Source organism: Pseudoliparis swirei, chromosome 15, assembly GCF_029220125.1.
Source record: "Pseudoliparis swirei isolate HS2019 ecotype Mariana Trench chromosome 15, NWPU_hadal_v1, whole genome shotgun sequence".
Lineage (NCBI taxonomy): Eukaryota > Metazoa > Chordata > Actinopteri > Perciformes > Liparidae > Pseudoliparis > Pseudoliparis swirei.
The window spans coordinates 3736018-4024375 of NC_079402.1; the positions used below are offsets into that span (position 1 = coordinate 3736018).

The 288358-nt window shown below is 43.6% G+C and overlaps 11 protein-coding genes across 16 annotated transcripts in view; 3 read left to right on the plus strand and 8 right to left on the minus strand.

Moving 5' to 3' along the window:
* whrna (whirlin a) overlaps positions 1–11946 on the plus strand; it is a 145628-nt gene extending 133682 nt beyond the window's left edge. For both annotated transcript variants that reach the window (XM_056433340.1, XM_056433342.1), the window contains exons 10-13: positions 1–407; positions 2478–2647; positions 4966–5088; positions 10416–11946. The exon at positions 1–407 is cut by the window's left edge and continues 131 nt beyond it. In XM_056433340.1, the coding sequence (XP_056289315.1) occupies positions 1–407; positions 2478–2647; positions 4966–5088; positions 10416–10598 (883 nt within the window). In that variant the 3' untranslated portion in view covers positions 10599–11946. The remainder of the gene's footprint in view (positions 408–2477; positions 2648–4965; positions 5089–10415) is intronic.
* Positions 11947–20127: 8181 nt separating this feature from the next.
* On the plus strand, positions 20128–44986 carry akna (AT-hook transcription factor). Its single transcript, XM_056432149.1, has 24 exons — positions 20128–20204; positions 20528–20655; positions 29221–30150; positions 30766–31153; positions 33090–33164; positions 34543–34699; positions 35329–35420; positions 35974–36033; positions 36111–36229; positions 36482–36701; positions 36964–37136; positions 37341–37490; positions 37668–37884; positions 38335–38441; positions 38621–38862; positions 38975–39080; positions 39453–39590; positions 39672–39781; positions 40554–40667; positions 41571–41675; positions 41808–41900; positions 41995–42100; positions 42637–42969; positions 43829–44986. The coding sequence occupies exons 3-24, from the start codon at positions 29450–29452 to the stop codon at positions 43875–43877; spliced, it is 3855 nt and encodes a 1284-aa protein (XP_056288124.1). The 5' UTR covers positions 20128–20204; positions 20528–20655; positions 29221–29449; the 3' UTR covers positions 43878–44986.
* Positions 43954–81473, minus strand: stxbp1a (syntaxin binding protein 1a). 2 transcript variants are annotated; one of them, XM_056432150.1, is made up of 20 exons: positions 81415–81473; positions 71122–71171; positions 69066–69147; positions 68879–68955; positions 68395–68473; positions 67800–67903; positions 64588–64736; positions 64290–64374; positions 62673–62803; positions 61959–62066; positions 61776–61836; positions 61343–61408; positions 59998–60078; positions 59763–59901; positions 57065–57174; positions 56092–56193; positions 54997–55082; positions 53301–53455; positions 50817–50991; positions 46261–46348 (listed from the first exon to the last, which is right to left on the minus strand). In XM_056432150.1, exons 1-19 carry the CDS (start codon positions 81449–81451, stop codon positions 50882–50884), a joined length of 1812 nt encoding a protein of 603 aa, XP_056288125.1. In that variant the 5' UTR covers positions 81452–81473; the 3' UTR covers positions 46261–46348; positions 50817–50881. The 2 variants fall into 2 exon arrangements, with proteins under 2 accessions (XP_056288126.1, XP_056288125.1); XM_056432151.1 differs by lacking the exon at positions 50817–50991 and having other exon boundaries at positions 43954–46348.
* A 1310-nt stretch (positions 81474–82783) lies between these two features.
* niban2a (niban apoptosis regulator 2a) lies at positions 82784–117493 on the plus strand. Its single transcript, XM_056432864.1, has 14 exons — positions 82784–83088; positions 90484–90614; positions 92552–92680; positions 92781–92886; positions 93436–93603; positions 104609–104724; positions 109969–110073; positions 110161–110323; positions 112210–112397; positions 112939–113094; positions 113493–113606; positions 114346–114453; positions 115092–115203; positions 115585–117493. Exons 1-14 carry the CDS (start codon positions 83034–83036, stop codon positions 116451–116453), a joined length of 2520 nt encoding a protein of 839 aa, XP_056288839.1. The 5' UTR covers positions 82784–83033; the 3' UTR covers positions 116454–117493.
* Positions 117494–122469: 4976 nt separating this feature from the next.
* slc31a2 (solute carrier family 31 member 2) lies at positions 122470–130007 on the minus strand. The gene is made up of 4 exons (XM_056432099.1): positions 129750–130007; positions 127219–127285; positions 124747–124978; positions 122470–123242 (listed from the first exon to the last, which is right to left on the minus strand). The coding sequence occupies exons 1-4, from the start codon at positions 129756–129758 to the stop codon at positions 123077–123079; spliced, it is 474 nt and encodes a 157-aa protein (XP_056288074.1). The 5' UTR covers positions 129759–130007; the 3' UTR covers positions 122470–123076.
* Positions 130008–130883: 876 nt separating this feature from the next.
* On the minus strand, positions 130884–168587 carry arrdc1b (arrestin domain containing 1b). The gene is made up of 8 exons (XM_056432097.1): positions 168341–168587; positions 145961–146071; positions 141413–141463; positions 137510–137664; positions 136646–136828; positions 135478–135654; positions 134759–135191; positions 130884–132917 (listed from the first exon to the last, which is right to left on the minus strand). The coding sequence occupies exons 1-8, from the start codon at positions 168456–168458 to the stop codon at positions 132853–132855; spliced, it is 1293 nt and encodes a 430-aa protein (XP_056288072.1). The 5' UTR covers positions 168459–168587; the 3' UTR covers positions 130884–132852.
* Positions 168588–171317: 2730 nt separating this feature from the next.
* On the minus strand, positions 171318–177729 carry LOC130205007 (glutamine synthetase-like). Its single transcript, XM_056432098.1, has 7 exons — positions 177671–177729; positions 176704–176881; positions 175363–175524; positions 175129–175275; positions 174141–174268; positions 173838–174037; positions 171318–171962 (listed from the first exon to the last, which is right to left on the minus strand). Exons 2-7 carry the CDS (start codon positions 176870–176872, stop codon positions 171653–171655), a joined length of 1116 nt encoding a protein of 371 aa, XP_056288073.1. The 5' UTR covers positions 176873–176881; positions 177671–177729; the 3' UTR covers positions 171318–171652.
* A 5579-nt stretch (positions 177730–183308) lies between these two features.
* mamdc4 (MAM domain containing 4) lies at positions 183309–206442 on the minus strand. Its single transcript, XM_056433155.1, is given in 31 exon segments — positions 183309–184629; positions 185756–185821; positions 186668–186870; positions 187709–187814; positions 189170–189291; positions 189886–190011; positions 191399–191548; positions 191644–191734; positions 192796–192923; positions 193473–193610; positions 194207–194423; positions 194753–194880; positions 195792–195926; positions 196351–196455; positions 196896–197004; positions 198183–198325; positions 198417–198554; positions 198642–198734; positions 199767–199880; positions 199967–200057; positions 200505–200660; positions 200769–200872; positions 201274–201429; positions 202110–202235; positions 202335–202568; positions 203739–203867; positions 204887–205054; positions 205182–205274; positions 205953–206014; positions 206016–206112; positions 206418–206442. Coding segments are annotated over 31 exon segments (3789 nt in total). The 3' UTR covers positions 183309–184593.
* Positions 206443–208681: 2239 nt separating this feature from the next.
* Positions 208682–210674, minus strand: phpt1 (phosphohistidine phosphatase 1). Its single transcript, XM_056432584.1, has 3 exons — positions 210314–210674; positions 209132–209259; positions 208682–209021 (listed from the first exon to the last, which is right to left on the minus strand). The coding sequence occupies exons 1-3, from the start codon at positions 210477–210479 to the stop codon at positions 208929–208931; spliced, it is 387 nt and encodes a 128-aa protein (XP_056288559.1). The 5' UTR covers positions 210480–210674; the 3' UTR covers positions 208682–208928.
* Positions 210675–214840: 4166 nt separating this feature from the next.
* Positions 214841–230226, minus strand: entpd2b (ectonucleoside triphosphate diphosphohydrolase 2b). 2 transcript variants are annotated; one of them, XM_056432491.1, is made up of 9 exons: positions 229734–230226; positions 223856–223973; positions 222534–222684; positions 221128–221287; positions 220775–221002; positions 219484–219753; positions 217098–217217; positions 216527–216661; positions 214841–216423 (listed from the first exon to the last, which is right to left on the minus strand). In XM_056432491.1, the coding sequence occupies exons 1-9, from the start codon at positions 229848–229850 to the stop codon at positions 216208–216210; spliced, it is 1515 nt and encodes a 504-aa protein (XP_056288466.1). In that variant the 5' UTR covers positions 229851–230226; the 3' UTR covers positions 214841–216207. The 2 variants fall into 2 exon arrangements, with proteins under 2 accessions (XP_056288466.1, XP_056288467.1); XM_056432492.1 differs by lacking the exon at positions 217098–217217.
* Positions 230227–233299: 3073 nt separating this feature from the next.
* grin1a (glutamate receptor, ionotropic, N-methyl D-aspartate 1a) lies at positions 233300–281649 on the minus strand. Of its 3 annotated transcripts, XM_056432490.1 has the most exons (23): positions 281310–281649; positions 275717–275851; positions 273797–273973; positions 268309–268371; positions 267319–267416; positions 266282–266403; positions 264352–264526; positions 263136–263280; positions 261037–261123; positions 260541–260676; positions 260053–260180; positions 254445–254609; positions 253224–253342; positions 252685–252797; positions 251733–251881; positions 245667–245824; positions 245003–245164; positions 243640–243749; positions 243199–243344; positions 242781–242831; positions 240128–240154; positions 239246–239356; positions 233300–235022 (listed from the first exon to the last, which is right to left on the minus strand). In XM_056432490.1, exons 1-23 carry the CDS (start codon positions 281556–281558, stop codon positions 234954–234956), a joined length of 2895 nt encoding a protein of 964 aa, XP_056288465.1. In that variant the 5' UTR covers positions 281559–281649; the 3' UTR covers positions 233300–234953. The 3 variants fall into 3 exon arrangements, with proteins under 3 accessions (XP_056288465.1, XP_056288463.1, XP_056288464.1); XM_056432488.1 differs by lacking the exons at positions 239246–239356; positions 240128–240154; positions 242781–242831; XM_056432489.1 differs by lacking the exons at positions 239246–239356; positions 240128–240154; positions 242781–242831; positions 268309–268371.
* Positions 281650–288358: the final 6709 nt, after the last annotated feature.

A 288358-nucleotide genomic window follows, 5' to 3' on the forward strand; every position in this document is an offset into this window, starting at 1 on the left:
GGCCCCGGCCTCTCGGGGCCGCGGCAAGGCGCCGGGACACGCCCCCAGGGAGCCGTCTCGGGAGCAAGCGGTCGCCAGAAAGCGAGACCCCCCCCAGAGAGACCCCCCGGTGCCTCCGAAGAGAGACCAGACAACGGCCGCTCAGTTGTCGTCGGTCTCGCAGCATCACATCGGCCCTTTCCCCAGGGTGCGGTCCCCGAAAGCCGTCGCCGCCCCGTCCCCTTCGCCTCCGCCTCCGCTCCCTGCTCCTCCCCCTCCGCCCCCTTCCCTCCCTCTTAACACAGTCTCCATCTCCAAAGCCCCCCTCGCCTCTCCTGGCTCTAAACAGCAGTTTGTCACGGTGGAGGTTCACAGGCCCAACGCGGAGCCCGACTTCAACGAGGTGCGGCCGCTGCCCCAAACCCGAGGTGAGGGGGGGGGGGGGGGAGTCAAATGTGCCAGGGGAGAAGATTTGTTTTGATTTGGGTCCTCAAATTAACAACATGCACATGTATGACTGCAGCTCATTCAAATGAATGACATATAGACAGTGGCAGCTGACCCATAGAAAGCCACAGGGCCTGACCCCACTCACACTTTAACCCTACCAAGGTTCATAGGGGCATCTTAATAAATAAATATGTTCTGTGAGAAGTTATATTTATATATACAGGACTGTCTCAGAAAATTAGAATATTGTGATAAAGTTCTTTATTTTCTGTAATGCAATTTAAAAAACAAAAATGTCATGCATTCTGGATTCATTACAAATCAACTGAAATATTGCAAGCCTTTTATTCTTTTAATATTGCTGATCATGGCTTACAGCTTAAGAAAACTCAAATATCCTATCTCTAAATATTAGAATATCATGAAAAAGTATACTAGTAGGGTATTAAACAAATAACTTGAATTGTCTAATTAACTCGAAACACCTGCAAGGGTTTCCTGAGCCTTGACAAACACTCAGCTGTTATAAATCTTTTTTTTTACTTGGTCTGAGGAAATATTCAAATTTTATGAGATAGGATTTTAGAGTTTTCTTAAGCTGTAAGCCATAATCAGCAATATTAAAAGAATAAAAGGCTTGCAATATTTCAGTTGATTTGTAATGAATCCAGAATGCATGACATTTTTGTTTTTTTAATTGCATTACAGAAAATAAAGAACTTTATCACAATATTCTAATTTTCTGAGACAGTCCTGTATATATATATGTGTGTGTATATATAATTAAAGAGAGAAAAGCAGTGGGTGGGCCAAATAAATAAATATATATATATGTATATATATGTGATTCATATTATACAATATTAATATTGTATATTTTGTGGTATTTATATATCATATTATACTGAATGTTATTATAAAATATATATATATTTGTATGGGTATATATATATATATTAAAATACTGAATTGTATGAATAGGATGTCCTTATGTCAGTGTTGGAATAAATGTTAAATATTTAACTACAACTTTTTTGGCATTAAATAATACTGGGATGTTTGCTGAAATTGATTGGATGGTCCTCTCAAAAGAAATTCCACCAGCCGCCAGTGAATATAGATGTATTAAATATATTTAATTCATTATTAACGTTCACTGTCTGTAATAAAATGTGGAAATGTGCGTGATATGTTGTGTAAGTACATCTAATTTTCCCCAATATTTATTTGCTTGGGCTTATTTAGCTGAAATAACCCAGAACACTGTATGATTTCCACTGTTTATAAGCCATCACTAATCTTAATAAGCTTTTAATCTTGTATCAATCTTAAAATCTGATAATTTTTCAGGACGGATCTAAAAATATGTTGGTTTTTGTGTCTTCCAGTTTAAATAGAAATCAGGTCAAACATATACAGGACTGTCTCAGAAAATTAGAATATTGTGATGAAGTTCTTTATTTTCTGTAATGCAATTAAAAAAACAAAAATGTCATGCATTCTGGATTCATTACAAATCAACTGAAATATTGCAAGCCTTTTATTCTGATTTATTGCTGATTATGGTTTACAGCTTAAGAAAACTCAAATATCCTATCTCTAAATATTAGAATATCATGAAAAAGTATACTAGTAGGGTATTAAACAAATCACTTGAATTGTCTAATTAACTCGAAACACCTGCAAGGGTTTCCTGAGCCTTGACAAACACTCAGCTGTTATAAATCTTTTTTTTTACTTGGTCTGAGGAAATATTAAAATTTTATGAGATAGGATTTTAGAGTTTTCTTAAGCTGTAAGCCATAATCAGCAATATTAAAAGAATAAAAGGCTTGCAATATTTCAGTTGATTTGTAATGAATCCAGAATGCATGACATTTTTGTTTTTTTAATTGCATTACAGAAAATAAAGAACTTTATCACAATATTCTAATTTTCTGTGACAGTCCTGTATATATATATATTTTTATGTTAATGTTGGTTTGCTTCCATATGAAAAAGATTTAAAGGCACACGTCACCATGTCACATCTGCCCGTTTACACGCAGGTGGCGCCCTGTCTCAGCTGTCAGACAGCGGCCAGACCCTCAGTGAGGACTGCGGGGTGGACATAGCCGAGTCAGGATACATCAGCAAAGACAGCAGCAGCCCCCATTCCTCACGCACACGCCTCCCCCGAGACCCCCTGGGGGGCGGCGGGGGAAACCCCTCCAAACCGGTGAGGGGGGTCACTCCAAACGGCTGACAGACAAACATGGACGATGGATGAGTGGAGTCATTGTAATAACTTAGGGGGGTGTGTGTGTCCTTGAACCTCTATGCCGGTGGGGACTTCGACCTGACTGCACACAGTATCCCGAGTCCCCACTCGACACCTCCTAGTCAAGTCCTCACGGGGCTGCGAGTTCAGGTGTGTGTGTGTGTGTGTGTACTTCTGTATTTGTGAGAACCAATTTAAGTGCGATTTGAGGGTTAGGACGTTTCTGGAAAGCAGATTTTGAAAAGTTATTATTTTAAGGATTTTTGAATATTAAAGATATTTTGGAGAGTAGACATTTTTAGGGTTATTGAGTTACTCTGTTTTAAAAATATAGTGATAATTTGCTTTTTAAATAAGGGTAGAGGGTCCATCACTATGTCTGTTTGGGTCCTCACAATTATATTGAAGTACAGCTGTGTGCGTCATTTGAAGAAACACCCTCCGATAAATGGTTGTGCTTTATTCTAACCTAACCTCGATCTCTTCTCTCCTCCCTCTGTTTCTGCTCACACAGACTGTCTCTTTGTTCCACTCATGTCTTTATTCCATTCATTCATGCCCCTTCATTCCCTCACATGCTGCATCTTTTATTTTTCGACGCTCGATCGCTTGTCGCGTTATGAAAAAGCTCTCAAAGCGTTTCCCCTGGTTCTTATTGATTGATGGAAAAGGAATAACAAGTAAGGACGGGAGTGAACTGATTGTTAGGCTGTTCGATTGGGTCTCCGTTATTAGGAGTGATTAGGCGGGAATGTGACGGCGGAATCGACTTCTGCCTCATTTCACTGCGACGGAGCGAAGTGTTTACATTCAGACGGCTGAAGAGAACAACGACGTGCTCACGATAATGTCTCCCAAATACTCCTCAAGAATACGTTTCTGTTCAAGCCATGTTCTAGTCTATACACACAGAACAATAATGGTCCTTAAATGGTTCTTTCAAAGGCTTTGTGGTTCTACGAAGAACCAGCACCTACTGAACAACCATTTATTTTCTTTTGAGGCACCTTTATAGGTTCTTTGAAGAACTCTTTTAGGAAATGGTTCTTTAAAGAACCCTGGTTTGAAAGGTTCTTTGTGGATCCAGAAATGGTGCCTTAAAGAACCATGTTTTGAAGGTTCTTTGAGACACCGTTATAGGTTCTTTGAAGAACTCTTTAAGGAAATGGTTCTTTAGAGAACCCTGGTTTGAAAGGTTCCTTTTGGAAATAGAAATGGTTCCTCAAAGAACCATGTTTAAAGGTTCTTTGAGACACCTTTATAGGTTCTTTGAAGAACTATCTAAGGAAATGGTTCTTTAAAGAACCCTGGTTTGAAATGTTCTTTGTGGATCCAGAAATGGTGCCTTAAAGAACCATTTGTTGAAGGTTCTTTGAGAGACCTTTATAGGTTCTTTGAAGAACTCTTTAAGGAAATGGTTCTTTAAAGAACCCTGGTTTTAAAGGTTCTTTGTGGAACCAGAAATGATGCCTTAAATAACCACTTGTTGAAGGTTCTTTGAGAGACCTTTAGAGGTTCTTTGAAGAACAATATAAGGAAATGGTTCTTTAAAGAACCCTGGTTTGAAAGGTTCCTTTTGGAAACAGAAATGGTTCCTTAAAGAACCATGTTTTGAAGGTTCTTTGAGACACCATTATAGGTTATTTGAACAACTCTTTAAGGAAATGGTTCTTTAAAGAACCCTGGTTTGAAAGGTTCTTTGTGGAACCAGAAATGGTTCTTCCATGGCATCACTCTGAAGAACCATGTTTGGTGCCAGATGGCTCCTTCATGTTTCTGTGTGTAGTTATCAGTCAAATCACGCAACTGGGCAGTAATGACCTTCAGGTTCCGATGGAACGCTGCAGTGAAGCTCAACCTCTTAACCCGCTTGACCTCCATTGATACGTCTTATGAACATACGCCTCAGATTAACATTCAGATGAAAAGAACCCCTCAAGGAGAAAGGGGTCCCCCAATTATAAAAGCCAAGCTTCATGACTAATTTACAATTTAAATTGAGTGCAAATAGATTTATTTTGTCCTCTGAAGTTTGAAGCCGTCGGAGGACATGATTATATAAATTGTGATCGAATATGCATGAATATTAATAAAGTCTATGTGCTCAGTGAACACAACGCTCGGCCCACAAGCAGAAGAAATAATTGCACAAAAAAAGGGAAGAAGACCTCGGGAGGTTCCGTATTGTTATTATGAATATAATTAGTTTTGTGAGTAGGCATAACTAATGTTCTTCTGATTTGATAACTCGTGCTCCTCTCTCTCTCTCCCTTCAGCCGGGGCTGTTGGAGCCCACCTCCACACTCGTGAGGGTGGCAAAAAGTGCCAGCACTCTGGGTATCGCCATTGAAGGCGGAGCCAACACCCGCCAGCCGCTGCCACGGATCGTCACGATACAGGTGAGTCGGGATGATGATGAAGAAAGATGATGTTTGAGAAATGATAGCCCGACTGGGATCTCACCTCTACTTATTAGAGAAGCGCTTCGTAAGATCCTCCAACATGCTCCAAACAGTAGGGGGCAGTGTTTTCACCTCTAACTAATGCTAAAGCCACACAATCTCGATGCACAATTTTTTTAATTAGCTAATAATGAACAGCAGGGCAATAATATGCAAAATTAGACCAATCTGATCTTAAACATTGCACCTTTAACCCCGACCCGTATAAGCATGCAGCTTTCAGGGATCGTACGGTCAGGGAAAACCTGGAGAAGTCATGGAAATTTAAAATGGTTTATTTCCACGCCTGGGAAAGTTCTGATTAAAAAAAAAGTTTTAAATAATTAATATGCTTTTTTAATTAATGACGCTCAAAATATAAGCCGGCATACGCTCTTTCATACTCGCAGCGTAAATTGTCCGCGTTGCAAGTGAACGCACCTTAACTTGAAAAGACATAAATGTTTATTCTTTTAATCGAAACTATTGTCTCTTATTCATTTGAGTTATTTAAGGTTATATCCTGTATGCTTTGGAATTCTCATTGTTCGATTAAATACAAAATATTCACTTTTTAAACTGAGATTTCAAAAAAGTTTTGGTCATGGAAATTTGGTTTAACGTCGTGAAAATTAATCGGTCAACATGTGTATAAACCCTGATTAATATGCTCCTTGTATTGTTGGATGTTTTTATTATATCCTGGGTTCCTTCTTTAATTTGTTCCCTTCCAGGTGGGATTTTACAACCGCACCTATTCCTATGGCTGCACACACTGCCGCTGAACTCCCAATGAGATGTCTGCTATATTTAGTCCTTGCCGTTACATTAATGGCCGCCATGAAAAGGCTCGACGGCCCCCCCGAGACTCCGGCAATTAGTGTGTGAGGCGGTCGGTGAAACGTTGATGTTTAACGTTCACGTTGAGTGAGCGATGAGGTCGACTCGAGCTGCGCTTTTTAAAAATGTGTATATACGTGTATATACGTTGAAAAAATAGTGGAAGCTCAGATGTTGTGGTTCTGAGTGTGATCCGAACACCCTGATCCTCATGGGCTGTTATTACCGAGGCTGTCAGCCGCGGCAATTTGCAAGTCAACAAAAGCGTTGCGTTAGCATAGCATCTGTAGCGCTAATCATCTCCTGGCCACAGAGGAAAGCGGGGAGTTACAATTTTAAAGATCGCCGCGGGCCCCGCGACCCGGTTCGGAGCTCATCTGTCACCCCCCCCCCCCCCCCCCCCCCGTCGGTGGCTGAAATCAATAGAAGAAAGAAGAAAAAGAAGAAGGAGAAGAAAGCCGAGCCGCTGATTGCGAAGCGGAGAGGGATAACAAGGATGAAAATCAGCACATTCAAAATCAAAGAGTTGCTGTGGGAAGGGAAAAAAGGGGGGGGGGGGCGAGTGCGAGTGAAGGGTGCAAGAAGAAGTTAATAAGGAGAGGAGGAACGACAGATGGGGAAGCGGAGGTCTGGTGCTGAAGGGACTGAAGTAAAGATGTGTTTTCTTTCCCCAGAAAGATCACAGTCGTACCGATCAGTTGTCAAGATAGAAATCCTCAAACACAGCCGGGGGGCCGGGGTCCGGGTTCTCCTCATTGTTCTACGTTCCTCCGCTCCGAGGGAACAGAACGCAGAATCACAAACTCACGGCTACAAACTGATACCTGTGGTGTTATAGCTGCGTTATTACAGCCATTGTGGGATTTATGTATTCCTCCTTGAGCTCTTCAGGAGAGGAAAGCCTTGAAGCCCCCCCCCCCCCCCCCCCGTCCATCACCGAGAATAACAAAACAGAGAAACTACTGAAATATGAAAGAGCAAATTCAGCCGAGGATCGTCGGAGATGAAGCCACCGAGACGGATCCGCCCAGAACCGATGGCTCTAAACCTCACAGGCAGCCCCGAGTGCAGCGGGGAATAGCAAAAAAGGGAATCGGCGCCGTCTCCCCCTGAGGAGTTCCAGGGAGGCTGCCGGGAAAGAAGGTTACGATTATTTCGACGAGCTCATTTTTTAGTGCAAGTTAAAGTTCATTTTGTAGACCCTTCGGAGAATTAGATCGACGTTTAAGTCGAGTTTAAGTTCCTGATTACAGCTTCGCACCTTTTGGGATCCCATAGATGTCATCCAGAAGTGAGAAACGTGAAAACGTTGCTCCGTCACCCGGGGAAAGAAAGCTAACTCGAGGTTATTAGACCCTCGAGCAAGGCACACACACAACCGACCATCTGGGGGTTGGGAGCGGCTCGCATCCCATCAAAGCCCCGGACGGTATCGCCTCTGCACATCGCTGCTTCCTGTCAGAGTCTCTCGCCGCTTCCAGTCTCTCGCCTCGAGTCGCCTCCCTCGTTGCCGCTGAGGGCGAAGTGCAGACGACCCGCCGCCGCCGGCCCGAAGCTAACGGCTCGTTATCGCCGCCGCCTCCGCCTCCCCGGGGTCACGGCGACCCCAGAGCGCTTCGCCGGCGGCTCGGTAATTGTCGGCGGCTCAGTAAGAGAGGGAGGTCGCAGGTAGTGATGTCAGCTGTCAGAGGAGGAGGAGGAGGAGGAGGAGGAGGACACAAGTGCTATAAGTCAATTGTCATGTTTGAATTTAGTTTAGAGCATCGTTCCAGTTGCCAGGATACAATGTCGGCATTGTAGAGATTTCTGCAGCTTACCAGAGACATGCAGGGTTCATGGAAAACCTGGAGAAGTCATGGAACTTTAAAATGGATATTTACAGTCCTGGAAAATCCTTATTTTAATTTAATACCAAAATGTTTTGGAAAAATCATGGAAATGTGTTAATTTACGCAGTTTGACTAAAAGAATGAAGAAGAAGAAGGAGGAGGAGAATGCGAGGGGCAGAGAGAGATAGAAAGAGGAGAGGGTGATGAAAGCAAGAAGAGACAGAAAGAACGCAGGGAGGGGATAGAAGAGAGAGAGAAGAAGAAGAAGAAGAACACTATTGTCTCTCATTCATTTCAGGTTATATACTCGAGTTTCACAAAATGTTTAGTCATGGAAATTTGGTTTAAAGTTCTGTAAATCCATTTGTCGAGTATGAGAGGGAGGGATGGAGGATGGGCCAAACAAACAAACAAACAAACAAACAAACGTAAACACTGGCGTGCTAGCTACGTAGCGTAGGTCTGCTAACGGCGCTTTTAATTTATTCGCGGTCGTTACTGCGCGTGACGTTATTGTGTTAATGTGGAGTCACCTGACATGACGCACACTGTGTCTGGCAGCGGCAACGGAGGCGACTCATCCACGGCGGGACGGGTATAATGAACCGGCCCCTCTCTTTGGTCCTGAAGCCCTCCCGACCCCCTCCCCCCACCCCCCTCCTATCAGATTGAAGGGAGGGAGAGAACGCCGGTCACGGGCTCCATCACGCCTCTCTGTCCTGTGGGCATGTCATGAGGACGAGCACGGTGATGGGGGGGGGGCAGGAGGAGGAGGGGGGCTTCAGGACCAAAGAGAGGGGATGGGGAGGGGGGGGCGAGGGGGGGGGGGCTTCAGGACCAAAGAGAGGGGATGGGGAGGGGGGGGGGGGCGTTCGATCTCACCGCCAAGGAGGAGTGAGACCTCAGTCAACATCATTTGTCCTGTTAGTGTCACAGGGTGTCAATAACAGACAAGTGGGGAGTGTGACAACCAATTACTGCAGAGCCGTGTGTGTGTGTGTGTGTGTGTGTGTGTGTGTGTGTGTGTGTGTGTGTGTGTGTGTGTGTGTGTGTCACATTTATGGCGAAAGAAAGGATCTCAGACTCCGGTAAACATGTTTTGCTCTGAGCTACAGAGACAAGTGGTTTATTTTGTACAATCACAAATTACAAACTCCCCTCAGAGGGCTTTACAACCCGGACACATCCGACCTCCCTGACCTTTGACCTCACATCGGATCAGGAACGACTCCAAAGAAATAGAAGAAAAAAAACTTTAACATGGAAAACAAGTGAATAACCCTTGAGGAGAGCAACAGAGGAGGATCCCTCTCCAGGGTGGACAGGAGAATAGACGTCATGTGACCAGAGTTACATCAACACATTCTAGGAATATGACAGAAATAATCAGATTCGTTGTAACGGTAGACTTTCTTAATCTCCTAATCCGTGAGCGTTGCTTGTCATATATATACGCCTCTACGCGAGACCGCCGCTTTTTTACTTTTTTAGAAAGGCCAAAGGGGTTCGGCCTCTCAGTCAAAGCAACCAATCACAGGACTGTGTGGATTTCATCATGAATTCATACGCTAACTATTAGAATCAATGCGCTGATCGTGAATCCAGATGATTTGTGTATTCTTTGGCAGTTCCCTGTGTGTGTCTCACTATTCTGATGACTTCCTGACTCACCATCAGTTACATCGATGTTTTTCTCCAAAGCAACGTACAATCATTTGACATTCATCGACACAGGGAGGAACTCAGGGTTAAGCGTCTTGCTCAGTGGTCCCAAAACTAAGGCCCGCGGGCCGGATACGGCCCTCCTCCACATTTGGCCCCCTGAACAATACCAGAGACGCATTATGATTTTCTTTTTCATTCTGGCCACGCAAATCCTCGACTTTTTTCTGTGAAGGACCCAGAGAGAGGTATTTGGTTATTATTTGTTGCATAAATAGTGTAATTTATTATTATTATTTTGTGAAGATCCCGGAAAGGATTATTAATATTTGGTTATGTGGCTTTCTGGAAAACAATACATGTTTACATGTAGGCACCCCTGCGATCTTTTTCTGTTACAAACTGACCCCGCCCCCCATCGGAGAAGGAAACCGTTATGTGGCCCTCACAGGAAAAAGCTTGGGGTCGGTCTTGCTCAAGGGCACATAGACTAGGGCAGGGGGATTGAACCACCAACCTCCTGATAGAAAGACAGACCTGCTAACCACTGACCCACAGACGCCCATTTCAAACCACCACAAGAGGCACAGGAGTGCAGCATCACCTGTCACCTGTCAGTCATCACTCTGGGTTCGTTTGTTTGTTTAATAAGTCAAACCAGAGACGAGGCTCCATGAACTCCAAATGTATTCAAATGTATTCAAATCAGGGCTTTCTGATTCTTTTTCACGCTTTATCTTGACATTGATTTTACAAAAACAGATAATTTTAAGGTCCGAGCGAAGTGTTCCACTCACAAGTTGATGAGCTCGGCACGTTCTCTCGTCGCCGTGGCGATGACCGCGACGCGAGCGGTCGGCCCGTTGCGTTTGCATCAACGCTCACTAAAAGTGTTTGGAGGTTCGGTCCTCCCGCAACTCTCACCGCCTCTCCATCTCTCTCCCCGTCTCTCAGAGGGGGGGCTCGGCTCACAACTGCGGGCAGCTGAAGGTCGGCCAGGTGATCCTGGAGGTCAACGGGGTTTCCATGAGGAGCCGTGAGCACAGGGACGCCGCGCGCCTCATCGCCGAGGCCTTCAAGACCACAGAGAGGGACCACGTGGACTTCCTGGTGACCGACTTCAACGTGGCGCTATAGCCGGGTCGGGTGGAGGAGAGAGGCGTTCGAGGACCACGAGGGAAGAGGAAACGGGAGACGTCTGTTGTTATAAACGGCACAACTCTTTTCAACGGACGCAAAGACGAACCACCGACTGCTCACAGAAACATGACGGTTCTTCAGAGGGACGCCGTAGAAGAACCGATGTTGGTTCTACAAAGAACCTTTCAGACCAGGGTTCTTTAAAGAACCATTACTTGAAAGGGTTCTTCAAATAACCTATTAAGGTGTCTCCAAGATCCTTCAAAAAATGGTTCTTTAAAGAACCGTTTCCTTAAATAGGTCTTCAAAGAACCGTCAAGAAATGGTTCTTTATGTCACAATTTCTGGTTCTACAAGGAACCTTTCAAACCAGGGTTCATTAAAGAACCATTTCCTTAAAGAGTTATTTAAAGAACCTTTAAAATGGTTCTTAAAGGCACCATTTATGGTTCCACAAAGAACCTTTAAAACCAGGGTTCTTTAAAGAAACCATTTCCTTAAATAGTTCTTAAAAGAACATATAAAGAACCTTCAAAAAATGGTTCTTTAAGTCACAATTTCCGGTTCCACAATAGTTCTTCAAAGAACCCATAAAGGTGTCTCAAAGAACCTTCAAAACATGGTTATTAAGGCACCATTTATGGTTCAACAAAGAACCTTTAAAACCAGGGTTCTTTAAAGAAACCATTTCCTTAAATAGTTCATAAAAGAACATATAAAGAACCTTCAAAAAATTGTTCTTTAAGTCACAATTTCTGGTTCCACAATAGTTCTTCAAAGAACCCATAAATGTGTCTCAAAGAACCTTCAAAACATGGTTATTAAGGCACTATTTATGGTTCCACCAAGAACCTTTAAAACCAGGGTTCTTTAAAGAACAATTTCCTTAAACAGTTCTTCAAAGAACTTATCAATGTTCCTCAAACTGAAGAATGGATCTTCAGCAGGTGATGGTTCTTCGTAGAACCACAACGCCTCTTAAAGAACCATTTAAGAACCCTTATTGTTCTGTGTGTGATCTCCGAGCCCTTCTAGAACGCCACCCCCTGATTCTGGATCCCCCCCCCCCCCCCCCTGTGACACCGTATGCACTAGAGACGTGCGCCTGGTCCTCTGATCCCTCCGGACAGGAAGTCCTCGTGTCACGAAGGCGTCCCATTGGTCCGTCACGTCTTATTTATCTTTTTTTTGTTGCTTCGAGAGACTTTATCCGCGCTCGACTTTACGAGCTTTTGGATTTGAAAACAATTGTACAAATGAACAAATGTAGATACAGATGCATATATACTGTTCACATAAAGATAGTCCTATATGATCTATATAAAAAATAAAAAATAAAATCTTGCATTATGAATATATTGATGATATATTTCAAAAGACGATGATAATTTCCGGACCCCCCTGGTGGTGTCGGGAAGTACAACATCACTTCATCATATTTGTTTCATGAGACATTAAAAAAAAGGGACTTTTATTCTGGAAATCCACACAAATCACTTCCTGTTTCCTTTCCCACTTCTCCACCTGCATCTGTGTTATTTGAGACTAACATCCACACTTTAAAACCAGCTGAATTTAGAGATGCACTGTAGTCATGGTTCCCCCGGTAAGATTTTCATGTTCATAATCCATAATTTTGGAATAAAGCGTGAATATGAACGCTTTATTGTGGAGGTTCTCTCAAATCCCTCCGGTCTTCTCCCCCTCGGACCGCTCAGCTTTTTGCTTCGGCTCGTCTGAATAAGAATTGATGTTTTTTTAAAATTTCATTAATTGTATTCACCCTGGGTGGGGGGGGGGGGGGGGGAGGGGGAGGGGCTTGTTTAATCCATGCTCCAGTGCAGCGATTACGCTGGAGAGGGGCGGAGCGAGACATTTAGAGGACGACCCTGCCAAAAGATTTGAGAGAAACTCTCACACACACACATTGTATCCTCTTATGGGGGGGAGGAAGTAATTAGGAGATAAGCAATCAGGTGGAGGGAGAGAGGGATGGAGCGAGAGGCAGGAGGAGGATGGAGGATAAGGGGGGGCGAGAGAGAGAGAGAGACACAACATCAAAAGATGCAGATGAGACGTGATTGGCGGCGAGATGATTCCCGTGAAGAGGATGCACGGCGAGGAGCTTCCTCCTCGCGTCACGCCACCAGAGTTACGAGGCACGTGGGGAAATGAAGTCATTGGACTAATTAATCCAGGTGTTCTCTGTGTGGATGTGAGCTGTGTTTGTGTGTGTGTGTGTGTGTGTGTGTGTGTGTGTGTGTGTGTGGATGTGAGCTGTGTTTGTGTGTGTGTGATTTCGTTTTTCAGCACATCTGTGCCCCAGCTGTATGTCTTCAAAATGTCATCCGAGTAAAAAACTGCTAATACCCACATCCTGTGTACCTGTATAACGCCAAATTATGATATTGTAGCGACCCTGGGTCAGGAACGCTACGAGACGTAGATGGCTTATAGGGTGTTTATTCAAGGAACATAGAACAAGCTACTGTTGGCCGTAGCCTACGCCAAAACCACAGCAAAACGCCGTGAAAGTCTCCCAACCAGCTTCACGTCTGCTCCGGGTCATAGCTCTGCTCCGAACGGCGTAACACAACAACACACACACAACAACATCACTCGCTGTCCAATCACAGACACGCCTCACAGCTACCAGCTCGTGAGACGTTCACTTACATCCTGAACATAACATTTCCCTCAGTCCGTTACACTACCCTCCCCCCACAAAGTCCCTCGCCCCCGAGGGGGCAAACAAAGTCTCTTAGGTGGCCAGGGGCCCTGCGGTTCCTCTGAGGCTGCCGTCGGCGCTGGGGAGAGGGAAAAGGGGTTGAGGGGACGCTGGGACCAAGGGCAGGGGATGGGAAGGGAGGGGCGGGGCCAGGGACACTAAGAGCCTGTGAAGGATCGGGCGAAAGGCTGGGCCCATTGGGAAGGGTTTGGGGGGTAGTCTGGGCTGAGTCCAGGGTTCCCCGTGCCCCAGGCTCTTGTCCTGATGGGGTGGATGTGCCCCGGTAGGGGGCCAGCCTGTCTCGATGCAGAGCGACTTTCCTTCCTCGTGGTGGCAGTTGGACCCTGTACACCACCTCTCCAAGTCTCTCCAGGACTCGGCAGGGCCCCACCCACTCACTATCGAGCTTTGGGCACCTGCCCTTCTTCCTCTGAGGGCTATACACCCAGACCAGCTCTCCGACTTCAAAACGTCGTCCTCTGACGTGCACATCGTAGTTCCTCTTTTGCCTTACGCCCGCACTGCGCATCTGGTTCCTGGCAAACTCGTGGGCCGACTCCAAGCGGTCCTGGAGTTTCCGAGCATAGTCGAGCCCCGGGGGACCCAGGGCGTCAGGAGGTTTCCCATCATCATCTCCCTTGGCGTCCGGATTTCTCTGCCGAGCATGAGAAGGGCAGGAGAGCAGGAAGTGGAGTCCTGCACCGCAGACCTGTAAGCCATCAGCACCAGAGGCACGTGGTCGTCCCAGTCGCGTTGATGTTTAGCTGCCACAATGGCCAGCTGTTGTGCCAGCGTGCGGTTGAATCTCTCGACCAGCCCATCGCTCTGTGGATGGACGGGTGTAGTGCGGGTCTTGTGGGATCCCAGTTTGTCACACATGGCGGCGAAGACACGGGACTCAAAGTTTCTGCCCTGATCTGTGTGGATGACTTCAGGGGCCCCAAATCTGCTGAACATTCCCCCCACCAGAGCATCCACAATCGTCTCCGCCTCCTGGTTCGGCATGCAGTACGCTTCGGGCCACTTAGTAAAATAGTCCATGGCAGTGAGGATGTAACGGTTGCCCCTCTCTGAGTGAGGAAACGGTCCAAGAACATCAATCCCCACCCTCTCCATGGGACATCCAGCCGGAAACTGCTGGAGCTGGGCGTGAGATCTGTCTGCAGGGCCTTTCTTCGCTGTGCAGCTGTCGCAGCGGCGGCAGTAGTCCTCCACATCCCGCCTATGTTGGCCCCAGTAGAACCCCTGGCGGAGGCGACGGAGGGTCTTCGTAACGCCGAAGTGACCAGATCCCGGAGCTCCATGCATTGCCCGCAGCACTGTCTCTCTCAGAGCCCTGGGCACCACCACTTGCCACCGTGTCTCTCCAGTCGCCGGCTCTTTCCACCCCCTCTGCAGGACACCATCACGCAGTCGCAGGGCTTGAAAAGTTGACCAGAGTCCCTTTGTGGCTCGAGAACACATGGTAACCTCTCCCCAAGGTGGTCGCTGTTGGGATCCCACCCAAGCGAGCACTGGCCTTATGTCGACATCCTCTTCCTGTTTGCACCCCCACTCTGCTGCGTCCACAGCTGTCAGTCCATGGCCCGCTGGCGTGCCCACCGGTCCCACGGCAGCACATTTCACACCAGGTTGCAGCCGCTCTTCTTCCTGCGCCTCTTTTCTCACAGTAGTTGCAGCCATCAGCGCTGCAAGGCCGGCGTGAAAGCGCGTCAGCATTTCCGTGGCGTGCCCCCGGTCTGTGGACCACAGTGAAATCATACGCCTGGAGCTCCTCAATCCAGCGTGCCAGCTGGCCTTCTGGCTCCTTAAAAGACATGAGCCACTGTAAGGCAGAGTGGTCGGTCCGGACTGTGAAGTGGAGGCCCCCAAGGTAATATCTGAAATGTCGGATGGCACAGACTATAGCAAGCAGCTCCCGTCTCGTGACACAGTAGCGGCGTTCAGCCTTGTTGAACTGTCTGCTGTGATACGCCACCACTCTCTCTCCTTCAGGAGTCACTTGGGCCAGCACAGCACCTGCGCCTGCATTACTGGCGTCCGTGTCGAGGATAAAAGGCAGGGTGAGGTCAGGCGGTGAGAGGACTGGGGCCTCCACAAGGGCTCTCTGCAGTGAAGTGAAAGCTGCATGGCACTCCTCTGTCCAATCAAACACCACCCCTTTTTGCAGCAGGCGGAACAGTGGTACAGCTATGCAGGAAAAACCCCTCACAAACTTCATCACTCGCTGTCCAATCACAGACACGCCTCACAGCTACCAGCTCGTGAGACGTTCACTTACATCCTGAACATAACATTTCCCTCAGTCCGTTACAATATATATATATTTTTTTGAAGAATCTTTAACTTGTTACATTGTCAGGCGTAACCTCTTCAGTCTGTTGATCAGAAAGTATACCCACCTTGCATTCATTGATTATTGCCACTAGAAGAGTGAGACATGAAACATGAACGTATACTTCTGAAATGTTTATGTCAGATTACGTTGTTTATTTATTCATTTTTAGTTGAGTTTTGGATGACCGGATGACTGTTATATATATATAAATATATATATATATACATTATATATAATAATAAAATAAATTATATATATTGAATAAAAGAGAGAAAAGTTGGTGGGCCAAATATATATTTATATTTGGCTCAACTGATTTTCTTTTTTATTATATATATATAATATATATATATATTAGATACAGTACATATATGTATACATATTTATTTTTGGCCCACCTGTTTTTCTCTTATTATATATATGTATTTATATGTGTATATATATATATATATGTGTATATCTATGTATATATATACGTATATATATATATATACGTATATATATACATACATATATATATACATACGTATATATATACGTCTATACATATATACGTATATATATATGTATGGACATATATATATATACGTATATATATATATATACATATGTATATATATATAATAAAAGTGAAAAGCAGGTGGGCCATATTTATATAAATATATAAATTAAATTAATACATATATATGTATATGTATATATACATATATATGTATATGTATACGGAGCAGTAGATCACACTAATGGTTCAGCAGCTAAAGCTTTAACAGTAACTAAAGTCCTGCAGCAGGATTTATGGATCATTTTGGTATCATTAATAAATCAAGCGCCCGTATTAAACCCTCATGGCGCCTCGTAGGCGGCCCAGCTCCCGTCTGGGAGAGGAAGAGGAGCGAGGTGTCTGAGGCCTCCTCTTCATCAGGAGGAAGATTAGCATGATGCATATTCAGGACTTCATAGGAACAATATCTGGAGAGGAATCACACTCAGCACAACCACCGGGGACACAATGCAGCGTGAGGGTGAGGGGGTGAGGAGATGTTTGGGTGTGTGTGTGTAGATGTGTGGGTGGGTGTGTGTGTGTGGATGTGTGTCTGTTCGTGTGTGTGGATGTGTCTGTGTGTGTGTGGATGTGTGTGTGTTTGGATGTGTGTGTGGTGTAGATGTGTGGGTGGGTGTGTGTGTGTGTGTGTGTAGATGTGTGTCTGTTCGTGTGTGTGGATGTGTCTGTGTGGATGTGTGTTTGGATGTGTGTGTGGTGTAGATGTGTGGGTGGGTGCGTGTGTGTGGATGTGTGTGTGTGCGCGTGTGTGGATGTGTGTTTTTGGATATGTGTGTGTGTGTGTGGATGTGTGTATCCAAAGACATTTTTTTTATAGCCTTTTTTTCCCACCTAAAGGACGAGGCCAGTGTTTTATTGACAGAAACAGTTTGGGACGTATACACACAAACTATAATTGGACTTTGTGAATCCTCCTCAGGACGACGTATGTTCTCACGTTATTGATTCTCTCTCGCGGAGATCAGTTCAAACACGTCTGTTTCAGAGGAAGTCAAACATGGAACATGTGTGACGGGGAAAGAAAGCAGCCGCGGTTTTATTTACCATATTTATTCACTCAAACATTTACACTAATCATCCATAATGACCCCCCCCCCCCGGCCTTCTCTTTGATCCGATATATTAAAGGGCCATCCGGGATGATGGAGGGATGATGGAGTTTCTGACGGAGACAGTCTCCTTAATCAGAGGCGGCGGCTCACGCTGACCTCCGAGGTCCTTCAAGGTCACGCGGTCTTAAAAAAGAAAAAAAAACTCCCCCTCGAGGAGTCTCTCCGGCGGCGTTTATCCGTGGCCTCCTCGCTATTTATACAGAAAGGGTGTTTCATTTTTCAATAAAGAAAACTGCACAAAAACAATGTGGAGGCCGTCTGTTGTTATTTGGAAGTCTGTTGTTACACGGCTCACCGGACAGAATAATGTGGACGCTGTCGTCCGATTGGTTTTCACCTCAGGGAGGTTTTTGGGGGGGTCTTGATTCCAAATGAAAAGGAGATATTAATGCAACATCATAAGCTTTTAAACTTCATTTTTTTTAGGCCTCTACTTGAAATAACATACCCATATCCCCTCTACCACAAGGGCGACTTGAATAAGTGTTGGTGTTTTCATAAAAGTAAACACTTGTGAGAGTACTCCAGATGTGTAAATATCATATTGTTTATGTTACTGGTTGATATTAAAATGAAGATGGCACACGGCACAAATAAAATAAGTTACTCCTCCTTGTACAAAGCACTTAAAATGGCTTCATGAATAATTATTGTATTCCAAGTTCTGTTGTTTAATTTGATGTTTAACATCAATGTATTAGCTCATGTTTATTGTAATGTTTTACACAGTTTATATAAATACATATACTGTATATATATATATAAATACATATATATGTATATATATAAATACATATATATATAAATACATATAAATACATATACAAATATATATATATATATTTTAAGCATTTACGTTTTTCAACGCTTTTCGTCTTCAACAATATGCACGAAATTAATTATTCAATTACATTTTCAATTTAGTTTATTTTGTGTAGCCCAACATCACAAATTACAAACTCCCCTCAGAGGGCTTTACAATCCACATACGTCATCCCTGACCTTTGACCTCGGCAGGGCCACGACAGGAGGACGCAGAGCTAGTAACACGTGATGCATTATTCATCTGAAAAGAGTTTTCATAATAATAACTGAAATGCACCTCAGTCCAGTGTGGGTCACATGGGAGCTGCAGGAGCCTATCGGCATGCGCCATGGGAGAGGAGGCCGGGAGCATCCTGGACAGGTCACCAATCACACAAATAATATGTTGTGTTCTTTTTACGAGTTTGTTTTCAGGAATGAGAAAAGAGTAAAAACTCGGCTCGCTGTAAAGACTTTTTTTATTGTTATTTCGTGATTCTTGGCTGAAGAGATAAAGCAGTTGACAAACGTCCCCGATAGATCCAGCCTCTTAAAATACGGAGGTGGATTTCAGGCTTCTCTCTGCTCGGTGTCCCGGTCGGTCTCGTCCAGCCAGGAGGATGATTCAGCCTCGCGGCAGCCATCTTTCAGACGGGCCGAGCAGGTTGACGATCGGTGCCGAGCGACCGTCAAATACTTTCTCTGATCACGCCAAAAAGCAATCTGCTTTATATCGAGATGATGTAGAGATTTTTTCCTTTTGTGGAGGAGAGACACCGATTCTTACAGGGATGAAGATGAGAGAAGGCTGATTGTTGTCGGCTTCATCGTCATCTCTCTGTCTCTATCAATAGAGCATTATTGTAAGATTAGCAAAAACCAGGATTGATAAGCCTTTCTTTTCAGTGCAACTTCTTTTATGTCTTTTTATTCACACATCACTGTTCAGTTCTGCCTTTGTATAAATTCTCTGCACACGATTTGATTTGACATTCAACCGCTGATGATGATGTTGTGTGTGGGCGAAGCTGTAATTATAACATCTCTAGTGGTGTCTTCTGAAAGTGGGTCAGTGTGTTACCACGACATGGCTGAACGTATTTGGACACCAGAGACACCAAACGTTAACGTCATATGCTATTTAAAATGTCTTTCCAGAATAATGTGGTGTTAATCTGCTGATAATAAAGCCAATACTCTCCTCCTGGGAAGGTCAGTGCACTCAAGTTCTTCCACACGGAACTTGGTAACCATTTATTTTTATGGACCAGGCTTTGTGTGTCAATGCATTGTCATGTTCAAACAGGAGAGGGCTTATTATTATGTTTTTTGCTGTTTCATAATATGAAGGGAAAATTTAAGTCAGCTAAATTTAAGAACATTATTTAAACTATTGATGAAGCCCAGTATCAAAAAGATTTATAGAAAAAACTAAATCCTTTTGGTTTTCGTGTATTATTTATTTCTGTTTTAGTTATGTGTGAATATCAATGAAAACCTGTTTTCGACATCCATAAAGATGCACATTTTATTTATATAAATCCCCTTGATACAGTTAGGAAAAGATGAAAGTTATCTTCTTTAAATTAGGAAATGGCGCCCTCTTGTGGCCCTGTTTCTAAACTGCAATTCGGTCGTATTATTCCCAGACCTACGCTAAGCCACACCCCTGAACAGCCTCTTAACCAATCACCACTCAGTACATTGAGGTTTAATTTGTCAGACAGTACTTCCCGGAACTCCGTCTGTCAGGTAACACAACCCGCAACAAACTCCACAAAATAAAAATAAAAGTTGCGTTTTGACTTAGAAACAGTTAACTTTAGGGGTCAAGGATGTTGTTTTAATGAAGACATGTACGCGGTTTGTTCAGAGATTATTTATAAAATGCCTGAAATACATAACTCAGGGCAACAAATAACATCACTTTGTTGTCTTGAGTAACGAACTACAACTGCAATCAGAGCCCACTCCACGAAACTCACAATTAGCCTCCTAAATATCAGAAAACACGTCTTTCTCGGGAGGGATTAACTCGCGTGACTCCTCCAACGTCAAGGTACCATAAATACGAAACTAGTTTAGCTGAACGACAACTTAATGCCGGCTGTGGTGTCTTTAAAGTTTGCGTTGGGAGTAACGCTCAGTGGCGGTAACGGCGGCCAACTTTTGAAACTGGCCCTGACCGTTAGCTAGCTTCGGTACCGTTGTGCTCCTGACCCGTTACCGGGGAACAGGTCCGAGCAGGACGTCGCTGTGTTTTACGGGTTGACGAGTGTTTTGAGGAAACCTCAGGTGACCCGTAAGCTGTGGGTGTTTGTTGTGGCGGTGTGTGCCCATGGTGACGCGGGCTGGGTCTCTCTCTCTCTCTCTCTTTTAAAGTTTTGCGGTTGTCAAGGTAACCAACCCCGACCCCCTCCCAGCCTGTTGGCCGTCTTCCAGTGAAGCAGCACCGGGTCTGTTGACAGTGGAGCCCGTTGAGTCGACGGATCTGTACGGAACAGTATGAGGTAACTGTGCGATGCGATACTGTTTATCAAAGTGACGTTAATTGTGTGTGTGTGTGTTTTGATGTGTGTGGGTAAATGTGTGTGTGCGTGTCTGTGTGGGTGTGTGTGTGTGGATGTGTGTGTGTCTTTTTGGATGTTTGTGGGTGAGTGTGTGTGTGTCTGTGTGGGTGTGTGTGGATGTGTCTGTGTGTGTTTTTTTTGGATGTTTGTGGGTGAGTATGTGTGTGTGTGTGTTTTGATGTGTGTGTGCGTGTGTCTGTGTGTGTGTTTTGATGTGTGTGTGCGTGTGTCTGTGTGTGTGTTTTTGGATGTTTGTGGGTGAGTGTGTGTGTGTGTGTGTGTGTGTGTGTGTGTGGATGTGTGTCTGTGCGTGTGTTTTGATGTGTGTGGGTAAATGTGTGTGTGTGTGTGTTTGTGTTTTCTCTAATGGCCTGAGTGTGTGTGTGTGTTTTCTCTCATGGCCGGAGAGTGTGTGTGTGTTTTATGATGTGATATTCCTTTATTTGTGGGGACATTTCAAAAAATCACAGCAGCGGTGCACATCAGAGCATCAATGAAAATAAATATAAAACACAATAACAATAACAATACTACAAAACTAAATACTAATACTAAATGCTAAATATACAGGGGGAAATAAATTAAAGTGCTTCTCTCATGGCCTCAGTGTGTGTGTGTGTGTGTTTTCTCTCATGGCCTGAGTTATTATTATTAGATAATGCCTCGTTTGCATATTCAACCAGACAATATCAGAACACAGTGTAAGTATCTGTAAACTGGGGAATTCTCATCGTGTCATCAGTTAGTTTTAGTTTTTTACTCAGTTCACCTGTCATGTAGTGAATATAATTTTACAATACTTATATTGAAAGAGTTTATTTCCAACTTTCACTCCTTAATTGTGTTTGACATTTCGCTCTGCAACGGAAAAAAAGTACTACGATTTTCTACAAACTCTCTCAATGCCCCTTTAGAATAATGAGGAACAAATACGACCTCTTGAAATCAATAATCCGCGTGAACATTTTTGCGTGAGAAATTATTTAAATGATTTAGATTTTTCTTTCTAACGAGTAATTGATAAATCAACAAATAATTTCAGCACGAACGTCGATTCTGAATAATTGTCCCGTTCTCTGCAGCCCATCTTCTCACCAGCGCCCTCGGCTCTGTTCTCTGAGCCCTCAGCTCTCCCTGCGCCTCCTAAGAAGATTAGCTGTCACTAGGCCGTCCGAAACAGGACACACACACACACACACACACACACTCAGACAGCCCGCTCTACCTCTGCCATCTTGTGGGGCAGGTACAGTGACTCTCTCACTGAGCTGTGGTCATCCGCGGGGTCTCCCTGTTGGCCACCAGGCTGAATGACTTCCCCACGGCTGTGGAATGACCACAGACCGGCCAGGGCCTCCTCCTGTGCTGGAGGTGAACGATGACACTGATGATCATTGTCTGGAAAGCCCCTTGTGAGGGCTTTAGAGCAGCGTAATCCCCCCCCCCCCCCCACACACACACTCACACCCCCCATCTGGTGGCCGAGATAAACCCTCAGGCAGCCGAGCGACAGGTGAGTCGTTCCTTTGTTTTTACCCCGAGCAGAAATCAGAAAAAGCCCACCGTTTTACGGCCGGCCGAGGATGCGCCCGATGCCACTCGAGGTTCCTCGCCGCCCGCTTCTCTTCTGCGCTCGCTCCTCGGCGAGAGGCAGTCGGCCACACAGGCTGGAAACGAGCAACGCGTCTCTGCGTGTGTGTGTGAGACAGAAATGATGTCACACCTGAACCTGGAATGGCTTCGTAAGAGTTGGCAGAGCTGCTCACGAGCAGGGATGGAGGACGTGTGTCTTACCTTTCTATTTTATGATGGTTATTATTAGTTACAAACTGACTTATGTCTACCTGAGAGTGTGTGTGTTTTCTCTTATAGCTTGAGTGTGTGTGTTTTCTCTCATGGTGAGTGTGTGTGTGTGTTTTCTCTTATGGCTTGAGAGAGTGTGTGTGTTTTCTCTCATAGTGTGTGTGTTTTCTCTTATAGCTTGAGAGTGTGTGTGTTTTCTCTTATAGCTTGAGAGTGTGTGTGTGTTTTCTCTCATGGCTTGTGTGTGTGTGTGTGTTTTCTCTTATGGCTTGAGAGTGTGTGTGTTTTCTCTCATAGTGTGTGTGTTTTCTCTTATAGCTTGAGAGTGTGTGTGTTTTCTCTTATGGCTTGAGAGTGTGTGTGTTTTCTCTCATAGTGTGTGTGTTTTCTCTTATAGCTTGAGAGTGTGTGTGTTTTCTCTTATGGCTTGAGAGTGTGTGTGTTTTCTCTCATAGTGTGTGTGTTTTCTCTTATGGCCTGAGAGTGTGTGTGTTTTCTCTTATGGCCTGAGAGTGTGTGTGTTTTCTCTTATGGCCTGAGAGTGTGTGTGTTTTCTCTTATAGCTTGAGAGTGTGTGTGTTTTCTCTTATAGCTTGAGAGTGTGTGTGTTTTCTCTTATAGCCTGAGAGTGTGTGTGTTTTCTCTTATGGCCTGAGAGTGTGTGTGTTTTCTCTTATAGCTTGAGAGTGTGTGTGTTTTCTCTTATAGCTTGAGAGTGTGTGTGTTTTCTCTTATGGCCTGAGAGTGTGTGTGTTTTCTCTTATAGCTTGAGAGTGTGTGTGTTTTCTCTTATGGCCTGAGAGTGTGTGTGTTTTCTCTTATAGCTTGAGAGTGTGTGTTTTCTCTTATAGCTTGAGAGTGTGTGTGTTTTCTCTTATGGCCTGAGAGTGTGTGTGTTTTCTCTTATAGCTTGAGAGTGTGTGTTTTCTCTTATAGCTTGAGAGTGTGTGTGTTTTCTCTTATGGCCTGAGAGTGTGTGTGTTTTCTCTTATAGCTTGAGAGAGTGTGTGTGTTTTCTCTTATAGCTTGAGAGTGTGTGTGTTTTCTCTTATAGCCTGAGAGTGTGTGTGTTTTCTCTTATAGCTTGAGAGTGTGTGTTTTCTCTCATGGCTTATGTGTGTGTGTGTTTTCTCTTATGGCCTGAGAGTGTGTGTTTTCTCTTATGGCCTGAGAGTGTGTGTGTTTTCTCTTATAGCTTGAGAGTGTGTGTGTTTTCTCTCATGGCTTATGTGTGTGTGTGTTTTCTCTTATAGCCTGAGAGTGTGTGTTTTCTCTTATAGCCTGAGAGTGTGTGTGTTTTCTCTTATAGCTTGAGTGTGTGTGTGTTTTCTCTTATAGCTTGAGAGTGTGTGTGTTTTCTCTCATGGCTTGTGTGTGTGTTGTCGAGAGAGCATGATTCAATTCAATTCAATTCAGTTTATTTGTATAGCCCAATTTCACAAATTACAAATTTGTCTCGGAGTGCTTTACAATCTGTACGAGTGCTTTACAATCTGTACATAGACATCCCTGCCCCAAAACCTCACATCGGACCAGGAAAACTCCCAAATAACCCTTCAGGGGAAAAAAGGAAGAAACCTGGAGGAGAGCAACAGAGGAGGATCCCTCTCCTAGGATGGACAGATGCAATAGATGTAATGTGTACAGAAGGACAGATTTAGAGTTAAAATACATTCAATGAATATGACAGAGTGTATGAATAGTTCATAGTAGGCATATTCCACGATGGAGACCTCCACGATCCATCAGGCAGATGGCGGTGGGGAGGAGGCGGAGTCTCAACAGGACAGTGGCGTAGTCATGAGCAGGAATTCCACGACACCAGATCCATCATCAGGCAGAGATCTATGCCGTCTCATCATAGGGTCCGATGACCCATGAGACGAAAGTCAAAAGACTCTCGGGAGAAAGCAGAGTTAGTAACGTGTGATTGAGAGATGAAAATTCATCATAAGGAGAGAAAAAGAGATAGGTACTCCCATCCTAAAAAACCCCCCCCGGCAGCTATAAGCCTGTAGCAGCACATAAGGCTGGACCAGGGGCTTAAGAGAGAAAAAGAGGAGATAGGTACCAGTGCATCCTAAAACGCCCCCAGCAGCTATAACCATATACGAGCATATCAAGGGGCTGGACCAGGGCAAACCTGATTCAGCCCTAACTATAAGCTCTGTCAAAGAGGAAGGTCTTAAGTCTACTCTTAAGCGAGGTGACTGTGTCTGCCTCCCGGACTGAAATTGGAAGCTGGTTCCATAAAAGAGGAGCTTGATAACTAAAGGCTCTGGCTCCCATTCTACTTTTTAAGACTCTAGGAACTACAAGTAGTCCCGCATTTAGTGAGCGCTAGCTCTAGTGGCAATATAGTACGACACAAGCTCCTTAAGATATGATGGAGCATCACCAATCAAGGCTTTGTAGGTTAAGAGAAGAATTTTAAAAGTGATTCTTGATTTTACTGGGAGCCAGTGCAGAGCAGCTAGTGCAGGAGTGATGTGATCTCTTTTCTTAGTTTTAGTGAGAACACGAGCTGCAGCATTCTGGATCAACTGAGGGACCTAAGAGATTTATTAGAGCAGCCTGCTAATAAGGAGTTGCAGTAATCCAGTCTCAAGTAACGAAACGAGAAACCAATTTTCTGCATCTTTTTGAGACAAGATGTGCCTGATTTTGAAATATTACGTAGATGAAAGAATGCAGTCCTTGAGATTTGCTTTACGTGGGAGTTAAAGGACAAGTCCCGATCAAAGATAACGCCAAGATTCTTTACAGTGGTGTTGGATGCCAGGGCAATGCCGTCTACAGAATCCACATCACCAGATAATTGATCTCTGAGGTGCTCAGGGCGATTAAAAATTACTCGGTTTTGTCTGAGTTTAACATCAAGAAGTTGCAGGTCATCCATGTTTTTATGTCTTTAAGACATGCTTGAATTTTACAGAGTTGGTTGCTCTCTGGTTTTATCGATAAATATAGTTGAGTGTCATCTGCATAACAATGAAAGTTTATGGAGTGTTTCCTGATAATATTGCCCAAAGGAAGCATGTATAAGGTAAATAAAATTGGTCCAAGCACAGAACCTTGTGGAACTCCGTGATTAACGTTGGTGGTTATCGAGGCGTCATCGCTAAATACAAACTGAGATCGATCTGATAAATAGGATTTAAACCAAATTAGTGCCGTGCCTGAAAAGGCCATCGACTGCTCCAGTCTCTGTAACAGGATGTCATGGTCAATGGTGTCGAATGCAGCACTAAGGTCTAACAAGACCAGGACAGAGAGGAGTCCTTTATCTGCTGCCATTAAGAGGTCATTTGTAATTTTCACCAGTGCCGTCTCGGTGCTGTGGTGTTTTCTAAATCCTGATTGAAATTTCTCAAATAAACTATTATGATGTAGAAAGTCGCACAACTGATTTAAGCACTACTTTCTCAAGGATCTTGGAGAGGAAGGAGGTTAGAGATCGGTCTGTAGTTAGCCAATACCTCTGGATCCAGAGTGGGCTTCTTCAGGAGAGGTTTAATAACAGCCACCTTGAAGGAGTGTGGTACGTGGCCTGTTAGCAGAGACACATTGATAATATCTAATAGAGAGCCGCCAATTAAAGGCAAAACGTCTTTAAGCAGCCCCTCGGGGATGGGGGGAGAGAGACAGGTAGACGTGTTCGAAAAAAGAAACCGTTAAAATAATTGGTCACGGTTGATAGGAGAAAATCCTCCAAATATACACCAGGGCATACAGCGGTTTCCAAGGCCATTCCACTTGAGAACAGATTGGCACTGGTTATGGGCAAGAGATTATTAATCTTGTCCCTAATAGTTAAAATCTTTTCATTAAAGAAGTTCATAAAGTCATTACCACTAAGGTTTATAGGAATGCTCGGCTCACAGAGCTGTGACTCTCTGTCAGCCTGGCTACAGTGCTGAAGAGAAACCTGGGGTTGTTTTTATTTTTCTATTATTGATGAGTAATAGGCTGCTCTGGCATTACGGAGGGCCTTCTTATATGTTTTAAGACTATCTCGCCAAACTAAGCGGGATTCTTCGAGATTAGTGAGCATGCATATGCGCTCAAGCTTTCGATGCTTTGCTTTCAGTTTGGGTCTGAGGGTTATACCAGGAGCAAACCTCCTCTTCCTCACTGTCTTCTTCTTCAGAGGGCCTATCGAGTCCAGTGTCATTCTCAGAGAGCCTATGGCACTGTCAACAAGATGATCAATCTGGGACGGACGAAAGTTAGACCAGGAGTCCTCTGTTATATTGAGACGGAATCAAATACAGAAGGAATCGCTTTAAATTTAGCTACAGCACTATCAGTTAGACATCTAGTGTAGAAACTTTGACTAACGGAGTACACTCGTAGTATAAATTCAAAAGTTATGAGGTTGTGGTCTGACAGAAGAGGATTCTGTGGGAAGACGTTCAAATGCTCAATGTCAACGCCATAAAGTAAGAACAAGATCAAGCGTGTGGCCAAAGCTGTGAGTGGGTTTCTGTACTCTCTGACAGAAGAGTGTCCAACAAGGAGATGAATGCAGCACTAAGGCAATCATTATCAACATCCACATGGATATTAAAATCTCCAACAATAATAACTTTATCGGTTTTAAGAACCAAACTTGATATAAATTCTGAGAATTCAGATATAAACTCTGAATATGGACCTGGTGGCGGTACAGAATCACAAATCGAATTGGCTGTAGTGTTTTCCAGGTTGGATGTGAAAGACTAAGAACAAGGCTTTCAAATGAGGTGTAGTGTAATTTTGGTTGAGGATTAATTAATAGGCTCGATTCAAGATGGCTGCTACTCCACCTCCCTGAACGGTGCCTCGAGGAATGTGAGTATTAATATGACTTGGAGGAGTCGATTCATTCAGGCAGACATATTCTTCATGGCTCAGCCAGGTTTCAGTTAGGCAACATAAATCAATGTGATTATCTGATATTAAATCATTCAGTAACACAGCTTTAGATGACAGAGATCGAATATTTAGGAGACCACATTTAATAGACCTATTTTGTTGCACTGCTGAAATAATTGTGTTAACTTGTATAAGGTTATTGTGTCGACTCTCTCTTCTGCTTACTTTTGATTTATTTAATTGAAGTGAAGTGGCCGGGACAGACACAGTCTCTACTCTAAAGTCAAGGGTGGGTAACTGCTCGAATGGAAGAGCAGAGAAGGGTGTTAAACTACAACTCTGCTCCCGGTTCCTGATCTGAACCCTGGGTTGTCATAGATTAAGTCCGGTGATCAACTTGGTCATATTCGCAGAAATGAGACGCGCTCCGTCCAACGTGGGATGAATGCCGTCTCTCCTCATCAGATCAGGTTTTCCCCAGAAAGTCTTCCAGTGTAAGTCTGTCTGTCGTGCACACACCAAGCTTTATGTATTTTTTGTTCATAACGCAATAAAAACTACGGTAATCCATTGATGCACATAAGTGTCTGGATTATTTAGATTAAAAAACTTGCCTCCTGATAAAGTCAATTAAAAAAAAAGTGCATCTGTGCACATTTTAAGTAAATTTACTGCGATATCAAAATACAAGAGGATAACTCCAGTATGTGACTCTGGTGCTAAAGCACTAAATAGATGAATAAAGATGACGTTTGGGTCTGAATACACTCTGGGCGGCTCTGTTGCCGACCGTTTCTTTCGGGCGAGGCGCTGGCCTTTATGTCTAGACTCTTCTTAAAGATTGATCGCGGATGCTGAAAATCGCAGCCTGTGTTCGTGTTGTGTGTCGTCGCCATGGTGACACTGCTGCGGCTCTGGGAATACACTGGGGGGGGGGGGGGGGCTCGATGCAACATTGTGCACCAGCAGTCTGAGCCTCTGGTACATTTACGATACGTCTGTAATAAGACCGTGGCACAGGATTTTAGTGTGTGTGTGTAGGGGGGGGAGGGGGGGGGGCAATAATCTGTTGTGTAGAGACTAACGGAGAAATCGAGTCCTTAAAGGCTGCATCTTAATCCAATACATTTGTTGGCAATTATAGTCCATTATATTTTCTGAGGTATTTTACCTGAGATAATTCTCTGGCTGTAACGGCTGCTGCTTATATTCACGATGGCTTGATTTATTTTTTATTTTTTGTTTTATTCATCGCAAGTCAATAAAATGACAGACGATGTCATGAAGTCGATGTTGAGAACGACTGCACATTACTCCCGAGAAAGAAACACAAATGAACAGCTTTTAATGAATCCATGACCCGATGCATGGAAATATACTCATAATACAAATTGGCTGGTAGCTTTGCTGAAGCATTCTGGATAATACATCATTTAACTGGTGTGTGAGTAAAATACAGCGTTAAGTTTGAATATCTGAAAGTAAAATCTTAAAATTGTTTTAAAATTCAAACTTTTTAATCACTATTTTTTATAATTTTTGGTGTTTATAACCAGGACAAAGTGTATATTTGGTGCTTTAATTGCAATGCATGTTGTTAGTTTTTTGTGTGAATTTATCCTGAAAATACTGAACATTTTCATTTCAATATCAGATTTCAGTCTGTTGTAGTTTTGAACCCTTTTGTTGCTTGAGTTAAAACAAATGTCATTGTTATCTCTCTATCTTAATATGATCGTGTCCTTTTATATACATTATTTTTTCCTTCAATTACTTTCCTCTTCTTGAGTGTATTGCTCACAGATTATAGCGCCTATGGGGCTCATACTATCTTGTCTTTTTCAGGAACTGCACCCAGAAAGATCTCCTCTTCCTCAAGACTGAAGAGTGACCGACCGGTCTTCCTCATCTCTGCCTTCTGGACCTTTTTTATTCCCGCTTTATCGCCATGACCTGCAACCCGTAGCCTTGTGGAGCCATGGCTTTGAACGCGGACCTCACTGCGGAGCCAGACCAATAAGGAAAGGGGCGAGGCATTCCTGTGCCCGGCTGAGGTCAAAGGTCAGAGAGGCGAATGGAGACGAGAAAGAAAACCACGGCGGGGACTCTTTTGTGGACCCTCGCCCCGGTGCGTACCTCGCCCGCCAGCTCGGCGATCTACGAGGACGCGTGGGACGACGAGGACGAGGATGAAGAAGAGGCGGAGAGAGACGACGACTTCGCCGGCCACATGGACGAGAACGGCGTCATCGGACTGGCGGACGCGCTGGAGGATTTGGAGATGCCGGCATCTCGCGGTTCGGATTCGGAAAGTAGTCCGAACATGCGCCCCGGACCCATCGGCGCCTCTCACGCTCTCACAGCCCTCACCTTCCCCCACCTCGTCCACTTCACGGCGGAGGAAATAGCCGCCGGCGGTCCTGGTATTGACGCTGAAAGCCTTCCGGAGATGAGCTTCACCGAAAGTCCTCCAGAGTCGCACCGGAGCCACGCGAGGTCCAGTTCTCGTCAGCCAGCAGCCGCGTTTTCTGAAGACGGCGCGTCGGAGCATTACAGCGGAGTAAATAAGGCTTCTCTTCAGCCAGGTAAGCCTCACAAGCGGCCCACTCCCTCACCGAGGAAGACGAGGCCGCACTCGCCCGAAGCTACTAAGAATCTTTCCCTCAACGCGGCCAAAGTAAACTCCTTAAAATATAAACCGCGGACCGCAAGTCCTGATAAAGTGCAGAAAACGCCAAGAGCCGGAAGTAATGCTGCTGAAATGGATGAATCCAGGTGAGTCACATTCCCACAGCGACGAGGTTTAAATCACGTCTTACACGGCCGTTTAAAAGTTTGGGGTCACTTAGAAATGACCTTATTTTTCAACGCACTGTTTTTTTCAATGAAGATCACATTAAATTAATCATGAATACTCTCTCTACATAGTTAATGTGTAAATGACTATTCTCTGGTGTGTAATGAAGTCTCTACAGAGGTGTGTAGAGGCCCATCTCCAGTGTTCTAATGGTACATTGTGTTATCGCCTTAGAAGACTAACGGAGGGGTAGAAAACCCTTGAAAACCCTTTTTATGTGAGCGCAGCTGAAAACAGTTATGCTGGTGAGAGAAGCTTTAAAACTGGCCTTCCTTTGAGCCACAAGAAGAACTACATTAATATTTACAATAAATATCATTATTTCTAACCTTGTCAATGTCTTGACTAGATTTTATATTCATTTTGTAATTCATTTGATGAATAAAAAGTGAGTTTTCATGAAAAACACAAAGTTTTCTGGCTGACCCCAAACTTTTAAACGGTAGTCTATGTCGTATCCTTTCTTTCTCTTGATCATGATCGTTAGTTCTTTTCATATAAAGCGCTAACCACGTATTTAATTGTGTGTCCAGAAAATGTCCTTTGAGTTACCGCACGCCAGACTTCTCCAAAGTGGAACCCAAGGTCCACTTCCCCAAAGATGGTTACAGCCCCCCCAAGAGCAAACACCCCTCCAGGAGGGGGTCCTCGTCACCCGGGCTCCCCTTTGGGTTCAAGTCCGCCGTCGACATCGTGAAAGAAGTCCTGCTGGAGACCATCGACGGCTCTCTTATCTCGTCGGACTCTTATAAACCAACCAGTGGCCCCGACGCCACGGTGCCTCAGGAGTTCAGATGCCACCAGCAGACCACCGCGCTGCTCGACCAACTACAGATAGAGACCGGAACTGCATCGTCTCATCACTCTAATTATGGCTGTCGGAAACAAAACGTGCTGTTCTGTCACGAGAACAACTTAATTGTGAGTTTGGTTGCACTGTGACCGATTACAGAGGGTCAGAAGTTCAGTAGCTGAGAGTCTGGGTCCTCTGTTGAGGCGAGCTGGGATGTTTGAGGAGGGGAAGAAGGGATTATGCCTATTGTTTTTAGAAAATATGAATCGATTGTTTTACAAATCAACCTGGAGTCAGCGTAGTGTGGATGTAGTTTACAAAACCATCAGAAGCGGTCAAATGAAATGATGGTGAGGATGCAGCGTGTGATTCGCTGTGAGATTTGGCACACTCTGGCTTTTTCTAATAATAATAATACATTACATTTCTATCGCGCTTTTCAAAATACTCAAAGACGCTTAATGTATTAAAAAAACCAAAAAAACACTCAAAACACACAAAACACAAAAAAACATTGTACATGACAAAAAGAAAAAATTAAATGAAATAGAAAAGAAGAATACAAACAAATCTAAAAAATGAAGATAAAGAAAAGACAGACCACCAGTCGAAAATATATATTAAATTAATAGGGGGTCATCATTCGCTCTTTATGATTTTGGATCTATTCTTTCCAGGTCAGCTGAGAACATTACTCATCTTTTCCTTGTATCCAGTTCATCTCCCCAGTGTGGCTCGTGGGACCGATTCTTCTTCACATCAAAGTCCTGTTCTCTTCTTGACTCTGGCCCAGTGCCGGCCTTCCTCTGAACACGGGCTAGCACAGCATTACCTGATGATGCAATGATTACGCATGTTTTGTGTGATTTAATCGTTAAAAAGCAGAAATGCATTCATGGCTCTAAAATGTTCCGTCACACCGGGGACCAGCTCGAGATGAAACGGTAGCTAAGATAAAGTCAACTACCAGTGACGCTTCTCAATCAAACAGGATCCCCGGGAAATAGTCGAGTTGTCCCCAATTTTTCTTAAACGTCCGAAGGGAAATCTAAAGTAGATTGCAAACACTTCCCCGCCATCTTTACATCCTCTTATCCTGAAGCGACGACACGGGATGGCGTCCATTAGGGAAATGAAACTTCAAAGTTGGGGATGTATACTTTACGAGGCTATATCGCACCAAAAAAAGTGATGAAGATGAAACCTTCTTCGTTCATTTTTTATAGACATTTTAGGAGGGAACATCAATCATAAATAGTAATTACCTTCACATTGAAAATGCGGAAGGTTATGTTTTGATCGCCGTGTATTTATTTATTTGTATGCGTGTTACTCGCATAACTCAAAAAGTATTAAACCGGATCGCATGAAATTTGGTGGGATGATTGGTTATTATCCGGGGACCATTTGATTAGATGTTGGGATCGATTGGGTCAAAGGTCAAGGTCATGGAAAGGTCAAAATCTTCTTTTTACCAATTTCTATCCAATTGGCATGCAACTAATGCCAAAATGTTCATAATTCAATGCCCAATCTTGTGATATGCGAAGGTATGCACTCTACCGAGTGCCCATTCTAGTTTCCTTTCTGTTTTAGTCTGGGATGGCACAGGGAAGTTATCGATATCACTTTTCCCGTGTGTATCACAGTATTACATTGTTAATGCAGTCCGTCTACAGCACCGGGGAAAGAGCTTCAGCTTGTGATTTATCTTTATACTTCCGAGGTATTGATTAAAATTGGGAAATGGAACGACGCTTTCACGTCATTGACCTTGAGAAAACCTAACTTACATTTTTTCTCAATTATGCTGTAATACAGAAATAAAGAATTATCCTTCCAACACAAATTTATTTTATGAATGTACTTCTAAAATTACAGTATTTATACCAGAGAATCGGTGCATTTATTTAGTCGATGTGTTTATAATCAAGCTGCTATGTTCAGCCCAAGGGAAACTTTGCACTCTTCTTTGATTATTATTTACTCATGGCTTGTTTCCATCGTCACACGCTTCATTTTCTCTCTATTTCCTCCTCTTCCTCGCTCATTTCCTCTCTGCAGGAGGACTACAACAGACTGCTGACTAAGTACGCCGAGGCGGAGAACACCATCGATCGCCTGCGCCTCCAAGCCAAGGTAGTGAATGTAGAAGTGTGGCTTTAATCTATCACTTTTAATGGTTTGCGGCGGTGCAGAGTTTTAAAAGGCATTAAGCCTACAGACTGGGGGCACAATGTTTAGTTTGGCTCTCAATTGTAATTCACTACAGCACTTCTTCCCCAAGGAAACGTACAAATGGAATAATGCACGTAGGCCTGGTAGAACTGATCTGTAGAAACATATATTGTTTACACGTATAACTCAAAGACCCGATTCACTTCATTAACGACGGCGCACGGAGAACCGTTAACCATCATGTCAGTTTCAGCTTCCAATCATTTTACTCTGATATTTATGTGGTTTGTTGCCTGGTTGGTTTTGTTGACTTGTTGGTTGGTTGGTTGGTTGGTTTTGTTGACTTGTTGGTTGGTTTTGTTAACTTGTTGGTTGGTTTTGTTGACTTGTTGTTTGGTTGGTTGGTTTTGTTAACTTGTTGGTTGGTTTGTTGGTTTTGTTGACTTGTTGGTTGGTTGGTTTAGTTAACTTGTTGGTTGGTTGGTTTTGTTGCCTGGTTGGTTGGTTGGTTGGTTGGTTTTGTTGCCTGGTTGGTTGGTTGGTTGGTTGGTTGGTTGGTTGGTTGGTTGGTTTTGTTGCCTTGTTGTTGGTTGGTTGGTTTTGCTGACTTGTTGGTTGGTTGGTTTTGTTAACTTGTTGGTTGGTTGGTTTTGTTGCCTGGTTGGTTGGTTACCTGGTTGGTTTTGTTGACTTGTTGGTTTTGTTGACTTGTTGGTCGGTCGGTTTTGTTTCCTTTGCCAAGTACAGGAATAGAAAGTCAGAGATATGATTGCCTTATTTCAGGGATTCTTGTATGTAGATATTAATAATGATCATAATATAATTGTATGAACAAAATCAAGCTGCACTGTAGAAGCCAACATTTGATAAGAAATTTAAGAAATTAAATATTTAAAAGGGAGGCTGATGAAAATAAACGTGAAACCTCTACATAGGTGTCAGACGTCTATTCAACTGTTTATTAGTTTGCTGTGTGTCTTTTAGGGGGGAGGGGAGGGGGACAAATGTCTTGCCCGATTACTATTATTTGTAATTGGAGAGGTTTTTTCTTTCATGTCCTGTGTGAACCCTGAATGATGAGTTCCAACAACTGGAAATGCATCTTCTTAGACTTTAGTGCTTCATACAAAACTCATTTACTTTTGACTTAATAATGTAAACACTCCGGCCTGATTAACGATCTTCGTTTATATCATTCCATCTTTCCGACTGATTACTTTCCGCCACTCCTAACTGTTTAATACATGTGATGGAAGCTGAATTTAATGTTAGGGGAAACAAAAAAATGAAACCCAGGTGTATATGCCACTTCATTAGTGTTTTTTTATACCTCCCTCAGGTGAACCTGTACTCTGACCCTCCGAAGCCCGGCCACCTGGTGCAGTCGGGACTGAACCGGGACTCCTCCCCGGTCCTGACGCTGGACTTCACTCGGCCTCAGAGAGCCGAGTTCAGCTCGGCGTCTCTTCACCCGAACGGACCCGGCAACAATCAGAGTAAATGCGTCCTCTTCCACACCGTCAAATTCATCACTTTATTACATCATATGTATGTGAGTCGCCCTGCTCTACGGATGTATTACTGTACAATGACACAGTGTCACCGCAGGGTTCGTAAACTCTTGGAAAACCTGGAAAAGTCCTGGTTATTTACAGGCCTGGAAAAGACCTGGAAGAAGTAGAAAAAATCCCCCAGTCATGGAAATTTGTGATATTCACATGTTCATTTACGCTGAATTTTAAATAATGAATATGCTTTTAAAAGAATGAGGCTGAAAATATTTGTTTGCGCTGCAATTGAACACACCGTAACTGAAAAGATATAAATGTTTATTCTTTTAATCAAACTATTGTCTCTCATTCGTTTCTGTCATTTATGGTTATTTACTGTATCCTTTGGAATTCTCCTTGTTAGTTCAAATACGAAATTTGTTCTCACTTTTTTAATGTATGCACAAAGATTTTTTAAAAAGTCCTGGAAATCCATTGTTCAACATGTGTATGAACCCTGCACTGACATTTTCATCAAGGTGTCACCTCTCATTCAGCCGCTGCTGACGTTGCATCATTCTGTACAAGTTGCGTCATATCATTGTTTCCTCTGCACCCGTCTGTCAAATGAACAGGAAGTTCATCTGCCACAAGAAGCCCGGACCCTCCGGTGGGAGAGCAGCTGGCCAAGATTATCTACAGCCAGGCCGACCGGTTCCTCCAGCAGGTAAACGACCTGTTGCATTAGCGATGGACTATAACCATACACACAACGTCGTATAGTCACGCATTATTGGGTGATTTGTAAAAGCACACAAAATACCAGTTTAGTGTTACAATCTTTTTAATTAAAATTATTTACGAGCCTTAGCCTGAGGCAAAGACTCAGGCAGCATTTTAATTCTTTGTTTAACTTGAATTAGTTATTCTTAAAGCTTTTAAGTCAATTGTCAATTGAGTAAAACATATATTTGTGTGGAAGTTTAGCCTCAAAGAATGTTACCTTTTTTGTTTTTTTATGTTTACATTATTGCATTTGGTTTATATAACTTTTTTCCAGATATAAAAAGTTCAGAGTTCAGAGTACCCTGGAGTCAGGACTCCTCTGTCCTAAAGCGAGGAACTTATTTTTAATCGGAAAATGTTTTGAATTAATTTGTGATCCAAAGAATCCAAATCAAATCGTGAGATGGCAAGAGATTCACACCGGAAGAGAAATCTATGCAGATTTAAGAGATGATGCGATAAAGAGTTAAAGGTGTTTCTTGTTCTTCCTTCAGATGCAGAGTTTTAAAGATCTCCTGAAGAGCAACAGACTCCTGCCTTCTGACCAGATGAAGGTAAGAACAACAACTCGGTTTAAATTGATCAGACGGATGTCTTCTTGGATCCACCTGTAATCCAAACTCTTCCTCAGGCTCTCTCTCAGCTGGCTGAGGGCCTCAACTGTTTAGAAAGAGGCTACCTGTTAGCGAAGGATGAACACAAAGTCCTGCTGCAGCGTGGGGCCCAAATCAGCCCCTTTGACTCTGAACGGTGAGATAAATAAGTCATATATTCCATTTGTTATTATTTTCATGTGCACTCTGCTGTTTTTTACATTTTTATATTGATATTTATATTTATTTGTATATTTATATATATATTTTATATATATATATATATATATATATATATATATTTTATGTGTGTTTATTTATATTTATTTATATATTCATATATATGTATATATTTATATTTATATATATATATTTATCTATAAAGAAATAATTTGTGTGTGTGTATCAGGGAGCTAGAGGGTCTGATCTTCCAATGTGGGCTGTGTATGGAGGAGCTGAAGGAGCAGGTGGGACAGATGCAACAAGAGCAGCCCACCTGTGTGGCTCCTCCCTCTCCACCTCCTCGCCCCACGCCCTCACCTGTGTCCTCTGAGGGAGGAGAAACGCCGACTCACTCCACGCCGTCACCTGCCCCCTCTGAGGGAGGAGAAACGCCGACTCGCCCGCAGGTACCATCTCACAGATGGATATTTCTCATAAATGTTTTGTATTTTAAAGAACAAACGATTAAATGATACATCCCAAAAATATTTGGCAAATAAATTAATAATAAGATAATTGTTACTTGTTTCTGCTGCATAGCGATTCCAACATTCCTGGGTATTAGAAAGAATTAATAAACCAAACAAAGAGTATCTGACAGACATTTCACCAAATGTTACATTACATTTGTTTATGTGTATTCATGTGTATTCATGTACATGTTCCCAGAGCCCTCCTGTGCCGTTGCTGGTTGACCCGGGCGAGGCAGCGGCGATGGAGGTGAGCTCCGCCAGTGAAGAGAGTCCTGAAGAAGACGAGGAAACTCTTAACTCTCTCTACCTCAAACCTCTGAATGGCAAATACGGACTCGTCGAGCAAGACTTCACCACACTGACGGATCAGTGAGTGGGAATGTTTGTTTTCTTTGATAACAGTGGGAATCGTCACCATCTGTACCCTTTTATTGCAGTGAAATACTTTTTAAAACGTACTGATAATTTTTGTCAGAAGGAGATAAGGAAAGTAAGGAGCGCTGCCTGCAGGCTGGACTCCTTACTTTCACATTATTGCACCCTAAAAAAAGAAATATTCCTTCCTCTGTTTAGCGACCAAAGCTTCAAGGAGCTTCCCAAAGTCCAAGACGGCAGCCAGAGGGGAGGAGCTTCCCTGTCTGCTGCCTTAAGAAGCGACATGCCGCCCGCGGGCAGAGAGAGAGAAAGACCGAGTCACAGAACGGAGGACAGTCCTCCACAGAGGTTAGTCTTCAGAGACGAGAGGAGCTGCAGCTTCACCAGCAGCACAGGGAACCTCTGAACCTCTGAGGGTTTTCTAATCAGAGTACTTTCCTGTCTAAATGTAAAATAGTACCTGCAATCTTTTGCACATTTTTTAATAAAGACATGGCTGAATTCGCCGCCCTTCTTTGTTGCCAGGGAAGACAAATCGGAGCATCTGGACTCTCCTCCCGTCAAGCAGCAAGCCAGCAGGTCCAGTTCTCCTTCGCGCAGGGCCTCCGGCACACTGCGTCCTCTCGGGAGCAGAAGGAGGTCAAAGGTGGGCGAGTCCCACAGCTGCAGCCTGGGAGAGATCACAGCGTTGGAGGAGAGGAACTCCAAACTCCAAACTGGGAGCAGCGGAGTGCTTTCTCAGGTCGGTTTACTTTTGTAAAAACTGCCTGGGGGGGAATAACCGTCTGTCAGGGCCGTGGCAGGAGGCATCAGACTCAGCCAGGTCCAGTTGACCCGATGAGACGTGAAGTCACAAAGACTCCGGGGAGTTAATAATGTGTGATGGAGAGATGTAAAGTCATCCATAAGGAGAGAGAGAAGAGGAGAGAGGTGCTCAGTGTATCCTAAACGTCCCCAGCAGCCTCTCAGCCTCTAGCAGCATCTCTAGGTCTGGACCAGGTGAACCTGGTTCAGACCTATAACTATAAGACTATAAGAGGAGAGTCTTCAGTCTCTTTATATACTGTGGGAACACACTGCGTGGGTTTTGAGCTCAGAGACTCTGAATGTAATGTGAGGAACATTTAAATCAATAAAAATGAACATTGAACCTCAATGTTCACGATCTTTGTCCGGCGTTGCGTTGAACCAGGATGGGATCATCTCTCCGGGGACGGACAGCGGGTGTGTCTGTTCAGAGAGCAGCCGGCTGACTCCAGCAGCCGCTCCCAGTCCTCTCCACCAGAGGGCGCCAGAGAGGTGAGACAGGCTATCACTGCCTCTTGAATAGATTTGACCACCTGGGCCATCCCCCACCCATGTTATACACACACACAGCACACAACTCTATAGCCCCTGATTCTCCCAGGTGTCTTCCTGGTTATTTTTGTAGTCTTTTTAGTGTTTTCTGCATGTTTGAATATCGAATATTCTTCCAGTGTTTCAGTGCCTCAGGAGGGGAACCTGGGTAATCCTCAGAGAGTCCCAGTCCCCTCTCCCGCTTCGTCGTCGTCACGCAGTCGAGTGGCGACGGAGCCCTCAAGTGACGACCAGCAGCGGAGAACCCGGAGCGGGCCGAGGAGACGCACGTCCTCCTGCTCGCCGCAGCGCCGCCGCCGCCAGACGGATCGACCCGCGGCCGACGATGAGACCAGTGAGTCCGGGTTGGAAAGAGACGGATGTGAGTCCTCCCAAGTTCTGTCCCGTCATGTGAGATTGTTGCTAATTTTAATGTACTTATTCATTATCCTGCATTGTGTATTTTAACTCGCCGTGCTGTCCTTCCTTCGCAGCTCACACTGAAGACAGACACAATCACCTGTACACAGAATCTATGGATTCCCTCCGAAGCTCCTCCCCCGCTGGACGGCATCCCCGTGGTCAGGTGGCCAATCGCAAGTAAGTGTATGTGTGTGTGTGTGTAGCAGCAGCTGTGCAAATATGGCCAGGTGTTTGTCTCCCTGCAGATACAATTATTCCTGATGAAGTTTACCCGGCAACAGCAATTTTTTTTAATCCTCATCTTCTTCCATGGATTTGATTACAGACTCGGCCGCTTTTGAATGTGGTTACATATGACCAGGTATACTGTGTCCTGACTCCTGCATGGCGTGGTGTCGCATGACTCTTTTTTTTATTTTTTAAGCGTGGCGTTGTACACCCGGACGATTCGTGTTCTTGTCACAATGCAGCACGTCGGTGTTCACGTTGAAAACAACTCATCGGATGTACGAGACGCAAACGTGACCTCACTGCACATCTTCTCTTCAGCGGTGCGATCCAGAAGCTGCAGGCCGAGGTGGCCAGACTCAGGGACAGAATCGAAATCTGTGTGAGAACGCCGCCGCCTCCGAGCCCCGTGAGAGCAGCGGCGTCGGGCCGCGACGACGCCTCCACGCCTCGCACCAGGTTCTGTTTTGTGCGACCGTACCGAACACGCAGAAAAATGTTCCCGCGCGTCCTCAACGCCGTCTTCTCTCCTCCGCTCAGGTCTGGGCAGCGATGGCGTGACGTCCGGGGAAGAAGAGACGGGCGGGCGGGGGATGAGGTCGAGGCGACCGCGGCGAGGACGAGGACGAGGACGAGGACGCCGGACGTCTGTAAGTTGATCCCCAAACCGGGACCACATGGCGTGGAGGTCCACATGCTCACAAACACTGTGTGTGTGTGTCTATGTCTGTGTGTGCGTGTGTCTGTGTGTCTATGTGTGTGTGTGTCTGTGTGTGTGTTTGTCCATCTGTGTGTGTGTTTGTCTATGTGTGTGTGTCCGTCTGTGTGTGTGTCTATGTGTGTGTGTCCGTCTGTGTTTGTCTGTGCGTGTCCGTCTGTGTGTGTCTGTGTGTCTATGTGTGTGTGTCTATGTGTGTGTGTCCGTCGGTGTGTGTGTGCGTGTCCGTCTGTGTGTGCGTGTGTCTGTGTGTGTCTGTGTGTGTGTGTGTATGTGTGTGTGTGTCTATGTGTGTGTGTGTGTGTGTGTGTGTGTGTCTATGTGTGTGTGTGTGTGTGTGTGTGTGTGTGTGTGTGTGTGTGTGTGTGTGTGTGTGTCTATGTGTGTGTGTGTGTGTGTGTGTGTGTGTGTCTGTGTGTGTGTCTGTGTGTGTGTGTGCGTGTCCGTCTGTGTGTCTATGTGTGTGTCTATGTGTGTGTCTATGTGTGTGTGTGTCTATGTGTGTGTCTATGTGTGTGTGTGTGTGTGTGTGTGTGTGTGTGTGTGTCTGTGTGTCTATGTGTGTGTGTCTGTCTGTGTGTGTGTGTCTATGTGTGTGTGTGTGTGTGTGTGTGTGTGTGTCTGTGTGTGTCTATGTGTGTGTGTGTGTGTGTGTGTGTGTGTGTGTGTACATTCTGATTTGCTGCCTCGTTGTTTGTCTTCAGTGACGGCTTCAGAGCTCTGTTCCCCCGACCCTCGGCCTCTGGTGTCCCGTTGTACTCAAACATCCGACGCAGCGCCGGGCGACCCAGATGCTGAGCGCAGCAGAACACACCCCAGTAAGAACGCGCGTCCCGTACCGCAGACATTTTCACGGCGACCTCAGACCTTCTCTTAGCCGATCTTTCCAAATCCAGATGAACCTCCGGCGACTTAGAGTGCCGAGTCAGGCGTGTGGACATTGCTTGTAATCGAGCACAAAACTAATTGAGATCGCAGTTACCTGACAAAACGCTGAAGCATTTGTTGTATTTCATCATGATGCAATGGTTCCTTTTGTAAATGCTTGTCAGACCACATGTTTATATTGTTTCCAGATGGTGGAGCGCTGGTATCCTAACCCATTCATGTACACAGCTGTTATCAGTGCTCATAAAAGCCTTACTTCAGTCTCCTGCATTCACCAGCTTCCAAATACATCCCAAAATGTGTGAGAGCCTAATATTTACATAGACACACATATGACTAAGTGTTGATATTCTTATTATTTTTTAAATATATATATATATTGCTAAATTGATGATAATGCACAATTTGATATCCAGGAATCAAAGAAAATGTATATAAAATTTTTTCTGTACGTGTTAATCAGTTTACAATTGTAAAAAATATACCAAAAAGTAAATAAAAGATACAAATTATAACAACGGCAAAACAAAATAACAACTACTAATAATAAAAATGAATAATAAAACACCCACCCACCCATGGCCTTCACATTCTTCCATATATTTTGCGTCGAACACTATTTAAAAAACTAAAGTTAAGTAATTGGGTTTAGTTCCAGTTCGTCAGCCAGAGGAAGACATCCGCACACACACACAGACACACACACACTACCAGACGTGTCTCATTCAGGCGGCAACACCGCGTTGATGTTATTTTTGATTCCAGACGCACATCTGCCAGCACAGGTGTGTGTCTGCCACGCTGCTGAGTGTTGGTGTGTGTGTGCGTTGCAGGGCGGCAGCTCGGCGCGTCGGACACGGCAGATGAACCCGACGGCCGAGGCCTCCGAGCTCCTCTTCGCCCCCGGTGTTCGTCACGTCACCGAGGGCGACCTGAGCGTGAGGAGGATGCTTTCATTCACACATTCTTTCATTTTGTCTTTCGTTTTTTTTTTTGCCCGAATGCAAAGAACGTCGAGTTTGTCCTCATTTTTGATGCCTGCTTGTTTCTGGTTTGTTTCTCCGTGCCAGTTGGCGGCGCCAGAGAGCCGGCCCACTCCTTTTGCACTCATTGCTGTCTTCTCTGCGGACATACGGAACCCTCCATAACCCTCACGGAGCCAGGTCAGACACCATGTGATCACAGCTGCGACACAAAGTTCTGGTCAGGTCACATCGGTTCAGTCCGCAGTTCATTTCATCTACTGCTGACCCACAGAGCCGCCCGCCACGCGCTGCCACCCGCAGAGAGACGCCGGACACTTTGCAGTGGCAGCTTCTCCTGCACTGGTGCAGTACATGCCAGTGTACCCGCCGCCACTCCTGTAGGCAACCTACCTCCACACACACACACACACACACACACGCCCCAGACGATTTTTATAGTGAAAAGAAAATGAACAATAAGCTGTTTCAGACGCCAGTGGCTGAAATCCTCATCATATATATAAATATTATTTTTTGTTATATATTGTATTTTTTAAATATATTTTTGTATATTAAAAGATAGATATACAATTATATATATAAATCTATATATATGTACACATTTTATATTTTTTATTATTTATATATATATATTATAAAAAAATCCAAAATGAATCCAAAATATATAAAAACTGCTAAAAGAACAGAGTGCACATGAAAATAATAGAAAATGGGCTCTACGACGTATACGCTCAACGTATATGTATGTATGTGTGTGTGTGTATATATATATATATACTTTACACTTTAAAATATCCAAATTATCCCTCTTACAGTACATATTTTAGCATAAGAAAGAAAACTGAGTTTGTTTGTTGTGCTCGTTCACAAACCTGAGCCGTGTTTGTCTTCCTCATTCTATCCATGTGTTCAGGATGTACTCGTCGCCCCTCCATGCGTCTCCCAGCCACAGCACGCCTTCAGGGGTCAGAGGTCGCCGGAAAAAGAAGGAAAGGACGAGACGCCTGCCGTCGCCCGACCGGCAGCACTCCGTGAGCAGCTCCCTGGACCGAGCCATCGGAGCGGCGCAGCACATGAAGGACACCTCCGGACACATGGCCCGCTCTCTGGCCACCGGCGTGCAATACCAGGAGCTGCTGACTCGGTCCTGCAGCTACCAGACGGCTCACTCCTCCCACCGGCAGCACAGGACGGGTCGCCTGAGGGCGGCGTCCTCGTCACCAGAAGGGACCGAGTGCAGGACCAGGTAAACGAGACGTGACTTGTTGACGTGGCCGGTGTCAGCCGCACCGGCTCGTGGGACGGTGGTGACGGACGATAATGATGACGTCATATTAATGAGTTCAAAAGCTGCGCTGGCGTTTAAATGACTTTGTAAACTACGTAGCGCTGTGGATCAGTTGTGTCAACGTGCTGGGAAGTCTTTGGTAGCCTCTTCGTGATTGGACACGAGAAGCTACAGCTGTTTTTAATATGGCCGTGGTCAAGATGAATACATATTGACATAACTTGTGGTAATAATAAGATATATCTCGATATGTTCTAGTGTCGTAGAGTCTGCTGCGTACTCTTGTTGTCGATACAGCAGCTGTCAATCAAACGCATCGCCGCTGCGGTCGAGTCGGCTTTGGACCGGAGAACATCGTGGGTCTATTTTATAAACGGCCAGAGCTCGTTGTGTGGAGGGAGACGCTGGGTATCCTCAAAATGAGTCTGCTGCTACGTTAACTCTTTTGTATATTTATACATTTGAAACTGTGGATTTTTTTTAGCCTGACATTTTTTGCACAGTATTTTTAATCACGTTGCTTGTAATTGTAACGACGAGCCCGTCTACTGTAACCGAGCAGCTTTGTGCGGATCGTTGATCACACTCTGGAGCATGCGGCGCTGCTGCGGATCATTCTTTGATACGTCGGTGGACATGCGAACGTATCCAGAGGACTGTTGGACTTTTTACAGCAAATTCGTGAATTGTATTTTGGTAGAAATAGACCGTAAAACTGTGAACGTTTTAAATGTATTCTGTTTTTTGTACATTTCTTGATTCTAATTTGTATTTCATTTTTAAACTGTTGAATTTTTTTTTTTTTTACATTTTGCAGGGAATCTTTTGAGTTGACCATAACGAGCCAAATAAAAGGTAAAAAATGAAAAAAAACGTTCTTTAATTTTACTTTAACCCAAAAAATCTAGAGATTTTTTAATATTTTTTCAAGAAAAGTCTCAATGTAATGGAAGCCAATTTATTAGACAGCCTTAGTACATATTCAGTACACATGGAAGTATTGTTTGTGCTTCAACACTCGCAAACATACAATCCCAATAAGTTAAACAGTTTTAGGACAGACTAATGCATCACTATTATTTTTTTCCTCTGATAAATAATGTTTATATAAATCAATTTGACAGAGTAAACCCTATACAACAGCAAATCATAACAATACAAAATGAACACAGTCAAGCGTTTGCATCACAGAAAACGCATTAGTGCAATTTACAACTTGTTTGGCTGGGAAAGGAGGGAGGAAATAAAGAAATAAATGAAAGAAGAGTCTATTTTTTTGCAAAGCTATTCACAATCGGAGGGTTTTGACGTTGCACCAGAGGAAAAAACGGGCAAAGAAAGTATAGATATTAAGTTTGTTTTCCCAGTTGAGCGCTAACAGCTACGGCTAAAACGTCACAAACACGGCGGCTTCACATCGACACATTTGGAAAAAAGGAAAAAGTTTCACTACGTCACAGAAATATCACCAATCAACAGTGAGACGCTAAAAACGGCAACAATATGGCACACACACACACACACACACACAACACTACTCAGTGCATGGCCCAATTAAACATCGTTACTAACCAATGATAAGACTTTAAATCTGACAGGATACAATACTGAAATACAACTGGCCCTTTTTTTAGGATTATTCATTAAATATCAGCAAGCATTTTTCGACATTTAAAACGTGAAGTTTTCTCCGAGGAAAGGAAAAAAGGACGTGGCAAGTAAATACTTTACAGTCTGGCAGGCAGAGGAGGGGTGAGTTCTGGTTCTGGTTCTGGTTCTTTACTCTTTCAATGTCTACTCAAACAAGCGGGGTTTCTTCTTCTTTCTTCTGTTTTTTTTTCACGAATATTTCAACAAATGTATTTTTTTGAGTATGAGACGCTCATTTTTCTGGCTTTGTGGGTGTGTCAAGGGGGCGTGGCTAGATTACATGTTAGTTAACACAAAAAAATGTGAATAAATTATCTGAACCGCTGTTTTTTTATTTATTTTTTGTTCCTTTTGCATACTGACGAATATTCCATGCACCCCATTTATATATATATATATGTGTATATATATACACATATATATATATATTCTCGTACAGTCATGGAAAACCTGTAAAAGTCATGTAAATTCAAAATGTTTATTTCCAGGCCTGGAAAGAAAATTAAACTCCTGGAAATTAGTTCTATTCACATGTTCAGTGATGCAGTTTGATTAAAAGAATAAATCTTTATATAAATATGTATTCTATGTGTCATTTAAGGTATATACTCATGTAAATACAGAGATTTCACCAAATGGAAATTTGGTTTAAAGTCCTGGGAAACTGGGAAAGTCGTGGAATTTTAAAATGTTTATTTCCGGGCCTGGAAAAGTCCTTGGAAAAAAAAGAAAAGTAATCCGAAAAGTTTTGGAAAAGTCATGGAATGTGTTATATTCATATGTTCATTTAAACAGTTTGAGTAAAAGAATAAACCTATATATAAATATTTATTCTTTAATCAAACTATTATGTTGTTAAAGGTATATTCTCATGTATACACCGAGATATCCCAACATGTTTAGTCATGACACGGCGCCATAGTTCAACCCAACGAGCAGCGGTGGTTCCAAAGCGTGTATTTATACTCTAAACAACAAGTTTGTTGAAGTATTCAAGCTCTTTACGGGGGGAAAAAAGCTAAGTGCTAACTCTGCGGCTTCCAGAACGTCCACAATGGATACACACACATTAACAGTCCACGAGTCCAAGCATGCTACTGTATACGAACATCTCAAACGGGCAGGGGGGGGAGGGGGGGATTGCATTATGACCGACTTATGATACATTTTACAAGATCAACCTCTCAAACTGCACATCCCTACTCGCCTCGCACCGAGGGGGAAACTCAAAGGAACAAACAAGAGAACATGTCCACCTCTTTTGCACAGGTGTCATAGCATACAGTTTTACATTTTGGTACTTTTTAAATGGCCTTCTGTTCAGATATTTAAACCTTTTTATTCTTATTATTAGTTCATTTAGTTGCATCCATTGTAAAACGTGGGAATACTTGCAACAATGTTATTCTTTGATACATCCTATATATATATATATATATATAATTTTTGTTATCATCTAAGATGTCTTTTTCTTCTCTAGCAGGATGCAGACACGTGTAGGGGGCGGGACACAGAGGGAGGATGGAAAGGGGGCGTGGTTTAAGGTAAAGGGGGCGGGGTTTAAGGTGAAGAGGAGAGAGAGAGAGAGATGTGATTGGAGGATTTTAGCTTGTGACTTCCTCTTCTGGTTTGTTCATGGCCTTGAGCTGCTTCAGCAGGCTGGTGGGCGTGAAGATGTGGGTCGATCCTGGAGACACACACACACACACACACACACACACACACGGAGCGTTAGATCTGCACGTTGGGAAGCAAACAGGTGAAAAATATGTTTTCAGCTCTTGCTATGAATGGCTACTGGAGATGAGGCCACGCCCACATAATGTTGAATGTTAACGACAGAAGCCAAAGTCATAAAATCATAAATCAATTAGCCAGCAGGTTAAAATGGATACAATCAGTTAATTGTAAACAGGTGGGAGATAACCGAGTACTTTTACCACGCAAACACGTTTTAGTGCTTCCAGTATTTCCAATCAGACTTTTTTTTAAAATATATATATATCCTGCATTTTATTCTAGAGGGATATTTTTGTATTTTCACTGCATTACAGACGAGAGTTGCAGTTTCTGCATCTCCCAATTATGAATATTTTTGATTTACCAGACTACAAAAACATTCCTTTACACCTTTTTTTTAAAAAATTTTAAGTACCGTGTAAACATCTTCCACCTCTGACAGTATACTTTATATATACTGTTGAATACTCCGGAGTACTTCACTGGACAAACACGCATGAAGCCGTGGTCAAAAAACACATGCAGCCGAACAATATGGAAGTATTGACGTCACAACCGCCGTGAACTTAAAGCCACGAGCGCGGAACCTTCCCCCCAAAACCAGCGCGTCGTCTTCAAATCAACATGAGTGAGTATGTTTATGTAGCTCGGTAACTCTAAGAACAGCGAGATGAACCACGGTGACAGCTGAAGACACATTTCAGAACATGGTTACAACTTTACAGGCGCTAATTGGAGTAAAGCAAATAGTTTTTTGCCGCTTTATTGCCAGAAATGTCGATTTTTTTTCCTCCAAATTCTTCGCTGTTATGGCAAACGAAACATTTGATTTACTCCCGACGTCAGCGGTATTCGAGCGACATGTTTGTTTCTGTTGCAAAGCTGCATGTTTCCTCCAGCGTGCTTTGGTTTCAGCCGCTTTTACATCGAAAGACGTAAACGAGTAGAAACAAACAACGACTTGACCCCCTTTGGGGGGTCGCAATGGAAACTGGAGCCAATTATTTTAAAGAAAACGGAAGAGAAGGAGGCAAGTTATGGTGTGGCCCGGGGGGGGGGGGGGGCACAGAGGTCAGAGGTCACCGGCGGACCGGCCTCGCCTGCTTCTCTGCCGTTCCCTTCTAACACGCAGCTTCGGGAGCCCCAGAAACACAACGCGCTGACCTCCGACCGCACGGAGGTCATGGTTTACGGCAAAAGACTTGTTTTAGGAAGCGGTGGCCATTTAGCTCAGGGGAAAGCAGTATGGGGGGGGGGGGGGGATACTGCTCACTGAGAAAACCCATAAAACCAAATTGTTTGTCAGCGATATTGCTTTAGCAGATTAGTTGGGAGTGAGATGGATACGCAGGACGTGAGGGGTCACATGAGGTTCATCAGCAGCTCTGCTAATTATTTAAATAAATGTCCAAAGCTATAACTCTTTGGCAATCTGGAAACAACCGTTTGACCAATGTAATTATTATTGTGCATCTGAAAGTAAATTACCAGATTAAATTAAAGATTAAAAACTTCTAAATTACAGATTAGAAACTTCTAAATTACAGATTTAAAACTTCTAAATTACGGATTAAATACTTCTAAATTAAAGATTAAAAACTTCTGAATTACGGATTAAATACTTCTAAATTAAAGATTAAAAACATCTAAATTACTGATTAAAAACTTCTTAATTAAAGATTAAAAACTTCTAAATTACAGATTAAATACTTCTAAATTAAAGATTAAAAACTTCTAAATTACAGATTAAAACTTCTAAATTAAAGATTAAAAACTTCTAAATGCATCCAAAAGTAAATTACAGATTAAATACATCTAAATGACAGATTCAAAACTTCTAAAGTAATGATTAAAAACTTCTAAATTACAGATTAAATACTTCTAAATTAAAGATTAAAAACTTCTGAATTACGGATTAAATACTTCTAAATTAAAGATTAAAAACTTCTAAATTACAGATTAAATACTTCTAAATTACAGATTAAAAACTTCTAAATTAAAGATTAAAAACTTCTAAATTCATCCAAAAGTAAATTACAGATTAAATACATCTAAATGACAGATTCAAAACGTCTAAAGTAATGATTAAAAACTTCTAAACGCATCTAAATCAATTACAGATTAAAAACTTCTAAATTACAGATTAAAAACCTCTCAAAAATTACAGATTAAAAACATAAAAGCAACACTTAACATATTGTAATGTTGAAATCGTCTTATTATGGTATGTGCACTGTTTTAATGTGTTTTAGTTATACACCGGTTCTTGAGAATGTAGTATTTATGTTTCTGTATCACAATAAAACTTAAAAAGGAGTTTTGGAATAAATGTCCTATATTTTGGGAGTGATGGATTAGTTGCATCGTGACCTGTTTTTCGGGGTTGCTAAAGCATATCAGGTGTAACGTTGCTCCATCCTCAGGCTGTCAGCAGAGAGTCATCACACAGGCCGCGACACGGGGAGCAACTTCATGGGCAACGGGAATCTGTCTATGATAAATTATTATTGTTACCTGCTCCCCCATCTATGTTGCCCCAAAATTGCCGTGTGTGTGTGTGTGTGTGTCGGCGACCTTTTTGAAAAGCGATATGATGACCTCTCTGCAGAGCCGTGTGAGCATGTGAACGTGTGATGGTGGACGAAGTCAAAGAAAGGACCGGGAGTCGAAATAAAAGAAGAAGAAAAAAAACCACCACAAGGGGAAAAGAGGAGAGGCTCCAACATCAAGTCAAGGACTTTGTCCTTTTATGTGGAAAGAAAAGTGACACATCGAGGGGATCGTCTTGAGCGAAGGGTTAATTAGAAAAATAATCACACAGTTAAAAAACAACAACAAGATGGATCTCGGGGGGGTAGATTAAATCTGGGTGAGCGGTCAACAGGCTCAAGGGGCCTTTGGGTGTTCGGTCGAGGGCCAATTTAATCCACCCGGCTGAGATGATGGGAGGAGGCAGCAGGGATGGGGTCACGACCCCCTCAGACATGGCCGCTCCTCAGCACTGACTTCACATGCGCTGAAGCCAAAACGTCCCCCCCCCCCCCCTCTGGACTTGGGAGGCCCCTCCGTACTGGACCATCGTGAACCCGGCGGGGGCCACTGCAACATATCACTGGCCTTATCTTAACGCTTTCTTCTCTATTTCAACACTATAGTTGAATTATTTATTTTTTGCACGACGCAATTTAACGTTCTATTATATTTACACTGCCGTTCAAAAGTTTGGGGTCACTTAGAAATGTCCTTTTCAAAGCACTGTTTTTTAAAATGAAGATAACATTAAATGAATCATAAATACTCTCTCTACATAGTTAACGTGGTAAATGACTATTCTCTGGTGTTTAATGTAGTCTCCATCTCCAGTGTAAAACTCATTTTCACCGTGGGCCACATCAGCATCATGGCCGCCCTCTTAAAGGGCCGGTGTAACTGTAACACTGTGTAAACTACTCCCCAACATATCGTTAAATAACTCTTTGCATTTGATTATTGTTGATTTGAGTGTAGCAATATTGTACATGGGAACATTTCTCAAATATTAGAACATAAATCCATTTAATTTGAAACCTTCAAAATAAAAGCACCGAATATTTTTCTGACTATTCTTGAAGAAAACGTGATCAAGTGTCTTTCAAGCCATCAGGGGCCACGTGAAGTGACGCGGCGGCCGGATTCGACTGGGAGGGGCCACATCAAATGCTGTTGTGGGCCGAATTCGGCCCGCGGGCCTTGTGTTTTACACATGTGCCTTAGAAGACTAACGGAGGGGTAGAAAACCCATAAAAACCCTTTTTATGTGAGCGCAGCTGAAAACAGTTATGCTGCTGAGAGAAGCTATAAAACTGGCCTTCCTTTGATCCACAAGAAGAACAACATTAATATTTACAATAAAAATCATTATTTCTAACCTTGTCAATGTCTTGACGATATTTTAGAATAATTCTTCAATTCATTTGATAAATGAAAGTGATTTTTAATGGAAAACATGAAATTGTCTGGGTGACCCCAAACTTTTGAACGGTCGTGTAAACTGTCCTTGATTTTTTAAAATATATATTTTTAAAACATATTGCATTCACTCAGCAGGTAAAGTCTGCACCTCAAGCTCTCTAGAAGTCTGCAGAGTCCAAATGTGGCCTCTCTCTCTCTCTCTCTCTCTTTCTCGCCGACTAATCCGATTGGCTAACGGTCAGCATACAGGAAGTAGGAGAGCCTGATGGAGCGAACCATGCGTTGAGGAAAGGTCGGGGGTTGCCCATCCCTGAGGTACACGGGGAGGAGGAGGCGGGTGGAGTTACATCATGACAACAGGACTGCGTGTTCAAAAGAAGAAGACGAAGACGAAGGAGGAACGAGGAGGAAGCCCTTGTGCTGCGGAGGGTCAGAAAAGGGCTTCTTTGTGCGGCTGCCTTTACTTTTTGTTTTTGGTTCAGTGTGATCTCTCTCTCCCCCTCTCTCTCTCCCACTCTCTCTCTCTGCCTCACTCGGCTGTGGGCTCTGCCTCCTCAAAGGACACCCTAGTGGACTCTCGGAAGTCGGGGTGCTGCAGGTCCGATAAGAATTTGGTGGGGGTGAGAATGTGGGTGGAACCTGTGGGAGGAACAAGAGGCGGCTTCACCACTCGTCTCTCAGCACATGCCCCGCCCCCTTTCCCCACGCGGAAACACAGGGGTCGGAAAAAAGAAGGACAAATACAGTCGTACGGTACACACACACACACATAAACACACACACACACAAACAGTTCACACATAAACACACACAGTTCACACATAAACACACGCAGTTCACACACCTACACACACACACACACACACACACACACATAAACACATACACACATAAACACACGCAGTTCACACACCTACACACACACACACACACAGTTCACACATAAACACACACACACACACACACACACACATAAACACATACACACATAAACACACGCAGTTCACACACCTACACACACACACACACAGTTCACACATAAACACACACACACACACAGGTCACACATAAACACACACACAGTTCACACATAAACACACACACAGGTCACACATAAACACACACACACACACAAACAGTTCACACATAAACACACGCAGTTCACACACCTACACACACACACACACAGTACGCACATAAACACACACACATAAACACATAAACACACACACACACAGTTCACACATAAACACACACACAGGTCACACATAAACACACACACACACAGTTCACACATAAACACACACACAGGTCACACATAAACACACACACACAAACACACACACACACAGTTCACACATAAACACGCACACAGGTCACACATAAACACACACACACACACAAACAGTTCACACATAAACACACGCAGTTCACACACCTACACACACACACACACAGTACGCACATAAACACACACAGTTCACACACCTACAGTACACACACACACACACACAGTTCACACACACACAAACAGTTCACACATAAACACACGCAGTTCACACACCTACAGTACACACACACACACACAGTTCACACACACACACAAAGTTCACACACCTACAGTACACACACACACAGTTCATACACAAATACACACACACAGTACACACACACAGTTCACACATATACACACACACAGTACACACACACAGTTCACACACATATACACACACACACAGTTCACAAACATACAGTACACACACAGACAGTTCACACACATACATTACACAGTTCACAAGTTCACAAAAATACACACACATACAGTTCACACATACACACACAGTTCACATACACACACAGTTCACACACATTTCACACACATACAGTACACACACATACAGTTCACACACAGTTCACACACATACACACACTTGCCATGTTGCACAGACACATAGAAACACAGTAAAAAGACATGGCTGCAATTTAAAAAGACAACTTTTTTTTTTAAGACAACAACTGAAGCAGCACAAGGAAAACTAACGAGACACTTTCCCCCATCGATAACACAAAATATATCAAACACTGGCAACGCTGTTAAGACATGAATAAACAGAACAGAGGGGCATCACACGAAGGGTTAATGTAAACAACACACGGCACACGAGAGGCACCTGCAGCGCCGCCATCACGCCAGGGCTCTACATGTGCTCGTCTGGGATTGGTCGGATCACATGGACGAGGGCGGGGATTGACCCGCCGCCCCCTCTGATTGGAGGACACACAGCTGCTCACCACTGACCCACCGTCGCCAGAATGTATCTGTTTTTTTAAATATATAAACTCTCCCTTTTTTTATAAAGTGGATGTCTGAATACATATAGACCTGAAATAGCAAAACCAGTGAACTTAGTAATACATGTAACTTAATTAAACTTAATTCTAGAAAACGTATTCTTAAAAACTGGCTTCAAATTGACAAAAAAGTAGATTTGTTTCACCTCCCCCCCCAAAAAAATCAAACTCGTATGACGTCGTAAAGACTGTTGGGTCCGTGGTTAGCAAGTCTGTCTTTCAATCACGAGGTTGGAGGTTCAATCCCCGCCCTAGTCGATGTGCCCTTGAGCAAGACTTGACCCTGACTTGCTCCCTGTGAGTCGCTTTAGATAAAAAGCGTCAGCTAAATAAAGCGAGATGTAATAAAGAGCTTCATCTTTCTTTTCACGCACTGAACGTCTACGTCGGGGTTGGATTGTCCACTTCCTGTTTCTCCTGCCCTCCATCTTTATTCGTGCCGCTCCGAGGACCACGAGTAAAAAGCCTCATGAAGGCCTCGAGGGTCTCGGGACTCGTCTTTCTACAAAGAGAAACGTCTTTCTTCGTCTTCGAGGCTCCGTCATCCGAAGCCTCGCGCTCGGCGGCGCCCCCCCGCCCCTCGTTGCGCTACTCACCGATGACCGCCTCCCACTTCCCATTGGCCTGCGTGACCTCATAAGCGCAGCGCATCTCGCTGAAGGACGCGCCGCCGATGATGAAGACCATGACGCGCGGCCCCGTGCGGTACTCCCCGGGAGTCTTATTCTTGTGCCAGTGGCCGTACCGAGCGCTGCCGGGCGGGAGAGGGGAAACACGTTATCCAGTTATTACAGTTTTCACGTGGAAAAGAATATCAGGATGTCGGCTCTGTCAGGAGAATATTTTGTGAATTGAAGAAGATGAAAAAATCCCAAAATAGAGATAAGAATTGGGTTTTCAAGGGAAGCTTTTCAAAATAAAATGAAGAAATACTATGTATGAACTTAGTCCCTATAATAAGTCTTCTAGGTTTTAAACCCTAACTTTAGCTTCTCAGGCCTTCAGGCTACAGAAAAATAACGTTTAACACCCGAAATGATGAAGACGACTGCAAACGACTCTTTACCCAAGACCCCACCAAACATCCTTTTAATGTGTGGGGGGGGGGGGGGGTATCCTGTGGAAAATAATATTAGGATGCCGGCTCTGTCAGGAGAATATTTTGTGAATTGAAGAAGATAAAAAAATCCCAAAATAGAGATAATAATAGGGTTTTTAAGGGAAGCTTTTCAAAATAAAATGAAGAAATACTAAATATGAACTTAGTCCCTAATAAGTCTTCTAGGTTTTAAACCCTAACTTTAGCTTCTCAGGCCTTCAGGCTACAGAAAAATAACGTTTAACACCCGAAATGATGAAGGCGCCTGCCACTTTACCCAAGACCCCACCAAACATCTTTTTAAAGGGGGGGGGGGGGGTTATCCTTGGATAAATAATATTAGGATGTCGGCTCAGTCAGGAGAATATTTTGTGAATTGAAGAAGATAAAAAAAATCCCAAAATAGAGATAATAATAGGGTTTTCAAGGGAAGCTTTTCTAAATAAAATGAAGAAATACTAAATATGAACTTAGTCCCTATAATAAGTCTTCTAGGTTTCAAACCCTAACTTTAGCTTCTCAGGCCTTCAGGCTACAGGAAATAATGTTTAACACCCGAAATGATGAAGGCGCCTGCCCCCACCAAACATCTTTTTTTGGGGGGGGGGGTGGGTATCCTGTGGAAAATAATATTAGGATGTCGGATCTGTCAGGGGAATATTGTGTAAATTGAAGAAAAATAATCAAAAAATAGGGATAATGTTAGGGTTTTCAAGGGAAGCTTTTCAAAATAAAATGAATTTCTAAGATACTTTAGGTGAAATACTAAATATGAACTTAGTCCCTATTAAGTCTTCTAGGTTTTAAACCCTAACTTTAGCTTCTCAGCCCTTCAAGCTACAGGAAAATAACGTTGAATACCCGAAATGATGAAGACGCCTGCAAACGACACTTTACCCATTATCCTGTGGGGGGTACGTGAGATTTAAAACTAGCATAAATTTAACAAAATCCTTTGAAAATAGTCATTTCATAAAGATTCAAAGTGTGAGATCATAAATGTTATATATTCTATATAATAACATTGTCTTAAGTATTGATCCGTTCTGACTCGTCTCTCTTCCCAAATTACAAATTGATCCGCCTCCATTTCTGTCTTTACGATGCAACGACATGCCCCGCTGTGCATACGTGTGTGTGTATGTACATACACACACACACACACACACACACGTGTGCATGCGCCTGTGTACCTGACTGCGGTGGTGCTGAAGGAGGCGGAGGAGCGGGTGGAGATGTACGGGTAGTGCTTGGTGTCCAGCTTGTCTTCAATGGCATCCTGCAGACGACAAGACAACAGACTTTAAAACACACATCACTTCAATCCGGGCTTCCCAGTTCAGTCTCGTCTCCTAGCAACCATGTGTGGCTCCATCACAGTGGGCCCATTGGAGAATTGGCCGTGCACAAATAAGAGGCTAAATATAGCCGGGCTGGTTGTTTCTGATGGTTTCTGGTCGACTGAAACAGTAAAGATGCTCCAGTGAATATTGTTGTTTTCAGACGCTAATGTTAAACCAATACAAATAAACAAAGCCTGCTCGCGTGTGATTGGTCAATACGGCCATATAACTGCAAACGGTTAGGGTTGAGAACTTATTTTAAATGAGATTTCTCTATCCTTATAAAAATGGGAGACTCCCCCCCCTTTACGTCCTTATAATTATTTTAACCATATTTAGTTTTGCGTTGATACACTACCAATCCCACGAACAATACAACAACATGCTACCTTGTTGACGCGTCTTCTGTCAAATTATATGTTTTGGATGCATAAAACCACCATAATTTAAATCACTGGGGTCAAACACAAGGCCCGCGGGTCGAATCCGGCCGCCGCGTCACTTCGCGCGGCCCCCGACGGCTTGAAAGACACGTGATCACCTTTTCCTCAAGAAATGTAAGAAAAATATCCCGTGCATTTATTTTGAAGGTTTCAAATTCAATGGATTTATGTTATAATATTATAGAAATGTTCTTATGTACCATATTTATACACTCAAATAAACAACAATCAAAGAGTTATTTAACAGTATGTTTGGGAGTAGTGTATACAGTGTTTCAGTAACCGGCCCTTTAAGAGGGCGGCCATGATGCTGATGTGGCCCACGGTGAAAATGAGTGTCACACCCCTGATTTATATGATCAATTCCATTATTTTGGAGTACGTTGGTTCTGGTTAGAAGGCTTCAGGTACCCGGATGCTGCAGATATTCATATTCATATATTCATGTGCAGCATCTGTCTGGGATATATTTCGACGAGTGATTGAAGCCCTTCCAACGCACCTCCATGATGTCCTTGACCAGCGGCGTCCAGCGGGACAGCTGGTAGGTCTGCTCGCTCACGCGCTCCTTCCTGTCCAGCTTCTTTCCTCGGCGCAGGGTGGACTACAGAGGGAGAGAAGCAGGAAGTGAGACGAGGACAAAGGGAATGACGGCGGGAGACGCCCTCTTTCATTCGTCTAGAGAGATTCCATTCCACCGGTGACTGACTGGAAGAAGAAGAAGAAGAAGATACAAGAAGAAGAAGAAGAGGAAGAAGAAGATACAAGAAGAAGAAGATAAAAGAAGAAGAAGAAGAAGATACAAGAAGGAAGAAGAAGAGGAAGAAAATACAAGAAGAATATATAAGAGGAAGAAGAAGAAGATACAAGAAGATAAAAGAAGAAGAAGATAAAAGAAGAAGAAGAAGAAGAAGATACAAGAAGGAAGAAGAAGAGGAAGAAAATACAAGAAGAATATATAAGAAGAAGAGGAAGAAGATACAAGAAGATAAAAGAAGAAGAAGAGGAAGAAGATACAAGAAGATAAAAGAAGAAGAAGAGGAAGAAGAAAAAGCGGAAGAAGAAGATACAAGAAGAAGAGGAAGAAGATACAAGAAGAAGAAGATAGAAGAAGAGGAAGAAAATACAAGAATAAGAAGATAAAAGAAGAAGAAGCGGAAGAGGAAGAAGATAGAAGAAGAAGAGGAAGAAGATATAAGAAGAAGAGGAGGAAGATACAAGAAGAAGATACAAGAATAAGGAAGAAGAGGAAGAAAATACAAGAAGAAGAGGAAGAAGATACAAGAATAAGGAAGAAGAGGAAGAAAATACAAGAATAAGAGGAAGAAGATACAAGAATAAGAAGATAAAAGAAGAAAAAGAGGAAGAAGATAGAAGAGGAAGAGGAAGAAGATACAAGAAGGAAGAAGAGGATGATGAAGAAGAGGAAGAAGAGGATGAAGAAGAAGAGGAAGACCAAGAGCAGCCGGTCTCACGTCGGTGACGATGGGCACGCCCAGGTTGGCCATGTTGGTGATGATCTCGCTGTCCTCAGGGGGGATCTGAGCGTGTTGGATCAGCTTGTTCAGGTTCTCCTCCGTGATGCCTACACACACACACACACACACACACTGTTATAAGACCTGTGTGTGTTTATATTTAATATGTTCAGCTTCTTCTGGGATGGAAGTGAATTCGTGTTTTAGTAACTTGGAAGTCGTTTATTAAAAACTTAAAGTCAACGTTATCTACTTCCTGTCTCTCATTCCAGCGGCAGAAGAGTCAGCTCACGTCTGAATGTGTCTTTTACCGGCTCCTCTTCTGTCTTATTGTCTTATTGTCTTATCAGAAATAACATTCCTGTTTACAGTGAACACTTGAGATGATGAAGACCTCACTGTGGTGTTCAGTGTTTACCTCTTTACTTCAGATGTCATTATACATCTGTGGGTCAGCGGTCAGCAGGTCAGCCTTTCAATCAGGGGGTTGGAGGTTCAATCCCCGCCCTAGTCGATGTGTCCTTGAGCAAGACACTTAACCCTGAGTTGCTCCCCGTGTCTACGGTGTATGAATGTAAGATGTTAAGCGACTGAGTATCGTAAGATTATGGATTATTCTTATTATCTCTTTTTCATTCTCGGGTTCAGAGAAATGAACGTGTGTTCATTTGAAGACCTTCGTAATTTATATCTTTTATTTTATTAAATAATGTTCTTTAGTCAAGAAACACTTAAAACACACTACTCAGTCAGTATTAAACAGTAAAATAAAATGTAATATATATCCATTATTATATGTATATATATAAATCTAAATAAATAAATACATATGTGTATACAGGACTGTCTCAGAAAATTAGAATATTGTGATGACGTTCTTTATTTTCTGTAATGCAATTCAAAAAACAAAAATGTCATGCATTCTGGATTCATTAATCAACATGAAATATGCCAAGCCTTTTTTTTTTTTTTTTTTTGATTTATATGCTTACAAAAGAAAAAAAAATATCCTATCTCCTATAAATATTAGAATAAAAAAAAAAAGTATACTAGTAGTAAATTAAACAAATCACTTGAATTGTCTAATGAACTCGAAACACAATATTCTAATTTTCTGAGACAGTCCTGTATATCTAAATATATATATTTATATATATAAATAAATACATATATATATATGTATATACAGGACTGTCTCAGAAAATTAGAATATTGTGATGAAGCTCTTTATTTTCTGTAATGCAATTTAAAAAACAAAAATGTCATGCATTCTGGATTCATTACAAATCAACTGAAATATTGCAAGCCTTTTATTCTTTTAATATTGCTGATTATGGCTTACAGCTTAAGAAAACTCTAAAATCCTATCTCATAAAATTTTAATATTTCCTCAGACCAAGTTAAAAAAAAGATTTATAACAGCTGAGTGTTTGTCAAGGCTCAGGAAACCCTTGCAGGTGTTTCGAGTTAATTAGACAATTCAAGTGATTTGTTTAATACCCTACTAGTATACTTTTTCATGATATTCTAATATTTAGAGATAGGATATTTGAGTTTTCTTAAGCTGTAAGCCATAATCAGCAATAAATCAGAATAAAAGGCTTGCAATATTTCAGTTGATTTGTAATGAATCCAGAATGCATGACATTTTTGTTTTTTAAATTGCATTACAGAAAATAAAGAACTTCATCACAATATTCTAATTTTCTGAGACAGTCCTGTATATAAATGAATAAATACATATATATATATACATATGTATATATGTATAGATATAAATGAATAAATACATATATATACATATATATATATTTATATAAATAAATACATATATATGTATATATTTATATAAATAAATACATATCTATGCATATGTCTATAAATATATATACATATATGTATATATTTATATATATAAATACATATATATATGTCTATAAATATATATACATATATGTATATATTTATATATATAAATAAATACATATGTATATATATATGTCTATATATTTATATATATAAATAAATACATATACAGGACTGTCTCAGAAAATTAGAATATTGTGATGAAGTTCTTTATTTTCTGTAATGCAATTAAAAAAACAAAAATGTCATGCATTCTGGATTCATTACAAATCAACTGAAATATTGCAAGCCTTTTATTCTTTTAATATTGCTGATTATGGCTTACAGCTTAAGAAAACTCAAATATCCTATCTCTAAATATTAGAATATCATGAAAAAGTATACTAGTAGGGTATTAAACAAATCACTTGAATTGTCTAATTAACTCGAAACACCTGCAAGGGTTTCCTGAGCCTTGACAAACACTCAGCTGTTATAAATCTTTTTTTTTACTTGGTCTGAGGAAATATTAACATTTTATGAGATAGGATTTTAGAGTTTTCTTAAGCTGTAAGCCATAATCAGCCATATTAAAAGAATAAAAGGCTTGCAATATTTCAGTTGATTTGTAATGAATCCAGAATGCATGACATTTTTGTTTTTTTAATTGCATTGCAGAAAATAAAGAACTTCATCACAATATTCTAATTTTCTGAGACAGTCCTGTATATACATATGTCTAAAATATATATATATATATATATGTATATATGTATATGATGTAAAAGGGGACACGGAGCAGCACGTGATCTTTCCAGACTTCCCAGGTTGTTTCTCGATGGCCGCTCACCGTTCTTCAGGAAGATGTAGAGCAGGATGATGCGGATCTTGTCGTACGTGGTGACGTTGGCGTCCAGCAGGATGGGAACGATGGCCCTCATGGGGTCTTTGATCTTCTCTCCCTCGGCGTCCGTGCCCATCGCCAGATCCTGCACGCCACAGGGAGGGGGGTCATGTCACGTATGGGTCGTCTAAAAACTTGGTTATCCGTGTGTGTGTGTGTGTGTGTGTGTGCGCCTCCTCACCTGTTCCACGCGGCACAGCTTGTCCACCGTTCCCTGGTAGTGCTTCATGCAGTCCTCAGCCAGCTGCAGATGAGTGGAGTACTGGAACACACACACAGTGCAGAGTCAGCATTTACACATGCAGGAACACACACACGCACACACACACATACACACAGACGCAGAGACACAGTCACACAGAGACACATACACACACATGCACACACATAGACACACACACAGAGACACAGACACACACAGACACATAGACACACACACAGACACATACACACACAGACACATAGACACACACACAGACACATAGACACACACAGACACATACACACACAGACACACGCACGCACACACACAGAGACACATATACACACATACACACAGAGACACAGACACACAGAGACACTTACACACACAGACACATAGACACACACACAGAGAGACACACATACACACACATACACACAGACGCAGAGACACAGTCACACAGAGACACATACACACACATGCACACACAGAGACACATAGACACACACACAGAGACACACAGAGACACATAGACACACACACAGAGACACACACACACACATACACACACAGAGACACTTACACACACAGACACATAGACACAGACACATACACACACAGACACACGCACGCACACAGACACATAGACACACACACAGAGACACACAGAGACACATACACACACATACACACACACACAGAGACACATACACACACAGACACACACAGAGACACTTACACACAGAGACACATAGACACACATACACACACATACACACAGACGCAGAGACACAGTCACACAGAGACACATAGACACACATACAGACACACGCACGCACACACACAGAGACACTTACACACACAGACCCATAGACACACACACAGAGACACACAGAGACACAGACACACAAACACAGACACACGCATGCACACACACAGAGACACTCACGCACACACACATAGACAAACAGAGACACTCACACACACACAGTGTCACCCACACACACAGACACTCACACACAGACACACACACACACACATAGACACACACACAGAGACACACACATAGACACCCCCCCCCCCCCCACATACACAGAGACACACACACACACAGTGTCACCCACACACACAGACACTCACACACAGACACACACACACACACACACATAGACACACACACAGAGACACACACACATAGACACCCCCCCCCCCACATACACAGAGACACACACACACACAGTGTCACCCACACACACAGAGACACACACACACACAGTGTCACCCACACACACAGAGACACACACAGTCTCACACAGACACACACCTTGCTGAGCTCCTTCTGGTACTGGGGCATCTTCTTGAGCATCTGGGACAGGTCCCTCATGGTAGTCTGAGGACGAGGCGGACGCTCAGCTCTCTTGGATAAAGTCCATCATTTCATAACAGCTTTGAAGGAACTAAAATACTAATTTACTACTCATAGAACATTAGATGCTGCTGAAAAAAAAGTATTCCTTAAATCCAATTAATAGTGACTAACCTTTAAAACATGCACCATCCCCTTTTTAGACTAAATAGTTCCACTTAATAGTGTAATAAAAGGTCCCAGTACAGCATTAGCATCGTAAAGGTACACAATGCATCTATACAACGGTTAGCCGCCATGCTAAGTCACACTATAAAACCAATAACTGATCAATACTGTGTGTTCAGACTGATGCACGTCAACGTTTCTCTGCAGCAGCGTCCTTCTCTACCTTCTCCCCAGTGTTCATCCTCTTGCTGGCAGAAAAGTCCTTGAGCTGACGGGTCACCTCCCTGGTGACGACACGCAGACGGGCAGAGAGAAGCGCAGAGGTTTCGTTATCATCATCATCATCATCGCATAGAGAGACTAAAATGAGCAGATTATGATGAAGAATGAAGAAGAAGGTACTCACTGGGACACCTCGGCTATGTGTTTGTGTCTCAGGCTCACCCACAGGTCATCGTCTTCATGCAGCAGGACCTCCTTCTCACGGGAGTCTCCGATGCCGCTGGTCTCATACCTGAAGAAAGAATAAAGGTGCTTAATTAAAGGTAAGAAATATATATTTTATACAAGGATTCAGCACACTGCAGATACCGTTCAAAAATGTGGGTGAAAATGTTGTTTTCCATGAAAATTCACCTTTTTATTTATCAAATTAATTTTATAATGTAGATAAAATATAGTCAAGATATTAATAAGGTTAGAAATAATGATTATTATTGTAAATATTAATGTTGTTCTTCAAACTTGTGGGTCAAAGGAAGGCCAGTTTTATAGCTTCTCTCAGCAGCATAACTGTTTTCAGCTGCGCTCACATAAGAAGGGTTTTCAAGGGTTTTCTACCCCTCCGTTAGTCTTCTAAGGCGATAACACAATGTACCACTAGAACACTGGAGATGGGCCTCTACACACCTCTGTAGAGACTTCATTACACACCAGAGAATATTCATCTACACATTAACTATGTAGAGAGTGTTTATGATTAATTGTTTTCTTCATTGAAAGAAAAAGTGCTTTACTTTGAAATATAAAGACATTTCTAAGTGACCCCAAACTTTTGAACGCTTTTTTCTATTCAAATGGAACCTCTCAATAACTTTTCATTGGATCGTGTTATCCGTACTTGTAGACGTCGTTCTCGATGGGCAGCAGGTCGTAGCCCATGGCCTGGAAGGTGAGCTCGTGCAGGATGGGAGAGACGGGATCGAACGCCCGGTCCAGGATGATGAGCTGTGAGCGAGCTTTGTCTGGACCCTGTGGACAGAGAGGAGGGAGAAGAGAGCAATAAAGACCAACATGCATATACCAAGTCCCACATTTCATTTTTCATTTCCTTACAGGGTTCGTACGGTCATGGGAAACCTGGAAAAGTCATGGAATTTTTAAAAAAAGAAGGTTATTTACAGGCCTGGAGAAGTCCTTTAAAAGAATGTAACCCAAAAAGTCGTGGAAATTTGTTATATTCATCTTTTTATTTACAGAGTTCGATTAAAAGAATAAACATTTATATAAATATGTATTCTTTTTAAATCCTAAAGGTTTTGGAAAAGTCATGGAAATGTGTTATATTAATTTACGCTGAGTTTGAAATTATGTTTTTAAAAGAAAGACGACAGAAAGTTTTATTCTTTTAATGAAACTATTGTCTGTCATCCATTTGTCTCATGTAAGGTTATATATATGTATAATATATATATACATATATGTATATATATATATATATATATATATATATATATATATATATATATATACATATACAGGACTGTCTCAGAAAATTAGAATATTGTGATGAAGTTCTTTATTTTCTGTAATGCAATTAAAAAAACAAAAATGTCATGCATTCTGGATTCATTACAAATCAACTGAAATATTGCAAGCCTTTTATTCTTTTAATATTGCTGATTATGGCTTACAGCTTAAGAAAACTCAAATATCCTATCTCTAAATATTAGAATATCATGAAAAAGTATACTAGTAGGGTATTAAACAAATCACTTGAATTGTCTAATTAACTCGAAACACCTGCAAGGGTTTCCTGAGCCTTGACAAACACTCAGCTGTTATAAATCTTTTTTTTTACTTGGTCTGAGGAAATATTAAAATTTTATGAGATAGGATTTTAGAGTTTTCTTAAGCTGTAAGCCATAATCAGCAATATTAAAAGAATAAAAGGCTTGCAATATTTCAGTTGATTTGTAATGAATCCAGAATGCATGACATTTTTGTTTTTTTAATTGCATTACAGAAAATAAAGAACTTTATCACAATATTCTAATTTTCTGAGACAGTCCTGTATATATACATATATACATACATATATGTGTATATATACATATATATAGTATGTATATATATACATATGTTAAACAAATATATATATATTAAAAAGTAATAATATTATACATATATATATATAATATGATATATATATATACTGTCTGTTTTGGAATCCTAATTGTTACATTAAATACGACATTGTATCACTTTTTGTTATCAGATTTCACAACATTTTTGGTCAAAGTTTGTTTTAAAGTCGTGTAAATAACCCATTGGTCAACATGTGTATGAACCCTGGTCTTAGTAATGTAGCATTTGACTAAGATAAATATTATTGCTTATTGCAACAAGAATGAGACGCCAGATGATGACAAAAATGAAATCCTTCCAGGGTGTGTGTGCGTGTGTGTGTGTGTGTGTGTGTGTGTGTGGGGGGGGGGGGGGGGTGGTCCTGCCCTACCTCTCCCATAGTGGGGTCATCCGCCTTGTAGGCGTCCAGTTTGTCCTGCACCAGCTGGGCCAGGATGGCGTTGTCCTTGTACTCGCTGGCAACAAGATGGAGAAGACAAAAGAAAAGCATTTTGATTAAAAAAGAAACCACATTTACACAATAAATCTATAAATAAATAAATAAAGTATCTTGCTGCAAAGAAAGGCTCAATAACTACCGGCTAACATCCCAACTGTAGCGCCTGTAGTCGGCTACATAACATTGTCTTGTAAAGCAGTCCCAGCCCACAGCGCCCCCTGCTGCTCACCCGCGGTATCGGACGGCGGGGTACTCCTTCAGGGTGGCGCAGAGCGTGGCCAGCTGCTCCGCCAGCCGCTCCATCACAGAGTTCTTCAGCTGGGTCTTGTGGGGGCTGTAGAAGCTGTGGAAGGCATCGGGGTTGTCCAGAGAGTACACCTGCACACACACACACAGACACACACAGACGGACGCAACTTCAAATGTTGCTTCAGCAAAAAAACACACCCTGGCCTTCCCGTTCAATGTTGGTGGTCCAAAGGTCAAAGGTCACGGTGACCTCACGAGAGCTCAGGTTCTTGAAGTAACAAACATCCACCGGCGTTCAGATTATTTTGTATGGCCCAGAATCACAAATTCTGAATGTGCCTCAGAGGGTTTAGCAATCTGTACACACACGACATCCCTGACCTTTGACCTCACAGTAGAACTTACTTACTGCTATGTAGTTTAACTTTGTTATGACGCCTTTTTAAGACTTTTATTTTACGAAGCAGAATTTTTTTTTCATGACGCACTATACTACGATTTTTAGAACAGCCTTTTCTGGTTGTTTTTGTTGTTGTTGTTGTCTCGGAGGAGGAAACTCTCGATGGCGAGACATTTCTCCAACGTTCATTTTTAGAATGTTGTGGTCAAAGGTCAAAGGTCATCTCCTTTCTTTGTTGTTTATCCTCTTTGTCCCAACTCTCCTTTCATCTCTTTGCATTGTCCGTCTCCTCTCCTCCTTTCCTCCCTCCCTTTCTACGCCTCTAGTCATGTACTTCCTCTCCTCTCCTCAATCATTTTCTCATTCTACCTCTTTCCTTTTCTATTTCCTCTCCTCTCTCCTTTAATGTCCTTGCTTCATGTCCTTGTCCTTCTCTCTCCTTTCCTCTCTCCATTTCTATGCCTCTCCTCTCATGGACTTCTTCTCCTCTCCTCAACCATTTCCTCATTCTACCTATTTCCTCTCCTCTCATTCTCTCCTTTGATGTCCTTGCTTCATGTCCTTGTCCTTCTCTGTCCTCTCCTTTGTCCTTCTCTTTCCTTTTCCTCTCTCCATTTCTACGCCTCTCCTCTCATGTACTTCTTCTTTTCTCCTCTATCATTTTATTCATTCTACCTCTCTCTTTCCTTTTCTCTTTCCTCTCCTGCCATTTCCTCTCCTCTATCCTCCTCTCCTTCAATGTCCTTGCTTCATGTCCTTGTCCTTCTCCTGCCTCTCCTCTCATTTCCTTGTTTAACCCTTGTGTTGCCTTCGGGTCAATTTGACCCGATTCAATGTTTCACCCTCCTGTCGCCTTCGGGTCAATATGACCCGATTCAATGTTTAACCCTCCTGTTACCTTTATATTTACTAACATATTTTACCCTTGAGGTATGTTTGTTTGTTGACACCCGAAAGAACACCGACATTAAACATTGAATCGGGTCAAATTGACCCGAAGGCGACAGGAGGGTTAAATATTGAATCGGGTCAAAATGACCCGAAGGCAACACAAGGGTTAAGCTCCTCCCTCCAATCTTTATTTGTCCACTCATCTCACTTCCTCTTTTGTTTAATTGTATTCTTCTCCTCCCATCCTCTTTCAGTCTTCTCATTTGCTCTACTTTTCTCTCCTTCTCTCTCCTCTTCTCTCCTGCATCAATTGTTTCCTGTCCTTGTTTGCTCTCCTCTCCTCTCCTCTCCTCTCACTCCATCTGTCTACAGTCACGTGAGCACGGCCCCTGCGTCAGCCCGGCTCCCATTGGCTGCCACCGCTGTCTATATCCCGACTCAGCCAATAGGGAGAGGGCATCTGCTTGTGGGCGGGGCTATGACGCAGCACTTCTGCCTGGAGCAGAAAACCACTGAGTCTGAATTAATCACAGTAGACGGGAGGGGAGCAATGCATTGTGGGCCGAGCAGCGTCTCCAGATAGAGTGAGAGAGACAATGATGGACTGAAGGAGGGATGTGGGAGAGAGAAAGAGGGGGAGGAGCCGGGAATAAACAAAATAATGATGATATAATATTAGGAAATATAGAAAAATAGAACGTTTGATGGAGAATATTGAGGAGAGGGAGCGAGTCTTAAAATAAACAGAGACCAGCTGAGTGTGTTTTGGGTTTCGCTCTCCTCTCTCCATCTCTCTCTCCTCTCTCCATCTCTCTCTCTCTCCTCATCGCTCTCTCTCCTCTCTCCATCTCTCTCTCTCCATCTCTCTCTCCTCTCTCCATCTATCGCTCTCTCCATCTCTCTCTCTCCTCTCTCCATCTCTCTCTCCTCTCTCCATCTCTCTCTCTCCTCTCTCCATCTCTCTCTCTCCTCTCTCCATCTCTCTCTCCTCTCTCCATCTCTCTCTCCTCTCTCCATCTATCGCTCTCCCCTCTCTCCATCTCTCTCTCGCCTCTCTCCATCTCTCTCTCTCCATCTATCGCTCTCTCCTCTCTCCATCTCTCTCTCTCCTCTCTCCATCTCTCTCTCCTCTCTCCATCTTGTCTTTTGTGCATCCAATAACCTTCATGGTACACTTGCTGCGTCCTCCGCAGCATCTCTCTCCTCCCACCTGTCTTAAATGTAACTCTCTCTCTCTCTCTCTCTCTTTCTTGGTTTAACAAACAATAAAAGTCATAAATTCCTCAGCCAAGAGTAAATAATGGAAATAAAGAAGAAAAAAACAGAAGCATGAAATTGTGTTTAGCTTCACGACGACAGAAATACGCCCGTGCTCTCCTTCTGACACATCAATAAATCCATTTGGAACTCGGTTTATAAATAAATGTTTTTCGGGCTCATTGTCCACCAGAGGCTCTCTTCACTTTAAATGCACTTGTCACTTAAAACTGGTTAAAGTTCTGAAACCGGCCCGTCTGTGCACGTTATCTTATATTTATATTCTTAATTCTCGCGCTGTGTTGATTGTCGTTGTTGTTGATGTTGTTGTTGTTGTCTGTTGACGCTCCGCCCGCCATGACACGTTCCTTGTGTGTGAAAACATAAACAGCAATAAAAGGTTCTGATTCTGATTCTGAAGTCCATCTCGTGAATGTTCAGCAACATTTACAGGATCTATATTCTGGGGAATCTGGTTTGAAGGTTCTTTGTGGAACCAGAAATGGTGCCTTAAAGAACCACTTTTAAAGGTTCTTTGAGGCACCATAATAGGTTAAAGAACCCCCATATCTATTCTGCCGTTGCTTTGGCATGTTCCTTTGGATGGAGTGTGTGCGTGTGTGTGTGTGTGTGTGTGTGTGTACCTGAGACTCGTAGGGCAAGAAGGCGATGTTGATCTCCGTCAGAGTCTTGATGTATTTGGAAGCGCGGCTCTTCGTCAGCTCGTTGAAGAGCGGGTCAGGACAGGCTGGGGGGGGGGGGGGGGGGGGGGGGACGACACACACACACAGCGTTTAGAGCTGGGAGCACACATCTTTTTACTCATGAAAGGGAAGTGTAATGAATACGTTCAGGTAGAAACCTCTCTGACAGGTTATTATCAGTTGGCACATTCTTAGTGAACATCAACCCACATGAAGACTTGTCGAACTCATATCTACAGACTATTAATTAAATAAAGCTCACGTCGCCGCGATGCAATGATCAAAAGCATAAGCTTTAAAAAAATATGTTTCTTACCACACAAAAAACCTATTCCCCCCCCGGCTCATAACTAATTATGAAACTCAGAGTGAATGACACTCTTTAAGACAACAACAATAAACAGCGTGCCGACGAAACTAGAAAGCAGAAATAAATCCACAGGAAACAATAGAAAATTGAACGTAGAGAACAACAGAATATAAATATGTGATGAAGAAGAGCATCGGATGAAGAAGACTTCATGTAGCTACTCACAATCGGTGAAGAAAACATGGGCTGCCCTGTATTTGGCCGAGTGAGGGTCTTTGAAGTCTGCGATGAGGGTCTGGACCGACTGAGGAGAGAAGACAGACATTTATATATTTATAAATATATATTTATATATATTTATATATATATATGTATATATATTTATATATATATATATATTTATATATATATATATATATAAATATGGGAAAACAACAGCTGGAAAAACATGAAATGGCACCGTAGAAATATGCCTCTATAAATAAATGTGATTTTTGTATGTCGCAATTAACAAATCGGGAGAGAGAGAGAGACAAAGAAGTGTTGATGTGGTTTTCCACGGCTGAGTAAACAGCTCTGTGTTTAGACTTCTCTGTTAAAATCGCAAACCTGCTGCCATGGACACTCTGAATATAAACTATGGAGAAGAGAGAGAGAGAGAGAGAGAGAGAGAGAGAGAGAGAGAGAGAGAGAGAGAGAGAGAGAGAACCTTCTCTGTGGGTGTAATCAGGTAAATGGCCTCCAGGCTGGGAAGAGGCTCTCGTCGCTTCATGATGTCCTCCACGACTGGAGAGGCAGAAACAGACGTGTGAGGAACGCACACACACACACACACACACACACACACACACACACACACACACACACGGTACTGGGAATGTGCCACAGTGTCTTACTGGTGATGCCCTCCGTCATGATGTCTGTCATCTTGCAGCAGGACGACAGCATCCTCATGCTCAGCTGGTCCACGATCAGCGCCTGCAACAGGAAGTCATGACTGAGCACGCGCTGCACGCCGTGAGGCCGCCGCCCACATGGAGATGAACATCCTGAACGTGTCGCTCTTTACCATTTACTACCTGACTCAGGTGTATTTAGTATTTAGTGTATTTTAACTCTCAGCTGTAACTCTCATTTTGTCTTCAAGAAAATCGTCAAATATAATAAAATCACAGATTCCTAAAGCTCAAGTTTTATTTTCAAACTGCTTGTTTTGACAAAACAGAATTATAGTAGTATAAGTATAGTATACACGATAATAATATTCAATTTACTATCAATTAAGACACAAATAAAACAGCTAATATTCCTTTTTGAGAAGCTACGTACATTCATACATATATACATATGTACATATATATATCTATACATATATACAAATATACATATATATACATATATACATCTATATATATAAATATATACATCTATATATATACATATATAAATATATACATATTTAAATATATACATATATACATCTATATATACAGGACTGTCTCAGAAAATTAGAATATTGTGATAAAGTTCTTTATTTTCTGTAATGCAATTAAAAAAACAAAAATGTCATGCATTCTGGATTCATTACAAATCAACTGAAATATTGCAAGCCTTTTATTCTTTTAATATTGCTGATTATGGCTTACAGCTTAAGAAAACTCTAAAATCCTATCTCATAAAATTTTAATATTTCCTCAGACCAAGTAAAAAAAAAGATTTATAACAGCAAAACAAAATCAAACATTTGAAAATGTGTTTCCAGGTGTTTCGAGTTAATTAGACGATTCAAGTGATTTGTTTAATACCCTACTAGTATACTTTTTCATGATATTCTAATATTTAGAGATAGGATATTTGAGTTTTCTTAAGCTGTAAGCCATAATCAGCAATATTAAAAGAATAAAAGGCTTACAATATTTCAGTTGATTTGTAATTAATCCAGAATGCATGACATTTTTGTTTTTTTAATTGCATTACAGAAAATAAAGAACTTTATCACAATATTCTAATTTTCTGAGACAGTCCTGTATATATACATATATGCATATGTACATATCTACATGTATACATATGTATATATATATATACATATGTATATATATATACAGGACTGTCTCAGAAAATTAGAATATTGTGATGAAGTTCTTTATTTTCTGTAATGCAATTAAAAAAACAAAAATGTCATGCATTCTGGATTCATTACAAATCAACTGAAATATTGCAAGCCTTTTATTCTGATTTATTGCTGATTATGGTTTACAGCTTAAGAAAACTCAAATATCCTATCTCTAAATATTAGAATATCATGAAAAAGTATACTAGTAGGGTATTAAACAAATCACTTGAATTGTCTAATTAACTCGAAACACCTGCAAGGGTTTCCTGAGCCTTGACAAACACTCAGCTGTTATAAATCTTTTTTTTTACTTGGTCTGAGGAAATATTAAAATTTTATGAGATAGGATTTTAGAGTTTTCTTAAGCTGTAAGCCATAATCAGCAATATTAAAAGAATAAAAGGCTTGCAATATTTCAGTTGATTTGTAATGAATCCAGAATGCATGACATTTTTGTTTTTTTAATTGCATTACAGAAAATAAAGAACTTTATCACAATATTCTAATTTTCTGAGACAGTCCTGTATATCAGTTAGTCACTATATAATATTCAGGGTTTGAACGGTCATGGAAAACCAGGAAAAGTCATGGATTTTTTAAATGGTTATTTCAAGTCCTGGAAAAATCTGTGAAAAAAGTTTAATCCCAAAAAATTTCAGAAAAGTCTTGTTGTTATATTCATATGTTCATTCACACAGTTTGATTAAAAGAATAAAAATGTCTCTAAATATGTATTCCTTTTAATCAAACTTGTGTCTCTCATTCATGTGTGTTATTAAAGGTAGTGGCTCCATTAAACCCAGAGTTTGGTGTTGCAGGTGTATTTTCTCTCTTACCTTCCATTCTCCCTTCTTCTTCACCTTCTTGATTACCTCATTCATAATCTCTGTGAAGGGAAAGAAAAACATCATCATCAGGAGTCGGATGGGTACACGATGATCGAGGAGGGAGTATTAATAAAGAGGCACGGCCTCACACACACACACACACACACACACACAGGAGAATGTATGTAACAACCAGATTTCATTTTTTTCAACATTTCTGTATTTAGGACATCAAAAGATGCAGTCAATGCTCACCTTTTATAGATGTATATGTTATACGTTTGAATAATGGTATGATAGCCATCTGCATGTGTTAAATATGAAGGGTCAAACTCATTAAACATGACCTACACGAGAACTATGACGTACCGCTATAGAGCATATATAATATAATATTAGCTCACCTGACTCATCGACCAATAAAAACACAATCAAAATCATCCAGTGATGCAAATCATACGCTGGAGAACAATAACAAGTCAAATATCGCCTCCAACAAGGTCGATGACGACGATCTACACCAGTGGAATAAATAATAATAAATCATCTGGATGAGGGTTAAATCTTAAAAAAGAGGCAGAGACTGTCGGGTTGAGGCAATAATCCCGTCCACCCGCGACCCGATGGCCATGTTTATGCCACAATATTGATATTTAACCGTCTGCCAGCCTGTGAGGGTGAATCCTTTTTGGGTGGATTACTGTTCAACATGACTATAAACCGCTAAGGCCTAAAAACACTGAGACCACACAGATACTGATGGATTATAACAGATTACACACAGGACGAAAAGATTACAGAACACACCTGAATTAAATATGTGTTGAAGTCAGCATAATATATATATATACATATATATATATATATATATATATATATATATTATTACTTCTATAATTTTTTAGTATTTTTTATTATTATTATTATTACTATAAATCATGATATAGTATAAAAAGGTCATACAGAAAATGAGGGTTTCTTATGGTATAGAAACGCCATGAAAACAATGAATTCTATCAATTCTATGTTATGTAAAAGTAATAAATCAATTTAAAAAATCATAGAATAGTTTGTTTGTTTTTGTGTGTCAGCTGATAATAAATCATCGTATGTAAGTAAACTATGAAAGGGCCTCGTGTCGTAGGTCATGAAAGAAACATGAAAAGTCAAAACAGACACAACACACCAGCTTTAGTGGATCTCACGGTCACAACGATATTATTATCTCCAATGTCCATCACTAATAATAATAATAATAATAGAAAAAAAGAAGAGTAAAGGGACAACATTTTTACAGAAAAGAATTATAATTAAACAAAAATCCTACTGCAAAATATTTTAGATAGTTTAAAATATAAATGGATGAATGTAATATATATATACATATATATTACATTTTAGATAGAGTTCCAAATATAAATGGATGAATGTAATATATATGTATATAGATTACGTTTTAGATAGAGTTCCAAATATAAATGTATATATATTTATATTATTTTTGATAAACTATATATATATATTTAAAAAATTAACTATATTTATATTTTAATTATATATATATATACATTATAGATATAGTTCCAAATATAAATGTATATATATGTATATATATATAATGTCCATCACTAATAATAATAATAATCGGAAAAAAAGAGAAGAACAATTTACCACGTAGCAAACAGGATCTGCTAACTGCTAGCTCAGCATCATTAGGACGACCAGAACAATAATACCAATAGTACCAATAATACCACATCTTTTCATGTTTCTCTGTCAACATGAGGCGTTCAAGTGTTCCTGATAGAGCACAAGATTTTTTTTAAAGGAAGGAAGTATCCGGTAAAAGGGAAGGACAGAAGGATAGATGGGACATAAGGAAGGATATGTAAATATAGATACTGTATACAACTTAAACTTTTAAAAGCAACATTCACACTATGACTGACACGTCCAGAAGCCGGTACCTCCTGTGAGTCAGAGCAGGTACGAATATTCTGATGTTATATCTATGAGTTGTACATTTAAAGATGAATTATTTTATATAAACAGTCCACACGTCTTTCATCCAGAGCGCCTCTGAGCTGCAGGAAGAGACACAAAGAAGCGGAGCGGACATCCGCCTTTCTTTTTCCCTTTTCCTCTCGGACGATGAGTTTCCTCTCGTGACGTGAAGAAGCATTTTTCTGTCACGAGTATAAACTTTTCTAATCGTCTCGAGATTTACGTTTCAAGATGTCCCATTCTGCTTTTAAAAAATCAAACTTTGACGCCACGCCGTGGATGTAAATCCTCATCTGAAAGTGAACTGTGGAGGAACAACACAATGTTTACATGTAAGGTCAAAAAATATGGACAGAAAATCATGTATATTGATCGATATCTAGTTCCGGTGAAATATGGAAATATTGTGGGCTTTCAGGTTGTGGAAGCAACGGTAGAAACTGCACTGTACAATAATATATATAAGCAATGATTGAAATGATCAAAAGTAGTTTTTTATACTGACGAGCCCAGAGAATGATGATCGCTATTATTACAACAAACTCCACACTCAGCATTAAGCAGTTAAATCAAATTATATATCGTCACCTTTCTAAAATAATGGCCTCCTAATGATTTTGTTGCCTAAATCATCTCATGATACTGGCCACCTCTGGTAAAATCACCTGCATCTTCAGTCATGTGGTTCTTCATGTGGTAGTATATAATATCTCACAATATCATATATGGATCAATATGTGGTCAAGTTTTTGGTGTTTTCTGAAAAACCTTTAAAAATGACAGACCATTGTTTTCTACTTATGTTTGTTTTTTCTTCATTTTAATTGTAATCTTTAAATTATATATATTTTTATCCTCTTTTTGCAATTTATTTTGTTTTGTCGCGTTCTTTTTTTGTTCAGTGAAACTTATTTTTTTTAATCAATAAATAAAAAGTTAAATAAATAAATGAATACGTTTTTTACTTTCCCAGAGCAAAAAAAAAAAAGAAGGTACCAGTCAAGAGTGAATTAGACTTTTGACCATAATGAATGCTAATGTACAGCCACATCCAGTACAAGAGAAAGACCTGAAGTATTAATCATGTTATATGTGTTATTCATATGTAACTAACTGATCTGACGTGTGTAAATTGACTGAGAACAATAATGATCAGAACTATGTCAGGATCTGTTCCTCTCTGACCTCCTGAGGCCGATGATAGAGGAGCAGAGGGGGAGGGACCGGAAACCACACAGTGGAACAGCTGTGTCAACCAAACAGGCAGAGAGACACACACACACACACACATCCAGTTTAACAGGATACACATCCTCACGGCAGACTAAAAGAGCAAAGGGACAACATTTTTACATAACAAAATTTAAATTAAACAAAAATCCTACTGCAAAACTTTTTAGATAGAGTTCCAAATATAAATGTATATAAATATATTTTTTTATAAATAATATATATATATATTTCAAAATCAAATAATATATATCTAAATATATATTTTTTAAATTATATATATACATATTTCATTTTAGATTAGAGTTCCAAATATAAATGAATACATATTTTAACTAAATAATATATATATTTATATATATATTTATTAAATAAAAAAAATTACAAATACATATTTGGAACTCTATCTAAAATGTTTTGCAGGAGGATTTGTGTTTAATTTAATTACTACCACAATAACTGTCACGGCGCTATTAGAGTGGACCCAAAAGCACTGTCTTTGGTTGGAAACAGGATGGGTCAAAACCGGGAGATCAGTCGAAGAAGCAAACAAGTCCAAAAAGGGGCGGGGCAGAGAATCAGAGGTCAGGGTAGGCAGGCAGGGTCAGAACAGGCAGGTCAGGAATATACTCTAATAACGCTGGAGAAATTGGCATGAAAACACAAGAGAATCTGGCAGAGAACAAGTGGAAGTGAGGGAGCTAAATAGTGAGGGACTAATGAGGGGATGGGCTGCAGGTGAGAAGGGCGTGAGGACCAGGTGAAGGGAATGAGGGACTAACGAGGTAATCAGAGGCAGGTGAGGGGAGTTGGATTGACGAGATGGTGTGACAGGATGAAAACAACTATTACAAAAAAGGAAGGCGTGGAGCTAAACTGTTACAATAACGTTGTTACGTTGTTGTGCAACATGGTATTGCCGATTGGATCAATGTATAGCAGCTGACCCTGACTCAACAAATGATGCAGCATTTGTTGAGTCCCCCCCCCCCCCCCCAGCCTCACCTATGAGCACATGACTCATTTCTTTTCTCCGAATGTCGGCTTCACAGCAGCATCAAAGAACATGTGACCCGGCAGAAAACACACAAGAAAATATCTCCGTCTCCATCCATCAATAGAACTATGAGTTATGAGTTATGAGTTATGACGTATGATCAGAAGATATTGTACCAGATCAAATTGAGACACATTATTTAATAAATGGGATAATTTCTATAAATGCCGATTCCAGATATCTTTGTAAATTGGATTGCAAATCGTCGTGTTAGTATTTTCTAGTTTTGACTTCTCAAATCAGGTAACTCTCTACCAGTGGATGTTGTGTTCAGGTTACCCTCCACCAGTGGATGATGTGTTCAGGTAACCATCTACCAGTGGATGATGTGTTCAGGGAACCCTTTACCAGTGGATAATATGTACAGGTAACCTACTACCATGGGATGATGTGTTCAGGGAACACATTAGCTTTTTAAAATTATTTTGTGGATAAATATGTCTCCACTGTGTTTATATATATATATATATATATATATAGATTTATTTATTTATAAATATATACTGTATGTATGCAAAAGGAGGATGAAGGGAGCGATCACGTACTGCTGAGGGGAGGAGGAGGAGGAGGAGGACGAGGAGTGTGTCTGCCAGCTCTGACACAGCACTTTTCCTCCGTGAGAGAGAATTCATTAAGATGACGAGAAACCGCAACCCCCGACCCAGAGAGCCCGGCCCTTCATGCGCTGTAACCACGGCGACGTGACATTTCGGCATGGATTTATTTGTGTGCGTTTTGCAGTGCTGCAAAAATATTTGTTTGCACGCGCGTGTGTGTGTGTGTGTGTGTGCGTATGTGTGTGTGTTTTATGAAGGCCGGGGGGCAGCAGGCACTGCGTCAGACCCAGACGAGTGTGTGTGATGCTCTGGTTCAGTGAAGCTTCCAAGGTCAGATTGAAGCTTGGTGCGTGTGTGTGTGTGTGTGTGTGTGTGCATGCTTGTTTGTGTGTGTGTGTGTGTGTGCAGCGATGTTCTTGCATGTATCCCCTCTCTGTATCGCCTTTCCTTCTCGTCTTCAAAACCCGACTCAGAATACACACCAGATGCTCGTCAGAGTCCTCTAAACCAATCAGGTGCTTCACAGAATAGCATCTTCAGGGCCTAGCGTGCTAACCGCTAGCGTGATGCTATCCAAACCCCCAAATAAACCATCCCAATACTTCTCAAACTCACCAGTTAAACACGCTGAATCTCATCTGTTCATCCTGCACAGACGGTGAAATGCTACTGCGACGCTGTGCGGTATGAGGAGGGGTTAAATGTCGGAGCTGTTCAGTTTATTTATCTGCGTACAGGAACAACAACAACAACAAAAGCTGGTGACATCAGCGTGACGTCGAGACTCTGGAAAGCTGCACAGTCACTGCGCCCGGCTGCTGTTTGCCAACACATTTGGACTTTGGACAGAGCCGCCGGGCCTTTGCGCATTCCCCCCCACACCCCAGCCGCCCTACTTCCTACTTCCTACTTCCTATGCTACGCTAAGCTAGCCACTCCAGCTCTGTTCTTACTGTCAAGTGAACCTTCTCTCGCCCCCTCTAGAAGCGTTTTTCCCAAAATATCAAACCAGCACTGAGATGTTTTACGTTTTCTAAGACGACGAGACGACATTAATCATCACAAATACGGTTTACACTTGCATCGCGACATCTTTCGGCACATGCCTCGCATTGTTTCCCGGTTGTCACAAAACGTTCGTCTTACACTTATCGTCCAAACATTAAATTATAAAGACAAAGGGAGGAGGTTGGATCACTGGTACAGTGGTGCCAGGAGAACAGCCTCGTCCTCAACGTCAAGAAGACCAAGGAGCTGATCGTGGACTACAGGAAGCGGAGAGGAGAGCACACCCCCATCTCCATAGACGGAGTTGCAGTAGAGAGGGTCAGCAGCTTCAAGTTCCTCGGCGTGCACATCTCCGAGGACCTCACATGGACCACGCACACCACTCACGTGGTGAAAAGGGCCCAACAACGCCTGTATTTCCTTAGGCGACTGAGGAAATTCAACATGGCCCCGCATCCTCAGAACATTCTACACCAGTACCATCGAGAGTGTTCTGACAGGTTGCATCACCGTCTGGTACGGGAACTGCACCGCCCTGGAGCGTAGGGCACTACAGAGGGTGGTGCGGTCGGCACAGTACATCGTTGGAGGTGAGCTTCCCTCCATCCTGGACATATACACCAAGCGGTGCGTGGCCAGGGCCAAGCGGATGATGAAAGACAATAACCACCCCGGCCACAAACTGTTCACCCTTCTACCGTCAGGCAGGCGATACCGCAGTATCAAGTGCCGCACAAACAGACTGAGGGACAGCTTCTTCAGTCAGGCCATCAGGCTGCTGAACAAGGACTGAGACCCTCATTAACACTACACACCAGAACATATTCTGTGAATATCTATGGCCATGGTGTATATTTTATTACATTGTTTTATATACAGGACTGTCTCAGAAAATTAGAATATTGTGATAAAGTTCTTTATTTTCTGTAATGCAATTAAAAAAACAAAAATGTCATGCATTCTGGATTCATTACAAATCAACTGAAATATTGCAAGCCTTTTATTTTTTTAAATATTGCTGATTATGGCTTACAGCTTAAGAAAACTCTAAAATCCTATCTCATAAAATTTTAATATTTCCTCAGACCAAGTAAAAAAAAAGATTTATAACAGCTGAGTGTTTGTCAAGGCTCAGGAAACCCTTGCAGGTGTTTCGAGTTAATTAGACAATTCAAGTGATTTGTTTAATACCCTACTAGTATACTTTTTCATGATATTCTAATATTTAGAGATAGGATATTTGAGTTTTCTTAAGCTGTAAGCCATAATCAGCAATATTAAAAGAATAAAAGGCTTGCAATATTTCAGTTGATTTGTAATGAATCCAGAATGCATGACATTTTTTTTTTTTAAATTGCATTACAGAAAATAAAGAACTTCATCACAATATTCTAATTTTCTGAGACAGTCCTGTATATATATATTGTATATATATATTGTATGTATATACATATATATATATATTGTCTCAAAAAAGTGTATATTTTATTACATTGTTTTATATATATATATTGTCATGATGTATATTCTATTACATTGTTTTATATATATATATTGTTAATACTTTCTTCTTTTTTGTGTGGATATTGTATAGTTTATTCTCATTCTTATCCTTTTTTTAGTCTGCTACTGCTGTCGGGTGTTTTGCACATAAGAATTTCACAAACCGATTATACTTGTATAAAAGGGGATGTGACAATAAAAACTTGAACTTGAAACTTGACAAAGGAACAGTTGATGACGTGTGAAGGATGTTCCATCGTAACAGTCGGAGCTGTCTTCTTACGGGACGGCAACGAATGGACAAAACAAAACAAGATTAAAACAGGTAAACGCAAACAGCTTATTTCCACCTGTGCGTTCAAAGACTTGCCCTTATCACACACACACAAACACACACACACGCACACACAAACAACTCAGGTCACTTTTCAGTGTTGCATGTGTGACGTCCCTTTATGACTTTGTAGATTATGACTCGCATGGAAATGCCACAGCGGCGAGGCGTTCAGGGTCGACCGAGTCATTGCGATGGCAGGCCGGTTGTGTGCGTGTGCATAACACAAAAACAACGTCAGTAGAGCAACTTCACCTCTTAAGACATGCAAAGAATTAATGGACATGAAGATGAATATAATGAGAGCCAAAGCACCGGTGTTCACCCCCTGAACGTTAAAACAGAATATTGTTTATTTTTTTATGGCGTGGTTGTAATACGGCAAAAGAAAACCGTCAGTTCGTCAATCACGAGCGCCTCTAAATCACTTTGAATCGATACACCGACATCCTCATGAGCTGTCTGCTCATATCCAGTCCTGTGGAGGGGAGGGTGGGAGCTCTGCTCGCCGCCCATCCCCCCTCCGTCCGCCTGGCTGCTGCAGAGAAGACCCATGATGGATGCTGTGTGTGTGTGTGTGTGTGCCCCCCTATGCCCCCACCACCTCCACCAATCCCCATCCTGGCTTCACCTGCATGGGTTCCTGTCTTCACCGACCGGGACCAGTGATAACGACGCTGCGTGTTCCTGCCTTTAGTTTGACCGACTGGTTTATGTCTCGGCCGAACTGAAGGAACAATGCAGAGCACGCAGGGATATTTGGGCCTATGGAGCTGCGTTGTGTAATGCTCGGTGTGCGGATGATATAAAATACATCACATTTTAGTCTGAGGTCCTTGAATAAAAATTAAAAAAGGCTGTAAAATGGATTTATTCTCACCTTGACCACAGTATGTAGCGCTAGGACAGTACTGATCACGCAAAAATCTGGTCCAACTCCACAGCGGAGCGGGCCGGTCATTCTGTATTATTAGTGGAATATATTCATGACAAAAAGATCATGTCGTCTTAGTGATTCACCCTGTGATGTTCAAATCAGTGATTGGAGGCGTAACATATCAAACGAAATGGGTTAAAAAAAGTTGTTGGTTGAGACACTGCACAGCTTGAAACACCAATAATATCCGTTACATCACAATAAACCTGTCCCTTTCTGTCTTACGTAAAGACAATATCCTCTGGTGGTTCAGACTCAGCATCGCGAGGCTCGATCCCCGCGAGGCCCAAACCCGTCCACCCTCCTCCCGCAGAGGAAGACAGTGTGGCTGCGTGAGACTGGAGGAGGTGGGCGCGTAGCGTGTGCGTGTGATGGGGTGGGGGGTGGGGGCTGCAGCACATGACCACAGGTGCCACCGATCGGCGACACGAATCAAGCCATTTGGGGGGGGGGGGGGATTATCGGATATCATCGCGAGACGTCAGTGCGCGTGGGTTCCTGTAGTGGAATGTGAACCCCGAATCAATAGGATGCAAACCTCTACAGAGAGATATAACCAAGCACATCCTGCACCACGGGGCCGGGCACGATGAACGTTAACACGAGGGGGGGGGGGGGGCTGAGACACCACATGGCTGCGCGTCAAGCGGAGACTCCATGGGTCTTTAATTCACGATATGCAGAGCCTGGAACGATCAGCACGTTGCACCCAGCTGACCCTGCTCCAGCTGCACCTCCATGTCCAGGCTCCTGCATCAGCACCACACACACACACACACACACACACACACACCGACACACACACCGACGCATCAGGCGGAATAAATTAGTCCAAATGACCAAATCAGTGCAGTCTAAAGCCGCAGAGAGGCTGATGGGTGGCGCGCAGCCAAGCAAAGGGCACGCTGGTGATGGAAGGGCATTCACTGGCGTTGTTACGCTGGACGGGAGAGGCGCAGAGGCCCCGCAGATAATGCGGAATTTCTTGCAGAGCGTCGTTAATTATTTTTATTTTTTTCGAGAGTCAACTTTATCGCCTTGGACACAATCCGCCATTATTCAGCAGCTCCGGTGCAGAAAGGGTGCTCCACGCCACCGTATCAGAAGGGTGAGGCACTGTTAGAATCAGGGATGCAGCTTCATGATCATTTAGTTCGATTATTAACGCTATATTTTATAACACGTTGACGCAAAAAACCTGAGTTACCCTTAGCGCGTGCGGATTGTTCCTGTACATAAACGCGCAGTGAGGCTAAGAAGGGCGGATGTGGGCTGCGTTTTCCTCCAGGCGGTCTGCATCCTTCTGGAGTGGGATGGCTCTACGTTCATCAGTGGGATAATCACCGCGGGTGACATCCACGTTCCGGGGTCTCCGCCAGCTTGGAAATATAAAATTGCGCATCCGCACCGCAGCGCGCCCGGTGAGGCGGAGCAGCCTCTGCGGGTTACTACCTACATAGGATACAATGGAGAAAACACCAAGAGCGCCACCTTCATCATCACCGTCAACATCATCATCCTCCTCCCGATGCACTGGCTGACATCCGCATCCCGCAACCCCCAAAAAAAAAGAAAAAAAAGAGGGAAGAAAAACACGCGCAATCACGACCGCATTCGGTCGCGCAGCGCATCTCAGAGCAATTAAATAGGGCTAATAAAGAAATAATCTTACTTTCGCCGACCACCGCCTTTAATCCGATAGGTGCCATGATGCTGCTGAGTGTTGGACTGAGTGTGCTCCCTGTGCTTCCTTCCTTCCTCCCTCTCTTCCTCTCTCTCTCTCTGTCTCTCTCCCCCCCCCCTCTCTCTCCTCTCTGCGTTCACCTCACATCGCTGCGGAGGAGCCTTCAGTTGCGTCACTGCGTATCCTTACGCATCTCCCCCTTATTTATGATGCTATACGTTTCTCTCTCTTTCTCTCTGTGTGTAGGTGTGTGTGTGGGTGTGTGTGTGTGTGTGTGTGTGTGTGTGTGGCTACTACTGCGACTTATTATTAAAACAATCCTCATATTATTCTGACATCTCGAAATATATTTGACTGCCTCCTATCCATAAACATGGCATTCAATCAGGCATATTGTGCATGTATTAGTAAGTATATCATGTAGAGGAGATAATAATCCCACTCTGTTTGGTTTCGATGGTGCTATTGTGTCATTGGGTATCGATTATCGACCTCCAATGAATTGCTCCCACTTGATTAATGTGGCTAGTACACATTTAGACCAATGTGGTGTCCTTAAACTGCAGTGAGGTGAACGAGAGAGAAAGGCGCATGCGCAGAGTTGAAATTAACGTTAATGAAAATTCATGAAAACAATAAATTCCTGAGGGTTGGAACCGCAATTGTTGCTGATTGTTTTAATGTATGAGCAAACTGGTCCATGCACTATATATATGGCGATTATGGCTGTTGATTATTGATAAGCATTTGTTGATTATTGCATTTACTTGACTCTGTTGGGGATCCAAATAAAACGTTATCGAGCAATACATATATTTTAATATAAGAAATGTATATTTGGATGTGTGTAACAGTGCCCCTCTCTGCAGCCGATGAACACAAGAGTCCACAAGAGGGCAGCATCCATCTTTCTGCAGCCAAACGCACTATCGGAAAAACGAGTTCTCTCCCACTGCAACACTTCTATTCGTATTCAAATTGAATTGGGCGTCAAGAGTGGATAGAAATGCATGACATGCACGACTTGTTCTTTAAATAAGGGGGGATGATTATATCTGGACCTTGAGTCTGAGATAAAAGTTTGATTGGCTGATTGATTATATCAACGACAATGCGCCCGGCTTGTGTTTTTTAAAAGTCAAATCTATACGTTAAGCATTCACAGGAACTATAATCAATATGTTGTTACTGCGTAAAAAGCTCCTGGCTCTGTGGCCACACCCTGGGCAGGCCCGCCTTACACGTTAAACCAGTGATGACTCCCAGTGGGTGTGTCCTGCCGCTGTGAACCAGGCCCAGTGTTCACCCTCCTCCTCCTCACCCTCCTCCTCCTCCTGCTCCTCACCGGCGGGGAGTTGTCGCCTCGCCGCAGTCCTGCGCTCCTCCTCGGGACAGAAGACACGCAGCAGCGCCAGGAGCCGCGCGCCTCTCCGGAGGAACCACTTTCTTTTTCTTCACCCGCCCCCCACCCCCACCGCTCCTCACCCGGTGGATCTGTTCGGATATTTAAGACTACTGGAGATATAATCGAGACGTATTTCCCCCCCTACCTTGAGTACAACGCGTAAGCAGCTTGGATACGAGACCGGCGGGGCTCTCCTGTAACCATGGGGGACGTGGTTTCCTCTCACCTGGATGAGGGCCGGCGGGAGGTGATAACAGGTAAGGCCGGAAAGCCGACAGGCCGAGCTGCAGCTGGAGGACCAATGTATACAGACCGATACTAAAGTTCCTGAGAAAGTTATTTTCTTCACATCCAAAAACGTACACCCTCATACAAATGTGTAATAACGAAGTTAAGTTTGTATATATACTTCTAAATACTTTTTACCCTCACAACAATGGCCTCTAGAAGCCATCTTACTGTTTCTAATGTGTCAATTTCAACATATATCTGATGTCCCTTCTCTAGTTGTGCTCATCTGTTGGAGAAAGCTTAAAACACACATACAACAATGTATTAAACATGTCACACTAACCTGCAGAGGGGAGTCCAATGAGACCCTGACATCTAATGTACAGTCCCTAACCCGAACCCTATGTGGTGTTCAAATACATCACGTTGAACTCTATTAGTTGCAGACACACAGCTTTTTCAAGCCCTGCTCAGCAAGTGTCACCTTTCCCCCTTTTTTCATTCCCGGACAAAGCTTCTCTTTTATATCAGCGTATTGTTGCTCTGCTCCACTTGAATGATTCCCCCGATCTCTCCCTGCTGCTGCTGCTGCTGCTGCTGCTGCAGGCCTATTTCTCAGATATAATAAGTAGGTTCCCCTCCAAAGGGGAGCATGTTTGTGTACGTTTTTTGTACTGCCTGCCATTTAAGTCTCAGATTGCTCCTCCAGCCTCCTCGCTGTGAACTGTGCAGGTCTGTGTGGGTGGTTTTTCCCACAAGGAATGGGAGCAAAGGGGAAGCAGAGAAGCTGAAACACTTCCATGAATGTGTAGGCCTTTAAAAAAAGAGAAAGACTTTCATTGCTCGATGAAGTTTGGCAATGCATCCCAGTTTGGATACTCCAGACGGTTGTTTTCGGAGTCCCTTTAGTCTCGGTTAGTGTTCCTACAGGTTGCTACTTGTGCTTTGCTGGCAGGCTCACTTGCATGAGGAAACCACTCCGGCAAACCCCAAAGACGATGTTCTTGAGCTCCAGATACTCTCGCTGCTGTTTCTTATGAAGCCAGAAAGAGAAACACTCTCAGAAATAGTTCAGAGTATCGTGAGGATATACCACTGATAGAAGCTGGTTTCTCAGTTTGCATATGTTCTGTAAATGAAGGCGTATTCTGAAGACACTGAGACCGGGTGTGGTGTTTGCGGAAACTATTAAAACATCTGCGACAAATTGGATAATCAAAGAAAAAAAGTTGAGGGCGATATTTGTGACTGTCATCTTTTGCAACTTTTTTTAAACGCTCAATACTTAATTCTTTTTAAAGAATGCACTCTTCTATACATATAATATGTACAAATAAAAGTATATACAGGCCTGTCTCAGAAAATTAGAATATTGTGATGAAGTTCTTTATTTTCTGTAATGCAATTCAAAAAACAAAAATGTCATGCATTCTGGATTCATTACAAATCAACTGAAATATTGCAAGCCTTTTATTCTTTTAATATTGCTGATTATGGCTTACAGCTTAAGAAAACTCAAATATCCTATCTCTAAATATTAGAATATCATGAAAAAGTATACTAGTAGGGTATTAAACAAATCACTTGAATTGTCTAATTAACTCGAAACACCTGCAAGGGTTTCCTGAGCCTTGACAAACACTCAGCTGTTATAAATCTTTTATAACTTGGTCTGAGGAAATATTAAAATTTTATGAGATAGGATTTTAGAGTTTTCTTAAGCTGTAAGCCATAATCAGCAATATTAAAAGAATAAAAGGCTTGCAATATTTCAGTTGATTTGTAATGAATCCAGAATGCATGACATTTTTGTTTTTTTAATTGCATTACAGAAAATAAAGAACTTTATCACAATATTCTAATTTTCTGAGACAGTCCTGTATATAAAACAAATATATATATATATAATATATTTATATATATATATATATAACATGTATATATATATATAAATATATAATATATATATATACATACAATATATATAACATATAAAATAAATATATATATATATATAATGTTTTAATTAGTTGCCTCCCCATAATGCCCTATATCTGATGGCATCCTGACTAAATAGGCCTCTAAAAATGAAGAAATATGCATCCTGTCAGATTCTGACGTTTACTCGTGAGCCTTGGGAACAGTTTGTGTCACAAAGTAATCTCAACTCAAAAGTTTCACTTCAACTGCATCTCACATTCTTTATCCGTGAGTGTAGCTCCACACAAAATTTCAAACATCAACATGTGAACAACTGTCGACAGAGCCGCCGCCGTCCTCTCAGGTTTCAACTGGATAACCCACGACGTAGTGCAACATTTTCATTACGAGGTCTGGCTGAGAAATACATACACATGAAGAGATGAGTCAGAGAGCAGGAGGGAGAGGAGAATATAATGAGGGGTAGAGCAGGTAAGAACATGCCACCAGAGTAATAGCTGAAACTGCTGTCTGGCTCTCACACACACCCTCCCTTTGGGTCATCTCTACCCATCTATCTGGAGGTCCTTTGCATGTACAGTACATCAGTAAAATAAAGTAATAGCATAAACAATAGCATGCCCTTTAAAGAACTTTGAGTGGTGAAGAGAGAGAGATAGAGAGAGTGTATTCTACTACTTGTTTGGAGTGTGGACCTCCCTACAAGGTGACTTCTTCATCTTCGCTGCCCAAGCACAATCTCACAAAATGATCTCCTCCCCGGCGAGGCCACACAACACGGACGCAACACGCACTCAAGAGAGTCTAAGTTATTTGCTCCTTTGACTAAAGGCTTGGTAAATAAGGAAGAACGTCCATTACGAAGATCTTGAGGTTGTTTCTTTAAATATGTGTCACGCAGAAACCAGACTGAGACGTATTATGCTCACAATACTCAGCCAGAAATGTTATCTGGTTACTTATAATTACCAAAGTTTCTGAAATAATGACGATTTTAGTAGCATTCAACAACTAAAAGCATGGGGTTCCTCACGTACAGGTACATAGATGGGATTTGACCTCTGCATCTAACCCATCCTAAGCAGGACGGAGCTGGGCATCGAATGAAAATGATTATTGGACGACCCACTTTAGCCACAGGCTATCTCATGCATTTAGAGGCGATCCTTTCAAACTCAGGGAAGAACTCAGACACTGCGGCACTCAGCTGGGAGGCGTCAGTATTTCCATACCAGCCCGATGCCTCTCAACCTGGGCAACTTCAGAAAAGGGAGTCCTGACCCTTTCCTGGAGTTTGGTCCTCCTGCTATGCATTGAGATGACCCCCATTATATCTAATGGGTACCACTTTACTACCCTCTCAGATCTGCAGCTCTACGTCTTCTACAGTTGGGTCTAGAAATGAGCACCGCCGTCGTGTTGGGTTTCATCAGATGGCGTTTGAAGATATGAAGCTTGATCCATAATCCCTTGCAGAGGTCTCTGGAGGTAGTTCAGAAGCCACACCAGCAGCGTGGCACCAGGTGGGGAGGAGATTCTTCAAGACAGGCGAAAGGCTGTGGACATTGTTGCTCTGTCTTCGCTGACGCACTTCTTTAATGTTACTTTGAGTTTGCAACATTGGAGACCATTGTTTTGTTTCTCTTCGAAAGAGATTAGAGGGTTCATGGGCGTTTGCTCGTGCAGTCTACATTTGTTTTGGGACTTAGAGAAGGCTTATGATCAAGTCAATTAAGTCTTGTGGGGCGGTGGCGGATCATCTGATGTCCAAATCATGTCAGAGAAGAGGAGTTGTGTGTTGAAACTGAGCACTGACTCTTAAGAATAAAACAGATGACCTTGAAGCAACCTACAAGTCATCCGACCCTTGCACTTTACAACCTTTGCGGTCAACTGTGAGGCGGTCGAGTTGAGAGTGAGCACCTCCAAGTCTGAGGTTAGAAAACGGTGGGTGGCTGCCTTCAGGTTGGGAGTCAGTTGCTACCCCAAGGGAAGGAGTTCAAGTATCTCCTGGTCTTGTTCATGAGGGTAAACATGGAGCATGTGATCGGAAAAAGGCGGATTGGTGCCGTGTCAGCGGTAAGGCATGAAGAGAGAGAGAGCTAAGTTGGAACGGAAAGCTTTCAATTTACCGCTTGATCTGTGTTCCAACCTTCAACTACGGTCATGAGCGTTGGGTAGCGACTATACGCATTGAAATGCGGATAAAAACAGCGTAATTAAGTTTTCCTACACCGGGTGTCTGGAATCACCCTTAAGGACGGGGTTAAGAGGACTTCCTTCGGAGACCTCCTCATGTCAAGTGGTAGGAGACTCATTGGGAGGAAGACCCAGAACACTCTAACAAGATTCGAAATCTCGTCTCGCTCGGGAACGCCTGAGGATCTCCCAGGAGGAGCTGAGAAAAGTTGCGGGGAGCAGGATTGGGAGGTAGACCCAGAACACGCTAGCAAGATTATAAATCTTGTCTAGCTCTGGAACTACTGAGGATCTCCCAGGAGGATCTGGGAAAAGTTGGGGGTAGGAGGAATGTAGAAAACTTCCTTGCTTAGCCACCATGACCAGGCCCCCGATTAGCGAAGGGAAAAGGATATCAAGACATCATGTTTTCCAGGTCTCCAAGGATGTGTTAGTTCATTAATGCATATACCGAATTAGGGTAGGGTCAGTCTTCTCCATGGGTCTCGTTTGTGGTCTGAAGGGATAGAACAGAAGCTTTTGGCATGCCGACACAGGTTGGAACAGAGGATTGATTTTGTGATTCATGATGTGGCCTTTGTTCCCAAATTCCAATTTCCAAGTGCCCAAAAAAGTGCCCATGTACAATTATCCAGACTGTTGACGTTGGCACAGCGAGACAACCAGTGGAAAAGCAGCAACTCTCAAGAAGCCAGCACTAATCTTGCGAACGAGTTTCTCTCAAAAAAACATCTGATATCCGTCTTATTTTATCGTTTTGTTATTGTGGATAAGATCCACATCTTGAGCATACAAGATAACATATAAATAGCTTTTTTGGGGGGACTTCAGGGCAGATAAAGCATCCGCATTGAACATGAGTGAGTGAACCAGAACATTCCAAGACATTCCTAAACAGTAAAAAAAAAGTAATGAAGATTTAATAACCTACTAAACAGTGGATTTAGAAGGAGTCTTTTTTTTAGCCGTCTGAAAATATTCTTCTCATTTCCTCTAACCGGTCCACGCAGCTCTTCCTGACAGAGTGTTTAACAAGTGTGTGTGTGCCCCCTGTCCCCCCGTCTATCCTGTCCCGTCAGCACTTTCCTTCCTGCTCTCCCACTGCATGCCGGCTCTTTCCTTCCTGCGTCGTCCACGTCCATAAACATCTCAGTCGACTCCCCCGTCTGCTGCTGACGGAGCCGAACTCACCGAAAGGACCCGCAGATCGACTCATTTTCCAGCCCTGGAATGTGGGAAACGTTTATGTCACCCTCCGGCAGGTTCTTGGACTATTTAGTAGGACAGTGGTGGAAAAGAACTGCTGAGTCATGCTGTGGAAAGGATCTGTGCGAGACAGGAACACATGGATTCATCTGAATTGACGTAGCGCAACTAATAATTATGTTCATGATTGATTCACCGTTGCTCTATTATAATATTTCCTAAAATACCCCAAGATGACTTCTTGAAATTGTCTTTCGGCCGACCGACAATCCACGACTCCAAAAATCGTTTTGAGGCTCGTGTTTTTATTGGGAGGGAATTTGTAGAAAAATTAAAAAGTAAGATATTTAGTATATTTTTTTCTAGTTGAACGGTGCAGCCATAAATAAATAAGCAAGGGTCTTGAATATATAGGCAGGTCTACAATAACCTTTATTCATAGATTTAGAATGTGATTATAATATACCAAATATATTATACTTTAGGTAAACAATTAATATATAAAAATAATAAAATGTGGTCAAATGTGCTTTAAATTCATTGTTTCAATGCTAATTTATAGCATACATTTTGAAATATACAAACATTTAAAGGACATTTAAGTAATTGCACAGAACTTATACTTAAATATATTTTTCTTATCATATATTTCTTGAAAGTCTACGACAGTAAAATTATTTTAAAGTGTGATTTCTAGGTGAATGTGTGACTTTAGTATATTTTTTATATATTTGGAGAAATTACATTTCTTTGATAGTATATTTGAATGTACTATTGACATTTTAAGTATATTTTAAATACATTAAATTATATATTTTTTTCGCCTGGGATATTTTAACTATGCAAACACTCTCCGTCCCAAACGTTTTACTGGTGCCGGCGCTGAAGCAGAGGCGTGTGTTATGAAGTGAACTCTGCTGATAACAAAACGTTTCAGTATCTCTTTGTCAGAGTCACTTTGAATTTTACCATTTGGCACTTTTCATAAAGAGCTGATGGAGATTTTGGCCTTTCGGACACAGTGAGACTCAATTTAAGACAGTGTGTCCAACATGGCTGTGCGTACATTTCAATTGATAAAATCATTTTCCAAAATGCAGTTGATCAAATCATTCTCAGAGATGTGGAAATCAGCCGCGTTGCCAGACAGCCAATGAAAGCCTTTCTTGTCGGAATATAATTGGAAAAGGTTTGATCTGTTCAGTAAGGAACCACTCATGAACTATTACACACAGAAACATGAAGGTGCATCTGGAACCAAAAACGGTTCTTCAGAGTGATGCCATAGAAGAACCATTTCTGGTTCTACAGAGAACCTTTCAAACCAGGGTTCTTTAAGGCACCATTTCCTTAAAGAGTTCTTCAAAGAACCTATAAAGGTGTCTCAAAGAACCTTAAAAAATGGTTCTTTAAGGCATCATTTCTGGTTCCATAAAGAACCTTTCAAACCAGGGTTCTTTAAAGAACCATTTCCTTAAATAGTTCTTCAAAGAACCTATAAAGGTGTCTCAAAGAATCTTCTAAAAATGGTTCTTTAAGGCACCATTTCTGGTTTTACATAGAACCCTTCAAACCAGGGTTCTTTAAAAAACATTTCCTGAAATAGTTCTTCAAAGAACCTATAAAGGTGTCTCAAAGAATCTTCTAAAAATGGTTCTTTAAGGCACCATTTCTGGTTCCAGAAAGAACCTGTCACACCAGGGTTCTTTAGAGAATCATTTCCTTAAAGAGTTCTTCAAAGAACATATAAAGGTGTCTCAAAGAATCTTCTAAAAATGGTTCTTTAAGGCACCATTTCTGGTTCCAGAAAGAACCTGTCACACCAGGGTTCTTTAGAGAATCATTTCCTTAAAGAGTTCTTTAAAGAACCTATAAAGGTGCCTCAAACTAAAGCACGGTTCTTCGGTAGGTGATGGTTCTTCGTAGAATCACAACGCCTTTTAAAGAACCATTTAAGAACCATTACTTTTCTGTGTACCATTTGATTCAAGCTTTGTGATTTGATGTGATGATATATTTGTTCAGTGTGTGTGTCTCCTGATCACGTGTGTGTGTGTGTGTGTGTCCTCCTGTAGCTCGGACCCGAGGCGTGATGAAGGAGTTCGGCGTTGTGTACGAGCAGCAGTACGCCGTCGCCCTCTTCAACAGCGTCCGCTTCGAGATCGAAGGCGGAGGCGGACCGCAGTCGCAGCTGCTCCACAGGAAGGCACGTGTCTAGAGAGAGAGAGGTTCAAACTTCACGGAGAAACCGTCACGGTTTTGTCGACTCAGCGTTTAATTCATCGTGTCGAGAGGACCGTAAAAGTCCTCCACGGAAAAAAAGCACTCAGAAGCACCACTTCAAATGTTTTGTTGACCAAAGATAACCTCAGGTTTCTTATAAATATCACATTCTACATGAAAAAACAACGAAATAATTCAAGTTCGATTGAACCCAGGTTAAGACCCACTGGTCTAAGATCTCCGTCCTTTATACGTTCTCAGAAGCCCAGGAGAATAATATCTGTGATTGATTGACTCACGCTGATCCACTCAAGCGGAGAGCAATGATAGGACAAGGCGGTCTCGAATCGATCATGTTTGGCTTAAGTCCACTAAGACAAACCCAGGACATGTCGGTCATCATCGGTGTCTCGTCACCCGACCTTTGAACCCGTCCTTGTTCTTCTTCACAGGTACACACATGGTATATCAAAGGAGTTGCACAAGCTATTATACTATAACAGCTCCGACATGTGGCTTTCATGTCTTTCATAAACATAAGACAGGCTGTTAGAGACACATTTATCTTTTTTTTGGTATGTATTTTAGTTCCAATGATCAAAATGCGCCCCCAATTTAGCTCGGCGTGATGCACGAGGCGTGAAGCGTTCATCCTGGGATGTTCGCGTCTACGGGGGGAACGAGCGAGGTGTGTTTCTTTTGTTTTTTCCGCTCATCTTTTTGGATGCTGAATGCACGGCGGGACTCACTTTTGTTCACTTTTTCACTCGCTGAGGGGAAGTGGAGCACATTTCACACATGACCGGAGATGCCGTGTGGAATTCCATTATTGCTGCTTTCCTGCTCTCTTCACTATGCGGAGGACAGCAGTTTATGACATAAGAGCAATTAATGCTACGCAAACAAACACAAATATATATATGCATATATGCATAATTCTTTCTAGTACATTAATATATCCGGGTTTACTTTCATATTGTATTAATATTTGACTAGAAATATACAATAATATGCAATAGTACCAATATATGTGTGATATTTGTATTATAGATTATTATTACATTTGCACCACTAATACTGCTCACTGAGGGATGCACTATCAGCATCATGACCCTCATGTACACGCACTAAAAGCAGAGACAGTAAAAACATATCACAATAATAATTATAACATAAGCACTAATGTAAAAAAAAAGTACATTAACTGAACAGTTTCCAGCAAATAAACCAATCTGTCCTCAACCCGAGCTCCTCTTTCTGCTTCTTGTCCTCACTTCTTGGTTCTTTCACTTCCTCTGAGCGATCTCAGCCGCAGGATTATTTGATATAAAACAGGAAATCGGAAAAACGAGTGGGCGGTGTGTATCGTTGTGTATACACACACAAACACAAACTAAACAAAGTCCTTCTACTTCCCTCGCAGAGTTAAGGACTGAATAAACTAATACCAAATGACACGCATGATGCTCTGCAATGATACATACACTAACTTTAAAAGTGTGGGGTCACATAGAAATGACCTTATTTTTCAAAGCATTGTTTTTTTCAATAAAGACAACATTAAATTAATCATAAATACTCTCTACATAGTTAATGTGTAAGTGACTATTCTCTGGTGTTTAATGAAGTCTCCACAGAGGTGTGTAGAGGCCCATCTCCAGTGTTCTAATGGTACATTGTGTTATCGCCTTAGAAGACTAACGGAGGGGTAGAAAACCCTTTAAACCCTTTTTATGTGAGCGCAGCTGAAAACAGTTATGCTGCTGAGAGAAGTTATAAAACTGGTCTTCCTTTGAGCCACAAGAAGAACAACATTAATATTTACAATTTAAAAAATCATTATTAATAACCTCGTCAATGTCTCGACTATATTTTATATTCATTTGATGAATAAACGTGTGAGTTGTGATTTTCTTCCAGGACCCTCTGGCGGGCCGGTCCATCTTCTCGGGGAGTCTGTTTCAGTATCTGGAGGAGAATCGCAAGTGGCGGAATCGCTTTGTGTCCGTGCCCGACAGCTACACCATCAGCCTCTACGAGGGCAAGACAGTGGGTGGCGTTGACCTTCATGCTCCACCGAACAAGTTGGTGATCCGGGCACTCGTGTTAAAAAACATCTTTTCTTTTGTGCGTGTCTTTTTGCCAACAGGCCCACGACCGAGGCCTTCACGCCAAGGGAACCATCAACTGCGCCGGGTACAAGGCCCTGACCTCGATGGAGGACTACATGGAGCTGATCAACAGCAGCCTGCCGGGTAGGAATTTATTCTGTGATCAGTGTCTGATTTTAATATGAAAAATATAAAAATAAGTTTTTAAACGTACGCTTACTTTTTTAAAGGATTTTTGAATGAATGTTAATTTTAAATATATTTAAAAGAAATCTCACCCCAGGAGTAGATGTTATGCCCCCATTTGAGGACCACTGCACGAGGCTGACCAGAACATTATTAATATTGACTAAATATGTGAAAACATATGGCTACAAAAAGGGTCGGTGTGTATAGCGTGTAACGCATTCGTTTTACTTGTACCGTTTTTTGGGATGGGCGTTAAATCAGTTTATTTTATTCACCAAATGTATTAATTTAAATAAACTGGAATTTAAAATGAACAAAACGGAGTACATGTTTGATTTTTAAATATTTGTTCATCATTTATTCCCCCATTGCCTCTGCTTTAGATAAATTATCCTTCATTTTATCACATTTTCCTAATTGCCTTTAAAGCGCCTTCTAGATCTTCTTGCAGCAGTTTCTCACACTTCTCGCCCTGTCATGTGACCCCCCCCCCCCCCCCCGTAGACGTCAAGGCCAAAGCGGGCAGCAACCCGTTCATCAAGTGCGCGACCCAGTTCCCGCTCATCCTGTGGCACCCCTACGCCCGCCACCATTACTTCTGCGTGACGACGGAGAAGGAGCAGAGCAAGTGGCACGCCGTGCTGCAGGACTGCGTCCGACACAGCAACAACGGTAACGACACACACCACCTCACTTAAATATATATATATATATATATATGATCAACGTAAATAAAACAAAAGGTCCCTGGTGGTGTTCTATGAACGGGATTCAGATTATTTATGAGAGGATGAACTCTCACCTTGAGATGTCCAGATGTTCAGGACATGTCTTTTTCTGTGTGCTCTGGACCATCAGTGAGTGTGTGTGTGAGTGTGTGTGAGTGTGAGTGAGTGTGAGTGAGTGTGTGAGTGTAAGATTGTGAGTGTGTAAGTGAGTGTGTGTATGTGTGTGAGTGAGTGAGTAAGTGAGTGTGTGTATGTGAGAGTGAGAGTGTGTGAGTGAGAGTGTGAGTGAGTGTGTGAGTGAGTGTGAGTGAGTGTGAGTGTGAGTGTGTGAGTGAGTGAGAGTGTGAGTGAGTGAGAGTGAGTGTGTGTAGTGTGAGGTGAGTGAGTGTGAGGTGTGAGTGAGTGAGTGGTGAGTGAGGTGTAGTGAGGTGTGAGTGTGTGTGAGTGTGTGAGTGTGTGAGTGAGTGTGTGAGTGTGAGTGTGTGAGTGTGTGAGTGTGAGTGTGTGAGTGTGAGTGTGTGAGTGAGTGAGTAAGTGAGTGTGTGTATGTGTGTGAGTGAGTGAGTAAGTGAGAGTGTGAGTGTGAGTGTGTGAGTGTGAGTGTGAGTGTGAGTGTGTGAGTGTGAGTGTGAGTGTGTGAGTGTGAGTGTGTGAGTGAGTGAGTGAGGTGAGTGTGAGTGTGTGTGAGTGTGCGTGAGTGTGTGTGAGTGTGTGTGAGTGTGTGAGTGTGAGAGTGAGTGAGTGTGTGAGTGTGAGTGTGTGAGTGTGAGTGTGAGTGTGAGTGTGTGAGTGAGTGTGTGAGTGTGTGTGAGTGTGTGAGTGTGTGAGTGAGTGTGTGAGTGTGAGTGAGTGAGTGTGAGTGGAGTGAGTGTGTGTGTGTGAGTGTGTGAGTAAGTGAGTGTGTGTGTGTGTGAGTGTGTGAGTGAGTGAGTGTGGAGTGTGGAGTGTGGTGAGAGTGAGAGTGTGAGTGTGAGTGTGTGAGTGTGTGAGTGTGTGAGTGTGAGTGTGTGAGTGAGTGAGTAAGTGAGTGTGTGTATGTGTGTGAGTGAGTGAGTAAGTGAGAGTGTGTGAGTGTGAGTGTGTGAGTGTGTGAGTGTGAGTGTGTGAGTGTGAGTGTGTAAGTCTGTGAGTGAGAGGGAGTGCAAGTGTGTGAGTGTGTGAGAGTGAGTGTGTAAGTGTGTGAGTGTGTGAGTGTGTGAGTGAGAGTGAGTGAGTGTGTGTGTGTGAGTGAGTGAGTAAGTGAGAGTGTGTGAGTGTAAGTGAGTGAGCGAGTGAGTGTGTGTGTGTGTGTGTGAATGAGTGAGTAAGTGAGTGTGAGTGAGAGTGTGTGAGTGAGAGTGTGTGAGTGAGTGTGTGAGTGTGTGAGTCTGTGTGTGTGTGTGTGAATGAGTGAGTAAGTGAGTGTGTATGTGAGAGTGAGAGTGTGTGAGTGAGAGTGAGTGTGTGAGTGTGAGTCTGAGTGTGTAAGTCTGTGAGTGAGAGGGAGTGCAAGTGTGTGTGTCTTTGTATGTGTGAGTGAGTGTGTGTGTGTGAGTGAGTGAGTGCAATTGTGTGTGTCTATGTATGTGTGAGTGAGTGTGTGTATGTGAGAGTGAGTGTGTGTGTGTGAGAGTGAGTGTGTGTGTGTGAGAGTGAGTGTGTGTGTGTGAGAGTGAGTGTGTGTGAGTGAGTGTGTGTGTGTGAGTGAGTGTGTGTGTGTGAGAGTGAGTGTGTGTGTGTGAGAGTGAGTGTGTGTGTGAGGCCTCTACATGCCTTCTGCGTGAGCCGGTTGGATGAGAGCAGCAGGAATGGCGGCTATGTGCTTCATGGGAGACGTCGAGGCTCCAGAGACACGTGGTCGTCATACTTGGATCCAAATATCCAAATCTTACATATTTCACAGAAAAAACCCTCAAATAGTGAGACAGACTGGATTCACTTGACATTTTAAATTTGGAATTACCATTTAATCAAACCAATAATCGAAAAGATGAGTAATCGTCGTTAAAAAAACAAAGAGAAAAAAGTAAAAAGATGCTCAATAGTCCTAAATATTGAGGAAAAGTGATAAAATGTGGTATTTAAACTAAAAATGAGAATTCCAAATCATACAGTAAATAACCTTAAATGACTCAAATGAATGAGAGATAATAGTTTAGATTAAAAGAATAAACATTTATGTCTTCAAGTTAAGATGCGTTCACTTGCAGCGTGGAAAACGTGCGAGTATGAAAGAGCGTCTGCCGGCTTATATTTAGACCGTCATTCTTTGAAGAGCATATTATTTATTTAAAACTCAACTTAAATATTACACATTTTCATGACTTTTCCTAAAACTTTTGGGATATTTTGTTTTTCTGGACTTTTCCAGGCCTGGAAAAAAACATTCCACAAATTCCATGATTTTTACAGTTTTTTCCATAACCGGACGACCCCTGTTAAAGTTAGATTTCGAGTCGCGGTCGTTTCCGTTCAGCGTGCTGCATTCAGAGAGCGAGTGAGAATGAAAGGCGGGGAAGTTGAGACCGAAGCATTCGGAGCGGAGTTTGGCCGATAAACGAGCGGCTGCTGCCTGGAACGTGGATCTCACCGGCTGCGAAGACGAGGGAGCGAAGATGAAGCGCAGATTAAATCTGTAAAGTGTGAGAGCTGAAGATGAAGAGCAACCTCCGAAATCTAAGACACTCTTTACATCGTTACCTCTATATATCTTAGAGATTTGGGTTTCTTTGTCTATTTGCTCGAGAAAAAAACAAATTGGATAAAGCCTCATTTGCATATTTAAACATAACATTTGAGAAAACTTGGAATACAAAAGAGATATGACAGTAATCAAATGGGGAAGTGGCATGATGACATCATTAGTTCATTTGTTTAGACTGTTTACCTGCAGCAAATATGCACATAATACTTTCATCCAACTCACATGCACCAAACTTTCTATATTCTGAAGGTTTTTAGACAGTTCTCACATCATGCATAACCTGATTATAACATATTTTATTTCCAGAAAGGATGTTTACAGTATATTTCCAATTTGCAGAGTGATACATAAAACCTTTGACTAATATGTGAAGAAAAAGCGACAAGAAATTTGAGCGTCGGCTAGGTCCAATATTCACATTTATGTTCTGTAAATTAATGCAAATCAGCACATAGTTAATAAGATAAAGCCTCATTTGCATGTTTAAAGATAAACGTTCAGAAAACTTTGAATACAAAAGAGATATGACAGTAATCAAATGGGGAAGTGGCATGATGACATCATTAGTTCATTTGTTTAGTCTGTTTACCTGCAGCAAATATGCACACAATGCTTTCATCCAGAACTCACATGCACCAAACTTTCCAGTTTCATCTATATTCTGAAGGTTTTTAGAGAGTTTGATTCATACATCATTCATAACCTGATTAATAACACATTTTATTCTCAGAAACAATGTATTTTCCAATTTGTCTTGTCCCGGTCACCCTCGAAAAAAGAGATTTTAAATCTCAATGGGCTTCACCTGGTTAAATAAATGTTAAAAAATTATAAAAAATAATAATTTAAGGAGTGATACATAGAAATATCCAGAAAAAGTTTAACTAATATGTGACCAAAAAGCAAATTTGGTTTCGGTCCAATATTCACATTTCTGTTCCGTAAATGTATGCAGTCAGCACATAGTTAATAATATAATGCCTCATTTGCTTGTTTAAACATAACATTTAAGAACATTGGGAATACTTGGGGAAGTGGCATGATGACATCATTAGTTCATTTGTTTAGCCTGTTTACCTGCAGCAAATAGTGCACACAATACTCTAGTAACTCTCAAATACATCAAACTTTCCGGTTTCATCTATATTCTGAAGGTTTTTAAAGAGTTCCCACATCATTAATAACCTCATTAATAACATATTACATTCCCAGAATGTATTTTCCAATATGCGGAGCGATACATAGCAATATCCACAAAACCGACAAGAAATGTGAGCGTTGGCTCGGTCCAATGTTCACATTTAGACTGTTTACCTGCAGCAAATATGCACATAATACTTTCATCCAGAACTCACATGCACCAAACTTTCCAGTTTCATTTATATTCTGAAGGTTTTTAGAGAGTTCTCATATCATGCATTACCTGATTATAACATATTATATTGCCAGAAAGAATGTTGACAGTATTTTCCAATTTGCGGAGTGATACATGAAACCTTTTTCTAATATGTAAAGAAAAAGCGACAAGAAATTTGAGCGTTTATGCTCTGTAAATGTATGCAAATCAGCACAAAGTTAAGCCTCATTTGCATGTTTAAACATAACATTTCACGTTAGCTCCATTAGCGCCCCTTATCGTCGCCATATTCAAACCAATTTGCGAACATCGATATTCTTGAGGGCATCAGAAGATTTGATGCACCGGAGAAAAGACTTTAACTGAGCTGAACTTCAGACACGCGGTCAGCGGTGTGGCGGCCCGCCTGTGGGCGTGTGCGCGGGACCGCTGTGCTGTTGGCTTAAGCTCCCACGGCCGCCACGGCGCCACTCGCATGAAGGCTAGCGCATGGCTCCGGTATTATGAAGCGATTGCATCATCACGTCGGAGTAATCATCAATCATCAGACCCCCCCCCCCCCCTTCCCCCTCGCCCATGGCCCCAAACAATATACGTGAAATTTTAAACTCCCAGCTCATCACCGCGGCTGACAGAGTCGCCCAACCGGATTCCACCTTGTTTTTTTGCACACGGCCCCGCCTGCCCACGCCCACTCGGCTGCGTTCTCCTTAAACCTCCGCGGCAGCCAATGAGCACGGAGGAGCCATGCCACACCAAACAGGGCTCCTACGGTCATGGAAAACCTGGAAAAGTCATGGAATTTGTGAAAATGGTTATTTTACAGGCCTGGAAAAATCCTGGAGAAAGAAAAGAAATCCCTAAAATGTTGGAAAATTCATGGAAATTTGTTATATTCATATGTTCATTTAAGCTGAGTTTTTAATAATTAATATGCTTTTAAAAGAACGATGCTCTAAATATAAGCCGGCGTACGCTCTGTCAAACTCGCTAATGTTTCGCACTGCAAGTGAACGCACCTTAACTTTAAAAGACATACATGTTTATTTCTTTTAATCAAACTATCGTCTCCTATTCATTTGAGTCATTTAAGGTTATTTACTGTATGATTTAGAATTCTCATTTTTAGTTTAAATATAAAGTTTTCTCACTTTTTCATGTCAACACCCAGATTTTTTTTTTTAAATAGTAAAAATGTGGTTTAAAGTCCTGGAAAAGTCCTGGAAACCCATTGGTCAACATGTGTATGAACCCTGCACCAACCTCTAGCGCACGCACACACACACACACACACACATCCACACACACATGTTCCTGGAGTGTAAAACAAAGTGGGCCTCTTGTCTGTATACAATCAAGCTCCCCCGTCACCTCCCCCACCCCGACCTGCCCGGGCACGCTCGGTGCACGCCATGAAGAGCGCGTTGCTGTTTTTGACTGTCGCCATGGCTGGTGTGTGTGTCGGCGTGGATCGGCATTCACGTGTTCGGCCTGTGCCGACACGCCCTGCTCCCCGCCGGTGTGTTGAGGAAAACCAGAACCGGTGAAAAAAAAGAGAAGCCTTTTCCTGGGAGTGATCAATGGTTTTACAGCCTGACCCCTGACCTCTCTGCAGTTACACACACACACACACACATGACAAGGTTGGAAGTAAATGACTAGCTATATTAAATGGCTGTAAATCCATCACTTCTGATTCTATAGAGCTTGTCAGGCAAAGAACATACTGTAATCAGTGTCCATGAACTTCTAGGAGCTCGGAAGGTTCCACACAAAGCTGATTGATGACACTACTCAGCTGGTTATGATATGTAAAAAAAAGCCAAATGTAAAAACACAGACTCAGCAGAACCAGGACTGTCGGACCCTGCTGCAGTAAATGAGCAGTTTTCTGGAGGGAAACAATACCACGTTTGTCCACTGGGGACACGTGGTAGCTTTAATAGCATCGACAATCAAGAAATGAATTCATAATAGAAGAAAAAAAAAGTCATCCTTGTGACGTGTTCGGATCCAGAGCTGCTGATGAACCATGAATCAGAGGCAGGCCTCCACCCCCTGAGCCTCTTAAAGCACCAGCACCACCCCCTGAGCCACAGACCTCACACCGACTCCACCCAGCAAGACGAGACTTGCGCTAACGGGGGGGAAAAAGGACATTCACGCGTACATTTCCAGCTCCAGCATGCTTCAACATGCTGACATTTATCTACTCTACGGTGTCACTTCCAGAGGAGATATTAGAGAACTAATATATACAAAACAAACCAAGACCGGCTGTGCAGCATCGTCTCCAGAACGCCGCTCCAAGAATCTGCTCAAATTGAATTTTAAGGACTCATTCAGACACGTGTTTGAGATGTCTGTGGTTGACGCTCCGTTTCAGAGGATATTTATTGCACTGTGGGGTTTGGGCTGTTTCCATTTGGGGGGGGGGGGGGGAGGGGGGATCCTACTCATGCACGTCTCCGGTGGGAGCAGCAGTGTCTGTGTGTGTGTGTGTGTGTGTGTGTGTGTGTGTGTGTGTGTGTGTGTGTGTGTGTGTGTGTTGAGAAAACCGGCTTTGATCACGTGAAGGTGATGTGCCCCGGAGCCGACGGCTCATCAGTCAACATTTGACACGTCGAACGCTTCGTGGCTTAAGTTTTAAAAACATGTCGAATGTGTTTATGGGGGGGGGGGGGGGGCAGGGGGGGGCATGGGAACTCATCCACGGCTGCACAACCAGAGAGCGTTGGCGTGGGCGAGGCGGGGAGGGGAATGCCTCGCATAAAATGAGGCATTTCGGTGCTAAGTGCTGCCACATGTTCTATTTATACAAAGCGCACGCACACACACACACACACACACACACACACACACACACACACACACACACACACACACACACGGTGCAGAGGAACTCTAGTCGGCTCCTTGATCTCGCTCGTGGTTTACAGGCCCGGCACAGAGCAGAACATTCTCTAAAAGTGAGCGACGCCACGAGAATGTAGGCGACTTCTCTTTCAGGTGTTTCCCCCCCGCTGCAGAGTGTGTGTCCCCACAGTGTCCACCTGGACTGGAATGTGGGTCCCCGTAATGCACATTCACCATTACTGTTGATTTTAGTGCTACAGGATGCTGATTTTTGGAACTACAGTCCATCTTAAGAGAGTTAAGAGATCCAGAGGCGGAGTCAGGGGTGTCGTAGCGGATGTATAAACAGGAAGTAGAATGTTACGAGCACGAGAAATGTTCTCAGGATTTCAGCCGTGTGAAAAACATCCAAATCGATTATAGAAGTGGGGGAAACCGGTTGGTGGACAGTCAAGTGCACTTATCCTTTTAAGAGCATTTTGTTGTCGAACAATTAAGAAATTATGTATTCTTTAAGAAAATTTACTTTTGGTTAAAAAATGATTTTAAGCGCATATAATGAAGAATATGTAGCTTTGAGGCAGTGAAGTGATGAAAGCATCAGGTATTCAAGAAAATATCATGAAACTTGTAAGTCTTGTGTTCTGAGACACTTTATTGTAGAAAAATCAAGAAAATATGGATTCTTTAAGAAAATCTACTTCTGGCTAAAAGATGCTTTTAAGCGCATAAAAATAAGAAAATGCAGCTTTGATGAAAGCATCAGGTATTCATGGAGATATGAATCTTGTAAGTCTCGTGTGTTGAGACACTTTATTGTAGAACAATCAAGAAACTATGTATTCTTTAAGAAAATCGACTTATAAAAGATGCTTTTAACCCTCCTGTTACCTTTAGGGTCAATCTGACCCCATTCAATGTTTAATGTCGGTGTTCTTTGGGGTCAATTTGACCCCAGGCTGTTTTTCACTGTGTCAAACATATAAGAAATATCAACTTTTTTATTGATTTAAAGGGCTATTTAGGTCGTCAACAAACAAACATAAAGTACCTCACACTTAAACTTGGAAACCAATATTAATTCTAATAATTTTCTGGAGGTTTTAATTGCTGGGGTCAAATTGACCCCGAGGGTAAAAGATGTTAGTAAATGTAAAGGTAACAGGAGGGTTAAACATTGAATGGGGTCAAATTGACCCTAAGGTAACAGGAGGGTTAAGCCATACTGACCGTGTTTACATGCATTCGAATAACTGGCTTAGTCGGACTGAAATCGAATTATCCGTTTCATGTAAACACCTTTGTTCGACTATGTGCGGTCCGACTACGATCCGATTAACACCCCTGGATAACTCGATCCGATCCGGTTGATAATTCGACTATCGCGGCATGTAACGGTGAATTGGATTCGGAACTGGACTTTGCGTCTTTGCGCATGCTTGAGATCCCTCCTCCCTCCTCCCCCCTCCCTCCCATGGACCCGGAAGTCGAAAGAGACGATAAGTTGTCACTGCCGGGAGCCTGGCCGGCAGAAAACAAACAAACAACGCCAATAGCGCCATTTGCATTCGCTGTACTCCTATTAACATCATGCAAGAATAGTCGAGGGATGTAGCTTCGCCTTGCTCTCTGTTCGCCATCTTTCTCGAAATGTTGTTGTTGTTGTTGGTTGTTGTTGGTAGTGGTGAAGAGGTCAAGCGGAAATGTCTGTATCACCACGAGTTGTAATGAAAACAGCGCCACCTATCGTATCGGATATGACATGCTTTCAAAGGCCAATGATTCGAATTACTCACTGCCATGTATATTGGGATAACAGCAGATCCCCCAAAAGATAGCATCGTCCGACTAAAGCAAGATTAGAATTATACCATCATGTAAACGCACTGACAGAGAAGGCGGTGCAGCTCCACGTGCTGCTGCCGTGTCACTCAGCGGGTCTTGAAGTGTTTGGCGGGAGGATTGTGAACCATGAGCCGTGTCCCTCAGATACCTTCCACTGCGTCTGACCTCCAAAGAAAACCACGGCTGGTCAGCTGCCAACGTGGCGGCCGCCTGCGCCGTCATCCCCCCTCCCTCCTCCCCCAGTCTGCGCCTCCTCCTCCTCCTCCTCCTCCTCTCCTTATCCGGAGAGTTCCCATGAAACCTCGTGCCAAAACAAGCCGACTCACATGTCAGCAGGAGAGAGTTAGGGAGCTGGGAGAGCAGAGACGGCTTCCTGTCTGGCTCCGCCCCTCCCCCCCGCACTTCTTGGTCACTTCCTGTCTTTGTGAGTCACAGACAGACGCACACCGGCAGACTAAATAACTGGATGGACGCACACACACTGACGCTTGTGCGTAGTCATCAAGAACCAACCGGAGTGGACTCTGTACCCCGAACAGGCTACGCAATAAATAAAATATATATATATATATATTTATATATATATATATAAAAGTTGGTTCTTAAGTTTTATATATATATATATATACATTTATATTAAAAAGTTGGTTCTTAAGATATATATACAGTATTTATATATATATTTATTTTATTTTATTTATTTATATATATATTTATTTAAAAATATATATGTGTCTGAACATTAATATATATATATAAAAATAATTTAAACTAAAATAAATATATTACAAATATATATATTTTCATATATATATAAAAGTACTGAGTTTAAAAAGAAATTGGTTCATAAAATATATATCTTAAGAACAAACTTTTTTATATATAATTGTTTTTATTCCGTAGGCTGTAAAAGAAAAAGAAAAAATAATATATAAAATAATAATAATACAATAAATATATTAATATATATATATTTTAAGAACCAACTTTTTAATAGATATATATATATTTATATTTTTAGAACTAATTTTTTGTTGCCATGTCATCAGAAATATTGGCCTGTTGTGCTTGTCATTTAATTAGAAACATCGGTGTCACTGGTATTTGTCAGGGGTCTAAATATGTCTTCCACCACTGCAATAAGGAAATTATCAGGATAAGATAATAATTGTAAAAGTGTCTAGGCCCAGTGAACAACCACAGGATTTATTTATTTATTTGTAAAGGTATTGCTGCTATGTTGAAGTTGTGTTGAATGATTGACCATCATAAATGATGGTAAACAACATTTCTATAAGGCTGGCTTGGCAAACAGAAACCCCGCCTCTCGTTACACATGTCTGCATCAGAATGACCCACGAGAGGAGAGAACAAACAAAAACACACACGACTAAAGCGTCACTTTTATTCTAAGGAGGAACCGACTGCTAATGATAGGGATGTTTCAGTCCGTGCACCTGTTCATCCAGACTCCTTTGTGTGTGCTGTTTACCGTTGCCTTAAGAGAGAGAGAACGCCGTCGCTTCATCATTCAAACACAACCACATGAGAAGAAACCAACTTCCTGAAAAAGGAAAGAAAAATAACCACACACACACGGATGTAGCCGGGCAGAAGAAGAGAAGAGCCGCTTGTCTATTGTCCCGTCAGCTGGGAGTGGCGGTAACCACGGCAACCACGTGAAATCCGTCCGCCGACAAGACGACATCTTCCCGTTTTTTTTTGGAGTGTGATGCGATGCAAAGGGGGGGGGGGGGTACAAAGTAGACACTCGGAAATGACTCAGATGTCATGGGTTGTTGGAGCGGGGGGGGGGGGGGGGACGACCAAAATACTCATTTACATGACACTTGTTCACGTATTTAGTCTGATTTATTTTTAATTTATTTTTAAATGTCTGGTTTTAAATTAGAAATGTCCCTTCTTAATGTTTTTACAAGTTTTTACTGTTGCCGCTGCCTTACCTCCTTACCTTACCTCCTTACCTTAGCTACAGAAACAAACCAAATGTGTGTGCCTCACGTCATCGCAGAGCATTCTTACGTCAACGCGGTGGAATCATGCAATTCTGTTGAGATTCTGTCTTCAGTCAAGGGCATCTTCTTCTTTTTAAAAAAATTTATTATAAAAAAATAATAAAAATGAGGAGAAAGGGCTCTCGCTGGAGATCTCGCTAACGTGGCCGTGCGTCTGCTCCGCCCCCTACAGGTCTGTCGGAGGACTGCACCGTTCAGACGCCGGCCTTCACCGACTCGGTGAGACTCCACAGACAAGCCAAGGGCCACTACGGGACCTGGGACATGATGTGCGGAGCGCCCCCTCAGGTCAGGACCTCGGGTTACAGGTTGCAGTTTTAAAAAACACACTGTATATCCTCGGGAATTGTCATGTACACATGTAGGGGTGTTTGATGCCGACTTCCAGGTCCCATGAGAGCAGTTCAAAGAGAACAGGAACTATGAAACAGTCACTGTGAGTACAGGGCCAGAGTTCATTGTGTTGAGAGGCCTCCATGATGGATGACCTCATGCATTGGTTACACTTCTTCTTTTTTTAGGGACACAGGGCTTTCCAGAGAAAAGTATTTTCTCAAAAAAGAAAGCTCAGCAAAAATAAACACTCCATCTCCTTTATGAACACACCACACCCTTTCTTCACGCTGGAGTCCAAAACTGCACCTACACACACGCACACACACACACCCTCGCTCACACACACACACACACACACACACACACACACACACACGCAACCTTCAAACAGACTGTCAGCAACAAGAGAACCACACACACAAACACACATATATTTTAAAAAGTTGGTTCTTAAAAAAAAGAATATATACAGGACTGTCTCAGAAAATTAGAATATTGTGATAAAGTTCTTTATTTTCTGTAATGCAATTAAAAAAACAAAAATGTCATGCATTCTGGATTCATTACAAATCAACTGAAATATTGCAAGCCTTTTATTCTTTTAATATTGCTGATTATGGCTTACAGCTTAAGAAAACTCTAAAATCCTATCTCATAAAATTTTAATATTTCCTCAGACCAAGTTAAAAAAAAGATTTATAACAGCTGAGTGTTTGTCAAGGCTCAGGAAACCCTTGCAGGTGTTTCGAGTTAATTAGACAATTCAAGTGATTTGTTTAATACCCTACTAGTATACTTTTTCATGATATTCTAATATTTAGAGATAGGATATTTGAGTTTTCTTAAGCTGTAAGCCATAATCAGCAATAAATCAGAATAAAAGGCTTGCAATATTTCAGTTGATTTGTAATGAATCCAGAATGCATGACATTTTTGTTTTTTTAATTGCATTACAGAAAATAAAGAACTTTATCACAATATTCTAATTTTCTGAGACAGTCCTGTATATATATACCACACACATATTTTAAAAGGTTTAAAAATTATATATATATATATATTTGGAACCAACTTTGTTCAAATATATATATATATATAAACACACACACACACACACATATATTTGAAAAGGTTGGTTCTTAAAACATATATATATATTATATATATATATAAATATAATATTTTGTTGTTGTTAATATAGATATACATATATATATATATTTTAAGAACCAACTTTTGATTGCCATGTCATCAGAAACATTGGCAATAAATGTTTCTGGCTTTTCATTTAATTATAAAAATTAAGCTCAGGAAAAATAAACACTCCATCTCCTTTATGAACACACCACACCCTTCTTTCACACATGATTGCAACTAGACACACACACACACACACACACACACACACAACCTTCAAACAGACTGTCAGCAACAAGACAACCACACACACACACACACACACACACAACCTTCAAACAGACTGTCAGCAACAAGACAACCACACACACACACACACACACACACTGTGTGATTGGGGTCTCTCCTCTGAATGAGTCTCTTTCAGTTTCCAGCGGTGCCTCCCAGTGGCCGGGTCCGGGTCCAGGTCCGGGCTCGGGGGGGTGGGGGGGTACGTGGTTCTGTGTTTTATTGATCCTGCAGCCAACACGCCTCAGTGCAGGAGCTCGGCTGTGAACATGTAATTGGCAGTGAAACAAGGTGTCACGAGCCGGGTGAACATGTGAATGGGACCACCGTGACATGTTTACGGCCCTGAAGCCAGGTCCACACCATCGGTTTGTGTTGAGGCCACGCCCCCCCCCCCCCCAAAGAAATCCATAACACTCAAACAATAATATTATTCATAAAACACATGAAACATGGCAGCATCGAAGGGCGTCCGCAAAGCATCAAAGAGATCTTGATCTCTGCACACACACACACACACACACACTAACACACGCAAGCCTTTCCTACACTGCAGGGTACACAACATAACATAACATTAATTAAAGGGGCCCTGATCCATGGAGGCGTTGTGTAGCCGGCTCCCTGGGAAGGCCCCGACACGCTGAATGGAACGGGGCCCAGTTTGATCATACCTAATATCATACATTATCATGTATTATATATTATGTTTGATCAGACCTAATATCATACATTATCATGTATTATATATTATGTTTGATCATACATTACATATCTTTATGTTCTCGTGAACAGTGACAATGAGTTGGCTCCATTTCCACTTCTGGAATACATTTACAGAGGAGCGATCAAGTTTTATTCTCATGTCTAACTTTTCTTTTTAATTGAAAACCTTTTTGGATGTTCAGCTTTTTTTCCGTACAACTTTTCATATCCAACTTTTTTAATGTAAATTTTTTCATGTACAACTTTTCATGTAACTTTTTCATATACAACTTTTCATGTTCAACTTTTTATGTTCAACTTTTTTGAAGTACAACTCTTCATGTACAACTTTTTCATGTAAAAAAAATTTATGTACAACTTTTCATGTAACTCTTTTTCATGTACAACTTTTTTCATGTACAACTTTTACTGTAAATTAGTTTTCATGTACAACTTTTACTGTAAATTAGTATTTAACGGAGTGTTTCCGGACGAACGAGCTTTGAGACAACATACAATACGCCGTGTGTTTGTGGAGCTTTCATCTGAGCCGTTCATTACGGTGACACGTTCCACCAAATATTATTTTAGCTTGGTTAAAACGTCATGGAGGTGAGCCTGGCTGTGTGTGTGTATGTGTGTGTGTGTGTGTGTGTGTGTGGACAGTGTGACTAAAGCCAGCTTTCCTGCCTCTCGGGACCCAGCTGTGTATCAATCGCCCCACTGTTTCCGTGCTAAAGGTTTATTTTAGTTTTTCTTTTGGGTGGAGTATTGGTTGTTTTTGCTTTACTACACCTCCAGTGTAAACATTCCCAGGTGGTGCAAAGTAACTATAATTGTATATTGTTTTTTTAAAAAGGCGGGGCTGACCTTATAGGTCCTTTAGTTGAAATTCAATACAATACAAAATCATAATAAAATCATAATAAATAATAAACAACACAAAATAATGAATAATACAAAATCATAATCAATAATAAAATCATAACAAATAATAAACAATACAAAATAATAAACAACACAAAATAATACATAATACAAAATGGAAAGTCCTAATAAATAATATAATGATAATGAATAATAAACAATACAAAATAATAAATAATACAAAACGCAAAATCATAATAAATAATGAAATCATAATACATCATAAAATCATTATAAATAATAACATCATAATAAATAATAAACAACACAAAACAATAAATAATAAAAAATGCAAAGTCATAATAGATAATATAATGATAATGAATAATAAACAATTCAAAATAATAAACAATAAAAAATATAAGATAATAAAAAATATGAATGTATAATATAAAAATCTAAATATCTAATAATACAAATAATAATAATTGAAAAAAAAGTGAACAATACTAAATCAGAATAAAAAATAAGAAAAAATAATATTTAGTATATTTTTGTACAAAAAAGTGATAATAATTTAAAAAACACAGTATAAGAGGAATATGTGTAAATATTAGGGCTGTCAGCGTTAACGCGTTAATCTATGCGATTAATTTGGCCGCGTTAACGCACTAAAATATTTTAACGCAATTAACGCAAGTTTTTTTTTTTTTTTTTTTAAACCGCGGCAGTACGGTTTGACACTGTTTCTGTTTTTAAAACAATCATTTCTCCGCGAAAATAAGGAGCATAAATGAGTTTAACTCGTGGATGAATCAGTCGGGTTTCCTCCTGCTCTCCTTCCTCCCGTCTCCCCCTCTGATCCACAGAGGAACGGAGGGGACGTGTCGGGTGACGCGGCGCGGAAAGAACGCGACACACGAAACCTTCAACGTGATTGGTCAATCCGTTTGTCTGTCAACATTTCGGGGGAAAAAAAACCAATGAACACTCAGTAAATCACAAAGGACCTCCCACCTCACAGGTTAGGCTCATTTAGCAGCCTGTCAGTCAGACAACCAGAGGACACGGCGCGAGGACAATGAGGCTCATTTCAGAGCTGAGATTGTTCTGGAATGTTTGATGTATAACACGTGGGGGTGTGTCACATGCAAAAGACTTTAAACGGTGAATTTAATTTATTTTGTAAAATGTATAAAATACCCCCAGCCCAGAGGGTTAACGTGACATATGTGAATGTCAGTCAGTTACCAAGGCCACTGGTTCTGCTGCTGTTCAATGTTAAAGATGACAGGACCAATGGGGTCTCAATATATATTTTTTTTTTTACTAATCTGATGTTTCACTGAAGAAACAATTTATCATCCACGATATTAAATACCTCGCTGGCACTGCATATGTAGGAGCCTCTTTGAAAACACAGCTCTGTGTGAAGTTTTGTCTTTAAAAGAAGGGAAACACTTTTAACCCTTAGGTTGCCTTCGGTCATTTTGACCCGACAATATTTAACCCTCCTATATCCCTTTGACCCGATTCAATGTTTCACCCTCCTGTTACCTTTATATTTACTAACATATTTTACCCTTTGGGTTCAATTTGACGCCAGCAATTAAAACCTCCAGAAAATTATTAGAATTAATATTGTTTTCCAAGTTTAAGTGTGAGGCACTTTATGTTTGTTTGTTGACTACCAAAAGAACACCGACATTAAACATTGAATGGGGTCAAATTAACCCGAAGGCGGCAGGAGGGTGTATTGATTCGGTCAAAAAATGACCAAGGCAACAACAAGTAAACGGTGAATTTAATTTTTTTTGTAAAATGTATAAAATGAGCCCAGCCTCCAGAGGTTTAACGTGACATATTTGAATGTCAGTCAGTTACCAAGGCCACTGGTTCTGCTGTGTTCAATGTTAAAGATGACAGGACCAATGGGGTCTCAATATATATATTTTTTTTACTAATCTGATGTTTCACTGAAGAAACAATTTATCATCCACGATATTAAATACCTCGCTGCACTTTGAAAACACAGCTCTGTGTGCAGTTTGGTCTTTAAAAAGAATGAACTTTTAACTTTTAACTGCGATTAATCGCAATTAATTAATCGCAATTTCAAAATGTGCGATTAATTAGTTAATTTTTTTTAATCGATTGACAGCCCTAGTAAATACTGATATATATTGTGTGTGCGCACAGATTCTTGCTAACCTGGTGATGGAGAGCCTCCACCCGGAGCTGAGGAGCGTTATCGCCCCTCTCCTGAGGGGGAAGCTGCAGCAGAGGCAGAAGCATTGGATGTTGGTGAGTTCCCATCGCACTGCCTTTAAAAAACACACACAGAAGAGTCCCAGAAAAACCAAGCGTCCTTGAACTCCTCCCTCCGCCCAGATCTCCGATGCGCTGTACAGGCAGGTGTTGTCCCAGACCACCAGCCAGTACGGAGCGCTGGCCGAAGCCTGCGAGGCCCAGCGGGCGCCGCTGGACAGCGTGCTGCGGACCGACATGGACCAGATCGTCTCGTCCAAAGAGCACGTGAGCAGCAAGATGAGAGGTGACCGGCCGGCGGCGACGCGCATCACGCTTTTCTCGCCGCTTTCCATCTACGTGTCGAGTGTCTTAGGGCTGCAACATGTGTTTGGCTAAACTACATCAGGCTAAATGTGCTTGTCGGGTGTATTTATGCACATTGCATAATCATCATGCCGACTTACACATTGATATATAAGCCAAATTGACCCCAAATGTGACCCGGACACCCAAGATGTCACCTGTAAATATCCCAAACCAAGCCAACTGGGTCCAGTGTCACAGCTGTGGATACCTGTGTGAGTAGAAGTCGTATGAGGACTCCACGCCGAACAATGGATTTATTAAACAAACTCGGAACAATGGAAAGAATTAGAGCGATGCTCGTAAAAAATAAATAGAGCAGCGACGGAATAAAGGCGGACAGGGAAGGAAATGCTCACAGAGAAATATGTCCAACCCGCGAATCTAGTGTCGACTGAACACCGGCGTCACACACCGACTCGACACACGTGACCTCCGGCGACCTCTAGGGCGCTGAGTCACGACACACTTTCTCCTGCACTTTCCCCTCTCTCAGGTTTCAGCTTTGCACTTAAGCCCCTCCCCCCCCTCCCCTCCCTCCGGGCCGCTCACATCTCGTCTCACGCGTTCCCCGTTTTGCCACCGAAGTGGCAGAACTGCATTCCGTGCGTTTCTCGACTTTATCCCACGAATACGACGAATCTAGAAAAGAAGAAAAAACGCGAGTCAGAAATCACGCCGGCGTCGGGTTACGGGAGGGGAACGCGGGAGCTCTCGAGAGCGGTGAGCCGAGCCGCCGATTTCATTTGTTTCGGATCACCTTCTCAGCAGCAGGCTGGCTGGAGGCCCGAAGGAGAAGTCACGCATACCAACCATCAACACAAAATAACAACACTCTGCATATGGCAATGCGTCATGTGACTGGAGTGTCCCTTATCTTCTTTACTTTGTCCATTTTTTATGTGAGTCTTCTTGTTGTTAGTTCTTAACATCTAAGACAGGGGTGTCAAACTCATGTTCACCGCGGGCCACATCAGCATCATGGCCGCCCTCTTAAAGGGCCGGAAACACTTTATGAACACCTCAAACACAGTGTGAAATAACTCTCTTTGCATTTGATTGTTGTTTATTTGATTGTAGATATATTGTACGAAAGAAAATGTCTTTAATATTACAACATGAATGCATTTCATTCAAAATAAAAGCACGGGACATTTTTCTTCAATCTCTTTAAGAAATTTAAGTAATTAAGTTGAACAATATTTAATGGCAAGAAGTGTAAACAAACAATCGAGGCTCACGATCGTGAGTTCCGTGGTGATCCGAGCTCCACAGGTACGAGCTCGAAGGACCCGGGTCAAGACGAAAAGAGAGCGATGTTCCCCGGGTCCAGAGTATTAGTCCCAGAATCAGCCAATCAGCTCCTCTCAAAGGTAGTTCAGCCTCTAACACCTTCCTAGTTGGCTCAAAGTCCGCTTATCGAAATGGAGGGGTCAAACGTCACGGCCCCCGGGTCAAAACGTCACTTCCGGTCAAGTCGCTAAACAAGTATTTTCACAATAAAAGTCCCGTTTGTTATTGTCCGCATTAAAGTCATTTCACGGGCTTCAACCGGCTTCGACAATCTGAAATACTAAACTAACATTCACTCTCATGAACATATATTCATTCTTTCCATTTTCATTTGCATAGAGTAAACAGTCCCCCTATGCTTAACACATAACATAAAGATATCAATATTCTCCCTAATATTTCCTATTATAATATCTTTCTATGTGTATTAATTTAAAGCTCAAGGCTACAGAATCAAAATACACTCTTACAGCCTAACACTACTAACTCATTTCCAGAAGTGTGTTTGTGGATGAGTGCTAACTGTCCTCTCAGCTCTGGTGCTGCCCAAGGCGGAGCAGCTCCTGCGGGGCAACGTGCAGCCCTACATCGGCTCCATCCTGGAGGCCCTGATGGAGCCCAGCAGCCGCGGCTTCGCCGAGGTGCGGGAGGTGTTCTTCAGGGAGCTGGTGGAGGTCAGCAGGAGCTCGCTCAACGGCGGAGGCAGAGACGCGCTGGGAGACGTGAGTCACGCCCACGGCGCCGCTCGCTTTGAGGTCATGTCGCGCTGAGCGTTACCACGGCGATGCCAGCCGGAACCGCTGGATCGCCACCGTGATGTGGGAGGGGGCGTGGTCACTGTTGGGATGCTCCTGTTACTCATAGTAGTCTCTCTCTCTCTCTCTCTCCCTCCATTCCTCTCTCTCTCCCCCTCTCTCACTCTCCCTCCCCCTCTCTCTATATCTCTCACTCTCTCCCTCCCTCTCTCCTTCTATCTCTCTCCCTTCCTCTCTCCCTCTCTCTCCCTCCCTCTCTCTCTCTTTCTCCCTCTCTATCCCTTTCCCTCTCTCCCTTCCTCTCTCCCTCTCTCACACTCTCTCTCTTTCTCCCTCTCTATCCCTTTCCCTCTCTCTCCCTCTCTATCCCTTTCCCTCTCTCTCTCTCTCTTAATTCATCAATTAAATTGCCATAAATGTTTCAACAACAACAATGCCAAAGCATAATTCTCTCTCTCTCCCTTTCTCTCTCCCTCTCTCTCTCCCCCTCTCCCTCTCTCCCCCTCAGCACATGGAGAAGCTGTCCATGCTCGCCTTCCACCCGGTGAAGATGCAGAGCTGCTACGAGAAGGTGGAGCAGCTGAACCTGGAGGGGCTGCAGCAGCGCTTCGCCGTGGCCAGCCCGTCGGTGTTCGTGAGCCGGGCTCAGACCCTCATGGGCCAGGTGAGGCCCCCCCCCCCCCCCCCCCGCCGCCCGCATTCCACACAGGACCGGACCTGCCCGGCGCCTCTACCGCCCCCTGCTGGCCGAAGGGGAGCACAGCAGGATGAAGCGGGCTCCCTGCCTCCAGCAGCGTGACGGAGTTCTGCTGCTGCTGTCGAACTAACCACTGGACTCCTCATTACATTATTACATCACATTACATGTCATTTAGCAGACGCTTTTATCCAAAGCGACTTACAATAAGTGCATTCAACCAAGCGTACAAACTAAGAACAACAAGAATATAGCAACAACATTTCTTCAAGAGAGTCGAACTACAAAAGTACCATAAGTAAGAGCCATTTAAGTGCCACTGAGGTGCTAATCTGTGTTTTAATCCAGATATACTACTCCCGCAGCAAATGGACAACGCAGTGTACACCTTCGAGCAGCTGCTCAACCAGTCGCTGGAGACGCAGAAAGACGACGACATATGCAAGACCATGCAGCGCTGCCAGGACCGCGTCCTCAAGGTTGTTGTTGTTGTTGTTGTGTATTTTATTCAGTCAATCAAATCAAATACAATACAATATTATTCTATATAATATAAAAAACAGAAAGACTGAAAATGTATAGGTAGAAGCAAAAATAAAAGCTTATACATTCCTATCCTAAATTAATATCAAAAAAATCAGAAAAGTAATATAAAATAAAGATCCTATCTCATAAAATTTTAATATTTCCTCAGACCAAGTAAAAAAAAAGATTTATAACAGCTGAGTGTTTGTCAAGGCTCAGGAAACCCTTGCAGGTGTTTCGAGTTAATTAGACAATTCAAGTGATTTGTTTAATACCCTACTAGTATACTTTTTCATGATATTCTAATATTTAGAGATAGGATATTTGAGTTTTCTTAAGCTGTAAGCCATAATCAGCAATATTAAAGAATAAAAGGCTTGCAATATTTCAGTTGATTTGTAATGAATCCAGAATGCATGACATTTTTGTTTTATTAATTGCATTACAGAAAATAAAGAACTTTATCACAATATTCTAATTTTCTGAGACAGTCCTGTATATCTTCTTTTAATCCCTTTTTTCGCCTTTGGTACAGTAAACTTGTCAGGAGAACCGTTAGTTCAGCGGATAAACTTCCTTTCCATAAAGGAAGGAGATGAATGAAATCTTTAGATCTATTCAGTCAGAAAGGATGTATGGGTATGCCGTTTATTTTAACAATAAAAAATGTTGGTTCACGTTCTCCCCCGGCAGAAATATGACTATGACAGCAGCACGGTGCGCAAGAAGTTCTTCCGAGAGTCTCTGCTGCAGATCATCATCCCGTACATGCTGCAGCAGCTGTCGCCGTCCTGCTCGCCTGTGAGTAGCACCCCCCCCACACACACACACACACTTTTAACTTGTGTTGTTCTGTGTTTTTTTTCTTTGTAACTAAGTGTTTCTTATGTTGCTGCCTGTCTTGTCCGGGTCAACCTCTAAAAAGATTTGTTTTAATCTCAATGGGACTCACCTGGTTAAATGAAGTGTATTATTATTAATGATAATAATAATAATAATAATAATAATATAGTCCCAAGACTTTCTTTTTTGTGTTTTTTGGGCCATGACTTGACAGAACTTTTTCTCCGATGTGCTCCGCAAACTGAAGAAAAATAAATCAGAATCAGAATCGGCTTTATTGGCCACGTATGTACGTGTGCACATCCATGACGTATGACTCCGGTTACACGTACACGCTCGTACATACATGTAATTTACAAATAGCAGGATGAATATTTCAAAAAGGCATTGAAGACCAACAGAATAGCAACATATATGTACAAGATATTTAAAATGAATTGGGGAATACGAGTGCAGAAGGGAAGTGGTGATGGTGGAAGTAAAAATGAAATTAATCCAAATGCACAGGAAATGTGAAGCACTCGTGAGCTGAGACTTCTGGAAGCTCATTCTTCCCTCCCCCCCTCCTCCCCCCTCCTCCTCCCCTCCATCCCCAGGAGCTGCCTCGCTTCAAAGAGCTGATCTTCGAGGACTTTTCCCGTTTCCTGCTGGTGGAGAACCTGTTCGAGGAGGTGGTGCTGCAGTGCGTCTCCAAGGACATCATGATGGGTGAGAGTGGCGAGGGACGCCATGGAAAACCTGGAAAAGTCATGACATTTAATTTATTTATTTTATGTATTTCTGGGTCTGGAAAATTCCTTGAAAAAATACATTTAATCCCAAAAGTTTTGGAAAATTTATCGAAATTTGTTCATATTCATATGTTCATTTACGCAGTTTGATTAAAAGAATAAACATGTATATACATATTTATTCTTTTAATCAAACTATTGTCTCATTTGAGATTTCACGACATTTTGGGTCATGGAAATGTGGTTTAAAGTTCTGGAAAAGTCCTGGAAATCTCCCGGTGAACTAGAGCGACGGTTCTGAATGTTGTTTACCTCCTGGTGAACAACAGGAAGTCATCTCCTTGTGTTTGTTGTCCAGCTGTGAAGGAGGCGGCGGTCCAGAGGAGACACAACCTGTACAGGGACAGCATCATTCTGACCAGCAGCGACGCCAACCTGCACCTGCTGGAGGAATCCCCTCAGGTGGACTGGGCCAACAAATTCGGCGCCGACGACCCGGAGGGCGACGGCGGCGGTTCCGAGGGCGGGCTCTCCTCGTCCAGACGCAGGCAGGTGGTGTCCATGATCTCGCTGGACGGCATCCCGCTCTCCTTCGAGTCCTGCCTGGAGGTGCCGGGCGTGGAGATCATCCCGGAGGAGGCCGGCGAGGCGTCCGAGGGCGCGGAGGCGGCGGCGGACCCCGGGTCGCCCGACTGCGTGACCGGAATCAGAGACCTGATCAATCCCACGGTGAACCTGACGCCGCTTCCCGCCTCGGAGGAGAGCGACGGGACCGATGGTGGGACGGAGGCCTCGGAGGACGGCGAGCGGGCGGTGGAGGACGTCCACCGGGAGACGGAGGAAGCCGACGAGGAGGAGGAGGAGCATCGGGAGGAGGCAGCGGCCGTCAAGAACGCCATCGAGGAGCATCGGGAGGAGGAAGCGGCCGTCAAGAACGCCATCGAGGAGCATCGGGAGGAGGAAGCGGCCGTCAAGAACGCCATCGAGGAGATAGAGATGGCGGCGCAGGAAGACGACGGCGAACGGATGGGCGAGGCGGCGGAGTCGGAATGCGAGCGGTCGGCGGCGGCGGCCTCGGACTCCAGCTCGCGCAGCGACAGCGGCTTCCAGTCGCCGGCCAGCGTGGGGCCGGAGGAAGGGGAGGAGCCTCGGCCAATCACAAACGGTCTGGACGCAGAGGACAAAGCAATCGACCCCCCGGCGGGCGTGGAAGCGGTCGTGGCGTAGGGGGGGGGGGGGGGGGGGCACGCCGCCGGACAGAACTCTAATAAATAAATAAAAAAGTGTGCGTCACATGTGAAGCGAGAGAATACGAATACGGACTTTATTTAAAAAAGGTTTAATTCAAAAAGAGTTTTGCACACCTCCCTTTGACTTTATTTTTCTTTTTTTTCTTTAACTTCGGTTCCTTTCGACGCGTCGTCACAAGCGTCTTCATATTTTATGTTTTCATATCGGCCTTATGCTCACAGGTGGACGAGGACCGGGGGATTATTAAAGGAACGACTACATCTAAGTTATTCATGTTTTAATAACGGTTTGTTTACGTCCATGTATCTGTAAATCAGGCCCATATTGATATTATTCATAGTCACCGCCTCTCTCTGGGCAGCAGGGGGCGCTACAGTCACTCTACATGTTGGATGGGGTTTTCTCTGACTGCTATTTTATTTTTTTAAATACCAGTACATCTATTTTTGTTATTTTCCCGCGTTGCCTGTTCGTTTCAATCTTTTTCCTGTATTCGCAAATGGCCTTCATGTTTCAACGCCGCATATTTGAAACAATCAGGAATCATTTGTTTCCTGTGATTTGACGAGTTGGGAAGTTTTTTTTATCTTTTCTTTTCTTTTAACCAAAATTCAATCGCTTCTCGGGCGACGACGAGAAAGATACAGCAAATAATTGTGAATATCTTTATGAATATGAGGGAGATTCGTCACGGCAACTTGATTCATAACTTTACAAATCAAACAATTTTCTACTTTGAACTCCATCTTTTTCTAAGTGAATTCAAATTTTGTATACATCTGGGTAATTCTTTTGTCCGAAAACATGAATGTCGGTTTGGATACGTGGCTTTCCCGAGAGTTTTATATCCTTATATAACTTCATTAAAAAACTAAAACGGGATTAATAAAAGCAGAAAACCTCTTCCAGGACAATAGACACGACATTCTGAAATAAGTGGCGTGAACACGCGAGGGTACCAGGAGTGGAGTTGATGTATGTAAATAAATAAATAAATAAAGTACAAACACAAACAACTTTGACGGCTTTATTTGAATTAGAACTAAAAGTGTCACATGACCTTGTCCTCTACAGGAGCTTTATTTAGCGATCCCGTTCCTCCTTTTCTCAAAGTTATGACGTCACTACAAGCTCTCTAGTGGGGCAATATGGTACTTCAAGCTCTCTAGTGGGGTAACATGGTACTACAAGCTCTCTAGTGGGGCAGTATGGTACTACACGCTCTCTAGTGGGGTAACATGGTACTACAAGCTCTCTAGTGGGGCAGTATGGTACTACACGCTCTCTAGTGGGGCAATATGGTACTACAAGCTCTCTAGTGGGGTAATATGGTACTACAAGCTCTCTAGTGGGGCAATATGGTACTTCAAGCTCTCTAGTGGGGCAATATGGTACTACAAGCTCTCTAGTGGGGTAATATGGTACTACAAGCTCTCTAGTGGGTCAATATGGTACTACAAGCTCTCTAGTGGGTCAATATGGTACTTCAAGCTCTCTAGTGGGGCAATATGGTACTGCAAGCTCTCTAGTGGGTCAACACCGTTAGCGTAGCCGAGGTGAGTTCTACCGCTGGGGATGAACACACACTCTCTGTGACCGAGCACAGTGTGAGGAGGGCTCTGTTGAGGGTGAACACCAGGAAAGCTGCAGGTCCAGATGGCATATCTGGGCGAGTACTGAAGACCTGTGCTAACCAGCTAGCTCCAGTGTTCACCACAATATTCAACCTCTCCCTGGCTGAGTCCGTGGTCCCCGCCTGCTTCAAGAGATCCACTATTGTCCCTGTGCCCAAGAATGCTTCTCCAGCATGTATGAATGACTACCGACCGGTGGCCCTCACCTCGGTGGTCATGAAATGCTTTGAGAGGCTGATAAAGGACTACATCTGCGCCTTCCTCCCTTCCTCCATGGACCCGCTGCAGTTTGCTTATCGCCCAAACAGATCCACGGATGATGCTGTCTCCCAGGTACTGCACACCACACTCTCTCATCTGGACAGCCAGAGGGGGCTATGTGAGACTGCTGTTCATTGATTATAGTTCAGCTTTCAACACCATAGTCCCTCCAGACTGGCCGGCAAGCTGATTGAGCTGGGACTGAACACCCCTGTGTGCTTGGATCCTGGACTTCCTGACCGCCAGGCCACAGGTGGTCAGGGTGGGCAGACACACCTCCAAATCCCTCACCCTGAACACAGGATCCCCCCAGGGTTGCGTCCTCAGCCCCCTACTGTACTCCCTGTACACACATGACTGTGTGGCCAGGTTCAGCTCCAACACCATCATCAAGTTTGCGGATGACACAGTGGTGGTGGGCCTGATCTCCGACAACGACGAGAAGGCCTACCTGGAGGAAGTTGCTGATCTGTCACTCTGGTGCCAGGACAACAGCCTCATCATGAATGTCACCAAAACTAAGGAGCTGATTGTGGACTTTAGGAGGGTACAACAACAGAGGACGTACTCACCACTGGGGATTAACGGGACTACTGTGGAGAGGGTGAGCGGGTATAAATACCTGGGAGTCCACATCACCGAGGATCTGACATGGTCAACAAACACAGACACTCTGGTGAGAAAGGCAAGGCAGCGCCTCTACCACCTCAGGCAGCTGAGGAAATTTAAAGTTTCCCAGAGGATCCTTCAGTCCTTCTACTCTGGAGCTGTAGAGAGCGTCCTGACAGGAAGCATCACAGCCTGGTTTGGCAACTGCTCCGCTCAGGACAGGAAGGCTCTGCAGAGAGTAGTGCGTTCGGCTGAGCGCACTATTGAACTACACTCCCACCCTGCAGGACTTGTACACCAGGAGGTGCAGAACCAGAGCCGGCAGGATCATGAAGGATCCTCACCACCCCAACAACAGACTGTTTCAGCTGCTGCGGTCAGGCAGGCGCCTCCGTAGTCACGCTGCAAGAACAGAGAGACTGAGACGGAGTTTCTTTCCTCAGGCCATCAGGATTGTGAACTCCGACCTCACCAGGACCCCCACATAGACCCACACAACTGCCCCTCTTAGGCACACACACACACACACACACACTTACTGTAAATATTGTGTTGTTTTTTATTTGTAAATAGTGTGTACTTGTTGCCCTTGCACATTCCTGCTGAGCATTGCCACTTTCATTTCACTGCACACCCTGTGTGTGTATGTGACAAATAAAACATCTTGAATCTTGAATCTTGAATCTCTTGAATATGGTACTACAAGCTCTCTAGTGGGTCAATATGGTACTTCAAGCTCTCTAGTGGGGCAATATGGTACTACAAGCTCTCTAGTGGGTCAATATGGTACTACACGCTCTCTAGTGGGGCAATATGGTACTACAAGCTCTCTAGTGGGGCAAGATGGTACTGCAAGCTCTCTAGTGGGGCAATATGGTACTTCAAGCTCTCTAGTGGGGCAATATGGTACTACAAGCTCTCTAGTGGGGTCAGATGGTACTGCACGCGCTCTAGTGGGGGAATATGGTACTACAAGCTCTCTAGTGGGGTAAGATGGTACTGCACGCTCTCTAGTGGGGCAATATGGTACTACAAGCTCTCTAGTGGGTTAAGATGGTACTGCACGCTCTCTAGTGGGGCAATATGGTACTACAAGCTCTCTAGTGGGGTAATATGGTACTACAAGCTCTCTAGTGGGGCAAGATGGTACTGCAAGCTCTCTAGTGGGGTAATATGGTACTTCAAGCTCTCTAGTGGGGCAAGATGGTACTGCAAGCTCTCTAGTGGGGCAATATGGTACTACAAGCTCTCTAGTGGGGCAATATGGTACTACAAGCTCTCTAGTGGGGTAAAATGGTACTGCACGCTCTCTAGTGGGGCAATATGGTACTACAAGCTCTCTAGTGGGGCAATATGGCACTGCAAGCTCTCTAGTGGGGCAATATGGTACTACAAGCTCTCTAGTGGGGCAATATGGTACTACAAGCTCTCTAGTGGGGTAAGATGGTACTGCACGCTCTCTAGTGGGGCAATATGGTACTACAAGCTCTCTAGTGGGGCAATATGGTACTACACGCTCTCTAGTGGGGCAATATGGTACTACAAGCTCTCTAGTGGGGTAAGATGGTACTACACGCTCTCTAGTGGGGTAAGATGGTACTACACGCTCTCTAGTGGGGCAATATGGTACTACACGCTCTCTAGTGGGGTAATATGGTACTACAAGCTCTCTAGTGGGGTAAGATGGTACTACACGCTCTCTAGTGGGGCAATATGGTACTACACGCTCTCTTGTGGGGTAATATGGTACTACACGCTCTCTAGTGGGGCAATATGGTACTACACACTCTCGAGTGGGGCAATATGGTACTACACGCTCTCTAGTGGGGCAATATGGTACTGCAAGCTCTCTAGTGGGGTAATATGGTACTACAAGCTCTCTAGTGGGGCAATATGGTACTGCAAGCTCTCTAGTGGGGTAATATGGTACTACAAGCTCTCTAGTGGGGCAATATGGTACTACAAGCTCTCTAGTGGGGTAAGATGGTACTACACGCTCTCTAGTGGGGTAAGATGGTACTGCAAGCTCTCTAGTGGGGCAATATGGTACTACAAGCTCTCTAGTGGGGTAAGATGGTACTGCACGCTCTCTAGTGGGGCAATATGGTACTACACGCTCTCTAGTGGGGTAATATGGTACTACAAGCTCTCTAGTGGGGCAATATGGTACTACAAGCTCTCTAGTGGGGTAACATGGTACTACAAGCTCTCTAGTGGGGTAACATGGTACTACACGCTCTCTAGTGGGGTAATATGGTACTACAAGCTCTCTAGTGGGGTAATATGGTACTACAAGCTCTCTAGTGGGGTAACATGGTACTACAAGCTCTCTAGTGGGGTAACATGGTACTACACGCTCTCTAGTGGGGTAACATGGTACTACACGCTCTCTGGTGGGGTAATATGGTACTACAAGCTCTCTAGTGGGGTAAAATGGTACTACAAGTTCTCTAGTGGGGCAATATGGTACGACAAGTTCTCTAGTGGGGTAATATGGTACTACAAGCTCTCTAGTGGGGTAAGATGGTACTACAAGTTCTCTAGTGGGGCAATATGGTACGACAAGTTCTCTAGTGGGGCAATATGGTTTTACAAGTTCTCGTGGGGTAAGATGGTACTACACGCTCTCTAGTGGGGCAATATGGTACTACAAGTTCTGTAGTGGGGCAATATGGTACTAGAAGCTCTCTAGTGGGGCAATATGGTACTACAAGCTCTCTAGTAAGGCAATATGGTACTACACGCTCTCTAGTGGGGTAATATGGTACTACAAGCTCTCTAGTGGGGTAATATGGTACTACAAGCTCTCTAGTGGGGCAATATGGTACTACAAGCTCTCTAGTGGGGTAAGATGGTACTACACGCTCTCTAGTGGGGTAAGATGGTACTACAAGCTATCTAGTGGGGCAATATGGTACTACACGCTCTCTAGTGGGGTAATATGGTACTACAAGCTCTCTAGTGGGGTAAGATGGTACTACAAGTTCTCTAGTGGGGCAATATGGTACTACAAGCTCTCGAGTGGGGTAAGATGGTACTACAAGCTCTCTGGTGGGGAAATATGGTACTACAAGCTCTCTAGTGGGGTAATATGGTACTACAAGCTCTCTAGTGGGGCAATATGGTACTACAAGCTCCTTAAGATATGATGGAGCATCAATCTAAGACCCAGTTCTTTGTCAACTGTCCATCTCCGGTTTATATATAAAAAAACACGTCTGCTTGGTGTGCGACGCTCAGCTGCTACGTTTAGTGTTAACAATACGGCAATTTAAAAAAGTATCATCATCATATCTAAAAACTGAGCAGGACGACTCAATGTTCCTCCTTTTTGTTAATCATGGTTTCTTCATGATTGCCACAGAGCCACGAGACATGGTGTGAGACGAGAGTGGAGAAGATAACGTATGATTCACTTCCTTAATCTGAGTCATGTGACGTTGGACTGTAAATCTCAGCGCAAACACACACACACACACACACACACAAAGAGGCAGACCCATCTTTATTTAAATCGACATGTTTAATCATCCTTAGTGTCAGAACACATTGAATTGTTAGTTAGTTCAGTAAAAATAGTGTGAAGTAGTTTGTGATAAAATAGAGGAACGACAGTAATAAGGCACGAGTCATCGTCTCCGCCGTGGACGACACATTTAAGGACTTCAAAACAACAACTAAAAAGATTACAGCTCAGGCAAACAGCCCTTGTTTTGTTTAAAACGTGACGAGTTAGTTGGAGGCCCAACTGCGGTCACCTTAAGAGAGGGGGGGGGGGGGGGACGCCATTCATTCAGTGCAGACCGGCGGCACACGAGCGCCACCAATGGGGCACGCTCACGTGCACTCTCATGCACTCTCATGCACCATGTAGACGACGCCCAGAGACCGTTGGGACTCCCATCTCCGCTCAGTGGACATCGTTCACCATATTCACATCATCGTAACCAGAGTCAGTCGACGGCCAACCAGAGGAGTCGTGTGCGTTTAGTATTGTGCAGCTAAAAAAATAAAAGTGAAATTAGTCAATCGAGTAGTTTTCCCATTTAGTATCCCGAGTGGCCCTCGTAAGGAACGGAAGATAGATCCGTCCAATCAGATGCGACCGAGGAGAGGGAACGCGAAGAAGTAACCGAGGACGGAGCCGGCGACGACCCCGAGGAAGATCCACGAGTTGTAGGACATGACGCACAGCATCAGCATGTAGCCCAGACACACCTGCAGCATGTGGAGGGCCGCCTGGGCGCCGTGCATCAGCCAGCTGCAGGGGGGGGGGGGAGGAGTTACACACCAAGGAGAGAGACATGAGAGCGGGAAGAGTTACACACCAAGGAGAGAGACACGAGAGGGGGAGGAGTTACACACCAAGGAGAGAGACATGAGAGGGGGAGGAGTTACACACCAAGGAGAGAGACATGAGAGGGGGAGGAGTTACACACCAAGGAGAGAGACATGATGTTTTGTCCTTTAACTCCCACGTGAAGCAAATCTCAAGGACGGCATTTTTTCATCTACTCTCATCAACTCTGCTTCCTCTCCGGAGTCTTTGTGACTCCACCTCACACCTTTTTCCTGATTTGATGTGAGGTCAAAGGTCAGGGAGGTCGTATGTGTACAGATTGTAAAGCCCTTTGAGGGTAATTTGTGATGTTAGGCTATATGAAATAAACTGAATTGAATATGAGAGGAGCGTTACTGTCATAATTCAGTGGGTTGAGATGTTTTAGGTTTAAGAAGTCAAGGACTTGGGTCACATGTTGTTCTAGGGTCCAATCACTGGAGCTGAATATACAACACGTGAAGCATTTAAACATGAAAAGAGGTCAATGTTCACACAGGCACGCACACACACACCCACACACACACACACAGACAGACACACACTCCTTTAAAACAACGATAAACTCGACACGTTTGATTTAACACTCGAGGAAACAAACATCAGAACTTTCCACCATTTAAGAAAAAACGGAGATATATAATATATATAAATATACATACGTATATATAAATAATGTATACAAATAAATGAATATAAATAATAAATATATAAATATGTATAAATAATATATATAAATATAAATATATATATATATAAATATTATATATATAAATACTATACAGGACTGTCTCAGAAAATTAGAATATTGTGATGAAGTTCTTTATTTTCTGTAATGCAATTAAAAAAACAAAAATGTCATGCATTCTGGATTCATTACAAATCAACTGAAATATTGCAAGCCTTTTATTCTTTTAATATTGCTGATTATGGCTTACAGCTTAAGAAAACTCAAATATCCTATCTCTAAATATTAGAATATCATGAAAAAGTATACTAGTAGGGTATTAAACAAATCACTTGAATTGTCTAATTAACTCGAAACACCTGCAAGGGTTTCCTGAGCCTTGACAAACACTCAGCTGTTATAAATCTTTTTTTTTACTTGGTCTGAGGAAATATTAAAATTTTATGAGATAGGATTTTAGAGTTTTCTTAAGCTGTAAGCCATAATCAGCAATATTAAAAGAATAAAAGGCTTGCAATATTTCAGTTGATTTGTAATGAATCCAGAATGCATGACATTTTTGTTTTTTTAATTGCATTACAGAAAATAAAGAACTTTATCACAATATTCTAATTTTCTGAGACAGTCCTGTATAGATAAATAAATATTATATAAATATAAATAATATATATAAATATAAATATATATAGATATAGATATCACGATTTAAAAAGAAGAAAAAATGAATGAATGCCTGACCGTTTCCTGGCGCTGGGAGCGAGGCGGCGTGGCTGCTGCATGGGGGTCAGCGAGGACTCCGAGGGGCTGCTCTCCACGAACGAGATGCCGTCGCTGCCAGAGAATTGGGGGACGGCGTACACGTCAGGGGGCGGAGCCAACTCAGAGCTGCACTGGAGCCACACCCTCCACACTTTGAGCACCTCGAAGAAGACGGCGAGTAGCAGGACCACCACCACCGACAGCACCATCCCTGGGAGGGGAAGACGATTTGGATACTGAAAGTCAGGGGCAAGGACTTTTCCAGGCCTGGAAATATCCATTTTTAAATCCCATGACTTTTCCCGGTTTTCCATGACCTTACGAACCCTGCATAGTTCAACATTTGATTAAATGTTCTCCCCAGACGGGTTGAATAAGAAGTTTGACACCACTCTATCGACATATCTGTAAACTATGATTTCTCGGTGGGCTACAATGACTTCCTGGACTCTTTGTGTTCCCATCTCACTCCACGAGGAAGCAGATACTAAAGTGTTACGCTGTTCCTTTAATACCACAATGTTGCGTTTTTTCCTCTTGAACATGTACACAACCGAAAAAGGAAAAATCCACGTAAAAAATGTTTTGATAAGAAATAAAACCCACTCAAGTCGTTCACACGAGATCGGTGACTTCTTCTACATTTCTGCATGCCACAAAAATGCGTTAATGATGTTTGGATGGCTGCCTCGTCTTCATCAGGTTTAATAAGAGGGAACCGGCCCCGCACCTTTGTTTAACCTCATTACTGTTGATGAGCAAACAAGCCGTGTCAGCAGGCGTGGTGCATCCCAAACATAAATACCAGGGTGTAAAGACAACCACGACACAATTGATTAGATTAACATGGATAAAGTACAAGCCACAACATATGATATTGGCATATCATATGTCAATAAAACCATCAGTCACCTTCAAATATCTTGTAAGAAAGTGAAGAGGAATAAAAGAAGAGGATCAGTCATGTGCAGGAATTGGGTTGAAACCTCTTGAAGGAGATGCTTATAATAAAAACGTTCGAAGTATTGTTAATTTAAAAGGGTTTGAATACTGAATACACGATGAGTAAAATGAGATGTCTGACTGCAGCGTTGGTTTGAAGTCTGCATGAAGTCTCTGGTTAATATTTGACTATGAAACCAGGTCAACGTTTGGATCCCCGGGGACTGGAGACTCTAAAACCGACCGATTGCTCCCACAGAAGAAGAAAATCATTACCCACTCACACTCTTGGACGATAGGTTTCCAGCGGATGTAAATAGATGTAAATAGATGTAAATATATATAATACATAATATATATGAATAAACATATAAATAAATATATACAAATAAATAAATATAAATATATATATACATATATATAAATAAATATATACAAATAAATAAATATAAAATAATTATATATATATATATAAATAAATTAATATATAAATAAATATATATATATATATATGCTACAGTAGGTGTTAAACAGGTATTCTGGTTCTAGACAGTGGTGTATAAAGTACCCAAAAGCAATACTTGAGTACAAGTTAAAGATAATTTACTGGAAAATGAATCCAGTAAAAGTAAAAGTAACCTATGAGAATACTACTTGAGTATAAGTATTAAAGTTTCTGATATTTACTGTACTTAAGTATCAAAAGTAATATTAAATGTAAATAAGTATTTAAAGTAAAAGTGCAAGTAAATGTTGGTAATGAAAAAGCAGGGTCAGAATTATGAAGTTTTTTCTTTTAAATGCTGTGGCCACCATGACCAAGGACAAAGAGTTGTGTTGAAACTAATTGTGTTGTCTGTGATCCATCCAGGAGCAACAACGTTCAACATAATATTGTGTACATAAGTATACTTTTGCATCAACTATGAACTTATCATCATAAAGGCAATATGACACTATGAAGGAGTTGTTTATAAATATGCTCATTCCGACGAGAAGATGTCGAGGGAACATTCATAGAAAATGAGAATTGGTTCTCAATTGCTTTTACCTGGTTAAATAAAGGTCAGAATAATAAACGCAGAATATTGTGTTCAGCAAAACATCTCGACTCGATGCATCAGGTCAGTGTTTTGAGAAAGGAACTCCTCTGGGCCTGATGTGAACACAGCAGGCAGAGCTCAATCTGCAATTGCGCAATAACGCGATAAACCAATGATTTAACTTGCAAACTAGGACCACTAGGACCGTCCAGTCCCCGACGTCGGTCTCGTGATTCATTGTTTTGTTTTTCTAAAGATAAGATTTGATTTTGTCGCGAGTAACGAAGGTTTCACGGGAAATGTATCGGAGTTAAAGTATCCGTTCAGTGAAGGAAAAGTGAAAAGTCGACAGAAAATATGAACAGTAAAGTAAAGTGTTTCTACTTTGTCACTGTACACCACTGGTTGTAGGACGTAAACACGACTAGGAGAGATGTGTCCTCGGTGTTGAACGCCTGCCTCTTACCCGCAGGCCCGTGCACGCTCCAGAAGTCAAAGAGCAGCGTCACGCTGCTCGACGCCCCAAAAGTCATCTGGAGGGAAGATATGAGAAAAAGAGTTAAAAAAAAAAAAAACGTTAAAAAAAAGGCTTCATGTGCATGTACAGGTTAACTCAGGATCTTAACCCTCCTGTTACCTTTACATTTACTAACATCTTTTACCCTCGGGGTCAATTTGACCCCAGCAATTAAAACCTCCAGAAAATTATTAGAATTAATATTGTTTCCCAAGTTTAAGTGTGAGGTACTTTATGTTTGTTTGTTGACTATCTAAATAGCCCTTTAAATATATAAAAAAGTTGATATGTCTTATATGTTTGACACAGTGAAAAACAGCCTGGGGTCAAATTGACCCCAAGGAACACCGACGTTAAACATTGAATGGGGTCAAATTGACCCTAAAGGTAACAGGAGGGTTAAAGTAGGTTACGATTACGTTTGAAAGCACCGGTCCAACTCAGCCTCATAATAATAATAATAACAATACAAAAGTATTTCTCATCCCAAGTATTTCAGAATAAAATACCTAAATATATCGTGCAATGAAAACACACCTTTTATTGTCGAAAAGAGATGATTTCTCTCAAACAGAGGAAAGCTTTGTCGCTTGTCTCGCAGGAAATTAATACACGGTGCGAGCGTAATTAACGAATTACCCCCCAACCCATCGTTTATGACGGAGAGAACCTGCTCCGAACAAACATCCATTCATCAGGTCCTGCCCGACAACCACTGGACGTATATCAGCCCAACAAAAGATTACTCTGTTCTGCCTGCTGCGCTCTGGCAGGCGTGTGACTGACAAGAGGAATGCACTCTCTCTTTGTGTGTGTGTGTGTGTGTGTTTGTGTCCCTGTCTGACTCTCTCCTCCTCTCCTCAGCAGCTGCACACAGGTGAGGTCTACCTGGAAGCTTAAGCCCATTAATTAATTAATTAATTGGTCGCCAACCTAGTTTTTATATCTTATTTGGTTTGAGCTCCCTCAAGTTTTTTATAATATATATATATATATATATATAATTTGTCAGCGTGGGCTCTGAGACATTATACGAGAATTTATTGAACAGACACATTTAGAAACGTTGCCGTTCGAGCCCTTTGCTGTGCCACTGTGCGTTACATGAGGATGTGTTCTTCTCCCATCACATGGAACAAACAGAAAAAGGTCAAATGATGTCCCCCGGAATTCCGTTTGAATTTTTTCGGATTCAAATTGGCATGAACCGGTTTGATCCGCCGATCTGAGAAGTCGGTGTCATCATCACGGTGCACATACGATGTTGGCAACGACCATCTCTTTGAGCGATAACTTGGGGTAATAACCACCCCAGGGGTAATAACCACTGGGGTTTGTTTACAACCTGTCCCGATAGTTTGTACTGCTCTGGTTCCCGTCAGATTTCTCCGTATAGGGTAAACTTCTCAAATGAACTAGAGCTTTGCTATCGTTCGAGGCCGCAAAGAAACATGACGGAGAAAGTCAAATATAGACAACTTGAGTCACCGATCTGACCTGAAGCCAGACACGGTGATCATTGTGAGCTTATCTTCCAAACCACAGACAGAACTATTGGCTCATTTTACCAGGTGGATGTAAATATTGCTAACAGAGAAGATGAATGCGTCTAGTGCAAAACCCTCTATGTACACTTACCAGGGGATTGTCTGCATGCTGGAGCCCTCATGGACTTTACATGCACGCAAACCACATACTAGGACTGGTTTAGTTTATTTATTTATATATATATATATATATATATATATATAAATAAAAATAATGATATATATATAAATATATATATACATATGTAAATATATATAAATAAAAAACTAAAAATATATATCGATAAATATATATATTTTAAAAAAAAATATATATATATATATTAATATATCAAAACAAATGAATATGTATATATAAATAAATATATACATATGTATATATATATATAAATATATACATATAAATAAATACATTTAAAATATATATATATATATATAAGTTAAACACAATTTGTCACTGTGTATAGCTGAAATGACAGCTTGTAAATATAACTTAATGATATATGTTATAGTTTAACCATAGCAGGTGTCCAGCTGAGAGCAAATGGCGGTTATAAACAACCCAATGAGTTATTACCGTTGTTTCCTGTGTGTACAGATTGTAAAGCACTCTGAGACAAATTAGTAATTTGTGAAATTGGGCTATACAAATAAACCTAATTGAACTGAATTGAATTGAGTGCATGATGTAAACATACAGACTGCACCGCTTCGTGTTAACCCCTCACCAAACTCTCCATATGGGGACCACACGCGCACACACACGTATAACATTACGTGTTTTTGCAGGCTGTTCCCTAAAGTCCCCAATCCCCATATCACATGTTCCCAAGAGAAGAACGACTGAACAACAAACGCTGGCGTGTAGCTAGAGACACATTTAAAACGCAAAACATGAAGAAATAAAAATAAACGACAAAAGAGACCACTTACGGACATCATGGTGAACTTGTCAGCGGTCACTCACTACAAGTTTCCCATCGCTGGAGACTCGCGGCCCGGGGAAGAGCTGCTGTGTGTCCCGAAGTAGCCGCTAGTGTGCTCGGTCCTCAAGTCGGCGAAGCAGGACCAGCGCCTGACTTTAGACAATAAACAAGAGGGCTGACGGGTAGTGTAGTTTTTAACAAACTCGGAACGAAGACACGAGTGCGACGAGATACTCAAAACGGTGATTAAAGTCGACCGTAAACTCTTATAGGGTCGTCAACATCGAGCAGAGTGGGTACAACCCAACCTACACTTGCATTATAACCCATATTTAGTAGAATATTATCTTTAAAATGTAGTCGATAGAGAACTAATATACGCATGCGCACATCGAATCTTCTTCTTCTTCGTTGAAGTTTATTAGTAGCTGGCAAAAGACGAGTTGGTGCATTACCGCCACCACCCGGTGTGGCGTGTGTACCAGGATTATTTAAAATAAACAAATACAAATTAAGCCCATACAAATAAATAAAAAGGGTTCCTATTTTCTCAATAATATTAGTTCGTCCAAGATACTGAAATATTACTTGATAACACGTATTTCTTGCGTTCTGGCTACTTAAAGTATGTCAAAAGCAAAACACGTTGTTTTTCTGGAAGGAGGCTGATTGTTACTTGAGAGCGTTAATGGCACAATTATACTTATAGTCACTTTGATATTACTGTTACTGTAAATCATAAAATTTTTATGGCAACTATTTACATTTGAGAGATTTCGACACACAATATTGTTTGATGTTATGTTTGGCAGAGATCCGATAACCTGTTGTTCTGCTTCAGGGCTACCAAGCTATCAACTCCAATTTAATGTCCTACATTTAAACAGCAAAAAAACACTTCATCATTCTATTTCTCATTTCCATCACACTTAAGATCGAGTTCTAGATTGGTGGTGTCCACGTATTTGTTGTTTCAGCTGTTTTAAGTCAGAACAAACAGTAATGTTTGCTCTTGAAACTGCCTTGTTGTTAAAACGTGCTCACTGTTTCTTAACAGAGAACTAAAGAAAACTAGTTTTGGAAGCATGCTCCCACATCAGAATAAAAAAACAGGACTCAGTCCACACAAACAACAACAAAAAACACATCATTTCTCTTTATTGTTATACTAAGTACAGTACAACTGATTCCGCACTGCGTGCTGAAATACATTTACTGATTGAGGTGCTACTTTCTGTATCTGCATACAAACCTGTAAACAGTTTAACAAGTAGAAAAATACAAAACCAGACGCCACTCATCAATATGTGAGGGGGAAAAGAATGAAAGATACTAAAAATAAAACAACAATTGGAGCTTCATAAAGCCATCGTACCTTTTCGTGGAGAGGAATCAAACCAAATCTTGATCAATAAAAGGCAGCGCGAAATGATTTCAGGGAGTTGGTGCTGCAGCATTCTTGGAAATAAGAGAGGAATTGCACATATTTTCTCAAAACGAGACTAACAACAGGTCCACGGTCCAGCGGCCTCGCTGTTTCGTGGACAATCCCGGCCCTGAAATAATTAAATAAATACAAATATTCTGGAGAAGAAGAAAAAACATGATCGGGGCACTAGGTGATTTTTTCTTTTTGCCTTCTGAATTCAGAGGATGAACTTTGAGAATGTACTATAAGAAAGTGGTAACATAAGACGCACCCATCATTAGTCACACACACACTTCCAGGACAGCAGTCCAACAAAACAACCCACTTGCACTTGGTGCATCACAGAAGGAGAGACTCCGTAAAGCAGCTCTGTTTGCAATGGCTGATTTATTATGTTCAGCTCCATCTGCGAGCTGAGTGTACCACCAGAGACGGCCACCAGGGGGCAGTCACCTGCAGCTGCAGGAGAAACGAACCGCGACTGCAGATAAAACTGTCCTCTGAAAATAAAACTGATGTCAAAGCTAAACCTCTCAGCTGTATGAGGCAACAGCACATAATGGCAGTTCAAAGATAAAGATATATAGATAGATATATATATTAATCAAAAACATTTAAATAAAATATATATAGATATTTATGTATTATTATTATAATATATAATTTATTTTAATATAAATTATATATTATAATAATCCAAAAATATCTATAAATATTTTATTATATACATATATATTATATTAAAATAATAATACAAAAATATCTATATATATTTTATTATTTATTATAGAGATATTTTTGTACTTTTTATTTATATCTCACAAAACAAATCTTTTTCCAAAAAGAGATCAGTGCACATGCTTTTCTATGTCTTTCACTTTCATATGCGAGAACATAGGCAGCTTCTATTGTGACTGGATTCAAGTCATTTTGTTGTTGTTGCTGTTGTTGTGTTTCTGTTTGACGTTGCACAACTGAGTGGTGTTGCTGAGACCCTTTTCTGTTTTCAACGCCGATGTGTGCCGCATTCAACCCAGTGGACCTCTTCTCGTGGTGTTATTAAGATGCATCACAGAACATCCTGCACACGGGGGAGTTAACTACTTAAACTAGACGCACCACAGCCTCGTTTAGACGTCCAGCATGGAGACATCTCTGGTGCTTCTGCTGCTGAGGATGATGATGATGATGAGGACAATGATGACAACCGACACACAAACGGACAATCGGAACAAGACTTCCAAAAAACAAAAGGCCAGCGATGGATCTCTTCAAACATGAGCCTTCGGGAGACCGTCATCATTGTCAAGGCATCACAGATGCAAAAAGGTTCATTTGAAAGACAAAACAGATTTAGCTCCGCCCCCATGAAAGAAACACGTCCAATCACTGACTAATGGAAACGCTGCACTTCTTTTTAGGCACAGTGATGTTCAGCCGGACTCTACCTGATGAGACACGAGAAATTAAACTTATATTCAATATAAGATATGATCCCTTTTTACTTTTCTGTTTTTTTGTTACAATGAAAACAATCTTTGGGGGCGTTCGTGGGGGTAATCGAGTTATCATCCGTTCCTCTGTGACCTGTCGTGTCTCTGTACTGATTGGTCGTGATTGTCGAGTGCAGACAGGTGTGGGTGGGCGTGGCCGTGATGCTTCATCACCTGCTTCTTCTTCTTCACTGTATACTGTTGAAACTGGAGTTGGCGTTACTGCAGCTTTCCTCGTAAGTGGGCGGGGGCTCTGTGACAAAGGCAAAATACAAATAAAATCAGTAATTATTTTTTTTCCTGCCATGAACATGTAATAATGTAATAATCATTGCATTACTCTGTGCTATTAGATGTTTTTAGGATTATTGAGTTTCATCTGTGGATGCTTCAGCCACCATATTTAACGGACTCAGAGGCCCCTGCAGTGTGAGGCCATCAATGTCTTCCCTAACCGGCCTGTGGTGCATTCAAGAGCACTGACCACACCCAGGTGTTTACAGCATTACGGAAACGTCGCTGGTTCGGCCTACCTACTTGCTACCTACCCTACCCACTTACCTACTTACCCACTTCACCTACCTACTCTCACCACTCCTACTTACCCACCCACTTCACCCTACCCTTACTGCTCACCCTACTTCACTTGCCTGCCACCCACTCACTTACTCACCACTTCACCCACCCACTTCACCCACTACTTACCCACACTCCACTTGCCACCTTGCCCACCTGCTTGCCCACCCCCACCACTTCACTGCCTCTACTCACTTCACCCACCACTCCTACTCACCACTTCACTTCCCACCCACTTCACTCTACTACCCACCCACTCACCTTCTCCACCACCTACTCACTTGCCCACTCCACCTGCTTCACTCTGCCTGCTTGCTTGCCCACTTCACTCTTACTTCACCACTGCTTGCCCACTTCACTGCCACCCACCCACTTCACTCACTGCCTGCTTCACACTACCCACTCACCCACCCACCCACTTCACCCACTTGCTTGCTCCACCCACCCACTGCACTTACCCACTTGCCACTCTGCTTACCCACCCACTTGCACTTCTGCCACTTCACTTGCACCCACCCACTGCCCACTTCACCTTCCTACTTGCCTACTTACCTGCCCACCCACTTGCCACCCACTTACTTACCCACCTGCTCACCTGCTTGCTTGCCTCCACTTGCTTACTTGCCCACCTGCTTCACCTGCTTACTGCTTGCCCACCACTTACCTGCTTGCCCTTGCCCACTTGCCACTTGCTTGCCTACTTGCTTGGTTGCCTACCCACTTGCACCCTTCACTGCAGTTACCCACCCTTGCCTCTGCCTGCTTGTTACCCACTCACTGCTTGCCACGCCTACCCCCACCCACTTACTAACTCTGCTTTCTCCCAGTCCTTGACTTTATCTGCCTGCTTTCCTGCTTGACTACCCACTGTCCTGCTTGCTCCACCTCCTCCTCCACCGCCACCTGCCTGGAGTTTTTCCTGTCCGATGTGAGGTTTTGGGGGGGGATGTCTATGTGTACAGATTGTAAAAAGCACTCCGGACAAATTGATTAATTTAAACTGAATCCTACTTACTTACCTCTACCCACCCACTTACTTACTTACCACTACTACCCACCCACCTACTTACTTGCCACTTACCTTGCCCACTTCACTTACCCACCCACTTACCTACTTACTTACTTGCCACCTCACTTCACCTACTACTTAACCACTTCACTTAGTTACCCACCCACTTACTTGCACCCACTACTTGCAGTTACCCACCCTGCTTACCTACTTACTTACCTACCTACTTACCTAACTACCTACTTACTTAGTTACCTACCTACTTACCTACTTACTTACCTACTTACTTAGTTACCTACCTACTTACCTACTTACTTACTTAACTACTTACTTAGTTACCTACCTACTTACCTACTTACTTACCTAACTACCTACTTACTTACCTAACTACCTACTTTCTTACCTACTTATCTACCTACTTACGACGAATACGTAGCTAGCTTGGCATTTTTCGCTCAACAAAGTTCGTGAATCGGCCATTTTAAGCAAACTGCCGTTGAATAACTCACCGTGAGGGTAGTCGCAGCTGCTGTACTCCGGAGGGAGGATGAGAGAACAGGAAGTGGGGACGGGAGTCACGTTCCCCTCGGTGAAGAAAGGTATGGTGGCCCCCGTGGACACGCAGAACATGGGCGTGGAGGCGTCGGGCCGGCCGTGCCCGGGAGGAAGGGCGGCGCCCGGCGACATGCTGACCGGCTGCCCGAAGGGGTCCTGCTGGGAGTGGCTCTTGGTGGGGATCTCCTCGCTGGCCACGCCGCCCGCACACATGCCCTCCTCTGGCTCCTCCCCCTCCTCCGCCGGCGGAGCGCTGGGCGTCACGCCCGCCGCGCCGGGTGCGCCCGTTGGAGCGGAGAGCCTGGGCCTCGACGGAGACATGTTCACGGCGATGTTCCCGATGCAGATGGGCAGCGTGACGACGGCGTCCGGAGACTTTAGTGACACCTGCAGGACAAATGGGAGAACACGCCTCGATATGATGGGAACTCTTTTACTGCATTATGGTTAATGCAACAATCCATAGTTATTGATTTTGGGTAGCTACCTACCTATCTACTTATTCACCTACTTATTCACCTACTTATCTATCTATCTATACACACACACACACACACACACACACACACACACACACACACACACACACACACACACACACACACACACACACACACACACACACACACACACACACACACACACACACACACACACACACACACACACACACCTGGATGAAATAGCTGATGTCTATGAGGCTGCAGCCGGCCAGTTCTGACTGAGGAAGAGGAGGGACGATGATCTGCTCCCTCCACTCTGCGTGTTTGCCCGCCTTCACGCCGGCGCCCTCCACCTCCGCGATGGTGCGCAGGTCAAACACGGGCCGCTTGGTCTTGTACGTCACTTTCTGGTGGCGCGGAAAACAAAACACAGCCCGCGGTGACTTCGAGCCGATTCACCCAGCTCGAGCTCGTTGGAAGGAAAACGCGTCTCATAATAATAATAATGTAGCGGCGTCCCGTCGGCGTGGTTCTAAGTTAAGCCGCTAAAGAGCTGCAGACACGTTGAGTTCCTTTTCCTTTCGCGATTAACGTGAGATCCTGTCCTTCTTTTCCTTTTGTCTTTATTTGATGTAGCAAAAAACGTTAACTACATGCACAATATAAATAAACTCTATCTTACAATCTTACGATCTGATACGATATGTTATGGTATGGTCGGATAAATTCCGTTATGTTACTATATGTTCCGATATGTTTCGTTATGTTACAGTATGTTCCGATATGTTCCAATATGTTCCGATATGTTCCGATATGTAACAGAATGTTCTGATATGTTCCGATACGTTCCGATATGTTCCGATGTGTACTGATATGTTCCGGTATGTTCCGATATGTAACAGAATGTTCCGATGTATTACGATATGTTCCAATATGTTCCGATGTGTTCCGATACGTTCCGATATGTTCCGATATGTTCCGATACGTTCCGATATGTTCCGATATGTTCCATTATGTTCCTCTATGTTACGGTATGTTCCGATATGTTCCGGTATGTTCCGATATGTAACAGAATGTTTCCGATATGTTCCGATATGTTACAATATGTACCGATATGTTCCGGTATGTTATGATATGTTGCGATATGTTTCGGTATGTTCCGGTATGTTCCGATATGTTACAATATGTACCGATATGTTTCGGTATGTTTCCGATATGTTGCGATATGTTACAGTAGAACAACTATGTGCTCTGGTGGCTCATGCAGCTCATTGCTTTCCACCTGCTGCTGTCGTGACGTCATTACATCTCCGTTCAGGGAGCGTCTGTCATTAACATAAATGATTCCGTAATTCAGAAAGTAAATAATAATAATAATAATGATATTCACTGCCCTACCTGTATGAGACTGGCCAGCACGCATCCCGTGTCCTTTCCAGACTTGTTGTGGATCTCCGCGGCCAACTTGATGACCTGCCCGGGGATGTAACCCCTCAGGTCACTGCGAGCCTTCAGCATCAGGGTCCCCGTCTTCACCAGCAGGTAGCTGAACTTCTTCGTGGTCACGGCGTAACTCGGATGCTGCGGAGACGAGAGACGGAGGACACACAATAATTATGGCTCGAATTACTGACTTTTGATGTTTTTTTAATACTTACTTGTAATGTGCTGTACTGTAGCTTCACATTGTGTGTATTTTGTGTTCTTCTTACCACACATACTGATGTAGTGTGTCTTACCCTGTACTGTTTGTTTTTGTTTTATGCTTGTTATAGTCTGTCAAGGAACTACAGATGCAAATTAGCTGTGTAACTACAATCTGGTACAGTCCATCAAATGGTGACATTTGTGTTTTAACTGTACATGGTCCTTTTTAAATAAAGATAATAATAATAAAGGTTCTGTGTGTGCGTTGATGAAGCCTGATGAGCTGATTTTCTATTCCTGCTTAGTTCTTAGAGGACCAGGAAACTCTTGAAACGCATTTCAGGAATAGAGTGAGTGATAAGTGAGTAATGAGGAGGGGAGGGGGGTTGAGGAGGAAAATAATTAGATCCTGCTCGGCCTTAAAAAATCAAATAAGCCTCGACCGAGACAAGCGCTGATCAAATGAAGAGACGCGTAACCTTCTTCTTCTCCTCCGGTTCCTGCATTACGTTCTAAACTTCTCCGAAGAACAGAAGAGCAACATTTTGGTTTGCTAGGTGAGAAAATGAGCAATGAGGGGAGATTATCCGCCCAGAAAGTCGGGGGAACACTTACGTCGATGGCAGGAACCTCGTTGAGGTTGAGCATGTTGAGCAGGTAGAAGGGCCGGAGGGCTTTGTGGTCCTTGGAGAAGCGCGGCGTGTCGATGTCCGCCCTCACGCGGTAAACGATCTTCCCGAAGGGTCCCTCGAAGGAGGTCGGCACGGCGACTAATGAGAGGATTGCATGATGTTATTTCGACACTGAGAATGGTTACGGATATTTTGGGGGCAAAGACTGTTGCCACGTTTGATTTTTCAATCTGAAAAAGTAAAAAATAATTAAAAAGGCATCACTTTCAAATGAAGAAAAACTTTCTTTGCATCTTTGATAACCCCTAAAACTACAAAACGCTGCTCAGAATTAAAATATTGGGTAATTAAGTTATGGATATTTTGAGGCAAAGACTGTCGCTATGTATGCTTTTTCAATATAAAAGGTAAAAAAAAAAAAAAGTTGCACTTTTTAATGTGCGAAAAACGTGTTTTGCATCTTTGATATCCATAAAACTACAAATAATTAAAACGTTAAACACTACTCACAGAGACAGATGTCGTAGGCATGGTACAGGAACGACAATTTATTCTATTTTTTATTGAGATAAGTTATATTATCAGGAAAATGAATTCCAGTCCAAAGGTGAACTACATATATTCTCAATCTATATTTTTTTGTGCATTTTTTAAAATTAATTTTTACAAATTATTAAAAAGGTGGCCATTCCTGAAAAGGCTCAATCTAATGGGGCTACAATTTAAATGGATTTTCTTTTATATTGTTAGTAATTTGGGAGCATGAAGGCCTTTATCAGAGCGGTCACAGGAGGAGAGAAGCGGGGGGGGCGAGGAGCAGGAAACGAGGAGGGAGAAGGCTGGAGGGAAGGAAATTAAAGGGGAGGCAGATAAAAAATAACTGTTTGCAGACAGCAGGAGAGAGATGTTCAGAGCCGGAGGAAAGGAAGAAGAGAAAGAAACTCTGCAAAGTGTGAGTCGTACCAACAATCTGCATGTAAATGGCTAAACATGATGTTCGGAAATGTGCTGTCAAAACAAAGGCTGAGCCACTCTCACTAGCTCCTCATTTGGATGCGAATGTTTGATTTGCAGGTCAAAAGATCTGCGGTAAAACTGGGCCACATTTGTGGTAACAGTGACCGTGATTCACGGTCCCCATTGGATTCATCCTATTGAATCTCCATGAGGTTTGTCAAATGTAAAAAATAAATAATTGTAAAACACATGTTCCACGTGTCTTTTCTCCTGATTTGAGTGTAGCAGCAAAAACCTTCCAAATGTTAAAGTACACACATCAACAGTGACTTTGCTTTTATTGAATGAACTACAACACTTTTCTTTTCATTAAATGTTACACACCACCATGATTCTTCATCGTCGTACGTATTTATGATGTGCTTTGATGCCGACATGTTTTCATGTCTACATGTGGACATTTCTCAAAGAGGATAATAAACCTCGTTATCGCCATCACCTATTTAAACCCGGTGTTAAAAGGTCAGATCGTTCTCCAATAAAAGACTTTCTGTATCACGCCCTACCAGCAGGGGGCGTAGGAGACACTTCTGTAGAGGTGAAAAGGTTTCACTAATACTGTAGGTATGACCAGAAACTTCCCCAGCTGATTACTTACATGAAGGCATTCTATGTTGTATTACAAGCGCTCTAAAAATGTATGTTTAAATATGGAAATTATGCAATATCTTAATAAATATGCTGCAATTTGCATATATTTCCAGAGCACAATAAATGGATAAAGCCCGGTTTCAAAATAGTTGTTTAAATTTTTGGTGATATAAGCAGAGACACACAAGACTGTTGAGGCTATGAATGATATAAGAACCGCTGAGAATATAGATTATTGAGAAGATTATTGAGGAGGACGTCATTTCAATATTATGCTACAATGCAAATGAGGCATAATCTAATGGGAATTTTTGTGGTATTTTAGGTGAAATCTAAAGACGCAAAAGACAAAGTCAGTAAAATAAACAGCTAAATGGGTATTCTGAATGTTTTGGCTTTCCACCGACAAGTTATGGATATAAAGAAACATCTCCCGACATCGCTAAAAATGCTCAGCGCCTGAAAATATCTTCACTACATGATAATTAACATGCCCTCAAGTCCGAGGGGTATGAGGGGAGGCAGAAGCGTGGGGGCATGAAGACCAATTAAACAGTGACTGCACAACAGGAAAGGGAACTAAAAATACCCCCCCCCCCCTACCCCACCCCTCCATGGTTCAGCCCACGCCTGAGAGGCTACAAGATACCAGACAGACACTGCACTGGCGAGCATGTGTTCAGCTGATCTCTGCGTCATGATTGTGATGTAATTATTTTAATATGCGAGGTGGCATATGTGGAATAAAGGTGACTTATCACGCCGAGGCACGTCATGTTCCTTCCCACATCACTTAACCATTAACCGTGTAACGATTCTTCACACGCCATCAGTATCGCAGATCTTTGTGTGGGAGACAAAGGGCTGTTCGGGCCGAGCACTTTGTAAGTACACACACACACACACACACACACAGTTATCGCGGCACAGAGTGCTCCTTACACCGTTGCTATCTGGACCTGGAAAAACTATTACGGGAACTGAAGGCGTGGAGGAATGAAGTCGGACGTGTCACCTGGGTTAAAGGGTACCTGTTGTGATCTCGAATATGTAGCCAGATCAAAAGATAATGTGTTTCTAAAGGTTATTCATGCACTGACGGTCCAGTATTCAATAACAATACGTAGTTTAGGCTGTTCAAAGTCCTCAACTCCGACATGCGACATTGCACTGGTGCTTGAATATGGCGCCGGTGGTGTGACGTCACATCGTTGAGAGATCGACAGCCAGCCACAGCGGATGTGTTCAGAAACCAATGTAAACAACGTCGAGCGCTCGCAAACAAATGCTGAGAACTTGATAATAATATAGAAAACGGGCGAAATATGGACGATGAAAGATTGTCAGATTCAGCAACTGGATACTTGTATGAACCATTAAAAGCAGACTATCCCCATTTAGTGAATTGTGACAGCGATAGCGATGATTCTGATGAAGTTGATGGCGAAGGACCGCGGTCCAGATGCTTCACCGTGCGGACCGTGCACGCAAGTCGGCGGACGTTTGGTGCAGTTGTGGGAAATGTGTGCCACAAAAAACAGACATAGAGTGCATTTGTTGTAAAGAACACAAACTTATGTCCGATGATATAGTGACATTAGACCTCATCTGCTTCACACAAAAGCGTGAGCTTGATAGCTACATCGCGCATAAGCCAGCGCTGGAGATGTCTTTCATTGATGCAATGTTCGGCCGACATGTTCGGGGTGCTAGTGACTTTTTCTTTGCTCCGTCCGTCCCGATGCGCGCAAACCGGTGTCGGAGCTCCGGCGCCGCAGACGGCGGGCAGAGGACTGTCAACGCAACACGTAGAGACAGAAATGACATGCTGCTGCTGTAATGTGGCGCTATAGAGAAAGTGACAGGGGGGCGGGCCAATTTTTTTTAATGTCATGCGATCTACCAATACTACGCCGCGATCGACTGGCAGGTCGCCGCGATCGACGTATTGAGCACCCCTGATATAGATTGTGTAATTCTTGAGGCCACCGATCTATCCCAAGAAGCAACGCGTCTAGAAGTGGCTCCGGATTGGCTGAATTCCTTTCAACGACTCTACGTCATAGTGACCTCTGACATGAGTAAATAACTGGCAAGATGTCTGCGCCCTGAAGCGTTCACGGACTCGGAATGTTGACAAAGAAATGTAAAGCCTCGGGCTATGCGTGACTTGTTGACAATAGCGGCAGGGAAAATATGATTTATTTGATGCGCCTAATGGATGTAGCACGTTGTTGTTTTTGACTACAGGTACCCTTTAATTAGATCGCACACTCACCTGGAATGAGAAACTGGAAGGGGAAACTGTGCTCGCCCGCCGCCAGGGTTCCTGTGGAAAGAGGAAGTCTATCAGTTAAAATGCTAATTATTGGGTGCAACTGAGTGAGAGTATTGGTTTCTGAAGTATTCTTGATTCACTTCCAGCAAAAACCTCCGAAAGTCGAGCATTTGTGAGCAAAATCAAGCACATTGTGTTTCATCTGGTCCGAACGTTCCGATATGTTCCAATATGTTATGATATTTTCCGATATTTTCCAGTATGTTACGATGTCACAGTATATTATGATATGATACGTTATGTTACACTATGTTACGGTATGTTATGTTACAATATGTTCCGGTATGTTCCGGTATGTTCCGATATGTTCCAGAATGTTCCGATATGTTCCGATACGTTCCGGTATGTTCCGATATGTTTTCGATATGTTTCCGATATGTTCCGGTATGTTCCGATACATTCCGATATGTTCCGTTATGTTCCGATACGTTCCGATATTTTCTGATATGTTCCAGAATGTTCCGATATGTTCCGCTATGTTCCGCTATGTTCCCCTATGTTTCGGTATGTTCCGGTATGTTCCGATATGTTTCAGAATGTTCCAATACGTTCCGGTATGTTCTGATACGTTCTGATACGTTCCGATACATTCCGATTTGTTCCGTTATGTTCCGATATGTTCCGGTATGTTCCGGTATGTTCCGATATGTTCCGATATGTTCCGATATATTCCGGTATGTTCCGATATGTTTAGATATGTTACGGTATGTTCTGATATGTTCCCGAATGTTCCGATATGTTCCATGGTATTTGATTAGCTCGCTGTCGGTTATGAGGGTGCAGGTGGTGCCTGATAATGTTCCCGACTTGTTTGATATAGCACCTGCTGAACTTCCCCCTTTTAGTGTTTACTTTTACTTTATTCATCTGGTTGATGAACATGTTCAGGGGGAACTCTCAGGGTGTGTGTACGGTCGTGTTTTATCCCGACTTCCCGCATCTCCCCGTGTGCATTTTGGGTTTGTTCCTGTGGCGATCACCTGCTTTCCCAGAGGGATGGAGTTTCTGAGGACAAAGCGGCCTCATTGTTTTCAAAGGCGGCCGAGCCGAGGAGCCTTTTTGTACCGGCGAGCGAAACTTGCCACCTGAAACCAATCAGCCGGCGTCGGAGGAAGCGATAAACACGTGTAGCTGGCAAAGGTGGAGCATTTTCTCAGCTAAGTTAATCAATGATTTACAAGCACAGGCGGCACCGTGGGGGGCCGGGCAGCGATCGACCCGATTGGCCGAGCGCATTCTTCTGCTCCGCTGCAAATGTCTACGGGTCAGCATCACCGGGGTTACAAAGAAAAGGCCTGGTTTATTTCTGTACTTCTCAAAGATCAGGTTATTGATTCCTAAAAAACTATAAAACAGGGTCGACTGTGGGTCAGTGGTGAGCAGGTCTGTCTTTTAATCAGAGGGTTGGTAGTTCAATCCCCGCCCTAGTCGATGTGTCATTGAGAAAGACACTTAACCCTGAGTTGCTCTACAGACAATGCTTGACGGCATCGGTTCGGCTGTCGGTTATGTTTTCATCAGCAATGAGAAAAAAAACACATCAACATGAACACTGGAAACATTTTTTATTTTGAGACCTCGGGGGAGATCAAGCAGACGCAGGAGGAAACTTGTTGAAGTGTGACCGTATACGAGCACTTTGTGTTGCTGCTCTTATCAGACCAGCCGGGGTAAACAGAGGCACACGTGTCATTCGGAGGATGTAAAACAGGAAGTGGTGTTTTGTATTACAATTTGATATTTGTTTATTTCACCGGCTCACTTAAATTGAGAAGACGAGGAACCAATAAGAGCCGTACCATCCCCGTCAGACCGGGAGCACCTCGAGAGAGAGTCGGTTTATTAATTCTCTAGAGATGATTGCACAGCCCAATTAAATTCATCCAGAGAGCAACATGTCTTACCTCTTTAGGGATGGGCACAGCTCTTCTTTCTCTCTTTTTCCATTAGCCTCACTTTACTGAGGGGAAGTGCTCAGACTGAATGTGTGTGTGTGTGTGTGTGTGTGTGTGTGTCCATCTAATTGAATACCAATTATCCACAATTGAAACCTGCTTGTACCTGAACAACTACAGTCCAAGAAGACTATTATTACACTGGATTAGGGCAAAAAATATGTTCGTGGTGTTGTTCATGGTCCCAGGAGGATGATGTGTAACGACTTTAATGGTCGCCGCACTTTTCACGCAGTCAATGATATTGGTATTACTAGCGATAAGTAAAAAACTAGTTTTCTATTCAAATGTATCGCAAATTTGCGAAATTTGAAGCTAATTTCTAGAAAATCCAGAACGCTCCTTTCCATCCACTACGGTGGCGAGATAATCAGGAGTTGGATCCTTCAGATGAGCAGCAGGTGGGCAAGTTCGTTAAAAATCCTATAAACTCATGTGATGATGCAAATTATTATGAAAACTTTGGTAAAAATCTAATATTTTTCAACACTGATGTTCTGTTGTGTGACTCCATTAAAACTAAAATATCACGGATCAGGAAAAACTCAACAGTTATGAAAATGTAACTGGCGTGCAGTGCCAATCTTTTAAATGCCAACAAATCAAACGTCCTTTAACTTTTCCTTATTTAAAAAAAAGATGTTTTGTTGTTTTTGCTAATGACATAAAATAAGACCGTCAACCTAAAAAAACCATTGCAACAGACATCAACTGCACAGATGTGAAACGCATCATCGACGGACAACACGACAACCACCAAGGAAACCAAGGACTCCAGCGCGGTCTAAATATAAAGCTGTCAGTTAGTAAAACACGTCCACGGGGTAACCGCGGCGATGGCGGGAGATCCTTATTTCCGGTGACAGGGTGGAGAATGAACGCTGACATCACTGGTCTCCAACCGCCAAGCATGTGCGGCATACCACATTATCAGTCAGCCAGAGTGGCTTTGTGTGTGTGTGTGTGTGTGTGCGTGTGTGTGTGTGGTCTTCTGACACCCTTCCTGTCTCGCCGCTCAGCCCTGAGGGGGGGCAGAGCGGCCCATTTTCGGAAGAGAATGTAATACGCAAAGATGGCAGAGATAAAGAGGCGCGCAGAGGGGAGGCCGTGTCATGAATTATTTATGTCCTCCTCCGAGTGTGCCTGGTATTTTACACCGTGCACCGTGTGTGCATTACTCCCCCCCCCCCCCCCATAATACACCATAATGGGATTAGATATGTTTTGTATTCCAGTGATTGTAGTTTGTTTTTTCAAACAAAATCTGCCAATCTCGGTTTCAGCCCATTTGTTTACATATTATTCATTTATATTACTGAATCATTCAAACTGATCATTAACAAGCTAATTTTAAATAATTTACTCTGCAGTATGCTCGAAAAACTAGAAAAGTGTAGAAGTCTAAATTAGCATAAAATGTACAGTACTTGAGAAAATACACTTTCCATAATAGTTATATATATATTCATATATATTTATATATATATATATATATATTTATACATATATATATATTCATATATACACATCAAACCAGTCCAGATATATTTATATATATAAATATATATATATACACATCAAACCAGTCCATATATATATATATATATATATATGTATATTTTCTCTATATGTATACATCAAACCAGTCCATATATATATCTATATATATGTATATATATAGATATATACATCAAACCAGTCCATATATCTATATCTATCTATATATATATATACAGTATATATAAATATGGACCTTTTTTTGATGTGTCCCACATGATGAAGCACATGATCCAGAGTGTTAAACATTGACGTGCTTCTTGGTGTTCCCACCAGCACGGATCACACGCTCCAGTGAACCTCAGAAAGCGATTTGCATTCGCGGCACATTTTAATGCGTTCGCGGAACATTTCACCTCCTGCCCGTGGGCGGCGTATCGGCAACCAATACGAAAACGGAAGACGACCCTCCACGACCAAAAGGTGTCCCGCAAGCTGTCGTTTCCGCGGGGCGAGCAAAAGAAAAGAAAACCCGTCCTCTCCGTGGTGCACGTCCGACCTTCGGATCAGACGCTGCTCGCTTCTCGGGGGAGGCGGCGTGCGGAGAGGCCGGCTAGAGCGTGACCACGACCCGGACTGATTGAGGCTTTCACGCCGCACTACACAGGTGCTAAAAAAAAACCCACTGCTGCTTCTGAGAGATTAAGCCAGTTCGCAGATTTCCCCTAAACTAAAATGAGGCTTCAGTGCCGTTATAAGATGGGAGCTTCTGACATTTCCGGGCTCTCGGGGAACAGGGATGAAGCACTTTGATCCACAAACGCCATTTAGAGGTTTTTAGACCAGTTTCCCACAACTTCTAGGCGCCCATTGGTTTCCACTCACTGTAGCTACACGTCAGATAGTCTCCATCTCTCTTCATACTGGGCACAAATATGAATGAAGATCAACAAGCTGCCTGCTATTTGATGTTCTTTCTGTTTGTGCAAAGGCCTGAGCGTTACGGGGTCACCATCGATGCTTTCACTGCCGTCACCTTTGTCAGCGACGGACAGCGTGCTGTTGAAGTACTGCTCCTCCAGAGCCCATGTGGCGTCGTTCACTTTGTTGGAGATCCCACACGAGCCCTGGCAGTTCACCTTGATGGCTGTGGAGAGAGGAGAGAGAGAAAGGAGTCAATCGACCGTCTCGAAAGGTTCGCCGCCCTTTTGGTTCTGTCTGACCGTCAAAGAAATGCTGACACAGCAAACGCTTATCACACCTTCTGGGAAACTGTGGCTCTGGTTCACTTGACAAGCTGCTTCCTGTGGCGTTGAAGCCTTGATCTGAACAGCTTTTTATTTTTTATTAAACACTTTCACGAGAAAGAGGAATACTATTTGTATTTCATTACTTTTTATGCAATCTGTTCATTATTATCCTTTTCCCCCCTGTTTCTTAAAGTGAGCACCATTTGATGTTGGTGTGTTGTACACTGTACCTGAATATCATGTGCACATACAACTGAAAAATATATCATGTACACATACAACGATATCATGTGCACATACAAATATATCATTATTTATCATATAAAATATATCATGTGCACATACAAATATCATTATTTATCATATAAAATATATCATGTGCACATACAAATATATCATTATTTATCATATTAAATATATCATTATTTGTCATATAAAATATATTATGTGCACATACAATTATATCATTATTTATCATATAAAATATGTCATTATTTATCATATAAAATATATTATGTGCACATAGAAATATATCATTATTTATCATATAAAATATATTATGTGCACATACAATTATATCATTATTTATCATAAAAAATAATATATCATGTACACATACAAATATATCATTATTTATCATATAAAATATATCATGTGCACATACAAATATATCATTATTTATCATATAAAATATATCATTATTTATCGTATAAAATATATTATGTGCACATACAATTATATCATTATTTATCATATAAAATATATCATTATTTATCATATAAAATATATTATGTGCACATAGAAATATATCATTATTTATCATAAAAAATAATATATCATGTGCACATACAACTATATCATTATTTATCATATAAAATATATTATGTGCACATACAAATATATCATTATTTATCATATAAAATATATCAGGTGCACATACAACTGAAACAAATATCATGTACACATACAAATATATCATATTTGATCATATAAAATATATCATGTGCACATACAACTGAAAAATAGACAAAGAAAGTGACTGTATGAAAATACACATTGTTATCGTGTTGAAAACTAAATAATAAAAAAAGTGAGTTCAAAAAAGAAAGAAAGAGGAAAGCGGCGACAGTAAAATAAACACTGACTAGCATGAGCACGGTTCACGAGGAGGAACTCGTTTCCCGTAATCATTCAGGGCCTCTGGTGCCGCTCTGGTGCATTTTGCAACGGTTGCTGCCAACGGCTGGAAGAGGAGGAGGAGGAGCATGATCGGGGATCTGGAGGCGGTGAGTCATTGTGCAGACGGGTCGCCCTACACCTGCGTTCCACCGGGGGTGACGACGGCGATGACGCAACAGACGACGATTACTCACAGAGCAGACGAAAGCGTGGATGGACGCACAGAGACGTCTCTTCACGTTAATGCAAAGATCCAGAAGAACTTCAGAAGCTTCAGTCCATCGACAGGGGATTAAATTAAGCCCGGTGAGCATTAGCAGTGCTGCACACTTGTTCTTTTCTTATCTGGCTCCTTCGCTAACGACCACAATCAGGCCAAGCGGTCCCACGATGCTGGTTATCAGGTACTCTGTGAGTCACCCCGAGGGTTCCTCTATCTGGCTCCGGTGTTGGCGCCATGGGAGCAAACGTAAACACGGACCCGTCTACTGGCAGCAGAGGGGCTGTCGCGGCCGGATCTGGTTCCTGACTCGCTTTCACAAAGAGATTCCAGGCCGTTTGTATCGTTGGGTGAGGTTCCCGTGTAATTACATTTCCCTCCTGACAATACAACTGTATATATATATATATATATATATATATCAACTTCCTGGTCTCCCTTTGATCTCCCCGTCACCTATACATTATTACCTCTACCTGCCACTATAATACACACTGCCACCCGTGGTCAACCTGAGATGGACTCTACACTCAAACATATAATACACAGACATAACTAATGGCTCTTTACAAACAAAGAGTCAGACTCAACAATCTGACTTGTTCAGTCCCGATACCGATGCCCGGGCTTTGGGTACCGATCCGATGCCAGTGTGTCATCAATAAGCCGATTGCCTCGCTGTGTGGAAGAGGCTCGTCCTTCGATGACATGTGAGGCGACTTGATTGTTGCTTTCTTAAAATTGCAAATATAAATACGACCTATAAATACATATATATATATATAAATAAATAAATAAGAATTCAATAAATATACATACATATATATAAATAAATAAGAATTCAATACATATACATATATATATATATATGTATTAATATATATATACATATATATATATATATATATAAATAAATAAATAAGAATTCAATAAATATACATATATATATATTAATATATATATACATATGTATATATACACATATATATATCCAATTATATATATATATATATATTTATTGAATTCTTATTTATCACGAGAATAATAACACCAGCAACTAAACGCCGGTGTCGCAGCTGCTAGAATACGGCTGAAATATTACACGCCATCAGCAACACGTGAATTTAACACACACATTAACAGCAGAAGTTACAGTGGCGATCCCGATAAGACGTGAATCACCGTCATGGGGCTGAAAGCCCTGAAGTACCAGCTAATCCAGCCCCCCCCCCCTCCTCTCTCTCTCTGTATCACCCCTCCTCTCTCTATCCCTCTTGTCGTTCTGTTGATCTGTCTGTGAGGAAATGAAATCTCTCTGATAACGCACACACACACACACACACACACACACACACACAAAGGCGCACAGTCACACACAAGCCAGAGGATTAAACAGTATTATCTCAGTATCTCAAGCAGACATACAGTCAGACAGATATGACCATGTATCATACCGATATGACTATGCATCATACAGATATGGCCAGGTATCATACTGATATGGCCAGGTATCGTTCTAAATGTTTCAGTGGCCTGGAATGTGACGTCTGCCTCCCTTCATGTTGAGCAGCATGAAACACCCCGTACAGCTGGAGCGGATGGGAATGTCATTACGTGTGCAGGTGTTTGGACACAGAGCAGAGTATTGGACATGACCTTTGACCTAGTGGTGGCGGTGGATCATGAAAAGTCCTTCCAATTCATCATAGGTGTGTGTGGGAGGGGAGGGGGGGGGGGGGAGGTCCGTGTGTCTCAAGTTTCATGTCAATCCAGTCCACCCAATGTGTCAAGACATTTTACTCAAAAACTAGAAGTGGCGCTAGGGGACAGAGGTCAGGGGGTCACCTGAGTCCTCAAGATGTCGCCTCCTCAACATTGATATCCGTCCATATATTAAAGTGATGCAACATCCTGTCCATCCGGCATCGGACAGCTCATTGAATTGAACACTCCCCACAGCGGTCTGCGACCACAGAGACGTGAGGAGGAGGAGCGCGTCCTCTTCTTCTTCAGTGGTATTGTGATGGATATGATCACTAAACCATCTACGATAAGAGCGTGTGAAGTCAAACAACCTGAACGAGCCTCAGAGTACTGTGTTGGACCACATCAACAAGATTACTCTCTCTCTCTCTCTTATCCTTATCACTCATCTTTCTCATTGTAATCTCTCTCTCCCATCCCTCTCCCCTGCCTCTCTCTCTCCCATCCCTCTCCCCTGCCTCTCTCTCTCTCCCGTCTCTCTCTCCCATCCCTCTCCCCTGCCTCTCTCTCTCCCGTCTCTCTCTCTCTCTCCCGTCCCTCTCCCCTGCCTCTCTCTCTCCCGTCTCTCTCTCTCTCCCATCCCTCTCCCCTGCCTCTCTCTCTCCCGTCTCTCTCTCTCTCTCTCGTCCCTCTCATTGCACTCTCTCCCTCTTCCGTCTCTCTCTCTCCCATCTCTCCCGTCTCTCATCCCTCTCATTGCACTCTCTCCATCTCCCGTCTTTCTCACCCCCCCCCCCCCTCTAAAATAGGCAGATGGCTGGGCTCTCCACACACCGGCACACCTCTTGGCAGTTTGTTGTGGAAAGAGGGAGGAAAACCGTTGCCGGTAAAAAACAAGAACCAAAATCTGCAGCTCACAAAAAAACTCAAAACCGCTCGCCAAAAATCAAATGTCCTCATGTTTCATGGTTAAATTATGAGTGTCAGTGGGAAAAAGTCAGACAGTATTTCTACTGCAAATTAAGGAGATTAATCTCGCACTCACAGATGACAGGGTCACCTCCAATGACATCGAAAGAACAAAACCGTAAAATACAATACATCCCACGATATGACAAAGTCATGGCAGCATTTGTTCATAGAAGATGTTTTTGGGCCAAAAGCCTGGACGATGTAAATTTGGGTAATAAAAATAATAAAATCGACCGTGAAGTTGCAGATTCATGCTGAAGTTGTGCTCTCCGATGCCCCGGCTCGAGAAATACTCAGTTCAATTGACGCGTGTGGTGGCTGGGGCGTGGTTAGGCTCAGCTGTGGAGGGGTGTGAGGGAGTGGCTCAGGGAACAGGAGCTGGGAAGAGGCCTGACTAGTGTCTACTCTATATCCTATATGAGGTGGCGTAGGGATGGAGGCACGCGAGGAGAGCAGAGGCGCAGTCTGCAGTCCAAATCAAAAATATTACCAAATATCGCTCAGTGTGCTCATCCTCTGGTGCTTGGGGGGGGGGGGGCATGCAGGACGTGGGTGGGGGCGGCGAAGGTGTGGTGCTTCAGGGCGTGTGGGAAGGTGCGATGTTTTTGCGATGTGTATCCTGATTGTAGAGCACCGATCGTCTCAGAAGGGATGATAACGTTTTTTGATGAACCCGGCCAATTACCATGGTGCACTGTTTCCTATAAGGTGTTTTAACTTGCCTATGAGAATAACTTTCTATTATAGATAGATATTTCCTTTGTGCCACATATTCTCTTGCACCTCTCCCTGTGCAGGAATTGTGCCCTTCAGGACACTCTTTCCTGAAAATATGCGCAAGTTACGCAACACAGTTGTTTGTCTTGATTTTTTTTTTCCCTCTGGATTCTCCAAACAAAAAAGAGCAGCTTCACTTCCCGATCAAGCTCCCTATGTTTGCACTCATAACAATGCTCAACATCGAGGGAGGAAAAAAAAGACTTCTGCAACGACCGTTGAACTTTTCAAAGAGGAAAAAAGGCCAAACAGGTGGGGGGGGGGGGGTGAAGCTTGCATGGAAACCGCGCTGATAACGCCGGCTCCTTATTTACACTGATTACACCAAGTCCAGCTGCAGCTAATGGCCGGGCAGCACAAAGGAGCCTCAGTTTGTTTAAGGTCCCCCCCCCGACCTCTCACACACAACACGCCACGCCGTCTGCTAGGATTCCATCCTGAAGTGGGTCATCAGCAATGCGAACCAGAGCAGATAAAAGGGTCGTTCGAATTGCTCGACTTTGATTGGCCTCTGAACAAAGGCTCCTCGGACGTCACGTAGACATTCCAGCACGGAAAAAAGTCCCAAAGTGGTTTCTGTCTGTGTGATAAGATCGGATAGATTTTTTTTAGAAGAAGCTCCTGTAGAAGGGTCAGTCAGATCATTTGGATTCATTAGCCCGGTGATGTACCCCATGTGAAATATATTTACAGCCAAGTACCCCCTAACCAAAAATATGTAAAACACAGCGCTGGGCCATCAGTGTGTCTGATTTAGAATATAATACATATAATGAAGTTCATGAAAGTAGATTTATATTTAATTGAATATTTATTAAATAAATATTTTTAAAGGATTAAAAAAAATATTTATTCAATAAATATTTTTAATAACATTTTTTTATTTAATAAATATTTTTAAAGGATTTTTTAATGGATAATAATTTTTAATATATATATATTTTAAATCTCACGTACCCCCTGGAGTTCCTTCACGTACCCCCAGGGGTTCACGTATTTGAGAACCACTGGGTTGGCCTGAGGGTTTGTTATAAGTGAGGGGTCCAGATTTTAAAAAGAGAATCCTATTTTTTCTTGTGGCATCAACAAAAGCTGCGAAAGACCGGGATCCACTGACCCTCTGAATGTTTCTAAAAAAAAATGTTTTGTCAAGAAGAGAAAGAAGAAGAACTAATGGTCACAACCGTCACTTTGTACAGGACAGCCCCGAGTAATCCGATGCTAATCCGACATCACTGGCCTCATTAAATCTTCAAAACAATTAGCCTGTCTCTATTTTCCGACATCTCCTTTCGAATGCTTCTCTCAGCGAGACGTATCAAGCGCAGCCACCTGATCTCACGCTCTGCCGCTCCCGGCTGTGTGAATCCCCCCTGCGGCCGAGTAGAGCCCGGGCCGTTTGGGCCGGACCGGCGCTGAGTCACACAACCCTGTTTGTTCAGTCGCCGGCAGACGGAGAGCAAGAGAACACGAACGCTCGGCTTGACGCCCTTTTCAACCCGAAGCAACAGGGAACACGAATTCAGGAACTAAACGACTCCAAATGTTTGTTATGTGCATGAAGACGGACGAAGCGAGAAGATGAGGACAATCGGATCTGTTGGACGGTTTGAGGCAAACTTCTGCAAGACAACGTGATTCCTTATGACTCAGTGTCGGGCCGCTGTGATGTGTTGTTATTATCTTTATTTAAAAAGGACCATGTTCAGGTAAAACACAAATGTCACCACTTGATACTCTGAACCAGATTGTAGTTATACAGATAATGTGCATCTGTAATCCCTTGACAGACCATAATAAACATAAAACAATAACCAACACAAAACAATAACAAACATAAAACAATGACAAACATGAAACAATAACACATAGAACAATCAGAAACATTAAACAATAAAAACAATAAAACATTAAGAAACAAAACAATAAGAAACATAAAACAACATCAACCACAAAACAATATCACACATAAAACAATAACAAATATAACACAATAACACACATAAAACAATAACAAACATAACACAATAGCAAACATAACACAATAAGAAACATAAACTAGAACAGGCACTCAGTAGAGCGCATACCTTCGCATATCACAAGATTGGGCATTGAATTATGAACATTTTGGCATTAGTTGCATGCCAATTGGACAAAAATGTATCGTGCTATGGTAAAAAAAAATGTTGACCTTTCCATGACCTTGACCTTGACCTTTGACCCGATTGATCCCAAAATCTAATCAAATGGTCCCCGGATAATAACCAATCATCCCACCAAATTCCATGTGATTCAAGAAGATTTGACCTGTTCATGACCTTTGACCTTGACCTTTGACCCGATCGATCCCAAAATCTAATCAACTGGTCCCCGGATAATAAACAATCATCCCACCAAATTTCATGCGATTCGGTTCAATACTTTTTGAGTTTTGCGAATAACACGCATACAAATAAATAAATAAATAAATAAATACACGGCGATCAAAACATAACCTTCCGGCATTTTCAATGCGAAGGTAACAATAACAAACAGAACCATAACAAACACAAAACAATAACACATATAGAACAATAACAAACAAAACAATAACACACATAAAACAATAACAAACAAAACCATAACCAAAAAAAACCATAACAAACAAAATAATAACAAACAAAACCATAACAAACATAAAACAATAACAATCAGTACAGGATAAGACACACTACGACAGTATATGTGGTAAGAAGAAAACAAAATCCACACAATGTGAAGCTTCAGTACATGAAAAGTAAATAATACATACTTTTAAAAGTAAGTAATAAAAACATTAAAAGTCATCATGATTTGGGCATTTCTGTCAGCATTTAATCTCGGACCAGCCCGACATTCCCTTCCTCTGCGGCCGCCGCCGAGCTTCACGCGCTGCCGGTCAGACGCTCGTCTGTGTGTTTGAGTTTCGGGCGCTCACATATCTGCATGTGCAGCGCACACAAATCTCAGGTTTGCATGTGAAGGATCCGACACCGAGGTTACATCAGAGGAAGCGACCCGCGGACGTGTAATCTGCATCGTGGTTGAGCTGATCTCACTGTAATGCATCGGTTACAAAGCAGATTGATTCAGCGCCGGTTCTGAATCAATGTCCATCGTAAAAAAAAACATTGATTTAAGATTACGGATGTTCAGATCAGGATGAAAAACAATAAAAACTTGGTGCAATCGTAAGATCACCAAATAAATGATGTGTTGTTTTGAGTGTGATGGCAAATTTCCACCGTGCTCGTCCTTTTTTTTTTCATCTTTGGAGGCGTTGCGCAACAACAAGACCGTAAATAACATTTATGGTTTGAGTGCCTTGCTGAATGGTTCACTCCTTTATAAGATGAACATGCCCTGACGAGACATTTGGTCTCAGCGGACAGCGACCTTTAGACCTCTTGCACACTCCTTCCTCGATGTAACCGTCACGAATACCAGCTGATTCCACCATGAGGGTGTGTCCGACCTGCTATGAGTAACATTTATGAACACGTGAGCCCATTATCATGAGCTAATAAACTCAAGGGTTTGGAGGAGGCCGACACAGAGCTCGCTTTGTTATGAACATATACATTTCCATGGGTGTCATGAGGGACCTTCTGTTTATTAATTGTTTATTTTAGTGATAATGCACACAAATCAACAATAAAACTGTAAGTGAGCCACAGAGGCTAATTTTCATCTTGTGTCCAGGGACAGATTTTTATGAAGGCAGATAGAAATTACAACATTTCCAACAACTAAGATTCATCGGTAGATCGACAGAAAGTGACGTATGGACACAAACAATTCAGATATAAGCTAAATAAAAGTGTACCTACAGTATGAGCACTTATATACACAATGGGTACAGAGAGTATTCAGACCCCTTTAAATTTAACCAGAAAAATACTGAGCAAAGGGTCTGAATACTAATGACCATGTGATATTTCAGTTTTTCTTTTTTAATAAATTTGCAAAAAATTCTACATTTCTGTTTTTTTTCTGTTCAGATGGGGTCCTGAGTGAAGATTATTGAGAAATAAAGTAAACTTTTTTTGATTTTAGCAAATGGCTGCAATGGAACAAAGAGTGAAAAATATAATGGGGTCTGAATACTTTCCGTACCCACTGTATATGCTTATATATATATATGTATATATATATATATATATATATAAATATACAAATGTATATATATATATAAATATATATGTATATAAATATATATAAACAAATATATATAAATATATATATACAAATATATATAAATATATATATATTGTATATATAAATATATCTGTATATATATATATATATATATCACTGAGGCACATAACAACACTGAACAAGACAAATGGAGCTATAGAGCGAGTTCAGACAGGAAGACTAAACCCCTCGCGGCAGCCATTTATTCCTCACATGTCTGCTAATCATTTCTCACACACGCTCCCTCATTGTTTCCTCGCTGTCATTGTTCGGCGCCGTCAATCATGACACCAGCTGCGCGGGATCAGCTGGTCCACTCAATAAGGCGGTCGGCCCTCAATTACAAATCTCCCCGTGGAGTCCAAGCGCCAGATACTCTGAGACGTCATCATTTCATCTCATCTGTTGACAATAAACATTATCCTCTCTTCATCTAACTGCTCTCCCGCTGATAGAAATGCATATATACCCCGAACAAGCAAGACAGAGGGCACATGAATGCACACGCACATTCTTTCACAGCGGAAGTTTTAATGGAAAACCGACAACAGAAAGTCAAGGTCCGATTGGAAAGTATAACAAACATTTTGGTTTCGGAAAAGCAATATTGATAAGCACCTTGGCACATTGCCCTGAATACAACCGTGATCAATCCAAAGCTAAACCAAACAAACGGAATGTTGACGCGTGCAAGTTTATTATGGCGATATGCCTCCTGTTATCCGGAGACATACACCAATGCCCAGGCCCAGTTAACGTGATGGCGGGTGAAGGAGGCTCAAGCACGGCGGATCATGGGAGCAACAACACCCTCCCACAGGCAGGCATGGCCAGCAGAGAACCTGCTGGCTTTACCTGTGTCTCTGCTGAGTCTGCGTGCTCTTGCTGTCCGGGGGCTACGTCGGAGGCCGGGCGCGACAGTGCCGGGCGCGGAGAGTCGGGTGGAAGAGTTGGTGTGGCGGCGATCGATGTCTGGGTGACTCGCGGACGGCTGGGAGGTGATGGACGGCGTTCTGGGAGCCGGGAGCGGAGGAGCGACTGCGGAAAGCTTGCCTTGGGGGGACTACCAGCGCTGGAGCCGAGCCTGGAGGCTAACGTGACGGCAGACAGCACCGCGGGTTTGTTGGATCCGTGTGATTCGACATCTTCGGTAAACGAGGCGGCCACTGCACTGACTGAGCCACGGCTTGCTCCGACTAATGATGACATCTGCTCAGGTAGTCAACGTGGAATTGGAACGATCACCCAAAACGTAAATAAGAAACTGCTAAATCCCGCGATCTCAAAGAACAGGAAGTGGGCTGTCTTCACAACTGTCAATCATTCAAGAACAGTGTGGGATCCTACAGTTAAGCCAAAAGGTCTCCTAGGTGGGCATCTAAACATAAGAAGTATTCAATCTAAAAGTGATCAAGTCCATCATCTTTTGCTTGATTCCAATTTAGACTTTCTTTGTCTATCTGAGACCTGGCTCCATAAAAATGCTCCATCAGCAGCAATAACCGTGCCAGGTTACAACATGTACAGGAGAGATAGGGTAGGATCTAAGGGTGGTGGTGTCATGATCTATGTGAGAGATCATATCCAGTGTAATGAAATCCAGTGGTCTGTCTGTAAAGACTTGGAATGTATAGGTCTTCATATTATTTTATCACCACAAATGTCTTTTTCGCTTATTGTAATTTATCGGCCTCCTCTTCCAAAAACAGTTTCTATGAGGAATTTGAGAAACTTTTAAAAGAATGTAATTTTAGTAAAGAGGTCATTATTATGGGTGATTTTAACATAAACTGGGAGGAAAAATCATCTAGAAAGAATCTTAAAAGGATAACTGATGACTTTGACCTTGTTCAGATGGTCAGTGGGCCCACAAGACTAACTAATTCTTCCAGGACCCAAATTGATTTAATATTTAGTAATAGGCCTGATAGAGTTCTAAAACTCTCAACATGGTAACTGGACTTTCTGACCACAATCTAACTCTGGTAGTCAGGAAACTAACCAGCAAGCGGTTTAGGCCTTTGGTCAGGGAGGATGAATCCTTTAGAATCCCCAAAAGAAATCTAGATATCTTTCATCATACTCTTCAACTTATTGATTGGGATGATCTACTGTTGGGAATAGACATCGAGGAAGACAGTAAAACATTCTCAGATAAATTAGAGAACACTATGAAGGATTTCAGTTGCAAATTTAGGCACAAACATATCAAACACTCTGTTCCTTGGATGAATGATGATATCTTAAAAATAATGAAAGAACGGGATTCTGCCTTAAAAACTGCAATTAAAAATAAATCGAGCCATGACAGACAACATTTTGCTATGCTAAGGAACAGAGTGGTAATGAAATTAAGAAAGGCTAAGGCAGATTTCTTCCTGACTGTAATAGAAAAAGCGAGAGGTAAAACTAAAATGGTCTGGGATCAGTTACACAAGCTAATGGGACATCCCAACAAAGTAAGGAAGCTGCAAGAACTTAACATTAATGGTAAACTGTCAAATAATCCAGTTGAAATAGCAAAAGCTTTCAATCACTATTTCATTGATTCTGTTGCTACCATTGCTAAATGTTTCTCCCTGAGATTAGACCTGTCTGTACAGTAAATACATTGGAGCCAACTTTCATCATAAGAAATGTCACTCATTCAGACGTCACAAGAATAATCAGTTCTCTTAAACCATCCAAAACTAAAGATACATTTGGTATGGATGCCGTTATGCTCAAAACTCTTACCAAAACGCTAATAAATCCCATCAGCAATATCATCAACCTCTCAATCTCTCAAAACATGTTTCCCAGTGTTTGGAAGTCGGCTGCTGTTATTCCAGTATTCAAAGAAGGAGATCGCCTTTCTACCTCTAATTACAGACCAATCAGTATCCTGCCTACAATATCAAAGGTTGCAGAAAAGTTGGTAGCTGAGCAAATGATCTGCCATTTGAAAAACAGTCCCTTTGCCCTTCATCCAATGCAATTCGGCTTTAGAGCCAATTATTCCACTGAGACGGCCACCTGTTTCTTCACTGAAAAATCAAAATTCTACTGGACAAGGGGGTGTTGTTGGAGTTGTGTATCTTGATCTCAAGAAGGCATTTGACACTGTAAATCATAGTATTCTTTTGTCTAAATTGCACAGTTACAACTTCTCCTCAGGTACACTTAAATGGATGGAATCATATTTGCTAAATAGGTCACAGTCTGTCCAAATTCAAAACATCAATCCGCTGCCCTCCGCTTGTCCACAGGTGTCCCACAAGGATCTGTCCTGGGCCCATTATTATTTTCCTTATATATTAATGATCTGCCATCAGTTTGTCCTCATTCCAACATTCAAATGTATGCCGATGACACCGTCATTTATTTGCATGGCAGCAATTTGGGAGATGTAGCAAAAGAACTCACTACATCCATGGCTAATGTGACTACTTGGTTAACGCAATGTTGTTTACAACTCAATATATCCAAAACTGTGTGTATGTTTTTTACCAAAAGAAACTGATAGTGTAGAACCGGATGTTTTTGTATCTGGGGAGAGGCTAAAGGTTGTATCTGAATACAAGTACCTGGGAGTACTTCTTGATTCAAATCTGTCTTTCAAATCACAGGTGAAAAAAGTTTGTAATCGGGTAAAATACAATCTATCCAATTTCCGATTCTCGCGCAACTACATGTCAACAGAGGCAGCTAAAACATTCATGCATTCAATGGTTATTTCCCACATGACCTACTGTTTAACAACCTGGTCACATGCTAGTGCCACTACGCTCAAACCATTACAGTCATTATACAAGCGGACGCTCAAAACTCTTGATAAAAAAAAGTTCTGTCACATCATTGTCCTATACTAAAAAAATACAACTTGCTTAGTTGGGATAACTTGATTAAATATGTGCACGTCTGTCTGATGTACAAAATCATACATGGATTGACCTCTCCTCCTCTCAAACAATTTGTCACCACACGAACTGGATATCGGCTCACAAGAGGAGCAGCGAGAGGGGATTGTATCATCCCTCTCAGGAAAAGTGCTTTCAGTCATGCTGCTTTCTCAGTACAAGCAGCAGTTCACTGGAACTGCATTCCAGGATCTATCAGAGAGCTACAATCATTCAACTCTTTTAAAGCAGAAACAAAGAAATGGTACATTACTACCCAGCTCTGTCAGCACTAGACTGTAACGGCTCCTCCCTCCTCCATCTGCCCAGGTTGGACTTTCATTTTTTCTGTCTGTCAGTTGTTGTCTGTCTGTTGTCCGGTCTCTGTATGTCTTGACTTGCTGGTCGGTCGTTTACTCCACCTGCGTGTCTTCTCTTGTCGTTCACCTGTTTGCAGTTATATGTCACATTTAGTCTGTAAGCTTTTACATTGTATCTCTGACATTATGTTTTTATTCTGTCCATTTTAACATTGTACTCCCTTATTTTATTTGCTTTATCTGTAGATTGTATTTGTAATCTTATGTTTTTAGGTTTGTTCTTAACATCAGCAACATTGGGACTACAGATGAAAAATAGCCTCTTGGCTAACTCTGGCACATTTACTGCAAAGTTTTTATTAATGTGCACTGTCCCTTATTAAATAAACCATTATAAAAAATAAAAAATTGGCAACGAGCCGTTACTTCAGGCTGTTAAGGAATGTTTTGTGCATGCTTTTTTTTCTGATGGAAGACCATTCCACGAGTTGGATGAAGAGTTCCTTCCAAATAGAATCGATTATTATTATTATTATTATTATTATTTGCTGAATTCACAGAAGATGCCGATTTGCTAAAAGCGCCTGCCCTATGTGAGATGACGCAATCACCTCACGAAGCGCAACTAGCCACTGGTCCGGGGCGTATAGAATATAGAGCAGACGTCCTTTTAGTTTTGTTTTTATCCAATATTCATTCTCATTTTGTTGCTATGCAACAGGCCCCCCCCCCCCCCTCGACTTCTTTGGGAGCCGTCGGAGTCGTTTAGAACGAGCGCTCGCTTCTCACACACGCCGAGCAGCCGGGAGCTCCTGATTGGTCCGTGCTGTTGCTCGCCGGACACAAACGCATTATTATTTGAAGCCTCACAAAATGGGATGAGAGCAGATTTGGATGGTTAATAAGAAGAAAGAAAAGTTCACTCTAGATGCACTGAATGTTCCTAAAGGAAAATATAGAGAACATTAAGACAAAGAGCCACGAGACCTGATGGACAGCTGGACATTGGAGCAAGTGGAGGTTGTGTGCCTTGCTCAAGGGCACCGTGACACCGTTAAGTTACCGTAGTTGGTCCTTGAGACTACAGCTCTGTGAATAAGCCAAAATACAAGCGAGCGACCCGCGATGGAATTAGTTTCAACTGTGACAAAAGACGAGCGAGTTGTCTCAAAACGAAGGTGAGGACGGAGAGGTCGATGGAGGATTAGCAGCATGTGGGGAGGAAGATAAACGATGATTGAAACCTCTCGCGGGGGAAAAGCTGAACCAAACACACACACAAGTTCACCTCTAAATACGGGCTATAAAAGACTTAATCTGTGCGTCCTGCAGTGAGTTATTCAATCTGGTGTCTCACTTCGCTTAAATACCACAGACTGCTTCTCTGCTGTCTTTGAGATTATGTTTTCATCTTTTTTAATGTACAAGTTAAAGATGCGGTGATATATTGGTTTGGTCAAGATAATCCACAAATGACTCTTTCACTGCAACATGTTCTACTTTTTCTGATTGCCAAATGGCTGTTAGTACACAGAGTTCATGAGAGATTGTTTGCAACAACAACAAAAACAGATGTTGCTAATGTTGTTGCTAATAAGAGCCCTGAGGATGAATCCCAAAAGATAATATTTTAAAACCCAAAGTATGAGAGCTTAAAGAGGCCAAAGGCTTCAGGGCCTTCACATACGGTGCTCTAATCCATTGTTTATATGACAATACGGACCAGCGCATCTTTAAATTGTGGGTGGATTAACGTTATTCCTTCAGCGTGACCAACTTCTCATCTCCCAGTTGGTTTGGAACACTTCTATCTTTAGCTTCGTTGTTAGCGCTAATCAAACGTTTTGTTCCACTTCCGCATAAAGAGTGACATCCTCTGATTACAAAGCAAAGGAAGTGGGACAGCTTTTCAGAGAGAGGAAGAGGGGGAGTGATTTGCGGGGCGGGTTTTTATCAGAGGAAATGAGACAGAATCCTCTTATGAGGGACCTAAATAACCAGCAGTGGGGTTAGCCTCGGTATAGGATAGTTATTATTAACATGGACTTAGTGCAGAGAGAGGGGGGGGGGGGGCAGCTGGGGCCCAGATCTCCAGCTGACAGCATCACTTCCATTGGCCCAGCGCTCTGACTGATGAAGGGCCGTACGCGAGGGATCGATGCCACCCGCCCACACCGAGAGGAAGCGGAGAAAATGGAGTCACTGTTAATCACTCTGAGTAATCATCAGAGGTCCCGTTCTGGACTGAAGACACCGACGTGGAGGGGCAATAAAAAACCCTGTCGCTCAAGATTATGAATCAGAGTAAAGCTTCATCGTTAGTCTCAGAGGACGTGGAACAGAAGGCGGGAAACAAGTGGTGGAGAGAATCGGATTAAGAGGTGTTCATCACAAAACTAAACAATTTACCAAGCTTTCAGGCAAAATGTTAATCCAAAAATGAGGAAGAAATCCAGAGAAAACACAAATATAAACAGACTCCTTGGTTTTGAATTGAATTACCAAATTAAATGTCTTTAAATAAAAAAATACTATTCTTAACACTGTTATTAGTAGAAGTGGCAGTAGTAGTTGTAGTAATGGTAGTAAAGTAGTAGTAGTTAGTCGTATTAGTAGAAGTAGTCATGATAGGTCATGGTTGTCGCAGAGAGAGAGAAATGCCCCGACATTACTAAAAAAAACCTTTAATCCAAAAAACCAGCCGGCCGACAAAAAAAAAAAACGAAACAAAACACGCCTAAACCGGAATGGAAGACGAAGGGTTTACACATACACACAGGCAGGGAGGATTTGACAACGGGAGGGGAGGAGGACAGGTGGACACAAGGAGAGGCGGGGCACAGATCACACAGAAGGAAACAATCAGAGACAGGCAGAGACAATCACAGGGAGACAGGAACAAAAAAAACAAAAAAAAACAACACAAAACACCAGATCATGACAGTAGTAGTAGTTGTAGTTCGTATTACTTCGTACTACTAGTAGTAGTAGTAGTAGTAGTAGTAGTAGTAGTAGTAGTAGTGGTATAGTAGAAGTAGTAGTAGTAGAAGTAGTGGGGTGGTAGTGGTGGTGGTAGTGGTAGTGGTAGTGGTAGTGGTAGTGGTAGTGGTAGTAGTAGTGGTAGTGGTAGTAGTGGTAGTATTAGTAGTGGTAGTGGTAGTCGTAGTGGTAGTATTAGTAGTGGTAGTGGTAGTGGTAGTAGTAGTAGTAGTAGTAGTTATTACTTCGTAATAATATTAGTAGTAGGGGCAGAAGTAGTAGCACTTTTAGTGTGCAACAGTAGTGTAGTGGTAGAAGTACTAATACTAGCTGAAAAGCTGCAGTAGTACCAGTAGTGGTAGTATTAGTAGGAACATATCCACTCTGGACACATTTATAACAATATATTTTTGACACACCAGCACTTCTACTTTTAGTCTCCCGCAGAGCGGTGATGTCATGATGCTCTCGTGTCATGGCCCCCAGCCCCCCCCCCCCCCCCCGTCTAGACGGTCACACTGATGATGAACTGCTAGAAACGGCCTGAATCCAGAGCGGTGAGAGTTTTTCCTGATCCGATGTGAGATCAAAGGTCAGGGATGTCTATGTGTACAGATTGTAAATCCCTCTGAGGGGAATTTGTAATTTGTGAGAATGGGCTATTCAAAATAAACTGGAAATAAACTGAATTGAACACTGAACACAGAATATTCAATGAGACTACCGCAAAAAAATGGTAAATGCCGTCTTGCCGAAAATCAGGTTTTGGGTTTCCTGAATTGTCACCAAGACACTGGAGATATTTACAGAAGCCCGTGATGGAACAAACACGTTGGTTTAACCTGCCAGCCACAGAAAGTTGATCATTCAAGTGATATTTGACTGAAACGAGGGGTAGCGGGACGGGTGAGTAATTCTCTGAGTATGCACCAAAAGCTGGAAAAGTCAGAAGAATCCATCATCACCTTGAACAGAAAGTGACTCTTACCATGTGATTCACGAACCACAAGTGCATGTGTTTGTGTGTGTGTGTGTGGCCAGTTCCGTGTGAACCCGAGCGGGGCGTCTAGCCTTGTTTACATAAGGCCGGTGGTTTGTATCACCACAGACGATGATTGGGTCACAGTGACTGTTTGAGCTCCGCTCCTGTCACCTGAGACACAAAAGAACTACACACACACCTAAAAAGGCCGTCGATTCAGAGTCGCCATCGATACACACAGAAACTAGAACGGGCACTCGGTAGAGCGCATACCTTCGCCGCAGCCACATTTTGGCATTAGTTGCATGCCAATTGGATACAAATGTAACACCCTGTTAAATGTTGTGTCTGTCTCCCCAGTAATTTGTCATTCCCTACACCTGCCCTCAGCCTCTCCTGATTGTGTCATTCCCGTCACCTGCCCCAGCCACTCCCGTCTCGCTGATCCCTGATGTCCCACACCTGTGTTTCCCCACCTTATATATTCTCCCAGTCTTTGCTTTGTTCCCTGCCAGATTGTTGTGTGTTTTGCCCCTCGTGTCAAATTGCTCATTTTTCAAGTAAAACATTTGTTTCTCAAACCCAGAGTCGGACGTTCCTTCTGCACTTGAGCTTACCCGTGTGATTCTGTGACAACAAATTGACCGCGCTACGGTAAAAAGAAGATTTTGACCTTTGACCCGATCGATCCCAAAATCGAATCTAATGGTCCCCGGATAATAACCAATCATCCCACCAAATTTCATGCGATTCGGTTTAATACTTTTTGAGTTATGCAAATAACACAGCGATCAAAACATAACCTTCCGCATTTTCAATGCGAAGGTAACAAGACAAATGCGACGACGAACGGGCAGGAAGTCGAATCAGGTCGACTTTCGCTCGAGTTGATAAATTTCATGTTGAACTTGTACTTTTCTTTTCCACCGGTCGCTGTTCGTCTCAAGCTGAGATGATGAGATCCAAACGGCAGCGTCTCGTGTATCAAGTGACCCGACTACACATGCTGCTAAGTGCAGGGAGGCCGACCGAGACACGAGGGGAGGCTAAACCAAACGGACGAGCGCAGATCTATAACTCGGCATTAAGGCGGAGGGATGCCCCTGCAGTCTTCTGTCAATACCCCTGAATTCAGCAGCAGCAACATCTAGTTCGACGGTAAAGGACATACTTAACAGTGATTATGATGATTTATCACAACACTTGAACCAAAGAGCTGACGATGGACGCTTCTGAAAAAGATAGATATTATTTGCATGACTAGTTTTTGCAGAGATTTGGTCAAATACAAGAGAGTGGATGACATAAAAATGACAAAATAAATGAAGGACAAATAGTATTAAAATGATTGCAATTCATCCTGAGGGTGGGAAACAATATGGAGACCAAATTTTACGCAGATATAAATGTTTGAATTAACAGAATTTGTGGTAATACAAGGTATAAAACGAGGCCGTACTGCATATCCAACATGTCAGTAATGTGCGTAAGTGGATCATTCAAGCACTTTTCATTCATGCAGCAGTCTGCTTTAACGACCGCCTTTTGTGAAGAAGCCAATCAATAGAAATGATGTATAATGGTCTCTCCATCATCAATAATACAGTGAGGCTGCAATTTTTGGCCTTGAAGATATTCAGCATCTGCAGAGAGCATGCATCTGTTTCATCGTCCCGCTGTGTTTATTGCATCGTACCACCTGGTAAATGGAAAGTTGTGAGTAAAATCACCCCCAAAAAAACGGATCCATAAAGCTGGTGCCATAATCCGTGTATCGTATACTATGTGTGTCAGCTCAGACACAAACACACACTCAAAGGACGTGAGAAACGACACTTTACAGTCCCTGTTGATACTGATGCAAGCGGTCCAGCCCTAAAAAACAGTGCTGCTCGTCAATCTTTGGTAAAATTCCTAAAAACTGAGTGTCAGGAACTCTCGACCACTGAAATATATACACAAATAAATTACTGAAATATATACACAAATATGTTACTGAAATATATACACAAATATATTACTGAAATATATACACAAATATACTCCTGAAATATATACACAAATATATTACTGAAATATATACAAAAATATATTACTGAAATATATACACAAATAAATTACTGAAATATATACACAAATATACTACTGAAATATATACACAAATATATTACTGAAATATATACACAAATATATTACTGAAATATATACACAAGGCAGTGGCCAAAGTGAGATTAACCTGCTGGAAACTCACTTTGGTCACTGCCTTGTGTAAATAGTTTGTATATATTTAGTTTCCTCTGTATATTTAGTATTTAGTATTGTTATTGTGTTTTATTTTTTATTAATGCTCTAATATTTGCTAATATTCGCTGTGATCCTGACATTTCCCCACTGTGGGACTAATAAAGGAATATCTAATCTAATCCAAAAAATCTCAAATTAAAGCGAAATGTGAATGTGGCCCAGTCTACCAGTTTCCATTAAGATATATGTCACGAAACCCGAACAAAGATTTCATAGAAACTGTGCTAGCTATGTAAACATGTCCAATTGATCTATTAAACTCCATCTTTTTGTAAATCATTTCTATAGCTTAACGCATGCCGAGTCACTGTGGGCACAATGATTAGCGTTGATTAGCGTGTTCTCTCCTAAAACCCCAATTTAAATGAATGGGACAATTTCTCGCTGTTTTGAGAGCCCCCCCCAAAAAAATTATTATAATATTTCAATAGTTTGTATGATATAACCACATGAGGAGGCCAGTTTGTGTATACGCCAGTAATGATTAATGACATGAAAGGTACATGTATGAACTTCAGTGCAAAAATAATCACAACAAAGCTGACCGGACCTGAATGGAGTCCTAAGGGATCATCATCTGACCTAATGAGACGTCGGTCATCAGATAAAAACCGGCAAACAAACATCTCACTCTCGCACAAAGCAGACACACACATGTCCCGGCTCCCGCCTGTGCTGTAACAGAAGATATTGCAAAACAACAGAATACAATAAAAGCCCTCCCGTATCACATAACATGCGTGAATGTGGACAGATGGAAACGGCGACGCGTGAGAAGAAAGCCAGCAGAGGTAACGGCGTTGACCTCGTGGGTTGCAGCTGTAACCGTTGGACAGCGGCGGGCGGTGCCGAGAACGGTGTCGATGCCCCATGTTGTGAGTCCCTGGGCTTCATGGACATCGTCTCAATGGGCAACACTAGGGTGCGGTCCGTCGTCTTGTTTCCATTACGTTTCCGGATGTTTTGGTTTTCGGTTTCAGTGCCGGCATCGAGTTATTTAGGCTTTCTCGTATCGATCACGATCTCTTAAACACCAACATGGACTAAAAGGCATCGAAGGCCAGTCCCGAGTATGTGAACCAGGGACAGAGAAGCCCTCTCACATCTCTAGACATTAATATACTCTACATTTATTCTTGCACATTGGTGTTTGCTGCCATATCACGCCTCTAAAAATCTTTTTCTTTTTCTTTCTGTAATGTAATACTTGGAGGTAAACACCGTGGTTGTTCACACCCTGCTGCAGCCAAATCTGGATTCCGGAGAAATGAAAATTGGATGGAGAGACCAGACCGCCCCGTGAACGCAGCAGACGCCGCACGCGTGTAGTAAGTAGTGCATGTTGCATTTATTGAATCACACGTGAAGTCAGTGAAGAAATGTATCAGATCATAATCCTCGAACTTCATTAGTTGCCTAACAACACTTTGTAATATATGGAAGTATTTCCAGTTCATGCCAACTAATACCCTATTTGACAAGTACTATGAAATGTTGGCTTCAAAATCTCTCTCTCGCTCCGAGGCCGGCCCCGGAACCAGCAGCCACCCTCTGCGGCGTTTAAACCCACAAACACCCACCGCCGTGTGACCTCTGCAGGAGCTGTGACCTCTGCTGTAAGCCATCTGCCTCAGGTCGGCCTGTGCGTGATGGCAAATTAATCTCGTTCCGCCTGAACCAGCCCACAGGTGGACGCGTCTGCCCCGGATATAAGACACCGTGTTATGTTTATAAGCGTAATCAACAAGAGTTTAGCCCATTAAATATCTATGTTATACATTGTTTTTTGGTTTCCTCCTATGTTATACAAACACATCTACAATTAATGAGATGAGATGTTGGTCCCTAGCTTGCATTTTTTTAAGGAGCCCTCTTCATTTACAGTCTCCCTTTGAAACAGAGCCCTCGGTTAGAGTAGATAGCAGCCCCCATTATCGGACACTAATCCCCAAAAGATCCTGACACACAATAGAGTCTTTGTTCCACCTTCCTCCATGGCAACTCCAAAAAACAAATAAAAAGCTGTTCTCCACCTTGCTATCACCTACTTCACCCCTTATTCTCAGAACTAGTCGGAACTGTTGAATTATAACTTTGTATTGTATACCTTTTGAATACAGTAAAACAATGAGAAGCAAAAACAACAACAACAAAAGTGCCCCGACACTTGTTCTGCTGCTGTATAACGGTGTTTGGTTAAACTAATTAAAAAGAAGATTAAAAAAGCTTTATATAACGTGTTTTAACAAGCAGGCTGTGGGGGTTAAACCACCCCTAGCAGAGGCTAGCTCCATGGGGCACAACAACAGAGAAACGCACCGTCCACTCCCCAACTCAGCTCCACCTAACTCCGTCATGTCCGCAACAGTTCACAAAAAAATTATATATATATATATGTATATATATATATATATATATATAAGAGCAGCTGATATTTACACATATGTATATGTATTTAGCCTTCTGAGCTTCCTCGTGTCCAGCTTCGCGGAGGAAAAGTTGATATGGAAGCCTTCGTCGCGCGCTTCACTGAACCAGGCGGCGGCGGATGAAAGACACGCTTGGCAACATTCCCCCCCCCCCTCCCCCCTTCCTTCTCTTCCCCCCGCATGTTGAATAAAAAGGTCGAAGCTTACATTTGTAGTGCAGCCCGTTGCCCGTCCGTATGTTCACGCTGCCGCTGATGGACTCTCCCGGACCGTAAACCACCTTGTTGTTGGCAAAAGTGATGTCAAATTCTTGAAGCTTTCCCATGGCTCCGCTGCTCTGCGCTCCGCTCTGCGCTCCGCTGCTCCGCTCCTGTGCGCTCCGCTGCTCCGTTGCTGTGCGCTCCGCTATGCGCTCCCTCCGCCAACGCTCCGCTCTCTCCGCGCTCCTCTGAGTCTCTGAAGCTCTCGAGGAGGCGACGACGCTGCCGCGAGCGTCCCCTGGAGACCGGTGACGTCACGTTAACAGCCCGGCTGTGAAAGAAATATGGGAGGGATGATGATGATGATGATGATGACCGATGATGACCGATGAGCTGTGGTGTGTGTGCGTGTGCGTGTGTGTGTGTGTGTGTGCGTGTGTGTGTGTGCGTGTGTGTGTGGAGTGAAAGTAAATGTATTCTCGTTGCAGTTTCAATTTCACGATATTAACATATTTATAATGTGATTATAGTATACCAAAAATATACTTTTGGTATACTATAATCACATTATAAATATATTAATATTGCAACATCTAAATATATTAATATTGTGATTATAGTATACCAGAAATATACTTTTGGTATAATTTTTTTTTTTAAAGCGTGACTTTAGTATACTTTTGATATATTTGCAGAAAGTACACTTCTTTGATCGTATATTTGAAATGTGCGATTGACATTTGAAGTATATTTTATATACATTAAAGTATATATATCTTTTCGCCCGGGTAACTCAACCAAAGTAAGAAAGGAGTTTGTCAATATTCTGAATTAATTTGATTCTGTAAAATGAATAATACCACGAGTAATACCATGAGTAATACCATAATACCATAATACCATACGTAGTACCAAAGTACTTTAACATTGTATTACACTCAGAACTGGAGTAATGCATGATGTCATTCTGGTAAAAAACACATGAATTAATCAGCATGAACATTTCTCATAGCTCACACACACCCTTCCCATCTCACACACTTCACGTCTCAAGTGTTTCCTGTCCTCTATGTACTTCCTGTCTCAAGTGTTTCCTGTCCTCCCTGTACTTCCTGTCTCAAGTGTTTCCTGTCCTCTCTGTACTTCCTGTCTGAGCGGTCGACTGGACCAAGTGGGAAAGATCCCATGCATGTTTCACATGTTCCATCATGGAGCTCCAACATGTTGCATCAGGAGACACACAACATCAAACACACAGACATTCAATCTCTCCCCCTCTCTCTTCCTCTCCGTCTCTATCATCCTCCTCTCATTCTCATCTCTCTCATCATTCTCTCATCTCTCCCATCATCTTTCTCATCTCTCTCTCCCATCATTCTCTCACCTCTCTCGCTATCATCATTCTCTCATCTCTCTCTCATCGCTCTCTCTCCCTCTCCCATCTCTCTCATCCTCCTCTCATTCTCATCTCTCTCTCATCTCTATCTCATCTCTCATCTATCTCCTCTCTCTCTCTCTCTCATCTCTCTCACACTCATCTCTCTCCTCATGTCATCGTGTCAACCGACTGCTAATATTTATCCGTCAATACATATGTTTCCATGACGACAGACAAACACCACGGTTGCCAAGTTACTGCCCGTATCCATGGAAATCTGACATATGCGCCGCAGCATCTGATCCGGTGCACAGAGTCCCTCGTTTTTTTTTTTTTTTTTTTTTTTTTTTTTTTGACTCCAAAAGCAGCTTGAATAATGAGTCAGTGACACGGCGAGGCTGAGAGGAGGAGGCGGGAGGAGACGCTGATGCCACATGGCACTGAGCATCAGGCGGAGGGCGAGGCATCAGGTGCTTCATGGCTTATGGATGACTTCCTGTCACCTCTCACTCAGTGTTACTCTGGGTTCTGACTGGTGAATTAGAATATGTTTAAATATAGTGATGAGACTAAATGTATCTATATATATATAAATATATATATATATTCATATATATATGTATATATATAAAATATATATATATATATATATAGAAAAAGTGAGACGAAAATAAACCAGCGGCTCCACCTGGTGGGCAATGTTTCGAGTTTCACGTTTCTATTTGTTCGAGAGGGACAAATGATAAACACTTTAAATTAAAATGTAAATCCACCCAAATACAGCCGCAAGGCTGATTTCCATCGTCTGTCCTCAAGGAAAAGATAATGTCAAAGTTCAGTAATAAACTACAATCACTTATAGTTTATAGCTCACAATATACAACAGTTCGGTAATAAAAACTTAACGATGGATACAAAAAGAATCGCATACATATATATATATACATATATATATATATAAATATATCTATTTATATATATATATAAAAATATATATTTATATATATATACATATATATATAAAATAAACAATAGAAGATATCCCAGTGTAAGCAAGACATTTCACATTCATCATATTGCACAAGTGATGTACCCCTGTGAGATATGTTTTTTTAGCCAAGTACCCCCTCACTAGCCATTTTTGGTTAAATACACATGATTTAATATAAAATATACACAATTCTGTTTATGAACTCACACTTGTATCCTATTAGGAGAGCAACTCGAGTGTTTTAGGATCATTAAAAAAACTGACTGTCATGTCTTATCTCAGACATTGAGCAGGTCAGTGTGTCATGATGTATCCCTTTTAAGTCTTCCACTGGCTGGTGTAACTTTAAAACACCCCTGCTGGTAATAAACCACTAAATGCGGCAGAACCCAACGTTTTTTGTCAAATGCATTTTATTTTCAATTTTCTTTCAGTAGATTTAATGCACTCTTCCTTTTTAATCTTTTATTTGATTAACTGTTTTGTTTTTCCACCTATTGGCTCTTTTAACTGCTGGTTAAGTCAAAGCGTTGAAAAGAATTGTGCAAAATAAATTTTATTCGACTAATCTGATATTTTGCATACACCAACAAGACAAACAAGACGGACACAGTGAAAAGCAAAGCACCGTTGTGTATTTATTCCCACACTTACACCTGTAACACACGTTTTCAGCGACAATGACTCATTAACGCATAATGTCTAATTTCCTGTTCTGACAGAGCTGCTGTACAAAATATGTCATTAATTTCTCATTTCTATAGCGACATTAACAGAACTAGCCTGTGCGCATATATATATATATATACACATATATATATATATATACATATATATATATATATATATGATGTATATATATATATATCTCTAAACCTAGATAAATAACACCGAAAAACAAAAATAAAGTAAGAACTGAGAGGCAGATGATGGGAGCAGCTCTTCTTCCTCTACTTGCTCTCGTCTGCCTCCTCCGAGTCCAACAGGCAGGTGACGGTGATGGCCTGGGTCACTGAGTACGGGTCGCAGTTGGCGGCGGGCCGACGGTCCTCGAAGTAGCCCTTCTGCTCCTGGCCCACCTGGCGGGGGATCCGGATGCTGGCGCCCCGGTTGGCCACGCCGGCGGAGAAGTCGTCGATGGAGGAGGTCTCGTGGAGCCCCGTGAGGCGCCTCATGTTGTCCTTCCCGCCGTGCGGGTCGTACATTCGGATGTGCTCGGGGTGTTTTTTGCCCAGCTTCTCGATGGCCTGCTCGATGTATCTGTCATCAGGTGGGGTGGGGGGAGGGAAGGGGGGGGAAGGGACAGTTGAGGTACAAAACCGTTTAAAAAGTTTTGGGTCACAGACACTTTGGTGTTTTCCATGAAAACTCACACTTTAATTTATCAAATGAATTTCAAAATGAATATAAAATATAGTCGAGACATTGACGAGGTTAGAAATAATGATTTTTATTGTAAATATTAATGTTGTTCTTCTTGTGGCTCAAAGGAAGGCCAGTTTTAGAGCTTCTCTCAGCAGCATAACTGTTTTCAGCTGCGCTCACATAAAAAGGGTTTTCAAGGGTTTTCTACCCCTCTGCTAGTCTTCTAAGGCGATAACACAATGTACCATTAGAACACTGGAGATGGGCCTCTACACACCTCTGTAGAGACTTCGTTAAACACCAGAGAATAGTCATTTACCACATTAACTATGTAGAAAGGGTATTTCTGATTAATTTAATGTTATCTTCATTGAAAAATAAGGACATTTCTAAGTGACCCCACGCTTTTGAACGGTAGTGTATGCGAGGTTGTTGTCTAAGTGTTGACAGACAGGAGGTTACTGCACCAACGAGAGGCTAGAAGTGGTGATCGATCCCACGGAGGATTATCACAGTTGTGGGAAAAAGAAATTGTAGTCGTCATTTTTCTTTGTCTGCTTTTTCTCTCTTAGAAGCCGATGAAAGCTGTTAACACATCGCTGATGAAAGTCGGCGTTGTGCGCCTGGCAAACAGCGACTTATTTGCGCATTCCAGCAGACAAAAGCAACATAGGTATTTACTTGGTCACCTGAAGAATGAAAGTCCAATATTTACTCTCTTTAATCTCCGTGTTTGGTCTCCGCCGAGTCCTGAAGGAATTATCACGATCGCTCTTTAGCTGCTGGACCGAACCGAAAACGGTTAAATAAATGAGGACATGCGTGTAAAGTGCATTTACATTACGATTACTTTAAAGTGCCTTATATGGAATTATTAAGATCACATTTTAAAAAAGCTATGTTATTGAATCATTTAAATACATTAAAAAAGTAATGTTTGTATGAGTGACACTATTTACCCTAACACTGATCTTTCTAGATCAACTCTATAAAATAGTGATACAATCGTAATCCAGCAACATCCTTTATAACCTCGATCTGCAAAAGCAAAAACGTGATAAGATTGTAGTTTTTATTTGCCCTTTGTGCTTTTTGCTTTTTTTTTCTCTTGCTACTACAAGACATTTGATTTTTCTTTTGAAGTAAATTATTTTTGCCTGTTGTTTGCCTGTAGAAAAGGATTTCACTTGCAATTACTCTGGAGAAACTGCAGATAGAACCATAAGCAATTAACGAAACAGATTTTATTACTTTTATTTTTATTTATTCATGTATTATTTATTATTTATATTTCATTTATTTCATAATTAATGTTGTTTTATATCCAATACTCTATAGGCCTTGTTAGTTCCAGGTTCTTTCAGTACGTTTGAACCCATCTGGCCCTTGACTTGTATCAATTTGTTTATTTCGGCCCACTGTGTATTTGAGTTTGACGCCCCTGCCCTAGACCAACAGTCCAGACACATTGAACATCAATAAGAAAGAAAAAATACTAAATATAAAAGAATACACCATCCAGAAGTTGGTAATATGTCCAAGAACAAGAAAGGTGCTATTATGTACAGCTTTGGATACAGTTTTAAATTACAGATAGTAATAATATGTCACTGGAATACTGAAATATGAGCAGGATTTAAGTTTTTGAGGAGGTGTGTTATTATTATTATTGATAATTCCCTCCTAATTCATTCATGGCGTTCCCATTTCCACTGAGCGAACACACGAGTTACTCCAATGACAAGTTTCAAAGAGGGCGTGTTTACTCACTGCAGTCCTCCCTCCTCCCTCATCAGCTTGGTGCTGACGTTGGTATGGCAACCGGCACCGTTCCAGTTGCCCTTCATCGGTTTGGGGTCCAGTGACGCGACGACGCCGAAGTCTTCGCACACGCGGTGCAGCAGGAAGCGTGACACCCACAGCTGGTCGCCCATCTCAATGCCCTCGCAGGGTCCCACCTGGTACTCCCACTGAGGCCACGCAGAAGCAGGAGGCAAAGAATAAAGATAACGTGTTGCACCAAACATAATCTCGAGGGCGATGACTTGTGCCGAGGGTCATGAGAGCGCTCACCTGAGACGGCATCACTTCGGCGTTGGTGCCGTAAATTGTGATTCCCGCGTAGAGGCAGGCCTTGTAGTGGCATTCCACGATGTCCCGCCCGAAAGCGTGGTCGGCCCCCACCGAGCAGTAGAAGGGTCCTGGAAGTGGGAGACATGACAGCATGCTGGTTAAGACACAATAAATACAGACCTGTCGGAAGAATTATAGTTTTTAAAACGTATTTTGTGTCAAAAGTCATCTTTATTGTCAATTTTCCATTTGTGGAAACATGCAGAAGATCGAAAGTGTGTTCCTGTCTCGTCCAACATAAAGTGATTATTATAATATTATTACTACAATCACTTTATGTTGGACAAGAGAGAAATATACTTTGTTGTTGTTGTTAGCTGTTTTGCACTTTGTTACTTTATTATTACTACAAAGTAATAAAATACTTTATTAAGGGTTTATGAGTTGTATTTAATAGCTTAAAGAGCATACAAATGTATTGATTGTATTTTAAACATTTAGCCTTTACTGTAACTGCATACCTGACTCATTAGGGCTATACACCTGCTGACTTAAAGGGCCAGTGTGTGGGATTTGGTGCCATCTAGTGGAGTGTTTACGAATTGCAACCAACTAAATACCCCTCTCCTGACTCCTCCCCTTTCCACAGCTGTGGTATTTTAAACATTTAGCCTTTACTGTAACTGCATACCGAACTCATTAGGGTATACACCTGCTGCATTAAAGGGCCAGTGTGTGAGATGTGGTGCCATCTAGTGGACTGCTTACGTATTGCAACCAACTAAATACCCCTCCATTCACTCCTTCCTCTTCCACAGAGGGCAAAACCTACTGACCAAGGTGGACTACGTGAAAAGGACCTGCTCCCGATGTCGATATGAACTCATGCTACACACCCGTCCTTGAAGAACCCTTTATGAAGTGTGTGCCTTCTTCTTTATACGCGAGTGAAGTGGACCAAAGGAAGAGCAAATGATGGCCGGCTCACCTTGGGGTAGTGGGAATCCATTGGCGGGCCAACTGTAAGGATGCCCGTCTATTCCCAACAGCGTGTACTCCTGCTCCATGCCGAACCAGATGCAGTGCTCCTTCACCTGCTCCATCACTTTGTTGCAGTTGGCTCGATGGTTGGTTTCTACGGGCCGGGAAAGGGACAGCGGTGAGCGAGAGCAAGTATACGTTCGGAACCGACTTAAAAAGGTAAAAAGTGAAGCGATCGTACCTGCGGGTATTCGGTTGTATTTGAGGACCTCGCAGAGGACCAGCTTGTTGGGGTCCAGGGAGAACGGGTCCCTGAACATGCGCACCGGGCTGAGGTACATGTCGCTGTTGGAGCCATCGGACTGGTACGTGCTCGAGCCATCAAAGTTCCACTCGGGAATATCTGCCCAGACAAATGAAATGAAAAACACCCGAATCAGCTGTGAAGCCCCGTTTCAAAAACAATTCATAAAAAATTCTGAAGAAGCAGGAAGCTGGCGTTGCACCACAGGGGAAAACCAGCAAAGCTGCCTGACCAGTTGCATCGGACTCTGGAGCACTTTCGGTTATCGAAGGAGCAAAGACTGGATATTTGATACGTTCAATTCAATTCAGTTCATTTTGTTCAGCCCAATTTCACAAATTATGAAAGTGCCTCAGCGGGCTTTACAATCTGTACACATACGACATCCCTGACCTTTGACCTCACATCCGATCAGGAAAAAACTCCCCAAAAATATTTTTACAAACTTTCAGAGGGGAAAACAAGCGAAGAAACCTTCAGGAGAGCAACAGAGGAGGATCAGAAGAATAGGTGTCATGTGACCAGAAAGAAGCATTACAGAGTTACATAAACACATGAATATGACATAATGTATGAATAGTTGAACTCAAAACAATGCAAAATAAAATAGAAAAAACGTGGCATCCCATCAAACGCCTTTTACAAGATATGAGTTAAAGTTAGATGAACACAATATGTATATTATATAATATATATGCTCCGAGATCAGTTTAGGAAGGAAAGAAAGGAGAGAATAGATATACAACTTTTCTTCATAACAAATTGATTTACTGACAGTTCATTCTGACATTGACACGCATCTAAAAGGCAGACCAGTGACAAATATGTGTCCTCCAGCAGAGCCGGCACATTAATAAACTTCTATATATCGGCATGCGATGTGTTGTGTACTATAGGTGTGCCAGCATCCCTCCCATGGAGTCTCCGTCTGACAACATAGCTTTGTTATAATCTCCGTATTTGCATCGTCCCTTCATAAAATCAAACGCCGTAAACCTTCCTTAATCCACGCACACGCCGAGTAATCTCTGAATTTATTGCCTTACATTCCTGAGAGGTGCAGTTTAACGAACCCTGAAATGAAGATATTTATCATTCCTGGAACAGCTGACTCAACCGTTTTTACAAACGAATCCCTTTCATATTTCATCTTTTATTTCGATGTGGAAAGTGCAAGAAGTTTAGAAATAAATGGTAAATAAAGACTTCATAGACTTAAGTTACAGATACAGTTGAAGATCAAGCATAACAAAATATTCAAAAAAAGGGGGCGTTTACCGTCAAGGCTGCTCGGCTCGGTGTCCAGGGTCCGGGTCTTGTTGCGGAGCCCCTCCCCGGTGCCGTCGATCCAGATGTAGGTGACCTGGCTCTTCCCCCCCTGTGGCAGGCTCATGTACTGCTGCCGCACGGCCTTGTTGAGGTTGGAGCTGAGCGAGACGGACGCCATGCTGCTGGCCTTTAAACCGGAGAGAGGTCATGTGACATGTCAGCTCTGCTGTTTATCTCCACGCTGTTGTAGAACCACCGCACTGACAGCGCATTCAAAGCTGATGCAGAGACTTCAGCACAGCTGTACACTAATATTCACACACACACACAATCTGTGTCCGGATTTCTGTATCAAACACAATGACTGTAAATATAAATAAAATAAGAGCGTAATAAACAAAATGGTCTCTGACCCTCTCCATCTTTGCTTTTACTTCGCTGTGCAATTTAATTTGACTTTGCGGCTGTGTGTCAGAAAAATTAAAAGTATGTAAAAAAAACAGAAATAATCTACACTCAACTGTGGAGTTCCCATTTACACCCTATCAATCACGAGTGATTTCATTTTTACAAAATGTGTCAACAATGTATTTATTAACTTATCCAGTTGTGGATGAAGAATAAAATAAAATCATACTATAACACAATAACGTCCTTTCTTTAAAAGGTACCTCATATTTGGAAAAAAACAATTAAAATACTAGTGTTCTGTTTAACCCTTCTTGTTTTTGTAAACTCAATAACATCACCACGTATACTTTTACACATTACATATGCTTGAAAACAATTCCTAATAAAACTCTTCCACAAAATCAGGAAGCTTGAGTTACATCACAGGGAAGCAGGAGCGTTTCCCCACCAGTTGTATCCGAGAGACTGAATATTTAATGAATGAAACCAAAAACGATGACAACGACGTTACGACAAACAGAGCTAAATGAAAGACAAAAAAACATGGAAATATATTGAGACTTACTGTGTAACAGGTGACCTTAGCTGTAGTCAAGCGAGAACTTCAAGACAACTCAGTGTGTGCCGTGCCCAAACCTGCATGCAGTATTTAACTGCACTGCAAATACCACGGCGATGACGCTCGTGTCACGTGACACGACGCTAGGATGTCACCTTTTTATCTCATATTTCCATCACAAGCGACATTATGTTTCCAGTAAACCGAATCACATCCTTCGTGCTTCTTGACTTTCAACGAAACTGTAAAAAAAAAAAAACTGACTTGCATCCAGACTGTGTATTGTCAAAAGATATAAATGAACCACCAGTCACAAAAAAAATGTGTTTGTCTTCTGTATGTAAAAAGAAAAACAAACAAATCAGACAAATCATTGCACAGGTCTAGCGTCGGCACAAACACACACACAGAAAAGTCCCATGAGGAGTAATGAACACCGACCTGCGCCAGAGAGGACATCTGCTGATAGCGTCCGACTGCTGTTTGCTGAGCTGAGAGTCTTGCAGCTCAGTGAACACAATTAGAGGCTAGAAGCTGCTCATATGTTCAGTTTCCGTCAGGTTAGCTGTCCTGAGATCAGAGGGCGGAAATTCAACAACCCCTACAGAAACACGACCGGTCACATGGGACCGTGTGGTGCCGGGTATACAGGGTCTCCACGGTACCCCACAAAACTCCCCGCCAGATGGTGACGATGAGGCGCCGGCCCCGAGATGGTTCGGACCGGCGTAGGTCGACGGGCAGCGGGTCCGGGTGGTTTTCCCCGTTTGTGGGTTACTATCTAGAGACGATGCGATGGTGCGTTTGAGTGTTTGATGTGTGCACAGCGCCGGTCAAAGACACGAGCTGTGTGAAAGGCAGAGGTGGTTCCATGAGATACGGTCGAAAGCACAGCAAGAAAAACAGAAAGTGATCCTTGAGTATCGTTCAGATCAAGAAAGATCCTCGATGCTCAAACCGTTATCGTATTGTGACAAAGTTAGGGCACAGCAGACGGTCATACGACCTTTAACACTGATGTCATTGAGGAATTTGTTGTGTTTTACAACAAGGAAGGGCGACCAAACTCCATCGTTACCATTGGCATCCGGTATTTGGAAACACCCACATCAAACAATGCCGCTAAATGTTTTATTAAGCAAATTCAGTTTGTCAGCTAATTCCTCTCAGGGCCTCCGGGGTCCATCAAACAACATTGCAAAGTGCTGTTTTGGATTATAAAACAAAAATGCCCTTTATGAACAATCGGGTTTTATGAACAATACCCATGGTTCCGAGAGGATGAAGTCAACAGACTTTGGTGATCCTCCAGTGCCACCAGTAGATCAAGGTTTTCTATATCCAGAGCATTACCCCTATATATACAGGATGGATTGGTATCCATCCATCCATCCATTCGTTATCAGTCGCTTATCCGGGGTCTCCCTTTTTTTGTGAATTCCCATATTTCATGTCATGTTATTCATCAATGACATATTGATGTTTTATTTGTTGGATTTCGATTTAATGGTCAACAAATGTACACAGGGGAGTAAAGGTGCGTTCACACCAAAAGCGAAACTATTTTTCCGCGTGACCGGATCCCATGAAAAGTCAACGTACAGACGCGTGTGCCTGCGATAGACGCAATATTTTCCCGGGCGGCGCGTTTGGGGCGACGCGATTCCAGCGGCGCGTTTTCAGCGGCACAATTTTCGCCCCGAGTTGAAATATTTCAACTTTGAGGCGGTCATCTCACAACTCGGGCCAATCGGCTCTTGAGTTCCGCTCTCTTTGCGCTGGAGGCGGAAGTCTTTCAGGCGTAACAGTAACTTCATCGGTGAAAGTGACCGAGCTGAGTGAGCCTACGGGTGACGTCATGAACCCAAACACGAGGGCGTTAGTGTGTGGGACGTCCACAACAAATATAAAGCAGAACTCGTGGTTAGTTATTCATGGTGGATGAAGGAGATGATAACGGTCTTTACGGAGACGAGACACGGAAATAAGCCCCGCCCCTCGCGGAGCGTCTCGACGCTCATGGCGTTTTGGGCGACGCGAAAAATAGTTTTGCTTTTGCTGTGAACGCACCTTGAGTAATCATGTCATCACTAGTCGTTGACTTTGCCCATCAATACAAACGGTACAGGTTTCACAACTAGTGCCAAAAGCTTGAGTTTAAGCTAATAAAAGTCACTCAAGTTCAGAGCATGAACACGAAGATACAGTATGTACGTAGGTCTTGTGCAATCAATTGAGCTGAACACAGAAGCAATGGGGAAGCAATGGGGATCACATCAACAGGCCATATATTATAATTCTAAATATATTTGAGGATAAGAACAACCGGATCAGCCAGTACAGACAACACCCTCGGTTCCTTCTCTTTCATGACGTGAATAAAAACAATTACAATTGTCACATGTGCGTCATGTGGCCATAAATCGCAGAGAACGAAAAACGTGATGCACGACATTCTTTTCTTTTCTTGCTGTGCAACATTCCAGCTAATATTACTGTACATCCACACTCAAAGAAATGACTCATTGGATGAACTCAATTAAATTGTTGGCAGGTTTTCCATCCAATAATTATATGCAACTCCAACTCAAATTTAGCACATCAGTGCAATACAATGTAATTAAGTTAGTCCAACTCATTTGTATCAAATACATCTAAAATAAAATAACGATATTCATTAAATTAAATTTATTTATGTTTGTCCAACTCAAAATATAAACTAAGTAACTAACAAAATATGCAAACTCCACACAGAAGGAACACCCCGACTGGGAATTGAACCCACGGCCCTCTGGCTTTGAGGCGACAGTGCTAGCCACTACACTGCAGCTCATGTTTTCACCTCATGTAAACAACTGATTTTCAGCTGGCGCATGCGCAAAGGGTAGTCCTCAATGAAACACATTTATTTTGAGTTGATATGCACACCATCTAACCGAAATAAATCTAATAAATGAAAGTATTCATACATTTTGTGTTACACCCATTAAATATAAATATCTATTTTTGTAATTGATTTATTTAAATGTATCAAACAATATTTAAATGTGTCACCTCGAAGAAGGGCTTGAATCGTTTTTGTGAGTGTAACCTAAATAAATCTAATAAATGAAAGTATTCATACATTTTGTGTTACACCCATTCAATATAAATATCTTCGTTTTGTAATTGATTTATTTAAATGTATCAAACAATATTTAAATGTGTCACCTCTAAGAAGGGCTTGAATCGTTTTTTTGAGTGCACTGAATAAAAAGATGTCTTGCTCAGCACTTTGCCTGTAGACGCGTGGGCCGTATCGTCCTCTGAAACCTCGATGGTTTCACCATCGGCTGGACTCGTTTGAAGAGGAAGCAGAGCCATGTTTTAAGAACTCGCCCCGCCAATCGGAGAGCAAAATTCTGCTTTTGTTGTTGCCGTTCAAGTCACTCAACAAATGTCCTTGACTGGCTTCTGTCTTTCGATCAAGCCTTTCTCACAATGCGTCCGCTCTTCCTCAGGTCCCTCCCTCCTCTGTCGAGCCTGACGGACTGGATGCTGCTTCTACTCCAGACTCCGTGGCACAGCTGGGCCCTGAGGAGGAGGTACAGGTGATTACTGTAATGCTCAAAGCCAACGTCTCAAGATAGACAGTCTCCAAGGAAACACATACCTTCACTAAGGCTATGTCATTAAATGTAAAGACAAACAAAACAAAGAGGCTTTCGGGAACATTTCCACATGGTTTTCTTTTCTAAAGCTGTCTCCATACCTATTGTTCAAATCAGGACACTTTATTCCAACAAAAGAAAATAGTAATAGTGAATCATACAATGATATCTTAGGTAACAGTGAGCCTCGAACTGTGTGGGATTATGTTAGGGCCTGTTGTGTTTCAACTTGACCTGTTTGAGAAAGTCATACCACTTAGTGTGAACTCCTCGTTAGCCAGCAGAAAAACAATTACGTAAGTGGTTATAATCTGGTTGCGCAAGAGATGTTTGCTAGAAATGGGGACTTGGCCAACAATAGAAGGATAATTGCGTCATAAACTTCCCACAAAAGACTAGGTTTTATTTTTAAAAGGTCATCATCGTGTGCCAGGTTCTTTCGTTAAGTTCGGGGGGACACCACGAGGGTCACCCCAAAAAGAACATAACATCTATGGGAAGAAGGAAGGGCTCATGGTTACTGACTCCAACAACTGATTCGATTGGTGAAAGATCTGATGAGAGGGATGAATTTATACTATAAATATATGCTAAATCTTCTCGAAAGATGGATTTGTTCAACTTGTTGAATGTCGGCTCGTGCTCATTCAAACACTTCCCGCACGACGTCTGTCTGCTCGTCACTTTGCCAAAACATACCGACATCGAAATATTTACATGCATCATAGGAATGCACCTAGAAAATTCCTACAACAGAATTTTTTTTGAAGAGTTAGAAAAATGTTCTGATAACAGCCCTCTGAGGCACATTCGTAATTTGTGATATTGGGCTCTAAACTTGAATTTAAATGTAATTGCCCAATGCTTAGTCAGATCACATTATCTTTCATTTCGAACAGACGCTGCCTAATTTAAATACTACTTTTGCTCATTGAGTATTTCAATTCTCGGATGAAATATTCCCAACTCAACTCCCACTTCCTGGCTTCCAGAACAAGTAGAACTTGCTCAGGTGTTATCCTCATGTGACTCATATCACACGATAGTCAAATAAACTGTATACAACCACACCTGAGCAAGTCCAACTGAAAACACTGGAAGAAAAGCCAGTAAAGTCTTACTATATTACTGTATATTTAACTTTTTAATCACAGATTTGTGTTCAGATCAAGTATGAACCTCAAAGCTCAAACGGTTATCCTATTTAAACAAAGTTATGGCACGGCAAACAGTAACACAATGTTTACACTGATGCATTTGAGGAATACATCTGATACATGAGTTAATTTTCATTTATTTATTTTGGAAATATGTTTTTATCGTTGTACCTGCAGTGACACCTTCAAGATAACTGAATGTTTTATTAATCAATATTAATTTGTCAGCTAATTACAACACCAGTGCCTCTACACCTATCAAACATATTGGTATACAAACCAGTGAAACTACATCCAGATGTTATACTTCCCATTAGAACCTATTCTAAATCCATGCTAAACCTACAGTGCGCGCTCATGCGTTCGCGCACGCGCACCTCACCTTGAGCGCAGCAGAGGTCCAGCTGCTCGTCGCGGGGGCGCGGCGCTCTGTCTCCGGTACTGCATCCAGCCGCACACCAGCTCATGCGCGATCATCCCGTACAGCAGGAAGATGAGCACCGCGGGGTCCATTCAGATGAGATACCCGGTCGGTTGCAAAAAAAACAACCAAAACGGTGTAACTTTAGTCACTCAAGCCGGTTCCTGCTGCTGCTGCTGCGGTGGGCGCGCGCGCTCCATTACGCAATAACGTCAAAACCGCTGGTTTCTAGACCGGAGTCACGGTGACAACAGCCGCTATGGGGACCCCGGAGGATGTTGCCGTAGAGACGCGACCGTTGCTAAGGACAGGATGTCGTCATCCCCACTTCCTATACAGAAAAAAACGAGGCATTTGGCCCCATAGCGGAGCTGCCGCGCGAGAGAGCACGTGCCATAAAGGAGACCCACTCAGCCTCTGATGCTTTGCTCTTTAATTGTTTCACATTCATGGTTAACGATGATGAATACAAGAGATAAAATAGACTCTTTAACTGCAGAGATGAAAAAGAAAAGCAACTGTTTATTTATTTATTTGAGGGGACATAATAAAGCGTCAGTTAAAGGTCATCGCAATTCTGGGTTGTTGATATACATGGATCCTAATTGTAAGCAGACAACAATTATTACTTTAAAAAAAGTTATGGCGCGGCAAACAGGAATGCAATGTTTACACTGATGCATTTGAGGAATTTAGTTTGTTACATGAGTTAATTTGTATTTATTTATTATGTAAATATGTTTTAATCGTTGTACCTGGTGACACCTTCAAGATAACTGAATGTATTATTCATCAATATTAATTGTTCAGCTTATTACAACACCAGTGCCTCGACATCAAAACATATTAGTATACGAACTACATCCAGATGTTATACTTCCCACTAGAACCCATTAAGAAATACTGATAAGATTCATGATACAATCCTTTAAATTATCACAGAGTCCAAGTTACTCTCAAAAGGCATCCCGACAATGTGTAAATGCTCAACATGAATCAATTCATCATCACAGGTCATTAAGTTATCGTTTTAAAGCGGATTAAAGTTGGAATACATCCGTCGTACCAACATCTCCCAAACCACAGCGGTACATGTCAACTCTCCCTATAAGCTTGTTTCAAAATATACTTGAAAAAAAGGTTTAACATCATTCTTTTCTTTCTCTTCTCTCTCTTTCTAGAACATTGCGAGTCTCGCGAGAGACAAATAATTAAAAGCATAGATTTGTTAGACCTTTAGCAGGTTAATGCCAGTCAAGCTCGTCTCCCACAATGCACCATGGTGTCTTTCACGAGACCCTCCATTGCCTGGTAACCACGCGTCTTTCTATCAGCTCCACGCTCCCGGTTTATACATTTCCAAAATGGATCCTGAATCCATCCGTTGGTGGGTCGCGCCCGGTCTCCAATCAAAAGGCAAGTGAACTAACATCGGTCCAGGACGCCGCGGGCGCTCTCCATCGGACGTCCATCAGTCCGTCCGCAGGCAGAGGGCTGTGACCCCCCGATGGCTCCATCGCATCTGAGGCAGCTCCATCGATTAGGCCTTCTTCAGTGTTTCAGTGTGTGCGCGAGAGTGTATGTGTGTGTGTGTGTGTGTGTGTGTGTCATGTAAGGGCGACACAAGCAGTTCTCCTGCTGTGACATCGCCTCATTTTCACGAAGCCACCTTGAGGTGGCAGGATCAGCGCTGCACCTGCATCACACCTCCGCCGTCTGTCTCACACCTGCAGAGACCTGCAGGAGCACAAGAGGGGGGGGGGGGGGGGGGCTTTAAAACCGGTCGTGTTCCTGTGTCACGCTGCACTGCGGCACATGGATAAAATAAAAGATGGCCTCAGAGTATTGGAGTTAACTAACGGGGGCGTAGGACTCAAAAGAAAGGGGGGCCTACGCCCCATAGGGAGTGTTTACTACATTGTATGTTTGCGTACACTACCGTTCAAAAGTTTGGGATCACTTAGAAATGACTTTATTTTTCAAAGAAAAGCACTGTTTTTTCAATAATGATAACATTAAATCAATCAGAAATACACTCTCTACATTGTTAATGTGGTAAATGACTATTCTAGGTGGAAACATCTGGTTTCTAATGAAATATCTCCATAGGTGTATAGAGGCCCATTTCCATCAACTATCACTCCAGTGTTCTAATGGTACATTGTGTTTGCTAATCGCCTTAGAAGACTAATGGATGATTAGAAAACCCTTGTGCAATTATGTTAGCACAGCTGAAAACAGTTATGCTGGTGATATAATCTATACAACTGGCCTTCCTTTGAGCTTGAAGTTTGAAGAACAAAATTAATACTTCAAATATTAATCATTATTTCTAACCTTGTCAATGTCTTGACTATATTTTATATTCATTTGATAAATAAAAGTGTGATTTTTCATGGAAGACACAAAATTGACCGAGAATGTGAACGAGAACGCACGCACACACGTAGCGTGTTAGAGTTATAAATAACGTGTCTATGTAAGAAACAATAGTTTAATTTAATGACATCACAAAAACAACAACTTTCAAAGCCTATAATGCAAAACAAATTTGAGGGGCTGAAAAAGAGGGGGGGGGGGGGTGAAGCCCCCTTAAAATAGGCGTGAAGACGCCCCTGATCCTAAACATTAATAAAAAAGAGAAATCACAGTTTTAACCGAACACAAGTTAATGTAGACTGTTTCGGGCCGACGGCTGGGAGTTTAAATTTGAATCCTCATCCGCCTCATAATGTTGCTATAAAACCTCCGTTCTCCATATTCAGGCTGCGTGAACACAGAGAGAGACACTGTATACGACCCACGGCCCAACAGATGCAATAAAACATGAAGTCATAAAGAGTTCACAGCGCTCTACACTCACAGTGACATTATTGAATCCAGCCGCCATCGGGTGGTTCTGCACCGGTGGAATAATCACGTGATCCGGCTGCAATGACATCATCCATCGTTAAGCGGGGCGAGAAGCTGCTGCTGCTCGTTAGCTGAGCTCAGCATTCTTGTTTAAAAATATATATGATTTTTTGTTTTGTTTTGTTTGTTTTGTCCGGAGCATTGTGGGTCGACATGCGGCCGGTAGATGAGCTGTGATTGGCTGGTTATTTTACTGTAATTGTGTCCTTTAGCAAACAGACTTTAAGTGCTTTCCTCTTATTGTTTTAGTCTTATAGTTATAGGGCTGAACCAGGTTCACCTGGTCCCGCCCCTAGAGATGCTGCTATAGGCTGATAGGCTGCTGGGGACATTTAGGATACACTGAGCACCTCTCTCCTCTTCTCTCTCTCCTTATGGATGAATTCACATCTCTCCATCACACATTATTAACTCTGCTTATAGTGAGGGCTGCATCATGTACACCTGGTCCCGCCCCTAGAGATGCTGCTATAGGCTGATAGGCTGCTGGGGGAGAGCTTAGGATACACTGAGCACCTCTCTCCTCTTCTCTCTCTCCTTATGGATGAATTTTCATCTCTCCATCACACATTACTGACTCTACTTCCTTCCGAGTCTTTGTGACTTCACGTCTCATAGGGTCATAGGGACGTTTTAGCATACACTGAGCACCTCTCTCCTCTAGGATACACTGAGAACCTCTCTCCTCTTCTCTCTGTACTTATGGATAGTTTCACATCTCTCCATCACACATTATAAACTCTGCTTATAGGGCTGAGTCATCCTGCCTCCATGGCTCCTGCTGATGCTCCTGAAACCAATTCAACTGGATGTGTGTGTGTGTGTGTGTGTGTCGAAGGTTTCGGGCGTCAGACAAACTCACCGAGAGGTCGGGTCCGTACACGTCATTGCTGAAGCCGGCAACGGCTGAAGAAGACGACGATGACTGCGCTGAGGAAGGGCCGGTCCGGATCGCCTCTTTGGTCCGCAGGTAGTAGACCAGCAGAGCGATCAGCGTGCCGATCAGCAGCAGGACCACGACCACGGACGCCGCGATCCCTCCGGCGTTGTCGCGCTTCGATGAGCCTACGGCGGGGAAAGGCGGAGGACGTTTATTTCCCAGCAACACGAGAGGATCGTGCCAAGAACAACAGGAAGTCAGTTAAAGGGCGGCGGTTACTGTCGAAGTAAAAATCTGGTGATATTCAAGAAAAAATGTAAAGACATGACTCTGGAAAAGTACAGACGTAACAGCATTGATGAAGCATCATAAGTAACGGTTAATGGGGACTCGTTTCTTTTTGTTTTGTTTATTGTTTTATGTAAATATGTATGTGTGTGTATTTATGTGTGTGTGTATATTTATGTATGTGTGTGTGTATATGTATATATGTGTGTGTGAATATGTATGTATGTGTATGTACATGTATATATGTATATATATATAGGTATATGTATATGGTTCTCTGAAATACGTTTTTTCATGAAATCATAGGTTAGGGCACTTCTCAGCTTGGTAGCTTCAGCCTCGACCCTTTCGGTCAGCCACTTTCTTCTTTTGTTGAATTTTGATTTTTGTATATTTTGCTGATCGAAATATACTAAACTAAACTAAACTAAAGGGCGGCGGTTAAAAACTAGTGTTAAGTCAGTTGATGAACGGCTGGTAATTAAACAAATTAATTTAGTGCTGAAGATTTTTACAAGTCAATCTCCAAACAACAACGTGATCCACTTTTAATGTGTGAAGTTGTATTAGATGTAGGGTGTATGTTAGAGAGCGGGAGAGGAGCCGCTATTTCTATTTTTGCACAGAGCCAGTTCGGCTGCTTTCCCGTCCAACGAGCTGCTCGGCTGAAGTCCCCGAAATGTCCCCGACTATTACTTAAAACAAACATTCCAGACCGCGGCTCGTCTTTCTTACTCGTGAGCGGATCCGTGACTTTGTTAGCGCAGTCGACTCCGACGCTGTACTCGAGGTCATCCAGAGCCACGACGCCCGACGAGCCTTTGATGCCTTCCAGAACAATCTGTGGGGGACGAGAACAGAACGACAGCAGAGAGAGAGAGAGAGATATACAAGAGAGAGAGAGAGATACAAGAGAGAGAGAGACAGAAAGAGAGAGAGAGACAAAGAAAGAGAACAAGAGAGAGACAACGAGAACAGAATGACAGCAGAGAGAGAGAGATACAAGAGAGAGAGAGACAGAGAGGGAGAGACAGAAAGAGAGAAAGAGAGGGACAAAAAGAGAGAGAAAAAAAGAGGTGCATCAGTCCTTGACATTCAGTAAAGTGCACACACACACACACTACACGCACACACTCATTCCACACACACTCCATATTCCACACACACACACACATTCCACACACACACTTCATACATACTTCACACACACCACACAAATTACCCACACACTCCACACACTCCACACACACACATACACTCCACACACTGGGCTCTGCCTCCTCTGTTGTTAAATCCAGACTTAGTGAAGTCTTAAACTTGTTGTGTAAACATTTCGACCATTTGGGGTTTTAAATACTTCTCCATAACTTTCGGCGTTTCTCAATTCAAAGTTCACGAGTACAGACTTGTGTTCTTTTGGAGTCTGGTCTTGGGAGTCCAGACTCCGGAGGACGGGACGACGGTCTTTCTGCGATTGGAACAGCAGCTGACTTGATGACGTCACCACATCAGCTGTTCTTGCTCCTAGGTTTACTCTAATTATTCACTGTAAATTATTTTTTACAGTCAAATAAACAAAACATCCTAAAATGACATTCCGTGACTCAATAACAGTAGTATTAATAAAAAGTCAACTGTCAGTAGTTTATTTTCTCCTCCGCTAATGTATCCGGTTGCTGGTGAAATGCATTCTGGGATATCTGATGGCCAGATTACGCACAAGTCTCTTCTGATGCATCCTCCGGAAAGTGGGAGGATCAAGTCACATCCGGGCATTTTGACCGTGCTTTGCGAGAAGCGGACTTTGAATGTGAACATGTACTCGGGCTGAGACTGATGACGAGACACGAGTCACGAGGACACAAGTAGAGGAAAGTACGCACAAGTACGCTGATTGAGAAACGCCGTTTCTCTCCCGGCTCGCGGCCGGCCGAGCGTCTTCTTCTGCCTATTGGAGCTTGTGAAGCGACTGACTGACGCATTACCGCCACCTAGTGGCGAGAAGCTATATTGTAACTGAGCGTCTCATGGATAACGCTGCTATCTCTGGTTTCTTTAATTGATAACCTATGCGGGTGCACAACTGAAAGTTGCTTGCGGCCCGCTAGGTGGCGCTCGCGGCCCAATCAGAAGCCCCTTGGTTGAGAATCCCTGCTGCATAGATTTCGAGCCTGATATATTTTTAAGTTTTCCGACCTGGTATTCCTCAGCGGACGTGATGTCGATGTCGAAGCGTCTCCACGGCCCTCCCAGTTCACCCAGCAGCAGCTGATGGAGGCGACCTTCAGACGACCTCCACACCCTCAGCTCGCTGTCCGCTGGAGTGCAAGAGTGACAACAAATGTGAAAAGGCAAAAGCACATTATTATTATATTTCTAATGTATTATTAGTATACCTAAAGTATACTTTTGGTCTACTTTTAGCACAATATAAATATATTAATAATACAATAAAATATATTTTAAGTGAACTATCGGCGTGCATATTAGCACATACACAGTAATGTACTTAAATTGTACAAAGTGTACTTTAAATTGTTCCAATTGAGCACGAAGAAATATACTTAATATACTTCACTGAAACACAACTTTAAAAATATGAAGAACAAAAAAGGCTGTTCCAAAAATATTCGTTGAATGTGTTGATGTAACTCTGGTCACATGACGTCTATTCTCCTGTCCGTCCTGGAGAGGGACCCTCTGTTGCTCTCCTGAAGGGTTCTTCACTTATTTTCCCCATAAAGGATTTGTTCTATATTTCTAGGAAGTTTTTCCTGATCCGATGTGAGGTCAAAGGTCAGGGATGTCATATGTGTGCATATTGTAAAGCCCTCTGAGGCAAATTGGTAATTTGTGATATTGGGCTGTATGAATTAAACTGGATTTAATTTCACAAAAACACGGGTCCTTACACGAGTGCGGCTTGTAGGCCCAGAATCTCAGACAGGTGCCCTTGGTGGGGGGCAGGTGGGGGCTCAGCAACTGGGCGTTCCCCTGGGCCGCCGTCCGGTTGCTGCTCGGAAGGAACAGGAAGTGACCTGGCGGGAAGGGAAAGGGGAGGAAGTAAAAATGGACATGGTCAAAATAAATGATCATAAGGTTGTTCTCCCTGCTTCCTGACTCCTGCAGAGATCCTGTCCTCTCTCTCTCTCTTTCTCTCTCTCTCTCCTGCAAAGATATTGTCCTCTCTCTCTCTCACTCTCTCTCTCTCCTGCAGCGATCTTGTCCTCTCTTTCTCTCTCTCCTGCAAATATTGTGTCCTCTCTCGCTCTCCTGCGAAGATCTTGTCCTCTCTCTCTCACTCTCTCTCTCTCTCCTGCAAATATATCATCCTCTCTCTCTCTCTCCTGCAAATATATTGTCCTCTCTCTCTCCTGCAAAGATCTTGTCCTCTCTCTATCACTCTCTCTCTCTCCTGCAAAGATATTGTCCTCTCTCTCGCTCTCTCTCCTGCAAAGATCTTGTCCGCTCTCTATCACTCTCTCCTGCAAAGATATTGTCCTCTCTCTCTCTCTCTCTCTCTCCTGCAAATATATTGACCTCTCTCTCTCTCTCCTGCAAATATATTGTCCTCTCTCTCTCCTGCAAAGATCTTGTCCTCTCTCTATCACTCTCTCTCTCTCCTGCAAAGATCTTGTCCTCTCTCTATCACTCTCTCTCCTGCAAAGATATTGTCCTCTCTCTCTCTCCTGCAAAGATCTTGTCCGCTCTCTATCACTCTCTCCTGCAAAGATATTGTCCTCTCTCTCTCTCTCTCTCCCTCCTGCAAAGATCGTGTCCTCTCTCTCCTGCAAAGATATTGTCCTCTCTCTACCTCTCTCTCTCCCTCTCTCCTGCAAAGATATTGTCCTCTCTCTATCTCTCTCCCTCTCTCCTGCAAAGATCTTGTCCTCTCTCTATCACTCTCTCTCACTCTCTCCTGCAAAGATATTGTCCTCTCTCTCTCTCTCTCTCCCTCCTGCAAAGATCGTGTCCTCTCTCTCCTGCAAAGATATTGTCCTCTCTCTACCTCTCTCTCTCCCTCTCTCCTGCAAAGATATTGTCCTCTCTGTCTCTCTCTCCTGCAAAGATCTTGTCCTCTCTCTATCACCCTCTCTCTCTCTCTCCTGCAAGGATATTGTCCTCTCTCTCTCTCTCTCTCTCTCCTGCAAAGATATTGTCCGCTCTCTATCACTCTCTCCTGCAAAGATCTTGTCCTCTCTCTATCACTCTCTCTCTCTCCTGCAAAGATATTGTCCTCTCTCTATCTCTCTCCCTCTCTCCAGCAAAGATTCTGTCCTCTCTCTCTCACCTGTGAAGATGTTGTCCTCTCTCTCTCTCTCTCTCTCCTTCAGAGATCTTGTCCTCTCTCTCTCCTGCAGAGATTGTGTCCTCTCTCTCTCTCCTGCTTAGATGTTGTCCTCTCTCTCTCTCTCTCTCTCCCACCTCTCTCTGTGCCCAGGCTGTGGTCCTCCGGCGGGGTGACGTAGTGGCTCTCCGCCTCCCGGCTCGTCAGCTCCCAGTCCAGCCGGTCCACGTTTGAGTTCTGTGTGTTGCTCCAGCTGCACATCCCTCTCTCCAGGCTGCACCGAGAGCCTGAGATGAAGCAGGGAGCCGGGTGTCAGTCATGAAAAGGATCATTTTGTGGCTCCAGAATTATTTTAATGCGTCTGACGCGGCCACACACACACCTCGGTCCTCACACGCGTGAGCTGAAAAGACGACGTCATCGACTGCGATGTGAGTGTTTTTGCCTCCGGCGCCGACCGCCTCAAACTCCAGCTGCAGAGCAGAAGCAAAGCATCCTCTTGTGTTTCAACGGAGGGAAAGGAGAGATTTTTGCTTAAAGATTAAACATAAAGTGTAAGGAACGCAAAGTAATGCGTCCCGGTTGTAAGACAGTTTCAATAGTGTGTACGCGATACTTTGAGTATTTAACCCTCCTATTACCTTTGGGGTCAATTTGACCCCTTTCAATGTTTAACGTCTCTAAAAAAATGATTGACATAATTTTTTAAAATTCATATTTCATGACTTTTCCTAATTTATTGGGGACAACTGGGTAAACATAAAATTCACATGATGATATGTTTTCAATGTCCTGTACAATTTGACCCCAGGCTGTTTTTCACTGTGTAAAACATATAAGAAATATCAACTTTTTTATTTATTTAAAGGGCTATTTAGGTAGTCAACAAACAAACATACCTCACACCTAAACTTGGGAAACAATATTAATTCTAATAATTTTCTCTAGGTTTTAATTGCTGGGATCAAATTGACCCCAGGGGTAAAATATGTTAGTAAATGTGAAGGTAACAGGAGGGTTAAAAAGGCTCTGTTAGAGCTATATGATGTTGGTATTTAGATATTTTATTGATAAATAGTCTTGTTTAATCATTCAGGTTGTTTGCTTATTTAGGTTAGATATTTTTGATATATTAGAATAGCTTTTTCTTATTATAGTTTTTAGTTTAGTTTAATTCATTGTTGTTGTTGTTGTTGTTTAGATATATTTAGTCTTTTAAATTTGTTCACTAATTGCGTAATACGATGGGCACCTGTGGTTATATGTAGGAGTAGGCAGGTACAGGACCAGCATGCACCTGGGTAGGCCTATTATTTTTTTACCAGCGCGGGAGATGTGGCGTTAGCGTTAGCGTTTCTTTATTCTTCTGTTTGCTTGTTTTGTTGAGTTACATAAATGATCAGAATAACAGAATCCTGAATGGACAATACTTTCTCTTGTGAAACACAAACTCCACGGAGCGTCAGTGGCAATGTGATTTTTGGTTGTTTTCGACTTGTTGGACTTATTAGCCGCTACAGGCTCCACTCTGTACCTGCCAGTCCACAAGGGCACTGGAGATGTTGCCGTTGCCATGGCGCCAGACGTCTCCGTGGTTCGGACTCTGGGAGAAGACCTTCACCCTCTCTCCCTTCACCGGCGCCATATACACCGTCAGAGAACCTGCGAGAGTACACAGAGTTACACCACCGTTCAAGAGTTTGGGGTCACCAAGACAATTTGGTGTTTTCCATGAAAACTCACCATTTTATTTATTGCAAAAATTAATATAAAATATAGTCAAGACATTAACAACGTTAGAAATAAAGATTTTTATTTGAAATATTTAAGGTTGTTCTTTAAACTTGTGGCTCAAAGGAAGGCCAGTTGTATAGCTTCTGTCACCAGCATAACTGTTTTCAGCTGCGCTCACATAAAAAGGGTTTTCAAGGGTTTTCTACCCCCCCGTTAGTCTTCTAAGGCGATAACACAATGTACCACTAGAACACTGGAGATGGGCCTCTACACACCTCTGTAGAGACTTCATAATTTATGACATTAACTATGTAGAGAGAGTATTTATGATTCATTTAATATTATCTTCATTGAAAAAAACTGTGCTTTGAAAAATAAGGTAATTTCTAAGTGACCCCAAACTTTTGACCGGTAGTGTATGTCGTGTTTTTTGTTGTTGTTTGTTGTCACGTTTGTGTGTTTCATCGTGTGTCTCACCAGGATTCACTCCGCCCATGTGGTACCAGAAATTAACGCACTCCGTCTTGGCGGTTCCTTGTTGGACGGGGGAGGCGAGGACCGACCTGCCGCCCGACGGAAGGATGTCGGCCCCGGTGTTCACCATCATGTAGAAACCTGAGTCACCAAAGAGAAGAAAAGAAAATTGAAATTGAAATAAATAAATAAAATAAATAAAATAAATAAAATAAATAAAATAAATAAAATAAATAAAATAAAATAAATAAAATAAATATAATAAATAAATTAAATAAAATAAATAAAATAAATAAAATAAATAAAATAAATAAAATAAATAAAATAAATAAAATAAATATGAAATTGAGACATTCAAAATAATACATTTAAAAAGAAATAACCCGGTAAATAAAATGTTATAATGCGCAAATGAAAATATAGCCTTATAATCTGCTATGTCTTAATTTTTTTCTTAATTTTTTTGTTTTAAATACTTCTCCGTAACTTTCGCTACAGGCTAGTAGCCTATTGGAGCTTGGAAAACAACTGACGCATTACTGCCACCAAGAGGTGAGAAGCTACATTGTAACTGAGCATCTCATGGATAATTGTCATATCTCTGGTGTCTTCAATTGATAACCTATGCGGTCTAAGCTGAAAGTTGTTTGGAGGGTGCTCACAACAAACTGTCCCTCAAGTCCTTCTGCGCCGTACATTCAAAATATGACTCCCATCCAATGGGGCTCCCCTCTCACCCAGTTCGGTCTCCAGAGTGTGGTCGGTCTTGGGTCCCGTCAGCGTGGCGGTGTGTCCGCTGCGGTGGAGCCAGCGAACTCCGCCCGAGCTGCTGTATCCGCACCGCTGTTCTTCAAAGGAACACGTCCTCGGCACGGTGCACGGGCCGTCCACGAACGCCACGTCGTCAATGGCAACGCGGCCGTCGAAACCAGAGCGGACCGCTTCGAACATCAGCTGGCGGGAGGGCGAAAGGTCAGAGAGGAAGATGAGACAACAAATAGGACTTGTGGCACACCTTTTATGACAGAAGCACGACATTGCTCTGTGACATTGTCGCTATATTGTCGTTACGTTGTCGCTACATTATCGTTACGTTGTCGCTACATTGTCGTTACATTTTCGCTACATAGTCGCTACAATATCGCCAGATAGTCGCCACATTGTCGTTACATTGCCGCTAAATTTTCGCTACATTTTACTACATTGTCGGTACATTGCCATTACATAGTCGCTACATTGTCGCTACATAGTCGCTACATTGTCGTTACAGAGTCGCGACATACCCGGAACTTCGTGAGCTGGTGTGGAACCGGGCATTGCGCCTCGTGCCACACGTTGCCGTGAGCGCCGCTGCGGCTCCAGAGGACGACCTCGTAACCGTGGTTATCCAGCAGCTTCACATTCAGAGCACCTGGGCGGGGGAGGACGGGGCAGTGTATGTCTGAGGTTGTTCATTATTTCCAGCTTCTATCAGGCAAGTGGGTCATATTTCACTTGAAAACAAACATCTATCAAATGGAGCGAATCACATATTCAAAAGTCTCCAGGAGCCTGTCGCAGCATTATTAATTCAATGGTTGTTATTACTGTGTGTTGCAATACGATACTACACTCAGGAGTGGACAATTATTATTTTTATTATTTATTTTATTTGTAATATTTGTATTTCATAATTTTTTATTCATGCAATCTATTCATTATTATCCTTTTTTCCCCTCTTCTTTTTTTCTTTCTTGGAGTGAGCACCATTTGATGCTTGTTGTTCTTTGTGTGTTGTACACTGTGTACCTGAATATCACGTGCACCAAGACATATAACTGGAAAAGTTCACAAAGAAAGTGACTGTATAGCAAAATACACATTGTTATGTTGTTGAAAACAAAATAATAATAAAAAAGCGAGTAAAAAAAAAGAAAGGAAATCATTAAATCATTAAAAGAACTTCCTGTTTCTTCTTGTATTTGATTTTTCAAAAGGGAAAAAAGCGTCACCGCCTTTTTTTTTTTCGCAGTTGCGCAATCAACTTGATGGTGAATGTGGTGGATGGAAGCGACCGTGTGTCCTCGCTGCTGAAAGCTCAGTTCTCCCACTCGCAGGCACGTGCCTGAAGTGTACATACACACACACACGTGTCCCAGAATGCACTGCACGTGGGCTTCTGACGCTCGGGAATCCTTCACTCGACTACATTTAACTCGACTCTGATTGGACATCCCAAGGGGTGGGGTTGTTCCCTTTAAACTTCAGGTATCCCCCCCCCCCCAAGCTGAGAGAACCAGGTGCTTCTTTAACATTCCTTCAGTCTGCTCTCCAGCCCCTCACCTGTGTTGGGCCCGTAGAGTTTGTAGAAGAAGAACAGGCATTGGTCTGAACGACCGGGCGACTGTGGGAATGACAGCAGGCGCCCGAACGCCCCGCGCAGAGAGGGACTCCACATGTCCACCGCCAGGCTCCGGCCTGCACGGATAAAAAGAGAGCGGGGGGAGGGGTACACATTACAGCAGTGGTACTTTATACACTGCAGTCATACTTATAGTGATTATGAATGAGATATATACTGAGTTCAACACATTTGTCATAAATAGACTAAAAGATCCGGCACAGTATATTATTCATTTAGATTGCACGTAAAAAAAAAAGAGAAAGATGGGGGAACTTTTTCTAAAGACTTAAATTGGTATTATCACTGCTCCAAAACATGATTACGCAACATCCTCCAATGAACTTCGTATTTATGACACATTTAAAATGTGACGCTTTTTCTTGCCGCAGGGCCGAAGAAAGATGGAGGCAAGGTGTGTGTGTGTGTGTGTGTGTGTGTCTGATTGACAAAAAACCCATAACTTTTCATGTGTATATTTTGGATTTGAATGGAGCTCACCGACGCCGATGGTGTGGTCCATCCCCTCCAGCAGCGCCCAGTCGAAGTTGTCACTGTGGTCCTGGTACCAGCCACACAGCCCATGCTCAAAGTTACAGGACAGCCCTGAGGACAGAGCATCGAGACATTACGCAACATCGTGTGTGTGTGTGAATTATGTCACAACTGCTCTGATTTTCAATTTAAGACTAAGAAGAAGAAAAAATTCGCAAAAGTTGAAGTATGGACGGTGTGTGAGGACGTTTTGGTTCCATTGAGAGTGGAGATTTGGAGGAGAGAAAAAAGGACTTAATTATTGTAATTATTACGACGATTTTTAGAATTATTACAAAATGTGTCATCAATAGAACTGGAATAAGCATAATTTACACTAAGTATGATGCATATTGCGTTTTTATTATACATTATGTATGCAGAATTTGAGCCAAAAAAAAATTAGCTTTGTTTCGGTTCAAATCGATAGGATACTATCACTTTTCAGAAGAAGAAAATAATAATAATGTAGGATTTTGCAGCGGAAGCGATGGCTGTGCGTTGTGCGTTACCTGTTGGAGAGGACGGGAAATAATGAGCGTGGCAGCCGAGGAAGCGAACGTCCTTCACCCGGATGGCGGCGCCGGGAGGAAGCTCCTCAGCGTGAGCCTCGAAGGCCAGCTGGGAAAACAGGAGAGCGGAGGATGAGTCACAGCTCTCTACTCTTCCTTTTTTCCCCCCGTGAAAGGATTTTTTTCTATTTTTTGGGAGTTTTTTCCTGATCCGATGTGAGGTCAAAGGTCAGGGATGTCGTATGTGTACAGATTGTAAAATGTAAGCAGTTCAAATCCAGTGAAGAACCTGAAGGGATGAACATCAGCGACACACAGCAAGAGGTTAAACAAAATAGTTTAGGTTAGCTGAACTGAAAAATAATGTACATTTTAGAGTTCTACAAAAAGAGCTTTCTAAGGGGACGAGTCGTTAAGGGTTAACGGCTGGAAGAACTTTCTGAACAATATTTGGTTTCCAATGCTTTACAAGTGTGACAAAAAACGTAGATTACATTTTGTTATGATGTGTTAATGATTCCATGATTTATTTTTTAACTGCAATTGTTTATTTGTTGTATGCTGTGTGGAGAAATTGAGGTGTTCTAAGACTTTTGACCGGTAGTGTGTAGATAGACGGTCAAGGCTATGGGGACATTTATTCAATGTCTACATCGTCTCTAACTGTTTTTTATTTCCCTTAAAGCTTAAAGCCCCCCCCCCCCCCTAACCCCCCTCATTGATTTCAGATTCATACCTACTCGTAAAAATGCATCGTCAACGAGAATGTAGCTCGAGCAAAAGTTCAGTGATGGAAGACACTCTTTACACTCTGGTTCATTCATAAGTCTCTTAGTCGTGCAGCGATTACTCCATCAGCTGATTGGGGGCGGGGCCACGATGAATGAACCAATCAGAGGCAGCGCAGTTCTGTAAGCCAATCACAGCGTCGTTGGCAAACTTTGAAATATGTTCTCCTCTCTCGCTGGTGTCAGTTGTCGTTTCAGCTCAAATCCATGCGACCCTCCTCCACCCTAAGCTCCTCCCCTTCAGGCTCCTCCCCCACCAGGCTCCTCCAATCAGGTTACAGCAACTCTTCTACCCCACCACCAGTGTCTGGACTCCATGGGGGGGGGGGGGGATATCAGCGTCTCTACCCCTGGCTTATCCTAATTCAGGATGGAGTCTAATGGCCAAAAATACATTACACTATTTAAATATGCCATTATAAATAAATGATTGTTAAACTCTGAATACCCGTCTCTCCTGGTTGAAATGACATCAGCCCCCCGAGGACGTAAAGCTGACCTGGAAGCGATGTTGTCTGAATCCGATAGGCAGGTCGACGTGTTGCCACGCCCCCTCCCCTCCCGGTGCGGTCTTCCCGCTGAATTCCCACAGTGTGGGCCGCATGCCCAGCAGGCTGTCAACCATCCTGACGGACAGCTCCCCTGAGACAGAGAGGTCACAAGGTCACCAGGTCAGAGGGGAAAGGAGTGAGAAGAACACCTGAGGGGACACTATACGTTTGAGTTAAGCTACCGATGTGAGCCACGTTCCCGGTGAGAGCAAAATCAAAGCTCAGGGTGCAGGCGGGGCCCGAGGGGCCCAGGAGGGGGGTCCGTGTCTGGGCCTCGGTCAGCTGCTGGCCGGGGGCCTCGGATACGTACAGGTACTCCTCTGAGGGATGAGGAGGAAACACACGTTCTATGATTTGGAGATTTCCCACGACAGATGAGTGAAGAGTTGAGTCGTGGTGGGCCGTACCTTCAGATGTGACATTTCGGTGGAGCACCCAACCTTGACCCCCGATGCTGGCGTCGGTCCACCCGGAGCTGCCCTCGGGGTACGAGAAGTCCCCTGAGGAAAGGATTTGAGGAGACCTGTCACTCAAAATGGAGACTGTCTGTTGAACCCCACGGAAGGTTTATTGTTTTGTCTTTGCCTTGTTCGTTTTGATGCCTTTTGAAGTTATAGAGGTTTTAATCCACTTCCTCTCTCATCTATGAATCAGACTTTTATTTTGAAAGGGTAAAAGGATTCTCAGTTTTTCTTATATTTTTGTCATTTACGATGTTTTGTCGCAGGGTTTTTTTCTTCAGTGAAACTGAAAAAAATCCTTAAATAAAAATGTTTTTTCCAATGGAGACTGTCATAGTAATGATGTGCATTAATGTGTATTTTGTTGACAGTACAATGGAGGGACTATAGCTTCAGTTCAAGTCGTTGTGCTTGATACCGATGTCGTGTATATGGGTTTTGAGAATAAACATATTGATTTTGTGTCCATATTATTATATTATATTCAGGATCCTGCACAGAACTTATACTCTAAGTATATTTTTCTTATAATATATTTCTTGAAAGTATATACTACAGTACAAAAAGTGTATTAAAAGTAGAATTTTTTTAATAGGTGAAAGCGTGACTCGAGTATACTTTTTATGTATTTGCGTAAAACATTTCTTTCATAGTATATTTGAAATGTACTATTGACATAAGTATATTTTAAATAAACATTAAAGTCTATATTTCTTTCGCCTGGGAACTAATAAAGGATTCTCTTATCTTATTATCTTTCCGGATGCTAATTAAAAGAATTAAAAGAATACATATTTATGTAAATGTTTATTCTTTTAATCAAACTGTGTAAATAAACATATGAATACAACAAATTTCTATGAATTTTCCAAAACATTTGGGATTAAATCTTTTTTTACACTTTTTGCAGGCCTGGAAATAACTATTTTTAAATTCCATGACTTTTCCAGGTTTTCCATGACTGTACAAACCCTGTTTCTATGAATAAAGATGACTTGTAGAATTCTGCATAAACCTCTGTCGTCCTATTCGATGAAAGTGAAGCAGAGTGAAGAGAAAGAAGCGACTCACCACATCTGCGCTCGTCCTCCGCTCCCTCACAGTCTCCATGGAAGTCACACAGCTGGGCCGGGGCAGCACACGGGTTCTTGGGAGGTTTGGGTGCCGTGGCCCAGCTGTGATTGGCTGTTCCACAAGAGAACGTCAGATGGCAGATTCATCACATCATTCTTTTGCAGATGTGCAATCTTAAAAAAAAAAAAAAGGATTACCAGATGACAAGCGGCAATCCGGAGACAACACGATGCTGTCGACGGCGATGCCTCCATACGCGAAGTCTCTGATGGCCGCCATGATCACGATCTGCAATGACAGGTAAATTGGGTGGATAAATATTAATATATGCTAATGTGACTACGAGTTATTCATAATTTCTGTCATATGCATTGAATGTGTTTATTTAACTCTGTAATGCTTCCTTCTGGTCACATGACATCTAATCTTCTGTCCAAGGTTTCTTCCCTTTTTTCCCCGTGAAAGGGTTTATTCAATTTTTTGGGGGAGTTTTTCCTGATCCGATGTGAGGTCAAAGGTCAGGGATGTCGTCTGTGTACAGATTATAAAGCCCACTAAAGGGAAATTCGTAATTTTTTATATTGGACTACATAAAATATACTGAATTGAATTGAATGGAATGGATATGCAAAATATGACATTTATATTTGTGATAAAATAAAAGTGTGAATAAAGTGTGTTAGCGCATCTTCATCCCAGCTCATCAACATAAAGGCTGCAGGGTGAAGCGCTCACTTGGAAATCGGTGTGGGCGACAATCTCCGCCTCGGCCTTCACCCAGACGTCGCCCAGAGCTCCGCCCCTCTGCCACACCGGGTAGATCTCAGTGTCTGCCACCAGCACCGTGAGCCCGCCGGACCTCGGCCCAAACTGGTGAGTGTACATCACCATCTACAGGAAACCGGTTGGGAAATATGTAATTTCTTGCTTTTTTTCAAAATTCAGGTCATTCATGAAAAAGAAAAAAGTCAAAACTGTGAGGAAATGAGCGTGACTCACCTTGCAAGGGTGTGTAATGTTGGTGGGCTCGAGTCTGGCACTCTGGAACGAGGCCCAGTCATTGGTGAGACCCCCATCAGGGACAGTGACATACAGGAAGTGACCTGCAATGACAATATCCAGATACTTATTATTACCTTCGCATTGAAAATGCGGAAGGTTATGTTTTGATCGCCGTGTATTTATTTATTTATTTGTTTGTATGCGTGTTATTCGCATAACTAAAAAAGTATTAAACCAAATCGCATACAATGTGGTGGGATGATTGGTTATTATCCGGGGACCATTTGATTAGATTTTGGGATTGATCGGGTCAAAGGTCAAGGTCATGAAAAGGTCAAACTCTTCTTTTTACCATAGCACGGTCAATTTTTATCCAATTGGCATGCAACTAATGCCAACATGTTCATAATTGCCCGTTCTAGTTGATTCTGTTTAAAAACGAAGTGAGTTAGAATACTTAAAAACTAATGCTGTGTCTTTAAAGGGACCCTGTTGGGATTACCTGTTGCACTGTTGTTGGAGTGATCCCTGCCCGGTCCCTTCAAAGGGTCCGAAGTGGAGATGTTCTCCTGATTGGTCCTGACCCATATCAGGTTGGACAGTGTCCTCGTGTCCCAATCGCAAAGGTCCGTCTCGAAGTCACAGACCCGATACCCGTCTGGAGACGGATAAACACACATTGAAAGTAGCCATCAATGAGACATTTACAGATGTCTTTAAGACAATTGACATTACTCGTGAAGATTTTCAGATGATGCTCATTTTAGTTATAGTTTTAGTTATAGTTTAATGTCCCAGATTTTTTAATGAGGACATAGAGTTTGCAAACTTCTTCCTCCAACCAAATACAATGGAGGCAAAGGGATGTTCTATTGTGTGGTGCTAAATGACATTGGAAACAGCAATGTGTAAATATGTAAATACATAAACGATATCCTGATCCGATGTGGGGTCAAAGGTCAGGGTTGTGTGTGTGTGTGTGTGTGTGTGTGTGTGTGTGTGTGTGTGTGTGTGTGTGTGTGTGTGCATGTGTGGGTGTGTGTGTGTGTGTGTGTGTGTACAGGTTGTAAAGCCCACTGAGGAAAATGAGTAATTTGTGTTATTGGGCTGTATACAATTAAACAAATTATATTGAATATCCCAGTAAACAGTTTTCATTGGGAGTTTCACTAGAAAGTAGTCCGGTGAGTTGGTTGAACTGCCCTCTAATCTCTGTTATCACAGACTTATTTTATGTGTTGCACTTTGTCCGTACAGTCATCCCTCTGGGGACAAATTCCAAACATAAGTACTATTGCTGCTGTAATATATACATATATTATATATGTATCTATATACCACAGTTCTGCTCATCCGTCCCGTCCCCGCAGTCGTCGCTGCCGTCGCAGAGCTGTCGCGGCTCCACGCAGCCGCCGCGCGCGCACGCCGTCATCCCCGAGTGACACTCCACCGGGGGGAGAGTCACTGAAGCCGCATAAGAGAACAACAACAATCATATTGATGAGTTTGCAAATTAATTTTCAAAGTCATGGCCTGCTGCTGCTGCTGAGGGGGATGCCTCACCAGGCAGAGCGCAGTCCAGGAACTCCAGCTGGTCCAGCGCCACGTCTCCCATCCGGCCCTCGGAGCGCCGCGAGCGCAGATGGATGCGGAAGCCCGCGGGGATGCGGCCCAGAAAGACGGTGGCCTCCCTCCAGCCGCGGACCCCGGTGGCCTCGGGGCGCCACACGACGGCCTCCCGAGAACCCCCGCGAAGGACGGACGCCCACAGGGGCGCGGAGCCCAGACCCGTGTGACCTATACGCAGACAAGGGGGGGGGGGGGGGGGGCAGACTTATACATTATTAGTATAAGTATTATTACATTATGTGAGACAATTGTCTTGTCATGTTCCAAATGTGCAATAATTCAAGTGTGCAAAACTTCCATTGATACAGCATTTCTACTTTTTTTATGTCTGCGTTGAAGCATTATGTACAGAATTTGCATCTTTACCTTCGCATTGAAAATGCCGGAAGGTTATGTTTTGATCGCCGTGTATTTATTTATTTATTTATTTATTTATTTATTTGTATGCGTGTTATTCGCAAATCTCAAAAAGTATTGAACCGAATCGCATGAAATTTGGTGGGATGATTGTTTATTATCCGGGGACCAGTTGATTAGATTTTGGGATCGATCGGGTCAAAGGTCAAAGGTCAAAGGTCATGAACAGGTCAAAATCTTTCGCAGAACTCAAAAAGTATTGAACCGAATCGCATGAAATTTGGTGGGATCATTGTTTATTATCCGGGGACCAGTTGATTAGATTTTGGGATCGATCGGGTCAAAGGTCAAAGGTCATGAACAGGTCAAAATCTTTCGCAGAACTCAAAGTATTGAACCGAATCGCATGAAATTTGGTGGGATGATTGTTTATTATCCGGGGACCAGTTGACTAGATTTTGGGATCGATCGGGTCAAAGGTCAAGGTCAAAGGTCATGAACAGGTCAAAATGTTCTTGAATCGCCTGAAATTTGGTGGGATGATTGGTTATTATCCGGGGACCATTTGATTAGATTTTGGGATCAATTGGGTCAAAGGTCAAGGTCAAGGTCATGGAAAGATCAAACTCTTTTTTTACCATAGCACGATACACTTTTGTCCAATTGGCATGCAACTAATGCCAAAATGTTCATAATTCAATGCCCAATCTTGTGATATGCGAAGGTATGCGCTCTACCGAGTGCCCATTCTAGTTGTATGTATATTTTACATAATCCTTTAAAAAAAAATGTTTATAATGTACTAATCCCCCCAAGTATCAATACATTATTCTGATTTTAAAAAGGAAAACATAAAAACAAAAGTACAATAAATACATACAACTTGTTAAAAAAGAGAAAAGAGAAGTACTAAATAAAATGAAATCCGGTCTCTGAGCTGGTGTCTGAGGTCATGACCCCCACGTGTGGGAGAGTTGTTACCTGAGTCCCACAGGAAGTATCTGATCCGGAGGCGGCAGGTCGGCGAGGACTGTTTCATCTCTGGGGACACGAGCACCGCGGTGCTGGGCGGCCCCCCCGCCGCCACGGCACTGACTCCCATGAACCAGCCTGTGGTGTGGGGACATGCAGGAGACAGTGAGATTCACAGTACAATACAAATGAAATATTTGAGTCAATGACTGTTAAAAGGATGACATCAACATGAGTCAGAGCTCCAGGGTGTGTTCAGTGTTCAGAAGCCCTCTAGGGGGTACGTGAAGGCCCTCTAGGGGGTACTGAAGGCCCTCTAGGGGGTACGTGAAGGCTCTCTAGGGGGTACGTGAAGGTCCTCTAGGGGGTACGTGAAGGACCTCTCGGGGTGCATGAAGGCCCTCTAGGGGGTACGTGAAGGAGCTCTAGGGGGTACGTGAAGGAGCTCTCGGGGTGCATGAAGGCCCTCTAGGGGGTGCATGAAGGCCCTCTAGGGGGTACGTGAAGGTCCACAAGGGGGTACGTGAAGGACCTCTCGGGGTACATGAAGGCCCTCTAGGGGGTACGTGAAGGTCCTCTAGGGGGTACGTGAAGGACCTCTCGGGGTACATGAAGGCCCTCTAGGGGGTATGTGAAGGACCTCTAGGGGGTACGTGAAGGTCCTCTAGGGGGTACGTGAAGGACCTCTCGGGGTACATGAAGGCCCTCTAGGGGGTACGTGAAGGAGCTCTAGGGGGTACGTGAAGGTCCACAAGGGGGTACGTGAAGGACCTCTATAGGGGTGCATGAAGGCCCTCTAGGGGGTACGTGAAGGACCTCTAGGGGTGCACGAAGGAGCTCTAGGGGGTATGTGAAGGCCCTCTAGGGGTACGTGAAGGAGCTCTAGGGGGTACATGAGATATATTTAAAATGAGCATCCACAAAAAAGCCTTTGAAAATAGTTATTTCACAAATATTCAATGAAATAGACGTATAAGTTTAAAAACTGAATTGTATTTATTTTATATTATATGCAAAACGCTGCGTTTTACATATTTTTTTCAACCCAGAATGCTTTGCACCGGTCAGGTGGTACTCAGCTGAATAACGGTTGAGAACCACAGTAGGCCTACTCATGGATCGTGTAGTTTAAATAAGGGAGGAGGATGGATCCACACCTGTAGCCGTCCCGGTGGAGAAGTCAGAGGACGGCCCGCTGCGGGGCAGCGTGGCCCCTCCCCCCTGACGTCTCTGCCAGCCGTACAGCGGTGCGTTCAGGGACTGGTCGGTCCAGCCGCACATCCCCGCGGCCTCAAAGTCACACGCGAACCCTCTGCCGCTGTAGCCTTGGGAGGCGGGAAAAGAAATGGTGGTGAAGTTCTGGGAAGGTTCTGCTGGCGTTCTACGAGCACCATGATGCAAGAACATGAGTTTTACTTTAAATCTTATTTCTGCAGACATGTCTAGACTCACCACAGTCCGTCTCGTCGCTGCAGTCGGCGCAGTCGCACACAAAGTCGCATTTCCCGTCGGGGGCCTCGCACTTTGGGGCCCAGGAGCCAGCGGCTGAGAACAAAACATCAGAAAGCTCCGAATGACAAATAAACACATGTCAAACAACCGTCTGCTGATGAAGACCGAGGAGTATGGTAGAAAGCTCCAGAACCAGCCAGTAAGTGGGCCCTTGAGTGGACAGAACAAGTAATTGTACTTTGGTACTGTATCAAACCTCCCGGTGACTCCGCCCCTAAACGCTGTTATCAGGACTCATTTCTCACATTTACGGCACAGCCGATTCCCAAAGGTCCCACGGCTCACAGCTGGTGTCAGGCCGCCATTACGTGACTTTTTTTATTTTTTTTACATGGTTTTCTTTTTTTTCATAACAACAAAAGACACCAAAATTAATCAAAGGCAACACAACGAACAATAAAGCGTCCAGTTATGATTCCAGGAGATGTATAAACACAAACGTCTCCATCGGCATGAACCCTTTATTCACTTGTATCACTAAAGTATCGATGTGTAACCGCCAGAGGTCACGACCTCAGAGTTCTCAAAGGACGCGAAAGGCATCGGGTGAAAGTGAACAGATAAAACGACACTTCTCATGAACCCTCCGGTGGCTGCAGGGTTGATTATTGGCGTGGGGAAGCGGCGTGTTCAGAGTCGTTAGCTCCACAAACAGCCGGTAAGTTGATCCCAGCCGCTTCTAAAGAGTCTCTTCTGAGAACGGAGTCTTACCGAGATGCAGAGTCAGCAGTAGAGCGAGGGCCGAGATCCTCCGGGGCCACATCTTCCTCTCCTACCCGGCGACAGACTGGAGAGGCTTTATTGGCCGACTGTGACCTTGTCTCCTTTCCTTGGAGATAACGCCCGGACTTTAAATTCTCCCAGCATGCCACTGCAAACGAACCCTCATAAAACAATTACTCCCCCCCCCCCCCCCAGAATGATTTCCATACACGTGTACATCAATAAACCAGCACTCCAAACTATATTATCTTTCTATGTCATCTTTATTTTCCAAATTCCCCCAAATAGAGTTGACTGACTATGTTTTGGAAAGGCACTTAAAGTAAAGGGTCTTTCTTAAGGGCACTTAGTTCTTAAGGGAACGTAAGTCACCTTTAAAACCAAGTACACACATCTTCACACGAGATAAATGGAAGTTATGCAACGACATCGGTGCCTTGTTATAACTGGTACCAACCCTTTTATGAGCAAAGACCATATTAGTGTCAATATTAGCATCTACTTTACCTCTTATTTGATGTTCCTTTGCCTAAAAAGGCACCAAGAGACTTAAAAAGTAGGATGTGAGCCAGAGCCTTCAGTTACCAAGCTCCTCCTCTTTTATCAGTCTGTTCCATGAGTCTGTTCCTTGAGTCTATGAGCCTGTTCCATGATTCTGTTCCATGAGCCTGTTCCATGATTCTGTTCCATGAGTCTATGAGTCTGTTCCATGAGTCCATGAGCCTGTTCCATGAGTCTGTTCCATGAGTCTATGATTCTGTTCCATGAGCATGTTCCATGATTCTGTTCCATGAGTCTGTTCCATGAGTCTGTTCCATGAGTCCATGAGTCTGTTCCATGAGTCCATGAGCCTGTTCCATGAGTCTATGATTCTGTTCCATGAGCCTGTTCCATGAGCATGTTCCATGATTCTGTTCCATGAGTCTGTTCCATGAGTCTGTTCTATGATTCTGTTCCATGAGCCTGTTCCATGAGCCTGTTCCATGATTCTGTTCCATGAGCCTGTTCCATGATTCTGTTCCATGAGCCTGTTCCATGAGTCTGTTCCATGATTCTGTTCCATGAGTCTGTTCCATGATTCTGTTCCATGATTCTGTTCCATGAGCCTGTTCCATGAGTCTATGAGTCTGTTCCATGAGTCTGTTCCATGATTCTGTTCCATGAGTCTGTTCCATGAGTCTGTTCCATGATTCTGTTCCATGAGTCTGTTCCATGAGCCTGTTCCATAAGTCTATGAGTCTGTTCCATGAGTCTGTTCCATGAGCCTGTTCCATAAGTCTATGAGTCTGTTCCATGAGTCTGTTCCATGATTCTGTTCCATGAGTCTGTTCCATGAGTCTGTTCCATGATTCTGTTCCATGAGTCTGTTCCATGATTCTGTTCCATGAGCCTATTCCATAAGTCTATGAGTCTGTTCCATGAGTCTGTTCCATGATTCTGTTCCATGAGTCTGTGAGTCTGTTCCATGATTCTGTTCCATGAGTCTGTTCCATGATTCTGTTCCATGATTCTGTTCCATGAGTTTGTTCCATGAGCCTGTTCCATGATTCTGTTCCATGAGTCTGTTCCATGAGTCTGTTCCATGAGCCTGTTCCATGAGTCTGTTCCATGAGTCTGTTCCATGAGCCTGTTCCATGATTCTGTTCCATGAGTCTGTTCCATGATTCTGTTCCATGAGTCTGTTCCATGATTCTGTTCCATGAGTCTGTTCCATGAGCCTGTTCCATGATTCTGTTCCATGATTTTGTTCCATGAGTCTGAGTCTGTTCCATGATTCTGTTCCATGAGTCTGTTCCACGAGTCTGTTGTTTTATTGCGTAAATCACCACATCGCATTTTCTCCGTGTCTCACTCCAATCTCATGAACGCCGGCCTGCCAGTTGACACCCCCCCCCCTAAAAAAAAAAAGAACTCTTCGGATCTACACGATTCACGTGGACGACCTATTTTGATTTTAAAACGGCAAATCTCGCCAAAAGGTGACAAGTTTACAGGTATGCTTATTCCACTTGATAGTCTTACAGTGAGGGCTGCATCATGTTCACCTGGTCCAGACCTAGAGATGCTGCTATAGGCTGATAGCTGCTGGGGGACATTTAGGATACACTGAGCACCTCTCTCCTCTTCTCTCTCTCCTTATGGATGAATTTACATCTCTCCATCACACATTACTAACTCTGCTGCCTTTGTGACTCCACCTCTCACGGAGTCTATTGGACCTGGCTGGGTCCGATGCCTCCTTGCCTGGTGAGCCAGTCTTTTTTTTTTTTGGAGAGTTTTTCCTGATCCGATGTGAGGTCGAAGGTCAGGGGCGTCATATGTGTACAGATTGTAAAACCCTCGGAGTGTAATTAGTAATTGTGATAATGAGCTATATAAAATGAACTGAATTGAACCGAAACGGTTGGGAGAAATGAAACATCTCATAACCCTGAAGTGCCGGTCCGGGGAGGTGGAGGATTTGGGCGGTGTAACAAAACCGTCTGCAAGGCATAATAAATAAATATATTACTATTTAATTGAAAAAATGGATGATGGAATACACAGAAGAGCGCAAGGGAATCTTGGGACGATCATCGAGTTCATTCTCGTCTTATCTAATCACATTTAATTACGGCCACGGCGTTCTGCAGCAGTTTACAGTCGACCGCTGGCGGCCGAACGATAAGCTTTTGTGTTTGTTTGTTTGTGGCTCTGAGACAGAAGGAACATGCACACAATTTCAAAGCATTTATCAGGAAATATTTATGAAACATACATGACGACACTTCCAACACATCTCAGCGATGATGTCGTATTTACGAGGCTAGGTGACTCTACAACAAGTCGGTTGGATTATCAATGTGGTATCAAAAGGCTTCTTATCGGACTCTGGGTGTTCCTAATGAGGGGGGGGGGTTACAGATAAGTGCCATGTCAGTCCAGGAGAAAAGGACACCCAACAGAGGCTGATCTGAGGTCAGTTTAGTATCCTTCGTTGTCCCAGGTCACCTCGTAGTCTGGATACTGAGCCTTCAGCTTCTCAGTAGTCGTCGCGTGGTTCGCTCGTCCAAAGCCCTGCAGAGCAAAAAGTGACAGGTCAGCGTTATATTACAGTTTAACCAGTTAGTCATGGCAAAGTTATTACGCGCACGTCATCACGGTTTATTTGAGTAGAAGTCTCTTACTATCGAGTGTCCGTAGACGTGGATCTTCTTGGCCTGGGGGTCGTGGTTGATCCTCCCTCCTCCGACACACTCGCAGTCCAGGTAGCCGCCCTTTTCCAGCTCCTCCGACACCTTGTCGTAGATATCAGCTGCGAGACGCGGGGTGGGCGAGCAATGCGTTAGAAGTTTGCACGATATAAAACACAGTGTAGGCTCGGCATTCACATTTTCTTTGTTGATATGAGAGTCATTTAAATCCCAGATTCTGTCATCAATATGTACTTTTAGAAATGAAAACTGTGACTTGGAGAGTTTGGCTTTTAGTCATAAATGTGGGGATGAGGTTATCGTCCAGTGGTTCAGTTGCCAAATGCCAATAGAATAAATCCTCCCCCCGAGAAAAAAAAGAAAACGTAGGACATCCCACATTTCAAAGTTGAGGTGAACAAAACATTTTTCTGGATCTAATTGTTTTAGGACGCAAACTTTTATTTTCCCATGGCTCCAGACACATGGACCAACATAGTTTATTCTGATCTAAACCCCATTACATAGAAAACGAAGCTCCACAAAACCCTGTTTCTGGTCGCCATCGGTTCGATACTCCGACCCGCCACTAGAGGGCGGAGGAGGGTCACTTGAATACATTCACGTCCCATCAGAGGTTCTATGAATAACCCGACACCTTAAAGAGCAGGGTTCATACACATTTTCACCAATGGATTCCCATGACTTTTCCAGGACTATAATCAAAATTTCCATGACCAAACATTTTGTGAAATCTCGGTTGTATACATGCTCGTGGATTATCCCTCAGCTATTGTTGCTTTGGCCAACGAAAATTGCCGGCTTATAATTTAAGTTTCTTTCTTTTTTTCAAACTCAGCGTAAATGAACATGTGAATTTAACAAATTTCCATGACTTTTCCAAAACTTTTGTGATTTAATTTTTTTAAAGAACTTTTCCAGGCCTGGAAATAACCATTTTAAAATTCCATGACTTTTCCAGGTTTTCCATGACCGTAAGAACCCTGAAAGAGGTCATGCATAGTCTCCTGGTGTCATGGCCGTGTTGCATATTGTTGCAGAAAGCAGTTATGCACGCGGATGCAGTCTGGGTAAGTCATAAGGAAGATTTAAAATGCATATGTTTAAAAAATAAAAATAAAAACAGTGTCTCGCTCTGCGCGGGCGCAGACTCACCGTGGAACTCGGCCCAGGAGTAGCCGCGGACGATGTCTATCTCCGAGTCGTCCCCCTCCTCTTTGCTGTGCACGCGGATGAGGACGTACTTGAAGACGCCGGACGGGTCGATGTCGACCCGCGGGATGTTGGCCATCAGAGCCGCAGCCCTCGTCTGCGTGCACATCTCTGGGCGACTCTGCGAGCAAACTAGCAAACACGCAAACAGACCAACTGCGTATATTCTCTCTGCGAACTCCGTGTCTGCGTCTGCGTGGAAAGCTTCAACAGCTCCCGAGCCCGTGTAACTGTGTTTTTGTTTTAGACGCGAACGCAACAGCGAGAACTCATTGCGACATGACCGGAAACCGCACTGTCGCGCCCGCTTCCGCTTCCGCTTGGCAACAAAAACAGCCTTCAAAGTAAAAGCATGTGCTTTTTCTTCTTCTTTGGGGTTTACACCATCATCAGAATCAGCTTTATTGCCGTGAATTTGACTCCGGTTACACGTACGCTCTCGTCGTAAATACATGGGATTTACAAATAGTAGGATAAATCTAAAAAAAGATTTGAGAGATTAACGATACTTAATTGTACACTACTGCCCTCTTCTGGAGGTTGTTAGTTAGTTCGCTCCAGAAGCTGAACAAGCATCTTCCGGTTGTCTTTTATCCACACTTGTGTAATTTTTATTTCCTCATTCAATTCAATTCAGTTTATTTGTATAGCCCAATTTCACAAATTACAAATTTGTCTCGAGTTTACAATCAATCTGTATACACATACCCTGCCCTGCTACACATCCAGGAGGAAAAAAAAACTCCCAAATAACCTTCAGGGAAAAAAAAGAAACCTGGAAGAGAGCAAGAGAGAGGATCTCTCTCCTAGGACATGGAGATGCAGATGATGTGTAATGTACAGAGAGATTTAGAGTTAAAGTTAAATAATGAATATGAATATGATAGTGTATGAATAGTTCATATCCACGATATTCACCCCCACGATCACTCCACATCATGCAGGTGGTGGCGAGGAGGGAGGAGAGTCTCAACAGGAGTGTGGCAGCGGGATGGCGCGGGATGCAGAGAGACGGCATCCATCAGGCAGATATAGATAGGATCTATGCATAGGGGTCCCGTCACCCCATGAGACGAGCCATGAAGGGACTTCAGAAAAGGACTTCCGGGAGTAACGTGGAGTTGAGAGATTGAAAGATGGAGATGAAAGAGAGAAAAAGAGAAAGGTAACTAGGTGTCCCTAAAAGCGTCCCCGGCTATAAGCCTATAATATAGCATATGCAGAGGCTGGACCAGGTGAACCTGCTAACTATAAAAGCTCTGTCAAGAGGAAGGTCTTAAGTCTACTCTTAAGCGAGGTGACTGTGTCTCCCTCCCTGGACCCTCCCGGAAATGGTTCCATGGTTCCATAAATAACTAAAGGCTCTGGCTCCCATCTACTTTTCCCATTCTACTTTCTCTGAGACTACCTCTACAAGTAGTGATACATCCTAGTGCGGACAAGTGAGCAAGATTTATGAGAAGAGCTCTAAGATATGATGGACATCACAAATCAAGGCTTTTTAGATAAAAGAAAATTTTAAAAAGATTTGCAGAGTACTGAGTGCAGCAGTGCAGAAGTGATTTGCAGATGTGATTGATCTTTTTTAGTTAGTTTACGAGTGCAGGATGCATGGAATTCTTGGAGAGACTGGAGGGACCAGGGAGCCTGCTAATAGCTGCCCTGAAGCAATTCGGTTAATCCAGTCTCGGAAAACTTTTTCTCCAACTAATTTTTTGTCTTTTGATTTGAGATGAGAATGATTTTGAAATATCTAGAATGAATGATGTAAGACTGCTTTTTATTTGGTTTATTTAAGGAGAAGAAGGACAAAGATCATCAAAGATTTAGGCCATTCTTTACTTTGGTGTTGAACCAGAATCCACATCACCAGATCCTGATGGCTTGATATCTGAAATCCATTAGGCCTGAGGTGCAGATTGGTTCAAACTGAGTTTTTCATTCTGAGTTTGTTCATCCATATTGTTATGTCTGAAAGACATTTTTATGTCTTTAAGACATGTTGCTCTTTATCGATGTTTATAGTTGAGTGTCATCTGCATAACAATGTCTGGGTTTATGAGTGTTTCCTGAAGTTATGGAGGAAGCATGTATAAGGTAAATAAAAAGTGTCCAAGCACAGACAGAACCTTGTGGAGCACAGAACCTTGTATGGTGGTTGTCGGCGTCATAGTTTACAAATACAAACTGAGATCGATCTGATAAATATGATAACGATAAATTAAATGAAATTTAAAATCAATCAAAAATTTCTCCCCATCGATGTGCTGGTATCGATGGTCGGATGAAGTCATGCAGCACTGTGTCTACGAAACAGAGAGGTCTAGTGGATCTAACAAGAGCCAATGGTCATATCTAATGTAATTCAGACAGTGCCGTCTCGGTGTTGTATTTTTCCAACTCTGATTGAAATCTCCAAATAAATATTATGATGATGTAAAATTTAAACTATATTTTAGGACAACTTTCTCAGTCTTGGAGAGGAAGGGGGAGGTTAGATCTCGGTCTGTAGTTAGCCAATCTGGATCCTGAAGTGGGCTGATTTAGGGGCCAATTAATAACAGCCACCTTGAGGAGGTTTAGAGGTGTTTAAGAGAAACACATTGATAATATCTAATAGAGAGAAGAATTAAAGGCAATACGTCCAGCAATAAGGAGCTAAAAGGTCAAAAGACAGGTAGCCGGGGTTGAAGGTGAAGATCTAAAGGAGGTGTCCTAATAGGATAAAATCGTGAAAAATAGGCCACAGAGCATGGAGAATTCCAAAGGCCATTCACTTGAGTCCAGATTGGCACTGGTTATGGGCAAGAGTTTTCAGCAAGAGATTATTAATTAAATCTTTTCATTATAAAATACAGATAATTAAGTTCATAAGTTAATTAAAGATCAAGCCCTATAGGAATGCTGAAAAGTTATTAGAGTGCTCGCTATAGTTAAAGTCTGACTCTCTGTCAGCCTGGCTTCAGTTGGCTATTGCTGATGTTTTGAAATTTTGGGCTATTATATTTTTTGTTTAATGTTTCTAATAGTTACTCAGGGCTATAGAGAAATAATTAAGTTTTTAACTGTTTTTTATTTGAGGATTCTTGAGATTAGTTGAGCTTACATATCGTTGAAGCTTTCGCCAGGAGTGCTGTTATTTGCTTCATGCTCTCTCTTCTTCCTCACTGTCTTCTTCATCAGAGGGTCTCTCGTGGGGTCAACTGGGACGGACTAAAGTTAGACCAGGGTCCTCTGTTATATTGAGACACGTGGTCGAATCAAAAATACAGAAGGAATATTTTCTTTAAAATTGCTTCTACAGCTTAGACATCTAGTCTAGTGTAAAAAAAACTGACTAACGGAGTATGTAGTATAAAGTAATGAAAAAGTGGTCTATGAAGTTGTGGTCTGACAGAAGAAGATTCTGTGGAAAATTCAAAAAATCAACAATGTCAGATCCCAAGTAGACAAGATCAAGAGTGTGGTGCCAGGAGAGTGACAGTAGTTTCTGTAGTCCAACAAGGAGCAAACAAGGAGATGAATCCATATCTCAATGGAATCAAAATAACCAATTCAATATCACATAATAACCATACTTAAATAATCGGTTTTAAGAACCAAACTAACCTGATATAACACCTGATATGATAAATTCTGAATTCAGATAATAAACTCTGAATATGGACCTGGTTCAATTTACAGAATCACAAATCAGACTGGCTGTAGTGTTTTCCAGGTTGGATGTGAAATTTTATGAGGTGTTAAAATGAGGTGTAGTGTAATTTTGGTTGAGGATTAATTATCCTCGTCGATTCACCACCTACTGCCTCCTCACCTCTCGACCGGTTGCCTCGATTCATGTATGTATTCCAGGGAGCACATGGTTCATTCCTTCAAATTAAATCAATAGGGCAACATAAATCAATGACATAAATCAATGTGATTACAATCAGTGTTAGCATTATTTATTCCATTTAATAAACAGAAGAGACCCATTTTGATCCGATTATTTTTTAGACCTGTTTTAATTGTTGTGTTTTGTTTGTGTTGCTGTGTTAAGTTTGTTATGTTAACTTTTTGAACAGACACATTTATTCTCTTGAACTTACTTTTGATTTATTTAATTGAAGTAAGAGCAGAGAAGGCTGTTAAAGTAAAGCAGGCAGAGAACTCATCTGGTGTATGTTTGTTTTGTATTGTTTTTCTTCTTTTAATTCTAATATATTTACATTTGGATAACTTGTTTGTCGTGTGGAGGAAGTGACCCTCTTCCTCTTCTGCACTTATTCATCGGATCATATCATAATTATGGCACAAGCTAATAAATCAAACACATTACCAAGACAATATTTATTGTATTCTGTCCTTCATGTGTTCCATATCATTTTATTCTAATTATTTTTACTGCTCCTCATTATTCAATCTTTGAGTTCACCGATGAAATGAAAAACAAGTTATCAGAACATTACAAATCACATCACTGCAAAACTATCTAAAATAGAATTTATTTTGAAGGCAAGAAGTCATCAGAACTAGGCAAATACTTTTGTCGAGGAAAGTATTTTGGTAGTTGTCGTCCAGAGCAGACCGAGAAAGGAAAGGCGCAAACGAGTGGAAAGGACACAAATACCGTAACAACACATTTGTTTTGTTAAAAAACACACGACCACACAGAGCGATGCAACGACATGATAACATCATACAACATTCACATTGACTTAATAGGAATTATTCCTTTAAGGTGGCTAATTCTAGTGAAAATGTTGGAGTAAAATTAATTAAATGTGTTTCCACAATTGACGGGACAATAACTGTACCAGTTCTCAGCAGGATTGTTGTTTCTTTTTTAGAAAAAAAAACATATAATGCAACAATAGTTATTTGAAATGTACCACAATATATATTGAAAATGCGAGGGCTATCTGGGAAGTTTTTTGTAAAAAAGTCAAGAGTGGCATTTGGCTTTTAATATTTTTTGAGGAATAAATTGCTTTAATTTCTCTTCAGCATATAATGCATAATGCATAATGCAGAGGGCGTGGGCCCAATACATGCAATATAAGTAGTGTGTAATGCAACATTATCAGCAAAAAACTGATAATTACTTCTATTGGCTAAAGTAAAGCGGTTAATTCGAGAGTTAGATGCCAGTTTTGTCCAGTAATCCGTCCCCTGTGTATTGTCAAAGGAGGTTGTGCTATTAATAGACATCAATAAGACAAAATACATATGCAAGTGATTCAAAAGCTATTTTCTACCACATTTGGAAATGTGTCGATATGAAATATATTGAAGGAGAAAAAATGAAATAGTGATTGCTGATCATTATCTCCAGTGAGCCTCAGAGTAATCACACAAAAGTAGTCACAAAAACCTGGACATTAAAAAAAATCCATATACAATCAAAAGTTGTTTGGCCTTTTCAAAGAACAGAAACGACATTCAGACGACCTCCGCTGTAGTGCCGCGTTCTTAAAACCGACAGCCAATCAGAGACGGGATACGCTCAGCGGCACGTTTCCATTGTGTCGGCTCTGTACCGCAATACAATGGATTTGAAATGACAAAAAAAAGCAAAAAAAGGACTGTGAAGTTAAAGCTGGGGTTGTTTTTACGCAGTGCACTCATGCCTTGGAGAACATGTATATGAAAATATGTACAGTTCCATATTCCCGAAGATAGTAAAGGCTCATTCTACGGTCAGGAAAACACAAGGATTCTTAGTTTCAGGTGATTATATAACTAATAAAGACATAGTTACGTATATTATATTCCACTTCTGCAATGCGACACACCGGAACCTTTGAAATAAAGATCCAGTTCAGCTTTAGCACCAGCAGCGTCCTGCTTAGTGTCTAGATGGGGCTTTCGCCGGCGCTCTTCTTCTTCCCGCCGCGGGCCTGGAGTATGATGAAGACGAGGACGGCGGCGAGCAGGAGGACGAAGAGGCCGATGAGCGCTCCCCACGTCCCCGGGGTCAGGGCCTTCCTCAGCACCTCCCTCTCCGCCGGCAGCAAGCTGCTCAGCCTGAGCATGTAGCCCAGAGCCCAACCCACCGAGGCGTCCCCCGCCTGGAGGGTGGACCAGAACCTTTTTAGTGTGTGTGTGTGTGTTTATGTGTGTGTGTGTGTGTTTATGTTTATGTGTGTGTGTGTATTTTGGTTTATTCCTCACCTTCTTCTGGAAGGCGATGCGTGGGAACGACGTGTCGTCGAAGCCGTAGCCCCTCATCATGAGGACCTTGACGAACACGGAGATGGCGCAGTAGTCCTGCAGGCGAGACGATTGCTCCGGCGCGAGGAGAAGCATCTAGAACAAACAAACAAACAACAACAACAACAACAAGATGTCATGATGCAGGATGGAACATAGACTTAAGCAATAAGGTGCGAGAGGCAGTACGTCGTCGTCAATAATGTCCGCTTTAAGGGTGTTGCTAGGCAAAGCCTTGAAAAGAAGCAGCTGTGACATCACGGCTGATTAAAGGACACCTTGTGACTCGCTCTCAGCCAATCAGAACGCTGGATTTCATCTACCTGTATTATAAATAAGGTTAAAGCGCACACACAGTGGGGCTTTGAGCGAGATGCTCACGGGATGACGGGAACACGCTCAGCGCCCACCTCTCACGCTGGTGGGCGTGTCCGTATAGTTTTGTTGTAAACATGTAAACAAACACAACTCTGCACAAACAAACAACATGGAGGCGTTGAACGAACGCCACGTGAGTATGAGGGCGCGGTACTTCTTTGACGGTCATGCCGCACACGGCCTTGGACGCGTCCGCCAGCTGCGACGGCGTGCTCGCCGCGATGCTGGTGGTCCGCTGCAGGAAGGAGTGAACGTGGTAGAACGCGGAGAACGCCTGGAGGAGGAGGAGGAGGAGGTGGAGGAGGAGGAGGAGGAGGAGGAGGAGCACACACACACCTCAGTGAACACACAATACAAACACACACATAATACACACACATAATATACACGTGGAACCCCCTCCTGGTCTAGTCCATAATGTTAGACCCTCCTGGTCTAGTCCATGATGCTGGACCCTCCTGGTCTAGTCCATGATGCTGGACCCTCCTGGTCTAGTCCATAATGTTAGACCCTCCTGGTCTAGTCCTTGATGCTGGACCCTCCTGGTCTAGTCCATAATGTTAGACCCTCCTGGTCTAGTCCATGATGCTGGACCCTCCTGGTCTAGTCCATAATGTTAGACCCTCCTGGTCTAGTCCATGATGCTGGACCCTCCTGGTCTAGTCCATAATGTTAGACCCTCCTGGTCTAGTCCATGATGCTAGACCCTCCTGGTCTAGTCCATAATGTTAGACCCTCCTGGTCTAGTCCATGATGCTGGACCCTCCTGGTCTAGTCCATAATGTTAGACCCTCCTGGTCTAGTCCATGATGCTGGACCCTCCTGGTCTAGTCCATAATGTTAGACCCTCCTGGTCTAGTCCTTGATGCTGGACCCTCCTGGTCTAGTCCATAATGTTAGACCCTCCTGGTCTAGTCCTTGATGCTGGACCCTCCTGGTCTAGTCCATAATGTTAGACCCTCCTGGTCTAGTCCATGATGCTAGACCCTCCTGGTCTAGTCCATAATGTTAGACCCTCCTGGTCTAGTCCTTGATGCTGGACCCTCCTGGTCTAGTCCATAATGTTAGACCCTCCTGGTCTAGTCCATGATGCTGGACCCTCCTGGTCTAGTCCATAATGTTAGACCCTCCTGGTCTAGTCCTTGATGCTAGTCCCTCCTGGTCTAGTCTATGATGCTGGACCCTCCTGGTCTAGTCTATGATGCTAGACCCTCCTGGTCTAGTCTATGATGCTAGACCCTCCTGGTCTAGTCCTTGATGCTGGACCCTCCTGGTCTAGTCCATAATGTTAGACCCTCCTGGTCTAGTCCTTGATGCTGGACCCTCCTGGTCTAGTCCATAATGTTAGACCCTCCTGGTCTAGTCCTTGATGCTGGACCCTCCTGGTCTAGTCCATAATGTTAGATCCTCCTGGTCTAGTCCTTGATGCTGGACCCTCCTGGTCTAGTCCATAATGTTAGACCCTCCTGGTCTAGTCATTGATGCTGGACCCTCCTGGTCTAGTCCATAATGTTAGACCCTCCTGGTCTAGTCATTGATGCTGGACCCTCCTGGTCTAGTCCATAATGTTAGACCCTCCTGGTCTAGTCATTGATGCTGGACCCTCCTGGTCTAGTCTATAATGTTAGTCCCTCCTGGTCTAGTCCATAATGTTAGACCCTCCTGGTCTAGTCCTTGATGCTGGACCCTCCTGGTCTAGTCTATAATGCTAGTCCCTCCTGGTCTAGTCCTTGATGCTGGACCCTCCTGGTCTAGTCTATGATGCTAGACCCTCCTGGTCTAGTCTATGATGCTAGACCCTCCTGGTCTAGTCCTTGATGCTGGACCCTCCTGGTCTAGTCTATGATGCTAGACCCTCCTGGTCTAGTCTATGATGCTAGACCCTCCTGGTCTAGTCTATGATGCTGGACCCTTCTGGTCTAGACCTTGATGCTGGACCCTCCTGGTCTAGTCTATGATGCTAGACCCTCCTGGTCTAGTCTATGATGCTGGACCCTCCTGGTCTAGTCTATGATGCTAGACCCTCCTGGTCTAGTCCTTGATGCTAGACCCTCCTGGTCTAGTCTATGATGCTGGACCCTCCTGGTCTAGTCTATGATGCTGGACCCTCCTGGTCTAGTCCTTGATGCTAGACCCTCCTGGTCTAGTCCTTGATGCTGGACCCTTCTGGTCTAGACCTTGATGCTGGTCCCTCCTGGTCTAGTCTATGATGCTGGACCCTCCTGGTCTAGTCCTTGATGCTGGACCCTTCTGGTCTAGTCCTTGATGCTGGACCCTCCTGGTCTAGTCTATGATGCTAGACCCTCCTGGTCTAGTCTATGATGCTGGACCCTCCTGGTCTAGTCTATGATGCTAGTCCCTCCTGGTCTAGTCCTTGATGCTAGACCCTCCTGGTCTAGTCTATGATGCTAGTCCCTTCTGGTCTAGTCCTTGATGCTAGTCCCTCCTGGTCTAGTCTATGATGCTAGTCCCTTCTGGTCTAGTCCTTGATGCTAGTCCCTCCTGGTCTAGTCCTTGATGCTAGTCCCTCCTGGTCTTACCATGAAGCTACCGGACACATTGGGCTGGAAGACTCCATCGAAGGAGCAGCGTGAGTACGGGCAGCGCTGGAAGGAGAAGATCTGCGACACGTTGCCCAGACAGCGTTCGTAATGTCCGCTGCCGTGTACGGTGAGCGTGGCCTGGGGGTCGGGGGAGCTGGGTTTGTACTGGGCGGTACACGGGGAGTTGAAGACACTGGTCAGCTGGAGAGTTCTGTTGTGGCCCGCCGGGTAGCAGGGGTGGGTGACTGACCCGGAGTAACCCTGAGACTGAGACACACAGATATACTTTATAAATACTTTTGAATGCACATACAAAGCAACTCATAAAGCTGTATATATACATATATATATATATATATATATATGTATATGTACACATATATATGTATATATTTAAACATATATATGAATGTTTATATGTGTATATGTATCTGTATGTATATATTCAGATATTTGCAGACATATATTTATATATGTACATATGTATGTATATACTCATAAAGCTGTGTATATACACACATATATATATATATTTGTATATAGACATATATACATATATATATGTATATATACAGTACATATACATATATTCATATATGTATATATATACTCATAAAGCTGTGTATATACACATATCTATATATGTATGTATATATATACATATATGTATATGTGTACATATATATACTCATAAAGCTGTATATATACATAAATATATAAATATATATATATACATGTTGTCATGCATAATATTTATGCCGTTTGTTTCACACTGCTTGAATAGCAGATACCTTCATATATGTTTGTATAAAACATTTATTTATATAAAAATGTATTTCTATATGTGTTTATAAATGTATTTCTACATGTATTTCTATATGTGTTTATAAATGTATTTCTACATGTATTGCTATATGTGTTTATAAATGTATTTATAAATGTATTTCTACATGTATTTCTACATGTGTTTATAAATGTATTTCTACATGTATTTCTACATGTATTTCTATATGTGTTTATAAATGTATTTCTACATGTATTTCTATATGTGTTTATAAATGTATTTCTACATGTATTTCTACATGTGTTTATAAATGTATTTCTACATGTATTTCTACAAGTATTTCTATATGTGTTTATAAATGTATTTCTTTATGTGTTTATAAATGTATTTCTATATGTGTTTATAAATGTATTTCTACATGTATTTCTACATGTATTTCAACATGTATTTCTACATGTATTTCTACATGTACATATCCGATGCCAGTGCATTGTGGTCCGCTACCTTCACGATGTGAGCCAGCAGCCTCTTGAGCATCTGGTCCTGGCCGTAGCACAGGAAGCTGTGCGTGTACAGCGAGTACTCCTGGCCGTACAGGCGCATCTTCATCACGTCGCGCTCGTTCTCCACCTCCTCCCCGGTCGCAAAGGTTATCTGGGTGGACGCCCCGCCGAAATCAAGCGCTCCCACCGTGGGCCTGCCGGGGCTGAGCCAGCGCCCCACGAAACCATACTGTGGAGAAAGGACAAAGGAAAGGAATCGAAGAGGGCGCTTCGTGGGAATCGCGGTGCGTCGGGTGGCGGTGTCGCGGCGGCCACTAGAGGTCGCCGCTCCAGAATCATCATCCTTGGGTCTACCTTGATGAAGTTCTCCAGGAGGTAGTTGACGGTGACCCAGCCGTACGCCCCCTCGCTCTGACCGCTCAGGACGGTCGCCCCCTGGAAGTTGAAAGGGTACGACTGGATCTTGTTTCCCACTTCCTGCAGAATCTGAGCCGACAGCTCCGGGCTCGACATGCTTGTTTTTTTTGGAGAAACAAAAGAGTCTTTGTTTACTCCACCGTGACAGCTGAGAATACCTCGCCTAAAACTCACTGTTTCACTGACCCACGTGTCAGGATTCACCGCTGACCCTCAGGGTCGACTACTACGCAGTTAATTTAGTCCATTCATGTCATTTGTTTAGCGGTTTGGGCTCGATGGCGAGGATTTCAGATGTGTCGCGGCTGAATTGGAGGAAAGTTGGCTCCCATCCAGGTCTTCATGTGGCTGATGGCGGAGCGGGCGTGATGGATGTGTGACGCACACGTTGTATTCGTTTACCAGAAAGTTCACGTGTGTTTTTCAAGGGTGCCGATACGGCCACCATTTTGGATTTTAAGCCAGCGAAAGAGGCGAGATGAAACAGACTCTCACTCACAGGCTCTCTTATGTACATTTTTTAAATTTTGACCCACGGTTCTCAAATGCTTTGTCGGGGAGGGGGTGAACTTTCTCCAATTATGGAATAATGTTGAAATGGATGTAAGACTGGTGAACTCCTTTTTGGTTTTCAAGGGAATTATTCATAAAACAATTCTTGAGAGTTATAAATGTGATTAAAACGTATTTATATGGAAGATGTATGTGGTAGTTTATATAAATATATTTTGTTTTTCATTTTGTTTGTTGTTTTTCCTTTATTTTATAAACATTTTCTGATTTATTTTGATTTCAATTTAGGATAGCAATTTATAAGCATTTTTTGCTTCTCCCTTTTCAGTCTTTCTCTTCTGTATATTATATAGAATAATATTGTATTGTATTTGATTTCATTGACTGAATAAAAATACACAAACAAACTTTGAATCATTTGATAACGCGTGATTCAATAGTTCCAGAGAAGTTTGTCTCCACGGCTGGAGAAAAAAAAGGAAAACATACCAGAGATAATTGAAGAAGACGAGTTGTTGAGCTCGGTTGTGGCAATTTGTTTATGTTCTCTCGTATGAATAAATACACAAAGGACTGGTGCCTACGGCAAAACACGTGATACGAGATGACAGACGTCCACTTAGTCGGTATAATTGCTGTTAATCCAGATGTAACAGGTTTTTCATATGCACAAGGCACAAAATGCCGTGAGGAAGAGCTATTCATGGATTTATCGTTTCATTGACGCCGTATGAAAGGATGAGTGCGTCACAGCGTCGCATGTGAAAGAAAAACAAGTTGAAACACATCCAAATAAATGCACACACACACACACACACACGTTGACTCACTGCAGAAGCCTCATGCCAGCGGTGGCTCCCAGGTACACAGGCGTGAGCCGGTGTCTCTCTTTGGGGATGTCCTTCACTGCCTGGTCCAGACACGCCTCCAGGCTCCGGCCTGCTGCTCCCTGTTGGCCCGCATAGCTGGAGATCCCTCCGCCTGAGCCGGAAAAACAACAACAACAACAACAATAACAACAACTTTACGACAGGGTGGACTTTTCAGCCGGACGGAGCTCAACTCTGACTCATTTCCTGATTCTCACCACGGCCCTGAGACAAAAGTGTTTCTAATGGTCGCCCAACAAGTAGCAAACTGTGCTGCCCTATATATATATATATATATAGAGAGAGAGAGAAATATATAGAGATATATAGATATATACTTGTACATAGATATATAGTATATATACCGTGTATTGGTAAGAAGAAGATAAAAAGCGATGACTCAGCATAGGAATGAGCTGAGAAACAGGTGGTGTTGGAGCGGCGGTTTGAAATATCTCTTTTTTACTGTGAAAAAGATGTTTAACTTTTACATATTGCACATTGTATTAGAATCTATTTGACCCACCGAAATTGGGGAGTCACGGAGGTTTGCCGATCGTGTTTGCCGATTGTGATGACCAACACTTTTTAAGACTTTTGAGTTATTTGTAGTTTCATATTGTGTAGTTTCATATGTGGTCACACCATTGTAATGGTAAAATATGTATGGAAAAACTATAATTGCAAATTATTAATTTGAACAACAACTCTCCCGATCAAATATAGAAATCTTCCAGGACATCATCCTTAAATGATGTGCTGATTTACCGTGTATTTCTCCATGACGCGTCAAATTCTGTTCAGTCGTTGAATGAATTGTGACAAAAAGATTTGAAAAAAGACAGTGAAAAATGCCAAATGTTTTCCTTTTGCCAGTTGCTGTGTCTTAACACTTAAAACACTCAATCGCTTCATTCAATCCAAACCTGTGCAACATTAATACCAATACACTCTGGAAATAGACATTATAATTCTGCCTGTGTGTACATATTATTGTCTAGTGAATATATTATTCAGCTAGTTTAATTTGCTGTTTTTATATGTGATCCTTCTATGCCTTTGAGTGCACTTTACCTCTTTGCTGCTGTCATTAAAAAAGGATTATCTTATTTTATTGTGAAGGGAGTGAGGGGGCCTCCATCCTAAGACCTGGGGCCTAAAGTAATATTAATCTCTGTAGAAAGAAGGTGGTAAACCTTTCAGATTCACCTCTGAAGTGGACGAGTCCCGGTGCCCAGAGCGCGTAATATATGCAAAACATTTCTAAAGCGCTCGCACTTTACCGTGAAAGTGACATTCGCCGTGCTGGGTGACCACGCCGGTGCCGTTTTGCTTGTCCGCTGGCCACTTGTATATGTAGAGCGCTGTGTGCGACGAGCCGGCGTCCAAGACGATCCCGTACTACGGGCAGAAGGAAGAGAAAACACAAGGAGGGAGCGGCGGTTACAATAACACTGACGAGCGTGACAGACTATTTACGATGGCGGCTGGGTGACCTGGATCCTGGCATCTGGCATCTGGCAGGCGGTTGGCTGCAGACGAGGTTTTACTAGCAGAGCCGACCTCAAAGGTTCTTTCACACAAGTTCAATTCAGTTCAGTTTATGTTATATAGCCCGAAATCACACATTCACGAATTCCCCTTTACAATCCGTACACATGCGACATCCCTGACCTTTGATCTCACATCGGATCAGGAACGACTATCCCAAAAATATTAAAAACCTTTTAAGGGGGAAAAAAGTGAAGAAACCTTCAGGAGGGCAAGAGAGGAGGATCCCTCTCCAGGATGGACAGAAGAATAGACGTCATGTGACCAGATTAACATACAAATATTCAATGAATATGACAGAAATGTATGAATAATGAGATCCAGACCTCCATGAACCATGGAACAGTAGGAGGAAGAGAGAGGGGGGGGGGGGCATCAGACACAGACCACAAGTAATGTATGATGGACATAAACTGATTGAAGTTCTTGCTGCCGCCTCACAGCGAGAGGGGCTGTGGGTTCGATTCCCGGGGGGCGGTCCTTCTGTGTTGGGTTTGCATGTTCTCCCCGTGGCAGCGTGCGTTCCCTCCAGGGTTCTCCAATAGAGACAGACCAGGGGCAATTTAAGGGGCAATTTAAGGGTCAAATTAAGGGTCAAATTAAGGGTCAGGTTAATTTGACCTCTAAATTGCCCCTGGTCTGTCTCTATGTATATTTGCCCTGTGATTAACTGATGACCTGTCCAGGGTGAACTGGTGTCTGGGCACGTGGCCAGCATACGTACGGGTGGATAAACAAGACGTGTATGTATAGAACTATAATACTTCTTTGTTTTTGGCTCAGATTGGAGAGCAATCGATGTACCTATTTTGTCATTTTGCGGGTTAAAGGGTACCTGTAGTGCAAATCACTATGTAGCCAGAGCAAAAGATAATGTGTTTCTAAAGTGTATTCATGCACTGACGGTCCAGTATTCAATAACAATACGTAGTTTAGGCTGTTCAAAGTGCTCAAATCCGACATGCGACAGTGCACTGGAGCTTGAATATGTCGCGGGTGGTGTGACGTCGGAACGTTGATAGAGCGACAGCCAGCCACAGCGGATGTGTTCAGATACCAATGTAAACAACGTCGAGCGCTCGCAAACAAATGCTGAGAGATTGAGAATATGGACGATGAAAGATTGTCTGATTCAGCAACTGGATACTTGTTTGAACCTTTAAAAGCAGACTATCCCCATTTAGTGAATTGTGACAGCGATGATAGCGATGATTCAGATGAAGTTGATGCCGAAGGACCGCCGGTCCAGATGCTTCACCGTGCGGACCGTGCACGCAAGTCGGCGGACGTTTGGTGCAGTTGTGGGAAATGTGTGCCACAAAAAACAGACAGAGAGTGCATTTGTTGTAAAGAGCACGAACTTATGTCCGATGATATAGTGTCATTAGACCTCATCTGCTTCACACAAAAGAGTGAGCTTGATAGCTACATCGCGCATAAGCCAGCGCTGGAGATGTCTTTCATTGATGCAATGATCGGCCGACATGTTCGGGGGCCTGCACCCGAGGGAGAACTGTCAAATCGGTAAGTTAGCCAGTTGCTTCATGTAGGCTAATTTGCGATCACCAGAGTTGGTGTGATTATTACTAATATTCTGAATATATTCACCTTTATTCTCCCATAAGCGAGAGGCCTAACATTTGCCTGCATACTATCGCATACTATCGCAGTATCTCCATTGATTTTGACCATATAGATTGTGTAATTCTTCGCTACGAATGTTTCACGATAGAGGGAAAGACATTTATTTGTCAGTAGAATACATTGTTTTATTATTGAGACAACCGAACGCCTTGCACTGCGCCATCTTGGCGTGAACTCCAGACGTGAACTGGTTTGAGGCCACCGATCTATCCCAAGAAGCAACGCGTGTAGAAGTGGCTCCGGATTGGCTGAATTCCTTTCAACGTTCCTACGTCATAGTTAGCTTTGAGCTGGAGTAAATAACTAGCAAAATGGCTGCGCCCACGGATTCGGAATTTTGACAAATAAATGTAAATCCTCGGGCTATGCGTGACTTGTTGACAATAGCAGCGGGGTAAATATGATTTATTTGATGCGCCGAATGGATGTAGCACGTTGCTGTTTTGCACTACAGGTACCCTTTAAGGATTCCTTTGAGGACTGAGAACGTCGGTCCAGACTTTCCCAGTTGCTAGGCGGCAAAAAAACACTCCCTCAAATGCCACGGCCTCACCACCCGCGATTAACAACCCGTTGCCATGACACCGCTTCCCTCCTTCACTGCCACGTAGAATATTAAGCAACTTGATTAAATGGAAAACAAGTAAAGGGCTGGAGATGGATTGGAGATCCGGGCCGTGGAAAGTGACTGCGGACACGAATCCGCGTGCAGAAACACACGTTTTTTGCACACCGCTCCACGCGACTTCTCGAGTCAGGGCGACGGGTGAACGTCGAGCGGACGCTTGCGCTTGTTTACCTTCTCGTGACGCTTCCTCGTTATCGCCGAGCAGCAGGTCGTGAGGAGTGCCAAGAGCAGGGAGCACACGGAGCGGTCTGCTGTGCTTTCATTTGACCCGTTGGACTTCTCTCCTCAACAAAATGTGAGAAAGAAACCTTCTGTGTCCTTTTATTTCCTCACATTGGAGCGAGAGGGCCGGCTGCATCACGGGATGTTGAACATGACGACAATGGAGCAGAGGGGAACAGGAAGCTGGAGTAATCCGGCTCTGAATGGCCGAAGCCACTGAACCTCTCCGCTCAGCGTGGCCGCTCCACAGGTGAAAGGTCGTCCGTATTATTTTCTTTCAGGACCGTGTAGCATTGGGGTTGATCGGATCACGGCCATGAGGTCCCCCTCTGCAGACTCAAGGTCATCACGCACAGCCTCGGGCCTCGAGGCCTCTGAGACGAGCGCTCTCAAGGCAGGTGTCGTGGTGCGTTGTCCAACGATGAAAATGTTTCATATCGAGTGATTTAGTGTGCACGATTTAGTGATTTGTTCACATGGTTTAATAGTTTGTGACATCATCGGCCAGAAGTCAACAAAGAGGACATTTATGGAAGCCGCTGGGTGGCATCTGCAGCGTCATCATCAGCGTTGAGCTACCAGGTTAAATATGTCGAGGTGATCTCAAAAGACGACATGATTTTGTGTGTTTAACCTTTTAAGCACCACCGAAAATGGCATACCCAAACTAAAAAGGCTGTATCTCTGCAACCACTAGGGCTATTTTAAGCACTTTTACATTTTTACCTTTAAATATTTTTAAAAATGTTGTTCAGATGTGTACATATCAGTCTACATGTTACCGGTAAGAGTAAATGAAGATGGCACACAGACAAAATCTAAAAATGTCAGGTCCAAATTGAAAAAAAAGCTCTTCCAGGATGATTACTTGTTTGAAATGAGGCTTAAAGGTTTAAAACTCTCTCAGATTATATTACAATATGTTAACATTCACCCTGCAAAGTTTGACTTTGATTTTAAGAAAACAATTGTTTACAGCCTAAACGTGTTCATTTAAGACTCAGTACAACTGGAGCTTTAAAGCCAAAGAGATCCACCATGCACTCTAAAAAGCCCAACTTCAAATTTGTTGTCCTAACACATTTTTTAAAGTTGAGTCAACAAATGCCTTTGAAAAAAGTTGAACTAACTCAAAATGTCAATTTCATTAATAAAGAGTGGAATCCACTAGAAATGTTAAGTTGAGAAAACTTAATATAGTGGTTTGGGCATCTGCTGAGATAACTAAGGCCACTGCGCATGCATGTCAGTAAACACACACACACATATATATATATATATATATACAAATACATATATAAATACATATATATATGTAAATACATATATATACTACTTTAATCTTATATATTAAATAATAAAAAAATATTTTCTTTAGCCCCTGTTTAAAATACATTGGTTTTTGATACCATTGTTTGTTTATTATATTTAGATATGGATTAGATTTGGAAGGATATTGTCCATTGTTTAATGGCAGATTTGCTCCAGTTCAGGTTTTTGTCACTTATTGAATTAAATGGAGCCTGTACCGTGAGAGCAAATGTTTCCCTGTATTTTGCTCAATTTATTTATTTTATTTAACAGACTATGAAGATTGAAATACTATAATACTAATGTGTAGGAGGTGACTCTTGAATGAAAGTGGTATATTTTAGTTTTTAAAATCTGCATAAAAATGTCTTTTGACTTTTAAATTGTATTGTTACAGAATGGGAAGGAAAAAAATGAAAATTTAAAAGAGGCGGTGAATATTTATTATAGTCTCTGTATGCTTGTTTTTGTGTAGAATACAGACCCGGAGGAATCTTACGTGAAAGGAGTTGAACTGGGAATACTGCAGAGTGGGTGGAGCGTGGGTGTGGTTCAGGGAACGGTGTCTGATTGTCATCAGCTGGACTGATTGGTAATCAGATTGGTAATCAGTCCAGCTGATGACGATCTGTGTTGGTTATCTGAGTCTGTCTCCATAAAGGAGCTGGACAGACAGGAGATGAGAGGAGTGTGGAGAGCAGAGACACAGTCTGCTGTCGGAATAAACCTTATTACCGAATATCCCTCTGGCTACTTGTTGCTTATTGGTGCTTTAGGGGGGGGAACCTACTAGTGACGGCTACACACGTGTCACAACCATGTTCCAAAGCTTGTTTCAAGGCCTTGATTTTGGATTCACAAAACAGACCCTCTGTTGTCTATGTTCAAGTGTTGACACCTGGAATTCATATAGTTATGCAAACAAATGTTTAGTTATTGTTAATAAACATTTTGTGTTTGAAGAAGTTTGTTTTCTTTAACTGTTGACTTTTCCAAAGAAAACGGTGTACATTTTTAATTAATTTAAATGAAGGCAACGTTGCAAAGAATGTTGAGTGTACTCAAATAATGGGCAGTGAAATTTAGTAACAAAACATTTTAAGTTAAAAGTAAGTTCTCTCAACAAAACATTTTAAGTTAAAAGTAAGTTCTCTCAACAAAAAATGTTAAGTGCTGTTTATGTATGTTTCTAATCTACAAGAACACACAATTTAAAGTTTCTCCAATTTAATATTTTAAGTGTTCGGAACTTAAGTACATGAGTAGATGTAACTATCAAATGCAATATTTTAAGTAGTGTTAACTTAAATACATAAGTACGTCTGAATAGTAATGTTACGTTTGACAAACTTAAGATATCACTTTGAGTGAACTTCTTATCATAAGTTGACACAACACATTAGCCCTTAGTTGAGTGAACTCAAAAAGGCTTTGCAGCTGGTTGCCTCACTTTTTTAAGTTGACTCAACTTTTTTTTTTTTAGAGTGTGTGAGGATGTGAAGTGTAGTGACGTAATGGCATGAAAAGTTGACACGCTTTATGAATCAGAATTATTAAAGTGAGTGAAATAGACTAATTGACACTTGGAGCAGACTCAATTTTCAACTTTTTTGCACCTGCATTTAGACCATAAACACATGAGTCTAAAGATATAGAAAGGATGCAGGAGGCTAAACGACATCCAAGTAGGCTACACCTATAGGAACTTAGACACATCATTTTTGTTTTATGGCTGTATCAAGTGTCGGCCTCTTCGGTTACCCAAACACCCCCAAAATACCCCGACGGAGCCCGAGCTCACTCACCATGAACACCGGCGCCTCCCGCACGTCCTCGGTGGTGATGGTCAGCAGCAGGAGGGCCACGAGCCCGAACAGCAGCAGCGCGATGAGGGCGACCGGGTGAGCGCAGCGCGGAGCCATGACGCGCGGAGGCGGCGAGCGCAGCGAAGTGCGCGCTCTCTCTCTCTCTCACACACTCTCTCTCCACTCTCTCGTTCTCTCTGCAGCCCTCTGGATATATCTGACGCGTCGGCGTACCAGCGGCCCAGCGGGAGAGATGTGGCTGATATGCGTCCCGTCGGCCCGTGCGGCATTAAACACCGCCCGCCCGCCCCTCTCGCTTCACCTGCAGCCTGCACACGGGGCCTCCTGCTTTACATTTCACTTGAGATGGCAAACTAGGACCTGGATTTATGCTCCTGCGGCGCTGCCAAGTCCCGGAACAGTCTCCGCCTCGGGCCAGAGAGCGCAAACAGCTCCACGGCTACTGGTGCCCATGGAGAGGGGGAAACCAGAAAGTGTTTCACCCTCATTCACATTCACCGGTGTCCTGTGTGTCAGCATATACTCACTTCCTTGTTTTCTTTAGAGTACACATGATTCATAATAGTGGATATTGGGTAAAGAGGGCGTGTCTCCTGGCTGAGATCCAGGGTGCGGGCTGTCGGGTCGAGGAGCTGCAGAGCTGCATGCTGTTGTTGTTCCAGGATTTGCATGCTGGGTGCAGCTTGACTTGAAAATATTGGCCTCATTTGAATGCCTTCATCTGACATGAAAGTTTCCACAGCAGGAATGATGTGATTTCTTTGTGCTTGTACTTTATTTATTTACTTACTTATCAATTTAAGTCTATTTCTGCCTGAATCCTATTGGCAGGATGCATAATGAGTCATTCTGAATATTGCACTTGAGCTATATTCTTCATGATGTCACTCATTCATTAAATTAGGAATATAATATCTGAGTTCATATCGGCAGCTGGGCTTTTATACCGTTTTGACACCCAGTGGCCAAACAGTGTAATTGATTAATTTCATTAGTTCACTTAAAGCCTCCAGAAGGAACTTTCATGTTGCGTTGATTGTGGCGTCCCCTGTGGACGAAAGTGGTAGTGTTTTACCGACAGTAGATTCCCTCTAGAAAGCTTCAGGGGTCTGACAGTCTGCTCTACGTAGATCTGCTTCTGGCTCTCCCATGCCTGCTTTCTCTCCAGAGATACAGCAACAGGGTCTGGGAGTGGCGTGGTGGTCTGTGCGGGGTTAGGTGGGGGGCGGGGCTTCCGCCTGCAGGTTGAAGTCTCCAGGAAGGCCGGATCTGGGTCGGTGGGCCGGGTTGCTGCTGGAGTCTGAGCTGAGGGAGTTTCTTGTGAACATGCATTGCTTAATTTGATTTAGCGATGGCGTATGTAATAATTAAATAGAAATAAGCAATTTTTTTCTGAGGGTCTCGTCATAGAGAGGCATGCATCAGCATTTCTTTGAGATGGTTTCCCATCCCAGTGCCCACAGACTGAGCTGCTACCCTTTAATTAAAGATGACACCAATTAATGATGTGCGTACCACTGGCATCACAGAGGCTAATACAAAAAGGCATTCTTTTAGCCTTTAGACACAAATGATACGGTCTTGTTGATGCAACGTGACATATTGCATCTGTAAACAAGACCCCCCCCCCCCCCCCACGCGGTGCTCTGAGCTAAATGCTAACGTCAGGATGATAACATGCCCACGGGGGGGGACACAGCGCTAATATGCTGATGTTAAGCAAGAAATGTCCACCACGCTCCACATCTTCAGTGCGCTAACACACACACACACACACACAGACACACACACACACACACACACAGACACACACAGAGCATCTGAGGCCGGATATCATGTCGGCTGTAATACAACCTACTTATCAACCACATGCTCATTTTAGGATGCGTTAGGTTTCTTTCTTTCAAGTTATTCACTCCATTAAAAAAAATCTAATAGAAACACATTGCTGACACACAGGGGTGTTTATAGGATTGAAAGAAAGGGGGGCTAAGCCCCAAGGGGAGCCATTTTTTGGGGGGGGGGGGCCCAGATATCCATTGTTAGAGACAGAATTTCAGGGTCTTAGTGATATTTTATGCTCATTTGGACACTATCAATGAAATAAAGATGAGATAGTTCAGTGTCAAATATACCATTCAATGGAAACAAATATAATAATAATATATATGAATGCAAAGAATCGAGAGATGTCGATAGTTATTTCGTGTATTTTAAATCCGCTTGTTCACACACTCGCTCAATGGAGACAGTTTCTAACCGTTATTCCCTTTTATTTGCCTCAAGAAAGCTAATAATCGTAAACAACTACCGATATATTATATTATATTATCTATAGCCACATTCAGTGACTACCTGGACTTACAAGTTCACTTTGTGCATCGTTGACTTTGAGTTAAACTGATTGGCTGTCGTTGAGAGACGTTATTTGGCAGAGTGAGAAAGCCACCGCAGCAGCCTCCCCATGGTCCTAGTGCCCGGGGGATATATCGTTAAACTCCCCTAAAAGAGGCATAACGACGCCCCTGCTGACACACTTGTAATTAAAGCTAACCTAGTAGTACAAAGTGGCCTTAATAATACACGATCAGACACATAATCACTGCGTTGAAGTTGTGTTTGTGTCCCCTGAACTTGTGTCACTCCCCCTGACCCCCAAATAATGACGTACCTACGCCAAAATGTGTGTTAAAATGATGAGTTTGATAATCAATTAGTCAGAGAAAAAATAACCTACAACAATTTGATAATCAATTAATAATTTAAGTCATTTATCCACCAAGAATGCAGATTATTCTCTCCTATTTTTGTATTACTGTAAATTAAATATCTTGGTTTTTTTTAATACAGTTGTTTGGATACAAATAATACATGTTATATACTATAAAAATTAACAAATAAAAATGAGAGACAAACATGTTTGTAATTAGTTGACTGAGTGCATTTAATAATTAAAAATAAATAACCAATCTTCTTTCTGAGGGTCTCGTCATAGAGAGGCAGGCATCGGTATTACTTTGACTACACTAAATAATAATTTACTATACGACATAATTTGTGTTGAAATCATGATTTTAATAATCCATTTGTCAGAAAAGAAAATCAAGAACAATTTGATGAATCAATTAATAATTGAAAGAATTCATCCAGCAAGAATGCGGATTATTATTATTTTTACAGTTGAATAATACATTTTATATACTATAAAATGAACAAACGAAATAAAAGACAAACATATTCGTAATTAGTTGCAGACCTAAAACAATCAAATCACAGGATTGGTTAGACTTGGCAATGCAAGTAGGCTATATTTTTATTTACAGTAGTATAAACGGAATGATTCAATGCAAGATATTTACTGGAAAAGGTAAGAAGAACCAGTGATTCCTCCTTTAAGTGGTTTTGCATCTGTGTGTGTGTGTGTGTGTGTGTGTGTATGTGCGTGTGTGTGTGTGTGTGTGTGTGTGTGTATGTATGTGCGTGTGTGTGTGTGTGTGTGTGTGACTAGACATTCTCAGTTGCAGTCGTAACACAACAAGCGGTGCATTCACCTCGAACCCCGTCGACACCGAACCGCAATTTTTTTTATACACTTCCCTTTTCGACTCAGCTCGGGCTGAACGGTCGTCACGGCAACAACACGAGTCCAAGAGCAAAACCCAAGCACCGATACTGTAACAACACGTAAGCATGCAGGAGCGAGAACGCAATCGAGGAGCTCACTCTCGGGTTCAGGGCCGGAAAAATAAAACGTCCTGTCCTTCTGAGACTTACAGATTTTTCAAAATAAAAGAAACAACAAAGAAAAAGACATTGGTGGAGTTCGTTCCTCTCACCGGTGTTATCGCGGTTCTGTTCTAGTTTCTCGGTGGATCCAATAGATTCATCTCATCACAGTTTGGGGGACGCCCTCGGCATTGGGGTGCTATGCGGCGTGCCAGAGAGCGGACGCGACGCCATAGTCTTTTTGTCAACAGAACAGCAGTGGTTTCTCAGCTCCAGTGGACGGGGAAAAGGCCTGCTTTGACACCCTTAAGACCAAGACAGGGCCCACGAGCTCTCGAAGGAGCTGGGGCCAAGCTTTCAAAATCACTCGGGGGGGGGGGGGGGGGGGGGGCTCCTTCGTGCGAAAGCTCAACCGGCGCCAGGAGGGCGTCGGCATGAGGAGGTTTGGCACGAAAGGCCGAGTGCCGGTCGGGGGGGCGAAAGACCTGGCCCTTTGATGCAACCCCCTTTGGAGACTGGAAGTGAGAAAGACTGCTGTGGCAGGAGGGAGGAAGAGAGAGGGGGGGGGCGTCCCCAAAAGTGACACAACACCACAAATATCGTTGGAACGCTCGAACAGATTTCTCCTTTAAGAAAGTGAGTTCTAGAACAAAAAAACATTGAAAACAAAATGAAAAGGGAAAACAGTCAGACAGCATCTGCTATATCCATAGTTATCTATGTCATCATTCAGATATACATAAAGCTCTTATTGGCATACAAGCACACGCATGCTTCCATCAGCTCCAACTGTGCACCAGATTAGTCATATTTGATCATTAGTGCCATTATTAGTGTTTCTCAATGAAAGAAACCTTCTAAAAATGTTGCTTAAAAACAATATCTCCATTAAAAACTACTCGATACTGAAGCTTACAGTATGTATTGCGGTATATGTTGTTGAGAAAAAACGAGATATTACTGTATATGGTATCTAAGCCCTAACAGGTGATATGTTTAGTACTTAATCCGTGAATTTAACTAAACTAAACCTGGCTTGCTTAAACTTATACAGCTGTACTAACAGTACTAGAACATCAAACATTCAGTAAACCTTTGTGAGTATAAGGACCAAAACAAGGGTTAAATAAGTAAGTGCTGGTAATATACAGAAGGATGAAGGTCGGGGTGGGTTCTTCTGCGCATGCTCAGGGACCCGACGGACACCGAAAGGTCGGGTGACCCCAACTTAAAAGAAAATCAAATCAAATAAAAGGTGCAAGTTGAGTGTTTTCAGACACTCGCTCAGCGGGCGGTTTCCTCTCACCGCTCCTCCGTCAGGCGGCGGGGCGGTGAAAAGAAAAGCTCCGGCTTCTTCTTCGGCGAGGAGACGGCTTCTCCCTCCATCTTTCCTTCTTTCTTTTCCTCGTCTCCTCTCCACTCTCTCTCTCTCGCTCTCTCACACCTCCTCGGTGCCTCTCCCTCTCTTTTTTTTTACACCACGGTACTGACAGACGGGTCAGACAAGTTGAGTTGGCCCGTGATGTCAGTGGGTGGGTACTGCTGCAGAGGGGAAGACAAACGGAAAGGGGAGGGGGAGGGGGGAGGATGGGGGGAGGAGGAGGAGAGGACCAGTCATTTTTGGACAAATGCAGTTTTTCTTCTTCTTCTTTTCTTTCCCGACATTTAGAATACGTTAATAATGTCCTTACTCTTAAGAACACCTGCGCTTCATTTCTGCATAAATGTGGAAGCGGGAGGGTTCTCTAGCCCCTCTCAGGCAAAACCTCACCGGGGAACTTGGGATTTTCCTCTTTTTTTTCGTCGAATCTCATTCACTTAGGAATGTTTGAAAAGCAGTTGGGTGGGTGGTGCCTGAGGGGGGGGGGGGGTAGTGTGGGGGAGCAGGCGTGAGTCTAGACAACAGCAGATTGAAATCAGCCACCACTTATTTCAAACAGTCATCTGTGCGCATGCATGACGCCACAAGTCTAATTTTAGCATCTCGGGAGGAGGAGGAGACGAATCTTTCAGGGCCGATTTCAAAGTGCTGCTGTCCTCCTGCTCCACTGCGCTCCTCTTGAAGCAGAGTGCGTTGAATTGGAGGCGCTCGACGATGCCGAGAGGAGGGGAAAGCAAGATCCCGATTCCATGCAGGTGCTTAGTTTCTATGGCAACTGGGATTTTTGCCGTCGAGTCTTTTCAGCGTGTGCGTGTGTGTGTGTGTGTGTGTGTGTGTGCAATCGCAGAGTCTGCTTAACGAGCAACAAAGTATAAAGAAGACCTGATGAAAGAATGAGTCGTGGTAAAAATAGTCGAGTGCATCACGAGGAGGAGCTGGAGCATGCTGTTCTCTTGTGTCATATGGCGTCATGTTTTGGAACACAGTGGAGTAATACACTCTTTAAAAAAAAATACGTTTATGTTCTTTATATATAGCTGAGGTGATTTTTTTTTAAAAGCCAATCTTAATCCTGGCCCACAGCGCTATACACAACCATTCAAAAGTTTGGGGTCACTTAGAAATGTCCTTATTTTTCAAATCACAGTTTTTTTCAATGAAGATAACATTAAATTCTCATAAATATATTGTTAATGTGTAAATGACTATTCTCTGGTGTTTAATGAGGTCTCTACAGAGGTGTGTAGAGGCCCATCTCCAGTGTTCTAGTGGTACATTGTGTTATCGCCTTAGAAGACGAACGGAGGGGTAGAAAACCCTTGAAAACCCTTTTTATGTGAGCGCAGCTGAAAACAGTTATGCTGCTGAGAGAAGCTTTAAAACTGGCCTTCCTTTTTAGCCATAAGTTTGAAGAACAACATTAACATTAATAAAAATCATTATTTCTAACCTCATCAATGTCTTGACTATATTTTCTATAAACGTTGCAATTTATTTGAAAAATAAAAGTGTGAGTTTACATGTAAAACACCAAATTGTCTGGGTGACCCCAAACTTTTGAACGGTGGTGTATGTTGAGATGAATCAATGTTTCATCACGTCCAATGTGTGGAGAACATCCTTTTTGTGTTTGTCAAGGCGTTATAAAAAATGTACATTGCGGGGAACCAAAACACTGAAGAGTCTTGCCTCCGTGCACCCCGTCTCTAATGTACTTTTTTTTTTTGGGTGGTCTTTCTTAATTAAGCAAGATCTCAAGATGGACGTGCCTCTCGTGTTAATCGAGCCAATGCATTCAAAGCATGTGAGCTTCAGAAGCTGCTATGATGCAACCAACATGCTGGCAGATGGGGCGACATCCAGACTGACGAGAATACAACAACAACAAAAAGTCCAAATCTGAAAAGATGAAACCGGGGTCAGAGTGGATGACCCCTCATCTCCTTGACCCGCCAGTTGCATCATCATATATATGGCTTACAGCCCACGTTGGGGGAGGGGGGGTCTCCTCACGTCTTGTGCCTTGAGGGGCCCCCTATGGGGTTCAAGTGGACCAGCAAAAGAGAGAGACACCTCGCTGACATCACAACCACGGCTACTGAGCTATACGGCTATTCAGGATGGTGATCCTTCTTCATGTGGAGCGACAAAGATGTGTTTTTTTGGGGCTACGATAGTTACAGTCATCGGGCATGCTTGCAGAGGGAGAGAGGAGCAGTGTGGCATGTGGGTGAGGGACACTGACACTCAAGTCCATTGATATCCAATAATATAAAAGAAGAACATTTATATAAAATCAAAAATAATGGTCGAAAGACTGGGGGATGGGAAATATTTCAATCGGAGCATCTCTCTTTTTTTTCATTGCGCTAAATTCTGTTTTTATTTGTCCACTTTAAGCCATTTAAAAATAATTTTTGGTCCACAGGTCTCCGAAAAACCAGCATCCAGAACCCCCCTTCTATTGAGAAAACCTCCAGTGGAGAGTAAAGGTGGTTCGGTCCAAGAAACATCCATAAAAATAATAAAAAAATTACAAAAATAAGACAGTTAACGTAAGAGAAAGAGAGAGAAAACAGGAGGTCAAATAATAATCAATCAATTCTATTGAGATAACCTCCAATGGAGAGTAAAGGTGTCCAGGAAACATCCATAAAAATAATTAAAAAATTACAAAAATAAGACAGTTAACGTAAGAGAAAGAGAGAGAAAACAGGAGGTCAAATAATAATCAATCAATTCTATTGAGACAACCTCCAGGGGAGAGTAAACGTGCTTTTGTCCAGGAAACATCCATAAAAATAATTTTAAAAAGACAGTTAACATAAGAGGAAGAGAGAAAAACAGGAGGTCAAATAAAAACACACAATAAAGTTGTTAACGTCAGCTTAACCCTGTTAGCTTAGCTGAGTTCATCTCCCCTATGAACACATGCAGAACACAGTGTTAATGCAGATGTGAGGATGTCCGCGCTAACGCCAGAGATTATTGTGTGTGTGTTGTTTTTTAATTTCTCTCTTTAATGCCAGATTTGATCATGACTGCAGGTCTCTGGTTGGTTAGATCTCCCAAAAAACGACTTTTCTTTCAACTGAACTGCGAAAAGGAAAAGGAGGAAAAGCAGACGCTCTCATTGTGCTGCAACAACGGAGTCAAGCGAAGGTAAAGAGACGGAGATTTAGCCCAAAAAAGGAAAGAGAAGCGTCGTGTTGGAAACACAGTGCGAGTCTGAGGCTTCAGGTCTTGAGTTTGTAGTTCATGAGAAGACAACAACAAAAGAAACGATAAGGAAAGAAAACGTCAAAGAAGACGCCGCCGCCGCCTGCAGAAGACACCCTGAAAGAGGCATGCACAGGTCGGACCACGAGGACACCGGGGAATAAACGAGAATCATGACAAAGAAAATATGACAAAGTAAAAAGATCAATCCATGGGTGTACTCCTGAAATAGACATGTTGAAGAAAATAAAATAAAGGTAAAGATAACACAGTAGGTTTTTTTTGTCTTCCCGGGAGGAGGACTGGCCATCGCGACGACCTGGGAAATGGATTTTGGAGAAAAAAAAGAAATGACAAGAACAACAACAACAACAGGCGCATGCACGTCAAACCCAAAAAAGAAAGGCGAGATGAGAGAAGACTGAAGAAACCCAAACGGAGAGAGGAGGAGGGGGGGGGGGGGGGTTGGTGCAAAGAAACGATGGATATTAAAAGGATATACACAAAGGGATCAAGCAGTCAAAAGGACAGGACACAAACACAGATATGTATCTGGTACGCTTTAGTAACGGCACACACACACACACACACACACACACACAGCACAACGACAGCACACACACCATTCGCCAGAGTCCACGTCCAAAAAACCAGACGCAGGGAGGAAGAGCAGCCCAAGACGAAACACCACCAATGGCTGCGGACTGCGTGCTTTTGTCCCCCAAGCCCCGCCTCCAGAAGGCACACGCCACTAATCCCCCCTAAACAAACAAAAAACCTCAAGGGACGCCGCCCCCCCCCCCCCCCCTTCGCCAAAAATCACCCAGAGCCGAGCTCCTGGCCTGACCTGAGTCCCTGCACTGACGCCCTTCCGGCCTGTCGAGGACCTGCAGACGCTGAATGGTGACGATGGCTGATCGATGGGGGACAGACACGCGGCGGGGGGGCCCCCGGGGGCCCGCGGCGCCGCGGCGTATGGAAATGGGCGGGCGGGTGAGTGGAACATGGGACTCCCTCGCCGTCGATACATGGAGATGTAGGCAGAGGAGGACAGAGGAGGAGAAAGGAGAGGAGTGACAGAGGAGGAGGAGGAAGACGAAGAGAGGATCATAAACAGGGGGTGGGGGTGGGGGGGGGGGAGATGTGGTCTTCTCCGTCTCCTTACCGTGTCTTTGGAGGACCTACGTCTCTTGATGCTGGAAGCCAGGGTGGTACTGATGGACCTAAAAGAGGCTTTCTTTTGGGGGTCGGGCTCTGCTCTACCACTTTTCCTATCCTAAAATGAATATATGTAGAAACATTATTCATGTCCTTCCGGCGTGGGGGGGGGGGGGGGGGGATAACCGTGGTTTTACAGTCTCACCCGCTCCGCCCTTCCACCACCACCACCACCACCACCACCCCAGTATAAGTCACCTTATTTCACAGTGTCTAAATAGAGGGAGGGTCAGACTAGGGAAGTGTAACTTATCGCCGCCATGAGAGGACGAGACAGAACTGGGCGGAGCCTGTTGGATGTGAGGGTGGAGGCAGTGCGTTCAGACGGGAGGGCTTTGGTTTACATAACGGTGGTCCTCTGAGAATTCACCCCTAGAGAATGCATTGGAATGAGGGATGGCTAGTCAAGATGTCAGTGGGTGTGATACCTGCGTTATATTCTGCCTGAACACACAGGTGCAACTTCCTCATCTCAAATACACACAAGTGGTATTACATCAGAGTGGAAAACAGCTAAAGAAATGACCAAGACATGTCGAGAAGCCGCTCTGTGCTCGGGTTGTGGCCCGAGGTCAGAGCGCTGGAAGACATCGCGATGCATTCAGGGTCAAAAAATAAGTAAATAAAAAGATATAACAATAATATATTAAAGCAAGAGTCAGTTTTAACCGTACCCTTTGAGAAGATGGCGAGCCCATTTGGTGCCCTCCCTCCCTCTTATACCATTAGTGCCCCACAGCTACTCTAACTGGGTGTTTGTGTGCAACAATGTAATAAAAAATAAAAATAAAAATAAAAAAGATAACAACTCATATTAAGGTATTCTTACATCCTGAGTCTCTAGAGAGGAAGAGGGCTGCATAGGGGGAGAAAAAAGGAAAATAAAATAAATGTCCATCCTTGATCGTTATTACTTTAAAGATGATCCTTAAGCGAGAAGCCAAGGGAACCAAAATAAAAGGGCGCATGTAGTTTTTAAAAAGAAGACTAGCAAAGCAAACATCCACATCCAAAGCCAGGCAGGTTGATAAAAAACTCTCATAAGCTGCGGTATCGGAGGCCATTAAAATGCATATCAAAGAGGGAAAACAACATTAATTTAATAAAGACATTATACTTGAACGCGGTATAATGGAAATTCACCCCACACACAAGGGGGTGGGATGGAGAATGAGGGGAGAAAGTGCATGAGAAAATTAAAATGAAAGGTTGTGAAATTAATGTTGACCTGCAGCAAGAAGTCAAAGTGCAAAATAAGAAGAAGAAGAAGAATGAATTTTATATTCAGTAAACTTGATTTCTAGATGATCTGAGCAGATGGAGGCTGAAGGCTGCCATTTAAAAAAGAAAGACAGAAAGAAGCGATCTAAGGATGTGAGAAGAGTTCATGAAGGATGAGGATAGTTGCAGTGAGGGGGGGGGGGGGGGGGAGGAAAGAAATAAGTAATTAAACACAAAACAAATAGTATGACGAATCAATCCTGGCCAGCACATCCTTTTTTTCTTTTCTTCATCAGGTCACATGACTAGGCAAATTTTTTGGGGGGGGGGGGGGGGCACATTTTCATCACCCTTCACCCCCCCGCCAGCGCTTCCTCTCTCAAACCCCCTGAACGACTGGATGTCAGGTGGTGAGCGGGCGTGGAGGATAGATGGGGTGGAGGCGGGGCGGGGGGGGGGGGGGGGATGATTGGCGCGTGACGTCACTCTGGGTTCTATTGCAGGAAGTTGACGGAAAGTAAAAGACGCATTTCCTGTTGGAAGATGACATCTCATGTTAGTAAATGGAAGGAAGTCAAGACCCGTGAGCCGTGAGCGTCTCATGGATCAGGGAGAAGAAGAAGAAGAAGAAAATAATCAATGCCTCTTTTTAATCTTCACTCCCCCCCCCCGTCCCCCCATTTCTTATACGTGGGAGGATATAGGAGTGTGTGTGTGTGGGGGGGGGGGGGGGGCTGAGCCCCGATGAGGCGGCTTGCGTGTGCACATACGCGGCATGCTGGACCGTCAGATGAAACGCCATCACACACACACACACACACACAGTGATCATCATCATCATCATCATCATCGTCATGGAAACCCGTAAGCCAGACGTGTGCGTGCGGCCTCTTGGTGTCGAGCTCAATGCAAAACGTGAAGGTTCAATAAATCCTGAACGATGAGGTCGTGCAACGCGGTCGGCGGCGTCGGCGGCATCGAAGACCGCGTCGGCGTCGGAAGGCCGATCCCTCGGCGTCGAGGCTCGGCTTCGTGACGGGGTAAACACGGCGGGTGGTGGCGGAGAGCGGCGCGCTCCACTGACGACGCCATTTCTTCCGCATCGGGGAGGCGGAGTCTGTGCGGCGGTTCCCGTTCGGTACGTTTCGAAGCGTAGATAGCTGCTATGTGACGTACTGCCTTTTATTAGTATTATTAGTAGTAGTCGTAGTCGTATTTATTCTTACGCATCCGTCACAAAAGAGACAAAACGGTATCCCGAGTGTACGTGAAGCAGCAGCCCCTCTTATGTTAAATATATCTTGTGAGATACATTTAGATCATAAGGATTGAAGTCGGCCTCAAACAGGCTTAATTGATGACGTAGCTCCGCCCCCCCCCCCCCTCTCCCTGAAGAACAGCATGGTGGTTGAGTTAGGACGTCGGGCATGAACAGATTCCAGGTCAGAAGTGCCCGTTCTCTCTGGTCTCTGGTTCTACGTGTTGAAAAGGTGCGTGGGCGTGCGACCCCGAGGCGGCGTGCGCTCTACGGGCGGTTTGCTTTCCACACGAGGGACGCTCCGCGACATCCGCCGGGTCCGGGTCGATGGCGGAGACGCTCTCTCGGAAAAAAAAAAAAAAGGGACATTGATTTTTCTGACAGGCACTTTGTGATTTCGTACTGTACGCGCCGCGACCTCCGAGCCGTCCAATCAAGGGAGTGAAACCATCAAAAGAGGGAGGGAAAGGGAGGGTGGGACGGTCGGATTGAGAGGTCGTGTTCTTCGTCGGCTGAGTGGAGGAACTCACTGCTTTAATGCAGCTCGTAAAAGGGTCGAATGAAGCAGGAACAATTAATTCACTCTTCGTAATACTCATGCAGATGACCTTCAAATTTGTCTTCGATACCACCCAGGCGAAATCAAACATTCAGTGTTTTCAATTTGGGTGAGCTGGCCCTTTAAATGTACACCCGATTCTGCTTGCATCCCATCGCGTGATCGTAAATCACTTGTTGATCTTTTTTTACGCGAGGAAATTTTGCTCTTTTTTTGTTGTTGTCCCACGTCATCTGACCTCATGAAGGTGTACAAGCGCCACAGCAGCAGCCTCAGAGGACGCTCGCTCATGCCATGGACGTGGAAGGTGAGGTTTGAATAAACATGACAAGGCTAATTGACCCTCCTGTTACTCTAACAGCGAGAGCTGACATGGGGGTGGGGTGTGTGTGTGGGGGGGGGGGGGTGAGAGGGTGGATATGGCTCCGCTACTTAGCCCCATACTAATGAGGGGGTCCCGGCCGCAGCTTGACTTCCACAGGCCTCCTGAGTGTCCTGCAGGCACACACACACACACACACACACACACACACACACACACACACACACACACACACACACACACACACACACACACACACACACACAGGCGACGTTTGGCCTCTGGGAACCTGTTAGGATATCTGCGCGGCGGGCCACAGAGGATGCCTTCATTGTCATTCACGAAGGCATCGGAGATCACAGTGTTTTCACGCGGGCCGGTGATCTCGGCGATCAAAAATAGAAAAGCTCCCAAAAAAGAGGGGTCGAGAGACGGGAGTCCCCGCCCCCGCCCCGCCCTCCCCCGTAAGGAGGCGGGGGCTCTGTCGGCCCTCGGCCTTTTCCACCCTGGATGTGAGCGAGCGGAGGGGATCAGTCCTACCTGCAGGTTCTTCCTCCAAACATTGACCGCCGCAAAGGCGAGCTGCATCTGCTTCCTGCGGGCGTCTTTATGCCGCTTATAGGCGATTTCAATGAAGATTAGGAAGATCCCTGCAGCTATTCCTCCTGCCACCAGCATGAAAACTCCTGTCGGAAAGAGGTAGAGGTGGAGATGCGTGAGTTACTGGTTCGACGACACCGAGCATGGATGCATCGTCACGCTCGGAGGCCGTCCCTATTTTTTTGTCCAAGAAGCTCCGACTGACCCACACGATATTAACCGAAGACCACGACCGCACAACGCCACGACCACAAGATACACACGAACGTCACGATAAAGAAAAGAAGGCATTGGGCAAAAAAGACCGACAGTTCCGTACTACTGCAGTTTTTGTCCAATCACTTTTTTAAACGCTTTCTCTCTTCGCCTGAAGGACCGTACCTGCCATGTTTTCAAAGGTGAGCGTGGCTGGGGCATTGCTCCGGGAGTCACACTCCTGGTATCTCACCCAGGTTTTATCTAGGTCTTCCATAAAGCCGTTCTCATGAGAACTGCAGGGGGGGTTAGGGGGTTGGGGGGGGGGGGAGTGAGAGGTGAGAAAGTTAATACGAGCACGCAGGATACGGCGGGAAAAATACATGTGAGCCGCTGACTCTGAGGCGCTCACTCCCAGAAAGAAAAAAATTTATAAGCCGCTCACTCCTTTAAAGTAAAAATAGAAAAATATATATGAGGCGCTCATTCCTAGGAAGTAAAAATATATGAGGCTCTCAATCCTAGAAAGAAAAAATATAAAATATAATACAAAATATTCAAAAATATATGAGGCGCTCACTCCTAGAAAGGAAAAATATAAAAAAATATATGAGGCGCTCACTCCTAGAAATAAAAAATATATGAGGCGCTCACTCCTAGAAATAAAAAATATATGAGGCGCTCACACCTAGGAAGTAAAAATATATGAGGCGCTCACTCGTAGAAATAAAATATATAAAAAAATGTATGAGGCGCTCACTCGTAGAAATAAAAAATATATGAGGCTCTCAATCCTTGAAGTACAAAATATTAAAAAATATATGAGGCGCTCATTCCTAGGGGATTAATAAAGTATATATCTATCTATCTATCTATCTATCTATATGAGGCTCTCAATCCTAGAAATAAAAAATATTCAAAAATATATGAGGCGCTCATTCCTAGGAAGTAAAAATATATGAGGCTCTCAATCCTAGAAAGAAAAAATATTAAAAAATATATGAGGCGCTCACTCCTAGAAATAAAAATATATGAGGCGCTCACTCCTAGGAAGTACAAATATATGAGGCGCTCACTTCTAGGAAGTACAAATATATGAGGCGCTCACTCCTAGGAAGTAAAAATATATGAGGCGCTCACTCCTAGAAAGCAAAACAAATGACACAGCAGGACAGGAGTGTCAATGTTTCTTAAATTAACTCGGTTATGTCACCGTCTCTTAACTTTTAGTTTCTTTTAACTCGTCTTGCTCTGTGTTTTTTTGCTTGTAACTATGCGTTTCTTGTGTGGCTGCCTGTCTTGTTCAGGTCACCCGCGAAAAAAGAGATGTTTAATCTCATTGGGTTTTACCTGGTTAAATAAAGGTTTCATAAAAAATACTACTGACAGTTGTACCGACACAACGTGGACACAGACACAGGAGAAATGGGAGATACAGCCACAGAAAGTCGATGTATTGGTTGACTTTTAAATACTCAGTACGTGACCGAAGAAGGTATATTGACGTTAAAACAAAAAAACAGTCATCGGAGCTCCGGCTGGGACGCACCTGAGAATGGCCAGGGACACGTTCTGCTTCCAGGGGCTGTCCTTGCGCATGCCGATGCCAAAGCCCGAGCGGAAGAACAGCTCTCCGGTGGTCACCAGGTCGCACTTCTGCGAGGCCTCGAACTCCAGCACCGCGGAGTCCCAGATGAAAGCATGCAGCTTGCTGTGGAGGGGAGGGGGATGGGGGGGGGGAGGGGGGGAGGTTACGGCGCAATAACAGCACAATGATTTACATACCCATTTATAGCCCCCGCCCCTTTCTCTCTCGCTCTCTCGCTCTCACACACCAGATCGTGTGTGTCATTCAGCGATTACCAGCAATCTCTACCGCTGCTTATGGCGAGGGCGCGGCCCCCCCATTGGATTCCCCCCAGCTCAAAGATGTTCGTCTGGGTACAACCTGAAAAAGGGTTGCTCCTCCACGCCAATGTTAGCTCCACACCGGCTTCCTGTCCCTGGCGTCTGCCGTGGCCCCGGGGGGGCGATGGACACCCCGGATCAGGAGGGGAACGCCACCGCGGTGAGTCCCGCCCCTTCCTCCTGGTCCCGGAGGTCCATGGCCCTCCCCCCACCGAGCTGCCTGGCCCTGGTCTGTGTGTCTGTGAGAGGGTTGCGCAGGCCGGGCGACTCGTGCCTCCGGTCGGCCCGGCCCGGCCGAGACTCACTTGTTGCGCACGGCTTTGATAGCTTCGGCGGCACTCTCATAGTTGTGCTTCTCCATGTGGCGGTACATGGTGCTAAGCTCCACCTGCCGCCGGAAGTAGATGTCCACGGAGCTCTGCTTCACCGTGGCGTAGATGAACTTGTCGGATGGGTTCCTCAGCTGCACGAAGAGCCGGGGGACAAGTCACGGTTGAGTAATGACTTCATTTACATTTACACGACCGTTCAGAAGTTTGGGGTCACCCCGAACAATTTGGTGTTTTCCATGAAAACTCACACTTTTATTTATCAAATAAATTGCAAAATGAATATAAAATATAGTCAAGGCATTGATAAGGTTATAAATAATGATTTTTATTGTGTTTTATCTTGTCGCTCAAAGGAAAGCCAGTTCTATTTCATCCTTCCTGACCGCCAGAGGCGGTGCTTAGCACTGGATTTCTTCCGTCTCGAGCATACGCAGGTCGAGTCTTAATGACAACAAAGTCACATGTGACCTCGGATGACCCGCCCATTGGGTATAAGTTCCGGTGTCATTCCGAGATCAGTCCTTTTTCATCTTCTCGCAAACGCAGGCTAACGGAATCTCTAAACTAGCATCAGCTGAAAGCTGAAGTTGTACAGAGGTTTGTCTACAGCTCGTCGCGTGAAGCCTTGCGACCAACCGGTCGGAGTTGCGATCCCTCGCCCTCCAGAGGCTGCGACAAGCTTCCCCCCGGGGGGGAAGACGGCGCGTTTTTCCTACGGCTGACTATCGAGTCAGGCGGGAACGCAACAGGTCTACCGTTCCTCACCAGGACCTCCATCGCGGCGTCAATCGGGTGAGGCGTTCAATTATTATCAATGATTGCAGTTCACAGTAGCAGAGCGCTCGCTGTTGCTAACTGTGGGCTAAGCGGAGTGTCTCCGCTCGGCGTCGCAGGCTGCGACGCGGGCGTGACCAGCTCTCTGTAGCGACTTGGATAGCGTGCGCTGACGCCGGTGGCATCACCGCCGGGCAGAGTTAGCAGGGTGCCTAAGTAGGCAACTCGGGCTAACGGAAGCCACGCTAATCCCAACAGCTGCTCCGGTCCTACAGGACCCGGGTCACAGTAGCGGAGTGCTACTGTTGCGACCCCCAGCAGCCACAGCTACCGCTGGTGAGGCCAGCGTCCGCGCTCTACCCTCGCTAGACGGGCTGTCTCCGTCCTGCTCCATAGGACCTGGGCCACAGTAGCTGAGTGCTACTGCTGCGCCCCTAGCTGCTACAGCTACTGTGCTAGTGAGGACAGCGGTGTTTTTGGGACACCCTCACTTCACTAGACGGGCTGTCTCCGTCCTGCTCCACAGGACCTGGGCCACAGTAGCGGAGTGCTACTGCTGCAACCCTAGCTGCTACAGCTACCATACTAGCGAGGCCAGCGTCCGCGCTCTACCCTCGCTAGACGGGCTGTCTCCGTCCTGCTCCACAGGACCTGGGCCACAGTAGCGGAGTGCTACTGCTGCGACCCTAGCTGCTACAGCTACCATACTAGCGAGGCCAGCGTCCGCGCTCTACCCTCGCTAGACGGGCTGTCTCCGTCCTGCTCCACAGGACCTGGGCCACAGTAGCTGAGTGCTACTGCTGCGACCCCCAGCAGCCACAGCTACCGTGCTAGTGAGGACAGCGTCCGCGCTCTACCCTCGCTAGACGGGCTGTCTCCGTCCTGCTCCACAGGACCTGGGCCACAGTAGCAGAGTGCTACTGCTGCGACCCTAGCTGCTACAGCTACAGCTACCGTACTAGCGAGGCCAGCGTCCGCGCTCTACCCTCACGAGACGGGCTGTCTCCGTCCTGTCCTACAGGACCTAGGCCACAGTAGCGGAGTACTACTGTTGTGACCCCCGGCAGCTATAGCGACCGTGCTGGTGAGGCCAGCGTCCGCGCCCTACCCTCACTAGACGGACTGTCTTTAACCCGTTCAGCGGGACCCGGGCCACAGTAGCGGAAGACAGGGTCCCTCCAGAGCCATGGCTAAATTTGGCCCTGCTGACTGTAGTACCTGCATGACCCCTCTCCAGCTCGAGGATGGCCATGACCTTTGCCCCTCTTGCCTTGGCCTCGAGCACCTGAGGAGGGCCTCTCAGAGAATCGTGCATGAACTGCGGCATTATGCCATACGCAGTAAGGGCATAAGACTGGCAGAATTGGAACACCTGAGCGGCAGGCTTGACCTCTCTCCGTCAGGCCAGCCAGGCCCATCCCAACCGAACCATTGCAAGCGCCGGCTTTCGGTCTCTGGGCGCTTCCCCAAGAGGGCTAAGACCGCCACGCTAGTCTCTAGCGTAGAGCTGAGGGCGGCGGAGCTGGCGCAGATGAAGTCCCTTCTCCGGGCCCTCCACCCGAGTGTGGTGGAAACTGAAGTATCAGATCCACCCGCGGCCGAGCAGTTCTCGGAGGAGGACGTTATCTCGGTGACGGCATCCGCCAACCTCTTCACAGAGTACAGCGACGGGCAAGACACCCAGGCTTCCAGGCCGGGTTCCCACCTCTCAGTCCAGAGTCGGTCGGAGGGGGAGGAGGCTCCATCGGGTCTGTCATGCGCATGGCCCTGGCACGCCTTCAGCTGGATATACAGCAGCCCAAAACCCCACAGGTTAGTGCGTTCTTCAGGCGCACTTCCGTCCGCCACCTTCTCTGTCCCTCCCTCCGAAGATTACCTAAGGGAGTTACACGCATGCTGGAGAGACACCCGTGCTCATTCCGGCCTTGACCGAGGGCGAACCCTGGCGTCCATGCAGGACGCGGCCAAGTATGGTCTTGGCGCATGCCAGCCATTGAGCCAACTATTGCATCCCTCATAGTTTCCCCAGAGGAGACTCTAAGACCGGAGGCCAGGTGCCCTCGGCCCCAGTGTCGGGCCACGGACGAACTGCTTTCCCAGGCCTACAACACGGCAGCCCGCATGGGCCGTATCGGTAACTCCCTCTCCCATCTCATGCTTGCCCTCTCGGAGTCTCTACAGCAGGATACTCCCGACGCCTCCTCTATCAGCCTCAGTGATGCGTCACTGCAGGCGTTTGGCCTCATGTCGAGGGAGCTCGGGCGCCTGATGTCCACCCTGGTACAGACCCGCCGCCAGGTTTGGCTATCACAGTCACACCTATCGGAGACCTGTAGAAGGACCCTCCGCGCTGTCCCAGTCGAGCCCGGGGAGATGTTCGGATCGGCCGCGCTCCAGGCGCTCCAGCGAACTGTGCAAGCCAGTCAGGCCAGGCAGCAGTTCGCTGATCTTCGCCGTGCCACGCCCCACCCGGCGGGCATCCAGGGCCCCGCCGGCCCCAGAGACCATTGCAGCCCCGCGCTCGCCTTAATAGTCAGCGCAGGCCTCAGCACCCCGCTGGGAGGCCAACCCACTCACAACGTGCGGTTTCTGGCGGACTCCCCAGACGGTTTCCAAACCCTGGGATTACCAGCCGCCCCCCCACAGCCACTAGAGGCAGGGGGGGCAGGAGATGAAGTCTCCGGGCCGGCCGTTGGGTTTTTCTCCCAGCAGCAGATCCGCTACTGGGCAGCTCATGCCCCAGACCCATGGGTGGTGTCCACCCTAGCTCAGGGCTACAAGCTCCAATTCCGACGCCGGCCCCCAGCCTCCGGCCGGGTCAGGATAACTACCATCGCCGACCCGGCAAAAGCCTTAGCCTTGAGCCAGGAACTTGCCAAACTCCTGGCCAAGGGCGCAATCGAGGCGGTAGACCCCCTGTCAGAGCCCAGGGGGTTTTATTCAACCTACTTCCTCGTAAGGAAGAAAGAGGGCGGACTCCGCCCAATCCTAGATCTGAGGGGACTCAACAAGTTCCTGAAGGTCTTGCCATTCCACATGCTCAGCACGGCAGACGTCCTTCGTACCATCTCCAGAGGGGACTGGTTCACGTCGGTCGACTTGAAGGATGCCTATTTTCATGTCCCCATTGTGCCTCGTCACAGACAGTTCCTTCGTTTCGCCTTTCAAGGCCGTTGTTTTCAGTTCAGGGTGCTTCCATTCGGACTCTCCCTTTCCCCACGTGTGTTCACAAGATGTGTTGCGGCTGCCCTTTCCCCCCTGCAGTTGCAGGGCATGACGGTAATGCCGTATTTGGACGATTGGCTGATCTGTGCACCATCCCAAACTCAGGCTGCACAAGACACCACCCGCCTTCTCTCCCATGTGGCCCTATTGGGCCTCAGGGTGAACATGCAGAAATGCTCTCTGCGCCCGTCCCAGAGCATAACCTTCATCGGTGTAGCTCTGGACTCAGCCGCTATGAGAGCCCGTCCGTCACGCCGGCGTGTCGACGACATCCTCCGTAACCTGCCCCTCTTCCGAGGGGGCAGGCGGTTGCCCTACATTCTCTTCCTTCGCCTGTTGGGCAAATTGACAGCCGCCTCAGCTGTCATTCCCTTGGGTTTGCTGTCACTGCGGCCTCTACAGAGATGGCTGAACAGCCTCCATTTGGAGGTCACGTGCCACAGGCACAGGAGAGTGGAGGTATCACAGCAGTGCCTTCGAGCCCTATCACCATGGAGGGAGAGGGCGTACCTGTCGGGGGGTGTCCCCATGGGTATGGTCCCGTCCCGGCGGGAGGTCGTCTGGACGCCTCCCTCTCAGGGTGGGGCGCAGTGTGGCAGAACAGGACTGCTCAGGGGCAGTGGTCCGCTCAGGACCACACCGAGCATATCAATGTCCTGGAGCTGCGGGCTGTGCACCTAGCACTCAAGCAGTTCCTGCCATTCCTGGCTGGGAAACACGTACTCGTTCGGTCGGACAACACCCCGACCGTTTTCCACATAAACCATCAGGGTGGCACCAGGTCGGCAAAGCTGCTACACGCGGCTTGCGCCCTTCTGACTTGGGCAGCCCCTCACCTGACCAGCCTTCGGGCGATGTATATTCCAGGGAAACAGAACCAGATTGCAGATTCCCTCTCCCGCCACAGACCCCCACCGGGGGAGTGGCGGCTCCACCCAGAAGTGGTGCAGAGCATCTGGGGTCTCTTCGGCAGGGCGAGGGTAGATCTTTTTGCCTCGGAGACGTCAACCCACTGCTCCCACTGGCCGAGGAGGGGTTTGGCCCTTTCAAAGCAGCGCCTATCCCACTGGATTGTGGAGGCCATTGCCTGTGCATACAGGGCGAGGGGCCGTGCCCTGCCATGCGGCACGAGGGGCCATTCTACCAGGAGTGTTTCCACATCATGGGCAACCCTGAGAGGGGTCCCAGTGGAGGATATATGTGCCGCAGCCTCCTGGGCATCACCAAGCACATTCACCAGGTTCTACAGGGTGAACGTTGCCACCCCTCACCCACTGGGGGTGGTTCTTCGTCCAGAGTCCTCTGCCTGATCCATACACGGTAGGCTCCCTGGTTTTCCTCGTGACTCTGTTGGTACAAGTCATCCAGTGCTAAGCACCGCCTCTGGCGGTCAGGAAGGATGAAATAGAACGCAAGTTACGTATGTAACTATGGTTCTATGAATCCTGGATGACCGCCAGAGTTCTTGGTCACTCGGAATCTCGTGAGTTCGCGAGAAGACTCCGTAGGACTGATCTCGGAATGACACCGGAACTTATACCCAATGGGCGGGTCATCCGAGGTCACATGTGACTTTGTTGTCATTAAGACTCGACCTGCGTATGCTCGAGACGGAAGAAATCCAGTGCTAAGCACCGCCTCTGGCGGTCATCCAGGATTCATAGAACCATAGTTACATACGTAACTTGCGTTTTATTGCTTCTCTCACCAGCATAACTGTTTTCAGCTGCGCTCACATAAAAAGGGTTTTCAAGGGTTTTCTACCCCTCCGTTAGTCTTTTAAGGCGATAACACAATGTACCACTAGAACACTGGAGATGGGACTCTACACACCTCTGTAGAGACTTCATTAAACACCAGAGAATAATCATTTACACATTAACTATGTAGAGAGAGTATTTATGATTCATTTTATGTTATCTTCACAGTGCGTTACTATGAAAAATAAGGAAATTTCTAAGTGACCCTAAACTTTTGAACGCTAGTGTATACATTTTATTGTACTCGTCAGTATGGTCTACGTTCGCCCCCTGCACTCACCCTGGGGTCGTTGATGCCGGTGATGCGCTCCTCGGGCCTGTCCAACACCAGGAAGGCAGCCAGGTTGGCGGTATAGGAAGCCACTATGATCATGGCAAATCCGGCCCACACCATCCCCAGGATTCTCGCTGAGAAGCTGCGCGGTGCACCTGTGTGGTGAGTTCAAGGTTCAACTTTACAGCACGGTAACTTCCAAATGTCTAATTGGATGAGTCGAGCTGGATACGACGTATAACCCTCAATACTGCTACTTACATATACTGTTGTGGTGTGTCTTATCCTTTACTGTTTGCTATTGTTTTATGTTTTTATGTTTATTATGGTCTGTCTAGGGACTACAGATGCAAATTAGATGAAGCTAGAATCTGGTACAGAGCATCAAGTGGTGACATTTATGTTTTAACTGTACATGGTCCTTTTAAAATAAAGATAGTAATTTTAATTATTTATTTATTTTTTATTATAAAATAATTAAATATTATGACTTTAAAAAATGTGATACCAATGATCAATAACCTATTTTATTATAGCTTTGATTAATTATAATAAACCCTTTATATTTGCATATACAAGATTACATAACTTTTACAAATAAATTCAAATATTGCCCTTTACAAAATACCAGAAAATTGGAAAGTAAATGAAACAAGCCGAGGCAGCAGGTGTAAACTGTAGAAACAATAAAAAGAAGAACAGAAGACGAGCCGCACCAGCTTCTTCCTTTGCAAAAATCTGATTTGAAAGGAATTAATGTGTCACCCTGAAAAGAAGAACATGAAAGAGGAGCCACAAACGCCTTCATTTGGTCTTTTATATTACCGTGAAACCACAGAAAGAGCACAGAACTCAACAGAGTGACCGTGTTCTGGGAGAAAAGCAACATTTGCTCTTGAAAAAAGGTTCATTCAAAGATGTTCATCAATTATTTTTACCTTTTTCTTTGTCATCTCACCTTCTCCGATACCAGAATTCAGCAACACTCCCCAGGAGAACCACATAGCAGAGGATAAGGTGAGGGCGTCTTCCTCTTCCTCTTCACTGTTTACTTTAAATCTTCCAAATGGGCTAAAGGGAAGAAATTGGGTGGGTTGCAGAAGATAAAATGAGACACCGCAGAGAAACCTGTAAGAGGGGAAAGGGGGGGGGTGGAGAACCCTGGCGACCCCAGGCAGGAGGGGGGTGGGAAAGGGAGGGAACACGAGCGAGCAAAGCGAGAGAAGAGAGGGGGGGGGGGGGGAGAGACACACACTGGCGGAAAAGAAAAGAGAGACAAAGACGACACGGCACAGAGCGGTGGGATGGGTCGGAGACAATCTTCACCTCCGTCTGCCTCCCAGTCCGCACCGAGGGAAGATCTGCAGCGCTCTGGGGTGCATGTCCACACACATGCATTCACCCATTCGGTCGTGAGTCGTGATACAGACATATGGCCGCACACACACACACACACACACACACACACTCTCACACACTCAGGTCCACCCCTTGTACCTGAACCGGTCTAGTAGGTAAAGCATCACCGCCACCACATGCACCGAAAGACCCACCAGCAGCCACAGCGTGCTCTGGAACGGCTGCATGAACGAGTCCAGCGTACTGCGAGGGATTTCCTAAAAAACACACAACGCAAGTTAGGATTCCGTCGAGAATTCGGCAGATTTTTTTCCCGGTGACCTTATGTTGACCCACGTATTGTTGTTTCAGTGACAACCCATGTGCACTTCTACATATTTTGCTATATTTTTGGTCTTTTAGTGTCAGAAGTTTTGCTCTTTGAGATTTTCTTTGAGTTGTGTCGTCGATGGCAACGCACCTCGAGGTGGCATTCGGGGGCGACTGAGGGTCAGAGGTTAGCAAGTGCGTCTTTCAATCAGGGGGTTGGCGGTTCAATCGCAGCCCGAGTCAATGTGTCCTTGAGCAAGACACTTAATTCTGAATTGCTCCCTGTGGCTACGGTGTATGAATTTAACATTTAAAGTGTCTTTGAGTAGCTTAAAAAGCGCTATATAAATTAAATGGATTATTAGTTATTTATTTTAATTTCAAGGTACTTGGTCATGGCTGACTTACCTAAAAAGTCAGAACTGCCTCATAATAATAACAAATAAATGAGCACAGTGGGCTAAGTGATTATCAATACTTTACAATAAATGTGTAAATGAATGAAAACTAATGGAAATAACCCCGTTGGACATTTAGCATTTAGAAAATACAGTGTGATTTCTTTGCAAAAATAAATTTATTGACAGTAGATGCACAAGGGATTTTTTTTTTTTAAACCTTAGAACACAGGAGTCAAACACAAGGCCCGCCACATCACCTCACGTGGCCCCTGACGTCTTGAAAGACACATGATCCCCTTTTCTTTAAGAAATTGAAGAAAAATATCCTGCGCTTTTATTTTGAAGGTTTAAACTTAAATGGATTTATGTTCTAATATTAGAGACATCTTCCGGTGTACAATATTTCTACACTCAAATAAACAACAATCAAATGCAAAGAGAGTTATTTAACACTATGTTAGAGGTGTTTATAAAGTGTTTCCGGCCCTTTAAGAGGGTGGCCATGATGCTGATGTGGCCCACGGTGAAAATGAGTGTGACACCCCTGCCATAGAAGGTATAGAAGATTCCTCAAGTGAACGATGCATGCAACTCCGCAGTGGTGGTCTGACTCCGTGGAGCCGCGAGTGGGCTCCAGGTGGACACTTACCTTTTTAACAAGGATGGTGAGGCCTTGATATTTAAAGGGTTTGGAGAACTCGATGTACTGGGCTCGTTCGTTGTTTATAGTCAGTGGGGCTACAATCATGTCGGCCAGGCCCCCCAGGAGCTCGCCCATCATGCCATTCCACTCTTTCTTGTTACTGTTGTTCACCTGAGGCCCCAAAAGGAAAGTGTCAACATGAGAAATCAGCCATCACACCCGCTGTCGACCTACAGAATAGTTTTCCAGGGTTTTGAAGGACTTGGGTTAAGCCCAGTGGGGAAAGAAGTTCTTGGCGTGTCTTACATAAGGGAGCCTGCTTATTTTCTGTAATTGATAGGATCATGCATTCATGCTTTGAGGACAGGCGTTTTCTGGGTTAGAGATGAGGGAAAAAATGTCTTTTAAGATAAAGAAATGAGCTGAAACTTGATATAAAGCTGTGTTAAGCCGAGGGGAGCTGCAGATTGAAGTCATGAAAAGCGACTTCTTTCACATGGATTTGAGTTATAGCCTTTAAGCTATTGTGTGAATTCATTGGAGGACGGGACTTTGATGTTTTATTGTTCGCACGTCGAAAATGACGGTTAAGAGCTATGAAAGAATATTGATCAAGGGATTTAAATGAACCAACGGTTAGCGTTGAAAAGTGTAAAAAACAAGTTACTTATTGTCAAATAATAGAAACAATATAATATATACCTATATTTAACACCGGTAGCTATTGAAGGATACATATGACGCACATTATAAAATGTACAACTAGAACGGGCACTCGGTAGAGCGCAAACCTTCGCATATCACAAGATTGGGCATTGAATTATGAACATGTTGGCATTAGTTGCATGCCAATTGGATATAAATTGACCACGCTATGGTAAAAAGAAGATTTTGACCTTTACATGACCTTGACCTTTGACCCGATCGATCCCAAAATCTAATCAAATGGTCCCCGGATAAAAACCAATCATCCCACCAAATTTCATACGATTCGGTTTAATACTTTTTGAGTTATGCGAGGAACACGCATACAAATAAATAAATACACAGCGATCAAAACATAACCTTCCGCATTTTCAATGCGAAGGTAATAACTGTGCGCATATATTCTCGCCATTAAAATGTTGTTTTGCTATTCGTGATGATGCAATTTTGATGATTATGTTATGAAATCTGATTGGACGAGCCCTAACCAATGGCCAAACCCAGAATGGTTCATGTCCTCCATCAATTCAATGCACTCCATGTAGCTATAACACGCAGGTTGTGAAGGGAGATAATAGATAATATCACAAACATAATATACCTCTCCAGTGTGTGATAAGTAGTCCATATTAGCCTTAACACTACTGACTTAGAAAATACCGTAATACCTTTATAACTGCCAACAAATCCACCGTTAAGCTATAAGCTGGCCTACGCTGAAACATGTGAGTTAAATGGTTGCCATGAGATAACCGTGAGCTAATGATGGCGCGGCTGTGTCCAGTCGCCGTCGCGGCAGCTCCGCGGAGATTGTGCGCTCTTTTAGTTTTTGTGTTTATTTTTAATATTTTCTTTGCCACAAACACATCGGCACTAACAACATACGACCGCAGCACACTTTTGGACATAAACTTTTGCGCAAAACAAGGGTTTTTGTCCACTTTTTCCATCGATCCAGCGTGGCGGCAGAGATTGTCTGGCGAACCACAACAACAACAGTGGAGCCGCTACTACGGGAGCAGCGAAAACATCGAGGAAGCGGGCGGAATTCGGAACAGACTGAGAGTTCAAGCCCACCGTCCACCTTTGCCCAGCATCCTTCTTGCTAACGTCCAGTCTCTGGAAAATAAGATGGATGATTTTAGGGCAGGATCAGATTCAACAGGACATGCGGGATTGTAACATCTTTTGTCTGGCGGAAACTTGGCTGACCCGCTGGTGCGGATCGAGTCATATGCCCAACCGAGTCCTTCTCTGTTTTCCGTGCAGACAGAACGGAAGAGTCTGGTAAATCTAAGGGTGGAGGGTTTGCTTCATGACAAACAACATGTGGTGTGACCCCAAGAACATTAAGACTCTTTCTCGTTCCTGCTCGCGAACCTGGAACATCTGGCGATCTCATGCCGTCCATTCTACCTTCCCGGGAGTTCAGCTCGGTCATCACCACAGCCGTCTACATTCCACCTGGCGGACACCGGCGTAGCACTATCGGACCTACATGATGTGTTATGTCGGCATCAGAACAAGTATCCCGCAGCGGCTGTGGTGGTGGCTGGGGACTTTAACAAGGCAAACCTAAAAAGTCATGCCGAACTTTCACCAGCACATTACGTGTGCTACCAGAGGAAAGAACGTTGGACCACTGCTATCGCCATTCAAGAGAGGCTACAAGGCTGTCTCTCTCCCTCCGTTAGGAAATCAGACCATGCCGCCATTTTCTGCTTCGGAGTATAAACAAAGGATCGCGGGGAAGCGGTAGTGACGAGGCGTAATGCGGTGGTCTGACCAATCAGAGGCTGAGCTACAGGGCGCTCTCGTATCGTCGACTGGGACATGATCCAATCCAGTTCCAGTGGCGTCAGCGAGTTCTTGAGTAGCAATGAGCCTCATAGCACGCTAACGGACACCATCGTCCCCACGGTAAAGTTAGGGTCTTTCCTAACCAAAAGCCGTGGGTTGATAGATCCATCCGTGAAGCTGTGAGCGCCCGTACTGCTGCCTATAACTCCGGTCTTGTATCCGGCAACATGGGCAGTACAAGGCAGCGGTCTATGGACTGAGGAGGCGGTGAAGGACGCCAAAAGGAGGTACCGAGACAGAGTGGAATCACAGATGGAGCAGCGCGACACCAGGCGCCTATGGCAGGGGCTACGGACTATCACAAACTACCAGAGCAGACCCGCGCAATGGTGAGTGCCGGCGCATCCCTAGCGGACGACCTGAACTCATTTTATGCGGTTTGAGGCTAGCAACAACAGCGCTAGCTCGCCGCTAACAACAACACCGTTAAGCGTGGCGAGGTGAGTTCTACCGCTGGGGATGAACACACACTCTCTGTGACCGAGCACAGTGTGAGGAGGGCTCTGTTGAGGGTGAACACCAGGAAAGCTGCAGGTCCAGATGGCATATCTGGGCGAGTACTGAAGACCTGTGCTAACCAGCTAGCTCCAGTGTTCACCACAATATTCAACCTCTCCTGGCTGAGTCCGTGGTCCCCGCCTGCTTCAAGAGATCCACTATTGTCCCTGTGCCCAAGAATGCTTCTCCAGCATGTATGAATGACTACCGACCGGTGGCCCTCACCTCGGTGGTCATGAAATGCTGAGAGGCTGATAAAGGACTACATCTCGCCTTCCTCCCTTCCTCCATGGACCCGCTGCAGTTTGCTTATCGCCCAAACAGATCCACGGATGATGCTGTCTCCCAGGTACTGCACACCACTCTCTCATCTGGACAGCCAGAGGGGGCTATGTGAGACTGCTGTTCATTGATTATAGTTCAGCTTTCAACACCATAGTCCCCTCAGACTGGCGGCAAGCTGATTGAGCTGGGACTGAACACCCCCTGTGTGCTTGGATCCTGGACTTCCTGACCGCCAGGCCACAGGTGGTCAGGGTGGGCAGACACACCTCAAATCCCTCACCCTGAACACAGGATCCCCCAGGGTTGCGTCCTCAGCCCCTACTGTACTCCCTGTACACACATGACTGTGTGGCCAGGTTCAGCTCAACACCATCATCAAGTTTGCGGATGACACAGTGGTGGTGGGCCTGATCTCCGACAACGGCGAGAAGGCCTACCTGGAGGAAGTTGCTGATCTGTCACTCTGGTGCCAGGACAACAGCCTCATCATGAATGTCACCAAAACTAAGGAGCTGATTGTGGACTTTAGGAGGGTACAACAACAGAGGCGTACTCACCACTGGGGATTAACGGGACTACTGTGGAGAGGGTGGCGGGTATAAATACCTGGGAGTCCACATCACCGAGGATCTGACATGGTCAACAAACACAGACACTCTGGTGAGAAAGGCAAGGCAGCGCCTCTACCACCTCAGGCAGCTGAGGACATTTAAAGTTTCCCAGAGGATCCTTCAGTCCTTCTACTCTGGAGCTGTAGAGGCGTCCTGACAGGAAGCATCACAGCCTGGTTTGGCAACTGCTCCGCTCAGGACAGGAAGGCTCTGCAGAGAGTAGTGCGTTCGGCTGAGCGCACTATTGGAACTACACTCCCACCCTGCAGGACTTGTACACCAGGAGGTGCAGAACCAGAGCCGGCAGGATCATGAAGGATCCTCACCACCCCAACAACAGACTGTTTCAGCTGCTGCGGTCAGGCAGGCGCCTCCGTAGTCACGCTGCAAGAACAGAGAGACTGAGGCGGAGTTTCTTTCCTCAGGCCATCAGGATTGTGAACTCCGACCTCACCAGGACCCCCACATAGACCCACACAACTGCCCCTCTTAGGCACACACACACACACACACACACACACTTACTGTAAATATTGTGTTGTTTTTTATTTGTAAATAGTGTGTACTTGTTGCCCTTGCACATTCCTGCTGAGCATTGCCACTTTCATTTCACTGCACACCCTGTGTGTGTATGTGACAAATAAAACATCTTGAATCTTGAATCTTAAAGGTCACTGTGTTGTAAATATTTATAAATAGGTTTAGCGAGCTGTTTGGGGACGACGTCATCTTTAATGAATAATCAGCCAATTTGTAGTTGAGCCGAAGCTAAAATTGTTCTCCAATCTGGTTTCCATTTTATTTCGCTGTTGTATTTTCAACTAGCACTGCTTCTAGCCATCGGCGGGATTTTTTTTAAATTTAAATGTCATTTAGATTTAAGTCTGAAGGAGAAGAACTCCATCACCGACCAATAAAAAGAACGTTTTGAAGTATCGATGTGGCGGCTGGGGCGTGGTTAGGCTCAGCTGTGGAGGGGAGCGGCGAGAAGAGGCCTAATTGGCCTCAGCTGCAGGGAATCAGCTGATTAGTGTCTATCTGAGTCTGCAGTCGTATATCTTTTACTGCTGCTGAGCCTAACGACGCCCCAGCCACCACGATCGTGTTTGACACTACTTTTCTCGATAAACACATTCTTATTTCATCCCTGGTAGATTTTCCAGTTGTCTTTGTGTGATATTATGTTCCTTTCCCATCGCAACCAATGTACACGACGAAATTGAATCCAACACTCGTCGTTTAGTGACGACGTAAAAAAAAAAAAACCGATGCGCAAGTTCACCCGCTGGACATTTGTTATCTTTGTTTCTCTGCTTTCTGACTGCTTGTTGCTTCAGCTCTGATGTTGTCATATCGTCTTTCAATGTTCATCTGAAGTTTTCAACCCATGTGCATTTCGACATTTTTTGCTGACCAGATTTTTTGGTAATTTTGTTTCAGAAGTTTTTCTCTTGACTCTTGAGAATGTTATCTTTCTGCTTTCTGCTTTTTGCTTCAGCTCTGACTAATTGGTGATGTGGGGTAAGAAATAGTGGGGGTAAAAAATTCAAGAAATTGACGTCTCGGAGTGTGCGGGAAAGCGTGCGTCCCGTGCCTCATGCAACAACAAAAAAGAAGCTTTACGACAAGACGCGGCCTTTGAATGCAACACTGACCCGCTCCTGAGTTCCGAACTTCCCATCGGCCACCAGGTGCACCTCATAGGTGAAGTTCATGGTCTTAGCCAACTTGATGAGGAGATCAACACAGAATCCGTAACAACATTGGGGCACAATTGGACGTCCTGTAACAAAACCAGCAACAGTTGCAAGTTACAATCACTCTTGGGGAAGAAAAAAAAAAAACCCGCTGCGTTTCTTTTTTGGGGGGCGGAATCCAAAGGCGGCGCACGGAGATTGAACGAAAAAATGCGTGACGGTGCACTGCAGCCGACCACGCACGCACACGCGCACACGCACACGCACACGGCATACAGACCAAGCATGTCCCAGCATCCCAACAAACCACTCACTCTGAATGGCACACTCAGCTACATGCATACATAAATAGATACCTACTGCATATATATGTATGCATCTCCAGTGGGTGTTTTGGCGGGTGCAGTAATAGCACAGTGATAGTAGAAACGTCCCTGATAGGTTACCTGGGATGGTCTCATTGGGCCCAGTGCAGATAACCTTTTTAATTAAGACTCCGTTTAAAGTCATTTCCTCCTTGCATGTTCCGTCCAGCTGAGTGGGTTTCACATACACAAATGGCTCCTGGTGTATCGTCACTATCTACAACAGACGGGACAGAAAGCTGTTTATCACACAGTAAGAGGTGGAGGGTCCTGATTTCAACGAGAGAGAGAGAGAGAGAGAGAGAGAGGGGAAAGAAGTTGGAAGAACCCGGCAGGAACACGAATACCTCCCGGATGAACGTAACAATATCTGACAAGGATACGGGTGAGATGGTCTTTTTTTGGCAGCCCCTGTGAGAAAATTTGAAGGGGTAAAAGTCACAGTAAATATATCACCGCTGCCTTTTTAAGAGCGTGGGTTTACTCCCCCCCCCGCCCCCCTCAGGGGGTCCGCTCTCGATCTGCGTGGACAAAGAGTGTCACATGGCGAAGCGAAGGCAGCCCCCCCCCCCCCTACCTTTAATCGAGTGGACATCTGGAAGCCCCGCGGTTTCTCCGTCTCTCCTCCGGGCCAGATGATCTTCCTCTGCGTGTTCATCACCACCTGCGAGCAACACACACACACACATTGCATCATAGGTGAGTGCTGACAGGCTCCAGCACAGTGGGGGAGCATCACTAATGAGTCCGCTTCATATAAGCACAGCTCCGCGGTTCTTTTCATCGACTCCATCGACATCCGACTTATGAATCATACCTGAGGGGGTTTCAGGAGCTCGTTATTACCCCACCCATCAGCAGCGAACACAGGTGCTGGCCCCGTTTATATATCACCAGCATCAATTACAAAATATCATTCGGCCCGAGTACTTTTCCCCCGCAGCTCTCATCCCACAGTCTTCATCAGCAGAGGGAGTTTATTAATTTATTAATGAACTGGAACCTCAAATCATTTACATTTCATATCATGCATTCCGGTTTTTCAGTGCATCACGTCTGTAACTGAGTTTTTTTAAACTAATTCGATACACATTGCAACACTTTTAAAACATGCATGATCCAATGTACATGATGTATGTGTTGTTCTTTATTTATAGTGATATGGTTCTAATTAAGGATAATATCCTTACACTTATGAAGCCTCATTCAAGCCTCAACACAAAAGAAATGAAATGTGTAGAGATTATCTGAGATATTAGGTCCTCCTTTGAAAATTGCCCAATAATGATATATATACCTGTCAAATAAAATACATATATATATATATATATATATATGTATTTTAAAAATATATATGAAATATATATACTGTACATATATTTTTATATTTTATATTTTTTATTTATTTTATATTATATATATTTATTTTTGTATTTGACAGGTACATGACACAGTAAACATATACATTAACATATATTGTTTTTAAATTATATATAAGTGTTTTCTCTTTCTTTTTTTATTTAACTGCTGGGGCTAATTAAGTACATTGTTATGTTTCAATTCTAATCATTAGTTTTTTCCTGCTAGACATCTGAAGTTGCATGTAGTTAACAGTCTATCTGCTACTTTTTTCAGTAATTTTTCATACTTCACGTTCCCGGAACATCTTGGTGCTAATGACCTCCAATAGTTTAACTTCCCATCTCACATGCGGGCTGAGGTCAAGCAGTCTTGAAAAAGAGTGCGATGCATTTTATATGAACTGTATGCTCCAATTCATCCCAGCGCTTAAAAGAATAAACTTAAAATGTATTATGAAATGTCAAAGTCGCTGCGACAGAATGCCGCAGCCTCGTGTTACCGGTGGCTGACCTGCAGTGTGTCTGAGTCGCTCTACATTAAAGGCCCAAATTCAAAGTTAGGCTCAACGGGTGGGGGGGTGACAGAGCTCGCTAGCGGGGGAAAGACAACCCAAATTCACTCCTTGATGCGTCGTTATGATTTGTCACCTGGTGGTGGCTCGTTTTTATTAAGGTTGACACAAAGAAACATCGAGAACAAAAAGAAAAGAAAAAGAGAAGAGAAGAGAAAAAAAGAGAAGAGGTCTCTGCAGACGCCACCAAACACTACTGCTTTAAAGACAGGACTTTGTGTCGTCTTTCCAGGTTTCATTTGAACGATCGCAGAAGAAGAGACAAACAATAACTGTTTTAGTTTTCCTAAAAAATTATATAAATATTTTTGTATTGGAACACAGTTAAATATAAATATATATATATGTATATATGTGTATTTATACACACATATATATATATATGTATATATATATACACAAATATTTATATATACGTATATATATATATATACATATATAATTCTTATTTTGTTTTGGTATTCCAGTTCTATTTTTTTCCTCTTTTTGATCAGCCAGATTTCAGTGATTTTCCTTTTTTAATTCCAGTTCTCCGTCAGATAACCTTGGGATTTAATGTAGTTAACAGACAACTTTCCTTGTATTTGTTATAACCAGGATCTCCTTAAATTATTGTTTTTGGATCAGTCTATGCAATTTTTAGGGGAAACTTATTGTAGATGCAACTTACACGTGGGCCGAGAGTCTAAAATGAAGGGTGAGCTCATGGATACGGCCAGGGTGGCGTCGGTCCGTCGGCATACCTGCGTTCCGTTGTAGATGCCGACTTGAATGAGTCGACTCTTCTGGTAGTTGAGGATGCTGTAGTGGGCGTACTTCCTGTCTCCGTCGTCGTTGAACTCCACGCGTCCCGTCAGGCCCTCTGGGTATTTCGACGACATCAGCACCCTGTCGCGGGGCGATGAGAAAGTATTAATTTGGGGTCGAACGGGTGCAACATTCACCGCATGTGATGAACGCCGAGCTGCTGGTTGATTGGCTGCGATGATATCTGCAGTTATTTGTGACCACGTCGGTTTGGAAGCGTCTATTGTTTGTTAGGCTGCTGAGAAACTTAAGTGGGTCAAAGCCGAAACTCAGTCACTAGTCGGGAGGACGCGACAAATATAGAGTTTCAGTCCGCTCTGGGAAACCTGTAATTCCAATCACAACTGGCAGAAATTGTGAAAGATTGAAGGGAATCGAAGAAATTATTTATCTGTGGGATTTAACAATACGAGTGCCTGTTCTGCAAAAAAAGAAAGTATGAAGTGGCACTTGGACTAAAGTATGCGTGTTGATTTTGCTGACCGCCCCTAGATATATGCTTTAAAAATGTAAAAAAATAATCTTTTAAAAAACGGTTGCCATGCCGCTATATCTTTAAGCTGCTTGGCATACACTACCGTTCAAAAGTTTGGGGTCACTTAGAAATGTCTTTATTTTTCAAAGAAAAGCACAGTTTTTTCAATAAAGATAACATTAAATTAATCAAAAATACACTCTATACATTGTTAATGTGGTAAATGACTATTCTAGGTGGAAACGTCTGGTTTCTAATGAAATATCTCCAGAGGTGTATAGAGGCCCATTTCCATCAACTATCACTCCAGTGTTCTAATGGTACATTGTGTTTGCTAATCGCCTTAGAAGACTAATATCTGATTTGAAAACCCTTGCAATTATGCTAGCACAGCTGAAAACAGTTATGCTGGTGATATAAACTATACAACTGGCCTTCCTTTGAGCTTGAAGTTTGTAGAACTAAATGAATACTTCAAATATTAATCATTATTTCTAACCTTGTCAATGTCTTGACTATATGTTCGATGAAATGTTCAATTCATTTGATAAATAAAAGTGAGTTTTCATGGAAGACACAAAATTGTCTGGGTGACCCCAAACTTTTGAACGGTAGTGTAATAGCTCCACAACGTCTTCACAAACCAATCATTTCAAAAAGAACTTGCTGGCGCTCACCGTTTGAAGAGCGGCCCCGTCTTCCAGATGTTGGTGTTGCCCACACATCCTCTGGGGGGCTCCGTGATGTTCTCCTTCTCAAACAGCTCCTGGATGGACTGAGCCACCACGGCCACGGCGTCGTTGATGTGGGCCGACTCGTTCTTCCCGTTGATGAGCTGGAGGCCGATCAGACCTGGGACCGGTTCCCACAACAAAAAGAGAATCACTGACCCGAAGCCCGCCGCCGCCGCCGCCGCCTCTCGGGGTCCTTCTTTGCAATGCGTGTAAACTTATCGGGGCTCCCGGCTTACACGTCCTGAATAAAAGGTCATCGGCCGCACGATCCATCTTCGTTACCCCGGGAATCTCGGGGGAAGATATCGGAGAACGATGCCTCGTCGTTTATGAGATGTGGCAGTGGAGTGTGGATCGGTGTGTTGATGTTGACACCTTTTCACAGCACGTGTAAAGCGTCCCTTGAAGTTGGATCTGTTTCTTTTTGTTCTGCTCTACCACACACAGAAGAATGAAGGAGCCATCTGGTACTGAAACGGTTCTACAGAGTGATGCCACAGAAGAACCATTTGTGGTTCTTCTATGTCATCACCTATAAAGGTGTCTCAAAGAACCTTCAAAAAATGGTTCTTTCAGGCACCATTCTGGTTTCATAAAGAACCTTCAAAACATGGTTCTTTAAGGCACCATTTCCTTAAAGAGTCCTTCAAAGAACCCATAAAGGTGTCTCAAAGAACCTTAAAAAATGGTTCTTGAAGGCACCATTTTTGGTTCCACAAAGAATCTTTCAAACAACGGTTCTTTAAAGAACCATTTTCTTAAAGAGTCCTTCAAAGAACCCATAAAGGTGTCTCAAAGAACCTTCAAAAAATGGTTCTTTAAGGCACCATTTCTGGTTCCATAAAGCACCTTCAAAACATGGTTCTTTAAAGAACCATTTCATTAAATAGTTCTTCAAAGAACCTTCAAAAATGGTTCTTTAAGGCACCATTTCTGGTTCCATAAAGCACCTTCAAAACATGGTTCTTTAAAGAACCATTTCCTTAAAGAGTTCTTCAAAGAACCTATAATGGTGCCTCAAATGAAAGAAATGGTTCTTCGCTAGGTGATGGTTCCTCATAGAACCAAAAAGCCTTTTAAAGAACCATTTGAGAACCCTTATTGTTCTGTGTGCAGCTACAAGCTTTGGGACGAAGCTTTATTTGGGGTTTGGGAATTAAACACACGAAAAGAAAAAACAAATACCATCGGACCTAAACTTAAACCAAGAGACGATCCAACTTCAGCTAAGTTCCTCTGATTGCAAACAGGTCCGCCGTGTGTGTGTGTGTGTGTGTGTGTGTGTGTGTGTGTGTGTGTGTGTGTGTGTTGCAGACTCCTGGAAGCAGCTGCAGTGGAGGTGGAGGTGGAGGTGGAGGTGGAGGGGGAGGAGACTGGACACGGACGGGACAACACAAAACGCTCTGCAGGGGGGTTTGCTTGTGTGAGAGTGACAGGAAAGTGACAGGAAAGGAGGATGAGGGGGGGGGGGGGGGGACCACAGTGATAACATATTGTGTGAGGAAGAAAAGAAAGAGCCAGGAACAGAGACAAGAGAAGGCCGTAGTCGCTTACCATTCTATCAGTTATGTGTTGTAAAACTCTTCAGGGCGTTGACATAGCAGAATAGCACAACGCATTTATCTTTGGGTCAGGACACACACATTTGAACTCAAAGTGCACTGCAGATACACACGGCCCGTTCAAACCTTTAAACACGGGGATGCTTCAACGTTTAAACGCTCAACACACAACAGGCAGTTATACAGTAAATCATGTCATGCATCCAACAGGTTGATCCCTCTCATCTGTGTGTGTGTGTGTGTGTTGTGATGACGGGCCTCTCGGGGCTTAACCGGTGCACTCCCACCGATGTCCTGCGGGTGGAACGTACCGTCCGGCGCCTCGCTCAGGGCTTTACCCGACATCTCCCGCTCGCCCACCAGCCACACGTAGCCCGAGCCCGTCATGTTGAGGAAGCGGGCGGCCTTGTACACCGCGGCAGCGTCCTCCTCGCTGGAGGTGGACGAGAGACGGTTGTTTTTTGGTGTTACATCACAGGAACACGGAGCGACACCGACGGGGAGAAGGGTTCATGTTTGAGGAGGGGTCGATTTCATCGGCCGTGGTTTGGAGCGGACGTCCAGACTGATGACGGCTGACTGAACTGGGACTTTTTAAATTTGACTTTTGATAGAGACAGAATAGTCCCCAGATGGAATTGAATTATGTGTATATGGTATGTGACATAAAGGGGACATGTCATGCTAATTTTAAGGTTCGTAATTGTATTTTTATAGAAACGTCTGTCTTTTTAAGACATGAAGAAAAGCCAAATCCGCTCTTATTGGTTTGTGGAAAAAAATATGGTGCATCTCCTGAAGGTTTCTTCCCTTTTTTCCCCCCTGAAAGTTTTTTTTTCTATTTCTCGGGAGTTTTTCCTGATCCGATGTGAGGTCAAAGGTCAGGGATGTCGTATGCGTACAGATTGTGAAGGCAAATTCGTAATTTGTGATATTGGGCTGTAAAAAATATACACCATTGGATTGAATTGAACCTCTGAAAAAGGTAGTTCAGATAATACTCAGATATGGGGGGCGGGGCCAGATGGATTATTGAAGAAGGTCAATATTATTTTGACGCAGCTTAACTGAAAGTGAAATCTAGTTTTAAATAGAGAGTGTATTGCCTTTAAGGACATCCACGCGGTGGCTTCACTTGATAGTGTGCATCTGCAAAAACATTTTACACTGCAGTATGCTAGCTGTACATGGAAACCGGTATACATCCTATAAAACTACAGGTTGCATCTTTATTTGAGGAATTAGAGCTGACTGGTATTGAGCAGTTGATGTGAGTTGATGCAGACTTGATACCTTAATCGATGGCCCCTTTGGGACTATGGTGTGTAATTCGAGGCACACATCTCACCTGGCGGACAGGATGATGACTCGGGCCTCCAGCTCTTTGGCCTCCAGCAGCATTGCAGTTAAGTTAGTCTCCTGGCTGAACTGGAGGACTTTCTCTGCCTGTGATCGGGGCATAAGAAAGGTCAAGCCAGCTACTTTCCCCTAACTTAGACACGCCATGCTGCCTTCTTTACCTGTTTTTTTGGTTTCGAGCTCGGACGATTTTTGAAAACGAGAGACAGGAGATTAAAAAAGAAAAAAAGAAAAAAAATCGTAAAAAGAAAACGATCCAGGGGAACCGGCCGAACGAAGAAGAAAAAAGTAGCTTGGGAGGGAAAAAAATATATTTTGCATTTGTTCGCATGCAAACTGAGGGTTATCAAGGCTCCAAAGAAGGACGTGCATGTGTTAGGTAGGGGGGGAGCAGGTCAATGCAAGGTAGCAGGTCAATGCAACCAGTAACTAAAAACAGGTGAAGGGAGGGTGGGGGTGGGGGGGGGCAGGGGGACGTTTTCCATCAACAACAAAAAAAACTGCTGAAAACTAGGGAAGTGCTACAGAAAGAGGAGGAAGTAGCATCTGGCGTCCCCCACACTACCACCGGTTCTCCACAAAGGAATTGGACTTGCAAACTCTTTTGTGTGTGTGTGTGTGTGTGTGTGTGTGTGTGTATGTGTATGTGTGTGTGTGTGTGTGTGCTCTGAGTTCATGCATTCCTTTATCGAAGGAGAAAATGAAAATGAGAAAAAGCGAGCCGCTTGTTCACTGTGATTTTCTTCTTTTTTTTCTTTTTCTGTGATGACCGAAAATTATAGTTTTCTTTTCATAACAAAAATTCATTCTTCATTTAAATCATAGAGAAATGTCTCAAAGTAAATTAAAAAATAAAGAAAACACGTGCTACCGAGAGAGAGGAACATTTCTGGGTCGGCTGGTGACTGGTTTGGGCCGGTTTTCTAGTTGCTACGTTTGGAAAGTTGGTGGGCGGCGTGCATTGACCATGCAAATATACCTTAGGTCCTCGCTTGTTGTCAAAGGACAGTTGGTCGAGGTTTTCATAGTTCCTTTTTTTATTCTGATGAGTAATGTGCACAGAGAAAATATGCAGACACAGAAAAATATTATAAACAGTTGAAAATGGGGAGCAGTAAAGCATTCCAACAAATCTCCACTTTTCTGCTTCAAATCGGGATCTTTGACGCCGGGGCTTGCAAAAACATCAGAGAGGACCGCGCGAGAATAACGCTGACGATGCGGATGATTGTAGAAGATATCAATATGATTAGAGATGAGGGAAACGTAGTCAATGTTCAACTGGGCTCCAGCAATAACCGTTAGCCAACGCTTAACTGCATTGTTTCTTCTTCACCACACTAGAAACTACACACAGAAAAATAATGGTCCTTAAATGGTCCTTTAAAAGGCTTTGTGGTTCTGCGAGAACATCACCTACTGAAGAAACATGCTTTCATATGAGACACCTTCATAGGTTCTTTGAAGAACTATTTAAGGAAATGGTTCCCTGGTTTGAAAGGTTCTTTGTGGAACCAAAAATGGTGCCTTAAAGAACCATGGTTTAAAGGTTCTTTGAGAAACCTTTATAGGTTCTTTAAATAACTATGTAAGCAAATGGTTCTATAAAGAACCCTGGTGTGAAAGATTCTTTCTGGAACCAGAAATGGTGCCTTAAAGAACAATTTTTTGAAGGTTCTTTGAGACACCTTTATAGGTTCTTTGAAGAACTATTTAAGGAAATGGTTCTTTCAAGAACCCTGGTTTGAAAGGTTCTTTGTGGAACCAGAAATGGTGCCTTAAAGAACCATGTTTTGAAGGTTCTTTGAGACACCTTTATAGGTTCTTTGAAGAACTATTTAAGGAAATGGTTCTTTCAAGAACCCTGGTTTGAAAGGTTCTTTGTGGAACCAGAAATGGTGCCTTAAAGAACCATGTTTTGAAGGTTCTTTGAGACACCTTTTTAGGTTCTTTGAAGAACTATTTAAGGAAATGGTTCTTTTAAGAACCCTGGTTTGAAAGGTTCTTTGTGGAACCAGAAATGATGCCTTAAAGAACAATTTTTAGAAGGTTCTTTGAGAGACCTTTATGGGTTCTTTGAAGAACTCTTTAAGGAAATGGTTCTTTAAAGAACCCTGGTTTGAAAGGTTCTTTGTGGAACCAAATATGGTTCTTCTATGGCATCACTCTAAAGAGAACCATTTTTGGTTCCAGATGTTTCTGTGTGTAGATCATCACACAAGTGGAAACTCAACATGTCCGTCAACAAGTGTCGTCGATTGTCAACACCTGACCAACGAGGTTTTGGGGATTCCTTAATAATAAGTATGAAACAGGAGTAAAAGTCGCTCTTCTATCCAACCAGGTGACACCGACTCCATCCTTATGGTTCTCAACCGGTGTGATCAGACAACAATTGGATCAACGAATGAAAAGCCAGATACCTGACACGAAACCCACTCGCGAGGTTTAACGGTGAAACCAACGGGACAACAGCCGCGGTCACCAATTCAGTGTTGATTTTTCAGAATAAAATCTAAATCAAAGACCAAAGCTGGAATCACACAAACACGAGCCGATGATTCACTCTGAAGATGGAGAATGGAGGCTCTAATTACAGCCGGCAATTAATTTTGTGATATGATATGAATTTGATAAAAAAACACTTTTGATGCACGTTTCCTAATCCTAGTCGCGTACAGGCTGCGTTGTTGTTGTTGTTGTTGTTGTTGTTTGGCATTCTGGTCTCACAGCACAATGCACTGACACCATTTTAGATTCCAGTCCGGTTCTGTTGGAGAGGAGGAGTGCACCCCGGAGTCCTGCCTGAGACTGTGCAGCCATTTTGCAGTGAAAACACACTTTGTCTCTCTGCTCCGTGTGTGTGTGTGTGTGTGTGTGTGTGTGTGTGTGTGTGTGTGTGTGTGTGTGTGTGCGTGCACCGGACCCCGTTTCCCTCCCTCAGTAAAGTGCACGGTGACCAATGCCCACAGTAAGCCATGAATGCCGACCAGAAACCCGCCCACTATGAAACGTTGAGATCATTGGTAAACAAATGAAAATCACTTCATCCCGACTGAAGGACATCGAGCGGACGACGCCGACATGCTGCTTTATCTCTTTTATTAAAAAAACACCGATACAAATTGTCAGTGGGGTGACAGATAATTCCATTTATTCCACTTCCTGTCATACGAACACGTTGGGCAATTATAACAATTTGACTACCGTGTAATTATCATTTAACAGGCATCGACTCGGAGAAGCGTGAATAAATAATAGATGAAGCATTGCATCCAGCAAAAAGAAGGAAAAAAACCTGTCTTTGCCCCCCCCCCCCATCTCCCTCCTCCCCCGAGAGATTTTCTAAACGCGTTTCTATTTTCGTATCCTCAATCATATTTCATGTTTCATGGTCCAGAGCCCCCCCCCCCCCCCCCGTGACTGTGTGACCTGGCTAACGACTTGCTTGCCTGATAATAGCAGAGTGTCCGCAGTTACAGCGCCATGTCTGCCACATCCGAGCTAACAGCCGTTCACGTCACCTGACACGCCGGAGCCGTCGACGCTCGAGGCGCGCGGCCGACATCATCATCCGAACAGAGGCCTGCAGGGGTTAAGGCCCCGCTGATGTTTGCGACATGCGTGGGAAGTCAGGCGACAAACAAATCGCAAATCTGAAATTCTTTGGTTCTTTTGTTTCTTTAATTTTCATAATTTAATTTCTGCAACAGTTTTTTTTTTGCATTTCGTTGCCATACAGCACGTCTCCAAAGTGTATCGATCTTTGGCATTTGCCGTATTTGCTTCTATTATTAAGGAGTACATCTTAAGGTTATGATGTCCTCTGTTTTTGGGAGCCAGAGCCTTCAGGTATCAAGCTCCTCCTCTTTTATGGAACCAGCTTCACCTTCAGTCCAGAAGGGAGACACAGTCACCTCGAGTAGACTGAAGACTTTCCTCTTGATGGTCTTATAGTTAGACCTGAACCAGGTTCACCTGGTCCAGACCTAGAGATGCTGCTAGAGGCTGATAGGCTGCTGGGGGACGCTGAGGATACACTGAGCACCTCTCTCCTCTTCTCTCTCTCCTTATGGATGTATTAGGATACACTGAGCACCTCTCTCCTCTTCTCTCTCTCCTTATGGACGTTTTAGGATACACTGAGCTCCTATCTCCTCTTCTCTCTCCTTATGGATGTTTTAGGATACACTGAGCACCTATCTCCTCTTCTCTCTCCTTATGGATGTTTTAGGATACACTGAGCACCTATCTCCTCTTCTCTCTCTCCTTATGGATGTTTTAGGATACACTGAGCACCTCTCTCCTCTTCTCTCTCTCCTTATGGATGTTTTAGGATACACTGAGCTCCTATCTCCTCTTCTCTCTCCTTATGGATGTTTTAGGATACACTGAGCACCTACCTCCTCTTCTCTCTCTCCTTATGGATGTTTTAGGATACACTGAGCACCTCTCTCCTCTTCTCTCTCTCCTTATGGATGTTTTAGGATACACTGAGCACCTATCTCCTCTCCTCTCTCCTTATGGATGTTTTAGGATACACTGAGCACCTCTCTCCTCTTCTCTCTCTCCTTATGGATGTTTTAGGATACACTGAGCACCTATCTCCTCTTCTCTCTCTCCTTATGGATGTTTTAGGATACACTGAGCACCTCTCTCCTCTTCTCTCTCTCCTTATGAGTCCTTAGGGTCTCATAGGGTCCATTGGGCCTGGCTGGGTCTGATGCCTCCTGCCTGGTGGGCCGGCCTATAACTTATTTTCTTACTGTGACCACTCACTAACAATGTTTAAGTCTGTCTCGACAGACCTTTTGAAGTCCCTCCTCTGTCTTTGGTTCTTCGTTAAAGACGAACATTTGAAAACAGCCCGCAAATACACGCTTTCATTTCTATTTTTTTAACGGTTATTTTTGTTTATTTCCCTAAAAACCATCTTGGTGAAAATAATCCATTTGCTGCGGACTAATACACAGCCGGTGCCCGAGTGAATCTGTACAGTAGGTGGTATCAGCTCAAAATGGAATACAACATGTCCGCCAGTGCAACCCCGTTAAATAGTCAACCTCGCCGACCTCCTCCTTTGAGGCCGACGATGTTTTTCAGTTCACATTTGGGAGAAATTCTCCAATGAATCCTGCTCAGGGCCCCCCAAATTGCTCAAGCTGTCCCTGCAGTCCGAACTAAATACACGGGCAATGAAAGCCTCGCTGCAGCCACTTCCCCCAGCATTATGAGTTACTGAATGGGCGGCACAGATGGGTTCTTTCTGAGATAAAACTCATATTGTGCAAACTCCAAAGAAACGTCCTCGGTTCTCATCAAAAGGCTTTTTTTTAAATACACAGTTGTATCTTCTCCAGGGCCGGATGTGAGTCGCATGACGACTACTTCTAGAACTCCACGGATGTTGTTACGCTATATTCAACTTTAATCAACCCAAATGTTTGAGATGTTCTTTGTCCTGCATGGTGGCTGTTAATCGAAGCTGTGATGCCAGACGCTTCATTCAAGCAGTTTTCACTTCGGGCTGCGGCCGCCTTCCGTGGATTACTTTTCGGATGTGTGTCATATTCGGCGTCTCCTCGGCTTCTGATTTAATTAAAAATCTCTGAATCAGGCTTCGGCTCATTCTGCCATACAATTACAGCAAAGTGCCCCCCGGAGAGAGAGAGAGAGAGAGGGACGAGTGTCACAAGAGTGCAGAGAAGAAGGGAAATCATATCCCAAGGTAATTTCATCGCCTTTTAAATGGATGTAAGAGACGGCAGTTGTCACCCCCCCCCCCCCTCTCTCTCTCCCTGTTCCTAAAGGGCACTCATCATGGCAGTCTCAAGTCTGTTTTGGCTCACAGAAGATCAGCATTACCCTGACCCACATACACAGCTCAGGGCTACACTCAAAATGGATGCATCGGCGGTATCATCATCTGAAAAGGACGAAACCCGTCTCCCGTATCATGTGAACATGACCTCGCGGAGGGGGGGGGGGGCGATAAACACAAGGCCCCTGTGAGTAATAATGAAGCCGGCCATTCATCACCGTGCAGGCCCCCCCCCCCCCCCCCACCGAGAGGAACGACGCAGCCCAACCGACAAGACACCTCAGTCTGTGATGGTTTGCAAAGCCCCGAGTTAAAGTCCACTATTTGGCTCCCAATGTGGATAGACACAGGATAATTTGGACTATGGCAAAAAGCAACGTGAAAGATGAGCAAATAAACGTACAGACTTTCGTCATATTAGACCACATTAGACGCTGTCGATGTCTCTAGGAGTGTTAGCCAATGTTTACACAATGGTAAGAGAGAGATGTGGCCCACACAACAGAAAGGAACACAGTTACATACACAGAAGACCACCGAGGTTCCAAGAGCCGTAAACACACTCCGCGTGTTCTCTCACACACTCTTTGGTGGTCGGGGGGGGGGGGGGGGGGGGAGAAGGGCCTTGGGAGCCGGAGCATCTCACCTTCGTTTCCCTCTCCTCCAGGAGGGTCTCGAGCCTCTTCTGAGCGGCCCGCCCCTCGTGGTCGTCGCTCACTATCAGGATGATGTGGTTCCAGTTGAACTCGCGCATCAGGTCGAACCACACGTGCGCCTGGTGGGAGTAGGGAGGCACCGTCCGCAGGAAGGACAGGTGGATGCTCTGGGCGGGGGGCGGGAGGCGGGAGGGGGGAGGTTAACATCGTGGACCACTTCATTCTGAATGCACGGGGATCAACGAGCCGATTTGGTTTCGGAGAACTAAACGTTAACCACCGATCAAGCTCCTCCTCTTTTATGGAACCAGCTTCCACCTCCAGTCCTGGAGGCAGACACAGTCGCCTCATGTAGAGAAGACGTTCCTCTTGATGGTCTGATAGTGAGACCTGAACCAGGTTCACCTGGTCCCGCCCCTAGAGATGCTGCTATAGGCTGAGAGGCTGCTGGGGACGTTTAGGATACACTGAGCACCTCTCTCCTCTCCTCTCTCCTTATGGATGACTTTTCATCTCTCCATCACACATTACTAACTCTGCTTCCTCCAAGGAGTCTTTGTGACTTCACGTCTCACAGGGTCCATTGGACCTGGCTGGGTCTGATGCCTCCTGTCATGGCTCTGCTGATGCGCCCCTTAGGACTCCTTCTAGCAGCACCTGTCTCGGTCTCTTGTCTGGTGTCTGGAAGTCCGGCGGACATCTTAGTTTTGAGTAAATTGCGTTGCACTTTACAACGGCCGTCAAAACCCCAGACACAGGAAACATGCTTTTGATTATCGGTCCACTGTAGGGACCAGTATTCATGAGAGAGGGTCAACTACTTTGAACCGTGACCTTTGCCTAACTCAGTGGTCTGTGTGCACAAGCTTAACCAAAGCTTAACCAAAGGTTAACTCACACGTTCTCATGGGAGAGGGATGCTCCTCTGTTGCGCTCCTGAAGGTTTCTTCTCTTTTTTTTCCCAGTGAAAGGTTTTTTTCTAATTCTTTGGGGAGTTTTTCCTGATCTGATGTGAGGTCAAAGGTCAGGGATGTCGTATGTGTACAGATTGTAAAGCCCACTGAGGCAAATTCGTAATTTGTGATATTTGTACGATATAAAATAAACTGAATTGAATGTCATGAAACACATTAATAGGGATCGGCGTATGTTTTGTAAGGAATAAGATCAGAAAACGTTCTCCACGTCATTTGTTGTGCTATTCGGAGCACTGACGAGATGAAAGAAATACCCAAATGTATTTTTGGAGAACTTGACCCACCCAACATCGGTGGCTGACCTCGCCGCTGCCCATGAAAATGGTACCGTACAATAACACAACAAATATTCACGTAGAATTTAGAAAAAATGTAAATCCCGAGAGGGACGGCGTGCATTAATGAGACCGTTTTTAGATGGTACAACACATTTTTTTAAACAGCCTCAAAATATATGCACAGACCTCTCTAGCCCCTTAAAACGGTTTATCTAATGCCCTTTAAATAGCAAGATTAGCAGAAGTGTCACTCAGATAGACTTTAAATGGACTTATTAAAGTCCCTGGCATTTTATACGTGCGGTTGACTTCAAAGTTTTAATTTTTCCGGCTTTTTTATTTATTTATTTTTTAATGTTTTATTTAATAAGGGACAGTGCACATTGATAAAAACAATGCAGTAAATGTGCCAGAGTTAGCCAAGAGGCTATTTTTCATCTGCAGTCCCATAAAAACATAACTCAGGCATTATTAACGACGTCCTTTCAATTTTCATGCTGGAAACCCATTTAATCACAGCTCCTCTAATGGACAGTGACGGGACGTTTAATCTCGGAGGCGCTCCAAGTCGCCCCACGGGAGCTCCTCGCTCCATCGCTCTCTTCCTGTTTTCCTCTCTCTCTCTCTCTCTCTCGCTCGCCCGTCCGCCACTCACCTTGTCGGAGTAGATGGACATGCGGGTGGTCAGCCCCACCACGGGGATGCGGTAGAAGCCTGCCGTGTAGGAGACTGGCGTTGGGGTGAGGTGGTCATTGGACTGGGGAGGGTGACTCACCAGGATGGCGTAGACCTGCAGAGGAGGAGGAACAACACTCAGTCACTCAGAGGAATCCCTTCCTCTCTACCTCCATCCGGCTCATGGATGGTGGAGGTCTGGATCGTGCTCCATGCCTACTACCAACTATTCACTCCTCTATGTGTGAATGTGTTCATGTAACTCTGTAAGGATTCCTTCTGGTCACATGATGTCTATTATTCTGTCCATCTCTGTTGCTCTCCACTTTTTTCCCTGTTAAAGTTTTTTTTAAATATTTCTGGAGTTTCTCCTGATCGTAAAGTCCTCTGAGACTAATTTGTATTTCGTGATATCGGGCGATACAAAATAAACTGAATTTAAAGTGTCCAATTTAGACTTGAATCTTTCTTTTATCGTGTTATAATATTTGCAGACATGTGCAGAAAGCACACACATGTGCAGCTGCAAAATCCCCGTTATCCTTCTTTTAAAGTCAATAAAACTAAACTCTCACATAGCGCCAGGCAACTATACGACAACAAGAACAACAGGATATAGAATGCACCGCCCTGTACCTGCTATGTAAACATCATCATCATCATTAGACTCCCAGGACTTTCAACCAGGAGACCAGTGTTCATGTCCCAAACCATTTTAAGCCCAGCCGTGTTTCCTAACGCTAACTCAAGTGGCTGTCTGAAACCTAAACCAGTGTTTCAGTTTGAATTCACAACGTTGACCAAGCGTTTCCTGCGACTCCATCGAATGCATTAGAACGTTTAACATTAAAACATCATTTGATGTTTAGACAGTTGTGATACGAAAAGTTCATTTCTGCATAGCGACTGAGGGTCAGTGGTGAGCAGGTCTGTCTTTCAATCAGGAGGTTGACCTTGAGAAAGACACTTCACCTTGAACTTGTCCCTGTAGCTGTCCTGTCCAAAGCTTTTGTGTCTTATTTTGAAATTTCAAATGTGATTATCTGCCCTGGTCCTGGTTGTTTCCTCCTCTGTGATTGATAGCTCCGCCCTGATCGTGTCCACCTGTGTCTCGTTCCCCAGTGTCCAATCGCCTGCACCTTCCCCGTGTATTTAAACCCTGTGTGTCTCATCACTCAGTTTGGCCTCGTACAGTTTAGTTCATGTCAGACCTGTTTTCTGTAAAGGAATAATTCTTCTGTGGACACGTTGTTGGCATTTGGGTCCGATCTCTCTCTCTCTCTGGCTGCGACACCCTGACACTGTGTCCACGGTGTATGAATGTGACATGATTGCATGTCAGCTAAATAAAATGTAATATCTGAGATCAGTTTGTCGGCGAAGAAGAGCGAGTGTGTTGAGCTCCCAACGTTCACCATCTTAAAAAACACATTGGAGCACTGTTTTATTTTTAAAAAGGTCCAAAGGCAGGAGAGATGATAATTATCTACATTTAATCAAATTCATGCCCGCTCCTAAACATGTTATTCTCTGTAGCTGTGATATGTCTCAAACCTTTTGTTTAATGCATGCTGTCTTGAGCAGGACTTACATAAAGCAATAAGAAAGTCAAAGGATTGCCACGCTGAGAGCGTCGGCGGCCCCCAGAGCATCTGCCTGCATCGGCTGAAACATCTGCTTTTCAAACCTCGAGTTTAATGACGTGCGCGTGTGCACTTTAAATAAAACATTGCCATCTTTTAGCGGATGCAACCGCAGCTCTAAACGGTTGAATAACGGGTTAAAAATACCTGGCTATCTATTCACAAAGAGACAGAAAAACAAAGAAGTCGCTTCTTCCGTATAAATTGATTGATGATTGATTGATTGATATATTTATTTGTCGTTTGCCAGAGTACAGGTACAAAAGCATCGAAATTACAAGAAAGGGTGGATGAAAGATTACAGCATAACATGAGGGAAGAAGAAAAAACACCAACCCCCCGACTATGCCCCGAGAGAGGGGTACAGTGTGGGAGCAGGAAAAAAACACCTTAGCACATAAGCACATACATTTAGACATAACTTGCAGCGGAAGGGGAGGGAGGTAATCCAACAACTGGGTGATCTAAGCCCATCCATTGGGGCCAGAAGGTAACCAGCACCGACAAGCAGCCAGCCGGTCCGGCGCCAACTCAGCAGCGCCCGCACAGCCCGTCCGGTCACACTGGGGTTAAAGCAGGCGAAGGCGTGGGATGGGGGAGGGTAGTGAATGCAATCAGTATTATTGAAAGTTCGTGTGTGCGTGTTCTGGTATCTCCCCAGGCCACAACAGACAAAGTTCTCAGTCCGCAAGATGGTCGTTGCCATGGATGAAAGGTCCTGGGAGAAAGACAACCACAGGTGTCTGTGGATAGGGGAAGGAATGAGAGAGTCTCGCTTCAGTGATCTTGAGTTGTTGTTCCAGTCACGGCCTTGGGCCCGTCCTGGTAGAGGGCCCCAAGCAGATAAGATTGGGATTGTTTGGTCTTCCAGTAGCTGCAATTCAATTTTGCGCCCACTATTCCTCAATTTCCTCCCGTTTGCCAATAGGATTTCATCCAATTTCATTTGCAGAGCCGTCAGCTTCTCCACGATGTTGTCATTCTGACGGTTTAATGCCAAAGTCTGAGTGCCAACAACTACTCTGCCCAACGCGTCAATCATGTCGGGCAGCCTTAGGGGGCTTTTAACGGCTGTCTCCGTTTCCTTAATTTTCCGATAAGCCAGGGCAGCGCCAAATCCAAACAGCAGAAATCCTGTAATCAAAGTTCCGAATAGGTAGATGTCTTCTACGTCCTCCACGGAGAGTGGTGCTAGGCACAAGACCCGCCACTTCAACATTCGTCCCAGCAGGACAGGCAGGTTCCCCGAACCCGAGCTTCTCGTCGAGAAGATGGTGTCAATTGCGTTTAAGGACCAGTTGATTACGTCCATGGTTTTTAGTTTGAAGAGCGATGCGGAGAGAGTCTCTCAAGTATAGAGACAGACAAGACATGACGAGAGAAGCCAAGCAGGGAGGGGAAGGTCATGGGGAGGAGAGGGGGAGAAAAGTGCGACCGCCTTCGTCGAGAGCCAGAGTAAAAATGTCTTCGCTTCGGCAGACGGGCCCAGAGTGGGAGCTCGGCGTGGTCTAATCCGCGCTTTAATAAGCAAACCAATTTACTTTCCCATGCAAAATAAACACAATTCATGCGAGCTGAGTCTTGAGAAATGACCCCGGGGAGATGAATAATAAAGCTGGCATGGCTGTGCATGGCATGGATTGCTGGATATGAGCAGTCCGTATGGCTGGGTCAACAAAAAAATGAGGTCTCTCATCCAAAGGATGCTCCCGGGCATCTCCTCCTCCATCTGCCACAGACTTCCCTCCTCAGTAACCGAGAGCCGATCCCATCACATTCAACCCCTCGCGGACCTCCTGCGTCTAAATAAGGTGCGTTCGCTGTCTCTCGTGTGTGTTTATTTAAGACTATACATTGTTGGTGAAAGCTGCTCATGCTCTAGAACTTGGGTGTGATGGTGATATTCTGCCAGCCTGCATCCATTAGAGGCATTATTACACTGAGCATGAGGACCATGAACGCAGCACTGGAGCTGCGGGGGTGTTTTTTATTTCGCGTGAAGCCTCATTATGTGTGTGTGTGTGTGTGTGTGTGTGTGTGTGTATGTGTGTGTGTGGGTAGAAATATGAGCGAGCGAGACTTCACGCCCTCAACATGCGCGCGTGACATAACCTTGGCTTTTTTTTCCATTTTTCTTCTTCTATGGATGTGTAAAGCAGGCTTGTTGAGCATCTCACATGAGAGGACGGCTCAACAACTCTCAGGAAGGCAAATGAGACGCGCTTCATGACCTTTATCGTGTATGTGGCGACTGTGTGTGTTAGCGGGTCCGTCCTTCAATCAGAGGGTTGGCGGTTCAATCCCCGCCCTAGTCGATGTGTCCTTGAGCAAGACACTTCTCCCATGGATTGCTCCCTTTAGCTGTATCGGGTGTATGAATGTAAACAGCTTCAGGAAAAATGACATTTAATTATGAATTATGTTGTATTAGTTACATATCTTTGGATCTTTGCTTGGACGCACTTTTTAATATCATATTTTCAAAAAATAAAAAAAATGTAAATAAAAAAACGCATCATATCATACACCCCTAAACACCGACATAGAGAAACTCTATAGCATGCAAGTTGCGTTCATTGCATCCGACATATTGCACGTTTCCTCTCCTCCTCGCAAGTTCAATTCAGTGCGCGTGCACTCAAAGAAATGACTCATTGGATGAACTCAATTAAATTGTTGGCAGGTTTTCCATCCAATAATTATATGCAACTCCAACTCAAATTTAGCACATCAATGCAATAAAATGTAATTAAGTTAGTCCAACTCATTTGTATCAAATACATCTAAAATAAAATAACGATATTCATTAAATTAAATTAATTTGTGTTTGTCCAACTCAAAATATAAACTAACTAACTAACAAAATATGCAAACTCCACACAGAAAGAATGCCCCGACTGGGAATTGAACCCACAGACCTCTGGCTTTGAGGCGACAGTGCTAGCCACTACACTAAAGCTCATGTCTTCACCTCATGTAAACAACTGATTTTCAGCTGGCGCATGCGCAAAGGGTAGTCCTCAATGAAACACATTTATTTTGAGTTGATATGCACACCATCTAACCTAAATAAATCTAATAAATGAAAGTATTCATACATTTTGTGTTACACCCATTAAATATAAATATCTATTTTTGTAATTGATTTCTTTAAATGTATCAAACAATATTTAAATGTGTCACCTCGAAGAAGGGCTTGAATCGTTTTTGTGAGTGTAACCTAAATAAATCTAATAAATGAAAGTATTCCTACATTTTGTGTTACACCCATTCAATATAAATATCTTCGTTTTGTAATTGATTTATTTAAATGTATCAAACAATATTTAAATGTGTCACCTCTAAGAAGGGCTTGAATCGTTTTTTTGAGTGTGCAGCTGAGTGTCCCCGGAACGTAGACACATGTTATTGCCCTCTCATCCGAGATCTATGTATATATATATATTTCTGTAGGTCTGTGAAAACAGATGGGTCCGCTTGGAACACTAAGTGGACTGTGTGTAATGCAGTGTGTGTGTGTGTGTGTGTGTGTGTGTGTGTGTGTGTGTGTGTGTGTGTGTGTGTGTGTGTGTGTGTAATGGTGCCAAATGGCCGGCCTGTAAATAAAGTGTGGCCTGATTTATTATATATGTTCATGCTGAATAGTGCGAGGCTTAAATAGACAGCTGTCTCTCTGGGTTCAGAGCTCAAGGCTCGACATATTCATCCATATTTGCCCACTCCAGTGCCCCTCGAGAGAGAAAACAGCCCATAATTGAAATGTAGGTCATCAATAACCAACTTTCACGCACAGCGGTGTTTATCCTTTCCAAAAAAACCTCACAGAAAACCGGTTTTATGATGTGGAGGTGTGCATGGATCGTATGAGTTTTAGCGCAGAGGTTATGTTATTACGGTGCATGCAGAGGTGGGAGAAGCACTAGTCTGTACCTGGCTGGAGATGAGGTCCTCGCACACGGAGAGGGCCATCTGGATGGCGTTGGGTTTGTGCGTGACGGAGATGGCGGTCAGCTTGAATTTGTCCCTGCCGTAGATCTGGTTGGCCTGGGTCACCGCATCTTTGAAGACCTGCTCGTACCTCTTCTGGCTCAGCACGGCCCCGATGTTCACGATCTTCGGCTCGCAGCCGGCGCGCGCGCAGGAGCACCAGAGGAGCACCGCCAGCAGAAACAGACGCATCGTGCGGCCCACCAAACGCCACCACGACGCAGCCCGGTCGCTCCCAGCCCCGGTGGCGGCGGCGGCGGCGGCTCGACTCCACCAGCTTCTTCTGGGCAGCAGCAGCAGCAGCGCGGCTCCGCCAGTTGAATGCGCTACTGCGGAGATGGATCCAGGTGGGCGGCGGAAGGAATGGGGTGGGGGGAGTGGGGGTGGGGGCGGAGGGAAGGGAGGGATGCTGAGAGGAACGGGGAAAAAAATGTGGATCTATGTGCAATGCGGAGGAATGTCCATGCTCATATTAGGGGCAGGATGTCAAACGGGGACGTTCGAACCGCATTGTCCCCCCCTTTTTTTTGTCTTGCTCTCCTCTGCAGAATAGTCTCAAACCTCCCGACGGGGTTTTGAAGAAGGAGTTTAAACCATTATCTCGGCTCCCAGGCGGCTTCCTCCTCCTCCGCGCGGGGGGTGGTGGGTGGGGGGGTTGTGTCGCGCTCCCTCCAAGCCGCTGCTCCGCGCGCTTTGTGCGGATTGAACACTCCCGATGCGTCGCCGGCTGGTCAATCCGGGCACAGCGGCTGCTGTCCTTGGTCCTGACAGCTATGCATGCGCGCCGCGGTGATTGTGCGCGCTCCCGACGTATCAGCTCCTCCACTTCGTTTCTTTCTTTTTTTCCTTCTTTTTTTTTGGCGTGTCGGCGCGCTGCTGCTGGCTGCCGAGTGGAAGAAGATCGTATGAAAAATAAATGTATACCTACTTGTTCAGAACCCACTCGAGCCCCATGCTAGTCCTAACGGGACCTGACGGCCCCTCATCCGGGCTGCCCACGTGCACCTTCGCGTACCTGAGGGGCGCGTGCTGCATTAAATCACATTAATATGTCAATGCGGGTGATTTGTAATGACAACCAGACGGGTGAGATGTTCTCCCTAAAAAAGCCCGATTGCACAAGAGCAGATGGAGGGGGGGGAGGATTATTTCAATCTAGCGGGTTTCAGGTCATAGTTGAGCCATGACACCACACTGGAGAGAGAGAGAGACAGAGATAATGTCCGTGTGTGTGTGTGTGTGTGTGTGTGTGTGTGTGTGTGTGTGTGTGTGTGTGTGTGTGTGTGTGTGTGTGTGTGTGTGTGTGTGTGTGTGTGTGTGTGTGTGTGTGTGTGTGTGTGTGTGTGTGTGTGTGTGTGTGTGTGTGTGTGCGCGCGTGGACTAAGATATCGGCCCGCGCTAGTTGTGTGGATGTTGCGTAATCTCTCTGACCCGGCGCTTTTGGAGCGTTTCGGTAAATGATGGGAGCAGCAGTCAACCTCCATGGTTACCTAGGAAACAAGATGATTTTGGGGGGGGGGGGGATTTCTTACAACACACATGCACTGAAAGGGATTTTGTAAAAAAAAATTATAGACGCAGGACATGTTCCCTGACAGGCAGAAGACGTGGAGCGTATCCATCACAGCGGGGTCCAGTCAGGAGGGACTCGCTGTGCCGTGTCATCTTGATTATTATCAGTCGAATATTTGAATATGTGTTGTTGTGTTATGTGTTTACTGATCGCAGCAGCTGCGATTGAAAAGGGTGTGTTGGGGAAACGAGGCCAGTGTGGATCCATCGAACAGGGTTCTGAATTATAAATCTCTCCCCGACACGCGGCTGTCTCTCCCCGCGCTGCAGTGGGCTCATGAATTAATCACCAGGCTGAGGAATCAACAGTCATCAGTTGCTGGCTGTGCCCTTAATGAGCTTGTCTCAACGCATGATTTGTTAAGGCATCTCAAAAAATATTCTTCAGACTATATAGGACTAAAATATTTGAACATCTTCCTCCTTGCAAGAAACCCACCTCAGTCTGAAATGCATACTGCAGAGTTGTAGTGGATTTTATGTATACTTGCAAGTCTTGTGTTTTAAATGAATACATACGGAAAGATATGATAAATAGGGAATATTATGAAAAATATTAAGATGATTTATTGTGCATTTATTGTAAAGCATGAGAGGAAGACACTGTTTTTTGTGATACAGGGTTGGTGTGTGATGACAAAGGTAATAATCTGTATGAGAATGAATGAGATTGTATTTTTTAGAGATGATAGTTAATAAAAACAATACCCATTGTGCAAAAACAACTAATCAGTATAGCTTAGTAGGGCTCTGGCAAATGCATGTGTTTATATTTTATATTTTTGGGGTATAATTATTATCATAAACCAAAAATAAAGTGCGTAACACAGTGATTAGGCCATTATTTTTAGAGGATTATTTTTGCCAAATAAATATCGTAGACTTTTCTGAGACCATGAAGGTGCATTAGGTCCATCCACTAAAACCTGAAAGTGTTTTTATTATTTCCATCTTTTTTTTGTGACAAAATAGGGTTGAAATAACAGTTATGGCATGGACATTGCAATAATCACAAAATCAACCAATTAAAAAGAGACTGGAAGCCCCTAGAGGGGGGGGGGGGGGCGGGGACACACATTAATATCCATTATATACAACATGAAACATGAGAAGCCACTTTTTTGTTTCCTCATTGATGGAGCCCCAACACACGCCGTCAGACGAGGCTATGAATACATATTTATACGGTGTTGAGCGGAGCACCTTAATGGACCCCCTCCCCCTCTGCATTCTGTTACCTCACCGCTCATGGGATGACCCCCGGCGGCGTGCCGGCCTACCCGTCGAGAGAGGTCACGGCGCCCTCCTCGGCCTCCGCGCATCAATAAAGGCCGCCGGTCGTTATGTCAGGAGTTTTCTGGAGGAGCGGCTCGACGCGAGGGACCGATGAAGACTCTCCGGCTCGGTCGGCGGCTTCACACTCCGGCGTTTCACACAAGGACACACTCTGCATGGAGCCGCCGCCCACACATGGTAATACAGACTCGTACACTCAGTCCTCTGCGAGGATAGAACAGGGTGTCGTCTGTGTCTGTGTGTGTGTGTGTGTGTTTCTTAAGTGCTACTCATTAAATGGAGGGGAATTAAATTCAGAAGGAGAAGCCTGGGGAGTTGCAATAAAGGAGATTTATCTTAACGGCTCGACGCAGTTGAAACCGAACAGGTCCGAGATGTGTAGCTGGACGAGATTCCCCCCCCAAGGTTTTTAGAGCAAATATTTCCAGAAGCTTCGAACTTAAAAATAACTTTGTTGCCATAAATACACCAGCCAGTGAATGTGTGTTATCTCTGCTGCGCGCTGTAGCATCGCGGTACATTTAACAAGTAATGTGTACAGAAAAGAAAGAAGAAAGAGAAAAGAAGGTTGATGACAACTACGTTATTTATGAGATTCTATATCAGATCAACTTTACATTTAAACACACATTTGAATTAGAATCATAAGGAAGTGTAAACTACTAATGTAGCCAACACAGTGGACGGTAAATGAAATGGAATGAAGGCTGAAGGCCTTGACCCCCCTATGAGGTGTGGCACACGCCCAGGTCTTGACCCCTACGGGGTATTGCACACGCCCAGGTCTTGACCACTATGGGGTGTGGCACATGCCCAGGTCTTGACCCTCTATGAGGTGTGGCACATGCCCAGGTCTTGACCCCTATAGGGTGTGGCACACGCCCAGGTCTTGACCCCTACGGGGTATTGCACACGCCCAGGTCTTGACCCTTACAGGGTATTGCACATGCCCAGGTCTTGACCTCTATGAGGTGTGGCACACGCCCAGGTCTTGACCCTCTATGGGGTGGCACACGCCCAGGTCTTGACCTCTATGGGGTATGGCACGCCCAGGTCTTGACCTCTATGGGGTGTGGCACACGCCCAGGTCTTGACCTCTATGGGGTGTGGCACACGCCCAGGTCTTGACCTCTATGAGGTGTGGCACACGCCCAGGTCTTGACCCTCTATAGGGCATGGCACACGCCCAGGTCTTGACCCTCTATGGGGTATGGCACACGCCCAGGTCTTGACCTCTATGAGGTGTGGCACACGCCCAGGTCTTGACCTCTATGAGGTGTGGCACACGCCCAGGTCTTGACCCTCTATAGGGCATGGCACACGCCCAGGTCTTGACCTCTATGGGGTGTGGCACACGCCCAGGTCTTGACCTCTATGGGGTGTGGCACACGCCCAGGTCTTGACCTCTATGAGGTGTGGCACACGCCCAGGTCTTGACCCTCTATAGGGCATGGCACACGCCCAGGTCTTGACCCTCTATGGGGTATGGCACACGCCCAGGTCTTGACCTCTATGAGGTGTGGCACACGCCCAGGTCTTGACCCTCTATGGGGTGTGGCACACGCCCAGGTCTTGACCCTCTATGGGGTATGGCACACGCCCAGGTCTTGACCTCTATGGGGTGTGGCACACGCCCAGGTCTTGACCTCTATGGGGTATGGCACACGCCCAGGTCTTGCCCCTCTATGGGGTATGGCACACGCCCAGGTCTTGACCACTATGGGGTGTGGCACACGCCCAGGTCTTGACCGCTATGAGGTGTGGCACACGCCCAGGTCTTGACCCTCTATAGGGCATGGCACATGCCCAGGTCTTGACCTCTATGGGGTGTGGCACACGCCCAGGTCTTGACCTCTATAGGGTGTGGCACACGCCCAGGTCTTGACCTCTATGAGGTGTGGCACACGCCCAGGTCTTGACCTCTATGGGGTGTGGCACACGCCCAGGTCTTGACCTTATGAGGTGTGGCACATGCCCAGGTCTTGACCGCTATGGGGTATGGCACACGCCCAGGTCTTGACCTTATGAGGTGTGGCACATGCCCAGGTCTTGACCCCTATGGGGTGTGGCACACGCCCAGGCCCTGACCTCTATGGGGCGTGGCACACGCCCAGGCCCTGACCGCTACGGGGTGTGGCACACGCCCAGGTCTTGACCTCTATGGGGTGTGGCACACGCCCAGGTCTTGACCTTATGAGGTGTGGCACATGCCCAGGTCTTGACCTCTATGGGGTGTGGCACACGCCCAGGCCCAGACCTCTATGGGGTGTGGCACACGCCCAGGTCTTGACCTCTATGGGGCGTGGCACACGCCCAGGTCTTGACCTCTATGGGGTGTGGCACACGTCCAGGTCTTGACCTTATGAGGTGTGGCACATGCCCAGGTCTTGACCTCTATGGGGTGTGGCACACGCCCAGGTCTTGACCCTCTATGGGGCATGGCACACACCCAGGTCTTGACCTCTATGGGGCGTGGCACACGCCCAGGTCTTGACCTCTATGGGGTGTGGCACACGTCCAGGTCTTGACCTTATGAGGTGTGGCACATGCCCAGGTCTTGACCGCTATGGGGTGTGGCACACGCCCAGGTCTTGACCTCTATGGGGCATGGCACACGCCCAGGCCCTGACCTCTAAGGGGTGTGGCACACGTCCAGGTCTTGACCTTATGAGGTGTGGCACATGCCCAGGTCTTGACCTCTACGGGGTGTGGCACACGCCCAGGTCTTGACCTTATGAGGTGTGGCACATGCCCAGGTCTTGACCTCTATGGGGTGTGGCACACGCCCAGGTCTTGACCTCTACGGGGTGTGGCACACGCCCAGGTCTTGACCTCTATGGGGTGTGGTACACGCCCAGGTCTTGACCTTATGAGGTGTGGCACATGCCCAGGTATTGACCTCTAAGGGGTGTGGCACACGCCCAGGTCTTGACCGCTATGGGGTGTGGCACACGTCCAGGTCTTGACCTTATGAGGTGTGGCACACGCCCAGGTCTTGACCGCTATGGGGTGTGGCACACGCCCAGGCCCTGACCACTATGGGGTGTGGCACACGCCCAGGTCTTGACCTCTATGGGGTGTGGCACACGCCCAGGTCTTGACCTCTATGGGGCGTGGCACATGCCCAGGCCCTGACCTCTACGGGGTGTGGCACACGCCCAGGTCTTGACCTCTATGGGGTGTGGCACACGCCCAGGCCCTGACCTCTATGGGGTGTGGCAAGGCAGCGCCTCTACCACCTCAGGCAGCTGAGGAAATTTAAAGTTTCCCAGAGGATCCTTCAGTCCTTCTACTCTGGAGCTGTAGAGAGCGTCCTGACAGGAAGCATCACAGCCTGGTTTGGCAACTGCTCCGCTCAGGACAGGAAGGCTCTGCAGAGAGTAGTGCGTTCGGCTGAGCGCACTATTGGAACTACACTCCCCATCCTGCAGGACTTGTACACCAGGAGGTGCAGAACCAGAGCCGGCAGGATCATGAAGGATCCTCACCACCCCAACAACAGACTGTTTCAGCTGCTGCGGTCAGGCAGGCGCCTCCGTAGTCACGCTGCAAGAACAGAGACTGAGACGGAGTTTCTTTCCTCAGGCCATCAGGATTGTGAACTCCGACCTCACCAGGACGCCCACATAGACCCACACAACTGCCCCTCTTAGGCACACACACACACACACACACACACACACACTTAGTGTAAATATTGTACTGTAAATATTGTGTTGTTTTTTATTGTAAATAGTGTGTACTTGTTGTCCTTGCACATTCCTGCTGAGCATTGCCACTTTCATTTCACTGCACACCCTGTGTGTGTATGTGACAAATAAAACATCTTGAATCTTGAATCTTGAATCTTGACCGCTATGGGGTGTGGCACACGCCCAGGCCCTGACCACTATGGGGTGTGGCACACGCCCAGGTCTTGACCTCTAAGGGGTATGGCACACGCCCAGGTCTTGACCTCTATGGGGTGTGGCACACGCCCAGGTCTTGACCTCTATGGGGCGTGGCACACGCCCAGGCCCTGACCTCTACGGGGTGTGGCACACGCCCAGGTCTTGACATCTATGGGGTGTGGCACACGCCCAGGTCTTGACCTCTAAGGGGTATGGCACACGCCCAGGTCTTGA

Coding starts and splice junctions, on each gene's coding strand:
- akna (XM_056432149.1), top strand. CDS start 29,450: ATGGAGACGAGAAAGAAAACCACGGCGGGGACTCTTTTGTGGACCCTC. Junction 36,230..36,481: donor AGCCCCTTTGACTCTGAACG/GTGAGATAAATA, acceptor TGTGTGTATCAG/GGAGCTAGAGGGTCTGATCT. Junction 40,668..41,570: donor GCGCAGCAGAACACACCCCA/GTAAGAACGCGC, acceptor TGTGCGTTGCAG/GGCGGCAGCTCGGCGCGTCG.
- stxbp1a (XM_056432150.1), bottom strand. CDS start 81,451: ATGGCACCTATCGGATTAAAGGCGGTGGTCGGCGAAA. Junction 69,148..71,121: donor AGAAGAAGGGAGAATGGAAG/GTAAGAGAGAAA, acceptor TTCCTGTTGCAG/GCGCTGATCGTGGACCAGCT. Junction 50,992..53,300: donor GAAGTGGGAGGCGGTCATCG/GTGAGTAGCGCA, acceptor TTCCTCCCACAG/GTTCCACCCACATTCTCACC.
- niban2a (XM_056432864.1), top strand. CDS start 83,034: ATGGGGGACGTGGTTTCCTCTCACCTGGATGAGGGCCGGCGGGAGGTG. Junction 93,604..104,608: donor CGTCCGACACAGCAACAACG/GTAACGACACAC, acceptor CGCCCCCTACAG/GTCTGTCGGAGGACTGCACC. Junction 112,398..112,938: donor GCAGAGACGCGCTGGGAGAC/GTGAGTCACGCC, acceptor TCTCCCCCTCAG/CACATGGAGAAGCTGTCCAT.
- slc31a2 (XM_056432099.1), bottom strand. Junction 124,979..127,218: donor GAGCGTGCACGGGCCTGCGG/GTAAGAGGCAGG, acceptor TTCCCCTCCCAG/GGATGGTGCTGTCGGTGGTG. Junction 123,243..124,746: donor GCTCCCAGCGCCAGGAAACG/GTCAGGCATTCA, acceptor CCCCCCCTGCAG/CTGGCTGATGCACGGCGCCC.
- arrdc1b (XM_056432097.1), bottom strand. CDS start 168,458: ATGGGAAAGCTTCAAGAATTTGACATCACTTTTGCCAACAACAAGGTG. Junction 135,192..135,477: donor ACATCAGCTATTTCATCCAG/GTGTGTGTGTGT, acceptor TTTGTCCTGCAG/GTGTCACTAAAGTCTCCGGA. Junction 132,918..134,758: donor CAGCTGCGACTACCCTCACG/GTGAGTTATTCA, acceptor CCTTTGTCACAG/AGCCCCCGCCCACTTACGAG.
- LOC130205007 (XM_056432098.1), bottom strand. CDS start 176,872: ATGGCGTCCGTCTCGCTCAGCTCCAACCTCAACAAGGCCGTGCGGCAG. Junction 174,038..174,140: donor CCGAAGTGATGCCGTCTCAG/GTGAGCGCTCTC, acceptor GCGTGGCCTCAG/TGGGAGTACCAGGTGGGACC. Junction 171,963..173,837: donor AGGGAGGAGGGAGGACTGCA/GTGAGTAAACAC, acceptor ACCTGATGACAG/ATACATCGAGCAGGCCATCG.
- phpt1 (XM_056432584.1), bottom strand. CDS start 210,479: ATGTGCACGCAGACGAGGGCTGCGGCTCTGATGGCCAACATCCCGCGG. Junction 209,260..210,313: donor CTCCTGGGCCGAGTTCCACG/GTGAGTCTGCGC, acceptor CGCGTCTCGCAG/CTGATATCTACGACAAGGTG. Junction 209,022..209,131: donor ACGTCTACGGACACTCGATA/GTAAGAGACTTC, acceptor TTTGCTCTGCAG/GGCTTTGGACGAGCGAACCA.
- entpd2b (XM_056432491.1), bottom strand. CDS start 229,850: ATGGCTCCGCGCTGCGCTCACCCGGTCGCCCTCATCGCGCTGCTGCTG. Junction 223,974..229,733: donor GGGAGGCGCCGGTGTTCATG/GTGAGTGAGCTC, acceptor TTCTGCCCGTAG/TACGGGATCGTCTTGGACGC. Junction 221,288..222,533: donor GCTGGCATGAGGCTTCTGCA/GTGAGTCAACGT, acceptor AAAAAAAACAAG/CATGTCGAGCCCGGAGCTGT.
- grin1a (XM_056432490.1), bottom strand. CDS start 281,558: ATGCGTCTGTTTCTGCTGGCGGTGCTCCTCTGGTGCTCCTGCGCGCGC. Junction 253,343..254,444: donor TCACCATCCTTGTTAAAAAG/GTAAGTGTCCAC, acceptor TGTGTTTTTTAG/GAAATCCCTCGCAGTACGCT. Junction 251,882..252,684: donor GAATTCTGGTATCGGAGAAG/GTGAGATGACAA, acceptor CTCACCACACAG/GTGCACCGCGCAGCTTCTCA.